The sequence below is a fragment of the Staurois parvus genome, unplaced genomic scaffold (genome assembly GCF_062004578.1).
Source record: "Staurois parvus isolate SC_StPar_1 unplaced genomic scaffold, SC_StPar_1.0 ptg000165l, whole genome shotgun sequence".
Lineage (NCBI taxonomy): Eukaryota > Metazoa > Chordata > Amphibia > Anura > Ranidae > Staurois > Staurois parvus.
The window spans coordinates 6,400,260-6,688,617 of NW_028317961.1; the positions used below are offsets into that span (position 1 = coordinate 6,400,260).

General features: G+C 42.4%; 4 protein-coding genes and 1 pseudogene across 4 annotated transcripts; 4 read left to right on the forward strand and 1 right to left on the reverse strand.

Moving 5' to 3' along the window:
* Positions 1-32,681: 32,681 nt before the first annotated feature.
* On the reverse strand, positions 32,682-185,582 carry MOXD1 (monooxygenase DBH like 1). The gene is made up of 12 exons (XM_089676177.1): positions 185,003-185,582; positions 140,044-140,190; positions 139,757-139,921; positions 132,733-132,816; positions 70,899-71,078; positions 69,982-70,084; positions 53,349-53,515; positions 51,930-52,121; positions 50,849-50,908; positions 40,716-40,858; positions 39,142-39,310; positions 32,682-32,956 (listed from the first exon to the last, which is right to left on the reverse strand). Exons 1-12 carry the CDS (start codon positions 185,264-185,266, stop codon positions 32,798-32,800), a joined length of 1,833 nt encoding a protein of 610 aa, XP_089532303.1. The 5' UTR covers positions 185,267-185,582; the 3' UTR covers positions 32,682-32,797.
* On the forward strand, positions 168,823-168,979 carry LOC149462855 (U2 spliceosomal RNA; annotated as a pseudogene).
* Positions 185,583-211,525: 25,943 nt separating the features above from the next.
* On the forward strand, positions 211,526-212,539 carry LOC149462856 (trace amine-associated receptor 3-like). Its single transcript, XM_089676301.1, has one exon. The coding sequence runs from the start codon at positions 211,526-211,528 to the stop codon at positions 212,537-212,539; it is 1,014 nt and encodes a 337-aa protein (XP_089532427.1).
* A 46,102-nt stretch (positions 212,540-258,641) lies between these two features.
* Positions 258,642-259,655, forward strand: LOC149462857 (trace amine-associated receptor 3-like). The gene has a single exon (XM_089676302.1). It carries the CDS (start codon positions 258,642-258,644, stop codon positions 259,653-259,655), a length of 1,014 nt encoding a protein of 337 aa, XP_089532428.1.
* A 15,384-nt stretch (positions 259,656-275,039) lies between these two features.
* On the forward strand, positions 275,040-276,098 carry LOC149462858 (trace amine-associated receptor 4-like). Its single transcript, XM_089676303.1, is given in 1 exon segment — positions 275,040-276,098. A coding segment is annotated over 1 exon segment (1,059 nt).
* Positions 276,099-288,358: the final 12,260 nt, after the last annotated feature.

Sequence of the window (288,358 nt, forward strand, 5' to 3'; positions counted from 1 at the left end):
AAAAAAAAAATGTGTTTGAAAAACCTCTGTGTGTGACATAAAAAATTTCAACAACCACCATTTTATTCTCTAGGTCCTCTGTTCTAAAAAAAATAAATAAATAATAATAAAAAAAAATAAATATATATATATATATATAATTTTTTTTTTTCTTTCATGTCCTAATTTGGCTGCCCAAGCAAACCTCTAAGATCCTGTTCCCATGCACACATGTATGAAAGCTTCATAAACTGAAGCAAAATGATGGTGTCCTTGTATAGGGGCCTGTAGGCTGGGGATCATTCAGACAGGTTATTCTCAAAAGAAGTGATACAAAACGTGATGTCCATTTTGTTCAGTATAAGGGAATGTACAAAATGTCTGATCTGCTGAAAGTGAAACAGCCCTTGGTCTGGGAGCTTCCTTGATCGCATTGAGTGTTGAAAAGTTTTAATATCCTGCTGGTCGATCAAGAGGCAAAAAACCCGGCACCCAGTGAGAAGATGAGAGTGGCTGGAGAGAGATATAACCACTGCATTGCTGGAAGGTAGAGGTAAGTATACTTGAGAGTTTAGTTACTTGAAGATCAGCGACGTACCTGCAAGTCGCTGGACTTCAAGTGGTTATATCGGGATGATGCTTGCAGCTACAGGTATCATACTGGTATTGTTTTTTAGAGCCCCGGGTTTTGCAAAAGCAATCCTAGCGGCTAATTAGCCACAGGATTGCTTTTACAAGCATTGAGAAGGGACGCCACTGGAATGGCTTTGATGATTCTATGGTATAGGAAACCGGAAGCGATGAGCATCTTCGCTGGTGATTGGCCGCCGGATCTCTAGCTCAGGGAAAGCACACAGACAGAGAGGAGGAGCCAAGTAGCAGCATGTGGAAGCTGATCAGAGTGAAGGAGCGGCCAGAGCCAGTGAAGAGGAGGAGAGTGGCTTGACAAGGAAGAAAGCTGATTGGCAAGGTACGTGTCTGTGCCATGCGGCTGGGACCTGGGGAGCGCAGATAGTGCTGTTGCAGCCAGGTATGGTGGCTGTGGATGGGAGTGGGAGGGAGCCCGAGCTGGAGCAGGGATCAGCAATGTAAGCATCATTGGTGTCAGTGGGAGGATTAGTGCCCCATCATTAGTGCCAGTGTGGGAGGAATAGTACCCCATCATTGGCGTCACTGACACCAATGATGGGGCATTATTCCTCCCACACTGACACCAATGATGGGGCACTAATCCTCCCACTGACACCAATGATGGGACATTATTCCTCCCACTGTACCAATGATGGGGCATTATTCCCCCCACACTGACACCAATGATGGGGCACTAATCCTCCCATGGATACCAATGATGGGACACTATTCCTCCCACTGACACCAATGATGGGGCACTAATCCTCCCACTGACACCAATGATGGGACACTATTCCTCCCACTGTACCAATGATGGGGCACTATTCCACACTGACACAAATGATGGGGCACTATTCCTCCCACTGATGCCTATGATGGGGCACTATTCCTCCCACTGACACCAGTGATGGGGCACTATTCCTCCCACTGACACCAATGATGGGACACTATTCAACCCACTGACATCAATGATGGGGCACTAATTCCTCTCACTGACACCAATGATGAGGCATTATTCCTCCCACATTGGCACTAATGATGGGGCACTATTCCTCCCACTGACACTAATGATGGGACACTATTCTTCCCACTGACACTAATGATGGGGCACTATTCCTCCCACTGACACCAATGATGGGGCACTATTCCTCCCACTGACACTAATGATGGGGCATCATTCCTCCCACTGGCACCAATGATGGGGCACTATTCCTCCCACTGACACCAATGATGGGGCATTATTCCTCCCACACTGACACCAATGATGGGGCACTATTCCTCCCATTGACACTAATGATGGGGCACTCTTCCTCCCACTGGCACCAATGATGGGGCACTATTCCTCCCACTGACACCAATAATGGGGCACTATTCCTCCCACTGACATGAATGATGGGACACTATTCCTCCTACTGACACCAATGATGGGGTACTATTCCTCCTACACTGATACCAATGATGGGGCACTATTCCTCCCACTGACACCAATAATAGGGCACTAATTCCTCCCACTGACACCAATGATGAGGCACTATTCCTCCCACACTGACACTAATGATGGGGCACTATTCCTCCCACACTGACACTAATGATGGGGCTCTATTCCTCCCACACTGACACTAATGATGGGGCACTATTCCTCCCACTGACAGCAATGATGAGGCACTATTCCTCCCACTGACACCAATGATGGGGCACCATTCCTCCCACTGACATGAATGATGGGGCACTATTCCTCTCACACTGACACCAATGATGGGGCACTATTCCTCCCACACTGGTTGAATTTACACTTTTCCTTATTTTATATAAATATCTCTTAAAATAATATATATAACATTTGTAATGGTACATAAAAGAACAAAATATATGCACTCGTTATCCACTTTTAATGTACAGAAAAGAAAAGGTGGAGCTCTAATAAGAAGAGGTGGAGCTCTAATAAGAAGAGGTGGAGCCTAAAGAGGAAGGGGTGGGGTTTACAGATGAAGGGGTGGATCTTAAGCTTGAAGGGGTGGGGCACATGTAGATGTGGGGGGGTGCCCGATTTTAGTCTTGCCTAGTGCAGCTGAAAACCAAAATACACCGCTGGATTGAGTAATGCACACTGTTTAGGGTCAGGATTAAACAAAGAATATTGGGATCAAGATTAAATAAAGAACAGTGTTCAGAGGTCAGGGTTATGTAACACGCAAGATCAAGGGCTCAGAATTCAGTCAAGCAGAGTTCAGGGCTCAGGATTCAGTTTTGGCTTTATAGTGTTACTAAATCCAAAGCAGTAAAATCAGTCTGTATATGCAGTAAAGCATGCTTGTTATACCCACTGTGGAAGACCGGATATAGTGAATACAGGGTCCTGGGTTTAACACATTAAATACACTGTAATTCCAACCTATGAAAGTAATTTTCTTTATAGCCCAGGTTGCCAGTCTTCTTGACACACAATCTTTCCCTTTCAGTATACATTATTTGACAACTTCGTTTTAATATGTGTTGTAGCACAGGTGGAACATATGCCCAGTGTAAGGTTGCCATTGGCATCCACAGATTTGCCCCTGGGAGCTGAGAACCATACTGTAAATATTGCAGTATGCACACTTAAACTGAACTCACACTGCACAAGCTAAGCATTAATCCACAGTGCTGTCACTAGAGCGGAGCACGTCATGATTCTGTGCATGCTCTGGTAGCTTCATTTGCCCAAGTTTGCACTGATGCTTGTGTAGTGTGCCTTGATTGGGAGCTTGCACAGTGCAATACACACTGCAATGTTTACTATATGGGTGCTTCTCAGAGAAGATGCTAGGCCCCAGCAATTGAGGGTGAACAGGACAAAAGGGGGAAGTTGGACATCAAATGTGGGGGACACAATGTTCCATCTGTGAATTAATTAATCTCAATGACTGAATCCTCACTCATAAACCTTGCGCTACTTAGTCCTGACCTCTGAACTCTGTGTGTTACTGAATGCTGAGCCCTGAACTCTGTACATTACTGAATGCTGAGCCCTGAACTCTGTACATTACTGAATCCTGAGCCCTGAACTCTGTACATTACTGAATCCTGAGCCCTGAACTTTGTGCATTACTGAATCCTGAGTCCTGAACTTTCTGCATTACTGAATCCTGAGTCCTGAACTTTGTGCATTACTGAATCCTGAGCCCTGAACTTTGTGCAGTACTAAATCCTGAGCCCTGAACTCTGTACATTACTGAATCCTGAGCCCTGAACTTTGTGCATTACTGAATCCTGAGTCCTGAACTTTGTGCATTACTGAATCCTGAGTCCTGAACTTTGTGCATTACTGAATCCTGAGTCCTGAACTTTGTGCATTACTGAATCCTGAGCCCTGAACTTTGTGCAGTACTAAATCCTGAGCCCTGAACTTTGTGCGTTACTGAATCCTGAGCCCTGAACTTTGTGCATTACTAAACCCTGAGTCCTGAACTTTGTGCATTACTGAATCCTGAGCCCTGAACTTTGTGCATTACTAAACCCTGAGTCCTGAACTTTGTGCATTACTGAATCCTGAGCCCTGAACTTTGTGCATTACTAAATCATGAGCCCTGTACGCTGTACATTACTGAATCCTGAGCCCTGAACTTTGTGCATTACTGAATCCTGAGCCCTGAACTTTGTGCATTACTGAATCCTGAGCCCTGAACTTTGTGCAGTACTAAATCCTGAGCCCTGAACTTTGTGCATTACTGAATCCTGAGCCCTGAACTTTGTGCATTACTAAACCCTGAGTCCTGAACTTTGTGCATTACTGAATCCTGAGCCCTGAACTTTGTGCATTACTAAACCCTGAGTCCTGAACTTTGTGCATTACTGAATCCTGAGCCCTGAACTTTGTGCATTACTAAATCATGAGCCCTGTACGCTGTACATTACTGAATCCTGAGCCCTGAACTTTGTGCACTACTGAATCCTGAGTCCTGAACTTTGTGCATTACTGAATCCTGAGTCCTGAACTTTGTGCATTACTGAATCCTGAGCCCTGAACTTTGTGCAGTACTAAATCCTGAGCCCTGAACTTTGTGCATTACTGAATCCTGAGCCCTGAACTTTGTGCATTACTAAACCCTGAGTCCTGAACTTTGTGCATTACTGAATCCTGAGCCCTGAACTTTGTGCATTACTAAACCCTGAGTCCTGAACTTTGTGCATTACTGAATCCTGAGCCCTGAACTTTGTGCATTACTAAACCCTGAGTCCTGAACTTTGTGCATTACTGAATCCTGAGCCCTGAACTTTGTGCATTACTAAATCATGAGCCCTGTACGCTGTACATTACTGAATCCTGAGCCCTGAACTTTGTGCATTACTGAATCCTGAGCCCTGAACTTTGTGCATTACTGAATCCTGAGCCCTGAACTTTGTGCAGTACTAAATCCTGAGCCCTGAACTTTGTGCATTACTGAATCCTGAGACCTGAACTTTGTGCATTACTAAATCCTGAGCCCTGAACGTTGCGCGTTACTGATTCCTGAGCCCTGAACTTTGTGCATTACTGAATTCTGAGTCCTGAACTTTGTGCATTACTGAATCCTGAGCCCTGAACTTTGTGCATTACTAAATCATGAGCCCTGTACGCTGTACATTACTGAATCCTGAGCCCTGAACTTTGTGCATTACTGAATCCTGAGCCCTGAACTTTGTGCATTACTGAATCCTGAGCCCTGAACTTTGTGCAGTACTAAATCCTGAGCCCTGAACTTTGTGCATTACTGAATCCTGAGCCCTGAACTTTGTGCATTACTAAACCCTGAGTCCTGAACTTTGTGCATTACTGAATCCTGAGCCCTGAACTTTGTGCATTACTAAATCATGAGCCCTGTACGCTGTACATTACTGAATCCTGAGCCCTGAACTTTGTGCATTACTGAATCCTGAGTCCTGAACTTTGTGCATTACTGAATCCTGAGTCCTGAACTTTGTGCATTACTGAATCCTGAGCCCTGAACTTTGTGCAGTACTAAATCCTGAGCCCTGAACTTTGTGCATTACTGAATCCTGAGCCCTGAACTTTGTGCATTACTAAACCCTGAGTCCTGAACTTTGTGCATTACTGAATCCTGAGCCCTGAACTTTGTGCATTACTAAACCCTGAGTCCTGAACTTTGTGCATTACTGAATCCTGAGCCCTGAACTTTGTGCATTACTAAATCATGAGCCCTGTACGCTGTACATTACTGAATCCTGAGCCCTGAACTTTGTGCATTACTGAATCCTGAGCCCTGAACTTTGTGCATTACTAAACCCTGAGTCCTGAACTTTGTGCATTACTAAATCCTGAGCCCTGATCTTTGTGCATTACTGAATCCTGAGACCTGAACTTTGTGCATTACTAAATCCTGAGCCCTGAACGTTGCGCGTTACTGATTCCTGAGCCCTGAACTTTGTGCATTACTGAATTCTGAGCCCTGAACTTTGTGCATTACTGAATCCTGACCCCGGAACTTTGTGCATAACTGAATCCGGAGCCCTGAACTTTGTGCATTACTGAATCTTGAGCCCTAAACTCTGTGCAATATTGAATTCTGTGCCCTAAACACTGTGTTACTTAATCCTGACCTATTTACACCCTGAGTTACTTAATCCTGACCCCCAAACTCTGTGTGTTACTGAATCCTGAGCCATGAACTCTGTTCAATCCTGAATCCTGAATCCTGAGCCCTGAATTCTGTTCAATCCTGAATCCTGAGCCCTGAACTCAGATTTTCCCCTGGGAGCCGAGAACCATACTGTAAATATTGTAGGGTGAACAGGAACAAAAGGGGGAAGTTGGACATCAAATGTGGGGGACACAATGTTCCATCTGTGAATTAATTAATCTCAATGACTGAATCCTCACTCATGAACCTTGCGCTACTTAGTCCTGACCTCTGAACTCTGTGTGCTACTGAATGCTGAGCCCTGAACTCTGTACATTACGGAATCCTGAGCCCTGAACTCTGTACATTACTGAATCCTGAGCCCTGAACTCTGTTCATTACTGAATCCTGAGCCCTGAACTCTGTTCATTACTGAAAACTGAGCCCTGAACTTTGTTCATTACTGAATCCTGAGCCCTGAACTGTGTTCATTACTGAATCCTGAGCCCTGAATTCTGTACCTTGCTGAATCTTGAGACCTAAATTCTGTGCATGACTAAATTCTGAGCCCTAAACACTGTGTGTTAACTAATCTTCACCTGTGTACTCCCTGAATTACTTAATCCTGACCCCTGAACTCTGTATGTTACATAATTCATACCCCTGTACTCTATGGAGGTAATTTATTAAAATTGCAAATTCTGGTGCGGTTCTGCAATAAATACCAATTAGCTTCCAGGTTTTATTGCCAAAGCTTAATTATACAAGCTTAAGTTAGAAGCTGATTGGCTACCATGCCCAGCTGCACCAGATCCTGAATATACCAGTTTTAGCAAATCTCCCCCATGAGTTACCTAATCCTGACCATCAAACTCTGCAAATTACTGCATCCTTAGCTCTGAACTCTGCGCATTCCCGCATACTAATCCCTGAACATTGTACGTTACTGAATACTGACCATTGAAGTCTTGGATTTACTAAACCTTCACCTCTGATCTCTGTGTGTTACTGAATCCTGATCCCTGAACTCTCAGTGTTACATAATATGGAGGTGAGCTGGAAACATAAGAAGAAAGTTGCATGGCAGATGTGGGGGACACAAGTTGAAATCTTTGAGTTGCTTGCTTAATCTGTATTACTGAATCGTCACCCCTGAAGTTTGCGCAAGTGCTAAAAATGGACACATGGTTTTGTAGGTGTGGCTACAAATGGGGATGTGGTTTTATGAGCAGGGTTAAAAGAGTTGTGATCAGCAAGATGTCCCAGGTTTTCATTTTGAAAATCTTGTAACCCTAAAGTAGTATTAATGTCTAAATGATTTTAGCTTGATTCATTCTCTGATACCTTGATGCATTATCACTGCTTGTTCTACGCCCCCTCCTTCTCTTAACACTTACCTGGATCTATGTCACTGCCACCAGCTCCAGTGTCACTCCTCTCACTTCCTGGTTTTACAGGAGAAACGGAGGGCAATGCAGCTATAGGCTCCTGTTGCTATCAATCAGACTCTTGGGAGGAAGGAGGGAAGGCATGACTTTCCAGTGCTGTGCGTGTCTATGGATGCACACAGTTTTGTGTGGGTCCAAATGGGGTCTTTGCACAGAGCAGGTAAGTGTCACCCCCCTTTTTTTTTAATAACATTTTAGTGCCAGTGTATTGTACTTGAATGTAGAAACAGTTTAACAGTGAGTTATAAGAGGAAGGGAATGGTGCTCAACCGGAGAAGCCACAGCTAGGTTTTACTAAAATACAAACGTATATGTCAGAGTAGCTGTTAACTCTCACACTTGAAAATTTTTAAAATTTTTATTGCAATTTTTGTGCGTAATGCTGGAATTAAAAACACTATTTTTGATGGAATTGAACTTTTGCCAATTTCTGAGATGCTGGCACTCACAATTAAAAAAACATTATATTGGTTTTACCTGTTATTGTAATTCAGATTCATTCATCTTTACCATCATATTCCATTACTGCCATTATTCATGAAGCATAGTCTTCTTATGACCAGGAATTTTTCATGGTTGTAGTAGTGGTTATAGAAAGGGAGGGACTGGCACTAGAAAAAACAAGTATAAAAGTAAAAACAGCAGATCATGTGCTACTGACAGTTATTCTCACTCCTATCCTTCTCCTCTTCTTTCTTTCCACCTAAAATCCCCAAGTATCAATGTACCCAGTAATAAAAGTTTGCCAGCTCAATTGGTCAAGATATTGGTGCTGCTGGTATTACTATACCACTTTACCTCCCAACTGTCCTTCATTTGGAGGGACTGTCCTTCTTTTGAAACCAAATCCCCCTGTCCTTCTTTCCTTCTCAGTTGTCAATTGGAAAACGTAACTACCAGAAGTGTTAAACAACACTAAACCTTTCAAACAGACCTTTTTTTACGATCACATTAATGATTAAAAAAAACAATACAAATGAATCATTATGATAAAAATAGCAGTTGTGAGTTTAGCCTAACATTTTTTGCTTATTAAAGTGGTTTTAAAGGCTCAAACGTGTTTTACCGTCTATGCATGAAGATGAAAAACCTTCTGGGAGCAGTTTACCAACCAGCCCCCAGCTTATACTTACCTGAGCCCCATCTCAGTCCAGCAATGTGCATGAGAGCAGCTTCAGTTCTGGGTCTCTCTCTCCTCATTGGTTCACACTGCAGCAGGAGCCATCGGCTCCCGCTGTTGTCAATTACAGCCTGTGAGACACTGAGGAGAGAGCAGGGGGTGGGACCAAGCCACGCTCTGTGTGTGAATGGACACAAAGAGTGCGGCTCGGAAGAAGGTCTACTCGAGTGCCCCATAGCAAGAGGCTTGCTATAAAGGACACTTGGCGGGGGGAGGAGCCAGGACTGCTCTGTGCAAACTCATTACCCAGAGCAGGTAAGTATGACATGTTTGTTGTTTTTTTAAAATCACTTTAATTCTTAATGGGACTATATAACAGGGGGCGTGGCGGGGGGGGGGGGGGTAGGGAGTTATCCTTTACCCACAAACTTTGCACTAAAGGGTGTCCATCTTTCCCATCTCCATCAAAGTTGGGGGGTATGATTAATGCATTCATACTGGCTTGTGAAGTAGAAGCTGTGACTGGTTTCTCTGAAAATACATGTTCTTTATTGCCCATTTGGTAACCAGCAGTGAGGATCCAAAATACAAGGAGGAATGGTGGCACCCCCATGAATAGCTAGGTTTCCAAGCAGCAGATGTTGTATGTGTCCCTCATGCAAGAGTACACCCTGTTCTAGAACATAATAAAATATTGCCTGTCCTCTTCTGTAATATTTGTGCAAGTTGAAGCACTACACTAGACATGTGCATGCTGTAAATTTTTGTTTTGTTTTGTGTCCTTTTGGATGCATTCTTTTATTAAAGAATTTAGTTTCGTCGTATTCGTTATGTTGAACCAATTCATTTTCGGAATTCATTTCTTATCTTTGGCATTTGTTTCATATATTTGATGGTCCAAGTGGATTCTAAAATGTTTGTAGTTTGCTGTATAGTCAATATACACTGCTCAGAAAAAATAAAGGAACACTTTTTAATCAGAGTATAACATTAAGTCAATTAGACTCCTGGGATATTGATCTGGCCAGTTAAGTAGCATGGGGGGTTGTTAATCAGTTTCAGCTGCTTTGATGTTAATGAAATTAACACCAGGTGCACTAGATGGGAAACAATGAGACGACCCCCAAAAAAGGAATGGTTTTATAGGTGGAGGCCACTGACATTTTTTCCCTACTCATCTTCTCTGACTGTTTTTCACTAGTTTTGCATTTGGCTAGGGTCAATGTCACTGCTGGTAACATGAGTTGATATGTGGACCCTATAGAGGTTGCCACAGGCAGTCCAACTCCTCCAGGATGGCACATCAATACATACCATTGCCAGAAGGTTTGCTGTGTCTCCCAGCACAGTCTCAAGAGCATGGAGGAGATTCCAGGAGACAGGCTTTTACTCTAGGAAAGCTGAACAGGGCCTTAGAAGGTCCTTAACCCATCAGCAGGACCGGTATCTGCTCCTTTGTGCATGGAGGAACAGGATGAGCACTGCCAGAGCCCTACAAAATGTCCTCCAGCAGGCCACTTATGTAAATGTTTCAGACCAAACAATCAGAAACAGACTTCATGAGGGTGGCCTGAGGGCCCAATGTCCTCTAGTGGGCCCTGTGCTCACTGCTCAACACCATAGAGCTCGATTGGCATTTGCCACTGATCATCAGAATTGGCAGGTCTGCCACTGACGCCCTGTGCTTTTCACAGATGAGAGTAGGTTCACCCTGAGCACATGTGACAGACGTGAAAGGGTCTGGAGAAGCCGTGCAGAATGTTTTGCTGCCTGTAACATCGTTCACCATGACCATTTTGGTGGTGGGTCAGTGATGGTCTGGGGAGGCATATCCATGGAGGGACGCACAGACCTCTGCAGGCTAGACAATGGCACCTTCACTGCCATTAGGTATCGGGATGAAATCCTTGGACCCATTGACAGACCCTAGACTGGTGCAGTGGGTCCTGGGATCCTCCTGGTACATGACAATGCCCGGCCTTATGTGGTGAGAGTATGCAGGCAGTTCCTGGAGGATGAAGGAATTGATACCATTGAATGGCCACCATGCTCGCCTGACCTAAATCCAATAGAACACCTCTGGGATATCATGTTTCGCTCCATCTGCCAGGCTGCACCTCAGACTGTCCAGGAGCTCAGTGATGCCCTGGTTCAGATCTGTGAAGAAATACCCCAGGACACCAACTGTCATCTCATTAAGAACATGGCCCGACATTGTCAGGCATGCATACAAGCACGTGGGGGCAATACGAAGTACTGAGTACCATTTTGAGTTGCTGCAATGAAATTTCAGCAAAATGGACTAGCCTGCTGCATAATTTTTTTCACTTTGATTTTCGGGCTGTCTTTGACTTCAGTCCTCCGTAGGTTGATAATTTTCATTTCCATCAAACGATGGGGCATCCTTACGTTGCTAACACATTACCCAGTCCATATCAGTATAGATATCCAGCATGATATTTTTCCCCATTGAGATCTGATGTGTTTCAAAGTGTTCCTTTAATTTTTTTGAGCAGCGTATTATTGAATTGGATGGATTCTAATCGGAAGGATTCAATATTTTCGAACGCAAGTCGAACTCACCAAGAAAAATTGCATGAGCTGATTGGACAATATCGACTGGCATCATGTGCATCCGAATTAATGAATGGAATCAATTTCGGAATTCGTTATCCAATTCTGAGTTTTTAAACGAATTTGAAGTTGTATTGAGTTCCCCATGAGTCTGAATTACTATTGCCTCATGTGACATCATCCGAATGAAATTAATGTATTTGTTTTTATTTTATTTTTTGATGCAAGAACGCAGTTTACAAATAGCCACAACATTTGGCCAGTAAGATAATACAAAATTGAAAACATGCAGTTTGTTGTTGAGAAAGAGGTACCAGTGCTGGATCAAATGATGGACATTAAGAAACGAAAAAGATGGATGGTGGTTGGTCTAACAACTAGCAGATGATGGAATGAGACGAAGCTTTAGCTGTTAAAGCGTAATGAATGTATTTGTTAATTTAATTATATTTTTTTTTTATTCATTGACATTCATTACTGTGTCCATTCGGAGATTCATATACATCTGAATCTTAGAAAACAACATTTTTGTCCGGAAACTAATTGTAACAAAATTAAATGCATATGTCTACATTACATTATGTATTGAATCTACTGACCCTGGTGTAAGAAAGCCACAGAGATGACCAGTGTCCTCCAGCAAATACTGTATCTGTCCTGCTGGACTGAAAATTAAAAAATACCATAATGTAGTAATATTATAAATGAATGCACTTCCTCTTCTACCTCTGATGGCATACAATATACACCTAAGGCCACTGTGACAGTCTGCCGCAGGCTTCTATAATATTTGTGTGTATATATATATATATATATATAGAATACTTTTTGACTTATTATTAATTGCACTATTAATAAGCGACCACTAGATGGTAGCAGTTTACATATTCTGCAGTGGATTCTGCTTTATAACAGCCTAAACATTTTTTTACATGCTGCTTATGACTGTTCCGGTGACTGAAAACTTTAACAAAAACAAATAAGTATAAGCAGCAATACATTGGCACATTCAAAATGCAGAACTGAAAAATGGAACATTAGCGTTGCTGCCTTAGTAACAATTCCAATGGAATGACATTTCATGCAAGCATATACAAAGCCAGGAATGCAGATACTAAGACAAAATGCTGTAGCACTTAGAGTAATATAGGCATGCAATAGGTTTGATTGTAAACCAAGGATTTTTATTTTTTTTTAATAACAAACATATTAAACTTACCTGCTCTGTGCAATGGTTTTGCACAGAGCAACCCATCCAGTGCTTCTGGCTTCAACCCCCTGCTAAGTGCCCCCATAGCAAGCCCCTTCCTATGGGGACACTCATGCATGTTCGATACAGAGCACAGCTTGGCCCACCCCCTCTTCTCTTTGCGCTGGCAGTGATTGACAGCAGCGGTAGCCTGCTTCTGTGTCTGAGACAATGAAGAGAGAGAGATAGAGCTGATAGAGCCACTGCTCTTGTGCATACCACTGGATTAAGAGCGGGCTCAGGTAAGTCTAAGGGGGGGGGGGGGTTCTGGCAAGTGAGAAAACTACAGAAGGTTTTTTACCTTAATGCAAATCTTCTAGTTTTACAACAACTTTAATATAGATCCAGAAGCTATTCACTTATCAAAGTGTATGTTCTCATAGTGAATGCTAATAAATAAGGTGAAGCTGTGTTCACTTTAAACACCCAATAATTTAGGTAGGAAATGGAAAAAAAACTTTTTTTTGTTAGCACATGGCTGGTTGATTGGCATGAACACACCTTCACTTGATTTGCTAAGCTTAGGGAACATTTACTTTCTCGTGTGAACAGGATCTGCATGTTTAGAAAATCTTCCCGACTCTCTATTGTGCGCACCACCAAACATAGTTGAAATTGGTTTTGTGTGTGTAACTTATTACTATAACGTTTACAACCAATTATACAATGCCTAAGAAAGTTTTTTTTAAGCATACTCCTACTTGCAGGAGGAAGAATAGACAGGTGTGCATACTTACTGAAATGTAAGAAACATACTGCCAGCTGTTGGTGCTTAATTAACCCTAAAAGATGCCTGTATGGATAAAATACATACTGTAGGATGCCATTGCTAACCTCCTCTAAGAATTCTAGTTACTTGACTGTCATTCCAATTACTTCATTATTTTCTGAGGTACTGACCCAGAACGTATTTCCTACTGAGGCACTCTCTTTAGAAAATGAGGGAGGATAGCCCTAAAGTCATAGCAGACACCTTATGGCACCACTTAGGCAGAAACTTTATTTTTCAAATCGAAAGTGACTGGCACAAATGCACTTTTAAGGACATGACTTGCAATTATTTTCAGTTCTTTGATGTACACATCCTTTATACAATATCTTGAATTTTTGAGCACAAAATAGATGTAACACATGATGCACATGTTTTTTTCTTTGGGAAACACAAGCTTATAAAATAATTGGCATTTGCAGATTCTGTATCTTCCATCTTGCTAGAGGTGATTGTAGCTGTATTATTGCACTTTCTACAGAAACTGTTGAGTACTGTCTGTGAATTGTGCAAATAAAAAAGTATCACAGACAGTACTCAAAGCTTACTGCATAGTTAGAGGGAATGACTATGCTAAGACAACTTAACCAAATCTACTGTACATGATCCTTTAATCATTTAGAAAGCAATCAATTCTAAAATGTCCTGTTAGAAGTTCATTAAAATTAGAGCTTTTGCATTTAAAAAAAAGTCATTAAATTTCACTGAAATTTTGCCATGTAAGCAAAATGCATCGAAGTCAAAGGAGAAGACAAAATTAAGTTGGTTTGGTTGTTTTTAAGAGTGTAATGGGCATTTACTTGCTCCCGAGTGTTAAAGTAGCTCATTTTAACTGTTCTTTACCTTTTTTGTGCCTAAAAAAATGGAACCTTAATGTGTTTGAATAGTGATTACCAAACCAGCTAGGTTCAGTACACTGGGTGTTTGGTGAGCCCAGCACGAAGTTCAGGGACCCTGAATGCCAAACTCCACTAAAGTCCATGGTAGTCAAATTTTGTTATGCAGACAAAAAAAAAACAGCAAAGAGTGAGTATTTTAATGCCCCTTAAAGAGCAACATTAAAATACACAAATCCTTTAAATGACACACTTTGAGAATACTGTAATGCTTTACTTGAAGTTAGGGGCAATAGGATGTAGGTCTTAAAAGGACATGTTCTGTTGATGAACAGCAACCAATATCTGTCTTGTATTGGTAGCACCACTGCTGCTACAAGACAGATCCCTGTCATGCTTTTCCTCGTGAACAATCCAGCTGAAGATCCTAGGTGATGTTGCCATTGTAAATATAGTCATTAGATTAACCGGATAGCATAGTGGCTAAATGGTTAGCACTTCTGCCTGGCAGTACTAGGGTCATTGGTTTGAATCCACTACCTGCCTGGAGCTTCCTGTGTCTGTGTGGATTTCCTCCAGATACTCCAGTTTCCTCCCACACTCCAAAGACATGCTGGTAGGTTAATCGGTTCCTGTCTAAATTGGCCCTAGTATCGATATGTATGAATGTCAGTTAGGGACCTTGGATTGTAATCTCATTGAGGGTTAGGGACTGATGTGAATGTACAATATATATATATATATATATATATATATATATATATATATATACACATGCATGTAAAGCACTGCATAAATTGACGGTGCTATATAGGTAACTGTAAAAAAAAATATCTGGGGGTCTCTTTAGTACAAAATTCCAGACTCCAAATAGTTACCTCCACCAGCAAATCCTCAGCACATACAGTCATGGCCGAAATTGTTGGCACCCTTGATATTTTTCCTGAAAATCAAGTATTTCACACAAAAAAGGTATTGCATTAACACATGTTTTGCTATACACATGTTTATTCCCTTTGTATGTATTGGAACAAATATAAAACAGAGGCAGAAAAGCAAATATGACATAATGTCACACAAAACCCCAAAAATGGGCTGGACAAAAGTATTGGCACCCTTAACTTAATATTTGGTTGCACACCCTTTGGAAAACATAACTGAAATCAGTCGCTTCCTATAACCATCAATAAGCTTCTGACACCTCTCACCCGGAATTTTGGACCACTCTTCCTTTGCAAACAGCTCCAGGTCTCTCTTATTGGAAGGACACCTTTTCCCAACAGCAATTTTAAGATCTCTCCACAGGTGTTCAATGGGATTTAGATCTGGGCTCATTGCTGGCCACTTCAGAACTCTCCAGCGCTTCTTTGCCATCCATTTCTGAGTGCTTTTTGACGTATGTTTGGGGTCATTGTCCTGCTGGAAGACCCAGGATCTTGGACGCAAACCCAGCTTTCTGACACTGGGCCCTACAGTGCGACCCAAAATCCTTTGGTAATCCTCAGATTTCATGATGCCTTGCACACAGTCAAGGCACCCAGTGCCAGAGGCAGCAAAACAACCCCAAAACATCATTGAACCTCCACCATATTTTACCGTAGGTACTGTGTTTTGTTCTTTGTAGGCCTCATTCCGTTTTCGGTAAACAGTAGAATGATGTGCTTTACCGAAAAGCTCTATCTTGGTCTCATCTGTCCACAAGACGTTTTCCCAGAAGGCTTTTGGCTTACTCAAGTACATTTTGGCAAACTGTAGTCTTGCTTTTTTATGTCTCTGTGTCAGCAGTGGGGTCCTCCTGGGTCTCCTGCCATAGCGTTTCATTTCATTTAAATGTCGACGGATAGTTCGCGCTGACACTGATGCTCCCTGAGCCTGCAGGACAGCTTGAATGTCTTTGGAACATGTTTGGGGCTGCTTATCCACCATCCGGACTATTCTGCGTTGCAATCTTTCATCAATTTTCCTCATCCGTCCACGACCAGGGAGATTAGCTACAGTGCCATGGGTTGCAAACTTCTTGATAATGTTGCGCACTGTGGACAAAGGCAAATCTAGTTCTCTGGAGATGGACTTGTAACCTTGAGATTGTTGATATTTTGCCACAATTTTGGTTCTCAGGTCCTCAGACAGTTCTCGTCTCCTCTTTCTGTTGTCCATGCTTAGTGTGGCACAGACAGACACACAATGCAAAGGTTAAGTGAACGTCTCTCCTTTTTATCTGCTTTCAGGTGTGATTTCTATATTGCCCACACCTGTTACTTGCCCCAGGTGAGTTTACAGGAGCATCACATGCTTGTAACATTCTTATTTATCCGCAGTTGTGAAAGGGTGCCAATACTTTTGTCCAGCCCATTTTTGGAGGTTTGTGTGACATTATGTCGAATTTGCTTTCTTTCCTCCCTTTTTTTGTTTTGTCCCAATACACACAAAGGGAATAAACATGTGTATAGCAAAACATGTGTTAATGCAATACGTTTCGTGAGAAATACATGATTTCCTGGAGAAATATCAAGGGTGCCAACAATTTCGGCCATGACTGTAGGAACAAGATGCCTTACAATGGGGGGGAAGCCTTGCCCTTACTCTCCACCCTTGTAAAGTGCTGAAGGTACGTGGCCTAGTTTGGCTCAAGAGGATGAAAGCACATATTTGCTGCTTCCCTTTCCTGCCCACCAATGCTTAATTTTAAGGGGAGCCCCTGCTCCCCTTGCACTTGCTATCTTTAATGTGTACTGTTCCTCTAACTAATACAGTGTGGAGTCCTCTTTAAAACTAATACCAGACTCTTGACCAGACATGCAGAAAAGGAAGGGGAGCAATTGTGCAAGGCACATAGCCCCTATGTTGAGAAAAAAAGAGCCTCATTCCCTCTTCAAGTGCCCAAAGAGGGTATATGCCAGAATCTTGAAGCCCTCTTTATAATAAAGGAGGTCCAGATGTTCAGCCCTCCTCACTATGTGAATGACTACGGACTACTTATTCCCCCAAAAATATTAACAAAAAAGATTTGGGTGATGTTATTGACCTAAAGGGAAAAAACATCTTGGGATTCCTTTACAATTCATACCAGGCCTGGCATGCAATTAATCAAATCATATTGCACATATGTTCATAGCCCTTGAGAAGGATGGGTACATGGTTTTACAATGGTGCCATTCAGAAACCAGTTATGAAGAGAAAACCAGCACACCAAGTAGATTTTGAAGCAGATTTACTGAAGTCCCATATCAGCAAAAAGGTTACACCAATATTTCAGGAGCACAGTGGTCCTCTTTTTCCAGGTGACAGACAGAGATCAGAAAATCTGCTTCAGAAACTACTTGATGTGCAGTTTTTCTCTCTGTTGCAGACTTGGCTTGCAGCCTGAGTGGCTAGAAAAGGGAATGCAGCATGTGTCCCCCCCCTGCTTTTCCTTCTGATTGTTGTTTGTTGCTCGCCTATTGTAATGATTACCCATGTGTTGTCCACATGTTCAACCAGTTGATCATCTGCTGTCCATGTATCGTCAGTTTCCTGTTTTTTGCTTGTTTAATGTCATGATTGGGTTTCTTGCCCATAAATTGTAATGATTGCCTATTTGTTACTTGCAATTTGTCAAGATAATCTATTTGTTGCCGATATTTCTATGAAAGCCTTTTTCTTTCTTACACATTTTCATGATTGCTTATTTGTTGCCTACACTATTGACCATTTCTTGTCTACTTCTATTGCAACATATTTTTTTTCAAATCTTTTGTTTATTGTGTCATTTCTTCTTTATTGCAATATATATTTTTTAACTCTAGGTTAATAAGGACATTTCATACTTTTTTGCTGAGAGCTATTATTTATGTAATGTTTTTGGATATGCTTTTTTAAAATAAAAAACTTGCACAACCTATCAAAAATATATCAAATTTCATTTAAAAAGTGATCTTTGCTTTTTCCACGCTACACATTTCTATTTTATTCTTATTACTTGTTTACTAGGCTGAATGTACTGTAACTTTTTCTCCTGATACAAGTTCTGTCAAGTAAATTCTTCAAAACATCTTAGATTCAGAACATCTTAGAAGAAGCAACATTGAAGCATAGAAGAGTAACCTCAAAAAAGACGTAGTGGTCCATTAAATAAGCCCTTTTTTATCTTAGTATTATTCAATATTTGTCCCAAATAAATTTAAATCATGTTTAACCACTAGCCGACCAGCCACTGTAGAAATACGGCGGCAGGTCGGCACGGCTGCGCAAAACCACGTTTTAAAACCTGCTTTTGCAAAACAGGTAGGGGGCACGCACAAGGCACGCCACCGCCCTACCTGTCCCGCCGATCATGGCCGCGGATGTCAGTCGACGGGTCACGGCCAGTCATTACCGGCTGTGTCCCGCCGATTAGCGGCAATCACTGACAAAGAGCAGGGCTGCAGTAGCTCTGCTTTCTGTCAGTTCCCTGTCAGCTCCTGACATGCTGAGCTGGAGAGAAGAGTTTATCTCTCCGGATCAGCGGTTTCCCTGCAGTACACACCCCGCCCCCTAATAAAACACTCCCCTCACACAGTTAACCCTTTCAGTAAATAAAAAAGTTAACCCCTTCCTCTCCAGTGCCATTAGTACAGTGTCAGTGTTTTTTTTTTTTCACTGATCACTGTATTAGTGTCACTGGGGATGTCAGTGACCCCAAGTCAGTTCCCCCCCAATGACAGAATGTCTGCCACAGTCCTGCCATAAGTCGCTGATCGCCGCCATAAGTCACTGATCGCCGCCATAAGTCGCTGATCGCCGCCATTATTAGTATAAAAGAAATTTAAAAATCCCAGTATCTTTCCCGCCATTTGTAAACGCTATAACTTTCATGTAAACCACTTAATTTACACGTATTGGGTTTTTTTTTTAGCAAAGACATTGCAGAATGCATTTTGGCCAACATTTATGCCGAAATTTGATTTTTACATTTTTTTTTACTGGACATGTTTTATAGCAAAAAGTCCAAAATATTGTTTTTTTTCTCAAAATTGTCAGCCTTTTTTTTTTTTATAGCGCAAAAAATTAAAAACGCACAGGTGATAAAATACCACTGAAAGAAAGCTCTATTTGTGTGAAAAAAAGGACATAAATTTCATTTATGTACCATATTGCATGATTGCACAATTGTCCGTTAAACTAGCGCAGCGCTGTATAGCAAAAAAATGGCATAAATTGCAGTATCTATACCATAGTTTGTAGACGCTATAACTTTCACACAAAGCAATCAATATACACTTATTGGGATTTTTTTTACCAAAAACATGTAGCAGAATATATTTTGGTCTAAATGTATAACTAACTTTGAGTTTACTATATATTTTTTATAGCTGAAAGTAAAAAATATCATTTTTTTTCCAAAATGTTTGGTCTGTTTTTGTTCATAGCGTGAAAAATAAAAAGTGCACAGGTGATCAAATACCACCAAAAGAAAGCTCTATTTGTGTGAAAAAAAGGACGTAAATTTTGTTTGGGTGCAGCATTGCAGGACCGCGCAATTATCAGTTGAATTAGTGCAGCGCCAAGTAGCAAAAAGAGGCCTGGTCATTAAGGGGGGTAAATCCTCAGGAGGGCAAGTGGTTAAGTTGATGGACTCACTACCCCTGGCCTCCTGAATCTTATTCACACCCTTGATATATTTAAAAAGGTTTCCATCATTTCTGTACTTTATTTTCTTTCCTCCAAACTGTACATGTTAAAGCCACAATTTAGGATGAATATAACTCCCTTCCCAGAACATCCCTCCCACACTCCCTCTCTCTGATCACTGGCTTGACAGAAAAAAGAAAGTTTCAAAATCCTTTTTCAAATTCCTGATCCAATAATCACTGGGTTGTCAATTATTATTGGCATTGCATTTTTTCTCTCTCATTTGTTAGGTATACAGCCCTTTCTTTTCTCCTCTCCCCATCTGGACCCCTCATGCAGTTTCACACTCCAACATACACCACACCCTGGTTTATTTAAGTACATTTTATTTTCATCCTCCTTTTTTACTTGTTCATGTACCAGCAATTGCATCTATTAGGACCCATTGCAAGTATTTGCAATAGTTTACTACCACCTTTCTCTGAGCCTTGCAGTCCCACCTTACTATAAATACAGTTACTTCTTTGCACAGGGGTTTGGCTTAACAAGGAGGCTGGGCAACCTTGCAATGTATTATTACGCACCCTATTGACATTTACAGAAGTGACCTTACCTCCGGTCCCACCATGAACTCATTGGGCAATCCACTACGTCTGGGTTCCTGGTTCTCAGTGGTCCTTGGATTCCACCACATTGCTGCAGATTGAGAATTTTACCATAGGGCAGTACACTTTTAAAGTGCCACAGAGTTGTCAATCTGGACTTCCCGGCATCCCTGATCCTTCCATCATCTTGTGAATTGCCAACTGTGTGTTTGTTCACCACACTTCTATATACTGCACTTAGTCTGGCGCCTTCTGGTGTCCTCTTGGCTTCAAAGGCGTATCCAGCTGACAGTCCTGTATACCCTAATCCTGGACTGGTATCTGGGTTCCTACTGTGCTAAGGTCTTCATGTCCAGAAAGCTTTATTTTGATGATAAGCAAGTTTTTCACAGCCTATACAGTATGTGAGTTGCCAATCTATTGTTTTTATAATAAATATACATTACTTTTTAGACTCAGATTGTGCCCTGTCATTTTTTATTCATATCCCTGAAGCAGCTGTCAAGTGATTGAGTGCCTGGTCCTTCTTCCAGGTGTCCACATCACTGCCTGTGTTATGTGGACAATTCCAATTGTATTGCAAGTAAAGAAGTCCTCTTAGGTTCCTGAAGAGAGATGGGGAATGTTAACAAGTGGCACTTGATTGACGGTCTATATGGGACTAAACAGTGTCAACAAGGAACCTGGTTGGGGGACGCAGGTGAGTATAACTGATTTCCCAAGTTAAGGGAAACTTTAGTCTGAGGAGGATAAGTTAGAGGGGGTGAGAGGATGGGATTATCAAATGATAATTTTTGGGTGGAGTCGAGCTTGAAGTTGGTATTATATCTCCTGATATATTTTATCCCTCAAACCTTTCACTAATTTTGTTGCCCATGTCTTGACTTTCTTTGTCTTATTTATATCTTTTTGTAAGTTATCCGGAACTGGACATAGTATTCAAAATGAGGTCTAACTAAATATCTATATTGATGAATCAGTACCTTCTTCTTTCTGCTCATGACCCCTCTAGCAATGTATCCTTGAACTCTTTCCCCGCTGCCTAGCATACTGTTTGCTGTTTTTGCACTCATCTAAAATAAGCAGCCCACCTTTGTTGTTCTAATCAACAGAGCTCCCCCAATATTGTACTCTGTTAGAGAATTACTTTTCCCCAGGTACATTTGCATTTAGAAATGTTGAGCTGGCGTTTTCACTGTCAAACTAAATGCAAAATCTTCTCCCTATACAAACCTGAATCTGAAGATATCCCATACTATTGCAGGTTCTACAAGGTGATTGTGAGTATATGGGAATCAGGACAATAACATACAGTGGGGAAAATAATTATTTGATCCCCTGAAGATTTTGTAGGTTTGCCCACTTACAAAGAAATGAAGGGTCCATCATTTTTATCATAGGTGTATTTTAAATGACAGAGACAGAATATCAACCAAAAATCCAGAAAATAACACGATACAAATGTTGTAAATTGAGTTGCAGTTCAGTGAGTAAAATAATCCCTTAACAACCAACAATAATTCTGGCTCCCATAGACTGTCTATGTGCTCATGTGGTACACAGATTAGTCCTGTCACTTTAAGAAGGTGCTCCTAACGACAACTCATTATGTGTTTAAAAGACACCTGTCCACAGAATCTTTTTCTTGGGCACCACCATAGGCAAGACCAAAGAGCTGTCAAAGGACATCAGGGACAATATTGTAGATCTTGTTCAGAATGGGCTGCAAGACCCTCAGATAGAAGCTTGGTGAGAAGGAGACAACTGTTGGAGAAATAAATCGCAAATGGAAGAAATACAAAATAACCATCAATCTCCCTCGGTCTGGAGCTCCATGCAAGATTTCACCTCATGGGGTAAGGATGATCATGGGAAAAGTGAGGGATGAGCCCAGAACTACATGGGAGGAGCTTGTGAATGATCTCAAGGTAGTTGGGACCACGGTCACCAAAAAAACATTGGTAACACAATACACCACATTGGATTTAAATCCTGCCCCCAAGGTCCCCCTCCTTAAGAAGGCACATGTACAGGCCGTCTGAAGTTTGCCAATGATTCAGAGAAGAACTGGGAGAAAGTGCTGTGGTCAGATGAGACCAAAATTGAGCTCTTTGAGATTAACTCAACCCGCCGTGCTTGGAGGAAGAAAAATGCTGACTATGACCCTAAGAACACCATGCCTGCAGTCAAGCACAGAGATGGAAATATTATGCTTTGGGGCTGTTTCTCTGCTAAAGGTACAGGCCGGCTTTGCCGCATTAGGGGCTAATGGATGGGAACCTGTATTGTAAAATCTTGGATGAGAACCTTCTTCCCTGGCCATGGATGAGTCTTCCAGCATGACAATGACCCAAAACATACCACCAAGGCAACAAAGAAGTGGCTCAAGAAGAAGCACATTAAGGTCATAGCATGGCCTAACAAGTCTTCAGACCTTAATTCTATAAAAAAATAATGGAGGGAGCTGAAACTTCAAATTGCTAAGTGACAGCCAAGAAACCTTAAGGATTTAGAGAAGATCTGTAAAGAAGAGTTGACAAAAATCCCTTCTGAGATGTGTGCAAACCTGGTAACCAACTACAATAAATGTCTTACCTCTGTGCTTGCCAACATGGATTTCTCCACCAAGTACTAAGTCAAATACTTATTTTGCTCACTGAATTGCAACTAATTTACAACATTGTATCATGTGTTTTTTTCTGGAGTTTTGGTTAATATTCTGTCTCTGTCATTTAAAATACACCTATGATAAAAATAATAAACCCTTAATTTCTTTGTAAGTGAGCAAACTTACAAAATCTTCTGTAGATCAAATAATGATTTTCCCCACTGTAAATGTTTAAGCTTGCTTTTTCGCACAACATATAAGAGCTTTGAATGAGAGACTTTTTCAGAAAGAAAATAATAGAACCAATTCTGGGCTAGCTCAGTTAAGTCCTCTGCATGATTTACTCATTCCCTTTGATTCATTTGTTTCTGTAACTTTGCTGAACTCCATCCTTACACCCAGTCTTGCACAGTTGTACAGGCTCCTCTTCTGTACTGAAATTGCTTATTCTGATTTCACTTCACACTGGAAGCTTCCCCCAGTGTGCATTAGAACTATTATATAAGTCAGAAAGAGCCTGTCTCAAGGACATATAACATCATCTAGCTCTTTCCTCCCCAGCCTTACTGTTCAGCGGCCATCACTTTCACGCATTGGATTTCAAGTCTTCAATCAGGCAGGCTAAGCAAGCATCACATGTTGGTGTTACCTGGATAGTTTTTAAGCAAATACAGCCTGTATAAGAATCCCCATACCTCGAAACTGACATCTGCCCACCAAGGCATTATGATATTTGTATAACTACTCCCAAGAGTCAGCTCACTGCTTGCATTAGGGCTGAGAGCTCTTAAAACTACTAAGAACACTGATACAGGTTGCTGTGATGTTTTGAGGAGGCTACGTACAGTATCCTGCTATCCCCTCCCACTATGCATTGCATAGAGAACCTATTAACTAGAGAAACTATGCACCTGCATTGCATAGAGAACAATGGAGACCCAGTGATGATATCACAGTGTTCAAAATAGCTAGGTAATATAAACAGAGAGGTTTTATTTAAAAATGTAATTAGTTAGTGTGTTGATGGTTGGGAAAGCAGGAACCAAGGAAGGAAAACTATAAGCAGCATTACTGCTGTGGTCAAAGCTAACAAGATGCAATTCAAATGACTCATCAGTGATGAAGAGTTCAGATTTCTGGTCTAAATGTAAGACTTTAGTAATCTCTTGAGAGGGTTGTTTTTTTTGCCTATACAGCCACTAGTTAATCTTAGATACTGATAACAAGTGATGAAAATTGTAAATTAAACAATCATATCATTGTAATGTAAACACATAAAACACTGTGGCACAAATACAAGATAGCAGTTAGTTTGTAAATGAAATATAATATTTACCTTTATACAGACATAATAAGCAAGAAGGCCTAACGATAACAGTCATTTCTTTATCTGGGGAGTCTAAACAGATGTTAGGAAAGAAGATATAATATCTACGGCATAAATACAATTAATGTTTGTTTTGGGTTAAAATAAATAATAACCATATGAGATAAGACATGGCACTATTGTCAAAGGGAAAAAAAACAGATATCGGAATCCTTGATTTATTGAAATGATGTGAATTTTACCAAATAATGTTATGAGATACAATTTTGGCAAGAAGATGTAATGGCAGCACAGTGCTTAAATGGTTAGCACTTCCACCTGGCAGTACTAGAATTGCTGGTTTGAATATCAACCACGGCACCACCTGCCTGGAGTTTGCGTGTTCTTCCTGTGCCTGTGTGGGTTTCCTCTGGTTACTCTGGTCTCCTCCCACACTCCAAAGACATGTTGGTAGGTTAATTGGATACCGTCTAAAATTGCCCTAGTATGTGTATGTTTGAATGTGAGCTAGGGACCTTAGATTGTACGCCCCTTAAGAGTTAGGGACTGATGTGAATGTACAATATGTATGTAAAGTGCTGCGTAAATTGATGGCGCTATATAAGTACCTGAAATAAATTATAGTTACCACCAAAAACTATCAAATAAAAACAAGAATTCCTTATTGGTAAAAAAGAAAGTCTCTCAGTGCTCTCAGCTTAGTATGTGAACAACAGTCAAATACATATAAAAAGTACTTATTCCCAATTCCTATTGGTAGAATCTCCAGAGTTGATGATATAAAGAAGTCTTGGCTCAGGGTGGTGGGTACAATTATTCAGCAACCTTAGTGATAGTTCATGTGGAATGAAGACCAGGGATCAATGGATGAGAGGATGGAAGGAGAGCTCTTATGAAATTCTGCTGCTTGGCACATCAGATCTGGGAGGAATCCTCAATGGCATATAAACAACAAGGTAGCCAAAGCGCAGGAATTAATAAAAAAAATGTGTAATTTATTAAACAAACAAATATCCGAACTTACATTCAAGTAAGAGAAGTGGTGCTTGGACCTGGAGGGAAATGACAGTATGTGTGTGAGAATAATGAGCCCTTTCTACAGACAGCCCACATCTGTCATCCACAGGAAACCAGACCCACTGTGTAAGGATGGAAAGCAGCAGCATCAATGGCCATCCTCAACAAATCTGGCATACACTGGGAAGGGTGCATGTACAACACGTTTCAGAGGCCCTGCCACCTTTATCAAGTACCATCATACACAGGGCAGGAATGGTTTTTATAATGGTGGCTGAAAGCCAGTAAACAGGAAGAGAAATTAAGTGGGAGGTGAAAGTGAGCCAACAGTTTTGAAATGACCAATCTGCAGGCTAACAGGCTAAAATATATATGTCAATGACCTCAAAAACAAAACAGCTTTATGCAAAAATTTATTTTTTTTGAGGAAATAGAAGTGTTTGTGGGGAAGGTAATGTGTTTTAAAACATTTACAATAATGACAGAATGTATTCTCGCACAATGAGAGACCAAAACAAAAGGGCGGCCTGCTCAGGTGGGGGCAAAGTAACAGGTATGTGTGAATACACACAGAAACAAAGTAGATGATGGATAATAGCTAAACATATGGGACAAACAACAAGTGCAAGTATGGGAGACAGGTAAAAGAAATGTCTACAGAATGAGGTATTTTAAAATAATTTTCCATATAAAAACGTATAAAAGCACAGAGATAAAAAGTGAAAATTAAACCTATATATCAGGCATCAATAAATGGCGGACCAGGGTCCGGATGCGGACCGAGTCACTGTCACTTTAGGGCAGCACAGGTCGGTTGTTATTTCTTATAAAGACAGCACTCATTCTTTGGTGTCCCCTAAAAATGTGTACCAGACCTTTATCCAGGCATGCTGTCTGGGTAGTCAACAAAGTAGGGAGTAGTGAGCAAGGGCACCCCTCCAAAACCATACTAGGTCAGATGCTCTTAACAATACAAGAATTACTTGCAAGGCATCTGTCTCTTCCCCCTACATCAGACATCACTAAATGGTGGACTGGGGTCCAGATGCGGACAGAGTCACTGTCCAATCTGGACCCATGCAGTTCCTCCATTTAAGAGCCTTTTCTTCCCCCAGCTGTCTCGTGGTCATCCTCACAGAGATGACAGCGGGAGGCAGGAAAGTTCTGGATGGAGGGTGGGAGCTGCCCGGGGTTAACAAGCAGGTTATTGGTTGCTAGGATGAAGGAAAGTCCTAACAATCAATCACTGTCTGTCAATCACTGTGTAAGGTAAGACTGTGGGAGGGGCAAAGTTAAAGGGGCTTAGTGTGAAGGGGGGCCTGAGGACTGAATGTGGTAGAGCTGAGGACAGTAATATGGGGGGCTAAGGATTGTGGTGTGTGGGATCTAAGGACATTAAAGTGGGAGGGGCTGAGAACTGTAATGTGGGGGCTGAGGACAATAACATGGGGGGGCTGAGGACAGTAACATGGAGGGGGGTTGAGGACAGTAACATGGAGGGGGCCTGAGGACAGTAACATTGAGGGGCTGAAGACAGTAATGTGGGGGCTGAGGACAGTAACATGGGGGGGTCTGGGGACAGTAATGTGGGGGGATGATGTCGAAAGGGGCAGAGTACTCTTCAGTGAAGGGGGCAGAGAACAGTACTGTTGGTCGGGGGTTAATGTCAAGGAAGTGTGAGAACACTACTGTGAAAGGGGTGGAGGGGGGTGATGTAAAGGGGGAGCTTAGGACACTCATCAAGAGGGGATCTTGCTATGAATGAGGAGGGGGTTGTGATATCCAGTGGGGATTGAGGACACTGATTTAAGAACAGGTTCAGATCTGTACATGTGAATTTGGTGCACACGTTGTGGGTAGGTCAGCACTACCTGCTAGAAACCTGAAGTCCCTGACCCTTTTTTTTCAAAATCGCAGCAACACCTGGTTTGGCGCACACGAAAATACACTACATGAGATTCGAACGTCCGATGCATGCAAATTTTACTGCCCAGATCTTGGTGCATTTTAATTCAATACCCCTGCTATATATAATGATATTAATATATATATATATATATATATATATATATATATCAGCCTGCGGATTGGTCATTTCAAGCCTGCTGTCTCACTTTCACTTCCCACTTAATTTCTCTTCTTGTTTACTGGCTTGCAGCCATCAGTATAAAAACGTTCCTGCCTTGTGTATACTGTGTACTTGATATCAGAGGCAGGGCCTCTGAAACACATTGTACATGCCCTCTTTGCTTCTTCCCAGTGGATGCCATGTTCATTGAGGAAGGCCATTGATGCTGTTGCTTTCCATTCTCAGACAGTGAGTCCGATTTCCTGTGGATGCATCTGTAGATCGGGCCCAGCATTCTCACACACATACTGTCATTTCCCTCCACGTCCAAGCAGTACTTCTTTTACTTGAATGTTTTCCGAGCAATGGGAAACACTCAACACCACCCACAATAGGACAGTGGTTTGCCAGATTGGACATTCTTATGACAATAGAGAAACTAAATGCCTCCCTCAAAGATTCGGAGTAATATCCATTATATTGTGTATATCTCAATGAATGGATATCCATTTTGCTAGGAATATAGAAAAAAACTTGTACTATTGTGTCCTATACCAGCAAACCAAGGAATACTTGGATACTGTATAACTTAAGAAACAAGTTATACAAGTTAAAAAGTAACACAATATCTCTTACCTACATCACCCCTTTAATTTAATCTACCTCCTCTCCCCCCCACCCCACCTTCTGCTTCCTTTTTCTTCAATTAACATTTATACCACAAGGTAGTCTCCCCACCCCCCCCCCCCCCCCAGGTCACCCTACCCTGTTAGGCTCATATATATATATATATATATATATATATATATATATATATATATATATATACTGACCAGAAGCTAAACACCTCGCCATCCAGCCATGGTTTGAGCCTAAAGAAAGAAAAGGTTTAAAAACATTTTAAGATTGCTGTTGATTTGATATGCTATCCATTAAACCAAAACAGCACAGGTAAAGCATCATTTACTAACAAAATTAACTGAATATGGTGCAGAATATGGTGCATGGTACTGATAATATACATTTCTATGTAATATGCCAAGCCACTATTATTGTCATGTTATGCCTTGCTCCTATTTTTTGGAAATATTAAACAAAAGATGAAAAAAAAATATAAAAGGGAAACTAAGAAAGTTTGGGGGATTTTATTCAAGTTTTTTTAATTAATGCAATTAACCACTTGCCGACCGCGCATAGCCGAATGACGGCTTCACCGCGGCCGGCCAGTTCTGAGTGGACGTCATATGACGTCCTCCCAGAACGCGCTCTCCTGCGCGCCCCAGGGGGCGCGCACCCGGCGATCTCCGTGATCGCTGTGTCCTACGGACACAGCTGATCACGAGATGTGGTGAAAGGCCGATCCCACCGGCCTTTTACCACGTGATCAGCGGTGTCCAATGACACGCTGATCACAGGAAAATGCAAGTGCCGGTTCTCGGCTGCACTTTCCTCACGCTGTCAGATCGTGAGGAAAGTACTGCCGAGAACCGGCAGTTGTCAGAGCGGGGATCGGCACCGATCATCAGGGCACTGATGATCAGTGCCCTGATGATCGGTGCCCAGCAGTGACCCCCGCAAGTTCCGATCAGCTGTGCGCCCACTAGCCCCGCCCACCCATTCCCAGCAGTGCCCCCACCTGTGCCCAGCAGTGCCCCCACCTGTGCCCAGCAGTGCCCCCACCTGTGCCACTCTGCAGTGCCACCAACCTGTGCCCAGCAGTGCCACCTACCTGTGCCCAGCAGTGCCACCCACCTGTGCCCACCCACCTGTGCCCACCAGCGCCACCCACCTGTGCCCACCCACCAGTGCTGTCCACCAGTGCCACCCACCAGTGCCACCCACCAGTGCTGCCAGTCAGTGCCACCAGTCAGTGCCCAGGGGTTGTGCCAGTCAGTGCCGCCAGTCAGTGCCCAGAAGTGATGCCAGTCAGTGCCGTCTATCAGTACCCATCATCAGTGTCACCTATCAGTGCCGCCTATCAGTGCTGCATATCAGTGCCGCCTATCCGTGACCCCTAATTAGTGCTGTCTATCAGTGCCGCCTATCCGTGCCACCTCATTAGTACTGCCTATCAGTGCCCTTTAGTGCTGCCTATCAGTGCCCATCAGTGCCGCCTATCAGTGCCCATCAGTGCCGCCTCATCAACGCAAATCAGTGAAGGAGAAAAAATACCTGTTTGAAAAATTTTATAAAAGAAACAAATAAACTTTTTTTTTTTTTTCAAATTTTTTGCACATTTTTTAATTTATAGCGCAAAAAGTAAAGCGCCCAGTGGCGATTAAATACCACCAAAAGAAAGCTCTATTTGTGAAAAAAAAATGATCAAAATTTCATATGGGTACAATGTTGCATGACCGCGCAATTGTCAATCAAAGTGCGGCAGCGCTGAAAGCTGAAAATTGGCCTGGTAAGGAAGGGGGTATAAGTGCCTGGTAGGCAAGTGGTTAAAAAACACTTAAGAAAAACAAAAAAAAACACCATCTTTCTTGATATGAAACACACATTAATTCATATTATTACCTAAGTAAGAAAATGTATTGTTAACAAAAAAATAAAATAAAATAAAATAAAAATATATAACTATATATAACTATATATATATATATATACAGGTGAAACTCGAAAAATTAGGATATCGTGCAAAAGTAAATTTATTTCAGTAATGCAACTTAAAAGGTGAAACTAATATATGAGATAGACTCATTACATGCAAAGCAAGATAGTTCAAGCCGTGATTTGTCATAATTGTGATGATTATGGCTTACAGCTCATGAAAACCCCAAATCCACAATCTCAGAAAATTAGAATATTACATGCAATCAATAAAACAAGGATTGTACATAGAACAATATCGGACCTCTGAAAAGTATAAGCATGCATATGTACTCAGTACTTGGTTTGGGCCCCTTTTGCAGCAATTACTGCCTCAATGCAGGGTGGCATGGAAGCTATCAGCCTGTGGCACTGCTGAGGTGTTATGGAAGACCAGGATGCTTCAATAGCGGCCTTCAGCTCTTCTGCATTGTTCGGTCTCATGTCTCTCATCTTTCTCTTGGCAATGCCCCATAGATTCTCTATGGGGTTCAGGTCAGGCGAGTTTGCTGGCCAATCAAGCACAGTAATCCCACGGTCATTGAAACAGGTTTTGGTGCTTTTGGCAGTGTGTGCAGGTGCCAAGTCCTGCTGGAAAATGAAGTCAGCATCCCCATAAAGCTCATCTGTGGAAGGAAGCATGAAGTACTCCAAAATCTCCTGGTAGACGGCTGCGATGACCCTGGACTTAATGAAGTACAGTGGACCAACACCAGCAGATCACATGGCTCCCCAAATCAACACAGACTGTGGAAACTTCACACTGGACTTCAAGCATCTTGCAGTGTGTGCCTCTCTATTCTTCCTCCATACTCTAAGTCCTTGGTTTCCAAATCAGATGCAAAAGTTGCTCTTATCAGAAAAGAGGACCACCAGGTCTGTTTTTCTTTAGCCCAGGTAAGACGTTTCTGATGTTGTTTGTTGTTCAGGAGCGGCTTGACAAGAGGAATACGACATTTAAAGCCCATGTCCAGGATCCGTCTGGGTGTGGTGGCTCTTGATGCACTGACTCCAGCCTCAGTCCACTCCTTGTGAAAGTCCCCAACACTTTTGAATGGCCTTTTCTTGACAATCCTCTCCAGGCTGCGGTCATCCCCGCTGCTTGTGCACCTTTTACTTCCACACTTTTCCCTTCCACATAACTTTCTATTAATGTGCTTTGATACAGCCCTTTGGGAACATCCAACTTCTTTTGCAATTACCTTTTGAGGCTTTCCCTCCTTATGGAGGGTGTCAATGATGGTTTTCTGCACAACTGTCAGGTCTGCAGTCTTTCCCATGATTGTGATTCCTACTGAACCAGACTGAGAGACCATTCAAAGGCTCAGGAACCCTTTGCAGGTGTTATGGCTTAATTAGCTGATTAGAGTGGGACACTTTGGTCCTAGAATATTGCACCTTTTCACAATATTCTAATTTTCTGAGATTGTGGATATGGGGTTTTCATGAGCCGTAAGCCATAATCATCACAATTATGACAAATCACGGCTTGAACTATCTTGCTTTGCATGTAATGAGTCTATCTCATATATTAGTTTCACCTTTCAAGTTGCATTACTGAAATAAATGAACTTTTGCACGATATTCTAATTTTTTGAGTTTCACCTGTATATATATATATATATATATATATAAATGCTCTACGTTCTCCCTAAATGGTTCTCAAAAATAACACCCACATAGTACCAACACTGGGAGGGTGGGTGCTCCCCATAATTTTTAAGAAGCAAGCCTCTGTTTGAACCCACTGGTGTCCAACTAAGTATAAAAACCATTATTATTATTTTCAAAACATTTTTTAAATGGAAGGGTAACCTATGGACACTTTCTGTTGGAACATGCTATAATTGGAGGTGGCTCTTAAGTTTGTCATTCAATTTAATATTTAAACATTCATTGTTTAGGCCATTTGGAAAATCACTAGCTATTTGAAAAGAAAAATGAGAATACCACACTTCATAATATTGCTCTTAAATTTAAAATACATGTACATCTCTGTTCTCCCTCCCAAAAGCCATTTACGCATTTCCTGAGGCAACTGTACTTTGCTTAAGTGGTTATCCTTCATTTTCATATAAGATAAGTACAGCACGGTCCAGCGATTTAAAACAAATAGCAAGCTGCAAAGGCAATGCAGTGTGATTATTAATGATTTGTCAGGCTTTCACTCTGCCACATAAATTTGAGAATATTATATTTGGGGCTCATGCATTGTGTTTTGATATTCCATTATTATATCAGCTAAAGTAAAACTTTTTTAAGCCCCTGTAAATTTATCCTATGAATTTTACTGTATTGAGGTCTGAACTACATAACTATGGTGAGTCTTAGAGGAATAAAGGAAGATTGTCCTGAAAAACTAGGACACATTATAGCCCAAAGCATATTTTACTGTGACTATATATAGTACATCTTCATAGCAAAAAAAGCCTTTTAATACACAGAAAAGCAAAATAAATCTAACACAGAAAAACAAGTGGAGAAGTATAAGTTCGTTTTTTGCTTTGTTGACCTGTCTGAAGTTGTCTGAATGCTTTGAATGCAATCTCCTCACCAATGTACCCAAACATTGTCCAATCATGCTTAGATTTCCATGCAATCATGCCTATCTTGTGTCAATTAACCCAGATAATAATCTCCAACTAAATAACATAGTACAACCAAGAGCAAAAGTTTTGATAAAAAATATTTTACTTTGTGTAAAAAACATAATTTTAATAGTGCAATTATACATGACCTTTAAGGATAACATTTGTGTAAAAGTTTAATGAGTTCTAAAGTCTTCCGGTTTATAAAATTTTGTGTATCAGTGTGCTTGCTGCAATCACCAGATTTCTGACTGTTGTTGCCGTTGAACAAGATGATAGTGAAGGCAAAGGGGAGACACATTCATTTTCTTCTAATGTATAAGATTTCACTTCAGGTGGTGATATTAGCATTCCATGAATCTGTAAGAAAGCAAAAGAATAAAAAATAAACACTTTTTAGCTTCATTGTGCAGTTACATTTTTATGTTTTAAAGTTGTTGTGAACCTCAGATGTGAAATATGAAGAAAGCGTATCACTCGATAGTGTGTACTTTAGTACTCAATTAAGAACATTGAGTTTCATCTCTCTGGAGCTATGTTCCTCTGCTATCAGCATGAGTCATTTCTGACAAGTTTTCCTGATACCAAGAGAAAAATGGTGATGAGGCAGGGACATTCAGCAGATTGACAGGCTCAGCTCTGTTCCTGTGTGCTGTGTGGAGGAGGGGGGGTTTCTTCCCTCCAATCAGCTTTCAGAGCTCTCCTCACTGAGCTCTGCAGTGTTTAATTTCAGCTTTCTGCCCCTTTTTTCGGAACTCTCAGACAAGCTTTATAAATTCAGCACTTTGAATAGATGTAGAGAAGAGAAGATTGCAGGTAAACAGGTACAGCTTATGCAGGATGATTTATTTAATCTCTGTGCATCACCTGAGGCCATTCACTTCACTGGGTGTATGTGGGGGTTTAATGTTTTCATGGGGATTAGAGAAAAGACTGTTTTTTTTTAAACTCTGGGCTGGCCTGGGCTTATGGGGGAGAAAGAAGCATGGGAGTGTCTGTCAAATTCTCCAAACACCCTATTTATTTTGAGTTGAACACACTTGTAAAAAGAAATGTAGATGATCCCCTATTGCCCGGGGGCCCCATGAGTTGTCAGTCTGCCCCTGAGATGAAAATACTGAAGGGGTAAGAGGGGCTTTACTTAAGGTACTTTCTGATTTTTTGTAAGGGGGGGGTTATGTGTTGCTGTCAGCAATGGCAGTATAAATAATACTTGCATGCATGACAGGCTTTGAATAAAAACCTCTAAAACCTACCCTAACTCTGAAAATGATCTCCTAAGGTGTATCTAAAATTAAAGCGATTCTTCAGCCTGTTTGAAAAAAATTAAAAGTCAGTACCTACAAATACTGTAGCTGCTGACTTTAAATAAAAGTACATTCACCTGTCCAGGGGTCTAATGCCGTGGTCACCTGAACCGCTTCTACGCCAATCTGCGGGTCCCCCGCGTCAGCATGTTTACTGTGGTCATTCCTTGCAATAACATGTAAATTATGGCGCAAAGAAAGGGGTAACAACTGCACTAGAAAGTCAATAGTACATAACTATATTTATAAATGTCCATGAATGTCCATAAAACTGTGAGCACAAGCGGCTGCTGTCCCCAGAGTGAGCCAGCTCTGTATGAGAAAATAAGGGAACGAAGGGAAGCGCAACCTACCTGCAGTATAAAAGTAGCTTTAATAGAAAAATGGTAATAAAAACTCACTGAATATAATTCTATAGGACCCACCGATAAACTCCGTGCGACTGTGGTTGAAATCAACAGAACCAAGGACACCATTTAGACTACCCGGAAGTCTCCCTGGTCAGCGTGGAACACACATGTAGGGCGGATGTGACCTCAGCAGAGGAGAAGGACTGGTGGATCAGCAGGCTACTTAGGCCTGTAGAAGGAGCAGTGAGTTCCAAGCATGTATCCATTGGTCCTTCCCTGTGCTGATGTCTCAGTGAATGTAAGTGTTCTCTGATTGGACGAGCTACAGAGGCGGGGTGGTGGCATCACAAAATGTTCTTTGATTGGTGACTGTGCCAAATGAGCAACCTTTGCTCATTTGCGACTGTGGTTGAAATCAACAGAGCCCAGGACACCATGTAGACTACCCAGAAATCTCCCTGGTCAAAGTGGAACACACATGTAGGGCGGATGTGACCTCAGCAGAGGAGAAGGACTGGTGGATCAGCAGGCTATTTAGGCCTGTAGAAGGAGCAGTGAGCTCCAAGCGTGTATCCGTTGGTCCTTCCCTGTGCTGATGTCTCAGTGAATGTAAGTGTTCTCTGATTGGATGAGCTGCAGAGGCGGGGTGGTGGCATCACAAAATGTTCTTTGATTGGTGACTGTGCCAAATGAGCAACCTCCTGTGTATACAAAGCAGCAGGGAAGCTGCTTGGCACAGAGACCCAGAAGCTAGCGGAGATCACTGTAGTAGTGGTGTCTACTACAGTGGTTTTCTGCTTCCTCAGGGATTGGCCAGGTATGTAATATGCATAGTTACATTGGTCCAAGATGGATTAATGTAACTAACCATAAATATCTATACTCGGAATTCAGCTTTACTTTTTTTTGGCTCTTATTGTGATAGGTAATAGAATAGAATAGAATAATGAACTCTATGGCACTGTTTATTCATTGACTCTGAAAGGTCATTGGCATCCAGATTCTGACATCTTCATAGAGTATTTTCTGCCTTCCTTTCTGTAATGTGATTTTTTTTAGACATAATCTATAAAAGGGCTTTACAGACATAAAAGCAGGGATATGTGCATCATTTACACAAGTTATTAGAAATAAAACAAACTAAATTAGTTTAATTTAAATAAACTACTTTTACATGAATGGTTACTTTGCGTCTGTGTTACAGGGTCAGGGTCTCACTCTAATTTATGGTAGCACTTAACGTGGGGATTGCTATATACTTTATTATGTAGGAATAGATAAATTATGCAAAAATGTGCATGCATTTATGGGTATGTATACATGTAAATTTTTGTACTTTTTGTTTTTAGAATATGTATAATTGCAATTTGGAAGACCTTACTGAAAACTTTATGATATGGCCTTTGCTGAATTATGAAAATGTCAACAGTACTGTTGCAGGATCTGGGGCTTTATAACCTGGGTGTTGGCAATTCTGGCTAACCTGTAAAGAGCCACAGAAGTCACTTCACTGGACTAAAAAGTATAGGTGGACAGCACAGACTTGGAACATATATGTAATTAACTACAATTATTCAGCACTTCATTTGTTTAGCTTGATTGTTTTCCATGCAATGAGAATGGACACCGCTCAAATTGGCCCAATGGAGTCAATGATAGTGTTGGCCTCAGCCACCACTACAGCCATGCCCTCTGATGCCTTTCACCCTGCCCCCAGGGCTTGGTCACAGAGGTGGTGCCTCTCTGACCAAGACCCTGGTGACTGGACCAAAACATGTTAGAGGCAAACACTACCATTGACTTCAGTGGGTCGTTTTGAGCGGCGTTCATTCTCCTTGAGTCTATATACTCCTGGATTGGGGAAAACATATATTGGCTGACTTTGAGCGGCACTGCAAGCTAGTCACACCATTGACTGTTTTGCAGTTGTGATGTAGCAGTCAGTTATTTTAATGCTTTGTACAACAGATACATGTCAGTGAATTTCCTGAGCTCATGTTTTGTACATTATACTCGACAGGGAGGTTGATGAACTAGGCAGAAGGTATTCGAAGCACTGGCAAAATGACAACAGGTAATCAGAATAAATGGTTTAACTACAGTTGTGGTGTGGGGCATGATCCAACAAAATTCACATTGCAACATTTCAGTGCTATGACCAGTATGAAATCAGCACAGAAAAAGTGACTCATTCTTTTCTAAACTAAAGCCCAATGCAAAGCAGTTATGTTCCTATCGTCCTGTCGTATTTGAAATTCCTTCTGCTAAGCAAACCTGGCAATCAGTTCTTTCTGCAGCTTAGTGTTTACAGCCCTTTATCACATTTAATTCACTATTTATTTTGGTAAATTCAGTGTAGTACTTGAGTAGATGACCATACTGAGGACTTAAAAATCCAACTGTACCCCAAACATCCAGTCTTCTGGATGGTTACATGATGTGCAGGGTCTCTTTGCCTCTTTTTCAGCTCTGTGCAGTCCTCAGTGAAGCAGAGAGCAGATGACATCCATGTGAACTGTACATTATTACACTGCCAGTGTAGGACACCATGGTAGGACAAAGATGGAGCTACATCTAGCAGTGTAAACAAATTACAACACGAGACAGCACCAGTTAAAAAAATATATTAGATGTGAAATTGAAATGTATGGTGTAGAGGGCAGTACAGTGCCTAAGTAGTTTGTGTAGCGCTACCCTCTTAGAAGTCGCTAGAGATTTAGGTCCCCCTATAGTCCTGCACAGCCAGACAACACGCGTCTTCCACAGACTTGCATTCCAGAGACAGAAAACAGTCCTTGAGCTTGGTTTTTATGTTTTATTAGGGGAATTGAACTTGGATGGAGTAATTGGTGTACGGGATGCCCAAGGGAACTGTAACTGAGTACAAATTCCTTAGCAACTGTGTACAAGTCCATAGAAGGGTTTTTCTTCTTGGAAAGCTCTCCAGCCTCTCCTGGTGTACCACCCCAAACCCCAGATAGTTCTCTTCTATCCTTCTGTTTGAAGGAATCCCTGGGCAAGGGGATCTAGTTCCTGCCACTTCAAGATGAAACAGTCCTGGGTAAGGTGGTAATCAGGTTTCCCACCAGAGTGCTCTTTTTCCCTTAACTGGCTCAGGAGGCGTAAGATTACTGACTCAGTCTCTTTCCTGTGAGCTGGTTTAGGTAGGTGGCTGCCTTCAGGACTTCTACTGGACTGACTCTTTCTCATCCTTCCTTATCTCAGCCTTCCTCACATCTTCCGCCCAAACTCTCCCCGCTTCTGAGCAGGCTCATTCATACTTAAGGGCTGCTCTGGTTCCATGCCAAGCCTCCTGCTTGGGGATTGACCAGAGTCCCTTGAGTCTACAGACCAGCTCCTCCTCACCCTCACCCACTGTTTCTAGAATTTACTCCAAAAGTCTAGAACAGAGGGAGGTATCAAGGAACAGATCTGCAGAGCCTCTCAGCCCTGACCCTATTTTGCCCTGCTGACTATTCCCCAGGCTGCTGCTCTACCTCTCAATGTAAAAAAAATTATCAGTTAGTTTCCCCTAGCTAACTAGGAGGGTGCTACATTCACTTGTTCTCTTTGTGCCTGCGTGGGTTTCCTCCCACACTCCAAAGACATGCTTCTAGGTTAATAGGCTCCTGTCTAAACTGGCCCTAGTGTGTGGGTAGGAATGTTAGTTTGGGCCCTTAGATCGTAAGCTCATTGGGGGCAAGGACTGATGTACTATATATGTCAAGTGCTGCGTAAATTGATAGTGCTATATATGTAACTGTAATAATAAATAAAACTACTTTTTATAGAGTTATTTAAAATAGCATTAACATTTGCATAAGGGTACCCATACATGTGACAATTGTGAGTTTATTCTCATGCTGATTGACTGCTTTCATGGGGAGTAACTGAGTGAATAATTTAGAAAACATTCTGATCACTACTGTAATACCCCCAACTCCCGCCAATGCTGGATAAGTAGCATTGGTAGTATGTCATCACTCCACTTCGAGCTAACCTCTGCATATGCAAAAATAGGAATTGTCAATTTAGCTAAGTAGTCATATCCAACCACCTACTTAATTCTACAAGCAGAGTGCAATCTATTATATGTCATCACCAGACAAATTGCTTAAAGTCCTTAAAGTCAAAGACTACCATGTCCACGGGGTGAAAACCATGAAGTAGCAATTTGTTTTCTTATGAATCAAAATTTGTATTGTTATTTTTGTTATTTGTATATTTGGATGTATTCGAATTTCTGAATCACAATAGTAAAGAATTTCAACTAATCCAAAATAAATTATAACAAAAAAAACTAATTCAATTGTAGTCATTTGTTGGATTCATTTTTGACTTCAAAGGGATTTGTAAATTCAATAAAGTGTCACAATCTGTATTGTTATGACTGGCCAAAGCCAAAGTCAAGCAAAACTCCAAAGTTGCAAGCAAGTCACATCAAAAAGTCGCAAGCGAATCTCAAGCAACATCACTTACAAAAAAAGTTCAGACCTGTAAATAGAGAGGTGCTATACTTACATGCTCAACAGATCATGTGTTGAAATGCTGCCACTTCATTGCTTCCTGGCTTTTGCAGGTATTCCACAATTCCTGGTGTGTGGATACCTTCTTCTCCCACTGCAGACAGTGTTTTCTACTAGCAGCTCTATGTTAACCACAGGACATACAAGCCACTGGGAGGAACCAATTCATATGGCAAGGGGAGCAGGTATTTTACCGATTCGAAAAAATAAAACGTTTTGAAAACTAGTGTGTTCTCAGTTGTTACAATTGCTTTGGTTCTTTGAAATGTGAAAGGCAGTGTGTGTGCAGAAATCCAAATAAAAGAAAATTATTTGCATCTGTATAGTTGGATAACAGTTATTTAAAAGCTTTGTGTACTTACCGACCATTCTCCACTTTCATGTTTAGAACACCTCACATTTATTGGCATCTTTCTGACTCGTTCATTGAATGCATTTCCCTTCTTCCTAGACCACTGAAATGTGTTCATAGCTTCTGTAAAAGTTAGATTATTGTATCGTCTTGGGCTCTTAATTATTAAAGGCCAGGACCTGTAGGTGCACAAAATACATTTTTATGATACGTGAATAAAACATTGTCAGGATCTATCAATTACTATTTACAGTATTTATCACGGAGTCACCTTTCACCTGATCATCACTGATATTTTTTGGACTTTTTACTGTGATATTTATGTGGATGATTTTATTCAGTTTATATGTTGGAATGTTCACTATTGTCACTTAATATCAGTAACCTTTACATTACCTTTTCGCTGTTATCCAGCGTGACACATATGGACCATTATTCACTTTTGCGCCATTCTCAAAGCGCCTCACATACAGCTTTGTATTGTTACCATTGTCACTTCATTTACTAGCACTTTCACCTGGTACAATTACTGTATTATATATAGCGCTGCATCTTATGTTTTATAACAAGGAACATATTGATTAGAGCAGTGAGCAACAGCATGACATAAGGAGTCTGCTGATCCTTGTCCAGTTGTAGGTGGCAGGGAATGTGACCAGGCTGTATTGCTATAAACGCAACAGAGAAATGGCAGGTCACTGATCTGACTTTACTATCAGTCAGGGCTATGTACATTTCAGAAATGGATAGAGAAAAATATAAATAATTTGGCAGATAAAACAGATTAAATAAATATATCGTGACTGTATATATTTGCCTGGAGTTTAGCTTCAACTAAATTAATTTTACGGAATTTGATTAAAGCCTTATGCACACTGAGTGGTAAAAATGTTGCTTTTAGAGAAGTCTGTTTTTTTTTTGCCTTTAAATGCCCCTTTATGTTAGTCTACGTGTCCATACACACCTAAGTGTTTAGTGGCAGGGCCTTTTAGAGGCAGAAAAAAAAACCTCACTACCAGTGTGTCCAGGAGCAGCAGCGTTTTGGCAGAACAAACACTCAGTGTGTGTAAACGCATCTCAACTCATCCAAATGTGCAAAACATTAGGCACGTCAAGCACTTGAGTGTTAATTCATTTTAATGGCCAGAATAAAACATTATTGTGGCCAATGAAATGAATTAATGCCCAAGTGCCTGATGCGCCTACACATATCTAAACGAGTCTAGAATTTTTTTCGACAATAAAGCTGAGGAAGAGGAAAAGTATTAGGAGAGCTAAGCAAATGCCCTGTGAGCAGGGGGCCTAGTACTGATTCTGATTACCTTAAAAAAACACATTCATCTAAATTTTTGTAACAGTTCTTATATATGCACATGTGTAAGTACATTTTGCTGGGAGGGAAATAGATAATATTGTTATAAGATTGCATTACCTAGGAAGACATTATTTTCAGCACAAAATACTTTCATATCGTTTCCCTTGTATACCATTTTCTCTTTAAACAATATGATAAACAAAATCATGAGCACTTATAAATGATAAAAAAAATCAGTTTTGACTGCTACTAAAACTGAATATACTTACGTAACTGGCCTGTATATTTCTTTCACACCAATGAACTGAAGTTGCTCATTTATTTCAGGGATGCTTTCACATCGGGCAAGATTAATCTTTGGATAGTAAATTAAATAGGAAAGGCACATCTCATCTCTTGTACTTAGACCACCCTAAAAAATTAGGAATGAAGAATTGAGCAGTGATCAAAATTCTTGCCTGTTGCAAATTCTTATACAATGATTTGTTAGCTAGCTCTTACTTCTGCAGCTTAGTTGTTGCTAGGGATGTAGTCAAATTTTGGATTGCTAAAACATGCATGAGTATGATTTACATGAGTTTAACTGTCTGGTAAATAAACATTAGTTACTATACTACACTAGAGTTAACGTATTAAAGTGATATTACTTTAAATTACTTTATACTTTAAAAAATACTTGACATCCGAAAATCTGTAGGCTGCCATTGCTAAACTCTTCTTCTCTATACTGCTGCATTAGATGCAATATTTTATAGGTCACTGATAGAGATGAGCGAAGAAATGAAAAATTCGATTCGACTGATTCGGCGAATTCGTGGACAATATTCGATTCGAGTCGAATAAATTCGCTGTGAATTTAACTTAAAAAAGGGTGTTTCTAGGCTTCAGAGAGACTTAATATTAGTGCAGAACACTGTACCTTTAATTTAAATGCCCTTGGAGTCTGCTGGGGAAGAGAAATAATACTGTCTGTCAGTATGACATGCAGATGAGTGCCGTCGATCTTAGAATCACTGCACACTTCACTCCTTTGGCCAGTCACGGGGCCAAAACCAGTGTTTGGAGCCACAGTGTGGCGGTGGAGGCAGCAGCAATGGGAGGCCATACAGCAACCTATGACAAAATGGAAACCAGCAGGAGCGTGAGGAGACCTGAAAGTGGCACATGGCAGAGTGGGAGCAATGGGAGGCGGTACAGGGACCCAGGTCACACTATGGGCCCAGCAGCAGCGTGACCAGGCGGTACGGGGGCCCATGGCCGATATGGGGCTTGGTGGCACCTATGGAAGGCCTGTAATCTGCCAGCAACCTATGACAAAATGGACAACCGCAGGAGTGTGAGGAGATTTCAAAGTGGCACATGGCAGAGTGGAAGCAATGGGAGGCCGTACAGGGACCCAGGTCACACTGTGGGACCAGCATCAGCGTGAACAGGCGGTACGGGGGCCCATGGCCGATTTGACCTCATTCATCCCATAGTCCTGCCGACTCACGAATAGCGTGGCCTCCTCAAAGGGCCTGAGCAAGCGCAGGTGTCACACATGAGCTGACAATGGCTGACATCTAAGTTACACAGGGAGTACCTTTATCCGCTTTTAACATCAGGAAATCTGTGATGGCCTTTAGCTGTTCGTAAAGGCGGTCTAACATATGTAGGGTTGAATTACACCTTGTTGCAACGTCACAGCATGAGGAGTCGGTACGGGGGCCCATGGCAGATTACATGTCTGGCAGCAGCTATGTGAGGCCCGTAATCTGCCTGCACCCTATGTCAAAAAATTTAACACACCAGCAGTGTGAAGAGACCTGAAAGTGGCACATGGCAGCAGAGTGTGGCGATGGAGACAGCAGCAATGGGAGGCCGTACAGGGACCCATGAGAGACTCTAGACTTGGCAGCAGCATGAGGAGGCGGTATATAGGGGCCCATGGCAGATTAGGGGCCTGGCAGCAGCTATGTGAGGCCCGTAATCTGCCTGCACCCTATGTCAAAAAATTAAACACACCAGCAGTGTGAAGAGACCTGAAAGTGGCACATGGCAGCAGAGTGTGGCGATGGAGACAGCAGCAATGGGAGGCCGTACAGGGACCCATGACAGACTCTAGACTTGGCAGCAGCATGAGGAGGCGGTATATAGGGGCCCATGGCAGATTAGGGGCCTGGCAGCAGCTATGTGAGGCCCGTAATCTGCCTGCACCCTATGTCAAAAAATTTAACACACCAGCAGTGTGAAGAGACCTGAAAGTGGCACATGGCAGCAGAGTGTGGCGATGGAGACAGCAGCAATGGGAGGCCGTACAGGGACCCATGACAGACTCTAGACTTGGCAGCAGCATGAGGAGGCGGTATATAGGGGCCCATGGCAGATTAGGGGCCTGGCAGCAGCTATGTGAGGCCCGTAATCTGCCTGCACCCTATGTCAAAAAATTTAACACACCAGCAGTGTGAAGAGACCTGAAAGTGGCACATGGCAGCAGAGTGTGGCGATGGAGACAGCAGCAATGGGAGGCCGTACAGGGACCCATGACAGACTCTGGACTTGGCAGCAGCATGAGGAGGCGGTATATAGGGGCCCATGGCAGATTAGGGGCCTGGCAGCAGCTATGTGAGGCCCGTAATCTGCCTGCACCCTATGTCAAAAAATTAAACACACCAGCAGTGTGAAGAGACCTGAAAGTGGCACATGGCAGCAGAGTGTGGCGATGGAGACAGCAGCAATGGGAGGCCTTACAGGGACCCATGACAGACTCTGGACTTGGCAGCAGCATGAGGAGGCGGTATATAGGGGCCCATGGCAGATTAGGGGCCTGGCAGCAGCTATGTGAGGCCCGTAATCTGCCTGCACCCTATGTCAAAAAATTTAACACACCAGCAGTGTGAAGAGACCTGAAAGTGGCACATGGCAGCAGAGTGTGGCGATGGAGACAGCAGCAATGGGAGGCCGTACAGGGACCCATGAGAGACTCTAGACTTGGCAGCAGCATGAGGAGGCGGTATATAGGGGCCCATGGCAGATTAGGGGCCTGGCAGCAGCTATGTGAGGCCCGTAATCTGCCTGCACCCTATGTCAAAAAATTAAACACACCAGCAGTGTGAAGAGACCTGAAAGTGGCACATGGCAGCAGAGTGTGGCGATGGAGACAGCAGCAATGGGAGGCCGTACAGGGACCCATGACAGACTCTAGACTTGGCAGCAGCATGAGGAGGCGGTATATAGGGGCCCATGGCAGATTAGGGGCCTGGCAGCAGCTATGTGAGGCCCGTAATCTGCCTGCACCCTATGTCAAAAAATTTAACACACCAGCAGTGTGAAGAGACCTGAAAGTGGCACATGGCAGCAGAGTGTGGCGATGGAGACAGCAGCAATGGGAGGCCTTACAGGGACCCATGACAGACTCTGGACTTGGCAGCAGCATGAGGAGGCGGTATATAGGGGCCCATGGCAGATTAGGGGCCTGGCAGCAGCTATGTGAGGCCCGTAATCTGCCTGCACCCTATGTCAAAAAATTTAACACACCAGCAGTGTGAAGAGACCTGAAAGTGGCACATGGCAGCAGAGTGTGGCGATGGAGACAGCAGCAATGGGAGGCCGTACAGGGACCCATGAGAGACTCTGGACTTGGCAGCAGCATGAGGAGGCGGTATATAGGGGCCCATGGCAGATTAGGGGCCTGGCAGCAGCTATGTGAGGCCCGTAATCTGCCTGCACCCTATGTCAAAAAATTTAACACACCAGCAGTGTGAAGAGACCTGAAAGTGGCACATGGCAGCAGAGTGTGGCGATGGAGACAGCAGCAATGGGAGGCCGTACAGGGACCCATGAGAGACTCTGGACTTGGCAGCAGCATGAGGAGGCGGTATATAGGGGCCCATGGCAGATTAGGGGCCTGGCAGCAGCTATGTGAGGCCCGTAATCTGCCTGCACCCTATGTCAAAAAATTTAACACACCAGCAGTGTGAAGAGACCTGAAAGTGGCACATGGCAGCAGAGTGTGGCGATGGAGACAGCAGCAATGGGAGGCCGTACAGGGACCCATGACAGACTCTGGACTTGGCAGCAGCATGAGGAGGCGGTATATAGGGGCCCATGGCAGATTAGGGGCCTGGCAGCAGCTATAGGAGGCCCGTAATCTGCCAGCACCCTATGTCAAAAAATTAAACACACCAGCAGTGTGAGGAGACCTGAAAGTGGCACATGTTTGAGGCATGATTCATGGCGGATTTAGTCAGTTGTGTCAGGAACTGGTGGTTTGAAATCCAGACTAATCCACGCCTGATTCATTTTCACAAACGTGAGTCTCTCCACACTTTGGGTGGACAGTCGTGTCCTCCGCGGAGTTACAATACCTCCTGCCGCACTAAACACGCGCTCCGATGCCACGCTACTGGCCGGGCATGACAGCCTTTCAAGGGCAAATTCAGCTAGTTGGGGCCAAAGGTCAAGTTTCGTTGCCCAGTAGTCAAGGGGATTGTCTACCTCGGTTGGCAGGGTGCTGTCCAAGTAGGCCCAAGCCTGTTGTTTGAGCTCCTGCTCCAGGTCCACCTGATGCTGCTGCTGCTGCTGCGGCTGGTTAGTAGTTTCCTCACTGCGCTGGTGAAGAAAGCTACTCATCATCGACTGCAGACTGAGGCAGCCACTGCTGGTGGAGCTGCCACTGCTCCTACCACCCCACCCCTCCCCTGCTGCCATGCCAGCAGAACGCGAGCGCACAGGGCCCACAGTGTCTGAGGATGGACGTTGGCGCACAAAGGCAGAGACCAACTGACTACATAGGTGGTTTTTATAGTACGTAATTTTGGCCTCCCTCTCAGCAGGTGTGAAAAAGGCCACCATTTTGGACCGGTAGCGAGGGTCCAACAAGGTGGACAGCCAAAAGTCATCCCTCTGTCTGATGGTTATTATTCGGCTGTCGCTACGCAAGCAACCGAGCATGCTATGGGCCATTTGTGCCAAGGAATGCGAGGGACTCCCTGCCTCCATCTCCACAGCATACTGCCACGGTGCGTCTGGGTCCTCTGTCTCCTCCTCCTCCTCCTCTACCAGATGCTCCTGCTCCTCCACTCCTGTCCGCTGAGTGGAAAAACCACCCATTTCACTCAATAATTCCTGAGCACAAATGTCCTCCTCTACCTCCTCCTCTTCTTCCTGTCCTGCCCCCACAGGGGTCATGTGGCGTTGAGATCTGTGCGCCACGTCTACCGCACCCTGACCAGCCATTGTTAACAGCATTTGTTCCAGGACGTGCAACAGAGGAATGACGTCGTTCATCCCATAGTCCTGCCGACTCACGAATAGCGTGGCCTCCTCAAAGGGCCTGAGCAAGCGGCAGGTGTCACGCATGAGCTGCCAATGGCTGACATCTAAGTTACACAGGGGAGTACCTTTATCCGCTTGTAACATCAGGAAATCGGTGATGGCCTTTCGCTGCTCGTAAAGGCGGTCTAACATGTGTAGGGTTGAATTCCACCTTGTTGCAACGTCGCAGATCAGGCGATGCTGTGGAATTCCGTTCTGCCGCTGCAGCTCAATGAGGGTGTTCTTTGCGGTGTAGGAATGGCTGAAATGCATGCACAGTTTACGTGACATTTTAAGGATGTCTTGCAGTGGGATGGTGGATTTTAGGAACCGCTTGACAACCAGATTGAACACGTGAGCCATGCATGGCGCATGGCACAACCTTCCTTGACGCAGAGCAGACACCATGTTCTTTCCGTTGTCAGTCAACATGGTTCCGATTTTTAGTTTGCGCGGAGACAGCCATCTGTCGATTTCTCTGTTCATTACACTCAGCAGTTCCTCCCCTGTGTGACTACGTTCGCCAAGGCATACCAGGTGCAGCACAGCGTGACACCGTTGCGCCCTGCACATGTGATATGCCGGTCGGGTAATGGGACTTGGCACGGGGGTGGCGGCTGAGGACACGGCGGAAAAAGAGGTGGTAGAGGCGGACATGCTTGCTGGACCAAGGACGTGCAAACGTGGAGGCAAAAGCGTCGTGACCTGTCCAAGTTGCTGGTGCGGCTGTGCCGGCACCACGTTCACCCAGTGGGCCGTAAATGACATGTACTGTCCCTGACCGTAGTTACAGCTCCACACGTCGGCGCTGCCGTGCACTTTGGCAGAGACCGACATGCTCAAAGACTGGCCCACCATCTCTTCTACATGTGAATGCAGGGCTGGCACTGCCTTTTGGGCAAAGAAATGACGGCTTGGCACTCTCCACCGCGGCGCGGCACAAGCCATCATTTCTCGGAAAGGTGCTGAGTCCACCAGTTGGAAAGGGAGGGACTGCAGCACCAGCAACTTGGACAGGAGGACGTTCAGCTTTTGCACCGTCGGGTGCGTGCTCGCAAACTGTTGTCTCTTGGATACGGATTCCAAGAAAGACTGTTGACGGAATCCGAGAAGAGGAGTAGCAGGAGAAGGAGCATCTGAACGAGCGGAAGATGCCAATGAGCGACAACTCCCCTCAGCAGAGGTGTTGGAGCCTTGACTGGCTGATAGAGGGCGATTGACGACGTCGGGTGACGGAGCAAGTAACGGAGCGGGTGATGGAGCGGGGGCTGGGGCAGGCAGAACCGCCGTATGTTTATCACGGTTTTCCCAGGCCACCGAATGGTGACGCTGCATATGCTGACGCAACGCTGTAGTCCCAACATGGGCCCCCTGGCCACGCTTGCATTTCTGGCCACATAGTCGACATACGGCTACGTTTACTTCCTCGGGCGGCTTGAGGAAAAATTGCCACACCACCGAGTAGGAAACTTTGCCCCCGCTACTCTTCACTGGCTGACTGCTACTTCCTCCGTGCGCACCGGCACCACTACTGGCCGTGGTGGTAGGCTGCAGTGGAGCTGGTGCTCTACTCCGTGGACGTTTGGCTCCACTGACACTGATGCGACCCTGCTGCTGTCTCCTGGGCAACCCACCGACTGTTTTGCTCGCTGCCAAGCTGCCACCCTCTTCTCCTGATGATGCGGAAGAAATTGCCTGATGACGACGAGGCTGCCAAGTGCGATCAACCTCCTCATCATCAAGTAGGGTCTCCGCCTCACTACTAGCCCCCTCGGCTGCGTCTGGGTCAGGAGACAGACCTGTCTCTAGACCGGCTACCGAGCCACTCTCCTCGCCAGTACTTGTTCGCTTGGCTGCTGAAAAGGCCGATGTCTCCCCCCGTTCCTGACCGCCCTCTGTTAGCTCTTCCTCACTGTACAGTGGGGCTGAGCCCACAGCATGCGATACTTCGCTTGGTGAGGGAACAGCAAAGGACAGGGGCAGGTAGAGGACACGTGATTTCAGTGGGCTTGCTCCCGGGCCATGCCAACTAACGGTTGTGTCTGACGTACCCACCGACCGTTGGCTGTAGGTGTCAGAGGTGACCTGGGAAGAGGAAGACGACCGAGCCAACCAATCAATGACGGCAGGGTTGTCGGTGGAGACACGACCGCTGGATGACACCGGGAGCACTGGCCTCTGGCTGCGAATACTGCTGCCTCGACCCCTTCCTCTGCTGCCACGTCTGCTCGCTCCTAAAACATTGCCTCCTCTGCCACTCCTCTGCATGTTGTCTGACATACTATTTAATTCAACGATTAGGTGTCCCTGAGTAACAATTCTCTGGCACTCAGTAACAATTCTGTCTGTCCCTGAGTATGAATTCTGTGGCCCTGAGTAACAATTATGTGTCTGTGCGAGTAACAATTCTGTGTCTGTGCGAGTAACAATTCTGTGTCTGTGCAAGTAACAATTTTGTGTCTGTGCGAGTAACAATTCTCTGGCACTCAGTAACAATTCTGTCTGTCCCTGAGTAACAATTCTCTGGCACTCAGTAACAATTCTGTCTGTCCCTGAGTATGAATTCTGTGGCCCTGAGTAACAATTCTGTGTCTGTGCGAGTAACAATTCTGTGTCTGTGCAAGTAACAATTTTGTGTCTGTGCGAGTAACAATTCTCTGGCACTCAGTAACAATTCTGTCTGTCCCTGAGTAACAATTCTCTGGCACTCAGTAACAATTCTGTCTGTCCCTGAGTATGAATTCTGTGGCCCTGAGTAACAATTCTGTGTCTGTGCGAGTAACAATTCTGTGTCTGTGCAAGTAACAATTTTGTGTCTGTGCGAGTAACAATTCTCTGGCACTCAGTAACAATTCTGTCTGTCCCTGAGTAACAATTCTCTGGCACTCAGTAACAATTCTGTCTGTCCCTGAGTAACAATTCTCTGGCACTCAGTAACAATTCTGTCTATCCCTGAGTATGAATTCTGTGGCCCTGAGTAACAATTCTGTGTCTGTGCGAGTAACAATTCTGTGTCTGTGCAAGTAACAATTTTGTGTCTGTGCGAGTAACAATTCTCTGGCACTCAGTAACAATTCTGTCTGTCCCTGAGTAACAATTCTCTGGCACTCAGTAACAATTCTGTCTGTCCCTGAGTAACAATTCTCTGGCACTCAGTAACAATTCTGTCTGTCCCTGAGTATGAATTCTGTGGCCCTGAGTAACAATTCTGTGTCTGTGCGAGTAACAATTCTGTGTCTGTGCAAGTAACAATTTTGTGTCTGTGCGAGTAACAATTCTCTGGCACTCAGTAACAATTCTGTCTGTCCCTGAGTAACAATTCTCTGGCACTCAGTAACAATTCTGTCTGTCCCTGAGTAACAATTCTGTCTGTCCCTGAGAATGAATTCTGTGGCCCTGAGTAAGAATTCTCTGGCACTCAGTAACAATTCTGTCTGTCCCTGAGTAACAATTCTCTGGCACTCAGTAACAATTCTGTCTGTCCCTGAGTATGAATTCTGTGGCCCTGAGTAAGAATTCTCTGGCACTCAGTAACAATTCTGTCTGTCCCTGAGTAACAATTCTCTGGCACTCAGTAACAATTCTGTCTGTCCCTGAGTAAAAATTCTGTGGCCCTAATAACGTTTCTGTGGCCCTAAGTAACAATTCTCTGGCACTGAGTAACAATTCTGTCTGTCCCTGAGTATGAATTCTGTGGCCCTAACTAGCGTTTCTTTGTCCCTAAATAACGATTCTGTGGCCCTCATTAACAAGTCTGTGTCCCTGAGTAATGGTTCTCTGTCCCTAAGTAACTTCTCTCTGTCCCCAATTCTCGTTTCTGTGGCCCTAACTCTGTCCCTGTCCCTAGTACAGAGCGGTCTGCCTCTGTTCAATGACTGCAGGCAAATGAAGATTTCCAAAATGGCCGCTATATATACCTCGACCATTACACAGTGCTGGCTGGCTGGCTGCTGATTGGCTGATGCGATCACATGTCGTTGAGGAATGCATTATGGGGCAGCGCGCCTTGTCTGCGCGCCTTCCCCGACATCCCCGCTCCGTCGCCGCACATGTCAGCCGCCATTTTCGGAAAAATTTCGATTCGCGCGTCCGAATTAGGCTGTTTTTCGGATTCGGCACGAATCGAAATTTTTCCGATATTCGACTCGAATTCCACTTCGGATACTTCGATTCGCTCATCTCTAGTCACTGACCTGGAACAAGTATAAAAAGATAATGGATTAATGCTGCTTCTGATTTTATTGTGCTTTTGTCATCTCTGTCTTTTAAAGACAGACACAATTTGCCTGCAAAGTTGTTTCATACCAGCTGTAGTTGAACATACAATCAATTCTAGTACATTTGGATATGGTTGATATACTTTTTTCTCAAACCCTGTCTATTTGAGGATTTGCAAAATTAAGACTTTTGAAAATATTGTATTAATGTGCATATTAAAAAATATTAGGCTCGATTTACAAAGCTAACATGCCAGAAAAAGTATCCTTATTTTCAAATAAGTGACTGTGACTGATGGAAACTGAAGCACAGATTTCACTTGCAGAGACATCAGTTTACATCAGTTTTCATGTACACTTGAAAGAGTTTTATACACTTTGCAGATTTCTGCACAGAAAAAAATCTGCATGTGATACCAGTGTTTGGAGAACAATTGATTTTGTTGTGCCCTTGCAGAATGCATACAGAAATACTGGTGTCTCTGCACCATGGTATGAACAAGCCCTTAGTAAAGCCCAACAGAATTTTTAATTACAGTCACATGGTTGAAAATAGAGTGCTTTAGCCTAGTGTGAAAAATTGGTAAATTGAGACTATTGTGTAAAAAGGTTGTATTTACTTTGCTAACAATAGCACAGCTACTGTGTGTTATTATTAAGCACATATTGTAGCTTTTTCCAATGGTAAATCAGTCTAGTGAAAACATACAGTAGGTTGTAGCTGGCTGAATCAGAATAGGTGTAACTTGAGTAAAGAAACAATGCTGTTCTGAAAATAAAAAATGGTACCTATATAGAATGTGTCAATTCTGCTGAATTTGTATTGCTTCTAACAAAATGAAATATCATTATAGGCAACAGAGTGCATAAATTGCATCAATCTCTCTTACCCATGTCATTGTGGATCGGCTCTTTGTGTTGTACTGGCATTCCGTAATGATGTTATCTCCCTGGAAAAAAGTGAATAAATTGGTTGACTTTAGCTATGAAGTTGTATAGTATGCATACATGCAGGTTTGCAACTGAATGATCATTCCTTATTGTTTATTATTATTCAACAGTATTTAATTAGTGTTTAGCTAATGAGGCATGTTGAAAAAGAAAGAGTAGGAGATGGTTGGACAGATTGGTGTAGGGAATTCCATAGGATGGGAGATGCTTGAGATAAGTCCTGCAGGGGAGCATGGGAGGAGGTGACAAGGGAACTAGAGAGCAGGAGGTCTTGGGAGGAAAGAAGAGTGCGATGTGGTTGGTATTTTGAGACTAGGTTAATGATGTACTGTAGCTGGGGGAGTTGTAGATGGCTTTGTAAGTTGTTGTTAGTATTTTGAATTTAATTTGTTGGGTGAGTGGTAGATAGTAGACATTGAATTGTTGGTAAGGTGGATGAGTCTGGCAGCAGCATTCATGATAGGAAATCGAAATTGTCTGCTGGACTGCTTCTGAGGAATTAGGTGCTCCTGATGAAGTCTGTACAGGAAAAAACTTTTACAAGTGACATGTTTTGTATAATGTTTTAATAAATGGCTTTACACTATTTGATTTATTTCATGTGTGAAATTTATTTCATGTGTGAACTGCTCCATATCCACCTCTATGGAGGTGACTAGGAGAAAATTCCAGACAAGCACCCATTACCAGGTGATAAAGAAACTTATGTCCTTGAGAAACTGCATCAGATGAGTTCTTATGAAGAGCAACAGTGAGAAGAGAGTGTGGCAAAGATAAGAATCAGATTAAGGTGTCTTACATAAGTGCTACATGACCAATCTATGTGGAGTAATAAAATACCCCTGTGTGGGGGTCTTTGGTAGCTGCCATTGACCACAGAATGTAGCTTTGTTTGTAATTGATAATTGGTTGAAAGGTTGAGCTAAGTATTCCTTCTGAAGAAGGTGCACAATGCTACTATTAAGATTGTGTTGAGAAACCTATGTTTTGAATGAATGCCTTTTTCTTTTAAACACATACAGGTAAGATAGTCCTTTCTTCATCCAGATATTGGAACTCTTGAAAATTGAAATCAAATTCATTGTCATAAGCAAGTAACTTCTGCTCAACTCCTTTCCTGAAGTGACGAGTTCGGAGGACTTGCCCGGCTTGATGAGCATGTAGAAGAACAGCAAATACATGGATGCCATCTGGCTTTTCATAGTTCAGAGCCTAGCAAAAATGTAAGCAAATACTTTATTTTATTGTACAGATGTCTTAATTAATGTCCAACAACAAAAGGTTTGCTTAGATTTCCCTAATAAATGTAGTTATGGGTAATATGATACAAAAGCCTTTTCTCTAAATTGTCTGACGTTCTTTAGAACACTGAATGTCAAAGGAAAAAAAACATTTGTTGCTGTTAGAAAAATCCATTTTACATCTATGACACATCTGGTACATGAGGAATGGAGACAATTATCAGCTTCTTGATTTGGCCACAAACAAATGTTTTGTTTCTTTGGTTCAAAACACATAATTTTTTGTATATTAGAAATGCTTTTGTGAGGGTTACTGTCAACAATCTTTTAAAAAACTATGCCTAAAATGTGATTATATTTATGAATTGTAATATGCTTTTATATATTTAGTGAAAAATGTACCAAGGTCATGTAAAAATAAATTAACTTCAGAAGATTCATCAAGGAATAAAAATTCCCATCATCGTTTTAACTGTTAATGTCTTCAAGTGCACAAGAGCCTGGTATTAGAATATTCTTTCCAACACTGCTGTCTGAGAAAACCCCAGTCTATTGGCTGAAATAAATCCAACCCAGGCAATAGACATTTATGGGTTTATTTACTAAAGCTGGAGAGTCCAAAATCAGACTCCCTTCTGCATAGAAACCAATCAGCTTCTAACCTCAGCTTGTTCAATGAAGCTTTGGCAATGAAACCTGGAAGCTGATTGGTTTCTATGCAGAAGGGAGTCTGATTTTGGACTCTCCAGCTTTAGTAAATAAACCCCTTATTGTCACCAAAAGACAACTCAACATGTAATCCTAAAGAAATTGCTAGGACAGCACAATGATATATGGTTCCCATAAAACAGGATTGTGCAGATTGGCTAAGGGGCAGATTCAGTTCAGTTTAGAGATGAGTTTTTGTACCTTGTTCTTTCACATATTTGATTGTATAACCATGTTTTACAGCTATAGCTGTTTAGCACCTAGTCTGAGCTTTAATTCATTAATAGAAAATGGAAGTATTTGCACTATAATGAAATACATGGCAAAAAAAACAGACTTTTCAACTAGCAGATTTGATATTGAAGAGTCTATGAATAACCAGGGAGCTAATTTACCCTCAAACAAAAGCCAGCTATCATCAAATTAGGTCAATTTAGCTATGTATTCTGTTAAACAATTTGATTAGTAAAGAAGCAGTCACTACACACACCTCTTCCAAACATTCCACAGTGCAGTGTCCTTCGGAGCTGAATGCAGGCATACCTGGTGGGATCATGTGATATAGGCTAACCCAAATGCCTGCCTCTAAAACACCAGCATCATATTTTCTTGTTTGTGGAGTATAATACAGTTTAAGTCCGGAGTTATCAATTAAACCTTCCAATACAAGAAAATTACATAGTTAAGTAATACAAAAACAGTTAACATATACTGTATATATTAGTTTGGAACAGATATAATCCAATCCAGTGAACACTGAAAGTATGGCTTGCTTTGTAAAATTAGCCTTTATGTGCGTCCAGGACCACAAATTACATATTTTAAAGTTAACTTAATATTTATAAAATATTAAATGTAATTATGAGATATTAACCATTTGTAGTTGTAATTTGGTGAATATGAAAGGTAGCTGGATTCTTAATAAAGCTAGGTACACACGGAAAGTTTTTTATGTTCAACCCAGAGGTCACTATACTAATTAAGCCATGTTGGTGCAGCAATCTCCCCGGCTGACTATTGTGTTTTGACAAGGGGACTGCCCCGCCTTCAAAACGCACTGATCAGCACTCGTAGCCATTGGTTGTGAGCTCTGATCAGATGCTGGTTTTCCATCATGCTCTTTTGACATGTTTTTTCAAACAGGCTTCTGTACACACAGACCAAATGTTGGCTGGTTTCTGTTGAGCTGGCCAATATGGAAGATATTTGGCCGGTGTATACCAGCATTAAGCTGTGAATACTGGAGTTCAAATTACACACACAAAGACAGGCACAAGAATCAAAGGAGGCTCACACTTCCCTTCTCTTTCCTTGGCAAAGACAGAGCCTGTCTGGATTTTTAATCTTCTAGAACATGCAAAAATCTCAGAACCAGTCCTGGGGTTTCTTATTAGACAATACTTGATGTTTTTATGATAAGGGTTTTACACAGACAAGCAAAATGTGCTGCTTGCATGTACCAGAGCTAATGAGGGAAGATATGTAAGCTTTGCCTGGGTTACCAGTTGTGACTCTGCGCCACAGCATCCCCTTCACCTACCCTGTTTGGCCTTACATACTCCTTACTTCAGCAGTTCCTACAGTATGGTGCTTACCTTCCTCTCTTGGAAGCCGCGGACTGCTGCTGCAGTGAGAAATGCTGGGCTACAAGGAGAAGAAGGTAAGTCCAACATCCACGAGAGTGCCCCTGTGGCAACAGTGGCATAGTGTCAGAGTTGAGAAAAAAAGTCTGCAAAGGAGCTACAGTATATGTGGCTTTTTCCAGTGTAGGCTTTGTTTGCAGTCACTCTCCTTTTAGTACTATAGGATAATGAAAATTACTGTATATCAAGTATCATTTTATGAATTTCTGAAAAAAAAAAACTTGTCCAAAAACACATTAGATTCCATTTAAAGGCTACATCTACCCAAAGTTAACATTTTAGAATTGGGTGATTGTTAATACATTGAAGAATGCAGGAGTTTATTATAATTCCACATGTGGTCACCTCACAATGAGCCCATTACATAAAAATCACAGTCATCCAGCTGGATTCTCCCTTTGTTCATTTATTTTACATTATGTTGAATTCATGTGGTACAGCTGTGTGAGAATTTTTTGTGGAAATCTTGATGATATAAATTGAAGTGAAACTTGAGTTTCCCAAGGTTAAAGAACCAATTATTGTTTTTATTGTAGTTTAAAGCAAAACTATAAAGGTTTGGGGTCTGTTATTTTATTTAGTATTTTGAATTTCTGTGTTTACTGTGTTTAATACATCCTTTTTACAAACAGTGGATGACAAAGTATCCAAAAGCACTATGGGATAACTAACAAGACAACACAGCAGAAGCTATAGTACATGCCTTTTAACTTACTATGTCAGATGAAGCTGTTTGATAAGGGATAGTTGTTGCACTGACTCATTAACGTGTGTGTAAATTCAAGCTTGAGCTTTTGAATTGAGCAGCCTTTTTTACATTAACCTTTTCACTGCCATGTTTGTATGGTGTACGGACCTACAGCACTGCTTCTAACAGGCCAGGTCCGTACGGACCTGCATTCCTCCTCCTCACATGACGAGACATCAGGGGCCTGCTTAAATCTCTGATATCTCACCAAAGCCCCCCCCCAACCCCCTAAAATAAAAAACATAAAATATTGAAAAAAACTGTAAAAATAAATAAATAAAAATAAATCAAATTAAAAAATAAACACTACATATTAAGGCCTTGTTCAAGAAGGGCATACTACAGCATACGCCCCTGAAAGGCCATGCTTACGTGCACAGGGATGCACAGGTGTTCCATGCAGCCCTGTGCAGGCAGTCCAATTAATGTCATTTGGGATGTAGCTACACAAACACAGCCTTTGCTCCAAAACTGGCATCCATGTGGGACTGGGTGCATGTCCCTGATTTCATATTGCCTGCATTTGGGGTTGTGCACCCACACCCACAAGGATGTCAGATTGGAAAGCTGTGGCTATGTGTGTGCAGCCACTGCATCTCAAATGACATGAATTTTGTAATTCAATTGGCACGGACCACCTGGGCATCCCCATGTGGGTAAACATGGTCCTCCACGGGCATACACTTTAGTACGCCCATGTGTAAGCCTTAGTAGCAATTAAGGAGGACGTTCGTAAGTTATGTTGTATTTGTGTGCTCTAATAATGATTTTAGTGCATTTTTAGTGAAAACGGTGATTTGATGAACATTTGCGCAACTATTGCAGGGCCAAAAAAATTTGTTGCTTTTTTTTTAATTCTATAGGTCCTTTGCCTTCAGAAAATATATTGTTTGGGGGGTATTTTACAAACTGTAAAAGCTGTAAGGGAAAAATTAGAACTTTTATTGTAACTTGTTCCTATTTACAGTTTTGCACACTTTCAGTTTTCCCCATTTCACAAAAAGGCACAATTCAAAATTTACAAATACTTGTTATATACTAACTCAATACAGTTTTAACTTTTATATCTAGTAGGAATTTATCAGGAATTTTCTAAACTTTGCCATGTATGTATCCACTAATATGGATTTATTGTATTTTCAGTGAAAATAGCCATTTGATGAACATTTGCGCGAAAATCACAGGGCCTAAAAAATCTACTGGGTCTATGCTTTCAGAAAATGTATGGTTTGGGAGGTCTTTCACTAACTCTGAAAGCTGTAAGGGAAAAATAAAAAAAGCAATGGAAAAATTGCCAAAATGGTCTTGCCACCTGAGTTAAAAAATGGAGAGCAGGGCCTGACAGCAAAAGGGTTAAAGGTACAAAGGAAAAAGTGGCAAATATGAAAAGTAGTCTAAATATCCACATGCTGGCTGAATAGAAAACTACATAATAATAATTTACACATAAAATGTTCAATTTACCTCACTAGAAATTTTTTTTTACATTTACATTATTTTGCTCTGGCCATAAGAAATAAATATAAATAAAGAAATACAAAACCATTTCACAGTCTCTTTAGAACAGGGCTATATATGGAATTGTATTGCCAAATTCAAAAGACCTAATTTTAATGCCTAGGACTAACGTTTTCTTTTACATAACCAAAAGTGTATAAATATTTGTGGTTTTCCATAAAATAACTTCTGTTACTACAGTAGCCAGCCGGGGAATCTTTTTGATCTTATCAAGTACTGTATCTTCCATCTTGCTAGAGGTGATTGTAGTCGTATTAGTGCACTTGCTGACCTGGAGGAAAAATTCCTGAACAGCATGCAACAAAAACCATACAGATACTAATGCTATATTGATGATATTTTCATCACATGGAAGAAGGTGAAGAAAATCTAAAACAATTTTAGTCATTGATCAACACTTTTCACAAATCAGTCAAACTAAAAATGGAATGCTCAAACACACGTCATCTTACTAGACACCACAGTATACATCAGGGATGATACGCTTTACACCTCAATATACAGGAAACCCACTGACAGAAGCAACTACCTCCACAGTTCTAGCTTCCACCCCCAACACACTAAACACTCCATCATACACAAGCCATCAGATACCACCGAATATGTTCAGACCCGGAAGACAGAGATAAACATCTCGGGACACTAGCAGAATCCTTCCATAAGAAAGGTTACAAGGACAAAATTATCAACACCAGCATAAACACAGCCTTTAAAACCCGAAGAGAAAATCTACTTCAATACAAAGAGAATACAACAAACAACCATGTACCTGTATGTAGTAACTACATACAACCCAGCACTAGAAGGAATAAGAAAAAAAATCAAAGCTTTACAACCCATCATAACAGAGAATGGAACTCTGAAAGAAATATTCCAGCAACCCCCAATACTGGCTTTCAGACAACATCCCAACCTCAGACATAAACTAATCAGTAGGAAACTAATGTCACAAATAATGGAAGCAAACCCTGCAATAAGAAACGCTGCAAACAGTGCAACCAAATTAATCCAACAAAAAGTGTCAGACACTCAAAAGGGATCTTCAATATCACCGGATCATACAGCTGTACCTCCAGTAATGTGTACCTTATCCAGTGCAAAAGATGTAGCAAAGGATCTTACGTTGGCAAAAAAAGACAGACGTTGTGAACAAGGATGAATTTGCACAGACATCCCATCAAGGAACATAAAGAAGATGACTTCTGCACATCTGTGGGACACTATTTCTCACAACTGGACTGCACTATGGCAGACCTCAATATCTTAGTTCTTAAAGGGAATTTCAAAACTATTCAGGAAAGTAAAACTTTTGAACTAACAATGATATTTCTATTTGATACAAAAGATAACGGCCTTAATTTTGACATGGAATTCCTTGTTCATTATGCAACAGTTTTACGACCCCTTCTGTGACTGTCATCCCAAACCCCACCCCATACCCCAGTCTTTGCTTTTGCTCTGTCTTATCTCTAGTCTAATCCTAGTTTTATAACCGTTTCCATGTACATTTGTTTGTGTGTGTTTTTTCTGTTTCTTTTTTTCCCCTCAGAAATTTTTTTTTTAACATTCTGCTAAAACTTGAAGTAGTCTTGCTTGGACCTTGAAGAAAGGGACATACCCTGAAAGCTTGTCCTGAAAATTGTATGTTAGTGCAAATAAAAAAAGTATCACGGACAGTACTCAGTTGTTTATGATTTATCAATAAATGCAAAAAATCAATGCTGAAACAATGTTTCCTTAACTATTGAAATGTAATATCTTGAAGAAATGTAATGAGTTCATATCTGACAATATGTTTTTGGAATGCAAGCAATGTTAGTGCAAGAATGTAATCATTAGTACTTTTAACTGTTTTAAAGATAAAATTCCCTTCTGAGTGCAGATTCCACAAAGCGCATGCTATAACCTTTCTTATGGCTCGTTCACACTTGGCTGTTTTACCAACGCTTGCCAAACGCCCCGATAGCGTTTGGCAAGCGTTGGTCCAGCGTTTGCAGAGCGTTTTTTAACGCTCGGCAAATGCTCCGCAAACGCCGCATGCGCGGTTTAGCGGCAGTTGCTAGGCTTTTGCCGAGCGTTAAAAACGCCCCACAAACGCCTATAATGCAGTTTGAATGGTGTTACCGCTCCGCAAACGCCTCGCAACCGCGTCGCAACCGCACCGCAAACGCCGGCCAGGCGTTTGCGGAGCGGCACCATAGACTAGAATAGGATGCTTCAAGGCCTCCTGACTCGACCAGAGGCATCCGTTTTGCCACGACGCAATGCGACGCAACGCAAACACTCCTGTTAGAACAGCACCATGTGCTGTAATGTGCAGAATTGGCAGAGGCATTTGGGAAGCGGTAAAAACGCTTCCCAAATGCCTCTCTGCCGCCTGCACACAACGCTAGTGTGAACATAGCCTTAGCCTAAATATCATTCCTCTGGAACCATAGATCCCTGGTTGTGCTTTGTCAGTAGAGCCTATCTACTCCAATTTTGAAGGCAAGCCATATCCCAGAAACAAAGCCCTGTCCACTGCTTACCTCACTGTCCAATAAAAGAGTACCTCAGTGACCACCAACAACATGCTCTGACTAGGGAGTGGCATAGTGGATATTAGGGATGAGCTACCTATTTTTGGACTGAACTTTGCTTGTTTAGTCATTCATTTAAATGCTGGACTTTCATTCCTTTTAGCAGGAGCTGAAAATCATATATAGTACGGAGGTTTCCTCATGCTACAATACATGACAACTTCTTTCTTCCTCACAATGATTTCTAAGGAATCTGTGGGGATTGGCACCTGCTGTGCATTAGTAACCTGTAACTTTATCTGGACCATTGAATACCAGGGGATTCCCCAGCCATGTAAGGAGCTGGGGATGATTAAATAAATAAATGGGGTGTTCCCCTATAACCTTTACAAGTCCTTCAGATCTGGTATGAATTTTAAAGGGGACTCCACACAAAAAAAAAACACAAAAAAGAAAAAAGGCATGTGGTTCCCCCAAATGCTATGCTAGACCCCTTGAGCCTGATATAGATTTTAAGGGAAAACATCTTGCAAAAATCAAGGAAAAATACAAGAGGTCCCCCCAAAAAATCTATACCAAATGCTTATCCAAAAATGCAGCCTTGCAGGTCAATAATGGTCGTTTTATGAGAGCTGCACTACCTGCTTTTGCACACGTCAAGGCGCCTAGGCGTGACAATGCCGACTGCGATACACATGTTACAAATTGTCACACAGGCTGGTGTAAGAGCAATAGTTTTAGCCTTCTAATGCTAAACTGATGCCCTATAGGGGCTTTTGAAGTGTTGCCTATAGAAAATATAGGATGCTAAAGTTTGTCGCCATTTCATAGACGCACACAAATTTAAGGTTTGGCATCTTGGCTATTTACTTGGCACAACCTCATCTTTTATATTTTATCAAAAATGTGGGTAATTTATTGCATTTGTTTGCCCTAAATTTCACTTTAGTGTGTTTTTTTTACCTTTGCAGTAATATCGTGTGACATAGAAAATTGGAACTACCACTATTTTATTCACTAGGGTGTCTGCTTTCAGAAAAGATATAATGTTTTGGGGGTTTTGTGTAATCTCCAGGCCTAAAATAATTCTCTAACAATATAAAAGACCTTTACATCAGTAGCAATACTATGTTTTTTTTTTAATAATTCATACATACTAAATGCATCTATTTAGAATAATTTTAAGACATTGAATGATGACATTTTTCTTTTAGTGTTTTGATAGTGTCCTAACTATATATAATGTTATAAAACCAGTAAGTTGTGTAGGATTTTAACCTCATAATTGACAATGTTGTATAGTTTAGTGTAGCTTTGTGGTGTATTTGAAAGGGCTTTTTATGATATTATATTAATAATATATATGTTTGTATTTTTTCTTCTCAATGTTAGTTTAGCTATGTTATATACAGTACCTGATTACGGATCCTCTAAGCTTCTCACTAAACACAAATCTCTTGAAATCCTTCTTAACATGCCTTCAAGGAACAAGACTTAAAGTATAGTGTACTGAACAAGCTGCAACTTACACTTGTTTATGTTACTCATTATCTAAAAATGTCTCACTTCAACCTTTCAACCTATTCATGTGATGGGTTCATAATATGCTGTCCTATTGTGACAAGCACCACTTCATTACAATAGTAAAGAATCCCTGTTATTTTAACTATTAGATACCTACAACATACTTAAAGTGGAATTTCAGCAGAAAAAGTAAAATCTCCTATTCTTTTCTATAATATATGTAATCACTTTTACTATGATACTCTTTTTTTTTAATTATTCCTGTGCAATTAACAAGTACTTTGCAATCCAGCCATTCTGCACCACTCCTGCATGTTTTTGCTCCCAGTCCCACAACTCTAGATTATTGCTGCTAAATGGTGCCTATGACTGCTACATGCTACCAACATTGTTGATTTCTCCATATCTCTTCCTGTTCTGGTGATGTATGCATGTCAGACAGAGCTGTTACAGCACCTCCCATTATTCAGTGACAAAAGAAGCGATAAATTACATGTCTCAGGCCCCTAAAGTTCAGATCTATGGGAGAATTGCAGGCTTGCTAATTTTGTTAATGGGATTACTGCAACAAGCATAGAAACTGACCTAGATGCCAGTGGACATTTTCATGTTTTCAGGCTTTACAATTGCTTTAACCATATTTCTGTACTGCAGAATCCAAAATACAGATAAACAATACACTACCTACTACTTGACATGAACAAAGCAATGGCCAAAATCTAACCAATTTGGTTAGGAGCTTTAGATTTAACTCATTGTTGGAACAATACTCATTTTCACTTTCAAGAAATTTTTAGTGAAGTATCTTCAAAATACAGGTTATTACAAAAGAAATCATGCAGATATAAGCAAGCTAAGAAAGCAGAGTCCATATTCTCCCATAATAGGAAGGAATTGTTAATGTACAAAAGATACATTGATGATATTTAGTGGTGTGGGAAGGAGCGGAAGAAAAATTATTGGAATTTTTTAAAGAGATAAATAAGAATAGACATGTTTTTTCATTTACACATAGCAAAACATCAGTTAATTATTTGGATTTGGAAATTGTGAGTAAGGGAGATACATTTAGAAGGGTATACAAAATCTGAGCTGGAAAAAATTAAGGAAGGGTTCAAAAAGCTGGATAGAGGAGAACTATTACAAACTTCCAAGAAACAAAAGATATATTATAGCATGACCTTCTGCACTATGTATAACAGATAGTATAAACAAATTAAAAGGGGATTAAATAAGCATTAGCCTATTTTGTTGAAGGACCAAACATTAGCTAAGGTTCTCCCTAAATGCCCACAGGTCGTTTATAAACATATATAAATGGATAAAGTGCAGCGCTATAAATATATAAATAATAAACAATGACAATTCATATAAATATCAATGCAAAATACTCAAAGTTCTATTCAGTGCAATATGTGCATACAAGTGATCCACAAAGTATCCTTTGTGCTGGGGAAGATAGCTCTTTGCTGCAGTGCTTTTCCTGCCCTGATTCCTTACACATGTGAAAGGAATCAGGGCAGGAAAAGTACTGCAGCAAAGAGATATCTTCCCCAGCACAAAAGATACTCGCACCACTGGTACATAGAGGATGCTGGAGGATTATCCCCTAGGCTGCTTCTCTGTTCCGGCACCCAGATATGACATTTTGTAACCAATGCTTGTATACATCTAAATTCTGGTGAGTGTACACCCATCAGAAGTAGTGGATTCCCTACATGGATATGTGCACATCTGCACTTTGTTCACATGGATATGTTATGATTTAATCTGAGGACTATTTCTGCTCAATTTCTCTACTGATGAGATTGGAGAGATATATACGGACATTTATTTATTCACTTTTATGCACATATTGCACTGAATAGCAATTTGAGTATTTTGCATTGATATTTATATGAATTGTCATTGTTTATTATTTATATATTTATAGTGCTGCACTTTATCCATTTATATATTTCTATTGGGACCGTTACCTATGCCCTGAGGTGCTAGCAGCTACCTTATCTATATACTTATATATACTTGCGCTCGCTTATTTACTTTTTTGGTCATTAAGAAACGCTTACCCACATTGAGAGATATCACAGTTAAAAGTGTCCTTGATCTACCTACTAAAAGGATCACCTGTTTGGACCAAAAGGGTTTCTACAAATGTGGAAAATGTGTTATATGTAGAACCTAAAGCAGGGCCACAGAAAGATCACCCATTTTCAATCCATTATCTCAGGTAGGAGATATGAAATAACAAAGTGTATTACATGTACCACAACACATGTTACTTATCTCCTGGAATGCAGCTGTGGACTTCAATATGTGGATAGGACCACTAGAGAACTCAGGGTCAGACTCAGAGAACATGCTAGCAATATCAAAAAGGGCTTTTGCCATCATAGCCTATCCAATCATTTTAGAACACACCATAATAGGGATCATACGTCACTTAAATTTTCTGTCATAGATAGGGTTGAGAAACATTGGCGTGAGACCAACATGAGGCAAGCCATCTTGAGAAAAGAATCCCAGTGGATTTACCATTTGAACACTTTAGTTCCCAGGGGCCTCAATATCAAGATGGATGTAAATTGTTTTATTACTAATTTTTAGTTCCGTTTATATTTTATATTATGGTCTACATTCAGTTTTTATATTTTATGTTCAGTTATTTATTACACACACTGTTTCAGGTATTTGGTGCATATTGAGCTCAGCATGTGATGGTATGACCGCTTTTTAACAACAGGGGGCTCCACCATTATTTTTATTATTGTATATGCTATAGCGCTTAGGGGATGTCCTTGCAGGATCAGCATTATGTGTATGGACAACACATCTTAGTATGTTTAACACTGTTATTTGCAGGACATAGATGTTTATTTTGCAAATTTCCCAGTCCGCATAATGCAGTAGTTTATCTACTACATTGTATATTAGAGAGAGTACCAAGATGGCGGAGGACTGACTTCCGGTCCTCGGAGACTTCCGGTTTCCTTTTGGGGGTACTAAGATGGCTGATGCCATACATTCGGCCAGGCTACTCATGGACTGAGTCTAGGAGGTGGAGATTTATCATATAAATGTATTCACCGATCACCACGGACCTATGCCTCTGAGGACGCACAGTGAGAGGGGCAAAATGCATCAGGCACGGACGTGGTGATACTAAGCTTAGGAGTTTTGTGGAATACTAGCAACCTACTATTGTACACTTGCAGATTCATGCTTATTGTATCTGGAAACATGTGAGTGCAATATCAGTGTGTCTGCTTTTACTAATAAATGGAATTACACTATTTTGGATGTCTCTCTCCATTCCTTACATGTATATATCTATCAGCTCTACATTTGAATCACTGAGAATGACAAGCAACATTTAATCAGGAGGACTACAAGCTCCAGCCTGACTTCCTACATTTGAAATACTGGGAATGACAAGCAACATTTTAATCAGGAATACAAGCTCCAGCATGACTTCCTATGCCCCACCAAAAGCATGAAAGACTCTTATTTCAACATAAGAGTCTATTAAAATTGGTAAGTGAGGGGGCACACAGGCGGGGAGCACGGAGCACTTATCACCTTCTGGATGTGAAAGGGATTTTTGTTCACTTGATTTCACATTTAGGACTTTATTTCACAACTTATTGTTATGTGTTTATTATTTAAGCATGCTTTTCATGTCATATAACATATATTGAAGCAGCGCTCCTGCTATTTTGTGTATTATGTCGGTAAGGTTGTACCTTTTATAGGAGCAGCAGCCCAGTTTTTGTTTAATATTGAGTGTGCACTATTGATTGGTGCGTCCTAAGTGCAGGTGATCATTATCTATCACAAACAAGATATTACATAGGCTTCTGTAAGTAAGAGAAGGCTATGTGCAAACACAGTTAGTGACCACAAGTATTCCAGTAGACAAACTGATGACATAATGATGGTCCATGGATTTATTCTTGTACAGAATTGTTTTCTTTAACTTGAATAGTTTGGTAGAAAAAACTGACAGATTGTTTTTGATGACTGATCACTAGGGAAGTTCGATTCCTAGGGATGTGTTAAAATCTGCATATCACTTCAAAATCTAGGAGGGTGAGGGATGGCTAGTCTTGATACTAAATTAGGTAAATTTTCACGCCAGTAGGCAAGCTATTGTCAAAAAGAACATAATGGAGTTGGGCTTAGTGAATGCAACCTGTACACTGCACCTGGCATGCCTTCCCTTCTCTCTTTTCTTCTACATCCCATTTTTTGACTCATCCTTGTCTTAAGAGTAGAAAATCCACTAAGGTCCCTTTGTGTCCCAGCTAACACTGAGTGTTACTATACAGTAGATGAACTATTCCATGCTATGGCCCAAACCAAAAAACACCCAAAATATATGGCTTGATAAATTAGATGTATACCATTTAGCTGCTATATTAAGAAAAAACCCTCAAATAAGTGCAATCATATGAAGACCGTGGATAACCAAAATCCTCAACATATACAGAGCTAATTTTCAATAAAAAATATACATGCATTTAAATATAATATAATTAAATAAATAACACACTAAAATGTAAAACAAAATCCCCCAATATTTGTGTAAAATTTAAAAAGTGACAAGCATAAGTCCATATATAATGCTCAGATATTCCAGCAGGTACAACAAAATATAGTGAACTATCAAAAAAGTCCAAAATCACAAATAAACATAACATTAATCTACAGCAGTGTTCCGTTTACCACATTTAGGAAATGCACTTACTAGTAGTTGGCATGTATTTTTGTTAAGTGCATTTCCTAAGTGTGGTGAAGGGAACACTGCTGAAGACAAGTTCTTGGAAGACTCATGTGGTGTTGTTTGTAATTTTGGACATTTTCAGTCATTCTCTATGTTTCATTGGAACTGCTAGAATTTTTGAGCAATATATATGACTCATGATCAGGGGCGGACTGACAACTGATGGGGCCCCCGGGCAATACTGGATCATGGGGCCCCTGTGTCCTTGCCCACACTCAAAGCACACCCAAAAAAGCCTATAAAAGGTACCAGGGGCATTTCATGGGGCACCCTACTCACCCAGGGCCCTTGGGCAGTGCCCGAGTGCTCGAATGGTCAATCCACCCCAGCTTATGTTTGTCACTTTTTGCACTTTGTACACAAATAATGGGGGATTTTGTGTAACATTTTAGTGTGTTGTTTATTTCATGTGTACAAAAACACTTCAAAACCACAACCCAAATTCCTTGAGCCCCCTGGCTTGTGTGGGGACAGTAGTTGAATAGGTAGCAAATAGAAAGAAACAAGGTAAGATTTAACTTGCAATAGAAATATTGTATTATGGGTGAGACAAAAGCCACAAATATTGTTCAGTGGCTGGACTGTATGTTAGCAGCTTGGTTAGGACACAATATAAGATAAAGAGATGCAGTAAGTTTTATCATGTATTATCTGAGAGGAAATAGTCATAAACATTTTTAGAGCTGTAGAAATAGGTCACAAACATTGAGGCACAACATAGAATTTTTCTTGCAGCAAACATTAGAAATTTGGCAGCTGAGGTCCAGCTGCAGAAACATTGTATGACACCTTTACAGTCCCTGGGCACTGGAATAGACCACACATGCAGGATTTACACTGCAGCAAAATTAGACATTTAGCAACTGAGGTCCATCTGGAAAAACATTGTATGACATCTTCACAGTTCCAAAGCACTAGAATGGGCAAGGATAATTGGTAAGAGCTGGTAATATTGGTAGGTTTAATTTTTTAGGGAGGGTAGTGGATGACAATTAAAAGATAAATCTGCAACAGTAGGAGTTATTATCAAAAACTGGTTAATTTTGTTGAAAGTGACCTGGTCCACACTATGAGGCACAGGCAAACTCATCTCTCTGTAATAACCCCCTGTTGTGTGGAAGGACCTCTCAGACAGCACTTTGGCTGCAGGGCAACCCAGAAGCTCCAGTGCATACTTTGCAAGCTCTCTACTGTAGCATGGTCACTCTAAGATAGGAAATTCAGATGTGACCTACCTCTAGATAGTATGGCTTGACCACTACTTTGTCTTGCGGAACCTGCTTACCATCTTATAACTTGGTATGTAGAGCCTCTGCCTTTCACTTTGGGCAAAAATTAAAGGCAGCTATGGCAAAAGGGGGAATAAATATATGATACTTTTGTGCACACTACTTTACCGCACAAGTATACAGTGATGTGCTGCAAACAAATCCACCCTTTTATAGGGAGGCGGCTGGCACATAACAATGCCCGATTATTGTCCCTTCTTAAGCCAGCTGATCTATTTTCAAGGACTAGGCAGTGCATTATGGTTACAAAGAATTTGATTAGGCAAATCTTCACATATTATTATTATTATACAGGATTTATAGAGTGCCAACAGTTTGCTCAGCACTTTAGAATATAAAGGGAGACAATACAGCAACAATACAGTTCAATATAAGAGGGTTCACCAGGACCATGAATTTGAAACAGGCCGGATCTACCACGAACCCATGTTAGCAGCAAACCCGAACCTCATCACTTGTGACCACAATGCAAGTGATAAAACTTTTCTGTTTTTTGTTGGTGACATTCGCAGACATTACCAATTTCAAAGGAAGAAAGAAGCTTTCACAATTGCTTAATGAATATGGGGTCAAGAGATATCTTGAATATCCTATACAGCTGTAAGCAAGATGAATCTGGAGACGGCCTTAAAATGTTATGTATTTAGAATATACTTATTTTTACATAAAGTTTGGTCAAAACCAAAGTATGTGAATTTATCTAAAGCCCAAATAGTTATTTATTTATTTATTTATTTTCAGCAACGTAGGGGAGTATTAGAAGAACCTCTGCATTAAAAAAAAAGCAAAGTTTTGCCTTTAGTTACACTGTCAGTACCTATGCATAGTGGCTAGCATAAAGTACGTTCGTTGCGCCTGTTGTCATGTCAAAGATCTTTAGCAAGCAATAGATAGCAGCTGTGAAACTCTTTGTAAGATGATGTTCATGAAGTCTTCCCATGTACAAAGAAACTATGCCTCCTTTCCATATTGTCTGCAATTATTTTTTCCCCAAACCTGCATCATTCCTGCGAGATGTAATGTGCTCTCTTGGTGTAGCCATTTCTGCAAAGTGTCTATACACTGCACTACTTTTCCCTCAGTGTAGCCACTTCTGTGTACCTTTTATGCACTATATTTCTCACCCAGTTTCCTTCTCTGAATGAGACTCACTTCATTTACCAGAGCATAAATTCCTTCATAGAACCACCATAAATGATGGACACACAATCATCATCATTTTATCTTCTCAATGTGTAAAACAACATTTTGATCAGCAGATCAGACAGTTAAATAGCAACAATATTCCTCAATTTTGACTGGTGCACCCGTAACTAAGCGCCAGTCTTTCTCCATTAGAGTCTCTTAAAGATTGCATGGGATAGGGAATCCCCATGTGAAGATGTTTTTTCCCCCGATGTTTCCCAAGAAATGGGGAACTATGTCAATCAATCGTATGGCAGCCCTAGAGGATCTCCAGCACACAGGGTAATGTCTTATTTTCATTTTACCTTTGCAAAATAACCTTCACAACACAGAACAGACAGCCTTGAAACTATTTGGGGGTTGATTGAAAATATGATTGAAGATTTCCTTCAATCACAGAAAAGAACATGCTACTAAACCGGGCCAAGCATTGGGAATAAAATGTGGCCACACATGTTTGCTTTAAGCTTAAAGCTCTATTAAACCCAGAACCAAAAATGTATTATAATTCAGCTTACCAATCATTAGATCTGGTGGCTGCATTACTTTTCTCTTTTTTTAGACTTTTTTCCCCTCTGTTTTTACCCGGTGATCTGGCCAGTAATGCACCTCGTATATTAGAGTACCTACGCTCTGGATGAAAGAGCACAGAGATACCTTTGAACAGCAGCATTTTTAATCTGGGGAAGGGGTATTAGATGTATTAGCAGATTTAAATACACTAACAAATCGAAACAAAACTGCAGCTAATACTTTATAAGCAGTTGCAGCAACAGTTTTTTTCTATTGGAATAAAGTTTTTATATAAATATATAAAGGCTGATTATTGTAAACACCCCTGTCAATGGTTAAATAGTTTGTCTCAACTCTCTAATTGCCACATCTGCAGGACAGCTTGTTCTGATGAAAAACAACAGATTTACTGACTGGATCACCAAGTGTAAATAAAAGAAAGAAAACCTAAAAAAGAAAACTAATTTAGCATCACATCTAAGAATTGGTAAGCTGCAATATAATAAATGTTTTGCTTTTGGGTTTATAAAGCTTTAAGGAGCAATTCCAGTCAGCAAATGAAACCAGTGAACACTGAACCCATTCTAGGTCAAAAAGGTTACTCCGTTTAATTCCAGAGACAGCAACTCTGTTCAGGGTCAGGGGGAGTCTTAAGGGGAGGGGCACATTTATAAAGCAGCAATTGTGACTTTCACCAAACATTCACTGACTGTGAATCAACTAGTAATTTAAGACACATGCAGCTGGAACAACCTGCAATGGATGTTCAGTGAAGTTTAGATTCAGCACTTATACAAGGGCTCCTCAAACAGTTTCCGCACGTTTATACATACATATATACATAGTGCAGAAACCTTTTGAAGAACCCTCATAAATATGCCTCTTAGGGCTTTTTCACACTTGACCAAATCTCCAACTCTTAGCAAACATTCCCTTAGCATTAGTATGGACATTAGACAGGTGTTAATGAGCTTTAGTATGGGCATTAGACAGGCGTTTTACAAGCTTTAAAAATGCTCCTCAAACACCCTATGCGTGTTTTATCAGTGTTTCACAAGTGTTAAAACCGCACCACAAATGCCTATTATAAAATATAACCACACTGCAAATGCCCCGCGAACGCCTACCGGTGCATTTGCAGAGCGTCACCATAGACTTGAATGGGAGGTGTTGAAAGACTTCAAACTCCTCTAGAGGATATGAAGCTTCAATTTTGAAGCAATGTGACACTAGCACTTCAGGTTTCGATAATATGAACAGCACGGTATACTTTCCATAGTATCATTTGCATAGGCCTTTGAGGAGTGTTAAAAATGCCCCTCAAACGCCTGCTTTCAATGCCAGTGTGAACTGGGCCTTAGAGTTTACAGTCTGTTTAAAAATTTAGATAAGTCTTCTTACCTTCTTGGTGAGATGGATTATCATAGTGGATTTCCATTAAGACATATGTTGGGTCTTCAGGCATCCCAATTGACAAGCCAACATTAGGTGGATATGTGAATCCCTGCAACAGTTTCAATGTATAAGAGCAAAAATAGTAAGTAAAAACACGGAAACTGCAATCTAAAAGTGGACTACAGGTGGGTAAATGGTTAAATTAATGAAATAGTAAGAAAACAAAGAGAATATTAAATGTAATCATACACACACCAGCCACCTTATTTGGTACACTTTGCTATTGCCAAGAAATATCCCCCACACCATTACACCACCAGCCTGAACCATTGATACAAGGCAGGATGGATCCATACTTTCATGTTGTTTATGCCAAATTCTGACCCTACCATCTGTAGCAACAACCAGTCTGCCCATTCTCCTCTGACCTCTGACATCAACATGGCATTTTCATCTACACAACTGCTGCTCACTGGATGTTTTCTCGTTTTTGGACCATTCTCTGTAAACCCTAGAGATGGTTGTGCAAAAACAACCTAGTAGAACAGCAGTATTTGGAATACTCAGACCAGCCTACACCAACAACCATGCCATGTTCAAAGTCACTTAAATCCCCTTTCTTCCCCATTCTGATTCTCGGTTTGAAGTTCAGTAAGTTGTCTGCACCATGTCTAGATGCCTAAATGCATTGAGTTGCTGTCATATGATTGGCTGACTAGCAATTTGTGTTACCAAGCAATTGAACAGGTGTACTTAATAAAGTGACCAGTGAGTGTATATTCACAGAAAGTTCAGTACAAATGTGATTCCTATCTTATGCTGAAAAAAATCATTGTGATTTTGAAGAAATATAGCCTATTATCTGAATTTTCATATGTTTGGTGCACTTGTACTAAATTCACAGCCAGAAAATAAAACCTTACCTCTCCTCCAATAGCCCAAGCATATAGTACTGTCTCACATGTAAGAAATACATCAGGCATGTTGGGGTGATAGCATTCATGCCCATATTCAAGGACACTGTCATTTGCATCTCTTTCACATTCATATAGTAGTATGTGATGTACCAGACTCTCATGACCCTTCTGTATTAGTGGTTCAACCTAGAAAACAGCATTGAAATGATTATATATCTCCTAAAGCTCTTTAAAACACCATCAGGAAAAAAAATGAGAACATTTACTTGTGTTAACAAGTTCTCTTCGACCAGCAACAATATTTACACAAAGATTTTTCACATTTAGATTTGATCTTTTTAGTGTTATTAATGTGGTCACTGGTATAAATTAATTTTTGGCACATTGAAGCAGATGTAAAATCTGAGCCAAAAAGAAAAGAAAAAAAACAGAGAAGCTAAGAATTAAGCAGAGACTTTGCTTTTTGTCTTGAAGTAGACAGGATATGTTGCTTTATGTCAAATGCATTAGGTAATGTTAAATTATCATTCTTCCCTCTCCAATCCATCTGATTTTACAAACACCTACTAACTATGAAGTGCAAGGGTCTGCCTAATTTGATATTAATTTAATGGATTGCTTAGGTAGGACTTCTCATTACGTAATGTATTGGTGTTCTAAAAGTGCATGTTTGTGTAAAATAAAGCAAAGTGTGATACAGGTACATCTCTGCACATTATATTTGACACCTTTGAAAACATTTCAATAAAAATACATGTTGACCCTGTCAGAAATTTAGCAAGCTTCTGATGTCCTGTGCACTCTGTTGCACTAAAATTCCAAGCAGTGTCAATCACTCCCAGTGCCCACTTGTCTTCCACTTCTATAAAACATCTCCACCATGTGTTATGGAGATATTGAGAGTGAGAAGGGTTCTTAATCCCTTAGTGACTATGGTGTCCGTTTATGAACCAGCAGTATTAGATCGCTGCTCAGTTCTCCGGCATTCTCGGAGAACACAGTTCTCCTGTGAATGCCGTTTATGAAGCATATGTAGATCAGTTCTCCAAACGAAGGGAGAACGGTCTACAAACACTGGAAAATTGCTGATTTTACTATAATCTCGTGATATTACAGAAAAAGATCAGTTTACTAAACAGAGGTAAATTATCTCTGCTTAGTTTGCGGTCCCTCCGATTCTCCAGCTCTGAGCTGGAGAATCTGGGGGAGAACACAGGTCTCCAGTGAAGGACTGAACATGTTCTCCTGAGTGTCATAAACTGTGAATGACCAGAGAATAGCTGCGATCCTCTAAATCACAGCTATTCTCTGGTGTCCGTTTATGAACCAGCGGTAATAGATCGCTGCTCAGTTCTCCGGCATTCTCGGAGAACACAGTTCTCCTGTGAATGCAGTTTATGAAGCAGTTCTCCGTACGAAGGGAGAACAGTCTCCAAACGCTGGAGAACGGTCTACAAACTCTGGAAAACGGCTGATTTTACTATAATCTCGTGATATTACAGTAAAAGATCAGTTTACTAAGCAGAGGTAAATTATCTCTGCTTAGTTTGCAGTCCCTCCGATTCTCCAGCTCTGGGCTGGAGAATCTGGAGGGAGAACACAGATCTCCAGCGAAGGACTGACATGATCTCCTGAGTGTCATAAACTGTGAATGACCAGAGAATAGCTGAGATCCGTTGAATCGCAGCTATTCTCTGTGTCATAAACGGACACCTCTGTGTCATAAAAGGACACCTAAGGGTAAAACAAAAACGCAAAAAACAAAACAAAAAAAAGCAACTTTCACCTGTGTTAGTAAAATCGTACATATCATAGCAACTACTTTTTTTCAGGACAAATTGGGCTTTCTTTTGGTAGTAAATGGTAGCAGATATCTCCTGATTTTTTTTATCATCAAAGAAAAACTGGTCCAAAATATAAAAAAAAAAAATAATTTTTATTTAATTTAGCTGTATATTTCTTGCTACTACCATAGCCTACCACCAAAGTAAAAAAACACTAACCCAATATAAATTCTCCTGCACCTGACGATCACAGTGATTCCACATATATGTATGTTATTTGTTGTTTGTACCTGTAGTAAGGCCCAGAAACAATAGTACACATTTAGATTTTTTTTTTATCCTACCTGAAATTCACTGACAATGACATTAACTGACACTGCCAATAATTTTAAAAATGCTTTTGAAAAAAAAACCCTGTGCAAAATTTACTGACCCTGACCTTTGTCCCTGGCCTTTGACTCTAGCACTAACCCTGGCGCTGACCTAGATCTAATCATCTAGGTATTTCTTTCTTTCTTTTTTAAAAAATAATTTTTGTTTTTATTATATTTTACACACCTTTGTTTACTTTCTCTCTGCAATAAGAGAGAAATACAATGTATCTCTCTCCTATTCAGAGAAAAAAAAAACTAAAGGGACAGGCTGCACAGTGACTGAGTACTGTGATAGCCATACAGAGGTATCCAGAATCTGGAATACCGGGTCCCGACCGTTATTACGGTACTCGGGGCTCCCAGTGACAGCCTGGTCTTTGTGGTGGCAGTGAGCTGTCAACACAAAGACAAGTACACATATATGTGGCCCCATGGAAAAAGAGTCCAGATCTGTGAGGACACATATATGTGTACAGTCTGCAGGAAGGGCTTAAGTGCAGCAGAGAATGGGCTGACAATAGTACTCTGATTGAGGGACTGGCTCATCACAAGCTCTCTGTTTGCTGCTGATTTTCATAAATATAGTATATATTGAACTTTTATCATTGGGCTAATGTTTGAGACTTTTTTTTATTTATGGTGGCTTACAGCCAATAATGAGGACACTTTCCTATTAACTTTGGTATTCTTAGTCTGTGAACTATGAGTAGCTAGGAATTCCTGCCCTTAAAAGGCAAGTCCTATTCTGGATTATTGTATAGTCCATGTAACTGCTGTTATGTCAGTTATTTATTTGTCAAATTGTGCCTATATGTGTATATCAGTGCCGATTTACCAAATAGGCAGAGTAGGCTCCAGCCTATGGGCCCACACCATTTAACCTCCCTGGCGGTATGATTATTTCCGATTTTTGGTGCTGAAAGCGGTACCATTTTTTTGCATGGAAATATGTAGTTTTTTATTGTAGGCTGTAATTTTTAGGAATAACTCACTGAAATCTGTCCAAACAGGAGTCTAGTAAACATTCCGGATATGATAAAACTTGAAACACGAAATCATAAATTATAATTTAATTAATAATCATAAAAAATAATAATATAATAATAATAAATTTAATTCAATAATATAATCAAACCAAAAACACTGAAATTTGAAATACAGAGGCAAATTCGCACATCGCTGGGCAAAGTCGCAAAATCGTTTTCAGTGTCTAATGACGAATTTCCCCACAAATCATTATCACTCAATTCTGCAAGTGGTTATGATTTACTATCGCTGTTCTCTAACTGGTCTAAAATCGCTTTTGACATAAAGGGACGCTTTTTGGACGCCATGGACTTTTCTAAGTTTCCAGGCAGAAACAACAGTCAAAATGTAGGCAGGGTGCAGGACAAAGCAGTAGGGACAAAATATATGTGAAATGCATTGAAACAGCAATGTTTTACTATATAATAATAACTTTTAAAAAAATGTCATTTTTTAAAAATTTCAAATTTGCCGCCGGTTCCGGCGCCCGTACGTCCCGACGTCACAGGGACCGGAACATGGAAGCCGGATGCCGGCATCGGCCGGAGGAGATGGCCGGGGACGCTGCAGGGGACACATCGCGGGAGCAAAGGACAATGTAAGCGCTGCAGGGACTCCCTGAGCAACGCCGCATGGTAAGCCCGAGTGTAGCTCGGGGTTACCGCTCTTGATACTGAAATTTTACCCCGAGCTACACTCGGGAATACCGCCAGGGAGTTAAGGGCCCTGCAACAACGGATCAAAATAATATTGATTTGATATTGAAAGAAAATTCCAATGAAGCTTTCCTAAATAGTTTGCAAGAGAGGAAAAATGAATCATCCCAAAGAAATGCAAAATTTACATTAAATACCTCATAGAGAAAATGCTGTATTAATATAATGTACTTCATAACAAATTAAAGTGCATAAACCATAGGCATCAGGTTCATATTACAGTTTGTCTCTTAAGCACCCAGTCACATCGGGTGCGATTTGGCATATGATTTGCATGCCAGGCAACTTGCAAATTGTATGCCAAGTCGCACCCTATTGTCTGTGGTCATATCGGTGCGTTTCCGACTTGGTCGGAGTCGCACCGATTTCTAAATTAGTGAATGTACTACTTTTGTTGCGATTTGCATAGACTTATATGTCAGATGTCTTGCAAACCGCAAGGAAATCGGCACGTCCCCCGACTTTGAAATCGTGCAACTTCACTGTAAGTCGCACGATTTCAAAATCGGCTTTGATATGAGCGGGGTGTAAAAGCTCATCTTCTTTCAGCTGTCAGTTTAGAAAAAAATTTGTGCCACCTATGTACTGTACGTGTAATGTATAGTAGTGTAATGTACAGCAGTGATGGTCATCTTTATATACGAGCCGATATGCACATTACTTATGTTATCCCACTAGAACGCATGCACAAAAAACCTTCAGAAACCTGAGAGGGGCTCAAGGTTTTGACTGCCTAGGGGTCTCTGCAGAATTTAATCCAGCACTGGTGAATATAAACTGTCAAGTTTATTTGGGCACTCTGCATAGATAGCATCTTCTGTTTGGGCCTCAGGCTTAGAGTTATTTATTAGTGTACTGAATGATCCTGTCCATACATGTTGGGTTTTAGAACAGATTTCTCCATCCAAGTTATTCAGCAAACATGGATGTATCAGTAGTGCCAGATACTGTATTTTGACAGCAGCATCTGGCACTGTCTTTGGTCCCCAGATGATATGAATGTATCAGGCATATACCAGTTACATTCTGCTATCACTGAGGATGGCCACTTCTCTTATTATTATTATTATACAGTATTTATAGATTACATTACCCACTACCAGGTAAAAGAAGTCACTAACACCTAAGTAGCTCATGTGTGTGATGCTTAACAAAAAGGGCAAATTCGCACTGAATCTCAGAGCAGTATGTTGCTGGCTGCGCTAGGGGGCAGTTTGATGTGCGATTTAGCTTTTAGATTTTGTTTGTTTTGAACAAACTTTATGCGAAGTGTACAAAATGTACACTTCATTCACTGCAATGTCAGGCAGCATGATGTGCTGCACTGCCAACAGCCTGGCGCTAAAATGCAGCATGTCTGCATTGCCGTGTGAATGGGACACATAGGAAACAATTGTTTCCTGTGTGTCCCTGCAGAGACAGATGTCTTACCATGCGGGAGAATGTCTGCCACCGCACATAGTGTGAATTGGCCCTAATCCAACTTCACAGTACATACATGCATGAAGAAAAATCATAAATACCCAAAAATGTATATGCACAATAGCTGCGCACAGGGCTATGCCCTCTTTGTGAACTGTGCATATTTATCCATAGACCACTTTTGGAAAGCAATTGAACACTGCCAAACCTAAGATCTAAATCCTTTAATGCTTGTGCTTAGAACAACATCAACTGCCTAAAACAGATATATCTTTGTTTGAAATCTATTGATGTCTTTCTTCTAAGCCTTCCAAATGTCTTCCAGTCAACTGTTGTTCCAACAAAGAAATTCATGACAAAGTATTTCATTGAAAAAAAACCACATCATTTTAACCCTTTTGCTGTATGCAAATATGCATTAGGACATTTTATTGTGATTACAGTCATTTAAAAGTTTAGGGTCATTTTACAACATTCCTCTATATTTAAGACTCTTTCTTAAAATGTCAGTCTCAGTCAATATATTCAATAGATTAGGAATAGGAAATAACTACTAACAATTTGCATTTCAAAATATTTAAGTGCGCTGATTTTAAAATATGGGTTATCTGTTTTTCTTTTATGTCAGCCCCAGGAAAAACATATTTGCAAGGAATACATACACTGTTAGCACATATATTGTGCAGCAATGTCATGCTTTATTTGCTTAATTATCTGCAGTGAATGTACAGTGTTAAACTTAAATACAGAGTGGTTGACTTCATAACCAGGTTGAAGGGATCTTAAATTTTAGTAAAATAATTTAGGTTTTTAAACTTTTTAAAACCTCCAATAGAAAGATAAAGAAGTGAAGTCAAATTGACTGCTAATGTCTTTTAAGTACACCTATACTTAAAAGTTTGACTGTCAAACAAGGATTCATTAACACAGTTAATATGACAAAGCATTCAGAAAAAAATACTGAACGGAGCATAAGTATGAAGCGGGGGGAACTACTGCCCCTATTACAGTGCCTAGGTACCCACCATTCTTTTAGCCTCATATGTGTCTGCCTTTGATTACTGGTGCTATGTAGGGCAGCACAGTGGCTATATGGTTAGCACTTCCACCTGCCAATACTACTAGGGTCACTGGTTTGAATCCCAGCCATGGCACCAGCTGCCTGGAGTTTACGTGTTCTCCCTGTGCCTGTGTGGGTTTCCTCCCACACTCCAAAGACATGTTGGTAGGTTAATTGGATCCTGTCTAAATTGGCCCTAGTATGTATAAATGTGAGTTAGGGACCTTAGATTGTATGCCCTTTGAGGGTTAGGGACTGATGTGAATGTACAATATATATGTAAAGCGATGCATAATTGATGGCGCTATATAAGTACCTGAAATAAATATCAGCCAAATAGTCAGAAAAATAGCAACTTGAGGATTATTGTATGAATTCACAATAAATTCACAATGCCTATAAAATAGTAAATGAGTGTGTAACAAGCATAAGATAGAGAGTAAGAAGAAAATACTAGTACTTAATAGCACAGTACAAGTCAGTCTAGTACAAATAGTTATTGGCACTTCCCTGGGGGGTGTGTGTGTGTGTGGGTGGGTGAGGGGGCGGGGGTAGCAGCACCTTTTTCACAAAGAGGCTGGCTGTAGCTGGTAGCCAAGGTGGTTGACCACAGGGATACCTAGACAGGTTCCACAGATGGGAGGCAAAGGGGGTCTCTGGTCTGGAAGTCCAGATAGTGACAGAAGTCCCAGCAGCTAAACATACAGGACCACCCCACTAGAAAGGCAGTATTCTGGGGCCAACTATCACAGTGTCCACCACAGTAACTGGGACATAAAGCGGAGGTCCACTCACCCTGTCAAAAAATAAAAGTCAGCAGCTACAAAAACTGTAGCTGCTGACTTTTAAAAAACAGCCACTTACCTGTCCCTTAGTCCTCCCGTGATGTGTCCCCCGCAGCTCGTTTCACTGGCCGTCCTGTATTCCAGGAGGCCGGCATCTTCAGTGTGGGCACCCGGCTGTGACAGCTTGTGGCTTCACAGCTGGGTACCCACTGCACATGCGCGAGTAGCGCTGCGCTTCATGAATGGTTCAGTAGTCTTCTGGGACCTGTCACGTGTCCCAAAAGACTACAGGAAGGGAGGGAGGGATGACACCTTCCGCTTCCAGTCACCTAGGCAATCGGACCGGAATTGGGAGTGGGTACCTGTCAAATTCGGGTACCTGCTCCCCCCCGCCCCGAAAGGTGCCAGTCCTTAATGGGGAGTAGTCCTTAAAGCGGAACTTCTCCTTTTGGGTGGAGCTCTGCTTTAAGAAGAAGCTGCGTGCCCTTGGGCTCTCATCCGGTGACCTGAATGCTAGGAACATTGAAGTAGGACCCCCGACCTGGCATCAATTGACATGCCCAGGCACTGTTGTCAGGTCTCTCTGAGCACCTGACGATGGGAAACAGTGGAATTTATAACCCCTGGGCATGTCCAAAAGTCACTGGGGATTGTGGGAGCCCACTGGATCATGGTAAAAAGAATTAAACAAGCCTGTACCCACTCCTGGACAAAGTAGGTAAAGATAGAGCCCCCTACGCTGAAATACATTGATGATGCCATCAGGAGACTAATTTAGCAACAGAAAGAACTGTCTGGTGATAGCTTGCACCTCCACTAACATGGTAGCTGCCCTTCAGCCACACAGCACTGAATAATACTTGACTAAGTAGAACTACACAAAAGAGTAGCTGCAGAATGCCTACTACAGTCTAAATCATTCAAACTGACTTGTCTCACACACTGTTTGAGGAGAAAGTTTCTCTGAGTCTAGGTCCGCTTTAACAAGAAGCCTCTGTATGTAGTGGTCTTTCTAGAACAACAGTCTCTAACATGACGTTATCTTTATTAACATTGAATGCTTTTAACTATGGAGCATTCTCTGGAGCCAAAACTACATTGTATGTATTTTGGTCCAGGTGTAAATAGCTGGCAATCCACTCAGTTGTTAAGCTTAAAAAATGTCCATAGTGTTCAACACTCTAAACACTCCAGTTTTCATTCAAACAAATGTAATTTATCACCTGTATACATTACTTGTTAATGACCCAAAGTTATTACGTTAAATAGGAACCGTGTAAAATGTGTAGGACGTACAAGAAAAACTAGATGCAATGGGAATGATTTACTAAGGCAGTAATGGCTGTTCACTTTGCATTTCTAATTTTTTTTTAAATATTGCTTATCTGTGTCATGTTTCTTTGAACAATGTTGCCTGTCCCAAATCTGATCTCTTTAGCAATACAATACAGGAAGCTCAGCCTCTACACCATTAATCCTTTATTAGGACAAACAGTGTTCAATTTTTTTTTACAATTGATACTGAAGAGCTATAGTTGTGCTCAAAAGTTTGCATACTCTGGCAGAATTCGCTAAATTTTGGCATTTATATTGAAAATATAACTGATCATGCCAATTAATTAAGGATAGTGATCATATGAAGCCATTTATTAGCACAAAGTCATCAGGACAAATACAGGCTGCTCTGGAAAAAGATGATGTGGTTGTTTCAAGAAGCACAATATGCTGATACTTGAACAAAAATGAGCTGTATGGTCGAGTTGCCAGAAAGAAGCCTTTACTGTGCCAATGCCACAAAAAAAGCCCAGTTACAATATGCCTGACAACACCTTGATATGCCTTACAGCTTGTGGCACACTGTAATTTAGAGTGAGGAGACCAAAACAGAGCTGGACACAACAATGAGTGCTATGTTTGGAGAGGGATCAACAAGGCCTATAGTGACAAGAATACTATTCCCACTGTGAAGCATGCTGGTGGCTCACTAATGTTTTGGGGGTGAATGAGTTCTAAAGACACAGGGAATTTTGTGAAAATTGATGGTAAGATGAATGCAGCATGTTATCAGAAAATGCTGGCAGACAATTTGCATTCTTCTGCATGAAAGCTGCACATTGGGACTTGTGCACCAGCACAGCAGTTACCCTCAGCACAAGGCCAAGCTAACCCTCCAGTGGTTACAGCAGAAAACATTGAAGGTTCTGGAGAAGCTATCATAGTTTCTGGACTTCAATATCATTGAACCACTCTGGGCAGATCTCAAATGTGTACTTCATGCAAGACGAACAAAGACTTTGCACGACCTGGAGGCATTTTGCCAAGACAAATGAACAGCTATACCACCTGTAAAAATTCAGGGCCTCATACACAACTACTACAAAAGATTGCACACTGTCATTAATGCTGAAAGATGAAGGGGGTAATACACAGTATTAAGAACAAAGAGTATGCAGACTCTTGAACAGGAGTAATTTCATTTGTTTAATGTTGCCATGTTTTTGTTTATGATTGTGCCATTCTGGTATGACCTATAATTGAATATGCATCCCATAAGAAATAAAAGAAATATGTTTTGCCTGCTCACTCATGTTTTTTAAAATGATAATGTAAATTATAAATTCTCCAAGGGTATGCAAACTTTTGAGCACAACTGTACCTGCAGAGTACAGCCTGGGTTAATTATGACAACCACAGTTGCCTGGCCTCCTCATAAACAATGAGAAATACTTAGTATTGTTCTTTGCTGGAGGGTCCAGAATGGAGCATCTAAATGGTAAGTTGCAATTTTTTTATATTTTTTTCTGCTATGTGAATGAGAACATGTAAAAAATATAAAGCCGGTGTTATCCCAGTTTGGATGAAAGAAAGTGGAAATACATTTTAAGGTGAAGGTACATTCACTATGAATACCCAAACATGTAAAAAAAAAATATCTTGCACATGGTAGAATGACTAAAATGATTGCAGGTTTATTTAATTTGTTAAACAAAGTGAAAATTCACTTTGCATAGTAAACATTTTATACTCCAGGACATGCTTTTGGGGAATACCCCTTCTTCTAAAATTCAACCAGTACCCGTAAAAGTGTATACTCCATTTGTAAACCAAATCCAAAGAATAGAAGAGTTGAGCAAAATCTGTTCTCTGTCTACATGCTGTGTGCTAATGTATACCTCTTTCCTATCTGAGAAAGAAGGTATGTAAAAAGTGAGGCCCTGTAAAAAGACATATTCTATTGGGAAACTGATATGAAACAACAAAAGTTATAGCTAAAAACGTTTTTTAAAAGTTTATTAGTGTAGTAGAATTTTAGTTTATGTATTATCCAAATTTTCATTCAACTATGTGTAGGCATTGTCCCTGAATGACTACTATGAAATTTAAATTCAAATGAATAAAGATTTGTTAGTGAGTAAAACATTTCCATGTGTATCAGTCTGGAATCAGTATGAATCCCAGCAAAAGTACAAACAATATCCCTTTGGTTATACAGTTCACATATTTGTGGGGTAGAACACTAAACATTGTATTAATTAACGTTCTATGGTAGTAATGTAAGTGGAAACAGACAATACTGCCTGGACCATCCTGTTCATATGTGAGTCTAATTAATGTTGGAGCAGTTCATGAAATACTGTAGCTCTGATACAGAATGTATTCATAATGTTTTCAATGCACCTGAAATAATTTGAAAAGTCATTTATGTATTTTAAGTGCTCTCTACCAACATTCTATAGTCATCTGAATGTCTTTGATCAAAGGTATTTACAATGTCCTTTTTCCTTTTTGTTTAGAAATAGATGCAGGTGTTGTCCAGTTCTAGCCGCCATATAAGCAGCTGTTATCATTTTACTCTACATTAGCATTATTCCACATGCCTTTCTTAATTTGTGAGTGTGCTTGCATCAAAATTTTCAATTTTCAAAAACAAATGTTACATTTCCATGTAATTGTTATTTTTTTCACATAAACTAAATCTAAACTCAATCATTAACCACCAGGGGCGGACTGACAACTCATGGGGCCCCTGGGCAATAGGGGATCACGGGGCCCCTGTGTCCTTGCCCAAACTCAAAAAAGCCTATGAAAAAGGTACCAGGGGCATCTCATGGGGCCCCCTACTGACCCCGGGCCCTTGGGCAGTGCCCGAGTTTCCAAATGGTCAGTCCGCCCCTGTTAACCACTTGCCCTCCAGAGGATTTGTCCCCCTTCCTAACCAGACCATTTTTTGCATTACAGTGCTGCCTTACTGTAACTGACAATTGCAACACTGCACCCAAATTAAATTTGCATCTTTTTTTCCCACAAATAGAGCTTTATTTCTGTGGTATTTGATCATGTCTGCGTTTTTTATTTTTTGCGCTATAAACAAAAAAAGACCATCAACTTTGAAAAAAATGTTTTGCTATTAAACATGTCCAGTTCAAAAAATTTTAAAAAGTAACAACTGCTGAAAAACAAAACAAAAAATGTATTTGCTTGTTTGTAAGATGTTGAATATACATATACTCTACTATCTGTAAATTTTACAAATCTGTAATACTCTATTGCGACAATACTGTTTATAGTTGTAAACACGTAAATGATCAATAAAAAAACTAACAGTTAAAAAAAAAAAAAAAAAAAAATTTAATTTCATTATAAATGTAGGCCAAAATGTATTCTGCTACATGTATTTGCTAAAACAACTCCCAATACATGTAAATTAATTGGTTTACATGAAAGTTATAGCTTTTATAGTGGTATATATACAGGACTTTTTTTTTTTTTCTAGTAATGGCAGCGATCAGAGACTTTTAGCAGGACTGAGGGACTGCGGAAGGCATTCTGACACTGGGGGGAATTGACTTGGTGTCACTGACATCCCATTGACACCAATACAGTGATCAGTGCTAATAAAAAGCACTGACACTTTACTAATGACACTGGGCATGAAGGGGTTAACATCTGGGGTGATCAAAGGGTTAACTGTGTGCTGTTTTACTGTGTGCTGATCGTGTGCTTACACAGGGGCTGACAGGGGAGAGATCTGTGTTGTTTATACACATGTCCTGTCAGTGATACTCAGCGATTGCGGGTGCCATTGGGGAATCACCAGCCGGGACCCAGTGATTGACAGCCCAGGCAGAGAATGGCGGTGCGCCCCCTACCTGGAACTGCAAAGTCACGTATATATATATATATATATATATATATATATGTGTGATTTTGCGCAGCCGTGCCACCGTGCAGCAGTATTTCTGACGGCGCGGAAGCTGGTAAAATATGCTTTAACATGTTGATATAATGCTGCATAAATTGACAGCGCTATTTAAGTACCTGTAATAATAATAAAAAGAAGAAGAATATAATCCCAAAAGTTATTTTCAATCTTTTTAAATCTTCAGCTGTCATTAAAATAATACCTGGTGATCCGGCTATGAAAGTCTAGACACATGCTATTATGAGGTGACATCTTTCCCCCAACTGGGGTCCTGCATTGTCACATGTGCCACTGATGCGGCTTTGTCAACACACTTTGAACTGTCATTATCAGGAAGACTGGAGCAGATGCATGTAGATAGAAAATTGATGAAATAAGCTGAAGGAGAGTGGCAGTACTGAGATGCAACAGAGAATAAAATGAGGTGTAAAACATATTAAACAGAAAAAAAGAAATGGCAGTTGTTAATGATACACAGGGGTTGATTTACTATAACTGGAGAGTGCAAAATTTGGTACAGTTCTGCATAGAAACCAATCAGACTTCAGTTTTTTGTCAAAGCCTAATTGAACAAGTTGAAGTTAGAAGTGATTGGCTACCATACACAGCTGCACCAGATTCTGAGTGTTCCAGTTTTAGTAAATCAACCCCGTAGTGCTTTAGCAATCTACATGATATGTAGTTAGGGTGTAGGTCTAATCTTGAAAGCCCTTATTTCTCAAATATTGATATCATTATGCTATCACTGCCTCAAATAGCCTCTTTTGCTTTTCTTCACAATAGATACTTCACATACAGTATTAATCACTTTTAATAACAGCCAGAAGCTACTGACAGTTTTAAAAGGAAATAAAAAAACAAATGTTAATTGTGATTTGACTTTTACATACAAAATTCCAAAAAAACTGATCTAACAAACATGGTAATTTCATGAGATGTGTGTGCAAAAAATAAAAAAAACCTTTTGTGAATTGAAAAAAAAAAGTACTATAAATAATGAAAGAGAATGCAAACACTAAATTCCTTAGCTCTTGTGAACTAGGACTATTGTGTGCTCAAATAACAGATGGGCAATGCTATTAAATTGACATTGATATAGGATCTGCTACTTTTAACTTAGGAATTGTTTAAAGTCATGAAATGTTATCTACATTTGTGACTTATAAGCTAGCCACCTTTCACAGATATAACAGCTGAACACACTTGTGGCATTGTTTCTACAGTGGAATTCAAATGCAGTTTGTGGAATGGGTCCTGATTGCAGTCCTCTTACTCTACTTAAAGTGGCACTAAACAATATCCTTATTCTTCTAAAATTATCAATACACATCCATTACGTACATAATGGCACTGTAATCTATTTTTCATTAATCTGTTTCTTACTGCGTTTTTCTGCCTCCTTGCAATGCCCTCCGTGAGCTCCAAAAGCTGTCCTTTACCCTTTCACTTTCATTTGTTTTGAACAAGACATGCACATCAGTTACAGTTATTTGCACTGCTCTATGCACACTACAACTTCCATAGTCCCTTATACATCTCAGAAACATGTAAGAGAGGGTGGCAACATGCATATCTACAGTGGGACTATGAAGAATGAATATACACTATATTGCCAAACGTATTGGGGCACCTGCCCTTACATGAACATGAACTTTAATGGCATCCCAGTCTTAGTCCGTATGGTTGAATATTGAGTTGGCCCACCCTTTGCAGCCATAACAGCTTCAACTCTTTTGGGAAGGCTGTCCACAAGGTTTACAAGTGTGTCTATGGGAATGTTTGACCATTCTTCCAGAAGCGCATTTGTGAGGTCAGGCTCTGATGTCAGATGAGAAGGCCTGGCTCGCATTCTCCACTCTAAATCATCCCAAAGGTGTTTTATTGTGTTGAGGTCAGGCCAATCAAGTTCCTCCACCCCAAACTCGCTCATCCAAGTCTTTATGGACCGTGCTTTGTGCACTGGTGCGCAGTCATGTTGGAACAGGAAGGGGCCATCCCCAAACTGTTCCCACAAAGTTGGGAGCATGAAATTGTCCAAAATGTCTTGGTATGCTGACGCCTTAAGAGTTCCCTTCACTGTTTTCCTGGCAATCGCCAAACCCAGAAAAATCCATCAGATTTCCAGACAGAGAATCGTGAATTGTCACTCCAAAGAACATGTCTGCTCTAGAGTCAGTGGCGGCGTGCTTTAAACCACTGCATCTGATGCTTTGCATTGAACTTGCTGATGTAAGGCTTGGATGCAGCTGCTCGGCCATGAAAACCCATTCCATGAAGCTCTCTACGCACTGTTGTTGTGCTAATCTGAAGGCCACACGAAGTTTGGAGGTCTTTAGCTATTGAATCTGCAGATAGTTGGCAACTTCTGCGCACTGTGCAGAAGTGCATTCTATCATTTTACGTTGCCTACCACTTTGTGGCTGAGTTGCTATTGTTCCCAGTTGCTTCAACTTTGTAATAATACCACCAACAATTGACTATGGAATATTTAGTAGCGATTACATTTCATGGATGACTTATTGCACAACTGGCAACCTATCACGGTACCACACTTGAATTCACTGAGCTCCTGAGAGCGACCCATTCTTTCACAAATGTTTGTAGAAGCAGTCTGCATGCCTATATGCTTCATTTTATACACCTGTGGCCATGGAAATGATTGGAGCACCTGAATCCAATGATTTGGAGGGGTGTCCCATTACTTTTGGCAATATAGTGTAGTTATCCTCTAACAGTAAGTCAGATCACAGCACAAAATAAAATTTAGAAATTTGGAAGAGGCTGAGAGCAATAGAAGGTTTTTTTTTTAGTTAAGAATAGTAATTTAACAGATTTTCTTCTAAATCAGAGTTTTGTGTAATTTAAGTCAGCTTCTGTAAATTTACTTATGGGAAATGACATATAACTTCACAAGGCCACAAGACTTACAGTATGTACTTTCAAAGCATACTGAGGAAAATTTATCATCACACCCTCCAGTGTTTGATGTATTGTAACAGTACTGTCTCTTTTTATATTGTAAAGTGTTGTGCAAAATGTTGGCACTATTTAAATGCTGTAAAATAATAATCCTATATGGTACAGCACATGTACGTTTCTGGTAGGCTTCATGCGTTTGCTGGCTCTTTTGACAGCTCCTGCTCAATAATAAATAGTTATAACTAGGTAAGGAAGGCTATACTCAGAAAAACATGGTAACTGCCACTGCTGACCTGTTTCCAGTTTTCTGGAATGCTGAAGCTGTTGTATTATCTAATTGGCATACTTTATTGGTTGTATTGACCCAGTTGGTTTAATTTAACCATAAGGATTACCAGGAATAAATTAGTGAATACTATGGTCTATTTATTTTCTTTTATTGTTGCTGTTGAGGATTGTTCACTAGCACATAAAGCAAAAAAAACTTTTTTTTTCAGTTTGAATATTGCCATAGATTAGCTGGTTTGTTAAACCTTTAAGAAATTGCTCTGTCTCTGCACACTCTCCTATACACTTTGTAGTCATCCTTACTATTAGTTGCCATAATGAGCTTACCCTTTTTGTTTTTTCTGTCATGTTGTTCTTCTCTGCTTCCAGGAATCAAAATTCCTGTTCAAGTTAATTATTTTAAGAGACACAGCTGGGGAAGAAAGGAGACACGAGGAAAACAAATCTCCACACTTTTCTAAAAATTATATATAGATGGTTAAAGGGGTATTCCAGAACATCAGACAAAGAATATCACTTTGTATAAATTGTATTTTTTTTTTTTATCATTAAAAAAATAATAACTAAGTTTTGTTTTTATGTATTTAGATTTTAAGCATAGTTTGACTTTTCCTGACACCGGCTTGTCTTTTCAAACAACATCTACTGTTCTGCCAGTGATTAGTCTCAGTACATTAAACACTTCTAGTTCCAGTGCCTTTTGACTATTTCTTTTCAGTTCCCTCTTACGTTTTTGGTTTCAGGCACATGAAATTCCGGAGAGCAGGGCCAAGAGGCAAACTAGTTTCCATCAGTAGTTGAAAAACAACAATCTGAAATAAAAATTGAGAAACTAACTTTGCCCCACCCTGGCAGAAAAAAAATCACAAACATTCTTATAATTAGACGTGCAATGTCATAAATTAGACATGGATTTAGACACGGTATAGAATGCTATACACACAAAGCAGGGTAACCATATTGTTCCCTATAATGTACAGATATGGGATATATTGCCCAAAATAATTGAGATACAGTTTGATTCAAATATTTGTGTTTGGAGTTGTATACCCACCTGATAAAATGCCAAACCATTAAAAATTTTTGGATAGAGTGAGGCAGCATTTTACCATGCCAGGAAACAAGGGTAACTCTCAGCAATAGAAATAAAAATTATTTTTTTTTAGTAGAGTAAGGGAATTTTAGTAGAGTAAGGGAATTTTAGTAGAGTAAGGGAATTTGTATTTCTATCTGTCTGTGCCGCTGCTGCAGGTTTTCTCTTTTTTCCTTTATGGTGACACTTCAAACCCTTTCAAATGGAGTCTTGGATAGCAGTAAAAACCCAACAAGTGTACTGTCTATCCTTGGATTTGATCTCCCCCCCCCATATTTTTTATGCCCCCCTTCATTTTTTTTCTTCTCCTCCTCCTCCTTCTTCCACTTTACTCTGCACACATCCCACATTCGCCTGGTTTGAACAGTTTGAGAGTAGATGGCATATTTCATAGAAAATGTAGCTTCTTGTCTAAATCTTCCATTATCTGAGCAGGGGCGGACTGACCATTTGGAAACTCGGGCACTGCCCGAGGGCCCGGGGTCAGTAGGGGGCCCCATGAGATGCTCCTGGTACCTTTTTCATAGACTTTTTTCAGTTTGGGCAAGGACACAGGGGCCCCATGATCCCTTATTGCCCGGGGGGGCCCCATGAGTTGTCAGTCCGCCCCTGTAGAGATGAGCGAATCGAAGTATCCGAAGTGGAATTCGAGTCGAATATCGGAAAAATTTCGATTCGTGCCGAATCCGAAAAACAGCCTAATTCGGACGCGCGAATCGAAATTTTTCCGAAAATGGCGGCTGACATGTGCGGCGACGGAGCGGGGATGTCGGGGAAGGCGCGCAGACAAGGCGCGCTGCCCCATAATGCATTCCTCAACGACATGTGATCGCATCAGCCAATCAGCAGCCAGCCAGCCAGCACTGTGTAATGGTCGAGGTATATATAGCGGCCATTTTGGAAATCTTCATTTGCCTGCAGTCATTGAACAGAGGCAGACCGCTCTGTACTAGGGACAGGGACAGAGTTAGGGCCACAGAAACGAGAATTGGGGACAGAGAGAAGTTACTTAGGGACAGAGAACCATTACTCAGGGACACAGACTTGTTAATGAGGGCCACAGAATCGTTATTTAGGGACAAAGAAACGCTAGTTAGGGCCACAGAATTCATACTCAGGGACAGACAGAATTGTTACTCAGTGCCAGAGAATTGTTACTTAGGGCCACAGAAACGTTATTAGGGCCACAGAATTTTTACTCAGGGACAGACAGAATTGTTACTGAGTGCCAGAGAATTGTTACTCAGGGACAGACAGAATTGTTACTGAGTGCCAGAGAATTCTTACTCAGGGCCACAGAATTCATTCTCAGGGACAGACAGAATTGTTACTCAGGGACAGACAGAATTGTTACTGAGTGCCAGAGAATTGTTACTCAGGGACAGACAGAATTGTTACTGAGTGCCAGAGAATTGTTACTCAGGGACAGACAGAATTGTTACTGAGTGCCAGAGAATTGTTACTCAGGGACAGACAGAATTGTTACTGAGTGCCAGAGAATTGTTACTCTCACAGACACAAAATTGTTACTTGCACAGACACAGAATTGTTACTTGCACAGACACACAATTGTTACTCAGGGCCACAGAATTCATACTCAGGGACAGACAGAATTGTTACTGAGTGCCAGAGAATTCTTACTCAGGGCCACAGAATTCATACTCAGGGACAGACAGAATTGTTACTCAGGGACAGACAGAATTGTTACTGAGTGCCAGAGAATTGTTACTCAGGGACAGACAGAATTGTTACTGAGTGCCAGAGAATTCTTACTCAGGGACAGACAGAATTGTTACTGAGTGCCAGAGAATTGTTACTCTCACAGACACAAAATTGTTACTTGCACAGACACAGAATTGTTACTCGCACAGAGACAGAATTGTTACTCAGGGCCACAGAATTCATACTCAGGGACAGACAGAATTGTTACTGAGTGCCAGAGAATTGTTACTCAGGGACAGACAGAATTGTTACTGAGTGCCAGAGAATTGTTACTCTCACAGACACAAAATTGTTACTTGCACAGACACAGAATTGTTACTTGCACAGACACACAATTGTTACTCAGGGCCACAGAATTCATACTCAGGGACAGACAGAATTGTTACTGAGTGCCAGAGAATTCTTACTCAGGGCCACAGAATTCATACTCAGGGACAGACAGAATTGTTACTCAGGGACAGACAGAATTGTTACTGAGTGCCAGAGAATTGTTACTCAGGGACAGACAGAATTGTTACTGAGTGCCAGAGAATTGTTACTCTCACAGACACAAAATTGTTACTTGCACAGACACAGAATTGTTACTTGCACAGACACACAATTGTTACTCAGGGCCACAGAATTCATACTCAGGGACAGACAGAATTGTTACTGAGTGCCAGAGAATTGTTACTCAGGGACAGACAGAATTGTTACTGAGTGCCAGAGAATTCTTACTCAGGGCCACAGAATTCATTCTCAGGGACAGACAGAATTGTTACTCAGGGACAGACAGAATTGTTACTGAGTGCCAGAGAATTGTTACTCAGGGACAGACAGAATTGTTACTGAGTGCCAGAGAATTGTTACTCAGGGACAGACAGAATTGTTACTGAGTGCCAGAGAATTGTTACTCAGGGACAGACAGAATTGTTACTGAGTGCCAGAGAATTGTTACTCTCACAGACACAAAATTGTTACTTGCACAGACACAGAATTGTTACTTGCACAGACACACAATTGTTACTCAGGGCCACAGAATTCATACTCAGGGACAGACAGAATTGTTACTGAGTGCCAGAGAATTCTTACTCAGGGCCACAGAATTCATACTCAGGGACAGACAGAATTGTTACTCAGGGACAGACAGAATTGTTACTGAGTGCCAGAGAATTGTTACTCAGGGACAGACAGAATTGTTACTGAGTGCCAGAGAATTCTTACTCAGGGACAGACAGAATTGTTACTGAGTGCCAGAGAATTGTTACTCTCACAGACACAAAATTGTTACTTGCACAGACACAGAATTGTTACTCGCACAGAGACAGAATTGTTACTCAGGGCCACAGAATTCATACTCAGGGACAGACAGAATTGTTACTGAGTGCCAGAGAATTGTTACTCAGGGACAGACAGAATTGTTACTGAGTGCCAGAGAATTGTTACTCTCACAGACACAAAATTGTTACTTGCACAGACACAGAATTGTTACTTGCACAGACACACAATTGTTACTCAGGGCCACAGAATTCATACTCAGGGACAGACAGAATTGTTACTGAGTGCCAGAGAATTCTTACTCAGGGCCACAGAATTCATACTCAGGGACAGACAGAATTGTTACTCAGGGACAGACAGAATTGTTACTGAGTGCCAGAGAATTGTTACTCAGGGACAGACAGAATTGTTACTGAGTGCCAGAGAATTGTTACTCTCACAGACACAAAATTGTTACTTGCACAGACACAGAATTGTTACTTGCACAGACACACAATTGTTACTCAGGGCCACAGAATTCATACTCAGGGACAGACAGAATTGTTACTGAGTGCCAGAGAATTGTTACTCAGGGACAGACAGAATTGTTACTGAGTGCCAGAGAATTCTTACTCAGGGCCACAGAATTCATTCTCAGGGACAGACAGAATTGTTACTCAGGGACAGACAGAATTGTTACTGAGTGCCAGAGAATTGTTACTCAGGGACAGACAGAATTGTTACTGAGTGCCAGAGAATTGTTACTCAGGGACAGACAGAATTGTTACTGAGTGCCAGAGAATTGTTACTCAGGGACAGACAGAATTGTTACTGAGTGCCAGAGAATTGTTACTCTCACAGACACAAAATTGTTACTTGCACAGACACAGAATTGTTACTTGCACAGACACACAATTGTTACTCAGGGCCACAGAATTCATACTCAGGGACAGACAGAATTGTTACTGAGTGCCAGAGAATTCTTACTCAGGGCCACAGAATTCATACTCAGGGACAGACAGAATTGTTACTCAGGGACAGACAGAATTGTTACTGAGTGCCAGAGAATTGTTACTCAGGGACAGACAGAATTGTTACTGAGTGCCAGAGAATTGTTACTCAGGGACAGACAGAATTGTTACTGAGTGCCAGAGAATTGTTACTCTCACAGACACAAAATTGTTACTTGCACAGACACAGAATTGTTACTTGCACAGACACACAATTGTTACTCAGGGCCACAGAATTCATACTCAGGGACAGACAGAATTGTTACTGAGTGCCAGAGAATTCTTACTCAGGGCCACAGAATTCATACTCAGGGACAGACAGAATTGTTACTCAGGGACAGACAGAATTGTTACTGAGTGCCAGAGAATTGTTACTCAGGGACAGACAGAATTGTTACTGAGTGCCAGAGAATTCTTACTCAGGGACAGACAGAATTGTTACTGAGTGCCAGAGAATTGTTACTCTCACAGACACAAAATTGTTACTTGCACAGACACAGAATTGTTACTCGCACAGAGACAGAATTGTTACTCGCACAGAGACAGAATTGTTACTCAGGGCCACAGAATTCATACTCAGGGACAGACAGAATTGTTACTGAGTGCCAGAGAATTGTTACTCAGGGACAGACAGAATTGTTACTGAGTGCCAGAGAATTGTTACTCTCACAGACACAAAATTGTTACTTGCACAGACACAGAATTGTTACTTGCACAGACACACAATTGTTACTCAGGGCCACAGAATTCATACTCAGGGACAGACAGAATTGTTACTGAGTGCCAGAGAATTCTTACTCAGGGCCACAGAATTCATACTCAGGGACAGACAGAATTGTTACTCAGGGACAGACAGAATTGTTACTGAGTGCCAGAGAATTGTTACTCAGGGACAGACAGAATTGTTACTGAGTGCCAGAGAATTGTTACTCTCACAGACACAAAATTGTTACTTGCACAGACACAGAATTGTTACTTGCACAGACACACAATTGTTACTCAGGGCCACAGAATTCATACTCAGGGACAGACAGAATTGTTACTGAGTGCCAGAGAATTGTTACTCAGGGACAGACAGAATTGTTACTGAGTGCCAGAGAATTGTTACTCTCACAGACACAAAATTGTTACTTGCACAGACACAGAATTGTTACTCGCACAGAGACAGAATTGTTACTCAGGGCCACAGAATTCATACTCAGGGACAGACAGAATTGTTACTGAGTGCCAGAGAATTGTTACTCAGGGACAGACAGAATTGTTACTGAGTGCCAGAGAATTGTTACTCTCACAGACACAAAATTGTTACTTGCACAGACACAGAATTGTTACTTGCACAGACACACAATTGTTACTGAGTGCCAGAGAATTGTTACTCAGGGACAGACAGAATTGTTACTGAGTGCCAGAGAATTGTTACTCAGGGACAGTCAGAATTGTTACTGAGTGCCAGAGAATTGTTACTCAGGGACAGACAGAATTGTTACTGAGTGCCAGAGAATTGTTACTCGCACAGACACAAAATTGTTACTTGCACAGACACAAAATTGTTACTTGCACAGACACAGAATTGTTACTCGCGCAGACACAGAATTGTTACTCAGGGCCACAGAATTCATACTCAGGGACAGACAGAATTGTTACTGAGTGCCAGAGAATTGTTACTCAGGGACAGACAGAATTGTTACTGAGTGCCAGAGAATTGTTACTCAGGGACAGACAGAATTGTTACTGAGTGCCAGAGAATTGTTACTCAGGGACAGACAGAATTGTTACTGAGTGCCAGAGAATTGTTACTCGCACAGACACAAAATTGTTACTTGCACAGACACAGAATTGTTACTCGCACAGACACAGAATTGTTACTCGCACAGACACAGAATTGTTACTCAGGGCCACAGAATTCATACTCAGGGACAGACAGAATTGTTACTGAGTGCCAGAGAATTGTTACTCAGGGACACCTAATCGTTGAATTAAATAGTATGTCAGACAACATGCAGAGGAGTGGCAGAGGAGGCAATGTTTTAGGAGCGAGCAGACGTGGCAGCAGAGGAAGGGGTCGAGGCAGCAGTATTCGCAGCCAGAGGCCAGTGCTCCCGGTGTCATCCAGCGGTCGTGTCTCCACCGACAACCCTGCCGTCATTGATTGGTTGGCTCGGTCGTCTTCCTCTTCCCAGGTCACCTCTGACACCTACAGCCAACGGTCGGTGGGTACGTCAGACACAACCGTTAGTTGGCATGGCCCGGGACCAAGCCCACTGAAATCACGTGTCCTCTACCTGCCCCTGTCCTTTGCTGTTCCCTCACCAAGCGAAGTATCGCATGCTGTGGGCTCAGCCCCACTGTACAGTGAGGAAGAGCTAACAGAGGGCGGTCAGGAACGGGGGGAGACATCGGCCTTTTCAGCAGCCAAGCGAACAAGTACTGGCGAGGAGAGTGGCTCGGTAGCCGGTCTAGAGACAGGTCTGTCTCCTGACCCAGACGCAGCCGAGGGGGCTAGTAGTGAGGCGGAGACCCTACTTGATGATGAGGAGGTTGATCGCACTTGGCAGCCTCGTCGTCATCAGGCAATTTCTTCCGCATCATCAGGAGAAGAGGGTGGCAGCTTGGCAGCGAGCAAAACAGTCGGTGGGTTGCCCAGGAGACAGCAGCAGGGTCGCATCAGTGTCAGTGGAGCCAAACGTCCACGGAGTAGAGCACCAGCTCCACTGCAGCCTACCACCACGGCCAGTAGTGGTGCCGGTGCGCACGGAGGAAGTAGCAGTCAGCCAGTGAAGAGTAGCGGGGGCAAAGTTTCCTACTCGGTGGTGTGGCAATTTTTCCTCAAGCCGCCCGAGGAAGTAAACGTAGCCGTATGTCGACTATGTGGCCAGAAATGCAAGCGTGGCCAGGGGGCCCATGTTGGGACTACAGCGTTGCGTCAGCATATGCAGCGTCACCATTCGGTGGCCTGGGAAAACCGTGATAAACATACGGCGGTTCTGCCTGCCCCAGCCCCCGCTCCATCACCCGCTCCGTTACTTGCTCCGTCACCCGACGTCGTCAATCGCCCTCTATCAGCCAGTCAAGGCTCCAACACCTCTGCTGAGGGGAGTTGTCGCTCGTTGGCATCTTCCGCTCGTTCAGATGCTCCTTCTCCTGCTACTCCTCTTCTCGGATTCCGTCAACAGTCTTTCTTGGAATCCGTATCCAAGAGACAACAGTTTGCGAGCACGCACCCGACGGTGCAAAAGCTGAACGTCCTCCTGTCCAAGTTGCTGGTGCTGCAGTCCCTCCCTTTCCAACTGGTGGACTCAGCACCTTTCCGAGAAATGATGGCTTGTGCCGCGCCGCGGTGGAGAGTGCCAAGCCGTCATTTCTTTGCCCAAAAGGCAGTGCCAGCCCTGCATTCACATGTAGAAGAGATGGTGGGCCAGTCTTTGAGCATGTCGGTCTCTGCCAAAGTGCACGGCAGCGCCGACGTGTGGAGCTGTAACTACGGTCAGGGACAGTACATGTCATTTACGGCCCACTGGGTGAACGTGGTGCCGGCACAGCCGCACCAGCAACTTGGACAGGTCACGACGCTTTTGCCTCCACGTTTGCACGTCCTTGGTCCAGCAAGCATGTCCGCCTCTACCACCTCTTTTTCCGCCGTGTCCTCAGCCGCCACCCCCGTGCCAAGTCCCATTACCCGACCGGCATATCACATGTGCAGGGCGCAACGGTGTCACGCTGTGCTGCACCTGGTATGCCTTGGCGAACGTAGTCACACAGGGGAGGAACTGCTGAGTGTAATGAACAGAGAAATCGACAGATGGCTGTCTCCGCGCAAACTAAAAATCGGAACCATGTTGACTGACAACGGAAAGAACATGGTGTCTGCTCTGCGTCAAGGAAGGTTGTGCCATGCGCCATGCATGGCTCACGTGTTCAATCTGGTTGTCAAGCGGTTCCTAAAATCCACCATCCCACTGCAAGACATCCTTAAAATGTCACGTAAACTGTGCATGCATTTCAGCCATTCCTACACCGCAAAGAACACCCTCATTGAGCTGCAGCGGCAGAACGGAATTCCACAGCATCGCCTGATCTGCGACGTTGCAACAAGGTGGAATTCAACCCTACACATGTTAGACCGCCTTTACGAGCAGCGAAAGGCCATCACCGATTTCCTGATGTTACAAGCGGATAAAGGTACTCCCCTGTGTAACTTAGATGTCAGCCATTGGCAGCTCATGCGTGACACCTGCCGCTTGCTCAGGCCCTTTGAGGAGGCCACGCTATTCGTGAGTCGGCAGGACTATGGGATGAACGACGTCATTCCTCTGTTGCACGTCCTGGAACAAATGCTGTTAACAATGGCTGGTCAGGGTGCGGTAGACGTGGCGCACAGATCTCAACGCCACATGACCCCTGTGGGGGCAGGACAGGAAGAAGAGGAGGAGGTAGAGGAGGACATTTGTGCTCAGGAATTATTGAGTGAAATGGGTGGTTTTTCCACTCAGCGGACAGGAGTGGAGGAGCAGGAGCATCTGGTAGAGGAGGAGGAGGAGGAGACAGAGGACCCAGACGCACCGTGGCAGTATGCTGTGGAGATGGAGGCAGGGAGTCCCTCGCATTCCTTGGCACAAATGGCCCATAGCATGCTCGGTTGCTTGCGTAGCGACAGCCGAATAATAACCATCAGACAGAGGGATGACTTTTGGCTGTCCACCTTGTTGGACCCTCGCTACCGGTCCAAAATGGTGGCCTTTTTCACACCTGCTGAGAGGGAGGCCAAAATTACGTACTATAAAAACCACCTATGTAGTCAGTTGGTCTCTGCCTTTGTGCGCCATCGTCCATCCTCAGACACTGTGGGCCCTGTGCGCTCGCGTTCCGCTGGCATGGCAGCAGGGGAGGGGTGGGGTGGTAGGAGCAGCGGCAGCTCCACCAGCAGCGGCTGCCTCAGTCTGCAGTCGATGATGAGTAGCTTTCTTCACCAGCGCAGTGAGGAAACTACTAACCAGCCGCAGCAGCAGCAGCAGCATCAGGTGGACCTGGAGCAGGAGCTCAAACAACAGGCTTGGGCCTACTTGGACAGCACCCTGCCAACCGAGGTAGACAATCCCCTTGACTACTGGGCAACGAAACTTGACCTTTGGCCCCAACTAGCTGAATTTGCCCTTGAAAGGCTGTCATGCCCGGCCAGTAGCGTGGCATCGGAGCGCGTGTTTAGTGCGGCAGGAGGTATTGTAACTCCGCGGAGGACACGACTGTCCACCCAAAGTGTGGAGAGACTCACGTTTGTGAAAATGAATCAGGCGTGGATTAGTCTGGATTTCAAACCACCAGTTCCTGACACAACTGACTAAATCCGCCATGAATCATGCCTCAAACATGTGCCACTTTCAGGTCTCCTCACACTGCTGGTGTGTTGAATTTTTTGACATAGGGTGCTGGCAGATTACGGGCCTCCTATAGCTGCTGCCAGGCCCCTAATCTGCCATAGGCCCCTATATACCACCTCCTCCTGCTGCTGCCAGGTCCAGAGTCTCTCATGGGTCCCTGTACGGCCTCCCATTGCTGCTGTCTCCATCGCCACACTCTGCTGCCATGTGCCACTTTCAGGTCTCTTCACACTGCTGGTGTGTTAAATTTTTTGACATAGGGTGCAGGCAGATTACGGGCCTCACATAGCTGCTGCCAGGCCCCTAATCTGCCATGGGCCCCTATATACCACCTCCTCCTGCTGCTGCCAGGTCCAGAGTCTCTCATGGGTCCCTGTACGGCCTCCCATTGCTGCTGTCTCCATCGCCACACTCTGCTGCCATGTGCCACTTTCAGGTCTCTTCACACTGCTGGTGTGTTAAATTTTTTGACATAGGGTGCAGGCAGATTACGGGCCTCACATAGCTGCTGCCAGGCCCCTAATCTGCCATGGGCCCCTATATACCACCTCCTCCTGCTGCTGCCAGGTCCAGAGTCTCTCATGGGTCCCTGTACGGCCTCCCATTGCTGCTGTCTCCATCGCCACACTCTGCTGCCATGTGCCACTTTCAGGTCTCTTCACACTGCTGGTGTGTTAAATTTTTTGACATAGGGTGCAGGCAGATTACGGGCCTCACATAGCTGCTGCCAGGCCCCTAATCTGCCATAGGCCCCTATATACCGCCTCCTCATGCTGCTGCCAAGTCCAGAGTCTCTCATGGGTCCCTGTACGGCCTCCCATTGCTGCTGTCTCCATCGCCACACTCTGCTGCCATGTGCCACTTTCAGGTCTCTTCACACTGCTGGTGTGTTAAATTTTTTGACATAGGGTGCAGGCAGATTACGGGCCTCACATAGCTGCTGCCAGGCCCCTAATCTGCCATGGGCCCCTATAAACCGCCTCCTCATGCTGCTGCCAAGTCTAGAGTCTCTCATGGGTCCCTGTACGGCCTCCCATTGCTGCTGTCTCCATCGCCACACTCTGCTGCCATGTGCCACTTTCAGGTCTCTTCACACTGCTGGTGTGTTTAATTTTTTGACATAGGGTGCTGCAAGATAACGGGCCTCACATAGCTGCTGCCAGGCCCCTAATCTGCCATGGGCCCCTATATACCGCCTCCTCATGCTGCTGCCAAGTCCAGAGTCTCTCATGGGTCCCTGTACGGCCTCCCATTGCTGCTGTCTCCATCGCCACACTCTGCTGCCATGTGCCACTTTCAGGTCTCTTCACACTGCTGGTGTGTTTAATTTTTTGACATAGGGTGCTGCAAGATAACGGGCCTCACATAGCTGCTGCCAGGCCCCTAATCTGCCATGGGCCCCTATATACCGCCTCCTCATGCTGCTGCCAAGTCCATAGTCTGTCATGGTCCCTGTACGGCCTCCCATTGCTGCTGTCTCCATCGCCACACTCTGCTGCCATGTGCCACTTTCAGGTCTCTTCACACTGCTGGTGTGTTAAATTTTTTGACATAGGGTGCAGGCAGATTACGGGCCTCACATAGCTGCTGCCAGGCCCCTAATCTGCCATGGGCCCCTATATACCACCTCCTCATGCTGCTGCCAAGTCCAGAGTCTGTCATGGTCCCTGTACGGCCTCCCATTGCTGCTGTCTCCATCGCCACACTCTGCTGCCATGTGCCACTTTCAGGTCTCTTCACACTGCTGGTGTGTTAAATTTTTTGACATAGGGTGCAGGCAGATTACGGGCCTCACATAGCTGCTGCCAGGCCCCTAATCTGCCATGGGCCCCTATATACCACCTCCTCCTGCTGCTGCCAGGTCCAGAGTCTCTCATGGGTCCCTGTACGGCCTCCCATTGCTGCTGTCTCCATCGCCACACTCTGCTGCCATGTGCCACTTTCAGGTCTCTTCACACTGCTGGTGTGTTTAATTTTTTGACATAGGGTGCTGCAAGATAACGGGCCTCACATAGCTGCTGCCAGGCCCCTAATCTGCCATGGGCCCCTATATACCGCCTCCTCATGCTGCTGCCAAGTCCAGAGTCTCTCATGGGTCCCTGTACGGCCTCCCATTGCTGCTGTCTCCATCGCCACACTCTGCTGCCATGTGCCACTTTCAGGTCTCTTCACACTGCTGGTGTGTTAAATTTTTTGACATAGGGTGCAGGCAGATTACGGGCCTCACATAGCTGCTGCCAGGCCCCTAATCTGCCATGGGCCCCTATATACCGCCTCCTCATGCTGCTGCCAAGTCCAGAGTCTGTCATGGTCCCTGTACGGCCTCCCATTGCTGCTGTCTCCATCGCCACACTCTGCTGCCATGTGCCACTTTCAGGTCTCTTCACACTGCTGGTGTGTTAAATTTTTTGACATAGGGTGCAGGCAGATTACGGGCCTCACATAGCTGCTGCCAGGCCCCTAATCTGCCATGGGCCCCTATATACCACCTCCTCCTGCTGCTGCCAGGTCCAGAGTCTCTCATGGGTCCCTGTACGGCCTCCCATTGCTGCTGTCTCCATCGCCACACTCTGCTGCCATGTGCCACTTTCAGGTCTCTTCACACTGCTGGTGTGTTAAATTTTTTGACATAGGGTGCTGCAAGATAACGGGCCTCACATAGCTGCTGCCAGGCCCCTAATCTGCCATGGGCCCCTATATACCGCCTCCTCATGCTGCTGCCAAGTCCATAGTCTGTCATGGTCCCTGTACGGCCTCCCATTGCTGCTGTCTCCATCGCCACACTCTGCTGCCATGTGCCACTTTCAGGTCTCTTCACACTGCTGGTGTGTTAAATTTTTTGACATAGGGTGCAGGCAGATTACGGGCCTCACATAGCTGCTGCCAGGCCCCTAATCTGCCATGGGCCCCTATATACCGCCTCCTCATGCTGCTGCCAAGTCCAGAGTCTGTCATGGTCCCTGTACGGCCTCCCATTGCTGCTGTCTCCATCGCCACACTCTGCTGCCATGTGCCACTTTCAGGTCTCTTCACACTGCTGGTGTGTTAAATTTTTTGACATAGGGTGCAGGCAGATTACGGGCCTCACATAGCTGCTGCCAGGCCCCTAATCTGCCATGGGCCCCTATATACCACCTCCTCCTGCTGCTGCCAGGTCCAGAGTCTCTCATGGGTCCCTGTACGGCCTCCCATTGCTGCTGTCTCCATCGCCACACTCTGCTGCCATGTGCCACTTTCAGGTCTCTTCACACTGCTGGTGTGTTAAATTTTTTGACATAGGGTGCAGGCAGATTACGGGCCTCACATAGCTGCTGCCAGGCCCCTAATCTGCCATGGGCCCCTATATACCACCTCCTCCTGCTGCTGCCAGGTCCAGAGTCTCTCATGGGTCCCTGTACGGCCTCCCATTGCTGCTGTCTCCATCGCCACACTCTGCTGCCATGTGCCACTTTCAGGTCTCTTCACACTGCTGGTGTGTTAAATTTTTTGACATAGGGTGCAGGCAGATTACGGGCCTCACATAGCTGCTGCCAGGCCCCTAATCTGCCATAGGCCCCTATATACCGCCTCCTCATGCTGCTGCCAAGTCCAGAGTCTGTCATGGTCCCTGTACGGCCTCCCATTGCTGCTGTCTCCATCGCCACACTCTGCTGCCATGTGCCACTTTCAGGTCTCTTCACACTGCTGGTGTGTTAAATTTTTTGACATAGGGTGCAGGCAGATTACGGGCCTCACATAGCTGCTGCCAGGCCCCTAATCTGCCATGGGCCCCTATATACCACCTCCTCCTGCTGCTGCCAGGTCCAGAGTCTCTCATGGGTCCCTGTACGGCCTCCCATTGCTGCTGTCTCCATCGCCACACTCTGCTGCCATGTGCCACTTTCAGGTCTCTTCACACTGCTGGTGTGTTAAATTTTTTGACATAGGGTGCTGCAAGATAACGGGCCTCACATAGCTGCTGCCAGGCCCCTAATCAGCCATGGGCCCCTATACCGCCTCCTCCTGCTGCTGCCAGGTCCAGAGTCTCTCATGCCATGTGCCACTTTCAGGTCTCTTCACACTGCTGGTGTGTTAAATTTTTTGACATAGGGTGCAGGCAGATTACGGGCCTCACATAGCTGCTGCCAGGCCCCTAATCTGCCATGGGCCCCTATATACCGCCTCCTCATGCTGCTGCCAAGTCCAGAGTCTGTCATGGTCCCTGTACGGCCTCCCATTGCTGCTGTCTCCATCGCCACACTCTGCTGCCATGTGCCACTTTCAGGTCTCTTCACACTGCTGGTGTGTTAAATTTTTTGACATAGGGTGCAGGCAGATTACGGGCCTCACATAGCTGCTGCCAGGCCCCTAATCTGCCATGGGCCCCTATATACCGCCTCCTCATGCTGCTGCCAAGTCCAGAGTCTGTCATGGTCCCTGTACGGCCTCCCATTGCTGCTGTCTCCATCGCCACACTCTGCTGCCATGTGCCACTTTCAGGTCTCTTCACACTGCTGGTGTGTTAAATTTTTTGACATAGGGTGCAGGCAGATTACGGGCCTCACATAGCTGCTGCCAGGCCCCTAATCTGCCATGGGCCCCTATATACCGCCTCCTCATGCTGCTGCCAAGTCCAGAGTCTGTCATGGTCCCTGTACGGCCTCCCATTGCTGCTGTCTCCATCGCCACACTCTGCTGCCATGTGCCACTTTCAGGTCTCTTCACACTGCTGGTGTGTTAAATTTTTTGACATAGGGTGCAGGCAGATTACGGGCCTCACATAGCTGCTGCCAGGCCCCTAATCTGCCATAGGCCCCTATATACCGCCTCCTCATGCTGCTGCCAAGTCCAGAGTCTGTCATGGTCCCTGTACGGCCTCCCATTGCTGCTGTCTCCATCGCCACACTCTGCTGCCATGTGCCACTTTCAGGTCTCTTCACACTGCTGGTGTGTTAAATTTTTTGACATAGGGTGCAGGCAGATTACGGGCCTCACATAGCTGCTGCCAGGCCCCTAATCTGCCATGGGCCCCTATATACCACCTCCTCCTGCTGCTGCCAGGTCCAGAGTCTCTCATGGGTCCCTGTACGGCCTCCCATTGCTGCTGTCTCCATCGCCACACTCTGCTGCCATGTGCCACTTTCAGGTCTCTTCACACTGCTGGTGTGTTTAATTTTTTGACATAGGGTGCTGCAAGATAACGGGCCTCACATAGCTGCTGCCAGGCCCCTAATCTGCCATGGGCCCCTATATACCGCCTCCTCATGCTGCTGCCAAGTCCAGAGTCTCTCATGGGTCCCTGTACGGCCTCCCATTGCTGCTGTCTCCATCGCCACACTCTGCTGCCATGTGCCACTTTCAGGTCTCTTCACACTGCTGGTGTGTTAAATTTTTTGACATAGGGTGCAGGCAGATTACGGGCCTCACATAGCTGCTGCCAGGCCCCTAATCTGCCATGGGCCCCTATATACCGCCTCCTCATGCTGCTGCCAAGTCCAGAGTCTGTCATGGTCCCTGTACGGCCTCCCATTGCTGCTGTCTCCATCGCCACACTCTGCTGCCATGTGCCACTTTCAGGTCTCTTCACACTGCTGGTGTGTTAAATTTTTTGACATAGGGTGCAGGCAGATTACGGGCCTCACATAGCTGCTGCCAGGCCCCTAATCTGCCATGGGCCCCTATATACCACCTCCTCCTGCTGCTGCCAGGTCCAGAGTCTCTCATGGGTCCCTGTACGGCCTCCCATTGCTGCTGTCTCCATCGCCACACTCTGCTGCCATGTGCCACTTTCAGGTCTCTTCACACTGCTGGTGTGTTAAATTTTTTGACATAGGGTGCTGCAAGATAACGGGCCTCACATAGCTGCTGCCAGGCCCCTAATCAGCCATGGGCCCCTATACCGCCTCCTCCTGCTGCTGCCAGGTCCAGAGTCTCTCATGCCATGTGCCACTTTCAGGTCTCTTCACACTGCTGGTGTGTTAAATTTTTTGACATAGGGTGCAGGCAGATTACGGGCCTCACATAGCTGCTGCCAGGCCCCTAATCTGCCATGGGCCCCTATATACCGCCTCCTCATGCTGCTGCCAAGTCCAGAGTCTGTCATGGTCCCTGTACGGCCTCCCATTGCTGCTGTCTCCATCGCCACACTCTGCTGCCATGTGCCACTTTCAGGTCTCTTCACACTGCTGGTGTGTTAAATTTTTTGACATAGGGTGCAGGCAGATTACGGGCCTCACATAGCTGCTGCCAGGCCCCTAATCTGCCATGGGCCCCTATATACCGCCTCCTCATGCTGCTGCCAAGTCCAGAGTCTGTCATGGTCCCTGTACGGCCTCCCATTGCTGCTGTCTCCATCGCCACACTCTGCTGCCATGTGCCACTTTCAGGTCTCTTCACACTGCTGGTGTGTTAAATTTTTTGACATAGGGTGCAGGCAGATTACGGGCCTCACATAGCTGCTGCCAGGCCCCTAATCTGCCATGGGCCCCTATATACCGCCTCCTCATGCTGCTGCCAAGTCCAGAGTCTGTCATGGTCCCTGTACGGCCTCCCATTGCTGCTGTCTCCATCGCCACACTCTGCTGCCATGTGCCACTTTCAGGTCTCTTCACACTGCTGGTGTGTTAAATTTTTTGACATAGGGTGCAGGCAGATTACGGGCCTCACATAGCTGCTGCCAGGCCCCTAATCTGCCATAGGCCCCTATATACCGCCTCCTCATGCTGCTGCCAAGTCCAGAGTCTGTCATGGTCCCTGTACGGCCTCCCATTGCTGCTGTCTCCATCGCCACACTCTGCTGCCATGTGCCACTTTCAGGTCTCTTCACACTGCTGGTGTGTTAAATTTTTTGACATAGGGTGCAGGCAGATTACGGGCCTCACATAGCTGCTGCCAGGCCCCTAATCTGCCATGGGCCCCTATATACCACCTCCTCCTGCTGCTGCCAGGTCCAGAGTCTCTCATGGGTCCCTGTACGGCCTCCCATTGCTGCTGTCTCCATCGCCACACTCTGCTGCCATGTGCCACTTTCAGGTATCTTCACACTGCTGGTGTGTTAAATTTTTTGACATAGGGTGCTGCAAGATAACGGGCCTCACATAGCTGCTGCCAGGCCCCTAATCAGCCATGGGCCCCTATACCGCCTCCTCCTGCTGCTGCCAGGTCCAGAGTCTCTCATGCCATGTGCCACTTTCAGGTCTCTTCACACTGCTGGTGTGTTTAATTTTTTGACATAGGGTGCAGGCAGATTACGGGCCTCACATAGCTGCTGCCAGGCCCCTAATCTGCCATGGGCCCCTATATACCGCCTCCTCATGCTGCTGCCAGGTCCAGAGTCTCTCATGGGTCCCTGTACGGCCTCCCATTGCTGCTTTCTCCATCGCCACACTCTGCCATGTGCCACTTTCAGGTCTCCTCACACACTGCTGGTGTGTTGAATTTTTTGACATAGGGTGCTGGCAGATTACGGGCCTCCCATAGCTGCTGCCAGGCCCCTAATCTGCCATGGGCCCCTATATACCGCCTCCTCATGCTGCTGCCAAGTCCAGAGTCTGTCATGGGTCCCTGTACGGCCTCCCATTGCTGCTGTCTCCATCGCCACACTCTGCCATGTGCCACTTTCAGGTCTCCTCACACACTGCTGGTGTGTAGAATTTTTTGACATAGGGTGCTGGCAGATTACGGGCCTCCCATAGCTGCTGCCAGGCCCCTAATCTGCCATGGGCCCCTATATACCGCCTCCTCATGCTGCTGCCAAGTCCAGAGTCTGTCATGGGTCCCTGTACGGCCTCCCATTGCTGCTGTCTCCATCGCCACACTCTGCCATGTGCCACTTTCAGGTCTCCTCACACTGCTGGTGTGTTGAATTTTTTGACATAGGGTGCTGGCAGATTACGGGCCTCCTATAGCTGCTGCCAGGCCCCTAATCTGCCATGGGCCCCTATATACCGCCTCCTCATGCTGCTGCCAAGTTCAGAGTCTGTCATGGGTCCCTGTACGGCCTCCCATTGCTGCTGTCTCCATCGCCACACTCTGCCATGTGCCACTTTCAGGTCTCCTCACACTGCTGGTGTGTTGAATTTTTTGACATAGGGTGCTGGCAGATTACGGGCCTCCTATAGCTGCTGCCAGGCCCCTAATCTGCCATAAGCCCCTATATACCGCCTCCTCATGCTGCTGCCAAGTCCAGAGTCTGTCATGGGTCCCTGTACGGCCTCCCATTGCTGCTGTCTCCATCGCCACACTCTGCCATGTGCCACTTTCAGGTCTCCTCACACACTGCTGGTGTGTTGAATTTTTTGACATAGGGTGCTGGCAGATTACGGGCCTCCTATAGCTGCTGCCAGGCCCCTAATCTGCCGTAGGCCCCTATATACCGCCTCCTCATGCTGCTGCCAGGTCCAGAGTCTCTCATGGGTCCCTGTACGGCCTCCCATTGCTGCTGTCTCCATCGCCACACTCTGCCATGTGCCACTTTCAGGTCTCCTCACACTGCTGGTGTGTTCCATTTTTTGTCATAGGGTGCTGGCAGATTATGGGCCTCCCATAACTGCTGCCAGGCCCCTAATCTGCCATGGGCCCCTATACCGACTCCTCATGCTGTGACGTTGCAACAAGGTGGAATTCAACCCTACATATGTTAGACCGCCTTTACGAACAGCAAAAGGCCATCACAGATTTCCTGATGTTAAAAGCAGATAAAGGTACTCCCTGTGTAACTTAGATGTCAGCCATTGGCAGCTCATGCGTGACACCTGCGCTTGCTCAGGCCCTTTGAGGAGGCCACGCTATTCGTGAGTCGGCAGGACTATGGGATGAACGACGTCATTCCTCTGTTGCACGTCCTGGAACAAATGCTGTTAACAATGGCTGGTCAGGGTGCGGTAGACGTGGCGCACAGATCTCAACGCCACATGGCCCCTGTGGGGGCAGGACTGGAAGAAGAGGAGGAGGTAGAGGAGGACATTGGTGCTCAGGAATTATTGAGTGAAATGGGTGGTTTTTCCACTCAGCGGACAGGAGTGGAGGAGCAGGAGCATCTGGTAGAGGAGGAGGAAGAGGAGACAGAGGACCTAGACGCACCGTGGCAGTATGCTGTGGAGATGGAGGCAGGGAGTCCCTCGCATTCCTTGGCACAAATGGCCCATAGCATGCTCGGTTGCTTGCGTAGCGACAGCCGAATAATAACCATCAGACAGAGGGATGACTTTTGGCTGTCCACCTTGTTGGACCCTCGCTACCGTTCAAAAATGGTGGCCTTTTTCACACCTGCTGAGAGGGAGGCCAAAATAACGTACTATAAAAAACACCTATGTAGTCAGCTGGTCTCTGCCTGTCTGCGCCAACGTCCATCCTCAGACACTGTGGGCCCTGTGCGCTCGTGTTCCGCTGCCATGGCAGCAGGGGAGGGGTGGGGTGGTAGGAGCAGTGGCAGCTCCACCAGCAGCGGCTGCCTCAGTCTGCAGTCGATGATGAGTAGCTTTCTTCACCAGCGCAGTGAGGAAACTACTAACCAGCCGCAGCAGCAGCAGCAGCATCAGGTGGACCTGGAGCAGGAGCTCAAACAACAGGCTTAGGCCTACTTGGACAGCACCCTGCCAACCGAGGTAGACAATCCCCTTGACTACTGGGCAACGAAACTTGACCTTTGGCCCCAACTAGCTGAATTTGCCCTTGAAAGGCTGTCATGCCCGGCCAGTAGCGTGGCATCGGAGCGCGTGTTTAGTGCGGCAGGAGGTATTGCAACTCCGCGGAGGACACGACTGTCCACCCAAAGTGTGGAGAGACTCACGTTTGTGAAAATGAATCAGGCGTGGATTAGTCTGGATTTCAAACCACCAGTTCCTGACACAACTGACTAAATCCGCCATGAATCATGCCCCAAACATGTGCCACTTTCAGGTCTCCTCACACTGCTGGTGTGTTCCATTTTTTGTCATAGGGTGCTGGCAGATTACGGGCCTCCCATAGCTGCTGCCAGGCCCCTAATCTGCCATGGGCCCCTATACCGCCTCCTCATGCTGCTGCCAAGTCCAGAGTCTCTCATGGGTCCCTGTACGGCCTCCCATTGCTGCTGCCTCCATCGCCACACTCTGCCATGTGCCACTTTCAGGTCTCCTCACACTGCTGGTGTGTTCCATTTTTTGTCATAGGGTGCTGGCAGATTACGGGCCTCCCATAGCTGCTGCCAGGCCCCTAATCTGCCATGGGCCCCTATACCGCCTCCTCATGCTGCTGCCAGGTCCAGAGTCTCTCATGGGTCCCTGTACGGCCTCCCATTGCTGCTGTCTCCATCGCCACACTCTGCCATGTGCCACTTTCAGGTCTCCTCACACTGCTGGTGGGTTCCATTTTTTGTCATAGGGTGCTGGCAGATTACGGGCCTCCCATAGCTGCTGCCAGGCCCGTAATCTGCCATGGGCCCCCGTACCGACTCCTCATGCTGCTGCCAGGCCCGTAATCTGTCATGGGCCACTGTTGTCGCTTGTTGGCATATTCCGCTCGTTCAGATGCTCCTTCTCCTGCTACTCCTCTTCACGGATTCCGTCAGCAGTCTTTCTTGGAATCCGTTTCCAAGAGACAACAGTTTGCGAGCACGCACCCGACGGTGCAGAAGCTGAACGTCCTCCTGTCCAAGTTGCTGCTGCCAGGCTCGTAATCTGTCATGCGCCCCTGTACCGCCTCCTCATGCTGCTGCCAGGTCCAGAGTGTGTCATGGGCCCCCGTACCGACTCCTCATGCTGCTGCCAGGCCCGTAATCTGTCATGGGCCCCTGTACCGCCTCCCCATGCTGCTGCCAGGTCCAGAGTGTGTCATGGGTCCCTGTACGGCCTCCCATTGCTGCTGCCAGGCCCGTAATCTGCCATGGGCCCCTGTACCGACTCCTCATGCTGCTGCCAGGCCCGTAATCTGTCATGGGCCCCTGTACCGCCTCCTCATGCTGCTGCCAGGTCCAGAGTGTGTCATGGGTCCCTGTACGGCCTCCCATTGCTGCTGTCTCTATCGCCACACTCTGCCATGTGCCACTTTCAGGTCTCCTCACACTGCTGGTGGTTTCCATTTTTGTCATAGGGTGCTGTATGGCCTCCCATTGCTGCTGCCTCCACCGCCACACTGTGGCTCCACACTCTGGTTTTGGCCCCGTGACTGCCCAAATGAGTGAAGTGTGCGGTGATTCTAAGATCGACGGCACTCATCTGCATGTCATACTGACTGACAGTATTATTTCTCTTCCCCAGCAGACTCCAAGGGCATTTAAATTAAAGGTACAGTGTTCTGCACTAATATTAAGTCTCTCTGAAGCCTAGAAACACCCTTTTTTAAGTTAAATTCACAGCGAATTTATTCGACTCGAATCGAATATTGTCCACGAATTCGCCGAATCAGTCGAATCGAATTTTTCATTTCTTCGCTCATCTCTACGCCCCTGTATCTGAGCGCACACAAAATTGATATTGCTTGCATTCAGGAAACCCACTTTAATGTTCAATCATCCCCCAAATTTCATAATGCCTACTATTTTTGGGCTTAGTTTTAAATTCCCAAATGAAACAGTGAGGCATTTTCATTTATCATAGGTACACGTATTTCTACACTCTTTCTATTGCAAAGCTCTATTCAAGGTAAATGACATTACTATTTTGATGTATAATGCTCCAAACTCCAAGTATATACCTTTCCTGCATAATATTTTCACACTTTTACAGTACTATTCAAAAGCTCGGTGATTGTATGTGGGGATTCAAGCCCTACTTTAAATCCTGCAAAATGTAAAGAACGGCAACAAAAAACTGCATGTGCAGAAAACACACATCAGATATTTAGCACTAAATGCAAAGACTCTTTTATGGAACTGTCCACATAAAGTCCATGTGCACTGATCAGTAAAAGAATACCACTCTTTTCAATCAAAAACATATCATACTTGTATCAAGGTATTCTGCCTTCAGCAAGGAGTTCAGAGGGGAGTATCAAAGCCATGATCAATACAGCTGACCATACATTATACAATTTTCTTATTAAATTTCTTTTAGATTTACCTTTAATTATGCAGTACAAGGGCTTTCCTGATTGCATAGAAATTGAAAGTGTTTAGGTTTGACCCCATATTACATGGTTTTGGTAAATCTAAAGGAAAATTATAAAAGAAAATTGTATAATGTATGGCCAGCCTAAGCCTCCATGGTATGAAGTCAGACCCACCAAACAGATGAAGCCAGTGGCATCTAAGGCCATCCTGGGTGCACCTCCTATCACAGCAACACAATCGTTAATAGGAGTGAGTGGGCAGCAACATATTTCAGGGGACTCACCCTTTTTTGTCAAGCTAGCCCAAACAGAAGAAGGAGCCATCTTATAAGCACAGCGGCAGACTGGGTCATCATATTGGGGCTTAGGGATGTGGACTACAAGTACCAGCAATTGAATCACGAGGAACAGACAGGAGCAACCCATGGAATAAATAAACTAGTGACAATAAAGCGCACAATAAAAGTCATGAGACACAATCCAAATAGAAATGTAGCAAATCCAAATAGAAATGTAGCATTACCACCTATTATTTATGTCATCATTGTGATTGAAAACGAGGGCGGGGCCCCTGAAACATGTTGCTGACTCGCTCATTGCCTTTGACTCGTGTTGCTGTAATACGAGGTACATTCAGGGCGGCCGTAGATACCACCAGCTCCATATGTTCGATAGGCCCGGCTTCATACCACAAAGGCTTATTGAGCACTGCCCTGATGCTATCCTGGGTTTGTTCACATGGCTCCCACAGACGCAGACGGGGGGCATTGTCCTGTGTGAGTGCATTTTCTGCTGGGGTGCAAAATAGCAGTTGAACATGTGATGGATATGGTAAAATGCCTATTCGGTTTCCAATTGAATATATACATATTTCTATACATTTACATATCTACTTTTATACTTTAATACTTTTTTATATTTCTTATATATAATGTTTTGTATGAATATATATATATATATGTTGTGTGTATATTTTCTGCCTGCTGGGCTTTGTGGTACTTTAAGAAATCCTTGCTCGGGAGGTGTCTGCTCACATGCACCGACCCCCTCCCATCGTGCCAACTTGAGACAAAGACATGTTTTTCTTTCTATAGATAAGACTTAGAAGAAGATCACGCCTATACTCTGAGGAAGATTGTTTTCATGTGGAAATGACCAATCACAGACTAATATAATGCTTATGCAGTGCTCACATGACTCTTGCATCATTTTGCATATATAAGCTCACTTGCACATTATAATAAACTAGAAGTGTTCATAGACTGAACTTGTGTGTCATTGTGAGTCTCTTCCAGTGTGCGCACATTCCAAAGCTAGCTAGAATGATTAATTTGGACAGGAGCAGATAATCACCAGACATTTTAGTCCTTATCTAATTCAAACACAGCAGTCTAACTAAAGCAGTATAACTCAAGCAGCAGGAAGATACAACAAAGAACTCTACTGCACACTGGATGGACTGCAAGCAAACACCCTGGGAAATATCACCTACAAGATTGATACCCACTCCATCTACCTTTTAAAATGCCCCCTCTACTCCTCCTTTTCATATTACTATCCTCTGTTCTCAAAATATCCTTTCTTTACACTTCTGCTCCACCCCATATCTTATACATCTCACCCTCACTTCTACCATCTCCCTACTACTGCTCTCTTCACCTCCTAATACTTTACTCACCTGCTGACCCAAACACCAGGACAGGAAGGCATGTGCACTCATATACATCCCACTCCCATCTTACTTTCCTCACGCTCCTTCTTCTCCTAACCTCTGGGGATATCTCCCAGAACCCTGATCCTCCAGTATCCCACCCTCACACCAGGCATCCTCCTTCCTCCAGGAATAGCCTCAATCCACTCAATTTAATCTCAAGCCCAATGCTCCTAAAAACCACCCTCCCTTTTTCATGTGCACTCTGGAATGCCCGCTCTGTCTGTAATAAGCTCACTTCTGTCCATAACCTTTTTGTCTCCCAAGATCTTAACCTACTAGCAATTACAGAAACATGGCTTCAAGCATCAGATTATGCTTCTGCTTTCCTTTGGAGGCCTTCCCTGGACCCATTCACCCAGACTCAGTGGTCAGAAAGGAGGTGGAGTTGGTTTGCTTCTATCCCCACTGAGCACCTTTCCAATCCTTCCTAACCCTCCCTCTCTATCCTTCTCTTCTTTCGAGACTCACTGAATTCAGCTGTTTTCTCCCATTTCTCTGAGGATTGCAGTGATCTACCGGCCTCTAGAACCGGTGTCCCACTTTCTTGATGATTTCTCAGCTTGGCTTCCCTACTTTCTCTCCTCTGAAATACCCACTATCATTCTTGGAGATTGTAACATCCCCATTAATGTGAACAACCCGGTTACATCCCAACTCTTGAACCTAACCTCATCTTTTGCTTTAACACAATGGATACAGTCCTCTACTCAGAAATACATTAGAAATACATTAGACCTTGTTTTCTCCCATCTTTGAACTCCCTACAACCTCACAAACACCCCCTTTCCTCTCTCTGATCACAATCTCTTGTTCAAACATTTTTATTAACAAGAGAGAAATTTTAACAGCACAAACAAGGAGACTTTGCTGATATACATTGGATATTGAAGAGGCAATAGGACAATGAAGAAAAATGAATGTGGAACACATTACAGATGTCTATACAATTCTAGCAAAAGCAGGAGCAAGAAAAAAGTCGACAATAGATGACATTATCGTCCTAGCCAATCGAAATAACATCTCCTAGGTGCATTGAAGAAATAGGGGGAAGTTTGGAGGGGGGTCAGACGGGGAGGAAGGGGGGGTATGGGAAAAGGAACAATAATAGTGACTCCATGTACAATCAACTAACTTACAGCAGACTCTACTTGTAGCCCACGTGGACTATTGACAGAATCCTGGGCACACAATATAGAAATCAAGGAAGAAGGAGTGATTCGTCAAAGTTAGGTGGGAGGAAGTGTGGGAGGAAGTGCTCTACCCAGGGGTTCCATATGTGCAGAAATTTAGGGATCATGTCTTGTATTGTGGCTTCCACCTTTGCATGTATCATGGCTTGTGTTATTCTGGCTTTGACGGCAGCAACACTAAGAGTGGGGGATTTCCAGGATTTCGCTATAACCTGCTTAGCCGCTGTTGTAACTTGCATAAGGAGCTTAAATTGCGAATTGGAGACATCAGGGGGGCACTGATTGAGTAGGGCTGTTGATGGGTCAGGTCGTAGGGTGATAGCGCTAAGTGTAGATAGCATGGTGAAAATTTCATCCCAAAAGGCTCGGGCCACTGGGCATTCCCACCACACATGGCAATGTGTCCCTAAGTCTGTGCAGCCTCTAAAACAGTTGGGCGAGTAATTAGGGGTAAATTTTGCGATTCTCGCTGGGACCAAGTACCAACGGGTTAAAACTTTATAATTCGTTTCCAATGCCACAATGTTCTGCGAAGATGATTTTGTGTTGGCCCAAATGTGATCCCAGTCAGACTGGTCAAGTTTCTTGTCTAAATCCACTTCCCACTTGTGGGTATACGGAGGGGGGGACGTGGTAATCGAAGTAGTGAAGAGTGAATATAAGCTAGAAATAAGCCCACGCCTATGGGGGTCTTTGTAGCACGCTCGTTCAATGAAAGACATAGCATCTGGCCGATTTGTCGTTGTAGCGTAGGGAGCATAAAAGTGTTGTAGTTGTAAGTATCTAAAGATCTCGGAGGCTGGGAGGTCGTGTGTTTCCCGCAGCGAGGTAAAAGATTTAAACTTATTCCTCTGTAGGAAATGATGTGTGCGGAGCAAATTAGAGGAGGACCAGGCTTTGAATAAAAGGGGCGTCTGCCAGGCCGGGGGAAAGGCTGGGTTTCGTAAAAACGAGAGCAGAGGATTGTGTTGCGATTGGAGGGGATATTGGGTTTTCAGTTTATCCCATAAGGATAAAAAGTGAGAAGTGATGGGGTTAGTTATAGAACGACGGTCTATAGGCCTCAACCAGAGTAAGTTAGCTGTAGATAAGGGGTCACATTCTATCGATTCAAGTAAAACCCATTGAGGGATTTCAAAGGTTGCATGGTATTTTGGTAACTGGGCTAAATGCGCTGCTTGATAGTATTTGCTGATGTCAGGTAGGCCTAGACCACCATTGAGCTTAGGGCGGTACAGGGTGGAGCAAGGTATACGAGGACGAGTTTTACCCCATACATAGGAAAAAATACGACCCTGTAGTGTGCGGAGGTAGTGAGGGGGGACTGGGACTGGGAGGACTCTAAATAGATATAGAATTTTTGGAAGGATAGACATCTTGATGACTGTTATTCTGCCTAGCCATGCGAGGGGCAAGGAAGACCATTTGGTCATAAGGGCAGAAAGATGGTTTAGCATCGGGAGATAATTAGCCGCATATAGGTCTGATAACTTAGGGGTCAGTTTAATACCCAAGAACGGGATATGACAGTGCGACCAAGGGAATGGTAGGATCTGCTTGAGGTTCGTCAACTCTAATGGGGTAAGTGAGATATTGAGTGCTGTTGATTTATTAGGGTTTATTATCAATCCAGAGAGCGAGCCAAACGCCTCGAGAAGCCGGAGTAGAGAAGGAGTGGAAGTCAATGGGGACGTGAGAAAGAGCAAAACGTCATCCGCGAAGAGACATAACTTATGATGCGTGCCCCCTATCTCAAGTCCCCTGATATCCGGATTAGCTCTGATTAAGAGGGCCAGAGGCTCTATAGCCAGGGCAAAGAGCAGAGGAGACAGAGGGCAGCCTTGTCTCGTGCCTCTGGAGATCGGGAACTGAGCTGACCTGTGACCCAGATACCTAATTCTGGCTGAGGGTTCTCGATATAGTGAGAAGATCCAGGTTAAAAAATGTGGACCAAAGCCCCAACGACGCAATATATAGTTGAGGTATGGCCATGAGACTGTATCAAATGCTTTCCGGATATCTAGAGACAGGAAACAGGCAGGAATATTGCGAGACCTAGCTAAAATAGCCAAGAGAGATGCACGTCTGATGTTATCTCCTGCTTGCCTAGTTGGGATAAAGCCCACTTGGTCGTTAAGAATTAGAGAGCCAATACATAAGTTAAGACGAGAAGAGAGGATTTTAGCTAACAATTTAACGTCAATATTGAGGAGAGAAATTGGCCTGTAATTGGAACACTGCGAATCGTCAGAGTTTGGCTTTGGGATCATGGAAATGTTCGCTTGTACCGTGTCATGGTTGAAAATTTGGCCAGACAATAAAGCGTTAAAGGCACTAGTGAGGATAGGTGCAAGGAGGTGAGCAAATTTTTTGTAATAAGTGGCTGAGAAGCCATCTGGTCCTGGGCGTTTACGTAGTTTTACATTTTTAATAGCCTCTGAGGTTTCGGCTTGAGATATGGGTCGCTCAAGTGCCTCCAACTGGCATTCTGAAAGTTTTGGGAAGGAGATGGGGGTTAGAAGAGTATCTGCTTGCGAGGGGTCAAAAGGTGTAGAAGAGGAATAAAGCTGCGACAGGTGTTTGTGGAAAATCTGTAGAATGTGTTCTGGGTTACTAGTGAGATTGCCAGAAGAAGTGCGTATCCGTATAGGTCTAGTGAGTTGGTCAAGCCTACGAAGTGAGAGGGCCAGGAACGTATTGGGTTTATTTGCCTTGGTGTAATATTTGTGTCTAGATCTACAGAGCGAGAGTTCAGCTTGATCTGTGAGAAAAAGATCTAGAGCCAATCTAGAACGTTCCAGATTTTCACGATTGGCAGGCGTAGGAGCTGCCTGGAAGGCTTGATGGGAACGATCATAGGTTTGCTCTAGTGTGAGGCGCTGCTGCCTTCTGCTTTTATTTAGGAAGGATGCTTTGCTAATGCAAAAGCCTCGCAAAACCGGTTTATGTGCTTCCCATAACAGAAGAGGAGAAATATCAGGTGATTGGTTAAGAGAAAAGTAATCTTTAAGGGCTGCTTCGATTTCTAAACAGTGGGCTGGGTTTGCAAGCAGGTTATCATTAATTATCCAAGAGGATTCAGCAGGGGATGGGGCCAAGGAGGCCATAGCAGTGAATACTGCGCAATGATCAGACCAGGGTATTGGAATTATTTCAGAAGTCAGGAGCCGGGGGGTGGTAGCGGTGGTAAGGAAAATATGATCTATCCTGGAGAAAGACTGGTGGGGGTGAGAATAAAAGGTGTATTGGCGTTTCGCCGGGTTGAGTTCTCGCCATGTATCAATCAAGGAGTAACGGTGCAGTATGGCTTGAAAAGTTTGTTTAGAGGCCGGGGCAGGAGATAGTTGAGGGGATTTATCGAGGAAGGGATATACTACATTATTAGAGTCTCCGCAAACAATTAAAGTTCCGCGCTTATGGTGGTCAATAATCGAGAGTATATGGGAAAGGAATGGTAGAGGGTTTTGGTTTGGGGCATAGTATACAGCAATGGTGACATCTATGTCCAAGAGTTGCCCAACTAACAGGAGGTAGCGACCCTCCGGGTCTTTGATTTCAGTGCCCAACGTGAAGGGTGTTGTGCGGTGAAAGGCTATCAGTACCCCCCTGCGTTTGGTGGCGGCAGAGGCTGTATAGACCTGAGGATATCGGGGGCCAAAAAACTTAGGAGTGGAGTTGGGAGTGAAGTGTGTTTCCTGTAGACAAACCACGTGAGCTTTAAGCGCAGCAAAGGTTCGGAAGGCCTTATTACATTTCTGTGGGATATTGAGGCCCTGTACGTTCAGGGTGAGGATATTTAATGAACCCATGGAGAAAACGCATAGTGATTAAGATAGCCTGTCAATACTACCCAAGGTGGAGCCTGACGGGGGATGAGGGCATTATGGAGTGTGTTGTGTAGAGTCCTGAAGTCATGTTGGAGGGAGGGAGGAAGGGTACAACATGGGATAGGTAACAGGAAGGAGGGGGTGTATGAGGCCATATGAGGCCTAAAAGATGGGTTCCCAAGGACACCCTGAGTCAGGGTGGGCTAGGGAACAATAGTAGCCCAAGCGTTATTAAATAGCCAATAACGCAGGGGCTAGTTTGGAGTGCGCAGGTACACGGTCCGTGAGGATGACAGCTACTTGATTAAGAGAAGGTAGCAAAGTCCCGGTAGAAAAAAAAAAGCAAAAAAAAAACCAACAGGTACATAAAGAAAATACATTCGTAAAGATCATGCTATCCCAAACTCAAACGGCATTAGCAGTATCAGTGAAACAACATAGGGGAAGGGGTGTGGCGTCACATGCCGTCAGAGCCTAGGTTCCCAAACAAACTGACCTAAAATGGGGCTCTGAAGAGGGGAGGAGCCGAATAATTCCCAGGTGATGGGACAACCAAAATTTAACAGATAAAGGGAGAGAGGATATTGGCGGTATTAACCGCACCGACAGTAATGACAAAGGCATACACCGTTTGGTGTGTGTGGCCAAAATAAAGTGGAGAGAAGAAGGATATACATGAGACACAGTTCAGTCCATGGTATCTTGTGAAGATAGACCTGGAGATGAAAAGCGGCCTCGTTTGTGGAGATTGAGAGGGCCTGCGGTGGCACGCGTGGGGAGGGACTTCCGCGGTGAGCAGGATGTAGACCTCCGCTTGGTGCTCTCTGAAGGCGTCGCTGAGGAGTGCAATTGTAAGATCCGCAGGGTGTCTAGTAGGTCTTCTGGAGTCTTGCAGGTGTAATCCCGGGATTGGTAACGGAATCGCACTGCAAAGGGGAAGCTCCACCGATATGGTATAACGTGTTGTTGAAGTACTCGTAGGTGGGGTTTCATAGCCCTGCGCTTGGTAATTGTTGTGGGGCTCAAATCTTGAAATAACTGGTATGAATGACCTTGGAACTGTAGAGATTCTGCGTTACGTGCAACTTGTAATAGTTGCTCCTTAGTGCGGAAAAAGTGGAGCTTGGCTATAATGTCACGTGGTGGACCATCCGTGCGTCGTAATGCTAACGCCCTGTGTACTCTATCCAATTCCAATCTTTCGATTGGGATAGCTGGGGCAAGCTCTTGAAACAGAGCAGTTACTGTTGATTGGAGATTGACGATCGTTTCTGGGAGGCCACGAATACGCAGATTTGAGCGTCGTGCCCGGTTTTCAAAGTCCTCCAGTCGTGTCAATAGTGTTGCGTTTTCGTCGCGCAGAAGGTCAAGGTCATCCGTATGTGTCTGAAGCGTGGTATCAAGACCATCTACCCTCTGTTCTAGGTCCGCAGTGCGTTGCCCCAGTTCACGAATTTCCCTAGATAGCGTGGCAGTGATGCGGTCCGAGGTTTGCTTCAAAGCTTTGTGTAGCATTTGTTCAAAGCGAGTTAACAGGTCAGGGGTTGTAAGGTCAGGCGTCAGGGCTTGTGTAGGGGCATCTGTTTCAGTATCAGACTCACCCTCAGACGTGCAGGGATGGCTGGGCTGCGGATCCTGCAGGGCTGCATAGGCATTTGTCACCTTCTTGCTTCCATGTGCTGGGGCGGTGGCCATCTTTGTGGAGGCCTTTGCCAGGGCCTCCTTGATTGATTTTGTAGAAGGGGGGACCTGGTGTCGCGGTGCCCCCTTAACCATTTTGTTATCTGTCAGTCGGGGGGGCTGTTATGGTGTTCTCAGCCCCCCTTTTCTTTTCTCTCACTCCTGCCCTGGTTCAGTATGAGCTGTGGTGGGCGGGTCTGTGCGGCGCTTGCCGCTGGGACATGTGTCCCGTCGGATTACTCCGACTTACTGCAAGGGAGCCGCCGCAGATCAAGGCGGATCGGTCCCTGGGAGGGTTGCCTCCTCGGTCAGGTCCCCCTGGATTATGTTGCGGGCCGGGACCCGCTGCTTCGCGGCGCTGTCACCCGACGGGGAGACGGAGCCTCAGCGAAGCATGCGCACTCCTCTCTCTGATCACAATCTCATCACTTTTACAGTGTCCTTGTCCTTAAACACTTATCCCTCCGAACAGTAAACAATGACCCTGCCTAAGCTGCCTTCTCTGCTTTCTTACTTTAAATCCTGACCTATCCCCCCCCCTCCCCCCAACCTCTGCCTCCCCCCTCCCTACCCTGTTCCAACTTATAAAACGTTTCTCCTCTACCTAACGGCTCACACTGAACAAATGACACGTTGATACACTGGCTAATTGTTTATATACCCCTGACCAATTGGTGGGGTTGTATCTCTTATCTCTTACTCCCTCATTTAAGTATGTATATATTCTATGGTGAACCGTGCTGATCTTTGTTTTGTATTGTGTAAAATCTTTCAATAAAAATCATTTGAAATAAATCCTGACCTAGATAAATTGGCCTTGCAGCAGATAACTGCTTTACACTTCTACCAAGACTATCTTTAAATATCATGACTTCAATTCACAGTGTTTTCCCATACATAGAGGGACTAGACAGAGATGTCCCCTGTCCCCCGTATTGTTCATACTCCTTCTGGAGCTTCTGGCAATATCCCATTGTCAAAGCCCTGATATTGAAGGCATTGAGCATGGAGGCATCACACATAAATCTCTTTTATTGCAGTATGCGTAACACAACCGTATGAGGCATTACCTTACTGCAGAACTTTCCTCATTCACAAACTTTTTGGAGCCAAGCATCAATCCATCTAAATCTAAGGCAATTAATGTCTCTCTAAAAAATACAACCCGATGCTGTCTCTGGCAAAACTACTCTTTTGAATGGGTATCCATATTCGGATCCATCTCACAACATCCCTTACATCTTTATACAATGTTAACTCCTCATTACTTCGTAACTTTTATGCCGTCATTAAAACCTGAAAACAGAACAAGAGTTCTTGGTTCAACTGCATTAATGCAATGAACATAACTTTTTTTGCCAAAGTTTCTGTCAGTACTACTTATACAGTTACCTACCTACATACTGATCAATCTCTCTTGCAGATGTAGGAGTTACACAGATAAGACAAATCTTTTGCCACTGACAGAGTTGCTTACAATGATCAGGTTTCATTCGTGGTAAACCTTTATCCCACTGCTTATGAAGTGTGAACTGGACTATGGCTTCAATTTGTTAGTGTATTTAAATTTGATAGTACATTTAACACTCATCTCCCCCAGGTGACCCTGTGCTCCATCATCCAGAGTGGGGACACTCTAATACAGAAGGTGTGTTATTGGCAGAATCACTAGGTAAAAACAGAAGGGAAAAAGCATACATACTGTATGTAGGTGGTACCTCACACCTGCAAGGATGGCAAGATGTGTTTCATCCCACAGCTCAATATGTCCTAGGGGCTGCACTGCATGTACTATTTTTGGTTGATCTGTCCCATAGTAAAGAGTCTACCATCTTATCAGAACAGTATTAGACCAAAATCTATGCAAATATCTTTGAGAAGCTTTGCTTCACAAGTCCATTACTGGTTTCATTCATCTACAAAGCTGCAAAAGTATTAGACCAAACAGTATTAGACCAAAATCTTTGAGAAGCTTTGCTTCACAAGCCCATTACTGGTTTCATTCATCTACAAAGCTGCAAAAGACAATTATGTGAGCATGGAAATCACCCACCCAAAGGTTATGGGTATCACGATAAATGAAAATATGTCAGTTATCTTCCAGGATTCTTATGAGAAATTTGTAAAAACTTGGTTTCCTTTGATAGCTTTCACTCCTCTGCTGGGGGTCTTTGCCCCTTGCTAATTCTCTAACATCCCATCAATCCTTAAAGGCCTTAGAGTAAGGAGAGGGGATGAAGTTCACCACCTACGTAATGCTCTTTCCCTTCTCCCTCCTTTTTTTCTGTCCCCCTTTTTCCCTCATACTACCTCTTGTCTCTGTATTCTCTTTCCTTTGCATATTTTCTACTATCCCTCTCTTCTGTTTTATATTATGTTAGTTATGCAACTTGCTATAAGCTAGTAATAATTAATAAGTTAGGAAAGGGCACAGGAAGGAACTAAGAGAGCATAGCAACTGCTCACCCTTTTAAAGTGGACACATCTAAACTCAGAAGGGCAACATTTGCAAAACAAAAATCCGGTAAAATGAGTTGGCTGGTGTTTAAAAGAGCAGCAGTCTGAGTGTGAGCTGCAAGTCATATCACCAAATGGATCCAGTTTTGCAACAGCTCAAGTGAATGTTAGTTCAGCTGCCAAAGAGAAAGGAAGAGATTGAACTGTATGTAAAAGACCCAAAGACAGACTGACAGACAGGGATAATCTCTAATGACAGACTGCACAGTTCACAAAGTAGAATGTCTCCTCTTAAATTTAGATACAGAAAGTAGGAAAAAGGGGGAAGAAATTGTTTAATAGTTTACTGTTATACAGAATATATACATATACAACTATCTTCTGCAAAAAAACTAAGAATTGCTACTTCATGAGTGAAAGTCACAAGCGGCTGATACTATTAAAACAATAGAAGCTATACATAGAAAAAAGACAATTTACAATTTTAAAGCATACTAACACAAAAAAAAATAGTTTGAAAGTAAAAACAAGTATCTGTGAAATTTAGTGACTTCTCATTACTTGTTATCACCTGTGGTACACATGTTTTTTGAGATACAGGATGTGATTATGAAGCCCTGGTTTTGCTGGATCCCTTGAAAAGTGCCCTCCCAATGTTTGGGGCATGTATCCTGGTATGGTTTAGGAGCAGGGGCGGACTGACCATTTGGAAACTCGGGCACTGCCCGAGGGCCCGGGGTCAGTAGGGGGCCCCATGAGATGCCCCTGGTACCTTTTTCATAGGCTTTTTTGAGTTTGGGCAAGGACACAGAGGCCCCATGATCTCCTATTGCCCGGGGGGCCCCATGAGTTGTCAGTCCGCCCCTGTTTAGGAGGTTAGGGGGAAGCACATTCAAGTCCCTTTCCTGCTCACCCAGTCTATATACCTGGATAAGTTCCTAGTATAAAATTTTAGGGTGGCACAGGTTGGTTGTTATTTCTTACAAAGACAGCACACATTCTTTGGTATCCCCTAAAAATGTGTACCAGACCTTTATCCAGGCATGCTGCCTGGGTAGTCAAGAAAGTAGGGAGTAGTGAGCAAGGGCACCCCTCCAAAACCATACTAGGTCAGATGCTCTTAACAATACAAGGATTACTTGCAAGGCATCTGTCTCTTCCCCCTACATCAGACATCACTAAATGGCGGACTGGGGTCCAGATGCGGACCGAGTCACTGTCCCATCCGGACCCATGCAGTCCTGCCATTTAAGAGCCTTTTCTTCCCCCAGCTGTCTCTCGGTCATCCTTACAGAGCTGACAGCAGGAGGCGGGACAGTTCTGGATGGCGAGTGGGAGCTGCTCAAGATTAACAAGCAGGTGACTGGTTGCTAGGATGAAGGGCAGTCCTAGCAATCAATCACTGTCTGTGTAAGTTAGGACAGCGGGGGGCAAAGGACAGTAGTGTGAAGGGGGGGCCTTTTTTCCACATAAATGGAGCTTTATTTCGGTGGTACTTGATCACCTTTGCGTTTTTTATTGTTTGCGCTATAATCAAAAACATACATAGAATTTTGAGAAAAAAAATATTTTTGACTTTTTTGCTATAAAACATATTCAATAAAAAAATTTAAAAAAATCTAATTTCTTCTTAAATTTAGGCAAAAATGTATTCTGCTACATGTCTTTGCTAGAAAAAAATCCCAATACATGTATAGTAATAGCGGAAATCAGCTATTTATAGAGGGACTGCGGGACCCACTGGGTAGGAACTGATTAACTGCCACTAACATCCCAATGACACTAATACAGTGATCAGTGCTAATAAAAAGCACTAACACTGTACTAATGGCACTGGGTAGGAAGGGATTAACATCTGGGGCGATCAAAGGGTTAACTATGTGCTGTATGTGTTTTACATTATGTGCCGTGTGTGTTTTATTAGGGAAACATGCTGCTGTGTATTTCTGTGCTGTGCAGAGAAATACACAGCAGCATGTGCTTGCTGGCAGGAGAGAGACCTGTCTTGTTTACACACAGGTCACTCCCCTGTTTTACTCGGCGATTGCTGGGTGCCAGTGAGGAATTTCCTGCCGGGACCCGGTGATTTACATGATTTTGCGCAGCCCTGCTGCCCTGTAGCAGTACTTCTACTATAGGACAGCAGGCAAGCAGTTAATGAAAATTAAAAAAAAAAACACTAGGGACAATTCACAAAATGGTTTCTTACCGTATCCATGTATGCATTAGGATACCACATAGCTTTTTTTTTTTTTAAATGTTGGCAGTCACTCAAAAACGCAACTAAAACACCGCATGAGTTAGTCATGCAGTATTTTAATAGTGAAAACATGTTGCAATGTAATGATTCGTCAGCTGTCAGTGGGTTCCCCCGCTGACAGCTGAATGTAATAAAAATGAATTGCCAGCAATTAGAAATTAAGAAAAATATGGCGTGAGGTCCCCCCCCAGGACCCAAAGGGCTTAGTATGGATTTTGAGGGGAACCCCCACACCAAAATAAAAAAAATGGAGTGGGGCTCCCCTCCTGAACCATGCCAGGTCACATTTCCTCAACATGGGGGAAGTGCTTTGCACCTTGTTCTCATGTTGATGGGGACAAGGGCATCTTCCCCACAACTCTGGCCAGTGGTTGTGGGGGTCTGCAGTCAGGGGGTTTATCAAAATCTGGAAGCTCCTTTACCAAGGGGGTCCCCAGATCTTAGCCCCCCATGTGAATGAGTATGGGGTACATGGTACCCCTACTCATTTACCAAAATGTGTAGTGTAAAAAGTCCTTTATTAAAAAAACTAAATTTAAAAAAATGTCCCCTGATGTAGTTCCATCGTCAATCACGATGCCCGCCTCCACCGCTGACCTACAGGAAGAAAAAAAGGATCTGTTCCCACCATCTGATGGCTCTGCTGCCTGACAGTTCTTAAATAACTAAGGGACAAGACCACCCAGTGACATTGCTGGGTGATACTGCCCCCTTGTGACATCATCACCCGGGACATGCTGGGTTGATGAGACCCCCTGCCCTAAAGCACCCCTGCCATGTTGAGGGCTTGTGGCCTGGTATGGTTTGTGGGGGGGGGGCTCTCGCTCAACCCCTTCATTTTCTGACCTACCAGGCTGCTTGCACGGATAAGGGTCTAGTATGGATTTTGGGGGGACCCCACGCCATTCTTAAAAATATTTTGGTTTGAGGGTTCGCCTCAAAATCCACACCAGACTCAAAGGCTTGGTAAGGATTGGGGGGGAACCTCATGCCATTTGAAAAAAAAAATTTTGAATTGCTGGCAATTCTTATTTTTACATTCAGCTATCAGCGGGGAATCCCGCTGACAGCTAATGACTCATTGATTGTTAAGGATGCCAGAACCATGATAGTTACTGGTTGTTAAGGATGCTGGCGGCCACCCGCTCCTTACCAACCAGTACATATTGCATGCCTCAACCACTACCTACTTTCCACATGCATTTAATTATTTATTTCCTTCTGTGAATTGACTTTAAGGTCTTTTAATGCGATATTTACCAAACGTTTTTGCTATTTGCGATACATACCGCATACTAGCAATAGTGAATTCACATGTTCAGTATTGCATGCGATATGTGGTCACATGACGATGCGATAATCTTTAGTGAATTGTCCCTAGGATGTACATACAACTCCCGTCACATTGTCCAGCTATGTAGATCCATGTCAATTATGATGACCTGTTGACATGTTAACATGCTACACCTGATGATATTCTGTTTGTAAACAAAGGGACCAGTCGTGCTGGGTGAAGTCGTTTTCTAAATATGGTCATGGCCATATCTGGTCAATGATGTCACCCAGGAACCCTGCTGGCTTGTTTACAATTCAAAGCCAACAGGCGTCTGTCATTTAACATCGGTATTGTTACCAAAACTGACTGATAGATCCCCTGTTTTGCATACAATCAGAAGCCAACACCAGATCTGTCAATGACAGATCCCCGGGCCGCTATTTATAAACACACAATGTATCTTTTAAAGGAACCCATCTTACTGCTGCATAGGTATACGTGCAGATTTAGGGCATTTACAAAGCATATTATTTAAAGTATTTGTGTATTTTTACTGTTGCCCTTTATGTCGCAAGCCCCTAAAGGGTATTCTGAAAAATCTTTGCATTGATATATGTCCCCAATGGCAGTGTCCAGTTACCCATGCCTGTTTTTTATAAAGCTAATACAATTCAGCTGCCATAGACTACATATGTTAGGGTTTGGTACTAAGTTTGACATTTTCAGATTTCACGCTGGGTCCATAAAACTTTCTTAAAACCGAATCCAGGTCACTTTGCTCATCCCTGAAAGAAACAAGGAGTGGTCACTGAGGCAGAATGTACACCTTTATACTCTTCCTTAACCTAACCTCATGGGAGAAAATGATAATTGTTCCATGTGAATGGCTTATTGTGCATGTTGCCCTCTGGCTGGAACATACAGATGATGTGGGGAGGGGAGGGGGGAGTCCTGAAAGAGGTTCTCTTTATATTTCCCTTTGCAATGAAAAATGAAAAAAAAAACAAAACAATTGGCTAAAGCTGGGTTTTAAACTCAGAGACAATGCAAATACACTGTCGGATGACTCTTTCCAAGTAAGCCAATAGGATGCAGTCTCAAAGCTTAATAAACAGCTGTTTTTTTTTTTTTTTTTAAATAACAGTTTTAGGAAGATTAACACATAAAAATCACGTATCAATTTGCCTGTTTAAAATTAAACAAATAATGATGATGAAAAACTCTCACTCCATGCCCACAACATGACTGTGAATTGCATAATGACTTCTTATCAGTTATGCTGGTTACCTATTTGTATAGCATACGTTTTAGATGATCTGCCATTACGAGTCCCATATGGGAACTGCTAACCAGTCTTGTATCTGCATGATTGATGAATGGGGATAAAACCATTGTGCCTGCAGCTGTTGCAGCTGACAGAAAGCCAACTGTATAGCTGGTTCATGGGCATGAATAATTTACTTTATTTGTAAGTGTTGGGAAATAAACATGCTAAAATGTCTTATTCTGTTAGGACATACATTATATGTATAATAGAAAGGAAATTAAATGTATATGTGGTATGTTATGACAATATAACTTGCCATGTAACCAGAATACATAACAGTGCATTTGACAGAAGGAGAATGAAGTGGCTGTCTGTCTCCATGAACATGATGCAATGTAAAGGGAGGGCAACAAGTATGGGACTTGGAATACAAGCACTGATTATAAACTGGATTGTATGCTGTCATTCAGTGGCATTTATTAGGTACTGGAGGTCAGAATTTGACTTTTCTGCACACCATCAATAACTCTCTTATTGAACTTTAGTCCATTTGTCATTGGGACATACACAGACTATGACATCACTGAAACATTCTTCATTATGAATGGGTTTTCCTAGGACACAGCATATGTTCTACTGGACAATTACCTTTTACATTCCTCCCCACATAGACTGCAAATAAATAGAACATAATTCCAAAGTAATTGTAAGCATAGTCAGCTTGCGCAATATGTGACCAGTTCAGTAGCACATAGTGCCATTCAGTGGGGAGTGCCCAGAGTCAAACTACCAGCTGGGGTTCTTAATCACTGACCCATGGCACCTCTGTTCATCACTTCTGTATTACAAAAATACCTTTGCTATTCATTTGAAATTCAGGATGTGTAATATATACCCCTCAATTTAATACTAATCTGTAGTTGTCAAAAAGAAGTTAATAGTAGGTGCCATATCTTGCTTTTTTTTTAACAGAGACTGCAAACCTTCTATTGCACCATCTAACAAGCTTCCAGGGTGGTCTAAGGACTTCTGAAATATCATAATGGGGACAAGGGAGGACTGTGATTCAAAGAAGCTGGCTTCCCAAGCTTTCTGTCTCTGCAACATGACTAATGAGAAGATTTTCACTGGCTCTGATAACATGAGGCCATTAACTCAGATATGATGGTATTACACTAGTAGTGTGGCATCACTCTGATAAAACTGGATTTCACTGTTTAACACTACAAAAATCAAGTAAATAATATTAAAATGTAATTTTGGCAATATTGCATCACTTTTGGTATCATGAATTGGTTCTGCTACCAGAAACATGGGTGTACTATAGCCCTATGGTGGTTGTCCATCCTTGTAAAGAGTGTCTTGTTACATGATGTTGGACCGAAATAAAGTACAATAAGCCTGTGCAGCAGGACAAGTGGTATTTATGTTCAGGAAAAAATATGGTTTTCAGATACAGATCAAAGTAGGATTCAGCTAACAGTCAGACTAAATGGAGTGTTCACTTAGCCGCAGACGTAAACCTTCAGCTGCTCCTGAAAGCAATACAAAGGTGCAATATTACTACAATTGCTAAATGTGCCAGGCTCCCTCTTGTGCCTTCTGGTTGCTAGGAAGCAAGTGGCCACTGGTATTCTAACATCCAGTGACGCATCTCTACCAGGCCCGCTCAGCTGTCAAGATGAGGATTCCTGGTTAGAAGAGGAATTTAAAGAAAAGGTTGGGGATTGTGACTGACATCATTAACTAAATATGACCATGGCCATGTGTAGTTATTGACATCAGCCACCATCTTCACCTCTTCATTTACAAACTGCTGACCTAGGGATCTGTCATTAATATTTTTTTTTTTTTAATAAAGGACTTTTTTTGTACATAAGTAGGGGTGCTATGTACTCTGTGCTCATTAAAATATGGGGGGACAGTGGATATCTTCAAGCCACCTAATTTTAAAGGGGGATTCCAGAGTCCAAAAAACCCCCACCCGTAAACCCCCTCATCCGCTGGACCAGAAATATGGGGAAGATGCCTTTGTCCTCTTCGGTAATGTACCCTTTCCTTGTTGAGAGCCTGGTATGGTTAAGGAGGGAGGTGCACACCTGTTTCTTTCTTTTCCTGGCCAGCTAGGCTGCACGCTTGGATGTTGGGGGGTCCCTAAGCCAATTTTGTTATGGGGTCCCCCTTGAAATCCATACCAGAACCTCACCTAAGTTAAGGCTGCATTTTCAGGGGGAAACCCCAAGAAGCATTTTGGGTATTTTTGTATTAAAAGTGACATTTTAGCATGGGACCACCCCCCCCCCCAAAAAAATACCATAGCTTATAGGGTCTTGTCTGTGTCTGTGTATTTTGGGAAGTCCCCATGTAATTGTTTACAAAAAAGGGGGTTAGCAGGGAAATGTAATTTACTGCTGGTTTGTGATCTCCACCTTAAACTGTCTCCTTGCTATGCACTGACTTTCTGCAAACTTAGGTAAATGATGTTATGTGATCTCCACCTTAAACTGTCTCCTTGCTGTGCACTAACTTTCTGCAAAACTCAGGGTAATTAGTCCTATATCTTTTTGTTTGTTTATGGTGATTGATTCTGACCTCCTTTGCCTTTCTGTGATCAGAGAATCAATAATCTTTTATGACTTTGGCCTGTGTCTGTGTCTGGTCTAGTTTTGACCAACCTCCCCCCAAATTCACGTGGTTCTTATCAGTTCCTAATTGGGGCAGAGAAGAGTTGCTCATTTGATCATCTCCCTATAAATTTAGACCAGCTTATGAGGGAAGTCACAGATGGGGGCATTGTCCTGTGTGAGTGCATTTTCTGCTGGAGTGCAAAATAGCAGTTGAACACAGCAGTCTCACTAAAGCAGGATAACTCAAGCAGCAGGAAGATACAACAAAGAACTCTACTGCACACTGGATGGACTGCAAGCAAACAGCCAGGGAAATATCTCCTACAAGTTTGATTCCCACTCCATCTACCTTTTAAAATGCCCCCTCTACTCCTCCTTTTCATATTACTATCCTCTGCTCTCAAAATCTCCTTTCTTTACCCCTCTGCTCTATCCCATAGCTTATACATATCACCCTCACTTCTACTATCTCCCTACTACTGCTCTCATCACCTCCTGCTAATACTTTACTCACCTGCTGACCCAAACACCAGGACAGGAAGGCATGGGAACTCATATACATCCCATTCCCATCTTACTTTCCTCACCTCCTTCTTCTCCTTACCTCTTGGGATATCTCCCAGAACCCTGGTCCTCCAGTATCTCACCCTCACTCCAGGCATCCTCCTTCCTCCAGGAATAGCCGCAATCCACTCAATTTAATCTCAATCCCCATGCTCATAAAAACCACCCTCCCTTTTTCATGTGCACTCTGGAATGCCTGCTCTGTCTGTAATAAGCTCACCTCTGTACATGACCTTTTTGTCTCCCAAGATCTTAACCTACTAGCAATTACAGAATCCTGGCTTCAAGAATCAGATTCTGCTTCTACCACAACAATTTCCTATGGAGGCCTTCTCTGGACCCACTCACCCAGACCCAGTGGTCAGAAAGGAGGTGGAGTTGGTTTGTTTCTTTCCCCACTGAGCACCTTTCCAATCCTCTCTAACCCTCCCTCTCTATCCTTCTATTCTTTTGAGACTCACTGCATTTGGCTGTTTTCTCACATTTCTCTGAGGATCGCAGTGATCTACCGGTGTCGCACTTCCTGGATGACTTCTCTGCTTGGCAATTCTTCAACCTAACCTCATCTTTTGCCTTAGCACAATGGATACAGTCCTCCACTCACTCTGATGGGAATACATTAGATCTTGTTTTCTTAAATCTTTGCACTCCCTAAAACCTCACAAACACCCCCTCACAAACACCCCCTCTCTGATCACAATCTCATCACCTTTACAGTGTCCTCGTCTTCAAACACCAATCCCTCCAAGCAGCAAATAATTACCTGCAGAAACCTTCACAACTTAATCCCTTTTCTTTTCCACTCTGCAACTGACCGCCTCTGTGACAGAATCTCTCCCCAGTCCTACCCTGACCTGGCCACTGCTGTCTACAACAGTTCGCTTTCATCCACACTAGACTCACTTGCTCCTCTAACTACACGAAGTATCAGGCCCCAACCATTACAACCGGGGCAGACTGATGACACCAGAAATCTTAAGCGACATAGTCGTGCACTGGAGCGATTGTGGCATAAAACCAAATCTCAGCAAGCATTCACCCTATATAAATTTGCTTTCTTAACATACAATTCCTCCCTCCATGCTGCCAAACAAGCCTTCTCTGTCACTCTTATTAATACCTTGTCATCAAGTCCTCATTGTTTCTTCTCTACTTTTAACTCTCTACTTTCTCCACCTCCACCCAGTAACTCACTGACTGCTTACAAGATTGCAAATCATTTCAAAAACAAGATTGATGCAATTCATAGGGGCATCTCTGCTACACAGACATCTATCCCACTTAGCATACCTTATACTAAACCTCCCTCAACACTTTCCTCTTTTATACCCTTCTACTACTGAAGAGGTCACTAGGTTTTCTCAGAAGCCTGTCTCACCATGTGCCCCCTGGATCCTGTCCCCTTTTAACTACTATGATCACGCTCTATCCTATGCTCCCTCACTCCCATCTTTAATCTCTTCCTCTCTAATGTTGCTGCTCCACTCCACTGAAACTGCCCTACTAAAACTCACTAATGATTTACTAACTGCTAAAAGCAATGGCCACTACTCGACCTCTCTGTGGCTTTTGATACTGTTAACCATCCCCTCCTCCTTAAAAAACTCCGCTCTCTTGGCCTCTGAGAATGATCTCTCCTGGTTCTCCTCCCACCTATCGCAATGCTCCTGCAGCGTTACCTATAACTCTGTCTCCTCCTCTCCACTTCCTCTTTTTGTAGGGATCCCTCAAGGTTCTGTCCTTGGACCTCTTCTCTTCTCTATCTACACCTCCTACCTTGGTCACTTGACAAACTCCCATGGCTTTAAGTACCATCTCTATGCTTATGACACAGAAATCAATCTTTCTACTCCTCACCTCACCCCTTCAGTCTCCTCTCACATTACTAACCTACTAAACGACATATCGGCATGGATGTCGCTCCACTTGCTCAAACTCAATCTTTCCAAAACTGAGCTCTTAGTATTGCCTCCAGCCCATGCTCCCTCCCCTGACTTCTCCATCAAGATCAATAACACAACCATCAATTCCTCCTCTCATGCCAGGGTGCTAGGTGTAATCCTAGACTCCCATCTGTCCTTTCAGCCCCAAATCCAATCGCTGTCCAAATCTTGTAGACTTCACCTCCACAACATCTCCAAGATACGCCCGTTCTTAACCTCAGAAACTACGAAGCAACTTATTCACTTACTTGTTATCTCTCGCCTTGACTATTGTAACTCCCTCCTCATTGGCCTACCTAATTGCAGGCTAGCCCCTCTTCAGTCTATCATGAATGCTGCTGCCAGACTTATCTACCTTACTAACCATTCCATATCTGCCATCCCTCTCCCTCCACTGGCTTCCCATTGCCCAACAAATAAACTTCAGAACATTAACAATCACATATAAAGCCATTTATACCTCTGCCCCAAGTTACATCACCAATCTTTTCTCTAAATATCACCCAAACTGTCCTCTCCGCTCCTCCCACGACCTCCTGCTCTCTAGTTCCCTTGTCTTCTCCTCCCATGCTCATCTCCAGGACTTCTCCAGAGCCTCCCCCATCCTCTGAAACTCTCTACTCCAATCTATCTGACTATTGCTTACTCTGCCCACTTTTAGGCGATCTCTGAAAACCTATCTCTTCAGGGAAGCCTATCCCATCTTCAGCTAATAATGGTATATCCTATTCTTCCTATCAGTTCATCCCCCACAGTTATTACCTTTTGTACCACCAGCCACTTCCACTTAGACTGTAAGCTCCAAGGAGCAGGGCCCTCCTTACCCTCTTGTATTGAACTGTATCATTGCTGTATTGTCTCTCTTTATATTTTAAAGCTCTGAGCAAACTGTTGGTGCTATATAAATCCTGTATAAAAATAATAATACTGGAAATGTAAGTGATATTTTTAAATTTGTAGATGCCAGTTTTGGTGCAGTACATTATATACAGTATATCGCACAGGTGCAAAACTTCACAGACAGGTTTAGTGCTTCCCCAAGCATGTTTTTAAGGATATGGTGCGTTTTTTTAAGTTTTCCTTTATGCCATATTAAAAGTGCTGTTCCCACATTTAAAAAAAAAAAAAGGTTGCATTGGTATATGCCCATCCCCCCACTTCCCCAGTAGTTACCAACCCCCAAGAATTCATTTTAAAGATTTGAGTCCCTGACTTCAGTTGGGTTTGGATTACCATTCAAACTTGTGATCTGTCTGGAGGACCTCTTGCAAACCTTATCCAGGTATGTTGGTCTCATCCTTATACAGGATCACTTAAAATGTAAAAAAATAAATAAACCAAGAGCACTGACATACCCATCTTGCAGCTTTTTAGGGAAATAGTTGCAAGAGTGCAACAGTATTCTGCTGCAGCCAGCTAAATCTAGAAATGTGTTAAAAGTAACCTACGTATAGTTTATTTATTTTATTTATTTGTTTCAGGTACTTATATACGGTAGTGCTGTCAATTTATGCAGCGCTTTACTTATATATTGTATATTCACATTAGTCCCTAACCCTCAAGGGGTGTACAATCTAGGCCCCTAACTTGCATTCATAAATACTAGGACCAATTAAGAGAGGATCCAATTAACCTACCAGCATGTCTTTGGAGTGTAGGAGGAAACCAGAGTATCCGGAGGAAACCCACACAGGTACAGGGAGAACATGCAAAGTCCAGAAAGGTGGTACCGTGGTTGGGATTCGAATCAACGACCCTAGTACTGCCAGGTGGAGGTGCTAACCATTTAGTTTAGACACTCTTTCAACTTTATAATCAAAGCAGAGCAAAGTAATTCCTTCTAAAGTCCTTAAATTACATAGGTCTGCATGGGTTTCAATTAAGTAGGAAGATTCAAAAATTGTTGGGACCCATAGTTTTTGCTGTTCCATGGACCATATAATTATTGTGGTAGTTCTTCAAAGCTCAGCCTATGCATTTCACCTTGCTAGAATGGTTTAACAATGAAGCCTTTACAGGAAGACATACAGCATCCAGAAGGAAACAGAATAAAAATATTTTGGGATCATTTAATTATTTCTTACCATTGAAAGAATCAGTCCATTCACTGGTAGTTTTCTGGTAGTCTCCAGTGGTGAAAGCTTAAGGATGCCCCTATGCTTATAGTTAATAATAGGAGTCTTGTATTCTTCCTGTGAGATTGTTAACTTATTTATGGAGAACACATCTGTAGGAATGCCCCTTCAATTTATTTTTTTACCATCTTATCTTTAAAAATCACTCATGTATAAAACTCGATAATGAGCTGTTGGTCAATCAGAGGCAGATTTATGCTGAATGTTCACACAGATTTACAAAATACATAAATTTCTATAGTTTTAAAATTAATTTATCACTTTGCCCATGCAGGGATAAATCTGCAAGCTTTACTATTTTTCTTATATTTTTCATAAATGTTCATATGTAATAAATTAAGTTTATTAGGAAAATAAGTTCCATCATCATGTAGACATTGATTGGTAGGGAAGATGGTCACCTTATCAAGTAAGCTTGAATGTAAGGTATTTTTAAAGTCAAAACAATTTTTAGTTTTGGATAGAGCTGAGAAGGTATAGGCTCTCTATCAACTTTTCATTCAACTTGTTATATTCACACTCTATTTTTTCCTGGAGACCATTGTCACTGAGATAGGAAGGTGGGGAGGAATCCAAAACTTTAGAAATGTCACCAAAGTAGGGTGTGGAGGTAAATCATCCAATGGAGACACATTCTTTTAATGGCAACTGTATAATATGAGACCTCCCTCACTTTGGAAAGATTTTCTCCTATTTACAGTTGCATCTTTAGGACACATAGTGAAGGGAACAATTGAGAATAAAATTTAACGCAGTTTAACCCTTTCCTTCTTTATCAAGAATTAAAACAAAAACTGCCTTTACATACACAAGTACAAAAGTTTGGTCCATAGTGATAATGAAGTTGCACTTTATAATTTAAATGAAGTAAAATAACATACCTTAATAATGTGATGCTTCTTGTCCAGTACTGGCATCTTAAACATCTGACACCAATAAGTTGTGTCTTTATATGGAATAGGAACCTATCTTGAAAAGAAATAGGAAGCTTAAAGTTGAACTCTAGACAGACATAAAAGACACAAATGAATGCAGTCAATATTAATACATGATTTTTATTTGACCTAAGTTCCTGTACAGCAGGACTGGGGTGAGAAATGAGCTAGTCATTTAATGTGTTGACAAAGAGAATGCTAACAGGAGGCGAGATCAGAGAGATGAGCTTATTACTATGCTGCTTCTCCTTTTAATACCCATTAACAGGCAGAGGTAGGACCAAGAGGACTTGGGTTCAGAGTATTTGGGTTAAATGATGATGAAGAGCATAAAGGGTAGCTCTGGATGTAAAGTGAACATTGCATCAAAAGCAGTTTTTGTATTTTATTTATTTTTTATTATTTTATTATTTTATTTTTGAATTGGCTGCTTATTTTTATTCTGTTATTTTTGGTTGGAGTCCTGCTTTAAAATGTTTGACAACAAAAATATACACACAGTAGAGTATATATTATTTTAAATTTAATTAAACTGAATTTAAATGTAGCCCAAAGAGATCATCAATACTCATGTAAGGTATTTCCCCCTAAAAATTATTTTTCTGAATTGGATTGAGATCATCATGTTATAGGACATATACTATCAGAGCTCCAATTATTAAGTTATTCTGGTTAATTCACTGTTTCTTGTCCCTACTCAGCCTATACGACCTTATTTAGCTTTAATACATAAAAAACACTTTCTACTTTGAATCTTCTATGGAATTCTTTTAGAATATGGAAAGCAGAAAACATAAATGGCTTGCTTAGCTTAAATAAAAAAGAAATATATGCAATGCTTGTGAGGACTAGAAACTCCAACTTTGAGATTTACAACCAGGAGTTCTGAGAGCTATAAAGCAATTAACCTGAGAGTAACATGCCAGAAATCATCTCAGGTTAAATATCAGTTCTAGGCAAGGATGCTTGATACCTTAACAAGACATTTTTTAAGAGTTTTAATTTATATGTGACATTCTTACATTTCCAAATATACTGATTCCCAACTTCTATTTTCAGGAATACTCATATCACAGAAAGATTTAATAATTCAAAAAACATTATTTGCATTGGAAATAATCTTATAACACTATTACATTAGTATTTGATTAAAAATTAGGAACACTTTATTAAACCTTCAGGACCTTGTACTTCTGTCTCACTTCAGTGTGACAGCAATATTACTTACACATTTTTTTTAGTTTCTCAATTTAATAAGGTTATCCTCAGTAAATAGGGACCTGCCAAAGAAGAATTCTCACACACCAACTTCAAATAGAGTGTCAGAGCTGATTAATAATTTTTCACAAACCAAGATCCCTGCAAGCCCTGCAGGCATACCACATATAGCACAAGAACCCTGCCAGTTTATCCCTTTAATGCATTTGAAAATGAAACAGCATAATCCACTTTTAAAATATATTTACAGCTTTGAATACTGTAAGAAAGGGCTAGAACCACTATAAGTATACCTTTTGTTCTTCTTGTGCCAATGGGGAGATTTACTTTCATTTCCTGCCCAAAAGATGCAACAGGAAGTAACTGGAAATCTCTACTAAATGATAAGAATAAATACTTGACGGACATTCTCTATTCTACACTCCATCCAAAACTAGAAATAAGTTTTACATTTAGATATACTTTATCTGATGGGTGCCATCATCAGCATAATTTTGTGAGGAGTCGTCAACATTCTCCATTTCCCAAAAAGTGCCATCTTAAGCTATATGAGTTGCAATGCATTTACCAACAAACAATTGTTTATATCCTCCCAAAACACACAAGCATTGCAAAACACAGTTTGAGTACTAACTATAGCAAATACTCATCACATCACTGTGAGAAAAGTTTAGCTCTCATAATTCAATATAAGCTTCTGCTTTGCTGCTCTGTGTAAGGTTTGCTATTGAAGGAAAGTGTTGGAAACAGACACTATATTTTTGTCAATGTGATCTCAAGGACTACTGGATACTCACTTCTGCATGAAAGTTGTAGTGACATGACAAACCTGCCTGGTCTCTCCCTCTCATTTGTAGACTAATCATGCTTCTTACATACTCTTCTGTAAATGTAGAATATGTGTGGGTATTGTCTCTGAAATAATAAACACTAACATTTTTATTTCATGATAAAAACTGCCACATCTCTCCCTCTTACATTGCAGCCTATTGCAGCCTATTTATGTGACTTTCATATTTTCCAGTATATGTACAATATTTGTGGCTATTGTCTCTGAAATAATATCCTCTAATGTTTATTTAATGATAAAATTGCTTCATGTTCCCCTTTTACATTTAAGCCTAATCTATTTTATTTATTTCAGGTACTTACATAGCGCCATCAATTTATGCAATGCTTTACATATATATTGATCATTCACATCAGTCCCTTATCCTCAAGGGGTGTACAATCTAAAGTCCCTAACTTACATTCATACATACACATACTAGGGCCAATTTAGACAGGATCTAATTAACCTACCAGCGTGTCTTTGGAGTGTGGAAGGAAACCGGAGTACCCGGAGGAAACCCACGCAGTCACAGGGAGAACATGCTAATTGCATACTCTCCAGCCACTGTATAATATGTGCAGCTATTGTCTGTGAAATATTGCACTCTAATTCTTAGTAGTTTTTTTTCAAGTTCTAATGATTTGTATTGTGCCATACTGCCTACAGCATTACGGCATCTCCCAAGTGTGTAACTGAAGGGACTGATTTATTTTGACATATCCCCATTTCATATATATATATATATATATATATATATATACACACACACAGTATCTCACAGAAGTGAGTACACCCCGCACATGTTTGTAAATATTTTATTATATCTTTTCATGTGACAACACTGGAGAAATTACACTTTGCTACAATGTAAAGTAGTGAGTGTACAGCTTGTATAACTGTATAACAGTGTCGATTTGCTGTCCCCTCAAAATAACTCAACACATAGCCAGTAATGTCTAAACCGCTAGCAACAGAAGTGAGTACACCCCTAAGTGAAAATGTCCAAATTGGGCCCAAAGTGTCAATATTTTGTGTGGCCACCATTATTTTCCAGCACTGCATTAGCCCTCATGGGCATGGAGTTCACCAGAGCTTCACAGGTTGCCATTGGAGTCCTCTTCCACTCCTCCATGACAACATCACAGAGCTGATGGATGTTAGAGACCTTGCACTCCTCCACCGTCCGTTTGAGAATGCCCCACAGATGCTCAATAGGGTGTAGGTCTGGAGACATGCTTTGCCAGTCCATCACCTTTTCATCAAGAAAAAACACTCTAGTAAGTATTTATGTGGCGCATAAATCAAGCTTCTGTGCAAAAGAACTATAAACATATATAGAAAAGTGTATTGATAAAATTAAAATGATTATTTAAAATTATATATAATCCAAAAGAAAAGTCCAAATAAATCAGTCCACAAGACGATCACCACGTGAGAAAAATCTGTGCAAAATGAGTGAATACGTAAATATATGTGAAGTGCCCCCCTCTCAGGTGTGCACTCACCAAAAGGTGTTGCCTCCCATTTTCATGGTTGGCACACTAGGCTTTAATAGACGATTTTCAAGAGATGACTCAGATCACTGTGATGTTTTAATATTCCATACTGTACAGCAGGAACAACACAGCAATACTCAAGTCAGGAAGTGAGAGGACACCATGCAATTACAACACACCAGGTGGCTTGGTGGTGGGTGCGATTAAAACATCACAGTGATCTGATTCATCTCTTAAAAATCGTCTATTAACCACTTCCAGTCCGGTCACTTTTACTCCCTTCCTGTCCAGGTCAATTTTCAGCATTCAGTGCTATCACACTTTGAATGACAATTGCGCGGTCATGCAACACTGTACCCATATGAATTTTTTAGCATTTTTTTGAGACAGATAAAGCTTTATTTTGGTGGTATTTATTCACCACTGGGATTTTTATTTTTTTTGCTATGTAAATGAAAATGTCCAAAAATTTTGAAAAAAAGTGTTTTTCTTATAAAATTTTGCAAATAAATAGTATTTCATCATACATCTTGGGCAAAATTTATTTTGTTATCTTTTTAGTAAAAAAAAAAATAACCCAAATTAGTTTATAACCAAAAATTATAATTTGTAAACATTTTTTTATATTATTAATGTTTTTTTTTTTTTTACATACTGTCACCCTAGCAGTGCAGTGCCACCATGGTGACACTGTACTACTTGTGGGGGTTGATGAAGATTTTTTTTTTTTACACTGATTGCTTTTACACCTATAAAGGCTGTAAAAGCAATCATTTCTCCTCTTTAGCTGCATTCTTGCAGCCATTGAGAACTACTGTGTGAGCTGTGATTGGTCACAGCTTGTCACATGGTACAAGGCTGTTGTGAATAGTCTTGTACCATGTGATCTCTGTGAACATTCACAGATTTCACATGTAGTAAGCAATGATGTCACAAGTGACATCTTGCTTACTACTCTGCATGTGATCATTGATTGGCCAATCAGTGATCACATGATCGGGACCTCGCACAGAGGTCCCATCCGACGATCGGTGTTCCACTGTGTCCGGAGGACACAGCGGGCACCAGATCGCGGTGCTGTCCGCTCCCAGGGAGCGCGAACAAGTAGGGTGCGGGGAGGTCGTTTATAAACGGCCACCCAACCCTGCACTGCCACCGTCCGGCCATTTATATACATGGACTGGACGGGAGGTGGTTAAAGCCTAGTGTGCCAACCATGAGAGTGAGAGGCAACACCTTTTGGTGAGTGCACATCTGAGAGGGGGGCACTTCACATATATTTACGTATTCACTCATTCTGCACAAATTTTTCTCACGTGGTGATCATCTTGTGGACTGATTTATTTGGACTTTTCTTTTGGATTATATATAATTTTAAATAATCATTTTAATTTTATCAATTCACTTTTCTATATATTTTTATAGTTCTTTTGCACAGAAGATTGATTTATGTGCCACCTAAATACTTGCTAGAATGTTTTTTCTTGGTGATTTGTTTACTTTTTAAAGTGGCAGCATAGTTTATGTGGTTACATACAGATATTATTCAATAGTGATAGGTATCACTTATTTATATATTCAGCGCAGTTTGTTGGTTATACACCTTCATTGCTTTTATAGTTCTTCACCTTTACCCTCAGCTTCTTTAGCAAGGCAACGCTCATCTTGGATGTGTGTTTGGGGTCATTATCATGTTGGAACACTGCCCTGTGGCCCAGTCTCTGTAGGGAGGGGATCATGCTCTGCTTCAGTATGTCACAGTACATGTTGGAATTCATGGTTCTCTCAATGAACTGTAGCTCCCCAGTTTTCTTATAGCCTAGGCCATCTTTATGTAGAGCAACAATTCTTTATTTCAGATCCTCAGAGAGTTCTTTGCCATGAGGTGCCATGTTGAACTTCCAGTGACCAGTATGAGAGAGTGAGAGTGATAACACCAAATTTAACACACCTGCTCCCCAGTCACACTTGAGACCTTATAACACTAACGAGTCACATGACATTGGGGAGGGAAAATGGCTAATTGGGCCCAATTTGGACATTTTCACTTAGGGGTGTATTTACTTTTGTTGTTTAGACATTAATGACTGTGTGTTGACTTATTTTAAGGGGACAGCAAATTTACACTGTTATACAAGCTGTACACGCACTACTTTACATTGTAGCAAAGTGTCATTTCTTCAGTGTTGTCACATGAAAAGATATTCACATTCAGGCGCTCCCTCAAAACCCATCTCTTCAGGGAAGCCTACCCCACCCTCACCTAACGGCCATCCTCCCTCTTTCCTCCCACCACTTCATCCCCCTCAGCCACTTCCTACTGTACCTTTACCCCCTCCCTCCTAGATTGTAAGCTCGTAAGAGTAGGGCCCTCTTACCCCTCGTACGTTGTTTGTTGTTGTTGTACTGTGCCATGTATTGTCCCCCCTATTGTACAGCGCTGAGCAAACCCTTTGGCACTATATAAACTCGTAGTAATAATAATAATAATAATAATAATAATAATAAAATATTTACAAAAATGTGAGGGGTGTACTCAATCCTGTGAGATGCTGTATATATATATATATATATATATATATATATATACATATACATTAATTATTTATTACAGGTACTTATATAGCACTGTTAAATTACGCAGCACTTTACATATATATTGTACATTCACATTAGTCACTAACCCTCAAGGGTCTTTGGAGGGTGGGAGGAAACCGGAGTACCCGGAGGAAAGCCATGCAATCACAGGGAGAACATGCAAACTCCTGGCAGGTGGTGCCGTGGTTGGGATTTGAACCAACGACCCTAGTACTGCCAGGTGGAAGTGCTATATATATATATATATATATATATATATATATATATATATATATATAATTACTTTTTTAGGTTATTTATTTAATTGGTAAATGCTTCTCATGACAGTACAGCTCCTCTTGTCTTATTTGCCTGTTAGTCTTGTAAGGTCCCCACTAGAAAGCTCCAGTAGGAGTGAAGCATGTTGAGGTTTGTGTGGACCACGTGGAATAGTCTGCACACTAGAGAGCTCAATAAACTCGACCAAGGCTTTTAAACATTGGGTGGCATCCCATCTTCTTTGAGAGTTTGTGGGTGAAATCTATGGAATGGTCAGCAACCACGGGGACTAAGAACCCTCAGGCAGAGGATTAAGGAGGAGGTATGCCTGTAGCGGAACACTATTTTTTGCACTATACTAATAATGCAACACACTACCGCAAATGAAAACACAGAGGTGTGAATACATCCTCAGTCCGAAATTCTTTCTAACATAAAACTGAAAAACTTACTGCAAATGCTATAACTGGAAGTAGATCAGAGATTTTTGTGAAAGGTTATGAATAACTGTTGGTGATGGAAGTGTGGTAAATTATTGTCAACAAAACAGAATATGAGAGATGCTTACGTTCTGATGCGTAAAGCTGAAAGACTGAGATTCAACAGACATAACATTTTTTACTGGGTTAAGCAGGCGCAAGCTCTTCTGACCCCGATTTGACCCATGGTATGTTGGCCCTGTGCCTTCAATGTCATCATCATGGTATGCCCAAATTATTCGTATTGTGCTTTCCTGAAATAGTATAACAATAAATCGTAACTCCTTACATTCAATATTTTATTATGAAATTAAACACTAAAATGTAATTCATTTATTATTTTCTTCAGGATATTAAAGACTAAAATGCAACTTACCGTTATATTTTTATCATACAGGTCACAGGTTTGAAGAGCTCGGCTGAACTTAAGGGTAGTATGTGTGCCATTTTCTATTGCATACTTAAGTTCGTAATTTTGCTGGGTGTCTCTGTGAAGAACTCTCTTACTATCTGTAAAGTAATCCTATACAAAAACAAAGATAAAAATCGCAAAAAGGAAAGTTGGTCAGTAATTCCAAAGGCATATACGTTTATTTTAGGCCCATTCACATCTCTATGTTTTAAAGTACAGTAGATCTACATTTAAATGAAATCAATGGAAATGCATTAAAGCATGCATGCATGTGCATAGTAATGTGCACTTACATTACACATATATACATGCAAAAACTATTCAGAACAGACATAAAGAATAGGTAAAGACAGCTGCTTGCTGTGGAAAGCATTTGAATGTTGTTTTTCGACCAAGATGTTACTGGGAAAGAAAGTCTTGTGATTCTTCTCGACAGCCTTGCAACTTCACTCCATACTTTAGTTTAGATGCTGGATTTAATCTTAAAAAATCCAAATGCCATAACTTGTATGCCATCCCCAGGTGGTGCTTCCCATTTATGTTGTGGACAGGGGGTGCAGAGGTGAGCTGCAGGCAGTTGTGGATGAGGGTTACTATGGAGAGGGCTGGTTGATGACAGTTGTGAGCTGCAGTCAGGTGTTGCAGGGGTAACTTGACAGGTGAGTTTCAGACAGGGTGCAAATATGAGCCACAGACAGGGTGAAGGGGTGAGCTGCAGACGGGGAATGCAGAGGTGAGCTGTGGTCCGGGGGTGCAGAGCTCAGCTGTGGCTGGGGGGTGCAAAGGTGGGTTGCAACTCAGATCACCTCTGCACCGCCACAGCTCACCTATGCACCCTGTCTGCAGCTCACCTGACTCAATTTACCTCTGCAACACCTGACTGCAGCTCACCTTTGCACATCCCCCCATCCCCCTCCACTGCCCTCATATGGTTAGCTAGTTTTGCAAAACACAGCTGTCAGCAGCCGGCCCCTCTCTATAGTAACTCCCGTTTCGGGTCCTATCTTCCCACACAGTGCACCAAGAGCACTTACTCACCACTCCACCTCTTTCCCACTGGCCGGTGATCACCCCTGGGGCATTGGCTTCTATGCATTAGGCTGCAGGAGGAGATGCCCTGCCCCTAAACACACTGCATACTGCACCCGTATATATCTGTTCCTTCCCTGTCCCACAGTGAGTACAGAGGTAGGGAGGTTCTATGGGAGCGGATGGTGCTGTCACTTCAGCCGTGCTTCTGTGTTTATAAGAGACAGTAGATATGGGTGTGCGCAGGGCCAGTGGCAGAGGTGGTGGAATGGCGTTCCGCCATGTTCCAGCTGAAAAAAAGCCCTGATCACAACTAGGTCTTATTATCGGGGTAGGTCTTATACTTTAGCAATTCCCAAAAATAGCACTAGGTCTTATTTTTGGGGTAGGTCTTATTTTAGGGGAAACAGGGTATCTAAATATTGTATTTACTGTATAAAATATGTCCCCAGAATATCACTGACTATCTTCCCAGTTGTACCAAAATATATTTTTTGTGGAACCCTAAGATGAAAATCAAAGAGTTTGCTGTCAAAAACAACACTAAATTACCTAGAAACATGCAAGGAAAGGGATGAAGCATAAAAGATTATTATTTTTGCACTTTTCATTTACTTTAAAATTATTTGGCTTTTGCGATGCATGCTGATAAAATTTAATCTGTAACATACCCTTCACATTACAGCAGTTTTTACAGTGCCAGCTAAATATCTTTTCAGTTACTTGGCAATATTCCAGTGTGGGTACCCAGCTATCATATCCTTCAGACCCACTCAAATGAGCTGTCTCTTGAGTGGTCTCTCTGAGTGTTTCAGAAGCATGCTCCATATCGTTCTCATTTTTCAGGTCAAAACAATTATAAAAGCTGTTTTTGCATAATGCTAATTTTTTATGTCAGGTTAAACATACTAACACAATACATTGTTGTGCTATAACTTTTTTCTGGCTAAAAAAGTTCTTAGAATTTCCCATTCAATTAATTTGCTCCCTATGGGGAGATTTCCTTCCATTTATGAAACAGCTGTCTTAGCACTCTCACTCTGAAAATCCAAGCCTTCATGTGAATTTACTTTCATGTTCCTGCATGTTTCCTTTTATCTCTGAGATCTTAGAGAAAGTCATGGTGGAACAAATAATGCTACTTGTCATCCCAGTCTAAACTCCTGTTGCTCTTTTTTCCTACACCAGCAGAAATCATTTTGATGTTTTTTTTTTCTTCCCAGGGGATATAAAGATATAATTTTAAAGATTTTAGACTCTCAGCTCATCCTGACAGTGCCTGATGGAGAGCACAAAATGAGGCCTTAACTCCTTGTGTACTTATAGCAAGAAAATTTTGTTTATTTCTTCAATTTTTAATATAAAAAAAAATCCAAGCAAAGAGATATTTGTTGCTTCATTTCACATTTGTGTTTCAGGGTTTTGTGAACAAAATGATGCATCATACAGGTGCATTGCTTTTTTACATATTTACAATGCTTCCTTATAGATCTCATAAAGTCTTATGAACTAAAACCCATTCTATATTTCTTTATATACTATATTTCTTGTGATCGTAAAAGTAACCACTTCACGTTTAGCCGATGTTACTTAACCGTTTCAATACCGTGTGATTTTACACCTTCCTGCCCAGGCCATTTTTCAGGTTTCAGCGCTCTCACACTTTGAATGACAATTGCGCGGTCATACAACACTGTACCCAAACTAAAATTTGATCATTTTCTTCACACAACTAGAGCTTTCTTTTGGTGGTATTTAATCACCGCTGGGGTTTTTATTTTTTGCTAAATTAACAAAAAAAGACCAAAAATTTTGAAAAAAAAACATTTTTCTTTGTTTCTGTTATAAAAGTTTACAAATAAATAATTGTTCTTCATAAATTTAGGCCGAGATGTATTCTGCTACATGTCTTTGGTGAAAATAACCCAAATTAGGATGTATTTTTTAGTTTGTAGGAAAGTTATAGAGTTCACAAACTATGGTATAGATCTGAATATTGATCAATCCTGAAGTACTGACAGCCAATCTAATTTCTTGAGGTCCAAGAATGACAGAATAGTACAGATATCCCCAAATGACCCCTTTTTGCAGAGTAGACAGTCCGACGTACTTCATAAGAGGCATGGCGAGTTTTTTGAAGTTGTATTTTTTTGTCATAATTTTTCGGAAAATGAAAAAATTAAAAAAATTAGTTTCACTATTTTTTTTTACATACTGTCACCAGTGCAGTACAGCGTCTTCATATAACTGGCATGGCAGTGAACAGGGACACTGACTGGTGACAGTATGAAAAAAAAAAAAATATATATATTTTTTATTTTTTTTTATTTTTTATTATATTTAATTTTTTATTACATTTTTTTTAAATTTTTTTTAAGATTTTTTTTTCATATTTTACTATGACCAAAGTAGTACAATGTTACCATAGTAACATTGTACTACTTTGGGGAAGTGATCAGTATTTTTTTTTTTTTTACACAGTTTGCTTATAGCAAAGAATTACTTTGCTATAAGCAAGCATTTAGCTGAATGAAATCGATTCATTCAGCTTTTTTTTTTTTTTTTTTTTTGTGCTTAGCTGTGATTTGGTCACAGCTAATCACATGACATGTGCATGTGATTAGCTGTGACCATTCACAGCTAGGCACTAGTATACAATGGATGGCATCATGAATGAAGCCATCCATTGTATACAACTATCATGTGACCTGCTGTGATTGGTCACAGCAGGTCACATGGTACCAGCTACGGGAGCCGGTACTCGGATCTGTCATCGGCCGTGTCCGAGGTGCACGGCCGATGACAGATCGCGCTGCTGCGCCGCTCTGCATTAGCGCAAACTGCGCATGTGCGGGAGCACGCCAAATGGCGTGCACCCGGAATACAGGAGCGCATTTGAAGCCGCCAAACGGCCATTGGCCGTGTGGCTAATGGTTAAGGATTGCTTACCGCCCCTACTGTGGCTGATGGGTGTACCTATATATCCTCATATACAGTTGCAAGAAAAAGTATGTGAACCCCTTGGGATTACGTGGAGTTTTGCATGAATTGGGCATAAAATGTGCTCTGAACGTCATCTAAGTCACAACAATAGAAGAACACAGTCTGCTGAACATAATACTACACAAACATTAGATGTTGCCATGGTTTAATTGCACATAACATGTAACCATTCACAGTGCAGGGAGGAAAAAGTATGTGAGGCCCTAGCTTAATGACTTCTCCCAGAGCTAATTGGAGCCAGGAGTGAGCCAACCTTGACTCCAATCAGTGTGATGATATTGGATGTGGTTGCTCAGTTTCTTAGCAACCATTGACAGATGTTATATATAGTATCAGTGATAGTTGTCTCCTTCCAAATGGGCTAAAAGTCTGATGTTAAGACAAATGCCTGAACAGCCAAAGTTTGGTCCGAACTTGTGTTTGGACTGAACCTTGACATCATCTCTAACTAAAAAGCAAGGAAACACAATTTTCTAATATAACATTTTCTATAGAGTAAACAATAAAACACTCAATGATTACTAAATTACACAAAATGAAAAAAGAAATTGTGAAACTTCTTGTAATTTTTTTCAAAATGTCCTATGGCTGTTTTTCTTTCTGGTTGATGCAGTACTGCACAATATATAGCCTTGATCTAGAAAACAGCTCTGTCGTTTGTGACTGTATACAACTGAGATACAGTACATGCACGGAGCCCAATTTCAGACATTTTGTTCTATTAAACAGTCCCCGGCAGCTTAAAAAAAATAAACATTTTTGGTTGTGATACTCACCTTGTCTCCAGTACAGGGGCGGACTGACCATTTGGAAACTCAGGCACTGCCCGAGGGCCCGAGGTCAGTAGGGGGCCCCATGAGATGCCCCTGGTACCTTTTTCATAGGCTTTTTTGAGTTTGGGCAAGGACACAGGGGCCCCATGATCCCCTAATGCCCGGGGGGCCCATGTGTTGTCAGTTCGCCACTGCTCCAGTAGGTGCCCCTGTTTTGCAGGTTCACTTATCCCCTTATGCCCGGGGTTTATTAACCCAGAGGACATCCTGTACAAACATTTAATAATGCAGAGAGCTCTGTATCACGGAGGACCATTCAGCACTGGAGAAGAGCCAAGAAAATGAATATAGCAATAAAAATATAAATAATAGAATAGAGGTAAGAAAACTAACATGATAGGTTCCTTGGATTCCGTGTAAATAAACTCTTTCTGAAATAATGAATATAGACTTTACCACTTTTCCAGACAATTCATCTATTCAGAAATGTAACAACAATCATAAACTGTATAACAAAGTGTCCTTTGGTTAGTAACAAATAAGTCAATGAAAAGACAATGAGGGGCACAATTTGGACACAGAGGATAACTGCTTTGTAAGAGGCATGAAAGAGACCATCTACTTCAAAGTGGAACAATCACCCAGACACCATGGGGTTTCTTTACTAAAGCTGGAGAGTCCAAAATCAGACTCACTTCTGCATAGAAACCAATCAGCTTCCAGGTTTCATTGCCAAAGCTTCATTGAACAAGCTGAGGTTAGAAGCTGATTGGTTTCTATGCAGAAGGGAGTCTGATTTTGGACTCTCCAGCTTTAGTAAATAAACCCCCATCTGTCACCCACACATTTTAAAATCCCTATTTTTTGAGTATTTGATGACAATTCACACCTTTAGTCATGTAAGCCTAACTATTAACCAGGGGCAGACTGACCATTTGGAAACTTGGGCACTGCCCGAGGGCCCGGGGTCAGCAGGGGGCCCCATGGGATGCCCCTGGTACCTTTTTCATAGGTTTTTTTGAGTTTGGGCAAGGACACAGGGGCCCCATGCTCCCCTATTGCCGGGGGCCCCATGAGTTGTCAGTCCGCCCCTGCTATTAACGCATGTCCAGTGCTTCCTGTTATTAGAACAAGATGGTTTCACAAACTTTCAAACATGTCATTTTATTCTTGGACAGTCAACATTTCTCCTGACAGATTACATAGTGATTACATTAAACTGAGCAATGTGGATAACATTACTGGGGTATGTTCCTGACAATCAGAGCCCCAGATAACTCCAGGTGCTTGCATTAATGCTTATTGCAAAATGCTGTTGAACTGTGGTGCCATTCATTAGCTTATTAAATACCTGAGCTTCCTGAGATTAGTGAATACCCAATCAAATGCAAGGAAAAAAATTCATTTCTTAAAAGTTCTTGGGAAAATAATGCAACTGCACTTGCAAAATGTACAGTCTATTTGCCTTTAGTAAATCAACCCTGTGGTGTCCTGTGTGCTATACTGTGAGAAATGAACCCTGCCTCAAACTCTCATGTGCCGAGTTGCATTTCAGTCTATTCATTTTGAATAGGCTGTTTAATGTATCTAGCAACAAAGGACAATGGTTGCAATGCATTCTTGTGTGAGGGCCATCAGTATGGAGGAAGCTGCTTGTATAAAAACACCTTCAACGTTACAGAAAAAGTTAATTTGAATACGATTACCAATACTAGCTGCTCACTCGTGCACATAGACATTTTAAGGTTGAAATATTGCACTAGTATAAAATCACTGGATTTTTTGGCACCCCATTTACAGCAGGTGGTGTTTACAATCAGCCATAGAAGTGGCTATACCTGAGCCTGAATCTATGAAAGCTTCATGTGTTGTGGAAGTGGAAATGTCTTGCCTTGTTCCTCTGCTGATGATCCTGCATCCCTTTAGCTCCAAGGATTAACGACCAGTGGCTGTGACCTCCCACATTATGAAGACCCTGGAGAGGTTTTTTTACATCAGTTATGGCCCATGGTTAGTAAATATGTAGACCCTTTGCAAATGGCCTACCACCCGAGACTAGGAGTTGAGTAAGCTATAATCTTCATGCTAAATCGCATGTATGCACATCTGGATAAGCCAGAGAGCACTGTGAGGGTCATGTTTTTTTACTTCTCCAGTGCTTTTGATACTATTAGGCTGGAGCTCTTGGGTAAGAAGTTATCAGCAATACAGGTTGATGTTTCCTTCATAGAAGAGGCTTAGATTGGGGGTGGGAGTAGTTTTGAGCTTAGTTAGGTTTTGACTAGAATTACACATTACACCGTGTTCCAAATTATTATGCAAATTATATTTTTCTCATTTACCTAAATAATTGATGCAAATAACAGTCAACATAATTCTCATGTTATCAACTATTAAGAGTACAATTCAAATTTTATTGAACAAACCTCCTAATGATAACAGTATTTTTTTTAAACATAAAACACTTACAATGCACTATTCCAAATTATTACGCACATTAAGTTTCAAAACACTTTATAGGTTGTAAAGAACTGAAAATTGTCATTTGTTGTGTTTGCAGCATATTTACTGAAATCAAAAGCTATTTCAATCAAACTTTTAACAACATTTTAACTTTTTAAACATTTTAACAGGTCACGTTACATTTTAACATAGGACCCCTTATTTGATAGCAGCTTCACAAGTCTTGCATCCATTGAACTTGTGAGTTTTTGGACAGTTTCTGCTTGAATTTGTTTGCAAGATATCAGAATAGCCTCCCAGAGCTGCTGTTTGGATGTAAACTTCCTCCCACCCTCATAGATCTTTTGCTTGAGGATGCTCCAAAGGTTCTCAATAGGATTGAGGTCAGGGGAGGATGGAGGCCACACCATGACTTTCTCTCCTTTTATCCCCATAACAGCCATTGATGCAGAGGTATTCTTTGCAGCATGAGATGGTGCATTGTCATGCATGAGGATGATTTTATTACAGAAAGCATAGTTCTTCCTTCTGTACCAGGGAAGAAAGTGGTCAGTCATAAACTCCACATACTTTGCAGAGGTCATCTTTACACCTTCGGGGGCTCTAAAGGGGCCGACCCGCTCTGTTCCCATGATTGCGGCCCAAAACATGACTCCACCACCGCCTTGCTGACGTCACAGCCTTGTTGGAACAGGGTGGACGTCCACCAACCATCCACTACTCTATCCATCTGTACCATCCAGGGTTGCACGGCACTCATCAGTCAACAGAACTGTTTGAAAATTAGTCTTCATGTATTTTTCTGCCCAATGCAGCTGTTTCTGTTTGTGAGCGGTTAGTGGATGCCGAATAGAAGGTTTATGCACAGCTGCAAGACTCTGGAGGACTCTACACCTTGATGTCCGTGGGACTCCAGAGGCACCAACAGCTTCAAATATCTGTTTGCTGCTATGTAATGGTATTTTAGCAGCTGCTCTCTTGATCCGATGCATGGATCTGGCAGAAATCTTCCTCAATGTGCCTTTATCTGCACAAACCCGTCTGTGCTCTGAATCAGCCACAAATCTCTTAATAGTGATCACGCTTAAGTTTTCCTGAAATATCTAATGTTTTCATACCTTGTCCAAGGCATTGAACTATTTCACTCTTTTCGGCAGCAGAGAGATCCTTTTTCTTCCCCATATTGCTTGAAAATGGTGCTCTGCTTAATAATGTGGAACACCGTCCACATTAGTAGTTTTTCCTTAAATTGGGCTCACCGGCCAATCTAATTATCACAGGTGTCCAAGATTGTTTTCAGTGATCAAAAGAGCCCTGACACACAATGCCATCCATGAGTTAAACTGAAAAACAATCTTTGTGACACTTAAATAGAATTTGCATAATAATTTGGAACGCGGTGTAAGTTTGTCACACTTCCCACACTTTACCTTCATTTCAATTCAGGTCTTATTAAACAGTAGTAAATAAGGTATGTTACAATTGCTAAAAAAGCTAAATTTTAGGAAGATATACAAAAATGTTGTTTATTATCAGACTTTTGAGTATATCACCTTAAATTCTGAATAAGTTGCACACACAAAATGTTGACTGTGGAAAAAATGAGAAGATAATTTATTCTGAAATGCATAGCTATAGGAAAAACCTTAAGGCCAGCTGGGTGACCCAGGGAGAAACTTCCTTATACTGGCAGTTTGCGCACATAACAGTCATTCTGTTCTTGATAGCTACTGTCAGCCAAACAGCTTTGGAAAGAAAAGGAAAGGTCAGTATAATGTGAAAAATAATACATTCACTAAAACAAATGCTGCACCATTATAAGCTTCCCCATTTCAGATTTCACTACCTATTTACTGCTTTTGGGGGGTTATGAGAAATGGCCCTACCCAAACAGGATAATGTGCTAAACCTGTTGGTAAATATGAGAACAAGAACCTTTGCTAAGTGGAAGAAGAGGTTTGTTAATAAAGTTGGCAGTGCTTCCACCCAGGACAGGGCCTCTGGGAACAAAGGGGATAATTAATCACTAATCTAAGGAAAGTAACTGGGAGCAAAGAAACTACTGCAACCAGCATATAACATTAACCATACGTATATAGATGCATAGCAGTATGGAAATAGTATGGAAATAATACAAGCTTTTCATAAGTGTAGTGCTACCCCCGTAGGAGCCGCTGATTAGAGTGGGTCCTCTGTTCTTTACTCAACCTTTTCCAAAGCACCTCAGCCCCACTAACACACCAGGTTGAGTGTACAAACACACATTATCACATGAACTCACTGAAAGCAATACTTAGTACGCAGTAGTAGCACTATATCAAAGAAAATAGGCACCAAACCAGGTAGTAAAGGCAAACTTAATCTATTGTCACCCAATATGGTTGATAATTTGGCAAGCATAAAATGGATTAACAATGATATTACCACAGTTTAGCATACAAAGTGTTTAACGGTAAGGACTAGGCTGACCTGAAAAGATGACATTTGGTGTCCAGATAGCATAAACAGTAGAAAGGCCACCTTAAATGCAGCAATGAGTAGTAGTAAAGCTTAATCTACTAAGTGCCGGAACTATACTACCAGAGTGCAGTTATGGGGGCGATCTTAGTCCTAGACCGATTGGGTATGCACTGTCCAGGGGTGGACTGACAACTCATGGGGCCTCCAGGCAATAGGGGATCATGGGGCCCCTGTGTCCTTGCCCAAACTCAAAAAACCCTATGAAAAAGGTACCAGGGGCATCTCTTGGGGCCCCCTACTGACCCCAGAAACTTGGGCAGTGCCTGAATTTACAAATGGACAGTCCGCCCCTGACACTGTCTAAAAAAAAAAGAGGATGGTAGCGGCGGGGGGACAGGGGAGCAAAAGGGGCCTTTGCAATGCTCTTCTGCTGGCTATCATTGGGGCCTTTAAGCACATTGGTGCACTTAACAACAATCTCAGTTAACATGGATGTGGTACAGGTGCAGTATAGGTATGGTATAAACTTGGCAGAAGTGCAAAGTAGATGTAGTTCAAATGCGGTAAAGGTTTGGTAGAATGTGGTATAGAGTTGATATAGTTGCAATCTAGGTTTGGAATAAGTGCACTATAGGGTGCACTTGATGTCCTGCTCTGAGTGGCTCAGTCCCTGCTAGAAGTATCAGCTATGGGCAAATAGCCATCTCCCCAGTCCCTGGGATGTTTTGGTGACCTCTCATTGTAGAATGGGGGGGTGCCCCTTCAGTCTCTCTCCAAAAGCCTCTGGTGATCAGCAGTAGGAAAAACAGGGTGAATCGACACTCCAGTCCCCCTTTGGCAGCAGTACAAGTGCTGTGATATGGGCAGTGCCATGCTGCACCCGGATGCCCTCACTTCCAGTCTCAGGCTTGGATCTCCATAGGTATGGTCTCTAGGTGGTAGGCGAATATTCAGATTGAGGTGCTCTCTCTCTCTCTCTAACTCCCAAGAGGAAGAACTTTCCCAGGCAGTTTAATAAAAAATCCTCTCTCCAATCCTTCTAATGCACAGTGCATATTGGGATTTGTAGTGCAACCATTATTGTGTAGCAATTATAAGGCAGCTGTCTCAAGCTACAACTCCCAGGATTCTCAGCACTCTGCATATAAGTTTATGGGGTTGCTTGGCTTTAGGAAAGCCCATGCTGGCCTGAGGAAGATGGTGCAGCATAACATCAGTATCTCAGTAGAGGGAGAGAAGAATATAGGTCATTGCCATCTTCATACTGCTGTAGCCTAACACCTGGCTACATAAGAAAAGATTAATAACAGTACATACTGTACATCTAATGTACAAACAGGTATTATTAGCAAAGGGCCCAGTAAGAATCCTGGTGGAATTGTGCATATGTCTGACCATCTTTATGTTGGAGACCTAAAGACAAAATCAGCTGTGATGGAGAGATCCTCCAACTGTTGTCTAACCACCCTGGAACACAGATTCACACTGGCAAAAACTGTGATGTAGCAGTGGAACCCATAGTCATCCATTTACTCTGCCTTTTAGTCCCTTGTAGTTTCTAATCTGTCATGCAGCCAGGCCTCTAACTACCAAAAGTGGCCTTTGAATGCCCAACCTCACTCTAACCTATGCTGGTTATCGAGTCTTATGCTAAAACTAACTATATTCCCAGACCAAAAGGGACAGGGTTAACTAAATCAACAAGAGATGCACATAACGTTATCACAATAAACAGGTTCACCAAATAATATGATGGAAGTGGCCACTACGCACATACAGTAGCACAGACCTAGCTATCTGGCAATGTGCATGTTAGATAATACCCAGAGCACAGAGATGAGTTTGTCACAAGGATTTAGATAAACACTCAAGAAGATATGGGCAGCTGCATTTAAACTACAGTATTAGAACATATGAATACTTGCCTAACAGTCCCTGCTTCTGGTCTGGGAGAAAAGCAGCAGTAGTAAAGAGCCCCTGTGTGTATAAGGTCATGTGGCTCACTTCTCTGTCTCTCTCTACTTCCTCCTTCTGGGATTTCTGACCCAGACACACAGAGAAAGGAAATGCTGTACCTAAACAATCTCTGTGAACATTAAGCAGCAGAGCCACTTGCAGACAGTAGAGGGCAGCAGATTCCTACACTAGCGTATTCTCAGACGTGGAACAACAATGCAGATCAGGATTTCTGACTTTTCTTAATATGATTTTGCTCAATGTTTAGTGGCTTACATATATTATTGTTCTTTTTTTTTATTAAGACTATCAGTGATAGTGTTGGAGTATCAGTGAGATCTGTTAGCCGCCATACAAAACCACTAGATCTAAACACATTAGCATAAAAAGTAAAAGTTACTTATCTTAGGATTCATATTCTTGCCTATTCATGTAGACATGCAGGAGCACATTCTCACATCACAAGATTTGGATTTTTCAAGAGGCATGACTTCACTGGTGCCTAGGTGAACATTTTCTTGCCCCCTCGCCCCCTGCATTTTGCTCTCCACCTGCTCTGAGACATACAATAAATAGCAGCTAGACTCAAAATCAGTTTGCTGCAGCAGATCAGGCAGCGATTACGACTGGTTATCAGAGGTTATAGCATATTATTACTACTCACTGACTGGTTGCCTGAGGTTACTGCACATCATTACTGCTCACTGAATCATTGCTAGAGGCTACTGTACATCATTACTGTTCACTGATTGGTTGCTAGAGGCTACTGCAAATCATTACTGCTCACAGATTGGTTGCTAGAGGTTACTGTACATTCTTACCACCCATTGATTTGTTGCTAGAGGTTATTGCACTTTTTTACCATATCCCTGGACTGGAGGGGGCAATCTGTTTAGGAAGGGGCCTATGGACTGGAGTTAGCAATCTCTTTATGAAGGGGCTCTTGGACTTGAGGTAGCAGTCTCTCTGTGGAGGCCCTACACAGAGAGACTGCTCCCTCCAGTCCAGGGGCCCCTTCATAGGGAGACTACCACCTCCAGTTTAGGGGCTCCTCCATAGAGAAACTACTATCTCCAGTCCAGGGGCCACTCCATAAAAAAAATAGCTACCTCTATTCCAGGGGTCTCTCCTATTGTAGTGTGACATTAGAATGGAAAGCCCCTGGGATAGTAAATCAGTGCAGAATGCAGTAACAGTAGTGCAGGAACACTGTGCTCCCCCAGCAGTGTAGGGGTTAAGGTGTCTGCCTGGTGTGTGCCCTGTATGTGGTCTCCCCTGAGTTGACTCAGTTGAGCCTGGTCTGGGTTTCCCCTTCTCTTCCCCCTCCTCCTCCACAGCGGGCACGTGCCGGTCAGGTATGTCATTGTGGACACAGGGCATCACGGAGCACTTGCTGTGTGATGATGGGATCAGTTGGACACTGTCACACTGGAATCTCGGAGGGGGCGAAGAGGCAGATGGCCCTGCACTTGCCAGCACAGCAGCGGCAGGGCCCCAGAGGAATTGAAGCCGTGCAAGGAGAGGAAGTGGACAGGATACACCATCCTGACAGGGCTGCAGCCAGGACTGGAGGAGGTAAATATGGCCGACCGTTCCATCCATGGCTGGCTCAGGCTACCCTGGACAGTGAAGGCTCAAGGGGCAGCTGCTTTGGCCCCCACAACAATGGCTGGGCCTGGGGCAGCTGTACCTTTTGCCCTGTGTTAAAGAAGGCCCTCGAAGGTGAGTAATCTCTACGTTTTCCCACTTTTTTAGTGATGTTGCATAGGGTAGTAGAACTCTAATACATGATTTGTACACATTTTCTACAGTATTTAACTGTAGAATTGAGGAGCAGAAAAACAGAATCATACTTTTTGATCCAAAACAGCTATGCTGGAGTGGCATTCCATAAGCATGCCAGTAAACATAAGGTACCTGCATAGGCTGCGCTATCAAATGCACTCCTTCTTTTCCAAAAAATGCTGCAAAAATAGCTGCTTTTTAAATATTGATATTTTTTTTTAAACTTCATGGCTAAACCCTCAATACCATCCCTAACCACTCCCTCTATGTATATGCATGCAAGATGGCAGAGCCTAGTATATAAATAGTTGGATCTTTGGGGACAGCCTGGAGCAGAGTTTTTTGTTCATTCACGAAGCACTAGTGATTTGTTTATAACACAATTTGTTTGTATTTAGATATTTGTTAGCAGTTATCACTAAAAGTGAAAGTAAAAGAAAATCTCAAATTTTGGGTTGACACCAGAACAGTAATAGAGGGGAAACCTTCCAATAGGGACACTGGTTCTTATGACCCTGGTGACACCTCAGGATTCTAACACTTTGGATGGATTTCCTCTCACTTCTTGCTTTGGCTATGGGACAGAAAGTGAAGGAAAATCTCTCCAAAGGGACACTGATGGCAAAAAGAAAACCCAACATGAATTATAACCTTCCCTAATTCTATCCAAAATGAAACAATGTTTAGCTTTAGCTCTACTTTAAACTTTTTAACTTTCCTTTGCTATGTAGATATATTTCCTATACGGGCTCCAAAATTAATAAAAACATGTCAATTTAAGCAATGCACAGAACAGCCCATTGCGTAGTTTACAAAAAATATAAATACAACATTCACAATATCTCCCTGTTTAGCTCTTGTGGAATCTTCCATGTGTGTGTAGCTCTACTCCTGGAATGAGCAGCTGATTCACTCTGGCTCTATTAATCTGTCTAGGGGTTGCTTTTTTTATGATTAATTGCTAGTAGACTTTATAACAAGAGATTGGTTGGGGTGGTATGGGAATAGGATACTCCAGAAGTGCTGACTTGTAACAGGAAGACAAACATCACCTGGTAACATCTTTGAAGAGTATTTAACCACCTCAATACAGGGCACTTTTACCCCCTTCCTGCCCGGACCAATTTTCAGCTTTCAGCGCTCTCACACTTCGAATAATAATTACTCAGCCATGCAACACTGTACCCAAATGAAATTGTTGTAACTTTTTTCACACAAATAAAGATTTTGTTTGGTGTTATTTAATTAGCACAGTTTTTTTATTTTTTGTGCTATAAATTAACAAAGACCGAAAAGTTTGAACAAAAAATGACTTTGTTTCTGTTATAAAATTTTGCAAATAAGTAATTTTTCTTCATAAATTTGGGCCAAAATGTATACAGCTATATTACTTAGGTAAAATAGTCCCAATCAGTGTGTATTATTTGGTCTGTGTGAATGTTATAAAGCCTACAAGCTATGGTACCAATAATTGAAAATTGATCACACCTGATCAAACCTGATGTACTGATGGCCTTTTTTGGAAAGTAGACATTCCAAGGTATTTAGTAAGATGCATGGTGAGTTTTTTGAACCTGTAATTTGTTTCCCACAATTCTTTGGAAAACGAAGAACGTAAATAAAATTTGTTTTTTTTCACACAATTGTAATTTTAACAGGTTATACCTCTCACATAGCATATGCATACTTGCAGCTTCACCCCAAAACACATTCTGTTGCTCCTCCTGAGTATGGGGATACCCCGTGTCTAAGCCTTTTCTACAAAAAGAAATCATACAGGTGGTGCAAACACCTAGCTCATTATCCAATTTGGGAGAACAAGGAGCAGGAACTCTGATGCCCACAAAAAAAAAAAATATTAGATACGTTCGCAAAATTAGAACACTCTTTAAAAAATTACATGGCAATGATACACAAGGATTTGGGGCAGGTGCTGTCCCGGATTGAAGAATCAGAAGGAAAGCTGGATAAGCAGGGTCAAATAATAACAGAGCTGAAAAGTCAATTGGAGCATATGGGACTCGAACAGAGGAGACTGTCTTATAAGATGGAAGATCAGGAAAATAAAAATAGAAGGAATAATCTGAAAATCCAGGGGCTACCGGAAAGACCCCAAGCAGAAGATCTAAGAGATGTAATGAATAAAGTATTTAATCCACTAATAGACAGACCTATAATGGAATGACTGAAAATTGACAGAGTTCACAGGATAAACAGCCCTCCAGGTGTGATTACAGTAACCCCAGGAAAGTACACTTTCATTATTATGAGGATAAAATAAGAATATGGGAAAAAATGAAAGGGATGCCAGCAATAACATTTGTAGAAGTGAATTTGCAAATATATGCAGATATAGCACCTGAAACATTGGCAAGAAGAAGAGTGCTGAGACCATTGCTGGAACAAATGCAAACAAAAAATATTCAATATAAGTGGGGATTTCCTGCATGCTTGATTGGATGGAAAGTTGGACATTCTGCTATGTTGAGATTTCCAGAAGAACTGCAGGATTTTTGTGAGAGACTGGATTTACAAGTACCTGATATCCTGAGTTGGACAGAGGGAGGGAGGAAATGGGACTGGAAAAGAAGAGATGGTATTTAATTTCAAGAAAAAAGGACTACAACAGAGATGAATTAAGTAGGAAGGAAAGAAGATAGATAATACTGAGAAAAAACACAGAAGGAAATGTTGAAAGAGGGAGGAAAGACGATACTTGAGAGACTTTAGAGAAAAATCCTCCTTTCTTTTTATATATATAAAAGGGACTTGGTTTTCTTGCCTTTACTTTCCTGCCCTCCTTTGCCACCTTGTGTTGTCCTCCACTCTGCCACCGCTTTCCACCCCCCCCCTTTTTTTTTCTCCCGCTGGACTGCTACTATCTGGTACTTAAACTGAAGGGAGAGGGAATTCAGGCGAGGCAATTTTGTGTAATGTAAAGGTACGAGAAGAAATATTAATTAATGGCAGGGGACAGGGAGTTCTAGCACACTCAGAAACTCACTCCTCAAGAGGGAAGGAAGGGGTAATGGGAGGCGTTCATGAATAGAGTCCAACCCCAAATAGAGGGACCAAGAGTGGGGTTAGGACCACAGCAGATCCAAGGGTTGGATAAGAACCATGTGAGTTGGGTGGGGGAGAGGGATGGGAAGGGAGGTGTGTGGGAGAGAGGTGGGGGAAGGGGGTAGGTTTAGAAGGGTGGGAAAGAGAGAAAAGGTTATTTTGAAAACTTCACAGTCCTAATATTATTGTATAATATTCTCCCTCTATATGGTTCAAATGCAAGAAGGGATTGATACAAAAAGATGTTAGATAGGAATGTAATTAATGTAACAACCTATAATGTAAAGGGGCTGAATTCTCTGGTAAAAAAATATAAGCGTGCTAAAGAAATATGGCAGCGCTCTATCGATGTGGTATTCCTACAAGAGACACATATATCTCATGATATTACAATCAAGATATTACCTGACCTTGTTTTATGCAGACTCATCTACAAAACGAGCTAAAGGGGTAGCGATTGGGATAACAAAAAATAGAAGATTTACCATAGAAGATAGGTTGGTTGACCCAGAGGGTCGGCATTTGTTTCTGAAAGGAAAATTAAATGGTATGAAATGTACACTAGCAAATATCTATTGTCCAAATAAGAATGCAATGGGTTTTTTAGAGGGTCTACTAAGGAAATTGATGGATTTTAAGAAAGGAAAACTGATTGTGGCTGGGGATTTTAATCTCTGCATGGATTGTCAGCTGGATACTTCGTCTCCTGTGCAGAAAGAGGGAAGTAAATATTTAAAATCTCTGAAAAGGAGGTTACATCAATGTCAATTGATAGATGTTTGAAGGATTAAGCACGCAAGGGAGAGGGATTATATGTTCTATTCCTCTGCACATGCGACGTACTCCATACTGGACTACATATTGATAGAACATAGATTACTGGAGGTACTGATTAAATCCAGGATTGAAATTACAACTCTTTCAGACTATGCACCAGTCACAATGAGGTTGAAAATTGAAGGAGGTTTAAAAAGTCTAAACACATGAAGTTAAATGATACATTATTTCAGGATCAGGAAATCGAAGGAAGTATATTAAAAAAAAAATGACACATCTCAATTCCTAACTATTACATTTTTGAAGGCCCTGGAGCACTAGGACAATGGAATTACCCACAAAATGACCTTATTTTGGAAAGAAAACACCCCAATGTATATTCTATGAGGCATAATGAGTCTTTTGAACATGTCATTTTTTTCCACAAGTTTTTGGAAAATGTGGAAAGAAAATGAAAATGTATTTTTTTGTACACAAAGTTGTCCATTTATAAGATATTTCTAACACATAGCATGTACATACCAAAAATTACACCACAAAATACATTCTGCTGCTATTTTCTGGGAGTGCTGCACTGCTTGTACTCGCCACTGCACCACTGGTGGATGCCTGCTCCTCCTCAGATCTCCTGAACCTCTTTGTTTGGACTCTCTCCTCCTCATAATCCATTGCTGACCCTCTGCTTTCAACTGGCTCATACTCAGAATCTGAGTCTGACAGAAAGAGTTCCCCGTTACTTTCATCCGTCATACTCAGTATCTGGAAAGCCTCTTTGCTGGTGTATAATTTTTTAGACATGTTTATGCTGCACTGCTGACATTGCTGATGTTGATTTTGATGTTCACTGGTACAGATGTTTTTCACTGGTACAGATGTGGATTTGACACTGATACTCTGTCACAGATATTGATCACTGGTACTGATGTGGTTTTGACTCTGGTACTGTGTGACTTTGTTCACTGGTACTAATGTGGATTGAACACTGGTACGCTGTGACAGATATTGATCACTGGTACAGGTGTGGATTTTACTCTGGTACACTGTGATAGATGTTATTCACTGGTACTGATGTGGATTTTACACTAGTACTGTGTGACAGATATTGAGCACTGGTATTGAGCACTGGTAAACTGTGACAGATGTGGATTTGACAAAGAATGGCATAAGCAAATACTCCTGCGCTAGAAGATGGACTCCACAGAGGCTAGAGCTACATGTAGGATGCCTAGGAGCTGCATGCCTTGCTGCCCTCAATGGCCCAGGGAAATCCAGAGTACTGCAGGTAAAGAAACAAACAGAGGGCGCATAGGCCCTCTGTTTGTTTCTTTACATGCAGATGTAGATTTGACATTGGTAGGCCGTGACAGATGTTGATCACTGGTACAGAAGTGGATGAGCACTGGTACACTGTGACAGATGTGGATTTGACACTGGTAGGCTGTGACAGATGTTGATCACTGGTACAGAAGTGGATGACCACTAGTACGCCGTGACAGATGTGGATCACTGTTACAGATGTGGATTTTACGCTGTTATGCTGTGACAGATGTGGATCACTGTTACAGATGTGGATTTTACGCTGTTATGCTGTGACAGATGTGGATCACTGGTACATATGTGGATTTTACGCTGGTACGCCGTGACAGATGTTGATCACTGGTACAGATGTGGAATTTACACTGGTATGCCATGACAAATGTGAATCATTGGTACAGGTGTGGATTTTACGCTGGTACGTAATGACAGATGTTGATAACTGGTACAGATGTGGAATTTACACTGGTACACTGTGATAGATGTGGATTGCTGGCACAGATGTGGAATTTACGCTGGTATGCCGTGACAGATGTGGATCACTGGTACAGATGTGGATTTTACACTGGTATGCCCTGACAGATGTGGATCACTGGTACAGATGTGGATTTTACACTGGTACACTGCAACAGATGTGGATCACTGGTACAGATGTGGAATTTACACTGGTACGCCGTGACAGATGTGGATAACTGATACAGATGTGGATTTTACACTGGTACACCGCAACAGATGTGGATCACTGGTACAGATGTGGAGTTTACACTGGTACACCGTGACAGATGTGGATCACTGATATAAATGTGGATTTTACACTGGTACACCCTGACAGATGTGGATCACTGGTACAGATGTGGATGATCGCTGGTACTGTGTGACAGATGTGGATCACTGGTACACTGATAGCTCTGTGGGGGACATTATGGGGTGTTGTGTGCGTGTAACTCACAGTTTTACACAGATCGGCTCTGTTTTTCCTCACTGGGGGATCTATGTGAGGAGAGGCAGAGCCAATCAACAGACTGGCGGCTTTGTTGACATTACATGATGACTGTGATTGGACACAGCCATCGTGTGATCAGAAAGGCCAATCAGAGAGCCCTTCTGCCATGCAGCCTTAGATTGTACACCCCTTGAGGATTAGGGACTGATGTGAATGTACAATATATGTACATTTACGCGCTGCGTAAATTGACAGTGCTATATAAGTATCTGTAATAAATAAATACAATAAATAATGCGGCATTCTGCTGTGTCCAGGAGACACAGGCACACCAAGACCACATAGCTGCATGGCCACGAGGCTGCGCATGCGCCCACATTCTGAGGGACATTCAGGAACGTCCACTCTGAACGGCGAAGATCCCACCTGGCCATTTATGTGCAGTGGCCAGGTGGGAAGTGGTTAAGCCAGAAACAAAGGGAAGTACCAGAGCTGAGACCCTGCAAAAGAAGTTACAGAGAAAGAGCTACCACTTGGACCCCAAAAGTAGAATTGCATACAGTCACTAGGATCCTGAAATTAGGTTAGTAACTGGAACACTCAAAATCCGGAGCAGCCGTGCATGGTAGCCAATCATCTTCTAACTTTAGTTTGTTCAATTAATCTCTGAGAATAAAACCTTGAAGTTGATTGGTTTCTATGCAGAGCTGCACTAGATTGTGCACACTCCAGTTTTAGTAAATCCCCCCCACAATGTACCAGAGCAGCTACACACCTTAAAAAAGAATTGCGCAGCTGGAAAGAACAGATTGCTCAAAAGAAGGTATTGATTCACCCATGTAAAGTAGCTATAAAAGAATTATTACAAAACTTTATTAATGATAATCAAAGCGGCACTGCAGCCGATTATTGAAAAATAGACTTTACACAAGACACCTTTCATAGGTGAACACACTGGATTAGCCAATTCCTGAAATCAACAGAAAAGGCATGATACTCTGTGATGCCCGGAGTGAGCTGCACTGGACAACAGAGGCATATATTGTAACAAGTTACCAACATTTGTGCGGCACTGCATTAAAAGATCCTCCGGGAAACCAACAGGGATACGTACATGAGATATTGGACATATGCTGGAGTCCTGAGATGGTAGCCATAAGTGCCTAAAGTTCATATGAGACTGTCATGCTATCTTTGCATAACTGCTGCCAATTAAGTTCCTCCCTCCTTATACTGCTAAGATCTCTTAGTCCTATGCATTAGTATGCTTTGCATTTTAACTGGTGGATGAATCCATTAATCAACACAACCTATCTATAATGGAATCGCTGGTTTAAGATCAGTGAAATGTGAACTCAATCTACTTAGATATATACATTATTTGCCTCTTATGGTCTGCAGACGTACTGGGTCCTCCAGTTCATGAGTAAAGTATTTAACCTGAACAGACATTATAAATGACGTCTTCTAAAGCTACCTGTTCAAACTACAACGTCTGTTTGCTTAATGGACTATTCATTTGCTCTTTGCCCAGGCCATTCACATATTGAACCTATGAAGAGGGACATATGCTAGCATCACCTCTCCATATTCTATTCCACAGTCATGGGACTGGTGATTTTACATCTGTGATTTATGGTTATAGCCATCTCAGGTTAAACATATTTGCTGCCATGGAAATAGTAGAATTATCTAGTGTTTGTGACAGGGCGGACTGAAAACTCACGGGGCCTCCGGGCAATAGGGGATCATGGGGCCCCTGTGTCCTTGCCCAAACTCAAAACAGTCTATAAAAAAGGTACCAGGGGCATCTCATGGGGCCCCCTACTGATGCCGGGCCCTCGGGCAGTGCCCGAGTTTCCAAATGGTTAGTCCGCCCCTGGTTTGTGAACATCTAAGCCTTGCTATTGCTAAGTGAAGACACTAGTTGTTTTAATTGGCTAATCCATGTGTGTTCACCTATGAAAGGTGTCTTGTGTAAGGTCTATTTTTCAATAATCGATTGACAGTGCCGCTTTGATTATTATTAATAAAGTTTTGTAATAATTCCTTCATAGCTACTCTACCTTCTTTTTAGCAGTCTGTTCTTTCCAGCGGTGCAATTCTTTTTTGGTCTAGTTCCTAAAGGTTAGCACCCACACCTTTAGATTGATTTTCAGGTGAGTTAGTGAGCTAATTACTAAGGGTACCCCACTCTGTGGTGTGGTTCTATTTTTTGCCAGCTACACACCTTTTAGCTTTCTCCAGGCACTCTTCAGTGACTTCTCCTGACTAGATTTTCAGGTGAAGCTGCTTAGTTAGCAAAAAAGATAATTAGGAATAGGCACCCCAGCTCTGCTAGCTGGGACCCATGAACAAAAACAGACTCCAGCAGAATTGCCTCAAAGGGGCAGTAGCCCCTAAAGCTGGAAACAGGAACCATGGCTGCTCCAGACCCCAGACTATTTATGTTCTCCCCAGTCAAATACTGGTCCTCTTTCAGGCCTCTATGTTCTGGAAGCCTCCAGAAAGCAGGTGAGAGCAATCAAACCTGCAGCCTGTGAAATCTAGACCAGCCCAAAGGAATCAATAACTGCTCCAATGATGACAGAGGGGTCAAAAGAAGTACATTAACCAATCATCCTAGCAACCTATCTAGAAGGGTGCTACATGTGCAATCATTTAACCTCTTCACGCCGGTCGCACACAATTGTGTGGCCTCCCGGCGTCTGGGCCTAGACGCCGAGTGGCCGCACATTTGTGTGCAATTAAAAATAAAAATGTGCTGAGAGCGCACGCCCTGCGCGCTCCAAGCACACATGTCCGGTACTCACGGAAAGGTCCCAATCTCCTCTTTCGACCGGGACCTTTCTGTCAAGGTCCTACCTTTTCCCTGTGGTTATGTTACTTCATGTGCTGGTGTCCATCTTGGATTCTGCTGTGCATGATGGGAGCCCTTTTATGCCTTCAGGTTTCTGTGGTCCATCCTCCAGAGGGGTGTGGCTGATGACATATAAGCCTGTGGCCCGCACATGCTCTTTGCACTTGTGTCTTGTGTCTTTGTGTTGCTGTTACTCTGTTCTGACTCTCGTGACTCTCCTGGTATCTGATTCGGCTTGTCTTGACTATTCTTTGTATTCTCCTTTGATCTGACCCTCTGTTGCTGAACCCGGCTCGTGACCTGTGATTCTCGTCTGCTGTCCTGTACTGTTCTGTCCTGTTGTTGTTGACCCCGGCTTGTCTGACTACTCTTTTGTCTCTTCCACCAGCTACACGCCATTGGCGGCGGCCATTACCGCAGCTGAGGTGTCTCGGGGGCCGCGACCTGGTTCCTGGCTGCGTCAAGTCCATCCCCACCATCAGGGGCCCTGGTGAAGGGCAGCCTGGGACTTAGACTCCGCGCCCTGAGGGACTTTGGTCTGTGGGTGGTGGTTGTCGTCAGCCAGTGCGTTACATTGTTAGGCCTGCCTGTCCGTTCCTCAGCTCCTGTCCTGACATTACACAAGTGCCATGAACCCTGACGGTGCAGGCACGCCTTCGCTCCCAATGCTAGTCGCCAGACTCGATCAACAGGATCACCTGTTGGATCAGTTCGCTCAGGCGTTTCAAACTCTGCTTGCACGCACCGCGCACCTTACTCCTGGTGTTATTAGGCCGGTTGTCGCTCCGGTGGTCGCTTCCGCTGCTGTTCCGCTTGCTGTGCCTACCGCCGCGGCTGATGCGGCACCCGCGGTGTCCAGAGGTATGACCGGTTCAGCCCCTCTTCCACAGCGCTTTGGGGGTGAGCCGAGTCAGTGTCGTGGGTTCCTCAACCAGGTGGGTATTTATTTTGAATTAATACCCCACGCCTTTCCGTCTGAGAGGTCAAAGGTGGGGTTCCTCATCTCACTACTCTCAGACAAGGCCTTGGCCTGGGCAAATCCCTTATGGGAGAGGAACGACCCGGTGATTCAAGATTTTTCTGGTTTTGTCGATGCCTTCCGTAGGGTATTCGACGTACCGGCTCGTTCCGCCTCGGCGGCCAAGCTGCTCATGACCATGCATCAGGGTTCACGGACCGTGGCTGAGTACGCTATAGAGTTTCGTACCCTGGCGGCAGAGGTCGGGTGGAACAATGATGCTCTGGTGGCTGCGTTTTCCCATGGTCTTTCTGACTCATTGAAGGACGAGATTGCAGCTAAGGAACTGCCTGTGGTGTTGGAGGAGCTCATCTCTTTCCTGATCCTGATTGACACCAGGCTCAGGGAGAGGCCTTCACTCAAGGAACGCCTGCGGAGGCCTTCCAATCGACTGGCACCTGCGTTTTCTGTCCCACCCGTTCCTCCCTCTCCTCCCACGCCTCCTGGGGATAGCTTGTCTGGTGGGGAACCCATGCAGCTGGGGTTTGCTCGCCTTTCCGAGGGGGAGCGGGCCACTCGGCGTCGGGAGGGTCGCTGCCTGTACTGTGGCCTCGGTGGGCACTTTCGGCAGTCTTGTCCGGTCCGTCCGGGAAACGCTCGCACCTGAGATCATGTCGGGGACAGATCTTGGGTGGAGTTTCCTCGTCCCCGGCGTTCCGCAAGGATAAGCCACTGATCACCGTGGTCCTTTCTTGGACAGGGGGCTCGGTGACGGCCCAGGCGTTGGTAGACTCTGGGGCCGGTGGGTTGTTCTTGGACAGCTCGTTTGCTGCGCAGCACTCCATTCCCCTGCAGGCTCGTGCTGCCCCATTGGTTCTCGAAGCAATAGATGGCAGGCCCCTGCAGCCGCCGCAGGTTACCCACGAGACCCTGCCAATAGAGGTAGCCATTGGGGCTGTTCACAGGGAGTTGGCCTGTTTTCAGGTGATTTCTTCCCCACACTATTCAGTGGTTTTGGGGTATCCCTGGCTCCAGAGGCACAATCCAACCTTCAATTGGCAAACAGCCGAGATTCTCTCATGGTCTCCACAGTGTGGGGCCGGGTGCATCCGGGGGCCGGTTAAGGTATTGTGTGCCTCCTCGGACTCTGCGTTGCCCACCGACTATGGGGAATACCGGGACGTGTTCGATAAGGTACGCGCTGGTACCTTACCACCGCATCGTCCTTACGACTGCGCCATATCCCTGCAACCCGGGGCCACTCCTCCACGTGGCAGGGTGTACCCTCTCTCGGTTGCGGAGAATAAGGCCATGGAGGAGTACGTGGTGGATGCGCTTTCCCGGGGGCACATTCGTAAGTCTACTTCCCCAGCAGGAGCGGGGTTTTTTTTCGTAAAGAAGAAAGGTGGGGAATTGAGGCCCTGCATCGATTATAGGGGTCTCAATCGGATTACCATTAAAAATGCATATCCAATTCCTTTGATTTCTGAGTTATTCGACCGCCTTAAGGGAGCAACGGTCTTTACCAAACTCGACCTTAGGGCGGCGTACAACCTCGTACGGATCAGACAGGGGGATGAGTGGAAGACCGCGTTTAACACCAGAACTGGGCACTACGAATACCTGGTGATGCCCTTAGGATTGTGTAACGCGCCCGCGGTCTTTCAGGAATTCATAAACGATGTCCTTCGTGATTTGTTGCAGCAATGCGTAGTGGTTTACCTGGATGACATCTTGGTTTACTCTACCTCCATGGAGTCCCATGTCCAGGATGTTAAGCAGGTGCTGCAACGATTGCGTGAGAACGGACTCTTTTGTAAACTCGAGAAGTGCGAGTTCCATCGATCCCAGGTTGCCTTTTTGGGCTACATAATTTCCGCGGAGGGATTTTCCATGGACCCTCAGAAGGTTGCGGCAGTTCTGCAGTGGCCTCGTCCCAATGGTCTTCGGCCCATTCAGCGCTTTCTGGGTTTTGCCAACTACTATCGGAAGTTCATCAGGAACTTCTCCACATTGGCAAAGCCTCTCTCTGACCTAACCAAGAAGGGGAGTAACCCTCACGAGTGGCCATCCGAGGCCATCAGAGCTTTCGAGGCTCTGAAAGCTGCCTTTGCTTCGGCTCCGATTCTTTCGCATCCCAATCCTGGGTTGCCCTTCGTCCTCGAAGTTGATGCTTCCGAGACGGGAGTAGGGGCTCTCCTGTCTCAGCGTCGGTCGCCCGATGGACCCCTACTTCCCTGCGGGTTCTACTCCAGGAAGCTTTCCTCGGCTGAGTGCAACTACCAGATTGGAGATCGGGAGTTGTTGGTCATCATTCTGGCTCTCAAGGAATGGAGGCACCTGCTCGAGGGTTCCGCGGTTCCGGTCCTCATTCTTACCGATCACAAGAACCTGACTTATCTTTCGGAGGCCAAGAGATTGACACCCCGCCAGGCCAGATGGGCTCTGTTCTTGTCACGCTTCAACTATGTGGTTTCATATTTGCCTGGTTCCAAGAATGTCAGGGCTGATGCGTTATCACGGCAATACTCTGAGTTGTCCAGGGAGGACTCTGAGCCAATCTCACTTATACCTCCAGATCAGATCCTGGCTGCCATTCGCACCAGTCTGACCTCTCCCCTTGGGGAGCAGATTTTGGCGGCTCAAACTGATGCTCCTCCCGGGAGGCCGGAGGGTAGATGTTTCGTACCCGAGGGATTGCGCACCCGCCTGCTGCGTACCTACCATAATGCCAAAACTGCCGGGCATCCAGGGAAGAACCAGCTGTGTTGGGTCGTCTCTCGCTTATTCTGGTGGCCAACCCTCCGTGCCGACATTGCCTCTTATGTAGCGGCATGTTCGATCTGTGCCCAGAATAAGTCTCCACGGCATCTCCCTTTGGGTCTTCTGCAACCCATTCCCAATGGGGAGCGTCCTTGGTCACATCTAGGGATGGACTTTATTGTAGACCTCCCGGTGTCTCGGGGTCATACGGTCATCCTCATGATCGTCGATCGGTTTTCCAAGATGTGCCATTGCATTCCACTCAGGAAATTACCCACAGCGCAGGAACTGGCCACGGTCTTTTCCAGGGAGATTTTTCGCCTGCATGGGTTACCTAAGGTGATTGTCTCAGACCGCGGGAGTCAGTTCGTGTCCAGATTCTGGCGTGCCTTCTGCTCCCAGTTGGGTATTAGTCTCTCCTTTTCATCAGCCTACCACCCGCAGTCCAATGGGGCTGCGGAGCGTTCCAATCAGGCCTTAGAACAATTCCTTCGGTGTTATATTTCAGACCATCAGGATGATTGGGCCGATCTCCTGCCGTGGGCAGAGTTTGCCAGGAACTCGGCGGTCAACTCCTCCACCGGGATGTCTCCCTTCATGGCCAACTATGGGTTTCAACCCGCGGTATTACCTGAGAGGTTCTCACCACAGGACGTTCCGGCTGTGGAGAACCATCTTGCTGCCCTGCGTTCTTCTTGGGGGCAGATCCAGAGGGCCTTGAGGGACTCAGCTCAGCGCCAGAAGTTCCAGGCTGATCGCAGACGGTTGCCCGCTCCTTCATACCAGGTCGGCGATCGGGTGTGGTTGTCTACTCGCAACCTCAATCTTCGGGTGCCCACACCCAAACTGGCTCCCCGTTTTGTCGGTCCTTTCCGCATTCTCCGCAAAGTGAATCCGGTGGCCTATGCACTTGCCCTTCCGTCTGGGATGCGGATCTCCAATATCTTTCATGTTTCCCTGTTGAAACCTCTGATCTGCAATCGCTTCACTACCTCTCTTCCTCGGCCCCGTCCTGTCCGGGTTGACGGTCATGAGGAGTATGAGGTGAGCCGGATCCTGGACTCTCGATTGGTGCGCGGTCAATTACAGTTCCTGGTTCATTGGCGCGGTTATGGTCCCGAGGAGCGTTCCTGGGTTCCTTCCGCGGATGTCCATGCTCCTGCCCTCCTCCGCGCTTTTCATACCCGCTTTCCTCAGAAACCTTTTGTTGAGCCGCGGAGGGGGAGGGGCCCTTGAGGGGGAGGTACTGTCAAGGTCCTACCTTTTCCCTGTGGTTATGTTACTTCATGTGCTGGTGTCCATCTTGGATTCTGCTGTGCATGATGGGAGCCCTTTTATGCCTTCAGGTTTCTGTGGTCCATCCTCCAGAGGGGTGTGGCTGATGACATATAAGCCTGTGGCCCGCACATGCTCTTTGCACTTGTGTCTTGTGTCTTTGTGTTGCTGTTACTCTGTTCTGACTCTCGTGACTCTCCTGGTATCTGATTCGGCTTGTCTTGACTATTCTTTGTATTCTCCTTTGATCTGACCCTCTGTTGCTGAACCCGGCTCGTGACCTGTGATTCTCGTCTGCTGTCCTGTACTGTTCTGTCCTGTTGTTGTTGACCCCGGCTTGTCTGACTACTCTTTTGTCTCTTCCACCAGCTACACGCCATTGGCGGCGGCCATTACCGCAGCTGAGGTGTCTCGGGGGCCGCGACCTGGTTCCTGGCTGCGTCAAGTCCATCCCCACCATCAGGGGCCCTGGTGAAGGGCAGCCTGGGACTTAGACTCCGCGCCCTGAGGGACTTTGGTCTGTGGGTGGTGGTTGTCGTCAGCCAGTGCGTTACATTGTTAGGCCTGCCTGTCCGTTCCTCAGCTCCTGTCCTGACACTTTCCCAATCATGGGAACCTCCGTGACGGCGAATCACGGCGTTCACATGACCCTAAAACCCCGCCCCACCTCCCAGCTTATGAAACCCTTAAAGGGCTGGGAGACGCCGGCGCTAAGGGGTTAGACTAATTCATCCATATATGAGGTTCACCAAAGTCTGTTTTTGGTATCACTACTCTATAGATCAAGAAAATGGCAACCCCCAGACACTCCTAAAGGGTAAGAAAAATTTATTCCTTACTCCAAATGTGAGAATTCATTAAACACCTTAGATTCCACGTATTGAACTTCATATTGCCTCCTTGGGTCTTTATGGATTTTTCATTCATTTATTTCAGGTACTTACTGTATATAGAGCCGTCAACTTACACATCCCTTTACATATATATGGTACATTCACATTAGTCCCTGCCCTTAAGGAGGATACAGTCTAAGGTCCCTAACTCAAATTCATACATACACATACTAGGGCCAATTTAGACAGGAGCCAACTAACCACGAGCATATCTTTGGCGTGTAGGAGGAAACCGGGTACCTACGCAGGCACAGGGAGAACACATTGTGGTAATTCCCTTGTACTCATTCATACTCATGCAGCTGATCTTTCCAAAGTGACATACAACACTCCATACGTTGGTTTTGACTGATGCCAACAGACCTTTAGAACCCATTATAACCCACATTATTACTAATTCAATAATTGTGCTATAAGCTTATAAAGTACACACTTCTCAGCCTTTTGGCTAAGATCAAGTGTAGTATCTGTTCTTATCAGTTTTCAGTAGGGGTGCTCAGCCGTCATTCTTGCTTTTGGGCAAGGATAGCTGGCTGTGAAGTACCCCTGCTGGTATGATGGCGGCTCTGAAGGTTAGTACCGACTGGAAGAGAATCCAAGGCGCCCACTGGCTGTTGGGGCCCGGGAATAATTCCCCTGAGAAAATTGGAGAGGCCCAGTTCCTGCTGACTTGAATGGGTCTACCTTGTCTGGCCAGGGACCGGGGAGGCAGAGAGTCCGCGGAGCAGTGCCCCCTGAGAGTGGTCGCCTCAGGGGTGCTTTTAGTAACACATGGGGGTGGGAGCCCAAGTGTGAAAAGTGCACATTGTCACTGTTCCAAACACTTTTCTGCACTGCGCCTCTTAGGGCTAGGCCTTTTGGCTAAGTCCACTGCAATTTTTTTGCTACGGGCCTCAGCAGGGCCTAGCCAGTGCACGATTGCACGGCCACTTATTTATTTATTTATGTTTCTCCAACTGTTTTGTCACTTTTCTCTTTTGTGCATGTTTTTTTCTCTTAGGATGAAGGGCATGGGTCCTCGGGCCTGCCCTGAAGTCTAGGGGGAGGATGCGTGGCCATTAAGTTCCTTCCTCCTTTGTTCCTGCGGGGTCTCTTTTCGGGAGAGCTCCCTGACCTAGAACTGGTGGTCGGCTTCGGCTAGCCACAAGGAAAGGGGTCCGCCAGGCCTTTTGGCTAGGTGGACCATGTGGAAACCTTTGTCCCTGTCAGGAGCCTTGCGCCCCGGGGGATCAAGGTATGGGTCCTACCCCTTCGAGGGGTGGACTAAAGTACACCCCTAAGTGCACTTTTTTGTGTTTGTGTTTTACACTTGCACGTTTTTTGTTCAATTACAGGTTTTTGTTTATCGCACCACTGTGGAAAAAAAACAAACAAAAAAAAACATGCATAGCACTTTTGTTTTTATGAATAAAAGAAAAATATTTTTTTTCCAATGGCTGAAATGAGTCAGAAATCAGTACGTATCAGCTGAAGCCAGGGATATTTTGACCAAAGGGGCAAACTAGTTTTCCTTATAACACTGTGTCCAGTCTACACACGGCAGTTGGATCTTATGATTATTGTGTTGAACATTGGACATTGAAAGCATGGAGCCTGCGGATAGTATCCTGGAATGCTGAAAAAGATGAAGCATGAATGCTGAGGAGGGCATCTTGTGACACTGAACAAAAAGTAAAGCAAATGATGCTGACAGCAGGTGAAGCATTTCTAGAACTAAAGATTCTTTTTCAAGGAAAGCTTGTATCCAGATTGAAACAAGGTAGGAGAAAAGATAATGACCCCCCACCCCCCTCATTCCTCCAAGTGAAAGCCTTCCAAAAACAGAGCAATGCCATGTATATAAAGTATGTACAATCTTCCTTAAACTGAAATCTAAAACCAACCCTGTTTAAAGAGTGTAATTAGGATTAGCTCGAAATTGCAATGAACTGAGACTGATTAGGGTAAATGTATGTAAAAACATAATCCCTCTTGTGCTGTAGCATGTGAAAGGAGAAAGCTAAAATTGTAGTTCTATAATCTCAACAGCAAGGAAGCCCCTCCATAAAATAAAACACATACAAGGTTAACATATAATTGAAAATGTAATGTAACCTGCTTTATGATCATTTGATGTTTCAATGCTTAATGCAAGCTACTTGAAGAGGAACTTATCCCTGGGCTGGTTCTATGCCCTTGCACTGCCAAATTGGATAAGGGAAGCCGGCTGTGACTTCCTGGTGCTTCACAGCCTGTTTCTCACTGTGCATGCCTGAGTAGATCTGTGCAGCCTCCTAGCACCCGTGTCAAAGGAGGTTGCAAGTGTGGGCAAACACCACTTGGATAGCTTAGACAGTCCTAGCAGAAGTGAAGCGGGTACCTGTAGGCATAGGTACCCACTCAAAAAAAATAAATAATGCCATCCAAAAGTAGTAGAGGAGTGGGAGGATGAAATTTCCTTTTTAGATGAAGTTTTGATTTAAAGTGGAGGGAGGAAACAAAGTCAAAGAAAGACACAGTGTGATCAAGGCATGGTAAGTCAGTCTTGGGAAAAAAGATCAGCTGCAGTTAGCAGTTGGTGATCTGGGGATCATTTTGTGATAAGTGCTGCACTATTCACTTCCCATACTGCATTACATAACAGTGTGCTGGATTGATCCTGAAGTGTTCTAAGCCACACAGAAATGTTATATCTCCAGGGGACCCTTGTTTAGCTGAAGGTAAATTTTTTTTAGGCCCTGTCTTCTGTTATGTGACCTGATAAATGGAGATGGCAAGAAGTGGTGGTAAAATTCAGGAAACAGTATTGGAGGGAGTGCCCAAGTTATTGAATTAGTCACATAAAGCAACCACTGCTTGATACCAGGGTCACAACTGTACAATAAGCATAATGGCTGCTACTCAACAAAAGGACTGTTCCTTAACAGCTTACCCGCCACCCTATAGTAGAAGTACTGCTACAGGGCGGCAGGGCTGAGCAAAACTGTGATTTGCATTTCTGGGCAAGGGCCTCGCGCACCGCCCTACGCGCGCTGCCATTGGCGGCTACCAATGTCAATCACTGGGTCCCAGCTGGAGATTCCCCACTAGCACCCTGTAATTGCTGAGTAAAACTGTTGGGGGGGGGGGGAACCTGTGTTCTCTTGTTTCCTCTGATAAAGAGTAATGCCGATGACAGCACTATAATTTGCCTGCCCATAGGCTTGTCTGTCCTGCTTGTCAGCGATATCAGCGATCTTCAATCCTTCTCTACTTTTCCACTCAGCGGTCCAATCCAACACAGATCTCCATAGTGCCACACAGCCTTCTCCTCACACCATCCTTCCCGCTCATCATCCGCCTCCTTCCTGTCCACTTCCTGTCCTTCTTAATATATATCATCCTTCCCCTTTGCCAGCACTTCTGGGAAATGTAGTCTGCTTACTCCTTGTCTGAGCGCAGAAGTCCTGCTATCAGCATACAAGTTCAACTAGGCTTTTCTTCAATAGTCTGCATAACTGAACCGCAGGCCACTGCCATCTTGTGTTCACATAACATCTTGCAACCAGTGTTAATGCAGGGTGCTACATTCCCACTGACAAGTTCCCACTGCCATTATTGTTCTTTTTAGCTATCTATATTGTTCTTTTTAGCTATTTATAAGGGGGTAATTCATGCCACTGACCATCACACTAATGTATCATGAATTGTAGATATAGTAATTTTTAGCAGGGGACTGAGACTGGAAAAAAATTTCAAGGGTTCCCTGTGTTGAAAAGGTTGAGAAAGGCTGCTTGAAAGTGCAGCTATAGGCAACACTAGATTAACAAAGGGAGGGTTTTAACCCCTGTCACTGTTTTCTAATTTTTTGCCATCTGTGTCCCCACCGGAAGATGCCCCCCCCCCCCCCCCCGCTTTTCTGGGGACAACCTAAATTTGGGATTTTCTTTTAATTTCACTTTCAGTGATAATGGTAAACAGGACAAATAGAGAGGGTTAATCTTCCTAATAGTGCCACAAACAGCATTAAAAACCTAATAGGTGTTCTAATGCCTCCCCACCCTATTCGAAAATAAAAAGAAAAAAATTAATTTAGTTATTCTTTAAGCAAATACAAAATATCTTTTTAAATGTTAAATGTTGACATATATATATCCTTCTTCCACCAATAAAAAAGACAATGTTGTAGAAGGGTATTTATACAGTATATATGTGTGATTTTTTTATACTATTTTGATTCAATATTTGAAATTTAGAAAGATATTTTGTATTTATTATTCTTTACTGTACCCATTCCACTGCATAAATACCGTATATTTCCATGAAATACCGCATGTGTTATTTTAGTAGTGTTACCACAAATTTTAAAGGGGAAAATACAGCTTTGTGAATGGAACCCTATGTCACTTTGCTGTTCATATAGAAATTAGTGCTCCCATTAATCTTGTCCCAAGTACCATTTTGACTGGGGTAAGCTCCGAACAAGAAACCAGTTATCTGGCTTTCTATATTTCTTTTATTTTATTGATGCATTAAAGATAAAAGAGTCAATTGAAGTCCCTATAACAACAATAGCCCATTGCTTTCAAGCAGCCTTTTGACTTGCCAAGCCTTTCATCTCACATAAATGATCCATGTATCTTGTATTTCTATTTAACCACTGATCCTTCAGGCTTTAACTTTGTCATTGTTTCTACCACAAGCAATTATATTGCTTGGAATTTCTATGCACTGCATAGAGTGTAATATTATCACTTTCTGCAATACATCTGCAAACTCAGATATTTTGACTGCCTCATTGTTCTCTATTCATTGAACCAAACTATACTCATAATGACATCATCCCACACAGTGCTAATAAACTTTTCTTGGCTACTAGGCCAAACTACAAACCTATTGTGGCATTAGGAAAAATACACATCTGAAAGACTGAAGGTGTAGTTGTGAGAAATGATAAAGGCACAATTAGTGAGAACAAGGAGCATTGGAGAGAGGTGTGATGATAACCTCTGAAAACCAAACATCTACTTGAAAACAAGCATGGAAAGTTCTAAAAAAAAACTATAGCAATTTGCAATTGTTCCACCATGAGCATGTTCTTGTACAGCTGTTTGTAAAAAATCATTACTCAAAGCAAGTAGACATTTGTGATTTGTTACAAACTGAAATTCAGACATTTTCGATATTCAGAGATTCGGATGTATCTGAATTTCCAAATCACATAAGTAATGAATTTGAATGAATCCAAAATTTAACAAAAATAATTATCTGAATTTGAAAATTAATTAAAATTTTAATTAAAAAATGAATTTGAATTCAAAATGGAAACATATTTCAATAAATACAGAGGAGAAGAGAAGAGACGAGAAGAGAAGAGAATGGAACTAAAATAGCCATCTTCCAAAATTTAGAAATTCTAATTGTTTAAAAATAACGAATATACCAAACAAAATCTGAACATACGAAACAATTTCTGAAAATGAATCATTCTAAAATAATGAATATGATGAAACAAAATTATTAACTGAAGGAACAAATCCGAAACAAAACATATTTTTCCGTAATGCACATCTCCGATAGCAAATAGTTCTTTCGATGCCCAGCCAGCATCTAATGTCTTTTGTGTATGGCCAGCATTACATTAGGATAAATGAATAGCCAGAGTAGTCCCAACATTTTCTAAGACCACCCATAGACATTATAGATCTTGAATGAACAGTACATCTGACTATAGTGACGAAAGAAAATCTTACAAGTACTGAAAGTACTCCATTAACTGGGTTATTTCTGCCAACCAAGTAAGTTAATGTAAATAGAGAGGGGAAGAGGAGAGCATTGCAGGTTGGCTATTCTGGCATCACCTACAGTCAGGTCCATAAATATTGGGACATCGACACAATTCTAACATCTATACACCACCACAATGGATTTGAAATGAAACAAACAAGATGTGCTTTAACTGCAGACTGTCAGCTTTAATTTGAGGGTATTTACATACAAATCAGGTGAACGGTGTAGGAATTACAACAGTTTGCATATGTGCCTCCCACTTGTTAAGGGACCAAAAGTAATGGGACAGAATAATAATCATAAATCAAACTTTCACTTTTTAATACTTGGTTGCAAATCCTTTGCAGTCAATTACAGCCTGAAGTCTGGAATGCATAGACATCACCAGACGCTGGGTTTCATCCCTGGTGATGCTCTGCCAGGATTCTACTGCAACTGTCTTCAGTTCCTGCTTGTTCTTGGGGCATTTTCCTTTCAGTTTTGTCTTCAACAAGTGAAATGCATGCTCAATTGGATTCAGGTCAGGTGATTGACTTGGCCATTGGATAACATTCCACTTCTTTCCCTTAAAAAACTCTTTGGGTGCTTTTGCAGTATGCTTTGGGTCATTGTCCATCTGCACTGTGAAGCGGCGTCCAATGAGTTCTGAAGCATTTGGCTGAATATGAGCAGATAATATTGCCTGAAACACTTCAGAATTCATCCTGCTGCTTTTGTCAGCAGTCACATCATCAATAAATACAAGAGAACCAGTTCCATTGGCAGCCATACATGCCCACGCCATGACACTACCACCACCATGCTTCACTGATGAGGTGGTATGCTTAGGATCATGAGCAGTTCCTTTCCTTCTCCATACTCTTCTCCTCCCACCACTCTGGTACAAGTTGATCTTGGTCTCATCTGTCCATAGGATGTTGTTCAAGAACTGTGAAGGCTTTTTTAGATGTCGTTTGGCAAACTCTAATCTGGCCTTCCTGTTTTTGAGGCTCTCCAATGGTTTACATCTTGTGGTGAACCCTCTGTATTCACTCTGGTGAATTCTTCTCTTGATTGTTGACTTTGACACACATACACCTACCTCCTGGAGAGTGTTCTTGATCTTGCCAACTGTTGTGAAGGGTGTTTTCTTCACCAGGGAAAAAATTCTTCGGTCATCTACCACAGTTGTTTTCCGTGGTCTTCCGAGTCTTTTGGTGTTGCTGAGCTCACCGGTGCGTTCCTTCTTTTTAAGAATGTTCCAAACAGTTGTTTTGGCCACGCCTAATGTTTTTGCTATCTCTCTGATGGGTTTGTTTTGTTTTTTCTTCCGAATGATGGCTTGCTTCACTGATAGTGACAGCTCTTTGGATCTCATCTTGCGAGTTGACAGCAACAGATTCCAAATGCAAATAGCACACTTGAAATGAGCTCTGGACCTTTTCTCTGCTCATTGTAATTGGGATAATGAGGGAATAACACACACCTGGCCATGGAACAGCTGAGAAGCCAATTGTCCCATTACTTTTGGTCCCTTAACAAGTGGGAGGCACATATGCAAACTGTTGTAATTCCTACACCGTTCTTCTGATTTGGATGTAAATACCCTCAAATTAAAGCTGACAGTTTGCAGTTAAAGCACATCTTGTTCGTTTCATTTCAAATCCATTGTGGTGGTGTATAGAGCCAAAAATGTTAGAATTGTTTCGATGTCCCAATATTTATGGACCTGACTGTATTTGAAAGGAGAACGGTTGCATTCAGGAAAAGTTTTCTAACAAGCCCAAGTATTAGTATTAGTGTATTGCCTGATCTGGCAAAAATGGCTGGACTGAGTAGCTGAAATCTTATGGCTTTGGGTAACTTAACATTGCAGAATACAACTGAATCATCTCTGGAACTGTGTTCCCAAGGTAAACAGAGGAACATTGTTCAAGTTAACCTGAATATTTGTTATAAAATAATAGCTCCATATGTAAGCAATAATGATTCATGTACAAGCACTGAACAAATCTTAACAATAACTCTCATAAGCAGATAACTTGCAAAGCTGAATGGTGACCGATTATTGTGGTTATGGCACAAACTTCCATCTACATGTATGACAGAAATGAATGCTTGCAAGTTACGCTGATATGATTAAAAATTAACAATGTAAAATAATAATATGAACCCATCATCCGTCAGTTAGCATGTAGTATTGACTTTGTAATTAGACTGATATTCAGCTTCGCTAATACAGGAAATATCAGCTCAATGCTTTAGAAATCTCTTGCATAAACAATGTGTGCTTGGAGTACTTCTTAGCATTCACCCTTAGTGGCAGCATTGTCTATTTATACAAACTTATCAATCTGATCACTTTAATTACGACGTGTCAGCTACAAAGCAATGGCAAATGTTTGCTCCATATCTCGGTAATAAATAATTACATTGCCAAGAGTAAAGAATAATTTGAAAAAAATGCATTACCAAATATAAAGAATAATAGTTGTAAAGTTGGCATCACAGTAATGATATGTTAGAATGTGGCATTTCTGTATTGTGGCCATGCATGACAAGTTTCCTTTAGTTTCTGTTCCAATAGTTTTTATTAGTTTTAGGAAAGAAAAAAGTGTACAGAGAGCATACAAACAAAAATAACTGCCACATCTGGCTTAATTGTAGCTGATCATCAAAGGTACAAATGGGTTTCAAAGAACAATGAACAGTCTGAGGTAAACATCATTCAGTTGAGCAAATGACAAAACTAGGTCCCCCATAAAACTTGGGAATATCAAGTACCCTATGGTTGCGATCTTCCAGAAAATAAAGACTTTTATCCAAACAGGTCATATAATATATTCGACTATGGCCTATGTGGCCCCGTGGATTCATAGTACATAGAGTAAAGAAAAAAATGAAAGTGAAAAAATAGGGGGAAAAGTAGATGTAAAGATGGGGGGGGGGAGAAAAGGAGAAGTGAAGGTGTGCACCCTCTATTCGCTATTTATTGATCTCTCTATCCCTATCAAGTTTCCTTTAGTTTCTATCCTGAATTATTTTTTTTTAATTATTTGCTTTTTTACTTATACACACATTCTGTTGAAATGCAATGTTATTTAAAGAGAGTTTTCAGTTTATTTAGGGAAAAGTGGCAAATCCCTCACCGCCAAACACTCACATACACATCCACTTAACATTCCCACTCTCCCCCCTGTATTTGCAGAGGAGCATGCAATTTTCTCCCAGTTGCAGTTCTCGGGCCTATTTGACCAATTGCTTGGCCCAAACATTGTCATGCAAGTAAAGTTGCCTCCTGGCTTGTATTTTACCAGCCTAGCCAGTATTATTTGCTTTATTGCTTGTGTTATTAACAGCAAAGAGGTCCCAGAAAAAGTAGCAAACTTACATGTGATGGAAGGGAGTAGGTCACTAACCTGTGTAAACACTGATAAGGAGCTTACAGAAAGTTTAGGCTTTGTGCCCCTTCAAGTGAATGAAGTAGCTGAAAAAGTATGCATCAGTGAAAGAGTGGCCTTTCAAGAGAATCTGTCACTTTTGTACCTTTGTAACTGCCCCTGGGAACTGTCCCAGGATTTTAACACAATCCAGGTGTCCTGCAGATCTAGGCTGTGTCCCAGAGTTGGTCACCATAACTCTTGTTCAAGCACGGCAGACGAGAAGAGAGAACAACAGTGGTGGAAACAGAATACATAAAAAGGTGCTTTCTACTTAAACCAATGTTTACCCCTACCTCCGCTGAGCACTACTGTTCTATCCACTGCTTCTAAGCCATTTTGTCCTCCACCATCCCCCCACTGTGAACTATTGTTCCTCCCCAACCCCCCAATGGGCATTTATTTTTTCCTTCCACCCTCCTATGAACACTATTGTTCTCCTCCTCCCCCTGCTGGGCACTATTGCTCCTGAACACCCCCCCAGGCAATATTGCTGCCCCCTTACCCCCAGTGAGCACTATTGTTCTCCCCCACCTCCTGCTACTCAACATTGATCTTCACTGACTTCAGGGAAATCACCCCAAAACTGACAATGGGAATTTTTTTTCTCCCACTGATTAGGAATGTAGGGGGCCCTGTCAGGAAAGCGCCGGCCATAGTACAAATGAAGGCTACAGGCACTTACAGATGTACAGGCCCAGGCTTGCGGGTGCTCATTTAGATGTGGCACCAAATGGACTATTTAAATCCAGCAGTTGTACTAATTAGTGCTGTCCAATCTACAGCTCTGTGTCCCTGCATCTGCTCCTGTATCTGACTCCTGTGATTGCTTATCCTCACCATGCTTCAACGCTACCTCTCCTGAACTTGCCTTGTCTCTGAATTCTGCTCTGCCTCCTGTTCATTTGCTTGCTCCAGTGCTGTTGACTTTTGCCTGTATCCTGACCATTCTCTTGCATGCTGTCCATGCTTGTATCTGACCGTCTGTTGCTGACCTGGCTTACTTGACCATGCATCCTGTTATCTGTCTGCCTAGCTTTGCATGATACTTACCTGGTCCTTGCTGGGCCTTTACCTGCCATGTGCTGCCAGCCTCCTCTGCACCGGTGACCAGCCATCTGCCTGCCGAGCAAATGACAGCTTGCTGTCGGCCAAATTCAGGGTCTACTGCTTCTGCTGCCACTGTACTGGCCATCTGACCCATCCCTGGAGAAGCATCTGCTTCTCATTTGTACGGTCAGTTGGACACTCTACAGCAGCGGTTCTCAACCTGGGGGTCGCGACCCCTTTGGGGGTCGAACGACACTTTCCCAGGGGTCGCCTAAGACCATCGGAAAACACATATTTCCGATGGTCTTAGGAACCGAGACACCGCTGCAGTCTCCGGCGATGTGTGGGCGGGATGATACGCTGCTGTCACCTGGCCACACCTCCGGGATCGCTCAGCAGCTCCGCCTCCTCGCCGCTGATTGGCCACCGGAACTGTAGCTCAGGAGAGACACACAGGCGGCCAATCACCGGCGAGGAGGTGGAGCTTGGAGAGGAGGAGCCGAGCGGCAGCGCGCGTACATCAAAGAAGACCGAGGGAGCTGCCGGAGCGAGTGAAGAGGAGAGCGGCCAGAGAAGGAAGACAGCTGACAGGTAAGTGAGAGAGCGAGCCCAGGCTGGAGCAGGGGTCAGCAAAGTAAGTATCATTGGTGTCAGTGGGAGGAATAGTGCCCCATCATTTGTGTCACTAATACCAACGATGGGGCACTATTCCTCCCCCCACTGACACCAACGATGGGGCACTATTCCTCCCCCCACTGACACCAACGATGGGGCACTATTCCTCCCCCCACTGACACCAACGATGGGGCACTATTCCTCCCCCCACTGACACCAACAATGGGGCACTATTCCTCCCCCCACTGACACCAACGATGGGGCACTATTCCTCCCCCCACTGACACCAACGATGGGGCACTATTCCTCCCCCCACTGACACCAACGATGGGGCACTATTCCTCCCCCCACTGACACCAACGATGTGGCACTATTCCTCCCCCCACTGACACCAACGATGGGGCACTCTTCCTCCCCCCACTGACACCAACGATGGGGCACTATTCCTCCCCCCACTGACACCAACGATGGGGCACTATTCCTCCCCCCACTGACACCAACGATGGGGCACTATTCCTCCCCCCACTGACACCAACGATGGGGCACTATTCCTCCCCCCACTGACACCAACGATGGGGCACTATTCCTCCCCCCACTGACACCAACGATGGGGCACTATTCCTCCCCCCACTGACACCAACGATGGGGCACTATTTCCCCCCCCCCGACCCCAATGATGGGGCACTATTCTCCCCTCCACCACACTGACATCAATGATGGGGCACTATTCCTCCCACTGACACCAATGATGGGGCACTATTCCTCCCACTGACACCAATGATGTGGCACTATTCCTCCCACTGACACCAGTGATGGGGCACTACTCCCACTGACACCAGTGATGGGGCACTACTCCCCCCACTGACACCAGTGATGGGGCACTATTCCTCCCACTGACACCAATGATGGGGCACTACTCCCCCCACTGACACCAATGATGGGGCACTACTCCCCCCACTGACACCAATGATGGGGCACTATTCCTCCCACTGACACCAATGATGTGGCACTATTCCTCCCACTGACACCAGTGATGGAGCACTACTCCTCCCACTGACACCAGTGATGGGGCACTACTCCCCCCACTGACACCAGTGATGGAGCACTACTCCCCCCACTGACACCAATGATGGGGCACTACTCCCCCCACTGACACCAATGATGGGGCACTACTCCTCCCACTGACACCAATGATGGGGCACTACTCCTCCCACTGACACCAATGATGGGGCACTACTCCTCCCACTGACACCAATGATGTGGCACTACTCCTCCCACTGACACCAGTGATGGAGCACTACTCCTCCTACTGACACCAGTGATGGGGCACTACTCCTCCCACTGACACCAGTGATGGGGCACTACTCCCCCCACTGACACCAGTGATGGAGCACTACTCCCCCCACTGACACCAATGATGGGGCACTACTCCCCCCACTGACACCAATGATGGGGCACTACTCCTCCCACTGACACCAATGATGGGGCACTATTCCTCCCACTGACACCAATGATGGAGCACTATTCCTCCCACTGACTCCAACGATGGGGCACTATTCCTCCCACTGACACCAACGATGGGGCACTATTCCTCCCACTGATACCAACGATGGGGCACTATTCCTCCCACTGATACCAACGATGGGGCACTATTCCTCCCACTGACACCAACGATGGGGCACTATTCCTCCCACTGATACCAACGATGGGGCACTATTCCTCCCACTGACACCAACGATGGGGCACTATTCCTCCCACTGACACCAACGATGGGGCACTATTCCTCCCACTGACACCAACGATGGGGCACTATTCCTCCCACTGACACCAACGATGGGGCACTATTCCTCCCACTGACACCAACGATGGGGCACTATTCCTCCCACTGACACCAGTGATGGGGCACTATTCCTCCCACTGACACCAGTGATGGGGCACTATTCCTCCCACTGACACCAGTGATGGGGCACTATTCCTCCCACTGACACCAGTGATGGGGCACTATTCCTCCCACTGACACCAGTGATGGGGCACTATTCATCCCACTGACATCAGTGATGGGGCACTATTCCTCCCACTGATACCAACGATGGGGCACTATGCATCCCACTGACATCAGTGATGGGGCACTATTCCTCCCACTGACACCAGTGATGGGGCACTATTCATCCCACTGACATCAGTGATGGGGCACTATTCCTCCCACTGATACCAACGATGGGGCACTATTCCTCCCACTGATACCAACGATGGGGCACTATTCATCCCACTGACATCAGTGATGGGGCACTACTCCTTCCACTGATACCAATGACATGGCACTACTCCTCCCACTGCAAAATTACAGTTATGAAGTAGCAATGAAAATAATTTTATGGTTGGGGGTCACCACAACATGAGGAACTGTATTAAGGGGTCGCGGCATTAGAAAGGTTGAGAACCACTGCTCTACAGGCACTTGTACCTTGCCATGCTTCCACGGCTGTTTCACTACCAGTGGTCCTTGAGTCAGGGCCATAAGAGAGGCCTCCCTCTACATGTCAGGCTCTGCTATAACATACATGACAGGCCCTATTACACTCTTTAATGCTGTACTCCTACACTTTTCTGTGCATTGCATTGTTTTGTCTGCTACTCTCTGTGCTTTGTTTACATACAATTGATGCCTGCACTCTGTTCACTATGTTGTGTATTTCATAGTCCTGACCAAAGTGTTGCTCCTTGATGAGTAGTTGCAACTTTTTTATTGAAGTTCTTCTTTAACCGCTTAAGGACCACCCTATAGCAGATATACTGCTACAGGGCGGCACCTGTGTGCAGAATCATGCATATATACGTAATTTTGCATTTCCGGTTATGTAATTACCCGCCGGTGCCCAGTGATTACCGAGCATCTCCGATGAGGAGGAAGATTGTTTTGTTTACAAACAATCTTCCTCCCTGTCAGTTCGAGCACACTGCTCGGGATAGCTGTGCACAGTCAGAGATGGACTGACAACTCATGGGGCCCCCGGGCAATAGGGGATCATGGGGCCCCTGTCCTTGCCCAAACTCAAAAAAGCCTATGAAAAAGGTACCATGGGCATCTCATGGGGCCCCATACTGACCCCGGGCCCTCAGGCACTGCCCGAGTTTCCAAATGGTCAGTCCGGCCCTGTGCACAGTACAGCCATCCAAATCAGTGTGCTTACAATGAAGAACACACCCCTCGCCCCCTAGTAAAACACTCCCAGCACACAGTTAACCCTTTGATCGCCCCACATGTTAACCCCTTCATGCCCAGTGCCATTAGTACAGTGTCAGTGCTTTTTGTTAAGCACTGATCACTGTATTGGTGGCACCTATAGGCACCCATGGTGGAGCCACTATCAGCGGTGCCTCCTCTCCACTGCACTGGCCACTGACTGACACAGAGGAGCCAATCACAAAACTGTACTGGAACGGGCTGAAAAAAAGTAAGTATATAGATCTTTTTTACACAGGTTAGTTAGCATAGGTGTTAGGAGGGAGGACGGGACATTTTTAAGACTAATAAGACTTTAGCTGGAATTCCACTTTAAGCCATACTCAATATTCAGCACACTCTAGCCATGCCTGCTTTTCCCCGCAGCACATTCTGTGCCATGTGTCTTCTCCATCCCAAGATGTCCCGCTTTCACAAGTTCAAAAGTTGGGAAGTGTGCACTTTGAATGGGCAAAAGGAGAGATTCTCTATAAGGTGTCCACATGCATTAGATACCATAAGTAGTAATGAATGATTTCAGCATGTTTATTTAACCATGTGTGGCACATTAACAGTCAGGTCAGATCCTATAAACTGAACATTATATGCCAAAAAATTGTTTGGTCAAGTAGGACATTTTTGAACATTCAGTTATTAGTTTATTTTAAAAATGTTATGTGACATAGGGCTGTATATCTGTGAATATTGTATGTGTGTATATGTATAGACCAGAGGAAGCAATACTGTATTCTATGTTTTTGGAGGCATTGACTGCATCCATAAGATCTTATTGATCAGTCCTCTATTATATGACAGATCTTTCTGAAGAGTAAGAAATCTCTGTCAGGTTTTAGTTGCTGTCTGTGTCAATGGTACAAAAAGTGATGGCTGATCCAAAACATTAGTATTGTCATAGGAACAGGATGTAAAAGGAAATCTTTCAGTACATAAACCTGTTCTGGTGACAACTGGTCGAGAGGGGATATTTCCTCACTTTGGAGAGATTTCTTGTTACCTCCTCAGCATGTCTGGGGCATGAAGTAGATGGAAAAATCTCCTTTACAAGAAAAAGACAGATAAAAAAAAAAACTTCCTAAAGTGGTATTAAATCCAAAAAGAAAAATTCATTATATATAGCTTACCAGTTCTTAGAAGTGATGGCTGCACCCGTTTTCTTATTTTTAGGCTTTTTTTCCCTTATTTTAACCTGGTGATCTGGTCAGTAAGTCTGTTGTTTTTCAAAAGAACAAGCTGTCTTGCAGATGTAACAGCTTACAAATTATTGGAAGTGGCTGCATTAGTATTCTTTTTTTAGGCTTTTCCCCCTTATTTTCACCTGGTGATCTGGCCAGTAAGTATACTGTTTTTCAAAAGAACAAGCTGTCTTGCAGATGTAACAGGGTAGAGACAAACCATTTAACATAGACATGGGTGCTTACAATGATCAGCTTTTACTTATTTATGTAAAACCTTTATCCCAAAAGAAAAAAACAAACAAACTGTTGCTGTTACTAATTATAAAGAGTGAGCTGATGGTTGACTTTGATTTGTTAGTGTATCTAAATCTGCTAACCACCTAACACTCCCCTCCCTCCCAGACTGACAATGCTGCTCTGCACAGGGGCTCCTGTGCTCATTCATCCAGAGTGGGGGCACTATAATACAGGAGTGTGCTTCTGGCCAGATATAAAGAGGAAAACAGAGAGAAAGAATCATTAAAAATAAAATTAATTTAGCAGCCACATCTAATGATTGGTAATCTGCAATACATTACATTTTGGTTTGGGGTTTAATATTGCTTTAACTATTCCCTACTCTATCCCAACATAAAGTATTACATACATTTTAAGGCTAAACAAGTTTAGAATTAGAAGCAACACAAATAGATCACACTTTTTCTGTAACTATACAAACAAACATTCTACACCTATAAAACAATTCCAATGCATCTTAAACATTACTGTAAAACTTTTGCAACACAACTTTTGTTGTCTTATCACCTTTTAAACAACTGACATTTCCTAATAATGATCAATTAGTTTATCATTATTTTGCCATTGATGATTACACTCATAATTAATAATCATTGCAATCATTATTCTGTAATTAGTATTCATAGGAACTCTAAACTTATGTAGAATAATGTATCAGTTAATAAATACTGTTGATTATTAATGTTTATTGACATATCCATTTGAAAATAGTATTGATTCATTTATATACATTTTTTTATATTTATTCACACCATTTTCTTATCTATATACTGACCTATTGGTCCATTAGTTATAACATACATTAAAGCAACAATTCATTGAAAATTAAATCTTATATCATTTAATTTTATTGGAGTACATGCTCATTTTGTGAGTGAAATTCATCAGTTAAAAAGATGTTCAGGCAAAAGTGAAACAGTTTAGAATTCTTACATATCTATGCCAGTTCTGAATATCATGACAAAACTCTAGCATTTGGACACCTATTATATTAGTTAAACAAAGACTTTAGCAGTACAGAAAATTACCAAAAAAGGAATTGTGCATGTTTACTGCATACCTGGAAATAGGGCTTTCCTCTATAAACCCCTCCAATAACTATATCGGATGATGCCATGGCTCCATTTGGTGAAAATCCAAATCCAACATAGCCCAAAGTTTCCACTTGAAGCAGGAAGGTAATGGTGCCGTCCTTGTGGGTCCAACTTATTTTATATTTACCCTGGGCATCCAGAACAGCACTATGACTATATGCCAGCAGATCCATGTTCACTGATGTAACAAATAGCAGCAGCAGTAGAATTGAGTATATATGCATCTTCATGTAAGGTTTCCTCTCTGTTAGGCAGGATAAGAGGTTTGTAATATTTTACCATTCAACTCCTTCCCATTCACTATATTACTTAATGCTCTCTGCCTTAGCTTAGTAATGTGTCCGCTGAAGATTTCAGGAACAGAGTGCTGTGAGCTTGTACTGTTTGTCCCTATCAGAAAGAAATAAACATAGTTAAAGCTCTAGCCCTTCAATTATGTTCCCTACTAGCCTGGGGCAATGCTGTCTTGATGTATAGTGCTATTGGCATGCTGTTACAAGTGGGTACTCGTCTTTGTGTGAGAGAGAAGTTCCCTTTTGTATTACTGCTCTGTGCCAAAAATAAAGAAACCTTTAGAGCTGCAGAAGCATAAGCTTTTGGTATATCTATAGGACATTTTACCCCCTCTCGTGGTGAGATGAAAACCTGCATATGAATTTTCGAAAATCACACGCTTTGAAGCTTTGACACTACTAGCAGGACAAAAAAATAAATTATATATATATATATATATATATATAAAAATATATATTGCTCAACATATATATATATATATATATATATCGCTTAAGAAAATTAAAAGAGCACTCTGAAAACACATCAGATCTCAATGGGGAAAAATATCATGCTGGATATCTATACTGATATGGACTGGGTAATGTGTTAGGAAAGTAAGGATGCCCCATCGTTTGATGGAAATGAAAATTCTTAACCTACAGAGGATTTAATTCAAAGACACCCCAAAAATCAAAGTTAAAAAATGATGCAGCAGGCTAGTCCATTTTGCTGAAATTTCATTGCAGCAACCCAAAACAAAATGGTACTCAGTAGTTTGTATGGCCTCTGTGTGCTTGGATACATGCCTGGCAATGTCAGGGTATGCTCCTAATGAGACGACGGTTGGTGTGAAATTTCCTCCCAGATCTAGACCAGGGCATCACTGAGCTCCTGGACAGTTTGAGGTGCAACCTGGTGGAATTGGATGAACTGAAACATGATATCCCGGAGGTGTTCTATTGGATTTAGGTCAGGTGAGTGTGGCAGTAATTCAATGGTATCAATTCCTTCATCCTCCAGGAACTGCCTGCATACTCTCAACACATGAGGCCAGGCATTGTCGAGCACCAGGAAGGACCCAAGACCCACTGCACCAGCATAGGGTCTGACAATGGGTCCAAGGATTTCATCCCCATACCTAATGCAGTCAGGGTGCCATTGTCTAGCCTGTAGAGAACTGTGCGTCCCTCCATGGATATGTCTCCCCAGACCATCACTGACCCACCACCAAAATGGTCATGCTGAACCATGTTACAGGCAGCATAATGTTGTCCACGGCTTCTCCAGACCCTTTCATGTCTGTCACATGTGCTCAGACTGAACCTGCTCTCATCTGTGAAAAGCACAGGACGCCAGTGGAGGACCTGCCAATTCTGGTGTTCAATAGCAAATACCAGGCAGTGAGCACAAGGGCCATTAGAGGACATCGGGCCCTCAGGCCATCCTCATGAAGTCTGTTTCTGATTGTTTTTTCAGAGACATTCACACCAGTGACCTGCTGGAGGTCATTTTGTAGGGCTCTGGCAGTACTTCTCCTTTTTCCTCCTTGCACAAAGGAGCAGATACCGGTCCTGCTGATGAGTTAAGGACCTGTCTCAAATGCCCCTAAAGTAACTGTCTGTTTCCTGGAATCTCCTCTATGCTCTTGAGACTGTGCTGGGAGATAAAGCAAACCTTCTGGCAATGGCAAGCATTGATGTGCTGCCTGTGTAACCTCTGTAGGGTGCAGGTATCACCTCATGCTACCAGTAGTGACAGTGACCCTAGACAAATGCAAAACTAGTGAAAACCAGTCAGAAAAGATGAGTAGGGAAAAAATGTCAGTGGCCTCCACCTGTAAAACCATTTCTGTTTTGGGAGTTGTCTCATTGTTGCCCATCTAGTGCACTTGTTGTTAATTTCATTAACACCAAAACAGCTGAAACTGATTAACAACCCCCTCTGCTACTTAACTGACCAGATCAATATTCCAGTAGTTTAATTTACTTTATACTATACTCTGATTAAAAAGTGTTCCTTTATTTTTTAATATACAGTATATATAGTGCTCAGCATAAATGAGTACACCCCTTTTGAAAAGTAAGATTTTAATCAATATCTAAATGAACACAAGAAAAAATAAAACATTTTTGACAAAACTGAGTTTTATAAAACTTTTGTTTAGCTCATTACATAAAGGTAAGGTTAATAATATAACTAAGATTACAAAATCTTCAGTTTTACTCAAATGAGTTGCTGCAAAAATGAATACACCCCACAGCAAAAACTACTACATCTAGTATTTTGTATAACCTCCATGATTTGTATGGACAACACCAAGTCGTCCAGGCATGGAATGAACAAGTTGGCGACATATTGCAACATCTCTCTTTTTCCATTCTTTAAGAATGGCCTCTTTTAGAGCCTGGATGCTGGATGGAGAGTGATGCTCAACTTTTCTCTTCAGAATTCCCCATAGGTGCTCGATTGGGTTCAGATCAGGAGACATACTTGGCCACTGAATCACTTTCACCCTCTTCTTCAGAAATGCAACAGTGGCCTTAGATGTGTGTTTTGGATCATTGTTATGTTGGAAAAGTGCAAGATGACCAAGGGCACGGAGTGATGGTAGCATCTTCTCTTTCACTATAGAGCAGTCCATCTGTGAATTCATGAAACCGTCAATGAAATGCAGCTCAACATCAGCAGCACTCATGCAGCCCCAAAGGACATTGCCACCACCATGTTTCACATGCATTTTTCTTTGTACTCCTCACCTTTGCGATGTCATACAGTTTTGAAGCCATCAGTTCAAAAAACATTTATCTTGGTCTAATCACTCAAGAGTACAGAGTCCCAGTAGTTTTCCTCTTTTTCAGCATGGGCCTTGACAAATTCTAGGCTTTTTTGTGTATGGGCTTTAGGAGAGGCTTCATGGATGACACCCATGCATACCATTCCTCTGCAGTGTACGCAGTATTGTGTCAAGGGAAACAATCACCACAGTTTGGCTTTCTAACTCTTTAGCTAACTGTAATGAATTTGCATGGTGATTTTCTTCAACCCTTCTCATCAGAAGACGCTACTGTTGAGGTGTTATCTTCTGTGGATGGCCTGGACAACTCTGTGAGATGGTTGCAGTTCCATTTTTGTTACATTTTTGTATCACTTTTGCTACAGTATTCTGACTGATAAATAAAGCTTTACTAATCTTCTTGCAGCCTTCACCTTTCTTGTGTAAAGAAATTATTTTCTTTTTCAGGCCTTGTGACATTTCTCTTCCATGCCGTGCCATTGCTGACAGCATGAAATGGGAAGGGGTTTTCTTTTTTAAGTAACGCCCTTTAATGAACCAAAGATAACTTGCTGGGATGTAAAAAAGGCTTGATCTTCATGAAGAGGCATTTCCTGTCCCATTTTGTCTGGGGACCATAGATGTTAATCAGGCGCAGGTCCCGCCCCCCCTGGAGACGTCTAAGACTATGCATCTCCCCATTTCTACCTCAATAATCTGCCAACAGGTTACCATGTTGGAAAAAAGTACCGCAACTCCAGTGTAAGGCTCGGCCGCAAGAGACTAGAAGGAGGGGCCATGCCTCCACTCCTTTTTCGCCATATGAATATCTGCCAAACTTATCAACCTGGTCTCTTGCAAAAAGAAAATATCAGCATAAAACCTCCTGAGCAAAAATAAGGCCATGTTACGAGCATTTACTGACTTTATGCTGGCGGCATTAATGGTCGCCACCTTCAAAGGAGTAGGAACCGCCATCAGGATGATTGAGGTATGCATTCCTTAGCCTGCTTACCCCTCTCCCTACTTGGAGACCCTGCATGCTTCAGTGTCCTCTGTGATTCCTCCTCCATGGAAACCACTGACTCATCACCCGAAGAACCCTCATCCTCCACCTCAGATAAATGTGTTAGACACCTCCACCCTTCCAAGTTCAGGTACAGGCAAATCCTTCTTCCTCTTCTTCTTCCCAGACTTTCTTTTTGCCTCCAACCACTCCATGTCATCATTTGACAACCCAGACTGCAAAGCCCCCTCCTCTTCCCTTCCACCATCACCCACCACATCATCCACCCCCTCTCTCTCCACTACTACAGCGGGCCCCCAACTTTCACCCCAGCACCCCCACCATCATCCACTCCAATCCCCACCACCTCACGCCCTCCGATCCTCAGACGCCAGGGAGCGGGGGTCGGTGCAACCATACACTCTGGTAAAGCTCCCTCCACAGCCCCCACTACATTCACTGACATTGACTCAGGGGGGCACAACACAAGGAGATGACACATTAGATGAATCATCAGGTATTGAGACCACTGAGACAACAGAAACAGAGACATTGGAGACCCCTGGCACAGGCCCCCTCTCCTCTGCCTCCTCCATGTCCAGATGAAAAAACTCTTCCACCAAAGCTGACTGGTTATGCATGGCCTCAGGCACTGGCTGTACGAATGGCCGACCTTATCACAAAGATTGCACCTGATGATATTGCAATCCTTAGCCAGATGCCCCAGGTCCTGACATAGAGAACACTTCATCTCTGGACATGAGGAGGTGAAATGACCCCAAAACCACACTTATTACAGAGCTTGGGCTGTCCAGGGTAGAACATGACAATCCTATCCTTCCCAATGAAGGCTGAGGAGGGCAGATGCTGGACCACATTCCCACACACATACAACCTCATCTGCACCAAACGGTCCATATCCCCCTCTCATCCACAATCTTCTTCAGAGGGCTCTGTAGCTCCAAAAATCTCTTCAGCCAGACAGCCTAGTCAGCAGAAGGGATCAATTAATTCCCTACTAGGATGGTGACATTTTTAACCAGAGGTTGGCATGAGACAAGCCTTGGGAAGAGCCCCTTCTACTGCTGCAGACCCCTACACACATGCTCATACTTCTCCCAGAAAATATCAAGAGACTCGGGGCGCACAAAGGATAGGTCATACTCATAGCATCCCTCCGGCCTGATCAAAGCAAAGATGTCATCAGCCTTAAAACCCATTGCCAAAATCTTGTCCACCACCAACCTCCTGACCAGGGGAGCATCCCCACCCTCTGACCTGAGCTGCACCACATTCCGCCGCCTGAAAGATAGGGGTGCAGATGGCAAACTTGCAGCAGACCTCCCCCCAGAGCTGACAGCCTGATGTGACCCCCTCCTCTCAACCAGAGCCCCAGCATAGGTTTCATTTTCAGCATGAGACGTACCAGACCTTAAAGCTGCACCCTGCCCATTGGTTGCAGGAGCCTCAGAGCCCCGCTCTGCAAATTACCATCAGAGACAGCAGCAATCACTCCATCCACCAGCACGCATGCATTCCCCTTTCCAGAATTGCAAGAACTTTTATCATTCACATTTTTCCTTTCACTTGTGGCACTACTGCTCCCAGAAGACCCACTCACACCAGATGCTCCTGTCTCCCCCTACTCTGACATACTCCTCTTAGGCAACAGCCTTCCACTCCTGGTCACTCTCCCCTGGGTTTCAGCAACACCTTTCACAGCGCAGCTGACATTTTTCAGCTCCTCATTAGGTGGAATGGCGCCAAATTATGGTACTTAAAATCTCCATAGGTGACACTTTAACCACCTCCCGTCCAGCCGTTGTATATAAACGGCCGGACGGTGACAGTGCAGGGTCAGGTGGCCGTTTATAAACAGTCTCCCCAGCCCCTGCTTGTGCACGCAGCACCGCGATCTTCATCACCCCCCACAAGTAGTACAGTGTCACTATGATGACACTGTACTGCTAGGGTGACAGTATGTAAAAAAAACCAAAAACAAATAATATAAAAAAATTAAATAAAAACGTAAAAAAATTAAAAAATGTTTAAAAATTAAAATTTTTGGTTATAAACTAATTTGGGTTATTTTTTTTTTAATAAAAAGATAATGGAATAAATTTTGGCCAAGTTTATGATGAAATATTATTTATTTGCAAAATTTTTTCAAAATTTTTGGACTTTTTCATTTACAAAGCAAAAAAAATAAAAAATCCCAGTGGTGAATAAATACCACCAAAATAAAGCTTTACATGCCTCAAAAAATACTAAAAAATTCATAAGGGTACAGTGTTGCATGACCGCGCAATTTTCATTCAAAGTGTGATAGCGCTGAAAGCTGAAAATTGGCCTGGACAGGAAGAGGGTAAAAGTGTCTGGACTTGAAGTGGTTAAAAGCACAGGTTACTAGTTACACAAGAGGTCTGTTGCTATAATTATTGCTGTCTTTCTGACATTCACGGTGATAACTCACATGTGCGGTGCGACCGCCGTTTAAATACTGACAAGGGACCTAAGTGTGCATTCGCCTTTGGGTGCTTTAATTTTATTCATTATTATTTATTCTATTTGAATTCGCCCCGAAATCCATACCAGACCCCTATCCGAGCATGCAGGTCAGGAAAGGGGGGGCCATATGCCTTCAACATGGGGGAGGTGCTTTGAGGTAAGGGGAGCTCCCCCCCAAAGCACCTTGTCCTCATGTTGATGGGGACAAGGGCCTCTTCCCCACAACCCTGGGCTGTGGTTTTGGGGGTCTGCAGGTGGGGGGCTTATCGTAATCTGGAAGCCCCCTTTAGCAAGGGGACCCCCAGATCACAGCCCCCCCTCTCGTGAATGAGTATGGGGTACATGGTACCACTACCCATTCACAAAAAAGAGCTGTAGTGTGAAAAAAGACAGGAGTCATTCTTTGACGAGTCCTTTAATAAAAGAATGTCATACAGTAATGTTTGTGGAACCACCTCAAACCAAACCTAGGTATGTTCAGCTCATCTCTAGTGATGATATATGCGAAGATCTGAAATCTTCTGAAATACATTAAGTTATAATTTTATGTCATTCAAAGGTACAAATTACATGAAATATACACTGTAAAAGTTTGACAGAATAAATAGATGTTTTAAAAACTCAAAATCCCTTGGCAGTATTTGTTTTCTGACATTTCAGTGGCAATTGCTCTGTGGAATCATCTGGACCCTTGATAACTGTCAAGAGGATAGGTAACCATAATGAGACCCACAGGAGTCCTTTTAGTGTTGGCAATGTGGTCTTGTGAAATAAACTGTGAAAAGCTTCAAGTCTCTCTTCTAACACGTTAAATTGAGGTGTTAATTGTTGTTCAAGTGTATGGTACATTCTTTGTATAACAGGTCATTAGTATAATTAGTAGTATCTGCAGATGGTAGCTTTTAAATCATCTTTTATCCAGTTTTTATTATAGTCAATGTGAAGCGTAAAGTTGGTTAAGAATATACAGCCAGATTGCAAAAGTGGGTTCCATTTTTAATGACATGACAAAGAAAACCTTTATTTACTCACATCCTGTAGAAAGTGCTGAGTGATGTTTATTATTTTTAGTATAAATTAGTTAATAAATGTAATTAAAAAATATTTTTATGGTAGCATCAAGTAAAATAAAAAAAAGAGTACTACCTTCATGTATAAAATGAGCTAGGCATGATTAAAATCTAAACTTTGTGGATATTTTGTATTGAGTTATTTTACTCTACTACTATGCAATGATTTAGTTATTGATTTTAGTGTGCTGAAATTAAGGATGAGGTTTGGGTTTGAGGGGAATCCTGCAGGTACAGGATGCAAGAACCAGCAAAGTTTTGTGCAGAGTGCCCTGGGTTTGGGTGACAAGGTAGTCACCATTAATGATTACATTTGATTCATATGTTGTTATTTGTAGTTATTAGAAATGAGATTCACATTTCAGTCAATGTAGAGTACTTGTTTGCAGTTCAGGGAAATGCCCAACTAATGAGTTCCTTCACCACTGATCCAACAATCACGTACTTTGAACTGTGGTAAGGTAGCATAGTATGGCTGATAATGGGGTATGCAAATGTGCCAGCCCAATCCCTATAAAAGTCAGCTTTTTGTAAGAATGTGTTGGAATTGGACTAGATAGGAACAGAGTGATTTCAAGGAGAGACAGTTACTGCTGTAGTACAGTCCTACATACAGTGCACATCCATACAGTGTTACTGTATATATAGTGCTATATTTTGCCACTGCTATATTATGGTGATTTTCATTGTGGTAGGCTACAAAGAATGGAGAGTATCCTCTCCTCCACCCATTGTGATGGATTACATATTTTTGCTGTTCACCTTTCCACATAATAGGTTCACATGAATGCCTTGCCTGCCAGATGTCCTCATTCTGGTGGTGTAGTGGTCCTAGTTAGGTATCTTGACTTCCATGATCTCCTTCAGCAGGCCAGAAGAGTGTGCAGCCACTTCAGGAGGTTATATCCATCCAGTGCATGACTAGCTGAAAATCAGCAACAACACAAGCTGTCTGCCAATAGCCTAATTTGCAATATGCCCCTACACTGGAACTCAACCTTGGCCATGCTGCAACAGCTGCACTTGTCCCAGTGGGTCATCAGTACAGTATTTGTGTGAGCACAGGACATGGTTCTTGGGTTTGGGGCTTTTTATCAAAATGCCAGTCCCTCCTGATACAGGTGCATGAATACCATATTGCCACCAGTCAAAAAGGGGACCAAAATGGTGAGCCACAGTGAGGTGAGTATCAGCAAAACAATCCCTACGGTGTTCCTGTTGGAAAAAATACTGCCTGGTGTAATAAAGCATAGGACATTGGAGGCACAGCGGCAGGAAGAAAAGGAGGACTTTCTGGTCCCCCTTTTTCCTTTCACAACTGACTCCATTCCTGTAAGGCACCAATGGGCAGAGGAAAACCAAAAGGATGAGGGGAAGGTTTGTGTGCAAATGGTGAAAAGGACATGGGGCAGGCTTCCAGAAGTATGTGTCATCCTTCTCTAACCCTGGTAGTTTTACATGGGTGGGGTAAGATCATTGGGGACAATGTTGTCCTTAGCAACAATGTCGACTCGGGTTCCTCTGATGACAGAAATTTGTGGTGGATGAGTTCATTCATTCTGCAGTGCTTACCCAAGGACCCCAGGATTCTGACCAATTAGGAGAAACACCATCATAAGAGGAGAATGCCCCTTTTACTTTCCCAGAGTTCAGGCTTCACTGATTGATTAGAACTATTAAACAATGCACAACAAACAAAAACTGATTCCTTTTTGTAGTAGGTTAAATTTTATGGACACGATCAATCCAAATATGATAAAAAACAATACATTTTTAACTTTATTTTTAACCTTATTTTTGCATAGTTATATTATTCATACATTAATGATCCCCATGGGGATTCAAGAGTCAGCTGCCCTTCAGTGATGTCCTATCGTCTGTTGGAGAGTGACAAGAGCCAGCTTGAGCACCACCAGGCAAAAGTGGAAAAGAGCAAATTGGAGGCACCCCAAATCCTTTCTAGACATATATCTCTTCCCCTAGCAAAGCATCATGTTCTCATGTTGATTAGGACAAGGGTTCCTTCCTGACCCATTGTTTGTGTGGGTCTGCAGACAGAGGGCTTATCAGAATCTGGAAGCCCACTTTAAAAATAAGGGGCCCCAGATACTTCCCATCAATTACATACTGTAGCACCCTTACTCTTTCACAAAAAATGTACAATATACAAACACACACATTCTAACAAATTCTTTATTTAAAAAAAAAATCCCCCAAAATGTCCCACAATGTAAATCTATCAAGAATCATGCCGCCCAGTGACATAGATCCACATCAAGTTTTTATTTCTTAATAAAGGACTTACTCATTCACATTCAGGGAGTAGTTTCTGGGGTCCCCCATATTGTCATGATTTGGAGTCAGGCTCAGAGACCAGTATCTATAGCTGTAGCGAGGCACCCACTGACCAAATGGATAAGTACAGAAGCAGGTCACTCTGGTGGATGACACGGGCTCACTTAAGGTACAAAGTCTAAGTACTAACCAGTGTTTACCAGAGCTCCTAGTGGTGGAGCTCGGGTTTTCTGCGTGTTAGTACCAGGTTGCAGCCCTCAGGATCACCGCACCAGGAGGTGAGCAAGCCAGGGTCCAGTAGCAGATACAGCAGATATAAGCATAGTCAGTGAACACACCAATGGTAGGTAGCATTTGATTGCAAGCTGGGATTAAGCAGAAGCGTAGTTGAGGAACAAGCCAAGGGTCGTAACGAGTGGTAGGGAAGATACGGATTGCAGCAGGACTAGACAGAGCGAGATATTGGCTGGAGGGAACACAAAAAAAGTGCATTTATTATTTCTTGTGTGAGGAACCTCTAAAGCATTGTACCAGTGATCAGCAAATCACTGATGCCATGCAGGTCTCCTGCAGATTGTCAATGTACACCCCTTACAAGCAGAGCAAGCACATACTTCTGTCAGGAAGAATTAATGAACTACCACAGTGCTCACAGAATCATGGTAGTTCAATGAGGACTACAAGATGACAGCCACTAATGCTGTCGGGACCTGTGGTCCATTCAAACACAGAGGACTGTGAATGAATTATGGGGCCATGTGGGCAGAGCCCCGCATGGTCATGCTGTTTTTGCAAAGTGACAGCTAGTACGAGGAACTTCTTCCCGTATTTCTGTCATGGGGAGAGGCAGGGGGTGGCAGCTGCAGGATTGGGAACATGTTACATTTTCCACCCTAAAAACAGGTGTAACATGTAACATGTTCTGAAAGGTGAACTTATCCTTTACTAAGAAGTTCATGAGAGGAGCAAAGAGTTCAAAACAAACACTTTTCAAGCTCAGGGAGTTGTCCAGCATTCCAATGTGGCTCAGCAAGAAGAGACATTGCCAGACACAACAGAGTCCGCAGGTTCAGGTCTGGACCCTGACACATATTTCTAAAGGGGGCTTTCAGCTTTTATTCAAGTAACCCCCCCCCATGCCGCTAAACTAATAAGCGAGCCAAGGGTGTGGGGAAGAGGCCCTTGCCCCATCAACATGGGGATGAGGTGCTTTGCAATGGGGTTTCAGGGACCATGGGGGCTTTTTTATTTTAAGAGGGTTTCCCCTTAAAATCAATATCAGAAGAGTTTTAATGCTACTCAAATGCTCCCCAAACGCCCTATGCATGTTTTTGATGTGTTTGATAGGCGTTTGCCAAGCGTTAAAACCGCACCACAAACGCCTATAATGATGCTCCGCAAATGCCTCTCAAACCGCCTTTCAAACGCACTGCAAATGCCTGACAGGCGTTTCAAGTGCGTCATCATAGACTAGAATGGAATGCTTCAACTCCTCCTGACTCGACATGAGGCATCAGATTTGCCACGACACGACGCTAACGGTTCAGTATGAACCGCACTGTGTGCTGCCATGTGCAGAATTTTCATAGGTGTTTGAGAAACATTAAAAACGCTTCCCAAAATGCCTGTCTGACGCCTGCTGACAAAGCTAGTGTGAACGTAGCCTAACAACCATTAGCCCTGAGCATGAAACTTGCTACTGCAGCTGGAGGTTCAGCTTGAATGAATAACCATTTTGTTCAGTTGTTTGCATCTCTTACTGTACCAATGGCATTGCATTTTATTTAGGACTATACTTAGGTATACAGTATATACTTAGAGTCCATCTCATTTTTAAAGAACAGCAGTCATCTTGTTTGGCACAACATTATGGTTGGCAAAATCTGAAAATCATTGTGCGAGAGAATGGTTTGATAAGGAACATGCAGTGCGAGAAATGTGCTGTCTGCTATGAGTATGTGGCCAAAAGGTTTGTGTAGCTAATAAAGCGAGCGCGTCTTTACACTGTATGGCTTGTAGTGTTTCACCTTTTGCCCTATGCTTTGCTGTGTTTGAGACTAAATAGGGCATGGGGGTAATTTGATGAGAAAGTGGGAGCAAAATAAATGTAATTGTCAATGACAGTATGAGTAAAAAAAGTCCCATTGTGTCAATACAAGCCCCATATCAATATCAGTAAGTGAGTCCCATGTTTGGTGTCAATGCGATAAAATAACTGTAATATTTGTCGGTGGGAAGACGATTAAGCACCATGTAGGGTTGGTCTTGATGTTCGAGCCAAACCTATGTTTGAAAAAGTCCCCCCAAAAAATCCCCATTATGTCCAAAAGGTCAACAAGGAGAGGCAGATGCTCACAGGCAGCTAAAAGAGGGCAAGCAGCCTGTGTCCACAGTGAAAAGTGGCGGTTGTGGACATGGTGTATCCTCTGCAGGCAGGGCACACCCCTGTCTTTTTTTCCAGTGTTGGCCATGGTATTGAGCCACAACATGTAGAAGAGGTGGTGGAGTGTATAACTGAGTTATCCTCATTCTCCTCATCCTCTTTTACCCAGGCTCATACTAGTTCACCTACCACCGCAGCTGCCAAAGCAGCCTATTCCAAAGGCTCCTTGTCCACCACTGCTGCTCCTTCCATAGCCCTTCTTTTCATGTAAGGCCATTCCAGCTCTGTACCATCATGTAGAAGGCAATGTTTTGGCCTCATTGGACAGGGCATTCAGCAGCAAGGTCCACATTACTGCTGATATGTGGTCCATCAGGCTTGGTCAGGGAGGTTACATTTCCTTCACGACGCACTGGGTAACTCTGCTGGCAGTTGGGAAGGATGCAGGACAGGGTTCAGTGCTGGAGCTTGTTCTGTCACCACAACAAAAAAGCTGGTGGTGATCAGGGGCAAACTGACAACTCATGGGGCCCCCGGGCGATAGGGGATCATGGGGCCCCTGTGTCCTTGCCCAAACTCAAAAAAGCCTATGAAAAAGGTACCAGGGGCATCTCATGGGGCCCCCTGACCCCGGGCCCTCGGGCAGTGCCCGAGTTTCCAAATGGTCAGTCCGCCCCTGGTGGTGATTCTGCCACAAATGTTTGCTCCATCCCCTCCTCTTCCTCTTCCATTAAGACCTCTTCTGCTGAATTGTCCTCTGAACCAGCAGTGCTCTGTAAGCGTTCAAGGGGCTACGCAAGCAGTCAGGCTAAAAGATGCCATGCAGTGCTCGAACTGGTCTGTCTAGGGGACAGAAGCCACACTGGGACAGAGATTCTGTCAGCTCTGCAGGGGCAGGCCCAGAGGTGTTTGATGCCACAGCTGTTTGAGCCAGGAATGGTTATATGCGACAATGGCACCAACCTTCTCTCCACTTCTGCAACAGGGACACTTGAAACAAGATCCGTGCTTGGCACACGTCCTGAATTTGGTGGTGCAGCATCTCTTGAACAGTTACTTAGGCTTACAAGATCTTCTGAGGCAGGCTAGAAAAGTCTGTGGCCATTTCCGGTGGTCATACACAGCCAGTGTTCGGCTGACTGACATTCAACGGGAATTCAACCTGCACAGCAAACCGCCTCATTTGTAACATGCCCACCAGGTGGAACTCAACATTGGCAATGCTGCAGTGGCTGCACATGCAGCAGAGGGCCATCAGTGAGTATCTGTGTGAGTATGGCACAAGGACAGGCTCAGGGGAACTTGGTTTCTTTTCACCACACCAGTCGCTGCTGATAAAGGATACAGTCACTGTCCTGTCACCATATAAGGAGGCCACATGGATGGCAACAATGTATGCATCAGTTGACACTATCCCTCTAATCTTCCTGCTGGAGCACACACTGTGTGGAATCATGGAGAGGGCACTTGAGGTAGAACAGTGGGAGGAAGAGGAAGACTTCCTTTCCTCTCAAGGCTCCCTTTATGTAGATACCATTTTTGCGGGGCCGTGGAACAGACAGGAGGAAGAGGAGGAGATTGTAGCAGTATGGAAGTAGAGGATAACATATGGAAGTCTTCAAGGGATGGTTTTCAGTCCCCAGAATCCCAGCCAGGAGTAGTACGTGGCTGGGAGGAGGTAGTTCCTGACAGTGTCATCCTCAGTTACCCAGAGGACTCCGTATTTCATGCCTCCATATACTTACGCTGCATGGGCTCCCTGATTTTGCAAAGCCTGTAAAAGGACCCGAGAATTCGTGGTATCAAGGAGAGGGATCATTACTGGTTGGCAACCCTTGTTGATCCACGTTACAAGGGTAAAATTCCAGAGCTCATCCTTCCTTCGCAGAGGGAGCAGAGGATGAAACATTTTTTTTTTAATTTTATTTTAATTTTTAACAGCAGGGACCATTCCTGCACTCACCAAGAGTAACTGTGAGAAGTTACAGTGTTAAGACACCACCAACACCAATGGCTCAATTTTTCCGCACCTGTGTGACAGGTGCATATAATTTCAGTTTTTTAGAGCAGTGCCAATTCCTGCTCTCATCAAGAGTAACTGTACGGGGTTATAGTGCAGAGGTACCAACTCCAAGGCCCATTTTTTTCAAAACACTGTGTGACAATTGGATAAAATTTGAATTTTTAGAGCAGGGTCCAATCCTGCACTCATCAAGAATAACTCTGAAGGGTTACAGTGTGAAGGCACCACCAACCATTCAGTATGTAAACCACCTGCGCTACTCAGAATAAAGATAAATATAAAGATCAGGAAGCTGCTATCACCTAGCTATATACCTGAATAAGTTGCAAACATAAAAAAGAAAATGGTGTTGCGCTTCCTTACACAGTGCCTAAATACACTTATATACCATAATTAGTGCATAAATATAAATCTCAAATAAATTCTAACAAAAAGAAATTTATACATCAAAAAATGACAATATCAGGTGATAATATGCAAAAAACATATAAATGTGTAAACGAGAAATAGACATCACACACTGGAGAAAATGGTGAGACAATGTACACGCATCCCTTAAACAGGGAAAAAGTGACATAAATCACAAATAAACACAGTGAAAATGGCATAAAATATGTCTGAAACAGTGCCGTGACCAGAAGACTCACAACTGGTGTGAATAATATACATTGAGACTGTCAGGATAAAAACCTTTCTCAAAACAAATTTTTCAGACCACACAAGGTCCTCCAACATAAATGTGGTACAAAATGTGATAAGTGATCAAAATAAACAATATATGACTTATGTAATCAAATCCTTAATTGGGACTTATTTATGTGAACAAAATTACATAAACAGTGTCACAACAATATATCACAATGTGCTGCAAAAAACAAACAAAAAACTTAAAAAAACCCCTACTAGCTACGTAATGCCACAAATATTGTGCCACTAAATATTATAATATTAATGAGCAAGAAATGTCCCCATGTGAACTCTTCAAAGTGAAAAACAATTCCACAGTGATACAGGTGATATAAGTGAAAACAATTGGGATCCGTCACCGGACATGTACATGTTTTGAGCTTTTACTTTTCTCTGCCTTTTAACTGCCTCCATGTTATCCTATGTGTCCATGCACACTATAGGTGTTTTCAGGAGTTTACAGGCAGAAAAAAGTATTGCAAAAAGTATTGGGACACCCCTCCAAATCATTAGATTTAGGTGTTAAAATCACCTCCATGGCCACAGGTGTACGGTATGAAATCAAGCACCTGGGCATGCAGACTGCTTCTACAAACATTTGAGAAAGAATGGGCTGCTCTCAGGTGCTCAGTGAATTCAAGCGTGGTACAGTGATAGGTTGCCACCTGTGCCATCTGTGATATTTCTTTGCTACTAAATATTCCGCGGTCAACTGTTAGTGGTATTACAACAAAGTGGAATCAACTGGGAACAACAGCAACTCAGCCACAAAGTGGTAGGCCACAAAAAAATTACAGAAAGTCAGCACATGCTGAAGTGCACAGTGCGCAGAAGTCGCCAACTGTCAATAGCTAAAGACCTCCAAACTTTGTGTGACCTTCAGATTAGCACAACAGTGTGTAGAGAGCTTCATAGAATAGGTTTCCATGGCCGAGCAGCTGCATCCAAGCATTACATGTGCAATGCAAAGCAACAGATGAAGTGGTGTAAAACACGCCGCCACTGGACTCTAGAGCAGTGGAGACGTTCTCTGGAGTGACGAATCACACTTCTCTGTCTGGCAATCCGATGGACTTGTCTGGATTTGGCAGTTGCCAGGAAAATGATACTTGCCTGACTGCATTGTGCCAAGTACAAAGTTTGGTGGAAGAGGGATTATGGTTTGGGGTTGTTTTTCAGGGGTTGGGCTTGGTCCCTTGGTTTCAGTGAAGGGAACTTTTAAGGCGTCAGCATACCAAGACATTTTGGACAATTTCATGTTTCCAACTTTGTGGGAACAGTTTGGGGATGGCCCCTTCCTGTTCCAAAATGACTGAGCACCAGTGCACAAAGCAAGGTCCATAAAGACATGGATGAGCGAGTTTGGACTGAACTTGACTGGCCTGCAGAGAGTCCTGACCTCAACCCGATAGAACACCTTTGGGATGAATTAGAGCGGAGACTGAGAGCCCAGCCCTCTTGTCCGACATCATTGCCTGACCTCACAAATGGATGAAGGGTCAACCATTCCTATAGACACACTCCTAAACCTTGTGGACAGCCTTCCCAGAAGAGTTCAAGCTGTCATAGCTGCCAACTCAATATTGAACCCTGCGGACTAAGACTGAGATAGCATTAAAGTTCATATGCGTGTAAAGGCAGGCATCCCAACACTTTTGGCAATATAGTGTGCGTACATATACATATATATACATACATACATACATACACACAGTATATATATATATATATATGTATATATATATATATATATATATATATACATACATACACACACACAGTATATATATATAAAATTAATAATAATAATAATAATAATATATTATTATTATCTCGTACATACTTAGGAAACTTCACTTCAATTTTCTAAAAAGCTCTTTCTTGTTCCTAACACCATTTCCATTTTTGCTTAGTGAGATTTCTCTGTAGACATAAGTAAATTGTCATGTGTTGTCCAGTGTGAAATTTCTACACTTTCCTAAGAGGATTCTTTACAGTCATGTTTTTATAAAGATAATTAGCCGCCCATGGCAATAGAAGCTCTCTTAGGTGCTTATCTGATAAGATAAAAGCAACAGATAATCAACACCTACCTGCCTTGTGTGGGTCATTGCACACTAGTTTCAAAAGATTGCTAGACTGTAAGTATCCCGATTTTTTTTTACTGTCTGCATTCAAATTGACTGCATTAGAATAGAATTCCATGGGCTATATTACTATATAAACTTTTGGCAAAAAAAAATGTTTATCTGAAAATATAAAAGCAACAAATAATCAACCTATACTTGCCTTGATACATGATACATTGTATTCAGGACTGGAAGTTTTACAAGATTCCCTAATTGTAAGTATTCTTATTGTTTGCAGCATTTAAATAACTTTCTATGGGCTATGTGATCAAATAAATATTTAACTAACAAAAAACGACACTTGAGTGTATTTGTAAATTTGGTATTTTCTTGGAGAAGACATTGGTATAGAAGGCAAAACTCATCCATGCAGATGTATTTCTAAAGTTACTGCTAATGAAGTCTAAATAAATTGTTCAACTTGGCTTTTAAGGATGGTGCATAAAGGAATCCAAAGGGAGGGTTCAATCAAAAGGAATATTCTACCCACTTTGAATTAAATAGGTGGGCTTTTATGATGTGCAAAACTAGCAAAATTGCATCCTAAAATCAAAAAGGAAAATTAAAAATCACTACATTACTTGCCATTCCAGAGATAATTTACTAAAAATGCAAGCACACCAAGACAGAGAACCCTGATGATGGAGAAGGGTAGCTGCACATTTTCTCAAGAACTGAGTAGGTATCCTGCTATGCTCCTTTGATTAACTGCCTATAGTATTTCTAATAATAAAAAATCATAAATATTAATGTCTAACAATCAGGCCTCCTATATATCATATATTTGTTCATACATGTATAAACATTGTAAAGTTTAGGATATCACTAAAAAGTATACTTCACATGGTTTCATAAATGGACTGACATTTCACCACAGGGTGTAGATTATTTAGGCAATTGTGAGATGTGAACAGATGGGTGCCAGTCACTTTAAGGTAGAAACAAAACGGACTGTAGAGACATTAGTACAGAACAGAAGCTTTGACCACTTGCCCTCCAGACGATTTACCCCCCTTCTTGACCAGGCCATTTTTCGTGTTACGGTGCTGCGTAACTTTAACTGACAATTGTGTGGTCATGCAACGTTGCACCAAAATAAAATGTATGTCCTTTTATTCCTAGAAACAGAGCTTTCTTTCTGTGGTATTTGATCGCCTCAACATTTTTTATTGTTTGAGAAAAAACATGTTTGAGAAAAACAATGTTTTTGACTTTTTGATATTAAACATGTCCAGGAAAAAATTTAAGAAATCAAATTTCGTCATAAAGTTAGGCCAAAATGTATTCTGCTACATGTCTTTGCTTAAAAAAAAAATCCCAATACGTTTAAATTAATTGGTTTACGTGAAAGTTATAGCATTTACAAATGGCGGTATATATACTGGGATTTTTTTTTTTATACTAGTAAAGGCGGCGATCAGTGACTTATAGTGGGACTGCGAAATTGCAGAGGTCATTCTGACACTGAGTGGAACTGACTAACTGTCACTGACATCCCCAGAGACACTAATACAGTGATCAGTGCTAATAAAAAGCACTGATACTGTAATAATGACACAGGACAGGAAGGGGTTAACATGTGGGGCGATCAAATGGTTAACTGTGTGCTGTTTTACTGTGTGTGAGCTTTACACTGTAAGCACACTGCTTTGTATGGCTCTGCTATGCAGAGCCATACAAAGCAGTGTACAAGAGCTGACAGTACAGATCTGTATTGTTTACATACAGGTCTTGCCCCCATTGGTAATACACGGTGATCGCCGGGTGCCAGTGGGGAATCACCGGCAGGGACCCGGTGATCGACAGGTTAGGCCGGCAATGGCGGCATGGGTAGGGCGCGCATGCAGCTCTCGCTTGCCCCCTACCCAGTAATGCAAAATCATGTATATATTTGTAATTTTGCGCACCCTTGCCACCCTGTAGCAGTATTTTTGCTATAGGGTGGCTGGAAACTGGTTAAGCTGACTACAGCAATCTGTACTTTCTTAGTAGCAACTATCTCCATTAGCAACCAAATCTTTCCAGTAGCAGCAGCAGTAGTCTTGATGATCCCATCCTGATGCTTTCCCAGGCTCTCCTCAATCTCCTCACCCAGGACCTCATGTGGCAGAGTGGCCTCTGGTACTTCATCTCAGACATCATTTGTTCCTCTCCTGTCCTCAGCCAGGCCCATAGATCACAGAGTTTCAAGCACCTGGACACACTGGACAGGCAGACTTCTGCTTCAAGCACATGTACAGGTTTCAAGTCTAATCACTCAGCTGCTCCTTACATACCCACTGGGGGGGGGGAAGAGAGAGATCACTTGACCACCCCCTCACCCCCCACCACCAAAAATGTTATATACATTCTCCACCAGCATACACCAATGGCTAAACCTCCTTACTGGTTGACTAGGGGGAAGTATGAATGTTCCTAGGTCAGTTTAGTAGCTTCTCATACTAGTACTAAAGGTACCAGTGACAGCTTCTGGCTGAAGAGAGAAACCACAGCATCACTCTGTTTAGGGAAAAACCAAATGAGCAAGTAGACTATAAATTATCTAGGTTGTATATCACCCAGCAGAACTAGATGTGACTAGTAGCCCCTGTTTAGGACAGGGTGGCTACACATTAATGGATGACCGCAGTGAACACAGCTTCAACATAGCTAAGTGAGTGTTCTCATAAACAATCAATATTCCTTTAGTAAGTCCACCAAATTCCCACAAAACTGCATATGAGAATTTGCTTGCAAAGATGTGCTATTAACTGCACAGAAAGTTGCAAAAGGCAGTGAATAAACATAAGTATACTCAATCTAAATAAAAGCTGGCTCCACTTATATCAACAAATGATTATCAACAAATAATTATGGACTCTTGAGTGGATCCTCTAGTGCTCACATTGTTAATATATTTGGTCCACTAATATCAATGACATCCATATTTGAATAATGATTTATTTAGATTTGTGTTGTTTCATTTTGTATGGATTCATTAACACCTTCCCGCTGGGCCTATAGCAGATTGATGGACGGGCGGGGCACTCGCCCTTGTGACTGGGCTTGTCAAAACGAGCAGCTCACGCGACCGCAGGGCAGCGCAGAGGTGCAATCTGTCACCGGCTGTGTAAACGGGACACAGCCCATGACATATCACTACACCGGCCCGTTGCCAGTGTCATGTGACCGCTGTGACCAATCACAGCAGATCACATGTCAATAGTATACAATGGATGGCTTCCTGTCATTGATTGTCATTGTGAAAGCAGTCACATGATACAGACAGGGCCAATCACAGCCCATCTATATCATGTGATCAGATTTGCCCAATCACAGCTAATCACAACAAAAAACTGATTGAATCAGTTTAATTCAATAACAATGATTGCAAATATCAATGAAATACATTGGTATTAGCAATCATAATGTGTTAAAAAAAAATCCTGATCACTTGCCCAGAGTAGTTCAATGTTACTATGGTAACATCGTATTGCTTTGGTCACAGTGTGCTGAAAAATAAAATAGTAGAAAAAAGAACAAATGCACTAAAAAATAATAAAAAAATAATAGAAACATTTGAAAAAAAATACAAATTCAATTATTATTATTATTTTCACCAAAGAAATGTAGCAGAATACATTTTGACCTAAATTTATGAAGAAATGTTATTGATTTGCAAAGTTTTATAACAGAAACGAAGAAAAGTGCATTTTTTTCAAAAGTTTCAGGTGTTTTTTGTTTTATATAGCAAAAAAAAAAACTCAGTGGTGATTAAATACCACCAAAAGAAAGCTCTATTTGTGTGAAAAAAATTATAAAAATGTCATATGGGTGCAGTGTTGCATGACCGCACAATTGTCATTCAAAGTGCGACAGCACTAAAAGCTGAAAATTGGCCTGGGCAGGAAGGGAGTATAAGTGCCCGGTATTGAAGTGGTTAAGGCTTGGTTCACACCTATGCAGTTTGCATTTGATCCATTTCTGCAGTGCTTTCTGTGGTGCATTTCTGCACATGTGTTTTGGATGCATTTTTGTTGCATTTTGCATTTTTTTTAACTTGTTGCTGGGCAGAATAAAATGCAAATTGCATCAAAAACGCATAAAAAACGCACAATATATGATTTTCTGCAGCATCTCCATTGAAATCTATAGAACCAAAAATGCAATGTTTTGCATTTAAAAAAGTCCCTGACCCTTTCTAAAAAACGCACCGGGTGAAAACGTGGAAATGTGAACCTGTCCCATAGGAAATGATGTTAAATGGACTGCTGTGTGTTTATGCAAAATGCAGCAGAAAACACATAGGTGTGAACCTAGACTTTATAAATCACCGTATTTCTCTGGGTCAAAAAAATTGACCTTCAAAACACAAACTGCGCTAAATGAAAAAATATAAAATATAAAACATACCCCAAAATAAATAAAATTAAATAAATAAATGATCAGCTGCCGCATTCCATTATAAAAAATTATTAACAAATCTTATTTTATAATTCCAAAATATTAGTGCGGCGCCCTGTAAATAATAAAGTGATAATCAACAAAAATAAAGTCCATAAATAAAAGTCCTTCTGTAATCACCATGTGAATTAAATCAAAATTGCCAAAAAATCACCACTTGACTGCTTAAATAATTTCTCCAATGTGCCGTGCTCCCCCTTCAGGTGTGCACTCACCAAAATTATTTGCCTTCCATTCTAATGGTTGGCAAATGCGCTTTTATATATATATATATATATATATATATATATATGTTCCTCCAGAGTAAAGATGATTTCTCAGATCACAAAACGATTCCTCCCAGGAATGATTCAAATTCTCCAATATATTATTGCCTCTGATGGTAACTCTGCACAAACATCACATAAAAGAAAAAAGATAGAGACAGGACATGGTGCAGTACCATTTAAAATCATTTAATCTCTACCCAAGAATCTCACTTACAAGATAATGGAATAAAACAAGGCCAAATATATGAAAATACCCATGTATCGGTAGTATCAGAGAGAGAAGACCGCACAATGCTCTCACCACTCCTCGCTCTCGGACAGTCCCGTGTCACTTAGTATGTACAATCGACTCACGGACATGATAATTGGTTGCCACGATCCATCATTACCATTTGCCTTATACGCCCTTAACCTGGCGGAAGTCCTCCACCATTGATACTATAGTGAAGGGCAAACAAAGTTATATATATTTGTGTGCACTACTCAGATCTATCACTAGAAGTGAGCATGACTTTCAACACCGTTGGGCTTTTACAATAATAATAGCAGACATATTTTAATACATAACCATAAATGATTATTAAAATAAACTACATCATACATGATCATTTAATAAAATAATAATACTAAATAATAATTAAAAGTTTAATCTTAAACAAAAAATGTATATAAAATATATAAAATCAAAAATACCCCCCCCAAAAAAATAATTAAAAAATTATAAATATATATATATATATATATATATATATAAATAATTTAAATTTTGGTGATAGTCACAAAATAATTTATTTATAGTACCTGTTGACAGTGTTTCATATGTAGGTTGAGACAGTCATTAACTGTAAAAAAACAGCTGTGTAAGAGGCCTAAAAATGGGTGAGGAACAGCCAGACTCTGCTACTAAGGTGAGGTTGTGGAAAACAGTTTTATGTCACAGGTCATACACCATAGCAAGACTGAACACAAGCAACAAGACACAAGGTAGTTATACTGCATCAGCAAGGTGTCTCCTAGGCAAATATTTCAAAGCAGAATGGGGTTTCAAGACATGCTGTTCAAGCTCCTGAGCACTTGAGAACTGTAAAAGTAGTTGCCAGCTGAGGAAACTCAATGCAGCAGATGAAAGACACAAAATGCTTGTTTCCCTTCGACACTGGAAGATGCCCAACAGTGCCAAGAGCACAAAATTGGCAGAAACCAGTGGGACCCAGAAACTCTTATCTACTGTCCGGAGAAGTCTAGCCAGAAGTGGTCTTCATGGAAAAATTGTAGCCAAAAGTCATATCTCTGACATGGAAACTAGGCTAAGAACTAAGCTATGCGACTCAACTATGCATGAAAACATAGGAATTGGGGTGCAGAAAAATGGCAGCAGGTGCTCTGGACTGATGAATCAAAATGTTAAATATTTGTCTGTAGCATGAGGTGGTTTGTTTGGTGAATGACTGGAGAGTGGCACAATAATGAGTGTCTGCAGGCAACAGTGAAGCATGGTGGACATTCCTTGCAAGTCTGGGGCTGCATTTCTGCAAACAGAGTTGTAAATTCGGTCAGGATCAATGGTGACCTCTATGTTGAGGATTACAGGCAGATACTGATCCATCATGCTATACCATCAGGGAGGTGTGTGATTGGCCCCAAATGTATTCTGCAGCAGGACAATGACTTAAAACATGCAGCCAGTCTCAATAGGAACTATCTTCAATGTAAAGAAGAGCAAGGAGTACTGGAATTGATGGTGTGGCCCCCACAGAGCCCTGGCATCAACATCATTGAGTCTTTCTGGGATTACATAAAGAAACAGAAGGATTTGAGGCAGCCTACATCCACAGAAAATCTGTGGTTAGTTCTCCAAGATGTCTGGAACAACCTACCTGCTGAGTTCCATCAAAAACAGTGTACAGGTTCTTAGAAGAACTGATGCTGTTTTGAAAGGAAAGGGTGGTCACACCAAATAATGATTTGATTTGGATTCCTCTTCTGTTCATTTACTTTCTGTTTTGTTGCATGATAAAAATAAACTATTAAGGCTTTTTTTTCTGAAAGCTTTGTAATTTGCAGCATTTTTTCACCTCTACCTAAATCTTTTGCACAGGAGTATATACACTACTCACTAAAAAAATAAATAAAGGAACACTTTTTAATCAGAGTATATCATCAAGTCAATTAAACTCCTTGGATATTAATCTGGTCAGTTAAGTAGCAGAGGGGGTTGTTAATCAGTTTCAGCTGCTTTGGTGTTAATGAAATTAACAACAGGTGCACTAGATGGGCAACAATGAGATGACCCCCAAAACAGGAATGGTTTTACAGGTGGAGACCACTGACATTTTTTTCCCTACTCATCGTTTCTGACTGTTTTTCACTAGTTTTGCATTTTGCTAGGGTCAGTGTCACTACTGGTAGCATGAGGCAAAATTTGGACCCTACAGAGGTTGCACAGGCAGTCCAACTCCTCCAGGATGGCACATCAATACGTGCCATTGACAGAAGGTTTGCTGTGTCTCTTAGCACAATCTCAAGAGCATGGAGGAGATTCCAGGAGACAGGCAGTTACTCTAGGAGAGCTGGAAGGGGCCGTAGAAGGTCCCTAACCTATCAACAGGACCGATATTTTCTTTTTTGTGCAAGGAGGAAAAGGATGAACACTGCCAGAGCCCTACAAAATGGCCTCCAGCAGGCCACTGGTGTGAATGTCTCTGGCCAAACAATCAGAAACAGACTTCATGAGGGTGGCCTGAGGGCCCACCATCCTCTAGTGGGCCCTGTGCTCACTGCCTGGCATCATAGAGCTCAATCGGCATTTGCCATTAAACACCAGAATTGGCAGGTCCACCACTGGCGCCCTGTGCTTTTCACAGATGAGATTAGGTTCACCCTGAGCACATGTGACAGACATGAAAGGGTTTGGAGAAGCTATGGAGAACATTATGCTTCCTGTAACATCGTTATTATTCTTGTTATTTTACTTAATTTTTTTACTTATTTCATTATAATTTTTTTTTAAATATTATTTTTCACATTTTTAGGAGCTTTATTGGGGGGTTTTGGTGAGATATCAGGGGTCTAAACAGACCTCTGATGTTCCACCTTTCAGACAGAGAAAGTAGTTTTGAGGACACCGCCCTCAGTCACCATCTCTGCAGCCTCAACTGCATAGAATGAATGGATAGGAATAACTGTACATAGCTTCCCATTCATTCATAAAGTAAATCATATTAACAAAGTCTACTATGCACTGACTCTATTCATCTAGACAAGAAATGGGCCTGTAAATGACATACAGTATTTACCTTCCCCTTCCCTGCTCTTCACCCTGACATGTCCCCCACAGCAAACAGTGGGAGAGGGGAGGGGGGAACCAGACAAAGCTGCGGGGACAAGGGGGGAGGGGACCAGGAGAGAGCACAGGGGGCCAGAAGACAGCACAGGGGCCCAGGGGCAGCAGAAAGAAGCTGCCTAGGAGGGGTTTTATGGGTAGAAAATAGAGGAACTGATCCCCTCCATTTTCTTTCTGCAGCTGCTGAACGCCTGTGGGAGGAGGAAGAGGCGAAGCGGGCTTTTAGGGGCTGCAGGAGGTACATGGAGGGGACTGATTCCTCTATATGCTGCCCCCCCCTCCCTCCTATCAGGTGTGCAAGGATAGTCACACGGACCCCTTGGTACATTGGCCCAGGTTGCAATTGTGACCCCTGCAACCCCTGTACTTATGCCCCTGGACAGAGTTATGAAATGTATTTCCCACAATCTTTACATCTCTTCTATACTAGGGCCCATATACAGTACATGACTGGTCTTGCTCAGCTTACAGCTCTAACTTTCGGTATGATGTTTCAGTTTTTTCCTACTCTTACAGTATGTGTGAGGGTCTGTGAATCTGCTAGCCTAGCCTGAGGCTAGCAGATTCACAGGCTTGTGATTTGAGGCTAAGACCAATATTCAATGAATACGGATTGGACCTGATGTGATTTCTAGCTCTCTTATTCCTCCATCAGCAGGATACTTGATTCACGCCCAGGGGCTTGGATTCTAAGCAGAAGCACTCGGGATACACAGGCAGCCAGGGGTTTGAATGCTGAGGATAGTATCTGGGACATGCAGCATTGACTATAATACATGCTTTTGTATTTTAGCCTTCTGAAGAGTGCATAGAGGTGGAGGATTGTACACTGCTGGTGACAAGGTGAAGACGTTTTCTTTTTGCACTTTGGGACTTGTTCATCTGGATATACACTATATGAATTGGACACATGTACTGTATATTGGAACACCATTGATTGATTCTTTAATGTATTTTTTATTCATTTATGATATACTGATTTATGTGAAACCTGTCAGACTTAATACATTGGAGGTATCCCCTTTTCTTTTTCTTTTTTATGTTTTGCACCTGTGTGATGGTTGGTGTTTATTTACATGTATTATCTATGTTTATGACAAAGGGATATTTATTTGAAGCACTGCACTGTTCCTTTTTCCAGTAGTTGTTTTTTTTGCCTGGAGTTCAGGCACCCATTTTTTATTTTATTGTGTATTTTAATTGAATCATTGGATAACACAATTTGTCTGTATCTCTTATTCTAGAGCATCTACAGGAACTTTGCTACAGCAGAAGACATTTGGAATGGAAGGAACATTCACTAATCCAGTTTGCTTGCAGTTTGAAAATGTCTCATTTTTCTGCCCAACTGATAGGCCTCTTGTTGTACGTCTTGGGATATATATTTTTCTCACTGGCTGCATAATAATAACAGTCTTTGGAAATTTGGGCATCATTATTTCCATCAGCCATTTCAAAGAATTACATTCCCCAACAAATTTTCTTATTCTTTCCATGGCTGCCACAGACTTCTTTCTTGGTGTCCTCATAATGCCCTGTAGTATGATAAGATCTGTGGAAAGATGTTGGTATTTTGGAAAATTCTTTTGTAAAATCCATTACAGTTTTGACTTAATGCTTAGTGTCATCTCTATTTTCCATCTTTGCTCTATAGCCATTGATAGATTTTATGCTGTATGTGATCCTCTCCACTATCCAATTAAAATCACCACATCTGTCACTAAAAAAATGATATTTATCTGCTGGTCTCTGCCAGCTATGTTTGCTTTTGGAGTTGTCATAACAAATTCCCATGTATCAGGAATAGTTGGATATGAGGCATTAGTGGATTGTTTTAATTTATGTCCAATTACGTTCAACAAATTGTGGTCTGTGATTATGTTTTTTGCATGCTTTTTTATTCCTGGCTCAGTTATGGTTGGAATTTACATACAAATATTCATAGTTTCTCAAAGGCATGCTAACATTCTGAAACAAGTTATGGGGAACTTGAAGGACAAAATGACAACTCAAATTTCCAAGCAGAAGGACCGGAAAGCTGCAAAGACACTGGGCATTGTGATGGGAGTGTTCATATCATGTTGGATGCCAGTGTTTATAACTATTTTAGCTGATCCATTTCTCAACTTTTCCACACCTGAACTTTTATTTGATGCTCTCAATTGGCTTGGCTATATCAATTCAACATGTAACCCGCTAATATATGGATTTTTCTATCCATGGTTTAGGAAATCCCTGAGATACATAATTTTTGGCAAAATATTTGAACCTGACTCTAGCTTAGTAAATCTATCTTAAAGTGTATTTATACCTGCCAAAAAAGTTATATACTTCAGGTTACAAGTAATTAGATGGGTTGGTTTTTTTTTGTTTTGTTTCTGGATTTCTTATTTTATTTTCATCTCAATCCTGCTAGTAACACATAACACATTTCCTGCCCTAGGATAACTATGTTCACTATAGCACATCTGGAAGTAGCAGCACCGAAACTCTAGGACAGAAAATGTGTTACGGCCGCAGAACTCTCTTCTTCTCCATAACATAGGGGGAGGTTTTCTGTACTTTTCAAAGGTTAGCTAGTCTTAAAGTCAGAATCCATCTTTTGCATGCCATAAAAATATATAAGTCCATACTGTGCACAGGGAGAGAAAAACAGGCACACATTTAGTACAGCTAAGAAATAGTGTTAGACTATGTGTCAGTTGCCTGAAACTATACACTTCTATGTTTTAGACACTCAAGGTTAGTGTTAGCTATATGCCTGGAAGACTAAGGAACAGACTTTTGTATTCCCATGAAAAAACAGCTGGGCAAAGAATAATTTAACGGGGCTCTATGTTTATAACCGATACAAGTTAGAGTCTCCTAAGTATAACTCTGAGCAAGGCCCCCTTGACTTGTAAACTAGGCAGGAAGATAAGACTAACTGAGATAAAACTGCAGAGTGCACAGGACAGCTATTGATTTCTAGCAGGACCTACAGGTATTGTTGCACTTGTCAAACAGATATAACACTTGTAATGGTATATTTAAGAGACCAAAGGGGTGCAGAAAGCAATAAAAAAAGGTCTCTTAATTTTGACATGAAGAATCAATATTGGATTTCTTTTATTCAACCGCTTTCCTAGCCAGATTCCCCTTCCCACCCTGCAAGTCATGACTGAAAGGAATGCACACATTATCCAGTGTATGGTGCCAGGATTAGCAACTCAGAGGAACCACAAGCATGCATCCACATACAGGTCTTTGTATTAAAAGCTATTTACACTTTATTACAGAAGTATGGCAGTACAAACCAGTTAAGCTCCCTTTTCATGCAGTGGTATTGCGGGCCATGTCTAGCCCTTTATCAAGATAAGAGCAAACTGTAAGTTTGCAGTCTTGACTGATATAAATATACCATTGGTACCAATTTAAGAGTTATCCTGCAATCTCTGCACACTACTTGTGTTATATCAACGAAACGATTAAGCCCTCCTAGTTCTTACCTTGGACCACAGACTGATTCACCTTTATGTTATAGAGATCTAAAAATGGGGGTGCTTAAGTAGTTATCAAAAAATGTTGGGCACGGCTGCTATTCAGTTCACAAAATGCTGTCTTGTCTGCTTACACACAAGTCTTGAAAACTGAGTACATTTTTGGAACACTAACAGGTACTTTTCTGTACATGCAGGGTCTCGAAAGGTGAATGTGCATGTATTCATGGGCGTATTTGGCACGAGGCAAACAAGGCACTTGCCTAGGGCGGCACTTTTCAGGGGGGCAGCGCCGCACCTCGGAAGAAGGGACATCAGTGATGTCACTACAGCACAGGAATCCAGTGAGGAATGGGAGTATCAGGCCGCCCCCTGGACACTGCCATCCTCTGGGATCATCTCTCAGTCCTGGCTCCCCACCACCATCCACTGCGGAGAGCTGCGGGAGCTCCGACCCTCAGAGCAGCCTACGACCTGGCTTGGCGCACTGCATGCTGGGAGTTGTAGTCCTTCCCCCGCCTCCAACCAGCCACCTCCACAGGAGCGAACTACAATCCCGGCAGGGTGTGCGGGAGAAGGACTAGAACTCCCAGCATGCAGTGCACCCGACCAGGCTGTAGGCTGTTCTGAGGGTCGGAGCTCTCCACAGTGGATGGCGGTGGGGAGCCAGGGCTGAGTGATGATCCTGGAGGATGGCAGTGTCCAGCGGAGGCAGGGATCTCTGTCACAGAGAGGGAAGGGAAATGCAGCTGTGAGGAGGATACATACCGGCAGTACATGGCTCCCCCCCTCGGTCTCCGCCCCTCCACCAAGCCTGGTGAGTGATCTCCAGCCTACTGCTGTGCATACCATGTATACTATTGTGGGGGGGGGCGGAGAGCTGACAGAGACTGACAGGTGACTGACTTATACCATTAACTGACACTTCACACCACTCATACCACTAACTGACACCTTCACACCACTCATACCACTAACTGACACCTTCACACCACTCATACCACTAACTGACACCTTCTCGGCACTCATACTGCTAACTGACACCTTCAAGTTGCTCATACCACTAACTGACACCTTCTCGCCGCTCATACCACTAACTGACACGTTCACGTTACTCATACCACTAACTGACACCTTCTCACCGCTCATACCGCTAACTGACACCTTCATGCCGCTCATATCGCTAACTGACACCTTTTCGCCGCTCAGACCGCTAACTGACAACTTCTCGACGCTCATACCACTAACAACACCTTCTAGCTGCTCATACCACCAACTGACATCTTCTTGATGCTCATACCACTAACGACACCTTCTAGCCACTCATACCACTAACTGACATTTTCTTGATGCTCATACCACTAACGACACCTTCTAGCCACTCATACCACTAACTGACACCTTCTTGATGCTCATACCACTAACGACACCTTCTAGCCACTCATACCACTAACGACACCTTCACAGAAAGATGTGGCCGACCACTAATTTCCGCCCAGCAAACGTTGGTGCACTAGAGACTGTGGGGGTGCACTGGGGGGGCGGCGATTTTTGTGTTGCCTGGGGAAGCACAAAACATAAATACACCACTGTCCACAGTCCTGCAGGCACAGCAGCCATCTTCCCTGCAGAGCACTGTGCAGACACAGGAGGATTTCCCTCCAAATTTCTGCTGTGCACATGGCTGTCCATACTGGAGTCCATACTGTCACTTTTAATAAAGCATGGCTTCTCAGTCTTTTTTTCCTTTACAGGACCAGGTACAGAGTCCTCACTGTCATCCTCATCCACAGAGTCCTCAGAAAACCGGAAGGTTCTTCCACTTAGGGAAGACTCCACCTCATTAATGAATTTTAGCAGCCCTCCGCCATTTTCCTCTACCTCCTGTGCTGTTCCTCCAGCTTGCTGGGGAGGGAGGCAGAGGCTGACATTTCCTCCAGTGAAGCAGATCCTGAGGTGGATGGGATAACAGGAGCAGCATCTAGGACCCTCTCCTCGCTCTCCACCCGTACTGCCACCGCGGATGCTGAATCTTTACTTGTGTCACCCTTCATTTTCTGGAATCTTTCCTCATCCTGGAACTTTTCCTTGAATGCTCTGCTCTTTTCCTTTAATGCTGTGACCAAATTCTGCTGCTTCTTGATGGCGTCCTCCAAACCTTTCTGTTCCGGCTTCAGACTGCTGCTTCCTGCTCCATACTTTATCGTGTAAAACTTTCAGCTTTCAGGTTCATCAGCTTTTCCTCCTCTTTGCAATTCTCAGCAAATAGTCAGCAACCCGCTCTCTGAAGGCAGGGAGGAATTCACCCTTTTTAGGGCCACAGCCAAGGTCTTCAGGTGTAGGTGAAGTTCGGGAGAGCAACCTGGGTCCCTTAGGGGGAACATGGCCTGGGCCAATTCCAAAATCATTCATCTTGCCGGGGCCAGGCAAACAGAACTGGCCCCCTATTGTCTGGAGAGAGAGAGCTACAGCACAACCAACCTCTCTGGTGCAGCAACTGCTGTGACTGGCTCAGTGTTCTCTGTACAGCCTCTATCAGGTACCTTCCAGACTAGCTATGAACTCTTTGGAGGATGATGCCAACCAAGCAGTCATGTTACTTCCAGAGGATGAGCGCATAAATTGTGGCACGGTTGGAGGATCTATTTGTGGATAATGCTTCTAATGTAATTGTTTTAATTCATATAATTCTTCTGTTATTAATCTTATTTTCTCCTCCCACCTTTTCTTTTTGTCTACCCCTATAGAAATCAGAATACCTCTTATATATGTCTTGTGTGCTTCCCATATCGTAGCAATCGAGACCTTCAGTTTTATTTGACAGAAAGTATTGCTCTATTTCCCTTTTTAATCTTATTTCTGTCTCTTGATCTTGTAAGAGTGTCTCGTTTAATTTCCACATACTTGTCCTATTCCATTCCCCTTCTAAGTGCAACTTCATTGTGACAGGGGCATGATCTGATATTGATATAACATCAATGTCAACTTTAACTAATGACTCCAGAAGTCTATGTTCTACCATTCTATAATCAAATCTTAAGTACATTTTATACACAGGAGAATAGAATGTATTGTCTCTTTCTCCTGGATGCTTAATCCTCCAGAAGTTCAGCAGCTGACACTGATGTAACATCTTTTTAATAGATTGTAAACGTTTATCTACTTCTCTTTGTCTTTGTGAAGATGTATCTATCTACGGATCCATACAAAAATAAAATCTTCTGCAACAATCAATCTTCCTTTCTTAAAATCCATTAGCTTCCTTAATGTATCTTCCAAATAAACTGTTGGGTTCTTATTAGGACAGTAAATATTTTCCAATGTACATTCCAATTCATATAATTTCCCACTCAGAAACAAATATCGACCTTCTGGGTTGACCAACCTTTCTTCAATTTGATATCTCACATTCTTTGCGATCCCAATTGCTACTCCGTTAGCATGTTTTGTTGATCAATCAGCATAATACCAGGTCGGACAGTCTTTTGAGTATAACTTAACATATGCATTATGAGATATATCTGTCTCTTGTAAAAATATTACTTCAATAGAACGTTGATAAATTTCCCTAAAAATCTTGTGTCTTTTACCCAGAGTATTCAATCCTTTCACATTATAGGTCATAAAATTAACTGAATTCATCCCTCCGCATTTCTTTTTTTTTCACTATACATATCTAGGAGAGTACCCATATAACTAATTTGTAGCAAGAAGTTATATTCGAGGGAATCCGTTCTTACCCTCCCTCCCCACCCCTTCATCCCACCTCCCTCCCTCCCCTTGAATCTCATTATTCCCCCCCCCACTTCCTCCCGACACCTCCCTCTAATCTTAAAACCTTTAGGCCAATTTCTAACCCTTGAATCAGTAGTGGCTCTAGTTCCACAGACGATTCTACTTTTGGTGTGAGACTCTGCGCACACACACCTACCGAACCTCCACTTCATTTGGGAGCATAATGGACATCCTAGCCCTCCGCCTGGTTACTACATTTCTCTTCTTACCCTCCTCTGTTCCTCTCTTTTTACTCCTTTCCCCCCCTCCCATTCCCCACATCCGCTTGCACTTTTTTACTTACTGCCTTATTCCTCTCTCCAGTCCCCCTGCTACCCTCTGCTCCACCATAAACTTCATCAGGGAAGAGAGGGAAAGGGTGAGAGTGGAGAGAGAAAAAAAAAGTCCCATATTTGAAGTCTCTGAAGTACAGTACATCATCTTGTTCTCTCCTCTTTTTCTCTTAATTCTATTACAACTTCTTGGGAACTAATTTCCAGTTCTCTGTTTCTAAGTCCAAGCTTTCTTTAGCTCCTTCTGACCAACCTGGGATATCCGGAATCTGTAGCTCTAATCTCTCACAAAAATCCCGGAAATGCTCTGGAAATCTCAATTTGACGGAACGTCCATTCTTCCAACCCACTAGACAGGCTGGAAAACCCCAGTTATATTGAACGTTTTTTTTCCGCATCTGCTCTAGTAATGGCCTCAGTGTTCTCCTTCTTGCCAAGGTTTCTGGTACTAAATCTGATAAAATTTGCAAGCTCGTTTCTCCATACTTTATTGCTGGAATCCTTCTCACTGTCTTCCAGATGTATTCTATATCTTCATAATAATGAAATCGTACGAGCACATTCTGAGGGGTTTCCATTGTCATTCCTTGTGTATCCTATCAATTTTCAGTTGCTCTGTTTCTTTTGTCTCTATTTTCTTGATCTTTCATCTTATATAATAATTTACTTTGTTCCCATCGCATCTCATCCATTTGTCCTTCCAAATTACTTATCGCTTGAGCATGTTTGTCCAGTTTTCCTTCAGTTTCTTCCACTCGCAGTAACATCTGACCCAAATCATTATGTAGAACTGCCATATCTTTCTTTACTGATTGCTCTAATTTTGCAAACATCTCAGCTATTCCCATCTTTGTGGGCATTTACGAACCTGCTTCATGTTCCTCAACATTTTCTGTTTCCACATCACTCTCCATATTCAATATTTCCTTAACCTGATTCGGGTTTGATATCCCCAATGACAATCTAGTTTTATCACCAGTGTTTCTTGCTCCCATTTGTCTCCCTGGAGTTTGGCTCTCTGGACTTCTTTCTTGTGGGGGCATATATTTTTTAATTGTGCTTGTACTTGTTTGGGGTGTTTTTACCCCCCCCCCCTTATTATAGATCTGCTCCAGATGATGTTGATATTTCTAGGTTTATACTTTTAGATGGGATGAGATAGTATCTCCACATAACTTCAATAAATAAATAAAATATATAATCCAATACAGGTGCTTTTTTCTTCTTATCTGCAATATATTAGCTTTTCCTGGTCTCTTCTATTTTCACCCTCCAACTTCTTCTCCTTTATATGCACAGGGTAACCCCCCCCCCCCCCCGATTGCTTTCTTTCTCCTCTTCCTTTACTCTCCTTTTCCCCTTTATTCCACCTCCTCCTCTATAAGACTTTTTACCCTTAGTCCACTAGAAAGGCTTTTCCAACTCAGCTTCCACTTTTAATAATCACATATGGGCTTTAGGACTCCACCACCACCACCTTAGACGTTGGGTATGAGAAAAGAAAAAGAGAAGGAGAGGGGGGTCTGCCTCTGTGCTTCTCTGTGTCTACTCCGGACCTCCTCTCCTCTGACTGCATCTCCCAGGGTTCCCTGCGGCAGTCACCTGGCCACTCCCGGCATCCACCACTTCACTCCTCTGGGACTCGGTTTTCTCGTTCACTCTCGGAAACACACCAAGAAAGCTCCCTGCACAAGCATCAGCAAGCATGGAATAATTGGGGAAAGGAAACCACGTTACATCAGGGTCTCCCAGATAGCTTGGTGTGCGCCCGGAGCTCCTGTTATATGCTCCCTGTCGGTGCCATATTCAGGAACCCCAGCATTTGGTGATCTCAAAATGACCCCTATTTGGGGAGAATGTGACCTTGCCTGAGTTGAGATGCAGATTCTTCATCTACCTGACAACACTTTGCTGAAGCTCTCAAAAAACTCTGGAAACAATTGGAGAAGAAGGACTTGCAGGGGTGCGATGATGTAGGTGCCCTGGATAAGTTGTTGCAACACCAGTTTATTGGAGTAGTGAGTGCTGGTCCCATTCAGCAGGCCTTGCAAGGATGAGTGAGAGCCCAACCTTCTCTTACATTTAATTACATAGTGGTGGAAATGGTGGCCCAGGAAAAGGAGATTGAAGAAGCCACAGTTGTGTATGTGAGAGAAGAGACCTTGGTTCCTTCCCCATTGCCAGCCCTGCAGACAGCCATATGGGAGTTAATGTAAAACATGACCTCAACACAGCAAGAAATGTCTACTGTTAATCAGGAGTTGGCCCAGTTCCCAAAGGACAGAAACACGCTGTGGAAAGATCCAGACATGGCCCAGACGTGCTGGCAGCGAAAATGCTACTGGCTCTGTACCATGTAACTGTTGTTATATGGTGTTTGTTTGTCCCTTCTTGAAAGGTTATGTTCTCACAAATATCTTTTTTAAATATATAATAAAGTTTTGTAAATTATTTTCAGAAAAGCTACTCTGCATGGGTATTATTGATTACCCACTATACACAGCCTATTCTCTACAGCTGTACTTTTTTGCTGTTTAGAATGCTACAGGCACATTGCCAGAGGTTGTGGTCACTCAAAGGGTAAAAATCCTCCTTGCCTGCCATTAAATTAGTGGTTCCCAAGGAGGGGGCATGGTCTCTAGGAACTGCCCACCAATATCCCAACAAGCAGGAATCCATGGTTGGTTCAAGCCCAGTAGTCACCGCTCTAGTGAACAGCCAGCTGGTCCCTTACTAATTTGACACTGGATCCAAAGTCACAATTATGAAATATAACTTTTAGATTCAACTGTGTGGGATTCTGGACCAGTTGGACCCATCATGGTTATCCTTGAAAGCAGTTAACAACTTGCCGACCATGGTAGAAGGGGTCACCTGGGTGAAGGTGAAAATATTCAGCCAGGTGGTGGTACAAGTGGGGGTCATAGTCACCCACAGTTCAGTTGTTTGCTCGTTACTCAGAGTCCTGGGCATGAATGTTTTGAAAAACTTGAACTTACCCCGCCTGCTAGCAGTCGAACATTGATTCAGGCCTTTGAAGCCTACCATAGGGCAAACCAACTACATATGCATTGTAAACATTGTACACACATTTGTATGCCAAAGCAAAAACTGTTGCTAGCCCCTTGTCAGGAATGGACTTGCCAGTAATGGTGGGACTCACCTGCCTTGTGGGCTGCAGTACCAGGGCTGGCCAGCGGGTGCTCCCAGCAATCAGAGACTCAACCCTGTAGTCAGCCAAGACACCTGAGGCTGATTATAGGTGTATTTAAGGGATGGCCAGACCTGCAGTCTGTGCCTTGGTGTGTGTTTTGCTATGGGCCCCTGTATCTTGTTACCTGCATCCCTGTTCCTGTTCCTGTCTGACTGATTCATTGCCGACCCTGCCTGATCCGGACCTCTGCTGACTTCTGCTGTTTGATCCCTGGCTTGTGACCCCGACCATTCTCTGCCTGACCCCCTGTACCTACCTGCCCGTTAGTTGCTGTACCCGGCTCGTGACCTGACTACTCTCTGCCTGCTCCTCCTGTTAATACCTGCCCAATTGTTATTGACCCGGCCTGCCTGACGACGCTTGCATTGTATGTACTGTTATCTGTGGGTGGTTTGGTTTGTTTGCACTGTGTTATCTTTTAGTATTGCACTGCGTTTGTATTGTTAGTATTAATAAATTATATTGTTTATCACATATCTGAAGCCTGCATTTCCCTGCGTCAGTTCACATATCTCTGGTCATACCCGGAGCCCTGACATTACACCAAGGCCAATCCTGACCAGAAGTGGCTGCACAGGGAAGTCATCTTGGCTTGTTGCTGGGAAGGATGGATACTGTCAGGAATGGACTTGCCAGTAATGGTGGGACTCACCTGCCTTGTGGGCTGCAGTACCAGGGCTGGCCAGCGGGTGCTCCCAGCAATCAGAGACTCAACCCTGTAGTCAGCCAAGACACCTGAGGCTGATTATAGGTGTATTTAAGGGATGGCCAGACCTGCAGTCTGTGCCTTGGTGTGTGTTTTGCTATGGGCCCCTGTATCTTGTTACCTGCATCCCTGTTCCTGTTCCTGTCTGACTGATTCATTGCCGACCCTGCCTGATCCGGACCTCTGCTGACTTCTCCTGTTTGATCCCTGGCTTGTGACCCCGACCATCCTCTGCCTGACCCCCTGTACCTACCTGCCCGTTAGTTGCTGTACCCGGCTCGTGACCTGACTACTCTCTGCCTGCTCCTCCTGTTCCTACCTGCCCGATTGTTATTGACCCGGCCTGCCTGATGACGCTTGCATTGTATGTACTGTTATCTGTGGGTGGTTTGGTTCGTTTGCACTGTGTTATGTTTTAGTATTGCACTGCGTTTGTATTGTTAGTATTAATAAATTATATTGTTTATCACATATCTGAAGCCTGCGTTTCCCTGCGTCAGTTCACATACCTCTGGTCATACCCGGAGCCCTGACATTACACCAAGGCCAATCCTGACCAGAAGTGGCTGCACAGGGAAGCCATCTTGGCTTGTTGCTGGGAAGGATGGATACTGTCAGGAATGGACTTGCCAGTAATGGTGGGACTCACCTGCCTTGTGGGCTGCAGTACCAGGGCTGGTCAGACTTGTTGCACCCAGCCTCAGTCAGCTTGCAACGTCATTCCTCCGCTCAAGGCACTCTTCCTACATCCCCGACAGCACCCTCAGTGACTGCCCAGTATACTCTAACTACCACATACCAGTCCTCTGCTTCCACTCGCTGCACCTATCCTTTCTTTAAAACTGTAAAGAAGTCCTCTGTAGCAACTGCTCCCTCCTCTGTTCCATCTTCCAGCTCTTCTCTGTCCTCAGCTGCTCCATTCGTTTGCAGACCTGCGTTTACTTGCAGTGCTCCAGTAGTTAAAACCAGAAAAAAGCGAAAATTCTTTCCAACCAGTACCATCCTGCCAGTATCCAAACCGGAGAGCCTGCTGTCTGAGAACCTGCCTTCCGTGGTTCAGCCTGGTGCCTCGGCACCCGCACTTCAGCCTGATGTCTCTACCCAGCCTGATGTCTGTACCCAGCCTGATGAACTGATCCAGCCTGATGATCCTATCACGCCTAAAGACCCAGTGCCCGCTGTCATACCTGGTGACCCGATGCCCGCTGTCGAGCCAGACGATCCAATGCCTGATGACCCAGTGCCCGCTGTCATGCCTGGTGGCCCGATGCCCGCTGTGGAGCCAAACGATCCGGTACCTGATGACCCGGTGCCCGCTGTCGTGCCAATTGATTCAGAGCCCACTGTCGTGCCTGGTGACTCGGTGCCCACTGCCTTGCCAGATGACGCGGTGCCCGCTGGTGAGCCAAATGACCTGATGCCTGGTGACCCAGTGCCCGCTGTCATACCTGGTGACTCGATGCCCGCTGTCGAGCCAGACAATCCAATGCCTGATGACCCAGTGCCCGCTGTCATGCCTGGTGACCCGATGCCCGCTGTCGAGCCAGACGATCCAATGCCTGATGACCCAGTGCCCGCTGTCATGCCTGGTGACCCGATGCCCACTGTCGAGCCAGACGATACAGCGCCAGATGACCCGGTGCCTGCTGTCGAGCCAAACGATCCGGTACCTGATGACCCGATGCCCGTTGTCGTGCCAATTGACTCTGAGCCCACTGTCGTGCCTGGTGACTCGGTGCCCACTGCCTTGCCAGATGACGCGGTGCCCACTGTCGAGCCAAATGACCTGATGCCTGGTGACCCGATGCCCGCTGTCGAGCCAGACGATCCAATGTCTGACCCAGTGCCCGCGGTCATGCCAGTTGACTCGGAACCCACTGTCGTGCCTGGTGACTCGGTGCCCACTGCCTTGCCAGATGACGCGGTGCCCGCTGGCGAGCCAAATGACCTGATGCCTGGTGACCCGATGCCCGCTGTCGTGCCTGACGACCCGGTGCCCGCCACTCCGCCAGGGGGCCCAGCGCCCGCCGCTCCGCCCGGGGGCCTGGCGCCTGCCGCTCCGCCTGGGGGCCTGGCGCCCGCCACTCTGCCTGGGGGCCCGGCTCCTGCTGCCCCGCCTGGGGGCCCGGCACCCGCCGCTCTGCCCGGGGGCCCGGCGCCCGCCACTCTGCCCGGGGGCCCGCAACTCCACCCGGGGGCCCGGCGCCCGCCGCTCCGCCTGGGGGCCCGGCACCCGCCACTCCGCCTGGGGGCCTGATGACTGCCGCTCCGCCCTGGGGCCCGGTACCTGCCGCCCCTCCTGGGGGCCCAGTGCCCGCCGCTCCGCCTGAGGGCCCGGTGCCTGCCGCCCTGCCTGGGGGCCCGGTGCCTGCCGCTCCTCCTGGGGGCCCTGTGCCTCTGCCCGGAGTCCATCCCGATGTGCCGCTGCCCGGAGTCCAGCCCAATGTGCCTCTGCCCGGAGTCCAGCCCGATGTGCCGCTGCCCGGAGTCCAGCCCGATGTGCCACTGCCCGGAGTCCAGCCCGATGTGCCGCTGCCCGGAGTCCAGCCCGATGTGCAGCTGCCCGGAGTCCAGCCCGATGTGCCGCTGCCCGGACTCCAGCCCAATGTGCCTCTGCCCGGAGTCCAGCCCGATGTGCCAGTCTTTGATATCCCGCCAGTTACCAGACCCGGGCGGTGGAACATTTTGCCCAGCTAGGACTGTTTGGAGCGTCCTGAGGCCGCTCCTTGAGGGGGGGTACTGTCAGGAATGGACTTGCCAGTAATGGTGGGACTCACCTGCCTTGTGGGCTGCAGTACCAGGGCTGGCCAGCGGGTGCTCCCAGCAATCAGAGACTCAACCCTGTAGTCAGCCAAGACACCTGAGGCTGATTAAAGGTGTATTTAAGGGATGGCCAGACCTGCAGTCTGTGCCTTGGTGTGTGTTTTGCTATGGGCCCCTGTATCTTGTTACCTGCATCCCTGTTCCTGTTCCTGTTTGACTGATTCGTTGCCGACCCTGCCTGATCCGGACCTCTGCTGACTTCTCCTGTTTGATCCCTGGCTTGTGACCCCGACCATTCTCTGCCTGACCCCCTGTACCTACCTGCCCGTTAGTTGCTGTACCCGGCTCGTGACCTGACTACTCTCTCCCTGCTCCTCCTGTTAATACCTGCCCAATTGTTATTGACCCGGCCTGCCTGACGACGCTTGCATTGTATGTACTGTTATCTGTGGGTGGTTTGGTTCGTTTGCACTGTGTTATGTTTTAGTATTACACTACGTTTGTATTGTTAGTATTAATAAATTATATTGTTTATCACATATCTGAAGCCTGCGTTTCCCTGCGTCAGTTCACATGCCTCTGGTCATACCCGGAGCCCTGACACCCCTCTTTAAGAAGTAGTCTTGTTCCTGCTCGTAGGGGCTCACAAAAAGTTAAAAGGGGCTACAGTCATGGTGGAGCACTACAAGGTTCTTGAGGGCCTTGAGGTTCCAGGAAATTGGTTTACGGCTCGCACCTCGCCCAGAGTTCATTGGGGTAGGGTGCTAGTTTAGCTAATCAACTAGGGAACCACCCCCATACAGTTACCTAACCACAAGATTCTTGCAGACCTCTACGTGGTGCCAAAGCACTGCATTATGGGGTCCAAGTCAGCAGTCAAAGCTATTTGTGCCATGGCCTCTGTGCACATTGAACAGTACTAACAGTTGCTGGACCAGTTGGCCATACCCTTCCAGAAGTATCCACTTCCCCAACAGAGCCTCCTCCATCAGATGTTGGAGAAATACCTGTTAGTCTTTGCAGCTGGTCCCAAAAATTATGGTTGCACCGAGGCCATAGACCATCCAATACATACGGGGAGTACGCCCCCTATTTGGGACAGATACCACCTGCCCTGCGCCAAGAGGTTAAAGATATGATCCGCTATATATTGCAAAGGGGGATGATCAAGGAGAGTCACAGTCCACGAGGAGCCCCCGCTGTCCCAGAGTGCAAAAAAGATGACAGTTTGTACTTCTGTGTGGACTATTGCAAGCTTAACGCCTGAATCTGCCAAGATGCCTACCCGCTGCCCAGGGTAGAGGAATCACTAATGGCTTTAGGCCAGGCCCATTACTTTTCCACTTTCAACTTGGCTAGTGGGTACTGGCAGGTCCCAGTGAGGGAGTAGGACTAAGAGAAAACAGCCTTTATCATCAACTATTTTTTATTTATAATTTTCCAATAGAATTCCTTATTGAGGTTTCCTTTATCAAGCCTGTAGGCATTGAATGCATCTGGCTCATATGCTCAATGCAAATTAGAAAGGTGGGTAAATATCCGTTCCCCTGTATACTTGCTTTTATAAATATATAAATATGGTATTTATACATTTTATTTTTCATGAGCCAGATTCTATATAGTGGCTCCAGTGATGAAAATTGTGGGTGCTCATCATAGGTTCTCTCTCCCCCTCTCTCCATCTGGTTCTCCTGGGGGAGAGCCCTACCTGGTTGATCCGGCAGAATAGCATGAATATTATTTAAATTTGGATTATGTTTGCGACTATACACATACCTGTTGACAACACATATGAAGGTCAGTGTCTATGTGAATAGAAAATATTCTGTATTTATATAACTGAAATTTGTTATTATTACAATGTTTTTTGAATATAGTACACGTTGAAATGCATAGAGAGCACCCCTGAGGAAGAAGGAGACTTTGAAACGCATCTGGTGTTGTATATTTGTAGAATTTCTATGCAGTTTTGAACTCTTTGGCTTTATTTTATAGCTTTGTAGATGAGCAAATTGATACTTGTAGCTGCAAAAAGAGTATCATATTAGTTTTTAACACATTTTAACATAAAAGATTTGTATGAATAAAGTATTTGTATTTTATATTAATTTTTGGTTGTTGTTGTTGTAGCCTTTAAAAGTCCCAATTAATAGAGGAGTTTCTTGGTCTTACGTATATATTTAGGGATGTTGGCTACCCATTCAGCACCATAGTCCTTTTCAATTATCTTTCTGTGATCACCATCTCCTTTGGACACAGCTGATCACATGACATGGTAAAGGGCCAATCACAGCTGCCTTTTACCATGTGATCACCATGTAAACACACTTGCTAGTTATCGGCAGTACTTTCCTCACGCTATCACAGCATGAGGAAAGTACTGCTGATAACCGGCAAGTGTGAAAGGAGGCATCTACACTGATAATCAGGGCACTGATTATCAGTGCAGCCCCAAAAGTGTCCATCAGTGCCCAACAGTGCTACCAATCTGTGCCCATCAGTGCCACCAGTCAGTGTCACCTATCAGTGCCCTTCAGTGCTGCCTATCAGTGCCCATCAGTGCCATATATCAGTGCAGCCTCATCAGTGCCTCCTCATCAATGCCCACCAGTGTCGCCGCATCAGTGCCCATCAGTGCTGCTGCCTATCAGCACCCATTAGTGCTACCTATCAGTGCCCAATACTGCAGCCTCATCAATACACATCTGTGAATTAGAAAAATTAACTGCCTGCAAAATTTTATAATAGAAGCTAAGCAAAATGTTTATTTTTTTTGTTTGTTTATAAGAAAATAAAACACCCAGTGGTGATTGAATACTGTAGAACTACCCCCATAGGGGTTGTTGATGAACTTGGGTACCCCTATAGTCCTGCACAGCTGGTCATTTAGCATTGTTCAACCCAAGCTCCTATCGGTAGACAGAAATCGGGTGTATAGGATGCCCAAGGGAACTGATATCTGAGGAAAGCTTCCTGAACTATTCACATCTTTTCTCCTCTGTCACAGGCTTTGTTGGAGTGCTAGTCAGCAGCTCCAGTTGTACTGCCCCAGGCCCTAGACATGGAGACATTTTGCTGAGCAGGGGATCTGGATCCTTTTGAACTTTTTTGAAAAGTCACTTGAAGGGGGTTTCCCACCAGAGTGCTCCTTCCCCTATCCGGCCAAGTTTGTGCAAGTGTACCCCGCTTTAGATCCTCTCCTGTACCGCCTGAGGGATGGTTGCCACTACCAGGCCTATCAGCTGGGCTGCTCCTTCCCTTGCTAAAGGGGGCTTCCATATTCCGATAAGCCCCCCGCCCGCAGACCCCCACAACCTCAGCCCAGGGTTGTAGGGAAGAGGCCCTTGTCCCCATCAACATTGGGACAAGGTGCTTTGGGGGGGAGCTCACCCTACCCCAAAGCACCCCCCCATGTTGAGGACATGTGGCCTGGTATGGTTCAGGGGGGGGGAGCGCGCTTGCTCGCCCCCTCCTTTCCTGACCTGCTGAGTTGCATGCTCGGATAAGGGTCTGGTATGGATTTTGGGGGGGAACCCCACGCCTTTTTGTTTTAAATTTAGGCGTGGGGCTTCCCCTCAAAATCCATACCAGACCCGAAGGGCTTGGTATGGATGAGGGGGGGACCCCAGGCCGTTTTTTTAAAATTATTTTTTAATTGCTGGCAAGTCTTTCTTTTACATTCAGTTGTCAGTGGGAACCCCTCTGACAGCTGAAACATGATGCATGCTTTTCACTACTAAAAGTCCGCATGACTTGATAAAATAACTCATGCGGTATTTTAGCAGCCTTTTTGAGTGGATTCAAATGTTTTGTTTTTTTTAAATGCTATGCGGTATCCTACTGCATACTCGGATGCGGTGGGATACCTCTTAGTGAATTGTGCCCTGGATATGGACCAGTCAAAAAACGCTTCTAAATGCAAACGCTTATAAACGGGGTTAACCGCGTTTACAAACGTTTACACATGTTTACAAGTGTTTGGCGTTTCAAACACTGATAAAATCTACACTTGAATGCAATTTTGCTGCGTTCAAAAAAACGACTGTAAACTCAACTGCCTGTAAATGACTGTAAACAACTATGTGTACATGGACACAAAGGAAAACATTAGGGAGAGTTCAGGGGCTGCTGAAAAAAATGCAGAAAAGCTTCTGAGCATCAGTTTATTAGCTACAGTGTATATGAACCCTTAGTTACATCTGCCAATCAGTAGTAATGATGTAATTGACCAAATATGGTCCCCCACCTTACTGTTAATGGGTTTTCCCAATTCTGATAAGCCTCTTGCCCAAAGACTCAAACAACCACAGGGCCAAGATTGTAGGGAAGATGCTCTTGTCCTCATCAACATGGGGATAAGGTGTTTTGCCAGGGTCATCCCCCCTGGTACGGTACCCCCCATGATGAGAGCATGTGGCCTGGTATGAATAAAGAGGGGGAGGGTAAACACCTATTTCCTGGCCTACTTAACTGAATGTTTAAAAAAAGTGTTTGGTGTGAATTGTGGGAGGGACCCCACACCTTGAAATCTATATCAGACCTTATGAAAGATAATAGTCTGATATGCATTTTTAGGGGAAACCTCAAGCCATTTTTTTCACCATCTATACTATATTTACAATGAGAAGTCATCCAGGATATTAAACCACCAAAAGGTTGTACCCCCTATGGCCAGGGCATTTTTTGCTATTCAGCATTGTGCTAATTTAACTAGCAATTGCTCGGTCAAACAATTAAATTGTTCTCATTTTTATTCATACAAATAGATTTTTCTTTTGGTGGAATTTATTCAACACTGGGTTTTTTTTTTTTTGCTATATAAATTATAAAAAAACACATTGTTCTTAGTTTCTTTTGTAAAGGTTTGCAAATAAATAATCTTTCTTTATAAATTTAAGACAAAATGAAATCTGCTACATTTCTTTAATAAAAATAACCCAAATCAATTTATATTATTTAGTCTATGTGAAAGTTATAGAGTCTACTATGGTGCAGTATATACAGTATATTTGAAAATTTATCAGTTCTGATATACTGAGGGCCTATCTCATTTCTTGAGGCCCTAAAATCCTAGGACAGTAATAATACCGCCAAATTACCCCTTTTGGAAAGTAGACAGTGCAAAGCATTTAGTAAGAGTCATGGCGAGTTTTTTGAAGTTGTAATTTTTTGTTACAATTTTTTGGAATGGAAATGGAATGGAATTTAAAAAAATAATGTTTTCTTCTGGTGCATGTTCTCAAGGGCAGTGTCCAGTCCCCCCCTATGCCTTTTCCCTTGCCTATTAAACTAGAAAATGTTCATGAATGTTTTTTAATATTTGGATCCCATTAACGTCAATGGGGTTTAGATTTGACACCCAAACTTCAGTAATGTTTATGGAACCACCTCAAACCAAACCTAGGTATGTTCAGCTCATCTCTAGTGATGATATATGCGAAGATCTGAAATATTCTGAAATACATTAAGTTATAATTTTATGTCATTCAAAAGTACAAATTACATGAAATACAGTATACACTGTAAAAGTTTGACAGAATAAATAGATGTTTTAAAAACACAAAGTCCCTTGGCAGTATTTGTTTTCTGACATTTCAGTGGCAATTGCTCTGTGGAATCATCTGGACCCTTTATAACTGTCAAGAGGATAGGTAACCATAATGAGACCCACAGGAGTCCTTTTAGTGTTGGCAATGTGATCTTGTGAAATAAACTGTGAAAAGCTTCAAGTCTCGCTTCTAACACGTTAAACTGAGGTGTTAATCGTTGTTCAAGTGTATGGTACATTCTTTGTATAACAGGTCATTAGTATAATTAGTAGTATCTGCAGATGGTAGCTTTTAAATCATCTTTTATCTAGTTTGTATTATAGTCAATGTGAAAAGTAAAGTTGGTTAAGAATATACAGCCAGATTGCAAAAGTGGGTTCCTTTTTTAATGACATGACCAGGGGCGGACTGACAACTCATGGGGCCCCCGAGCAATAGGGGATCATGGGGCCCCTGTGTCCTTGCCCAAACTCAAAAAAGCCTATGAAAAAGGTACCAGGGGCATCTCATGGGGCCCCCTACTGACCCCGGGCTCTCGGGCAGTGCCTGAGTTTCCAAATGGTCAGTCGGCCCCTGGACATGACAAAGAAAACCTTTATTTACTCATATCCTGTAGAAAGTGCTGAGTGATGTTTATTTTTTTTAGTATAAATTAGTTATTAAATGTAATTTTAAAAAAATGTTTTTATGTTAGCCCCAAATAAAATAAAAAGAGTATTACCTTCATGTATAAAATGATAGGCATGATTAAAATCTAAACTTTGTGGATATTTTGTAGAGTTATTTTACTCTACTACTATGCAATGATTTAGTTATTGATTTTAGTGTGCTGAAATTAAGGATGAGGTTTGGGTTTAAGGGGAATCCTGCAGGTACAGGATGCAAGAACCAGCAAAGTTTTGTGCAGAGTGCCCTGGGTTTGGGTGACAAGGTAGTCACCATTAATGATTACATTTGATTCATATGTTGTTATTTGTAGTTAGAAATGAGATTCACATTTCAGTCAATGTAGAGTACATGTTTGCAGTTCAGGGAAATACCCAACTAATCAGTTCCTTCACCACTGACCCAACAATCAAGTATTTTGAACTGTGGTCAGGTAGCATAGTATGGCTGATAATGCGGTATGCAAATGTGCCAGCCCAATCCCTATAAAAGTCAGTCTTTTGTAAGAATATGTTGGAATTGGACTTTATAGGGACAGAGTGATTTCAAGGAGAGACAGTGACTGCTGCACAGTCCTACATAGAGTGCACATTCATACAGTGTTACTGTATATATAGTGCTATAATTTGCCGCTGCTATATTACGGTGATTTTTATTGTGGTAGGCTACAAAGAATGGAGAGAACCCCCTCCCCCACCCATTGTGATGGATTACATATTTTTGCTGTTCACCTTTCCACATAATAGGTTCACATGAATGCCTTGCCTGCCAGATGTCCTCATTCTGGTGGTGTAGTGGTCCTAGTTAGGTATCTTGACTTCCATGATCTCCTTCAGCAGGCCAGAAGAGTGTGCAGCCACTTCAGGAGGTTATATCCATCCAGTGCACGACTAGCTGAAAATCAGCAACAACACAAGCTGTCTGCCAATCGCCTAATTTGCAATATGCCCCTACACTGGAACTCAACCTTGGCCATGCTGCAGCAGCTGCACTTGCCCCAGTGGGTCATCAGTTAGTACAGAATTTGTGTGAGCACAGGACATGGTTCTTGGGTTTGGGGCTTTTTATCAAAATGCCAGTCCCTCCTGATACAGGTGCATGTATACCATTTTGCCACCATTCAAAAAGGGGACCAAAATGGTGAGCCACAGTGAGGTGAGTATCAGCAAAACAATCCCTATAGTGTTACTGTTGGAAAAAACACTGCCTAGTGTAATAGAGCATAGGACATTAGAGGCACAGCGGCAGGAAGAAAAGGAGGACTTTCTGCTCCTCCTTTTTCCTTTCACAACTGACTCCATTCCTGTAAGGCACCAATGGGCAGAGGAGAAACAAAAGGATGAGGAGAAGGTTTGTGTGCGAATGGTGAAAAGGACATGGGGCAGGCTTCCAGAGGTATGTGTCATCCTTCTCTAACCCTGGTAGTTTTACATGGGTGGGGTAAGATCATTGGGGACACTGTTGTCCTTAGCAACAATGTTGACTCGGGTTCCTCTGATGACAGAAATTTGTGGTGGATGGGTTCATTCATTCTGCAGTGCTTACCCAAGGACCCCAGGATTCTAACCAATAAGGAGAAACACCATCATAAGAGGAGAATGCCAGAATCATCATTTCATCACAGAGAGAGCATAAAATGTGCCATCTGGAAGAGGTGCTGTGGAAGAAACTCATAACCACTGTGCCACAATGTGAGCATTTTTTGTTTCTTCATGGTCAGTATTGCACTACACCTTAAAAATGCCTCTGTGTCAGTGTTGTCAGTCTAACGGAGATTGATTCTGGATCTGTGTCATGGGATGAAGGAATGGAGGGGAGATGGGAGGCCGGGGGCTTTGTAAGTTTCATATAACTATAACTAGGAAAGGGGGAATTTGAAGGGCTCTGAGGGAGTAAGGGGTTGATGTAAGAGGGTCAGGGTGGTTTTGGTACTGAGTTGCTACTCCCACTCTTTGAGCACTTTTCATTTTAGACTTCCTTTCTTTGTGTGTTTCCACCAGGGAAGGAAGGCAGCTTCTTTCTGCCTCTTTCCATCTTTTGTTGTGTTGTGTTTCATATGACATGGGGAGACAGAAAGAAGGTCAGTCTGTCCTCATTCCTTGAAATGTGTCCATGTAGGAAATAGGTATGCTCATAGTGGGTGTCCCATCTGAGTGCTCTCTTCAGCCCTGTTATCGGAGGGAGACCATAATCTTCCCTCCAGCAGCTATTACTGCTCCTGCAGTGTGCTCAATTCTCCAGCTGCCTTAATGACAGGAATGCTGGCAGCATCACTCCTATCATTCAGTCGGCTAGAAAATGGAGTACTGTCAAGATCCTGCTTGCCACTTCTACAAAAAAAAAAAAACATTAAAACCTACCTGGTCTCTCTCCATTAAACTTCAGCCTTGTAAAAGTGCTTGTATACTGTGCATTGAGTCTGCAAAATATTTAACTGATTCGTTTTTGGTGAAAGAGTGGACTTTAATATCAATGTTTTGATTAAAAGCTACTTGGTGTCTCCTTGTTCAAATGCGGCCAAATAAAAATGTTTGATTGATGTGTGTGGAGTCAGTACAATATTTTTTGGGGGATTTTTTTGCTGAGAAATCAATACCTTTTAAAATGCTGCCTGTAGTTCTTTCCATTCAAAATGTACCTTACAAAAAGTAATTTAATACTGTCTACGGAGTGGTGTATAGCGTGCCTGTGGAATATTTCTGTCTGTGTCTGGCATATTACACTGTACTGATTATTTCATAAGAAAACCTGCTTTGCCTCTACATCTTTAATTGTAGCCTAGAAAATATATATGCATTATGTGCAGCATGTCTGTGCATTATTTCTGGCTGTTGTCTCTAACACAATACACCGTAATCTTTATGTATTGAAAAAAAAGGCCAGGTCTCTCCTTCTGCAAATGCAGCCTAGTAAGCCTACTTATATAATGTTCAGTGTGTCTCTGCAATATTTCTGGCTGTTTTCTCTAACATAAAATGCTATAAATTTATTTTTTCACTGTGAAACCTATGTTGTCTGTTCCTCTTATGTTGCAGCCTAGTTAAAAAAAAAAAGCTTACATGATGTGCAGTGCACCTGTGAAATTTTTCCAGCTGTTTTTCTCTGACATAAAACACTGTCCTTTTTTTTTGCTGATAAAAATTGCCTCATTATTATTATTATTAATATTATACAGGATTTATATAGCGCCAACAGTTTGCTCAGCACTCATCACTCCTACATAAACTGCAACCTAGTAAAACGACTTAAATTATGTGCAGTGTGTCTGTGAACATTTCTGGCTGCTGTACATTACATAGTGTAATGTTATTTGTGTTTCTTGATAAAACTGTCTCATCTATCCCCTCTTCAAATGTATTCAAATGTGTGATGAAAGCAATGGCATTGCAAGCTACTTCTGGAAGGCCATATGCCTGGTACTGGAAAAGCTGTCATCAAACAGAGACTGTAGAGCACTAATAGCTCAGTTCTAGAGTAGCTAAAAGAAGAAAAGAATAAGAAAAAGAAGGGGGAGATGACATGGTAGACAGAAAACTGTCACTGTCCAGAGATCTTTTGGGATGCTAGCAATGTCCCTGCATACTTCGCTTCTTCTGTTACATTTAAGGGATTCTTGTTCTTTATAAAAGGATAAATGAAAGTTTCAGAAGTGAAAGCTTCTAAAATATGCTCAAAGAGGTGTGAGAGCAGCAAATAATTATTTGTTTGTATAAGTGATCCAGATCTCAATGAATACTTATTACCAAGTAGGTCTTAATGTGCTGCCCATATAGGCAACTCCACATCGACGGCTCTGATTAACACCACTTAGATGGTTCCTCCTCAGACTTTCATGGCACCTTATGCATAAGCAGGTCTAACTGTGCCCCAATAATCATCGATCCTCATGCCCCTTTACTTTCCCAGAGTTTAGGCTTAACTGATTGATTAGAACTATTAAACAATGCACAACAAACAAAAACTGATTCCTTTTTGTAGTAGGTAAAATTGTATGGACACAATCAATCCAAATATGATAAAAAGCAATACATTTTTAACTTGCCTTATTTTTGCATAGTTATATTGTTCATACGTGAAAGATCCCCCTGGGGATTCAAGAGTCAGTTGCTCTTGAGTGATGTCCTATCGTCTGTCGGAGACAGGAGCCAGAAGTGGAAAAGAGCAAATTGGAGGCCCCCCAAATCCTTTCTAGACATGTATCTCTTCCCCTAGCAAAGCATCTTGTTCTCATGTTGATTAGGACAAGGGTTCCTTCCTGACCCATTGGTTGTGTGGGTCTGCAGGCAGAGGGCTTATCAGAATCTGGAAGCACACTTTAAAAATAAGGGGCCCCAGATACTGCCCATCAATTACATACTGTAGCACCCTTACTCTTTCACAAAAAATGTACAATATACAAACACACATTCTGACAAATTCTTTATTTAAAAAAAAATCCCCCAAAATGTCCCACAATGTAAATCTATCAAGAATCATGCAGCCCAGTGACATAGATCCACATCAGGTTTTTATTTCTTAATAAAGGACTTACTCATTGACATTCAGGGAGTAGTTTCTGGGGTCCCCCATATTGTCATGATTTGGAGACAGGCTCAGAGACCATTATCTATAGCTGTAGCGAGGCACCCACTGACCAGATGGATAAGTACAGAAGCAGGTCACTCTGGTGGATGACGCGGGCTCACTTAAGGTACGAAGTCTAAGTACTAACCGTTTTTTACCAGAGCTCCTAGTGGTGGAGCTCTGGTTTTCTGCATGTTAGTACCAGGTTGCAGCCCTCAGGATCACCACACCAGGAGGTGAGCAAGCCAGGGTCCAGTAGCAGATACAGCAGATATAAGCATAGTCAGTGAACACACCAATGGTAGGTAGCATTTGATTGCAAGCTGGAATTAAGCAGAAGTGTAGTTGAGGAACAAGCCAAGGGTCATAACAAGTGGTAGCGAAGATACGGATTGCAGCAGGACTAGACAGAGCGAGATATTGGCTGGAGGGAACACAATAATCTAGCAAACAAGAACTGCAAAGGCATGACTTTAAAGGATAGGTTCACCTTTACACAAAAAATAATAAATGCATTTTTTTTATGCCAGTAAAAAAATGTGCATTTATTATTTCTTGTGTGAGGAACCTCTAAAGCATTGCACCAGTGCTCAGCAAATCACTGATGCCATGCAGGTCTCCTGCAGACTGTCAATGTACATCCCGTACAAGCAAAGCAAGCCCATACTTCTGTCAGGAAGAATTAATGAACTACCACAGTGCTCACAGAATCATGGTAGTTCAATGAGGACTACAAGATGACAGCCACTAAGGCTGCTGGGACCTGTAGTCCATTCAAACACACAGGACTGTGAATGAATTATGGGGCCATGTGGGCGGAGCCCTGCATGGTTGCTCTGTTTTTGCAAAGTGACAACTAGTACGGGGAACTTCTTCCCGTATTTCTGTCATGGGGAGAGGCAGGGGGTGGCAGCTGCAGGATTGGAAACATTTTACATTTTCCACCCTAAAAACAGGTGTAACATGTAACATGTTCCCAAAGGTGAACTTACCCTTTACTAAGAAGTTCATGAGAGGAGCAAAGAGTTCAAGGTTCAAAACAAACACTTTTCAAACTCAGGGACTTGTTCAGCATTCCAATGTGGCTCAGCAAGAAGAGACATTGCCAGACACAACAGAGTTCGCAGGTTCAGGTCTGGACTCTGACACATATTTCTAAAGGGGGATTTCAGCTTTTATTCAAGTAACCCCCCCCCCATGCCGCTAAACTAATCAGCGGGCCAAGGGTGTGGGGAAGAGGCCCTTGCCCCATCAACATGGGGATGAGGTGCTTTGCAATGGGGTTTCAGGGACAATGGGGGCTTTTTTATTTTAGAAGGATTTCCCTTTAAAATCAATACCTGAAGAGTCTGGTATGAATTTTGGGGACAATCCGATGCATTTTCTTTTCCCTATTCATGCCCCTTAGTTTACATCTACCTGTCAGTCGGGATTCCCTGGCTAACAGCTGAATTAGTCAGGTGAGGAGGAGTCACTGGCTGTTGGAAAGCTGGTTCACTAAGGGCTCGTTCACACTTGACTTATTTCTAACTCTTGCCAAACGCCTCTATAGCATTTGACAGGTGTTAGACAGGCTTTTGGGAAGCGTTTTTAATGCTACTCAAATGTTCCCCAAACACCATATGCATGTTTTTGAGGTTTTTTATAGGCATTTGCCAAGTGTTAAAACTGCACCACAAACGCCTATAATGATGTGTAATGGTATTAACGCTTCGCAAACCGCCTTTCAAATGCTCCGCAAACGCCTGTCAGGCATTTCAGGAGAGTCACCATAGACTTGAATGGGAGGCTTCAACTCCTCCTGACTTGACATGAGGCGTCAGTTTTGCCACGACGCAATGCTAACGCTTCAGTGTGAACAGCACTGTGTGCTGCCATGTGCAGAGTTTTCATAGGCATTTGAGAAACGTTGAAAAAAAAAAACGCTTCCCAAAACACCTGTCTGACGCCTGCTGACAAAGCTAGTGTGAACGTAGCCTAACAACCATTAGCCCTGAGCATGAAACTTGCTACTGCAGCTGGAGGTTCAGCTTGGATGAATAACAATTTTGTTCAGTTGTTTGCATCTCTAACTGTACCAATGGCATTGCATTTTATTTAGGACTATACTTAGGTATACAGTATATACTTAGAGTCCATCTCATTTTTAAAGAACAGCAGTCATCTTGTTTGGCATAACATTATGGTTGGCAAAATCTGAAAATCATTGTGCGAGAGAATGGTTTGATAAGGAACATGCAGTGCGAGAAATGTGCTGTCTGCTATGAGTATGTGGCCAAAAGGTTTGTGTAGCTAATAAAGCGAGCGTGTCTTTACACTGTATGGCTTGTAGTGTTTCATCTTTTGCCCTATGCTTTGCTGTGTTTGAGACTAAATAGTGCATGGGGGCAGGGGCGGACTGACAACTCATGGGGCCCCCGGGCAATAGGGGATTATGGGGCCCCTGTGTCCTTGCCCAAACTCAAAAAGGCCTAGGAAAAAAGGTACCAGGGGCATCTCATGGGGCCCTCTACTGACCCCGGGCCCTCGGGCAGTGCCCGAGTTTCCAAATGGTCAGTCCGCCCCTGCATGGGGGTAATCTGAGGAGAAAACCTGAGTGGTATCCTCTATCCCCATTGTTCTTTCTAAAATTACCAGGTGGTTCCTGATAATGATCATTGTATTGATAGTATCATTATCGGGAACAATGGGGTTAGAGGATACCACTCAGGTTATTACCCTAAGCTTTGTAAGCTTGTTTTTATCAATGGAAATGTGAGTGAGCAATTTATGACATTTAAAATAAACTCACAGTATTACATTATGGGAGGATTTCTTTTCTCCTTTCCAATATACTGTATATGTGAGGTGACTGATTTTATCATCCTGCCTAAAAGAAGTTTGGATATCAGGATTGGTCATACCTATTGTTCCATAAGGGGGATACCACAACTACTGCTAAACCAGATTTGTTTATGCTGATTGGCCGTATTGCTGCACCTTATAGTGTGGAGGCTTATTGGCCCTTTGGGGTCGCTGAATGAAGGTGAGGGGGCAATCCAGCTGGTGAAGGATCCCAATTTTTTTCACCTATATCACCTATATCACCATGGAATTTTTTTTCACTTTGAAGAGTTCACATGGGGACATTTGTTGCTCATTATTATTATATTATTTAGTTGCACAATATTTGTGGCATTACATGGCTAGTATGCGTTTTTTTTATGTTTTTTGTTTGCTTTTTTGCAGCACATTGTGATATATTGTTGTGACACTGTTTATGTAATTGTGTTCACATAAATAAGTCCCAATTAGGGATTTGATTACATGAGTCATATATTGTTTATTTTGATCACTTATCACATTTTGTTACACATTTATGTTGGAGGACTTTGTGTGGTCTGAAAAATGTGTTTTGAGTCAGGTTTTTATCCTGACTCACTGTATAATATTCACACCAGTTGTGAGTCTTCTGGTCTTGGCACTGTTTCAGACATATTTTATGCCATTTTCACTGTGTTTATTTGTGATTTATGTAACTTTTTCCCTGTTTAAGGGATGCATGTACATTGTCTCACCATTTTCTCCAGTGTGTGATGTCTATTTCTTGTTTACACATTTACAGTCAGGTCCATAAATATTGGGACATGGACACAATTCTAACATTTTTGGCTCTATACACCACCACAATGCAAACTGTTGTAATTCCTACACCGTTCACCTGATTTGGATGTAAATACCCCCAAATTAAAGCTGACAGTCTGCAGTTAAAGCACATCTTGTTCGTTTCACTTCAAATCCATTGTGGTGGTGTATAGAGCCAAAAATGTTAGAATTGTGTCAATGTCCCAATATTTATGGACCTGACTGTATATACAGTATTTTTTGCATATTATCACATGATATTGTCCTTTTTTGATGTGTATATTTCTTTTTGTTAGAATTTATTTGAGATTTATATTTATGCACTAATTATGGTATTTAAGTGTATTTAGGCACTGTGTAAGGAAGCGCAGCACCATTTTCTTTTTTATACCACCAACTATTCGCCCACCAAGCACCCCACAATGCACTGATAGAGGGGAGAATACTCCCCTCCCAGCACCCTGATGCTGCCCCCTCCCCTCTTGTGAATGAGTAAGGGAGACTTGTGCCCCTATCCATTCACTAAAGGGTTACATTTGGAAAAAATAAACACACCATGCTTTTGAAAAATTCCTTTATTGAACAAAAAAACAAAACAACAGTTTTTGACAAGTATTTCCTGTGATATTTATTCTGTGCAACAGATTTATATATACCTTACCAACATGTACATGAATCTGCCCTGTAGATAGATAATGTATATAATAATGTACACTGTATAATTGTATATATTAAAGTATATAATTGTTTCAGGAACATGCTTTCATTAAAAAGTTTCATTGTATAACCCTGGTAAATGTGGGCATGCATTCTTTTTTTGTATTCTTTATTTATAATTTTTCAAAACATATACAAAGCAAAGAAAATAAAAGAAATCATTTGAAAAAAGTTGATCAACAAAACCAAGCCATACAGAACAAATAATCTGGAATTTAGCATATTTTGCCAAAGTAAGCATAGGTAGAAATGAGACCCTCAAATAAGGAATTATGTGAGGCCGGGCAGAAGTTGAAGTACATTACTTAACCTAACTCATAAATGTGGGGGCGGAGAAGAAGGAAAGGGCTAAGAGGCAGGGGTCTGTATCATTAACGGGGGACCCCCACATACCCATCGTGGGTCTCCTCTTTCAGTTGTCAGGGAGACCCCGCCACCTCCAAATATCAGTTAGAGAAGAAAAGTACGTACAAACGTCCATGCAAGGAGGAGGTAGGGGGAGTAAAAAAAAGGGGGGGGGGAGTAGGGCCCCACCGATTGCACCTTACAATTCGTAAGGTGCAATCGGTGGGGGCACACACCAGCTAAGTTGCATGAAGAGGTTTTGGCCATAGTCAATGCATGAATATTGTAGAGGTGTTGAAAAACCTTGATGACCTACCCTGGTGCTGCCGCAAGCTCAGTTAGACTGTCAGTAATTGTTTGAATTCATCAGTGCAGGTAAACTCAATCCAATAGAACCATGTATTCTGAAGTCTAGTGTATATATGTTTTATTGAACTTGTAAGACTTTCCATCTTCTTGATATCCTCAACCTTTCTGAACTATAGTCAGTATGCATGATGGTGCCATGTTCAGCACTGACGTTTTGTAGGTCGACGATCAGAAAAATAGAATGAAGAAGGGCTGAGTGAAGTACCAGTGAGTAATGATCGTGTACTCCGATTCCTGGTATTTATTACATATGGAAAATCTGAAGGACATAGAAAGTACCTCCGGTGGCAGGGTAATCCCCAGGTCTTTTTCCTAGCAATCTAAGTAGTGTAAAGATGCAGTAGATGCCCCTGAAAGGAGTCATTTATAATTCAATGAAAGGACGTTGGCAATCAGGCCCTCAGTTTGCCTCTCCTGCTCGAAAGATGTTAATTTGCAGGAAAATTTAACCAGTACAGGTAGAGACCATAAGAAGATCTATAACATAGCTAATACAGTCAGTTCCTCTGAATTTGCCAGTTAAGGGGGAGAAAGCAAAGTAGAGTGATATAAGAAATGTCTGGAACTCCAAGGTTTACCCGTTTGTTTCAAAGTAAGTCTTTATTCTGGGAGCCTGGAGTAAAGTCAGGAATATAGGAAGTAAATGTGAGGGCAACGGGGCTATCTCAAATGAGTCAAAGGCAATACAACATAATTTCCAAGTAGCTCCAATGGTAGGATGTTGCAGCACTTCCGGGAGGACACTTTAGGTAAACAGAGTGGACATGCATTAAAAAGAAACTATTTAGGCCTCATGCACACAGCAGCTCAAAGAAGCTGCTCCTACAGCTGTTTTGAGCTTTTACTTTTCTCTGCCTATTAACTCTCCTCCGTGTTATCCTATGTGTCCATGCACACTATAGGTGTTTTCAGGAGTTTACAAGCAGAAAAAAGTATTGCAAAAAGTATTGGAACACCCCTCCAAATCATTAGATTAAGGTGTTAAAATCACCTTCATGGCCACAGCTGTATGAAATCAAGCACCTAGGCATGCAGACTGCTTCTACAAACATTTGAGAAAGAATGGGCTGCTCTCAGGAGCTCAGTGAATTCAAGCGTGGTACCGTGATAGGTTTCCACCTGTGCAATAAGTCCTTCCGTGATATTTCCTTGCTACTAAATATTCCACGGTCAACTGTTAGTGGTATTATAACAAAGTGGAATCAACTGGGAACAACAGCAACTCAGCCACAAAGTGGTAGGCCACAAAAAATTACAGAAAGGAGTCAGCGCATGCTGAAGCGCACAGTGCACAGAAGTTGCCAACTGTCTGCAGACTCAATAGCTAAAGAACTCCAAACTTTGTGTGGCCTTCAGATTAGCACAACAACAGTGTGTAGAGAGCTTCATGGAACAGGTTTCCATGGCTGAGCAGCTGCATCCAAGCCTTACATCACTAAGTGCAATGCAAAGCAACAGATGAAGTGGTGTAAAGCACGTCGCCACTGGACTCTAGAGCAGTGGAGACGTTCTCTGGAGTGACAAATCATGCTTCTCTGTCTGGCAATCCGATGGATGTGTCTGGGTTTGGCAGTTGCCAGGAAAATGATATTTGCCTGACTGCATTGTGCCAAGTATAAAGTTTGGTGGAAGAGGGATTATGGTGTGGGGTTGTTTTTCAGAAGTTAGGCTTGGTCCCTTGGTTCCAGCGAAGGGAACTTTAAGGCATCAGCATACCAAGACATTTTGGACAATTTCATGCTTCCAACTTTGTGGGAACAATTTGGGGATGGCCCCTTCCTGTTCCAAATGACTGTGCACCAGTGAACAAAGCAAGGTCCATAAAGACATGGATGAGCGAGTTTGGGGTGGAGGAACTTTACTGGCCTGCACAGAGTCCTGACCTCAACCCGATAGAACACCTTTGGGATGAAATAGAGCGAAGACTGTGAGCCAGGCCTTCTTATCCGACATCATTGCCTGACCTCACAAATGCGCTCCTGGAAGAATGGTCAGCTATTGCCATAGACACACTCCTAAACCTTGTGGAGTGCCTTCCCAGAAGAGTTGAAACTGTTATAGCTGCCTACTCAATATTGAACCCTGCGGACTAAGACTGAAATGGCTTTAAAGTTCATGTGTGTGTAAAGGCAGGCATCCCAACACTTTTGGCAATATAGTATATATATAACATTCTGTATGTAATATATATCTATCTATAGATAGATATATATTATCTCATACATACTTAGGAAACTTCACTTCAATTTTCTAAATTCTTCTTTCTTCATTTCCATTTTTGCTAAGTAGTGAGATTTCTCTGTAGACATAAGTAAATTGTCATGTGTTGTCCAGTGTATGAAATTTCTACACTTTCCTAGGGGGATTCTTTACAGTCATGTTTTTATTATAGATAATTAGCTGTCCATGGCAATAAAAGCTCTCTTAGGTGCTTATCTGATAAGATAAAAGCAACAGATAATCAACACCTACCTGCCTTGTGTGGGTCATTTGTACACTAGTTTCAAAAGATTGCTAGACTGTAAGTATCCTGATTTTGTTTACTGCCTGCATTCAAATTGACTGCATTAGAATAGAATTCCATGGGCTATATTACTAAATAAACTTTTGGCAAAAAAAAATATTTATCTGAAAATATAAAAGCAACAAATAATCAACCTTTACTTGCCTTGATACTGTATATGGTTCATTGTATTCTGGATTAGAAGTTTTACAAGATTCCCTAATTGTAAGCATCCTGATTGTTTGCTGCATTTGCATAACTTTCTATGGGCTATGTGATCAAATAAATATTTAACTAACAAAAAAAAACAGTTGAGTACATTTGTAAATTTGGTATTTTCTTGGAGAAGACATTGGTATAGAAGGAAAAACTCATCCATGCAGATGTATTTCTAACGTTACTGCTAATGAATTCTAAATAAATTGTTCATCTTGGCTTTTAAGGATGGTGCATAAAGGAATCCAAAGGGAGGGTTCAATCAAAAGGAATATTCTACCAACTTCGAATTAAATAGGTGGGCTTTTATGACATGCAAAATTAGCAAAATTACATCCTAAAAACAAAAAGGAAAATTAAAAATCACTACATTACTTGCCATTCCAGAGATAATTTACTAAAAATGCAAGCACACCAAGACAGAGAACCCTGATGATGGAGAAGGGTAGCTGCACATTTTCTCAAGAACTGAGTAGGTATCCTGCTATGCTCCTTTGATTAACTGCCTATAGTATTTCTAATAATAAAAAATCATAAATATTAATGTCTAACAATCAGGCCTCCTATATATCATATATTTGTTCATACATGTATAAACATTGTAAAGTTTAGGATGTCACTAAAAAGTATACTTCACATGGTTTCATAAATGTTTTAATTAATAATTCTTATGGCTCAATAAAGATTGCAAATATTAAAATACATTTTTAATACAGACTACCAATTAATATAGAATTAAGAGAGAATATCAGTGGGCATGAACAGGCCTATTCACTTGTACACAGTGAATATCATTGGCATGCTCAATCTGTAAAGTGAATGTTCACTTAGTAGTTAAGTTGAAGGGGTGTTCAATTTGAATATCTATTCAAAATGTGCAAGAGAATTAAAAAAACACGATTTTTACTTATATATGTGTGGCACCCTCCCCCCTATCCTAACCCCAAGAAGCATGGTGGTAACCCTCGGACACAAGTAGGACTGACATTTCACCACAGAGATTACTTGCAATAGTGGGATGTGAACAGATGGGTGCCAGTTACTTTAACCACTTGCCTACCAGGCACTTATACCCCCTTATTTACCAGGCCAATTTTCAGCTTTCAGCGCTGCCGCATTTTGATTGACAATTGCGCGGTCATGCAACATTGTACCCATATGAAATTTTGATCATTTTTTTTCTCACAAATAGAGCTTTCTTTTGGTGGTATTTAATCGCCACTGGGCACTTTACTTTTTGCGCTATAAATTAAAAAAGTGCAAAAAATTTGAAAAAAAAAAAGTTTCTTTGTTTCTATTATAAAATTTTTCAAACAGGTATTTTTTCTCCTTCACTGATGTGCGTTGATGAGGCAGCACTGATGGGCACTGATAGGCGGCACTGATGGGCACTGATAGGCAGCACTAAAGGGCACTGATAGGCAGTACTAATGAGGTGGCACGGATAGGCGGCACTGATAGACAGCACTAATGAGGTGTCACGGATAGGCGGCACTGATAGGTGACACTGATGATGGGTACTGATAGACGGCACTGACTGGCATCACTGCTGGGCATTGACTGGCGGCACTGACTGGCACAACCCCTGGGCACTGACTGGTGGCACTGACTGGCAGCACTGCTGGGCTGCACTGGTGGGTGGCACTGGTGGGCAGCACTGGTGGGTGGGCACAGGTGGGTGGCACTGGTGGGCACAGGTGGGTGGGCACAGGTGGGTGGCACTGCTGGGCACAGGTAGGTGGCACTTCTGGGCACAGGTGTGTGACACTGCAGAGTGGCACAGGTGGGTGCACTGCTGGGCACAGGTGGGTGATCTGCTGGGCACAGGTGGGCGGAGCTAGTGGGCGCACTGCTAGGCACAGGTGGGCGGAACTTGCGGGTGGCATTGCTGGGCACCGATCATCAGGGCACTGATCATCAGTGCCCTGATGATCGGTGCCGATCCCCGCTCTGACAACTGCCGGTTCTCGGCAGTACTTTCCTCACGATCTGACAGCGTGAGGAAAGTGCAGCCGAGAACCGGCACTTGCATTTCCCTCTGATCAGCGTGTCATTGGACACCACTGATCACGTGGTAAAAGGCCGGTATGATTGGCCTTTTACCACATCACGTGATCAGCTGTGTCCGCAGGACACAGCGATCATGGAGATCGCCGGGTGCGCGCCCCCTGGGGCGCGCAGGAGAGCGTGTTCTGGGAGGACGTCATATGACGTCCACTCAGAACTGGCCGGCCGCAGTTTAGCCGTCATTCGGCTATCTGCGGTCGGCAACTAGTTAAGGTTGAAACAAAATGGACTGTATTGACTTTCAATCAAGACTCATGAGAGACACCAGTACAGAAAAGAAGCTTTGACCACTTGCCCTCCAGAGGATTTACCCCCCTTTTTGACCAGGCCATTTTTTGCGTTACGGCGCTGCGTTACTGTAACTGACAATTGCGCGGTCATGCAACACTGCACCCAAATGGAGTTTATGTCCTTTTTTTCCCACAAACAGAGATTTCTTTCTGCAGTATTTGATCGCCTCTACATTTTTTTTTTTGCGCTATAAAAAAAATGGCCGACAATTTCAGAAAAAACAATGTTTTTGACTTTTTGCTATTAAACATGTCCAGGAAAAAAATTTAAGAAATAAAATTTCATCATAAATTTAGGCCAAAATGTATTCTGCTACATGTTTTTGCTAAAAAAAATCCCAATACGTTTAAATTAATTGGTTTACGTGAAAGTTATAGTGTTTACAAATGGCGGTATGGATACTGGGATTTTTTTTTATACTAGTAATGGCGGCGATCAGTGACTTATAGCAGGACTGCGAGACTGTGGTGGGCATTCTGATACTGGGGGGTACTGACTAACTGTCACTGAAATCCCCAGTGACACCAATACAGTGATCAGTGCTAATAAAAAGCACTGATACTGTACTCATGACACTGGGCCGAAAGGGGTTAACATGTGGGGCGCTCAAAAGGGTTAACTGTGTGCTGTTTTACTGTGTGCTGTGTGTGTGCTTTACACTGTAAGCACACTGCTTTGTATGGCTCTGCTATGCACAGCCAAACAAAGCAGTGTGCAGGAGCTGACGGGAGAGATCTGTATTGTTTACATACAGGTCTCTCCCCCATGGGTGATACATGGCGATCACTTGGTGCCAGCGGGGAATCACCAGCCAGGACCCAGTGATCGACAGGTGAGGCCGCCAATGGCGTCGTGGGTAGGGCGCACATGTGGCTCACGCGTCCTCTACCCGGAAATGAAAAATCATGTATATATTTGTTATTTTATACACCCCTGTAGCAGTATTTTTGCTATAGGGCAGTGGGAAAGTGGTTTGTTTATTTATTTATTTGAGGTACTTATAGAGCGCTGTCCATTTATGCAGCACTAACTTACATTCTAAGGTCCCTAACTCACATTCATACATACACATTTTAGGGTCAGTTTAGAGCCAATAAACCTACCAGCATGTTTTTGGAGTGTGGGAGGAAACTCACACAGGCACAGGGAGAACATGCAAACTCCAGGCAGGATGTGCCATGGTTGGGATTTGAACCAATGACCCCAGTACTGCCAGGTGGAAGTGCTAACCATTTAGTGACTGTGCTGCCCCAGTTAAGCTGACTCCAGCAATCTGTACTTTCTTAGTAGCAACTATCTCCATTAGCAACCAAATCTTTCCAGTAGCAGCAGCAGTAGTCTTGATGATCCCATCCTGATGCTTTCCCAGACTCTCCTCAATCTCCTCACCCAGGACCTCATGTGGCAGAGTGGCCTCTGGTACTTCATCTCAGACATCATTTGTTCCTCTCCTGTCCTCAGCCAGGCCCATAGATCACAGAGTTTCAAGCACCTGGACACACTGGACAGGCAGACTTCTGCTTCAAGCACATGTACAAGTTTCAGGTCTAATCACTCAGCTGCTCCTTACATACCCACTGGGGGGGGAAGAGAGAGATCGCTTGACCACCCCCTCACCCCCCACCACCAAAAATGTTATATACATTCTCCACCAGCATACACCAATGGCTAAACCTCCTTACTGGTTGACTAGGGGAAGTATGAATGTTCCTAGGTCAGTTTAGTAGCTTCTCATACTAGTACTAAAGGTACCAGTGACAGCTTCTGGCTGAAGAGAGAAACCACAGCATCACTCTGTTTAGGGAAAATCCAAATGAGCAAGTAGACTATAAATTATCTAGGTTGTATATCACCCAGCAGAACTAGATGTGACTAGTAGCCCCTGTTTAGGACAGGGTGGCTACACATTAATGGATGACCGCAGTGAACACAGCTTCAACATAGCTAAGTGAGTGTTCTCATAAACAATCAATATTCCTTTAGTAAATCCACCAAAGTCCCACAAAACTGCATATGATAATTTGCTTGCAAAGATGTGCTATTAACTGCACAGAAAGTTGCAAAAGGCAATGAATAAACATAAGTATACTCAAACTAAATAAAAGCTGGCTCCACTTATATCAACAAATGATTATCAACAAATAATTATGGACTCTTGAGTGGACCCTCTACATTGTTAATATATTTGGTCCGCTAATATCAATGACATCCATATTTGAATAATGATTTATTTGTGTTGTTTCATTTTGTATCGATTCATTAACACCTTCCCGCCCAGCCTATAGCAGATTGACGGCCAGGCGGGACACTCGCCGTTGTGACTGGGCATCATATGATGTCCTGTCAAAACGAGTCGCTCACTCGTCTGTGGGGCTGCACAGCGGCGTAATCTGTCACCGGCTGTGTGCACGGGACACAGCCGATGACATATCACTACACCGGGCCGGGCCAATCACAGCCAATCACATGTCAGTTGTATAGAATGGATGGCTTCCTGTCATGCCATCCATTATACAATTATGTTGTTAGCTGTGACTGGCCAAGGCAGTCACATGATACAGACAGGGCCAATCACAGCCCATCTGTATCATGCTCAAAGATATATATAACTAGTGCTCAAAATGTCACTCAATTATGCCAAATTCAGACTCTTATAATTAATCCGTGGTGCCACTTTGAAGTTATAAAAAATATAAAAAATATTTTAGCATTTTCTACATAATGTATAGTGAAAAAAAAGTAGCGCAAACACTTAGCAGTGTCAAACTAAAAATAATGTTGTTATGAGCATTGGGTAGATATTGAGAGAGACCTCAGTAACTTCTCTCTATATACCCATATCCACACATAACAAATAACATATAAAAAAATCAACCCTAAAAGAATAATTAAAAATCATATAAATAATAAAATCCAAACAAATTATATCACATAAATTATATATGTGTTAAATCATAAATATAAGTATTAAAGTCCACATCCAAGAACTGAATAGAAAAGTCCCATAGTGAAAGAAATAGTGCTCAAAAAAACTTATTTCCGTGCTCTCAGTGTATCCCCCACTTGGGTGTACACTCACCAAATGAATGATATATGCAAGCAGGTAGGAATAATTCCAAATGATACAAGCCGGGAGGTCGTCCAGACATATCTCTCTATGAATTGGCCAAACAATGCAATCCACCATGTAAAGGTAATGCTGCTTTCAATCATATGATGTGGAGGAAGCAAAAACAAAATGTTGTATTACCCAATGCATAGGTGTTTATTTGTTTACAAAATTGCACTTACAATTTAGTATTAAAAACCAAGTCCATATAGTGATAGTGAAGAGGTTCGTTGGAACCGCAGGGTGCTCTCACCACCATTGAATGCTCCAGCGAATGCCGCCACGTAACTTCCAGTCTACATCACTTCCGGTATATGAACATGTCACTTCCGGTCAGCCGCACTGTCGCACACTGACGCGTTTCGTCATATCCTGACTTAATCATAGGGATGACGGTGCGGTGCGACTGAACATTTTTAAAGGGAGCCACTGATTACAATCAGCAGATGACTAATTGGCCTTAATCTATCTACCTCCGTACAACTGGAAGTGATGCAAACTATTGGCAACCATCAAGTTACATGTATTATCGACAAATGGGCAAATAATGACAAAATTACAAAACAATATATAAATACTTAAATAATACATATAAATAATAAAATTAGGACATATATTAATTGGAGTACATAATTAATGCATATGAATATATATATATATGTACAATTAATAAGCGCATATAGTACCATATGTACATCTATAAACATACAGTCAGGTCCATAAATATTGGGACATCGACACAATTCTAACATTTTTGGCTCTATACACCACCACAATGGATTTGAAATGAAACGAACAAGATGTGCTTTAACTGCAGACTGTCAGCTTTAATTTGAGTTTTTTTACATCCAAATCAGGAGAACGGTGTAGGAGTTACAACAGTTTGCATATGTGCCTCCCATTTGTTAAGGGACCAAAAGTAATGGGACAGAATAATAATCATAAATCAAACTTTCACTTTTTAATACTTGGTTGCAAATCCTTTGCAGTCAATTACAGCCTGAAGTCTGGAACGCATAGACATCACCAGATGCTGGGTTTCATCCCTGGTGATGCTCTGCCAGGCCTCTACTGCAACTGTCTTCAGTTCCTGCTTGTTCTTGGGGCATTTTCCCTTCAGTTTTGTCTTCAGCAAGTGAAATGCATGCTCAATCGGATTCAGGTCAGGTGATTGACTTGGCCATTGCATAACATTCCACTTCTTTCCCTTAAAAAACTCTTTGGTTGCTTTTGCAGTATGCTTTGGGTCATTGTCCATCTGCGCTGTGAAGCGGCGTCCAATTATTACTGAAGCATTTGGCTGAATATGAGCAGATAATATTGCCCGAAACTGCTTTGTCAGCAGTCACATCATCAATAAATACAAGAGAACCAGTTCCATTGGCAGCCATACATGCCCACGCCATGACACTACCACCACCATGCTTCACTGATGAGGTGGTATGCTTAGGATCATGAGCAGTTCCTTTCCTTCTCCATACTCTTCTCTTCCCATCACTCTGGTACAAGTTGATCTTGGTCTCATCTGTCCATAGGATGTTGTTCCAGAACTGTGAAGGCTTTTTTAGATGTCGTTTGGCAAACTCTAATCTGGCGTTCCTGTTTTTGAGGCTCACCAATGGTTTACATCTTGTGGTGAACCCTCTGTATTCACTATGGTGAAGTCTTCTCTTGATTGGTGACTTTGACACACATACACCTACCTCCTGGAGAGTGTTCTTGATCTGGCCAACTGTTGTGAAGGGTGTTTTCTTCACCAGGGAAAGAATTCTTCGGTCATCCACCACAGTTGTTTTCCGTGGTCTTCCGGGTCTTTTGGTGTTGCTGAGCTCACCGGTGCGTTCCTTCTTTTTAAGAATGTTCCAAACAGTTGTTTTGGCCACGCCTAATGTTTTTGCTATCTCTCTGATGGGTTTGTTTTGTTTTTTCAGCCTAATGATGGCTTGCTTCACTGATAGTGACAGCTCTTTGGATCTCATCTTGAGAGTTGACAGCAACAGATTCCAAATGCATATAGCACACTTGAAATGAACTCTGGACCTTTTATCTGCTCATTGTAATTGGGATAATGATGGAATAACACACACCTGGCCATGGAACAGCTGAGAAGCCAATTGTCCCATTACTTTTGGTCCCTTAACAAGTGGGAGGCACATATGCAAACTGTTGTAATTCCTTCACCGTTCACCTGATTTTGATGTAAATACCCTCAAATTAAAGCTGACAGTCTGTAGTTAAAGCACATCTTGTTCGTTTAATTTCAAATCCATTGTGGTGGTGTATAGAGCCAAAAATGTTAGAATTGTGTCGATGTCCCAATATTTATGGACCTGACTGTATATATATATAGCTATACAGCGATGCTGTGCATTGTTCTCAAACAGCACTAATGAAACAATTAATGTCAACTTCCATGTTTAACCCTCCAGCTACTAAGGACTGTAAACAATATATCCATTTAGTCTCTCTTTGAGAAAGGGCCCTGACCCTATTGAACCTCTACAATTCGGGGGAAACCAATCAACTCCCCAAAACTTAAGTACCTTTGGGTTTTTATTGTGGAATTTGTCAAAATGATCAGATAAATTGTTTTGTGGATAACCTTTTTTGATGTTCTTTATATGTTCAGCAATTCTAACTTTAAGGGGTCTTTTTGTACGTCCAATATAAATCAAGTTACAGGGACACTCAATGGCATACACCACATGTGTAGTATCACATATGATGCATTCACAAATTTTAAACACCTTATTACATGTATTAGAAATAAAGGAAAACATTTTCCCTTCGTTAGCAATAGCTGTTCTGCATGCTTTACATTTTTTGCATGCAAAAAAAAACAGTTTTAGTTGGAAACATGTTCCATTTTGCTTGAGGTGATCGTAGCCGTATTAGTGCACTTGGGACAGAAACAATTGAGTACTGACGTGATACTTTTTTTATTTGCACTAAAATACAATTTTGAGGACAAGCTTTCGGGGTATGTCCCCTTCTTCAAGGTCCAGGAGTACTGCCTGGACCTTGAAGAAGGGGACATACCCCGAAAACTTATCCTCAACATAGTATGTTAGTGCAAATAAAAAAAGTATCACGTCAGTACTCAATTGTTTCAGTTGGAAACATGGAAACAGTCTTTGGTGCATTAAGAATTTTTTTCACTACTTTTTCCCCTATATTACTAGCTCTTCTGTAAATAAATTTAGGTGTTGTAGGTAAAACTGGTCCTAATACTTTATCCATTAACAATACATGCTAGTGTTTATAAAATGTATGCTCTATCTCTTTATATTGAGAATGGAAATCTGACAAAAAATTCCATTGATGCGTATTATTAATCTCTTTAGGTTTATTAATTAAACAAGTAGATCTAGGTGCTTTTAATATTTCTTTTATATTATAATCCAAAAATTCTTCTGAGTAGCCTTTTTGTAAAAATCTATCTTTGATGATCTTAGATTGTATCATATAATCCTCCTCTAAGGTCCAATTTCTTCTGACTCTCATAAATTTACCTCTACGTATATTTCTAAGCCAATTAGTATGATGATCACTCCTAATGGACAAGTAACACTTTCTGTCAGTAGGCTTGAAATATACCTTAGTGGTAATTTTATCATTAGTTCATTGAATGACAATGACAACATCCAAAAAATTGATAGTATCAGTGTTAAATTGATAATCCAATTTAATTTTGTTGTTGTCATGCAATTTAGCCATAAACTGATGTAATGATGACTCTGATCCTTCCCAAACCATGATCAAATCATCTATATATCTCTTATAGAACAATCATTATATATCATTCATTTGGTGAGTGTACACTCAAGTGGGGGATACACTGAGAGCATGGAAAGAAGTTTTTTTTGAGCACTATTTCTTTCACCATGGGACTTTTCTATTCAGTTCTTGGATGTGGACTTTAATACTTATATTTATGATTTAACACATATATTATTTATGTGATATAATGTTTTGGGATTTTATTATTTATATGATTTTTAATTATTATTTTAGGGTTGATTTTTTAGGTTATTTGTTATGTGTGGATATGGGTATATAGAGAGAAGTTACTGAGGTCTCTCTCAATATCAGTGTCACATGTTCTGTCCCCCTTTGTAATGTACAGCGCTGAGCGAACTATTGGCGCTATATAAATACTGTATAATAATAATATCTACCCAATGCTCATAACAACATTATTTTTAGTTTGACACTGCTAAGTGTTTGCACTACTTTTTTCACTATACATTATGTGGAATATGCTAAAACATCTGTATCATGTGATCAGCTTTGCCCAATCACAGCTAATCACAGCAAAAGACTGAATGAATCAGTTTCATTCAGTAACAATGATTGCAAATATCAACTAAATACATTGGTATTAGCAATCATAATGTGTTAAAAACAAAATCCTGATCACGCACCCAGAGTAGTTCAGTGTTACAATGGTAACATTGTATTGCTTTGGTCACAGTGTGCTGAAAAATAAAATAGTAAAAGAAAGAAAAAATTTAATAAAAAATAAAAAAAAATAGAATCATTTGTAAAAAAATACAAATTCAATTATTCTTATTATTTTCACCAAAGAAATGTAGCAGAAATACATTTTGACCTTAAATTTATGAAGAAATTTATTTGCTAAATTTTATAACAGAAACAAAGAAAAGTGCGTTTTTTTTCCAACGTTTCAGGTGTTTTTTGTTTTATTTAGCAAAAAATAAAAAAAAACTCAGTGGTGATTAAATACTACCAAAAGAAAGCTCTATTTGTGTGAAAAACAAATTACAAAAATATTATATGGGTACAGTATTGCATTACCGCGCAATTGTCATTCAAAGTGCGACAGCGCTAAAAGCTGAAAATTGGCCTGGGCAGGAAGGGGGTATAAGTGCTCGGTATTGAAGTGGTTAAGGATAGGTTCACACCTATGCAGTTTGCATTTGATCCATTTCTGCAGTGCTTTTTGTGGTGCATTTTTGCACATATGTTTTTGATGCGTTTTTTGCATTTTGCGATTTCTTTGAACTTGTTGCTGGGCAGAATAAAAAGCAAAATGCATAAAAAATGCATCAAAAACGCACTATATGATTTTCTGCAGCATCTCCATTGAAGTCTATAGAACCAAAAACGCAATGTTTTGTGTTTAAAAAAGTCCCTGCCCTTTCCAAAAAACACACCAGGTGAAAACGCGGAGATGTGAATCTGTCCCATAGGAAATCATGTTAAATGGACTGCTGTGTGTTTTTGCAAAACACAGCAGAAAATGCATAGGCGTCAACCTAGACTTAGTTACTAATTTTGCTCTGTTAAATGAAATTAATTTTTTTTCGTTTATTCGTTTTTGACCAGATTCATATTTTTTTTCAATGGATTTGAAGTATTAGAATCGAAAATATCTGATCTGGATTAATTGTGAAGACTAGTTGGTTCTATTCCATTCAAAATTAAAATTTCGAAAGACAGCTATATTCTATTTTATTCTATTCTATTCTTTTAGTCTCTATTCTATTATTTTAGATTCTATTCTGTTTTACTCAAATCTTTTCTATTTTATTCTATTTTTTTCTAAATTCTAATTTCAGAAGATGGCTATATATATTCTATTTTATTCTATTCTTTTCAAATTGCTAAATTCCAATTTTGGAAGACGGCTATATTGTTTCCATTTTATCTATTCTTTTCTAATCTATTCTATTTTTCATATTCTATTCTATTCTTTTAATTTTATATTCTATTCTGTTCTGTTTTATTCAATTTAATTATTTTCAAAATGCAAATTTCAGAAGGTAGCTGTATGCATTATATTTTATTTTTTATTTTCTGTTATATTATTTTCTATTATATTCATTTATTTTCTATTCTATTTTTTTATTTAATATGCTATTCTTTTATTTATGAAATTTAAATTCAAAGTTCAAAGATGGATATATTCTTTCTGTTCTATCCTATTCTTTTTTATTCTGTTGTTTTATTATATTTTATTCTTTTCTAAATATGAATTTTGAAAAACTGCTATATTTATTCTATTCTATTCTATTATTTAAATTTTTTTCTATTCTTTTATTTTCTATTCTATTCTGTTTTATTCAATTCTATTCTACTCATTCTTTTCTTTTCTATTCTATTATTTTCTATTTTTTCTATTCTTTTATTTTCTATTCTATTCTATTTTATTCTATTCTTTCCAAAATTCGAATTTAGAAATTCAAAGTTTGAAAAATGACTATTTTCTTTCTATTTTTTTCTATTCTATCCTATTCTTTTCTATTCTATTGTTATATTTTTATTCCATGTTTTTCTATTCTATTCCTTTATTTTATATTGTATTCTTTTATTTTCTATTCTATTCTATTGTAATCTCTTCTATTTTTTATATTCTATTCTGTTTTATTCTATTGTTTTCAAAATTTGAATATCAGAAGATGGCTATATTCAAATACACAATGAGGGTTGTTTACTTAAACTGGAGAGTGCAACATCTGCTTCCAGGTTTTATTGTCAAAGCTTAATTGAACAAGCTGAAGTTAGAGGCTAAGGCCAGCCATACATGGGTCGAAATTCTACCGATTTTTCGTCAGAAAATTGGACCTACGAATAATCGTCCGATTTTCGCTCTGTTAGTGGGTGAATGGCACTGGCCAATTTTCGTGGTTCCTCCGCTTTTCGGTGATCAAGCATGTTGGAAAATTTGTGAAAAATGACTGATGGTCAAATCGTACGATCGTTTTCCAAAAAAGCATATGCGCATGAGCCGTGACCTGGAAGGAACAGAAGTTTCGCCTGTTATATGGGGTGAACTTTATGACTTGGTTGGCCAATTTTTTAAATCATTGATGGCACCATCAGATTACTGGCCAAACAACTGGCTACCATGCACAATTGAAAGCATCAGTTTTAGTAATTCTACCCCAAAGTCTGGGGTGCAGAAAAATGGCAGCAGGTGCTCTGGACTGATGAATCAAAATGTTAAATATTTGTCTGTAGCATGAGGCTGTTTGCTTGGTGAATGACTGGAGAGTGGCACAATAATGAGTGTCTGCAGGCAACAATGAAGCATGGTGGACGTTCCTTGCAAGTCTGGGGCTGCATTTCTGCAAATGGAGTTGTAAATTTGGTCAAGATCAGTGGTGACCTCTATGCTGAGGATTACAGGCAGATACTGATCCATCATGCTATACCATCAGAGAGGTAAGTGATTGGCCCCAAATGTATTCTGCAGCAGGACAATGACTCAAAACATACAGCCAGTCTCATTAAGAACTATTTTCAATGTAAAAAAGAGCAAGGAGTCCTGGAAGTGATGATTTGGCCCCCACAGAGCCCTGGTCTCAACATCATTGAGTCTGTCTGCAATTACATGAAGAAACAGAAGGATTTGAGGCAACCTACATCCACAGAAAATCTGTGGTTAGTTCTCCAAGATGTTTGGAACAACCTACCTGCCGAGTTCCTTCAAAAACAGTGTGCATGTTCTAAGAAGAACTGATGCTATTTTGAAAGGAAAGAGTGTTCATGCCAAATATTGATTTGATTTGGATTCCTCTTCTGTTCATTTACTTTCCGTTTTGTTAAATGATACAAATAAACTATTAAGGCTTCTTTTTCTGAAAGCATTCTAATTTGCAGCATTTTTTCACCTCTGCCTAAATCTTTTGCACAGGAGTATATACACTACTCAAAATAAAATAAATAAAGGAACATTTTTTAATCAGAGTATAGCATATAGTCAGTTAAACTCCTGGGATATTGATCTGGTCAGTTAAGAAACAGACGGGGTTGTCAATCAGTTTCAGCTGCTTTGGTGTTAATGAAATTAACAACAGGTGCACTAGATGGGCAACAATGAGATGACTGCCAAAACAGGAATGGTTTTAAAGGTGGAGACCACTGACATTTTTCCCTACTCATCGTTTCTGACAGTTTTTCACTAGTTTTGCATTTGGCTAGGGTCAGTGTCACTACTGGTAGCATGAGGCAAAACTTGGACCCTACAGAGGTTGCACAGGCAGTCCAACTCCTCCTGGATGGCACATCAATACGTGCCATTGCCAGAAGGTTTGCTGTGTCTTCTAGCACAATCTCAAGAGCATGGAGGAGATTCCAGGAGACAGGCAGTTACTCTAGGAGAGCTGGAAGGGACCGTAGAAGGTCCCTAACCCATCAACAGGACCGGTATCTGCTCCTTTTTGCAAGGAGGAACAGAATGAACACTTTCAAAGCCCTACAAAATGACCTCCAGCAAGCCGATGGTGTGAATGTCTCTGGTCAAACAATCAGAAACAGACTTCATGAGGGTGGTCTGAGGGCCCAACTTCCTCTAGTGGGCTCTGTGCTCACTGCCCGACACCATAGAGCTCATTCGGCATTTGCCATTAAACACCAGATTTGGCAGGTCTGCCACTGGTGCTCTGTGCTTTTCACAGAGGAGATTAGGTTCACCCTGAGCACATGTGACAGACATGAAAGGGTTTGGAGAAGCTGTGGAGAACATTATGCTTCCTGTAACATGTTATTTTACTTTGTTTTTTTGTTTTTTTTTTTACTTATTTCATTATAATTTTTTTTTTAAATATTATTTTATTGGGGGGCTTTGGTGAGATATCAGGGGTCTAAACAGACCTCTGATGTTCCACCTTTGAGACAGAGAAAGGAGTTTTGAGGACACCGCCCTCAGTCACCATCTCTGCAGCCTCAACTGCATAGAATGAATGGACAGGAATAACTGTACATAGCTTCCCATTCATTCATAAAGTAAATCATATTAACTCTATTCATTTAGACAAGAAAGGGGCCTGTAAATGACATACAGTATTTACCTGCCCCTTCCCTGCTCTTCACCCTGACATATCCCCCACAGCAGCCAGTGGGACAGAGGAGGGGAGGGGGGGACTAGACAAAGCTGTGTGGACAAGGGGGGGGGGCACAGGGGCCCAGGGGCAGCAGAAAGCAGCAGAAGCTGCCTATGAGGAGTTTTAAGGGTAGCAAATAGAGAAACTGATCCCCTCCATTTTCTTTCTGCAGCTGCTGAATGCCTGTGGGAGGGGGAAAAGGAGAAGTGGGCATTCAGAGGCTGCAGGAGGTACATAGAAGTGACTGAATCCCCTATATGCTGCCCCCCCCCTCCCTCCTATTTAGGTGTGCAAGGATAGTCGCACGAATCCCCTGGTAAATTGGGCCAGGTTGCAATTGTGACCCTTGCAACCCCTGTACTTATGCCCCTGGACAGAGTTATGAAATGTATTTCCCATAATCTTTACATCTCTTCTATACTAGGGCCCATATACAGTACATGACTGGTCTTGCTCAGCTTACAGTTCTAACTTACAGTTCTAGCTTACAGTTCTAACTTTCGGTATGATGTTTCAGTTTTTTCCTACTCTTACAATACTGTATGTGTGAAGGTCTGTGAATCTGCTAGCCAACCTGAGGCTAGCAGATTCACAGACTTGTGATTTGAGGCTAAGACCAATATTCAATGATTACGGATTGGACCTGATTTGATTTCTACCTCTCTTGTTCCTCTATCAGGAGGATACTTGATTCACGCCCAGGGGCTTGGATTTGGAGCAGAAGCACTTTGGATACACAGGCAGCCAGGGGCTTGAATGCTGAGGATAGTATCTGGAACATGCAGCATTGGCTATAATACATGCTTTTGTATTTTAGCCTTCTGATGAGTGCATAGAGGTGGAGGATTGTACACTGCTGGTAACAAATTGAAGACGTTTTCTTTTTGCACTTTGGGACTTGTTCATCTGGATATACACTATATGAATTGGACACATGTACTGTATATTGGAACACCATTGATTGATTCTTTATTGTATTTTTTATTCATTTATGATATACAGATTTATGTGAAACCTGCCAGACTAAATACATTGGAGGTATCCCCTTTTCTTTTTTATGTTTTGCACCAGTATGATGGTTGGTGTTTATTTACATGTATTATCTATGTTTATGTCACAGGGATATTTATTTGAAGCACTGCACTGTTCTTTTTCAAGTAGTTGTTTTTTTTTTGCCTGGAGTTCAGGCACCCATTTTTTATTTTATTGTGTATTTTAATTGAATCATTGGATAACACAATTTGTCTGTATCTCTTATTCTAGAGCATCTACAGGAACTTTGCTACAGCAGAAGACATTTAGAATGGAAGGAACGCTCACTAATCCAGTTTGCTTGCAGTTTGAAAATGTCTCATTTTTCTGTCCAACTGACAGGCCTCTTGTTATACGTCTTGGGATATATATTTTTCTCACTGGCTGTATAATAATAACAGTTTTTGGAAATTTGGGCATCATTATTTCCATCAGCCATTTCAAAGAACTGCATTCCCCAACAAATTTTCTTATTCTTTCCATGGCTGCCACAGACTTTTTTCTTGGTGTCCTCATAATGCCCTGTAGTATGATAAGATCTGTGGAAAGATGTTGGTATTTTGGAAAATTCTTTTGTAAAATCCATTACAGTTTTGACTTAATGCTTAGTGTCATCTCTATTTTCCATCTTTGCTCTATAGCCATTGATAGATTTTATGCTGTATGTGATCCTCTCCACTATCCAAATAAAATCACCACATCTGTCACTAAGAAAATGATATTTATCTGCTGGTCTCTGCCAGCTATGTTTGCTTTTGGAGTTGTCATAACAAATTCCCATGTATCAGGAATAGTTGGATATGAGGCATTAGTGGATTGTTTTAATTTATGTCCAATTACGTTCAACAAATTGTGGTCTGTGATTATGTTTTTTGCATGCTTTTTTATTCCTGGCTCAGTTATGGTTGGAATTTACATACAAATATTCATAGTTTCTCAAAGGCATGCTAACATTCTGAAACAAGTTATGGGGAACTTGAAGGACAAAATGACAGCTCATATTTCCAAGCAAAAGGACCGGAAAGCTGCAAAGACACTGGGCATTGTGATGGGAGTGTTCATATCATGTTGGATGCCAATGTTTATAATCGTTTTAGCCGATCCATTTCTCAACTTTTCCACACCTGAACTTTTAATTGATGCTCTCAATTGGCTTGGCTATATCAATTCAACATGTAACCCTCTAATATACGGATTTTTCTATCCATGGTTTAGGAAATCCCTGAGATACATCATTTTTGGTAAAATATTTGAACCTGACTCTAGCTTAGTAAATCTATCTTAAAGTGTATTTATACCCCCAAAAATGTTATACGTCAGGTTACAAGTAATTAGATGGGTTGTTTTTTTGGTTTCTGGATTTCTTAGTTTATTTTCATCTCAATCCTGCTAGTAACACATAACACATTTCCTGCCCTAGGATAACTCTAGCACATCTGGAAGTAGCAGCACTGAAACTCTAGGACAGAAAATGTGTTACGGCCGCAGAACTCTCTTCTTCTCCATAACATAGGGGAAGGGTTTCTGTACTTTTCAAAGGTTACCTAGTCTTAAAGTCAGAATCCGTCTTTTGCATGCCATAAAAATATATAAGTCCATACTGTGCACAGGGAGAGAAAAACAGGCACACATTTAGTACAGCTAAGTAAGCTAAATAGTGTTAGACTATATGTCAGTTGCCTGAAACAATACACTTCTATGTTTTAGATGCTCAAGGTTACTGTTGGCTATATGCCCGGAAGACTAAGGAACAGTCTTTTGTATTCCCATGAGAAAACAGCTGGGCAAAGAATAATTTAAAGGGGACTTATAACTATAACAGTTATATTTATAACTGATACAAGTTAGAGTCTCCTAAGTATAACTCTGAGCAAGGCCCCCTTGACTTGTAAACTAGGCAGGAAGATAAGACTTACTAAGATAGAGTGCACAGGACAGCTATTGATTTCTAGCAGGACCTACAGGTATTGTTGCACTTGTCAAAGAGATATAACACTTTTACCCCCGGTTCACATCTATGTGGCAGTGCGGGCCGCGTTTTGCACGGGCATGAGAGCCCATTCATTTGAATGGACTCCAGTGCCCTTGACACGCAGGAAAAGAGGACCCTGCACTCCTTTGGAAAAAGGAGTGCCATTAGAAATAATGGCACCCGCCCGTGGGTCTGCATTTCTCTGTGCGGGTGGTGCTGCTGCACGGATTTTCGTGCGGATCTGCAGAGGCACCACCCTCACAGATGTGTGCCTAGGATTAATGATATATTTAAGAGACCAAAGGGGTGCACAAAGCAATACAGAAGGTCTCTTAATTTTGACATGGAGAATCAATATTGGATTTCTTTTATTGATCCACTTTCTTAGCCAAGTTCCCCTTCCCACCCTGCAAGTCGTGACTGAAAGGAATGCACACACTATCCAGTGTCTGGTGCCAGGATTAGCAACTCAGAGGAACCACAAGCATGCATCCACATACAGGTCTTTGTCTGTATTAAAAGCTATTTACACTTTATTACAGAAGTATGGCAGTACAAACCAGTTAAGCTCCCTTTTCATGCAGTGGTATTGCAGGCCATGTCTATCCCTTTATCAAGCTAAAAGCAAACTGTAAGTTTGCAGTCTTGACTGATATAAATATACCATTGGTACCAATTTAAGAGTTATCCTGCAATCTCTGCACACTACCTGTGTTATATCAAAGAAACTATTAAGCCCTCCTAGTTCTTACCTTGGAGCACAGACTGATTCACCTTTATGTTGTAGAGATCTAAAAAATGGGGGTGCTTAAGTAGTTATCAAAAAATGTTGGGCAGGGTTGCCATTCAGTTCACAAAATGCTGTCTTGTCTGCTTACACACGTCTTGAAAACTGAGTGCATTTTTGGAACACTAACAGGTACTTTTCTGTACATGCAGAGTCTCAAAAGGTGAATATGCATGTATTGCAAAAATGTTTTGCACATTTTATTTTTATTTTTCCTGACATATACTTTGAAGTCATGGGAGAGGAGTGCCAGAACCTCCAGAATAGAAATCTTACTGTCCATGTAATATAATGGTTATAAAAAGGACATGTTAGAGATCATCCAGTTAATTCACGTTAATTCAAACAAGTCTCCCTGATAAGATTTCTCATGATAGAAAAAAAAGGTCTGAGTCTGTGTTTATTATGCTTATTTTCTTCCTAAATCTACTAATAATCTGTACAGAGAAAATAATGTTCCCTTGCAAGCTTTGCCTTCATCTCCAGCCTCCAGCCACTCTACGATTAGGCTCCAGTTAGGATTGACACGCATTACGGTTGGTTGTACCTGGATGATTTGTGATGTCTGTGCATTGATTTGTGTCAATAAACTTAATTTTGGCTTTTTTGCTGAGAGGATTATTGCCCTTTTCTTCTTAAGACTGTAATATTGTGTACAATTGCATAATTTGTTGAGTACAAACAAGAACCACAAACGTTACTGAAAAGTATTTATATATACACCTGCACCCGCGCCAAATTAGGACATGTGGTTGTGTCTTTGAGGCTACTGCATCCACCTATGTTAAAGTGATGCTGCTTCCCCTTTAAGTGTTTGATAACACTAAATGCAGTGAATATTTAAAAAAGGTATAGAGCTGCACCAATATATCAGTGTGCACACAGTAACAAGAAGTATTTGACAAAAAACATCAAATCTATGCGACTATACATAAACAACTTAATAAACAAATATAAATCCCACAGTTAACATTCAGTTAACATTCCAGCGCTGAAGATAAAAGTCCAGTGGACTCAAGAACCAACCCAGCTAAGGACAGTGCTGGATCTTTGGAAAGGTAAGTGTCTATTTATTAAAAGGTCAGCAGCTACAGTTCTTGTAGCTGCTATCTGACAATATTTGCAGCCCGAACTGAAGCTGCTCTTTAATGTACAAAAGAGATGTTGGTAGTAGTGGAAGAGGGGGTTCAGACCTGAATGGTGCACAGAGGCCTTGGGGGAATTGCCTTTGTGGGGAGATTTTTGCTGGTGACTGTGGACAAGGGAGTGTAGAGAACAGTGAATGAGGGGGTGAAGAGGTTTAGGAGTGGGGGGGGGGGGGGGGGGGCAGACGTGAGTGGTCGACAGTAATTTTAGAAGAGTTTGCTTTTGGAGGGAGTATTTTGCTGCAAGGAGGCTTTTCATTTGAGTGGAGGAGTTTGTTTTAGGTAAAGAGAGTTCCTTTTTTAGGGAGGTGGCTTTACTGGTGGGGATATTTTCCTGAACGCCATTACTGTGCTGTGTGTTAAGCAATCCTGACCTGTTTGCTCTGTAATGCTGGGATTGCAGCAGTCAGGAGTGTGCAAGATACAGTCCAGCATATACAGTAGTTAGGCAGTTAGGATTACATAGCATATTGTGTACATATACAGTACTCCTGACCACTGCATTCTGTGTATTATATACCTGCACTCTATATGCCATAGTATTTACTGTGTATAGTCCTGACTATAAAAGTGTTCATTGTCTTTACACCAGTGGGTGCCAAGTAGTCCCTGGCTATTTTGTTAATCACTTATCTACTTATCCCTTTTATCTTGTACATCTGTTCATTCATCTACACCCTCCAACTATGTGACATGTACATTAACCTGATCACCTCCTCACTCACCATGTATGATCTGTATGCAACATATGACACAATGTTTTACCCCCCTTAATACCAGCATTAAATCACTTTGGGGTGTCTATTCTCCAAAAAGATTTCATTTCTGTCTATATTCTGTGTGTGTGTGTAAAAGAGTATGTATGTTGCAATAAAAAAGTTTAGGTTATAACCATTTTGCACTTTTACCCCCTTCCTGCCCAGGCCAATTTTCAGCTTTCAGCATTGTTGCACTTTGAATGACAATTGCGCGGTCATGCAACACTGTGCCCAAACAAAATTTCTATAATTTTTTTGTCATTTTTTAAGGTATTTAATCACCACTAGGGTTTTTATTTTTTGCTAAACAAACAAAAAAAGTTCAAAAATATATATAAAAAAGGTTTGTTTAAAATTCTGTTATAAAATGTTATAAATAAGTGATTTTCTCCTTCACTGATGTGTGCTGATGAGGCTGCACTGATGGGCACTGATAGGCTGCACTGATGGACACTGATATGCGGCACTGATGGGCACTGATAGATGGCACTGATGAGCACTAATAGACAGCACTGATGGGCATTAATAGGTAGCAATGATAGGCACTGATATGCTGCGCTGATGGGCACTGACAGGCATCACTAATGACCACTGGAAGCCAGCACTAATGGGCACTGATAACCAACACTGATGGACACTGATAGCCAGCAGCAGTGATGGGCACTGATACGAAGCACTGATACAAAGCACTGATGGGCACTATTAGCCACACTGATGGGGCAACACTGATCATCAGTGCCCTGATGATCAGTGCAGATGTCCCTTTGGAGAAATGCTGCTTACCAGCCCTCCTCTCCTCACGCACTGTCAGCTTGAGGAAAGGATAGCTGATAACTGGCATTTCTTATTTACACTGTGATCAGCTGTGATTGGACACAGCTGATCACATGGTAAAAGGCAGCTCTGACTGGCCCCTTACTTGGACATGTGATCAGCTGTGTCTGAAAGACACAGTGATCACAGCTCACACATGGTGCATGCCCCATGGGGCACGCAGGGGGTGTGGTTCTAGGAGGATGTCCATGGACGCCCTCCCAGAACTAGCTGAGACCACACTGTAGCCGTCTTTTGGCTATAGCACAGTCAGAAACTGGTTAAAAAATTATTGTGTTGAGGTTTATATGTGCTTTTGAAACTCATTTGTGGAACAGTAATTAGAGACTCTATCACCAGATCAAGCTTTTTAATTAGTTGCTCCCATTAAAACAAGCATAACCAAAACACTGTTTTTTAAATTGGTTGCAGTTTCCTTTGTTTTTAGGGCCTGTTCACATATAGTGCTGTGAATGACATTTTTCTGCACTGTAAAGAACACCAGTCACTGCAGAACACACAGAAAACAATTGCTTTTTATGGTTCCTATTCACACTGTAACACATCCCAAAGATGCACTGTAGTGATCTGCGATAAAATGCAGACATGCTGCGTTTTATCACAGTATACAGGATGGGATTGCATGTCACTATATAGAATCATCACGCTGCTGTATAGTGACATAAGTGAACTGTCACCTTTTACACTTCAAATAAACTTTTGAAAAAATATTGAACTGCTTGATGTGCCCCAAAATGCATCACACCCCCACCTACCACTGGCTCACTGCAGCTGGAGCGGACAGCTACCGCACACTAAACTGCAGCACTTTAGTGTGCAGTAGCTGTCATGGTAGTGTGAACAGGCCCTTAGGCCAGGTTCACATATGTGTAGTTGTGCGGCAGCGATTTGAATGGACTCCTGTGCCCCAGGACACGCAGGAAAGAAGTCCCTGCACTTTTTCGGAAATCGCAGCCCACACTGGAACCATGGTTCCCAGTACAGTTGTGATTTCCAGTGCAGGAGGCATGCCATTAGAATTAATGGCACCCACAGGCGGGTCCCACATTCTTCTGTGTGGATGGTGCGGCTACAGGTATTTGTGCGGGTCCCGCAACAGCACCACCCTCACAGATGTCCTCACCCAAACCAGTTCTTCAGGTCCCTGGCACCACCATGCTGGACGTAGGAAGCCAGCCGTGACAGCCAGCTCTTTACTGCACATGCACGAGTCGAGCTGCACATTGTGAATGTACCTGGAGCCTAATGGGACCTGTGACATAGCCTAGGTGCTCCAAGAAGTAGAAGAGGATACTTGTCAAAGCTTGGCATCCACTCCCCCCCAAAAAACCTCCAAAAGTGTTAGAGGAAGGGTGGAGGAGAAGAAAAACTGGACCTTCTCCTTTAGGGGTTATGTTCCGCTCAGGGGCGGACTGACAACTCATGGGGCTCCTGGGCAATAGGGGATCATGGGGCCCCTGTGCCCTTGCCCAAACTCAAAAAGACCTATGAAAAAGGTACTAGGGGCATCTCATGGGGCCCCCTTCTGACCCCGGGCCCTCGGGCAGTGCCCGAGTTTCCAAATGGTCAGTCCGCCCCTGGTTCCGCTTTAAACTCTGCTAAATAAATAGGGGTCTGACACTTCTGGGAGTTTTGGATCATAATACCTTCCAGCTCCCTCCACGGCTATTAAGTTGCATGCAATCAGCCTTTGCATTGCCGGTGTGCAGCTTTGCTGGGATCTGCTGCCACAATTACAGGTATGATTTGGCTTCTATGTTTCTCTGCTTGCATATAGCAAGAAACCCCTCCTGCAAAGTTGCACACTGATAATGATTGGTAATTTTCCAATGGTATTACACGAAGTACTGTCAATGATACTACTCAGCACAAGGCTGTCTTACTACACTCCTGGTGGCTAAACCGAATGGCAGGGAAGTGAAGGTAAGTATATGAAATCGGACATGGGAGGACATTAAATTGAACCTGTTTTCAATCCTTCTATCCTTAAATGGGCAAGCACGCATTCATTATCAGGACCCTAATTGGATAGTATTGTGTAGCTACACATTAGCGTGGCCAAAAATTAATACTAAGAGTTAGAAGTGAACACAGTATTATTCACAAATAACACTCTCCATGGCTAACTATTACACATCTCAAATAGTCTGGGAAAGACGTTACAGGGACCTCTACTTATTCAAGAATAAGTTATTGGTTAGGACCAGTATAACTACAGTAATGTTTAGTTGTGTTAGTACATTATATATAGTGTAGAGAGCTTGTAAAGGGTTGACAGATATGTCAGTGTGCTTATTTATTAAAGAAAGCAGACCATATATTCCATATTACTAAATTATTAGACAAACTTCTACATTTTCTTCAGCCCGGTCTTTTTTTTTTTTTTTTAATTTAGATATTTATTCATTTTCAAATATAGCAATACAAATACATCCAAGAAAAAAGGAAATACGACATAACAAATTTCTTCTAAAACCACTTATTGCATATCATTTTCTCCCCATAACCCCCTTCCCTCAGCCCACCCTCCCTCCCACCCCTCTTCAGTAAACCCCTGACATCTGTCTGATCGACTAATAACTGACATCTTCTGGATACCAAAAAAAAGAAAAAAAAAAAGAAGCAAGCAAATAAGACATATTCCTATATAGTTTCTCTTCTCTTTTTTCTTTTCTTTTTTTCCTTTCCTTTCCTTCCCCTCCCCTTTCCTTTATACTTATTTACAGAGTAACTTCTTTCATCTTTGCCCTAAATTCCTCCCATTTCTCCCATTTTGTATAATAAACCTCCATCCTATCTTCCTGTATATAGTATAGTTTCTCCAATCTAACAATCTGATCCACTCTGTTCATCCAGTCTTCTTCCTTCGGTGCCTCCACTTTGCGCCAAAACCTAGGTATCAATCCTTTTGCTGCATTTAAATAGCACTCTATGCCCATATCTTTATATTTATTCATTGATATTTCTGTGATATGAAAAAGACAAATTTCAGGGTCCAGACCAATCTCGATTCCAGTAATAATCCTAATTTGATTTATAACCTTTCTCCAGTAAACTTGTATTTTTGAACATCCCCACCATATGTGGTACATTGTGCTCACCCCTCCACACTCTCGCCAACACCAAGGTTGTTTCTCCCCACTCATCTTGTGCTCTACCGTCGGTGTAATATACCACCTACTCAGACATTTATAGTTCATTTCCACCTCATGCATACTAACATTCCCATGTACCAATCTATATATTTTTCTTTGTGTATGCTCCTCCCACTCCACCCCTAAATCCCTTTTCCATTTTTCTATGTATCTTAATTTTGACTTACTATCTAAATCAGTGAGAATTTTGTATGTTTTAGCAGTGCTGTGCTTCCCATCACCTCGAACTTCCAAAAATTTCTCAAACAAATTCCAATCTTTTCTAATTCTAAGGGGTTTCGTCAATTTCCCCACAAATTGTTTCAATTGGTTATATCTCCATATATCTATCTTAGTGAAAATCCCTCCCTCTTCCCTTTTCAAATCCTCCAGTGTTCTTAAGTTTACCCCCTCCATTACATCTCTCAACTGAGCGTCTTCTTTCTTAATCCATTTACCCATAATTTCCTCTTTACCTGGGGGAAAAAACTCTGAATTTCTTAGTGGCATTAGCAGTGAGTTAAAATCCCAATTCCTCTGTTTGTGCAATCTATCCCACTCCTTCAATACAGTCCTAGTGTATGGACTCGTGCTCTCGGCTAATTCTCTAAACTGTGTTGACACCCAAACAATCCCACTCAAATCCTTTCCACTAAGTGTATTTTCTATTGTAACCCAATTTTTACTCTTTAGGTTGTGCTTCCAATCAAAACTTCTTGCTAGGATGACTGCCCTATAATATCTTCTGAAGTCCGGCATTCCCAACCCGCCCTTTTCTTTATTTCTGCTTAGCACTTCATATGATACTCTAGGTTTTTTTATTTTTCCATATATATCTTGTTACCGTTCGCTTGATTGACCTGAAGTATATCCCTGGGAGTTTAATGGGAATCATTTGGAGTTTATACAGGATCTTGGGGACAATTACCATTTTTATTAAGTTAATACGACCTAAGCAGGAAGGATTTCCTCCTCCAAAGGTTTTTCTGTTCTTCAGCCCGGTCTTAACGGTGATGAACATAAATACAGATGACAAATCAACTTCTACATTTTCACTACTGGCTGGTTTGGGATCACTGCTCTTTGCCTGTGGGCCTTCCCTCTGACACACCAGATAAAGCAGAGCTTTCTGTACTGTTGAGAGCACAAAGATGAATATCCTGCACCTAGGTATATAATATATTGTTGCAGATTGAGGCAAATGGCAGCATGTCACAAATCAGTAAATAAACAATGTGATCACTAACTTGCAGCAGGCTGGTGTGAAGTTTTAGGTAGCAAAAGGTAACCTCCAAATTCACAGCAATGGCATGAATGACAACTATGATAGCGAATGATGCTGTTTTTAACTTTCCTGCAACCAGTTTACTATACTATTAGAGTGTACTTTGGCAACAAATCAAGTCCTGACAGAGCAGCTATCTAACAAGACAATCCTTTGCCCTAGTTCTTCGGCCAGCTAACATTGGAGCCCAGTGTTTAAGGTGGTGCACATAAATACAATCCTGATAAAGTCTGCATACAGTGGTAAAGGCTGTTAAACAGATGTCCAGGACTATGGTAGCAATACCTTCTCACCAGTCACAGCAGTATGGCAGCTGTTCAGATGTTCTCTAGATCTGCCTGCAATGGCTGCAGTCCACAGGCATACAGTGCTCCAGTCTCTCTGAAAAGAAGGTCTGTGTCCCACCAATAGCTCAGTCCTCTGCACACTTCAATCCACTCACTCTCTGCTCCACAGGACCCAGATTTCTGGCTTAGGTCATAGGCTTGTGTTAGGTGGGCAGACACCCAAAAAAGGCAGGTGTGCTCACTGTAGTCTCCATGCTCCAAAAGAGAAAGCTCCTGGGTCTGCAGCCTTTTCTCCTTCCTCACACTCTCCTCATGGGTATTGTAGTTCAGTGGTCCATAGAGTTCCTTAGCATGGTTTCCATACAGGACTTCAACTCCCACATTCCAATGCAGTAATACACAGTCTATGAAGCTCATTTGGCTTGTCTGCTGCCCCTACTGGTGGGATGCAGACATTGTTGTTAGGTCAAGCATGTCAGTTCAGTGAGGGCATAGAGAGCAGCTGCAGCCAGTGGTGTATTTTAGTTTTGTGCTGCCCTAGGCAAAGTTAAAATTGGGCACCCCCCATCTAAATTTGTCCTACCCCTTCCTGTTTAACATCCACCCCTTCCGGACAGGATGGGGGGGCAGTGTGACAGTAGGTGGGCAGCAGCATGACAGGGGGGCTGCAGGACAGGAAGTCAAAGCGGGACAGGAGGGGGCAGTGGGACAGGAGGGGGGCAACAGAACAGGTGAGGAACAGTGGGATAGGGAGGGGGGAGCGGGAAAGGAGGTGGCAGAGGGAAAGGAGAGGAGCAGAGTGAAAGAGTGCCATGTGACAGGAGGGGGGCAGTGGGACAGGTGGGAGGCAGCAGGACAGGTGGGGGGAGCAGGACAGGAGGTAGGCAGCAGAACAGGTGGGGAGCAGTGGTAAAGGAGGGGGCAGTGGGATGGGTGGGGGCAGCGGGACGAAGACAGCAGGACAGGGAGGGCTGCATGATGGGGGACAGGTGGGGGGCAGCGAGACAGGTGAGGGGCAGTGTGACAGAGGGGCTGCATGACAGGAGTTGGAAGGTACCAGTTCTCCAAGCTCTTACCTGTCCTGCAGCGGCTTCTCCAGATGGTGCCAGAATTGGTAGCAGAACCTATGTCCCATCTCAACCAGGATCTACAGTGGCAGCTGCAACAAAGAGCGGGGGGGCTCCTCTCCCCTGACCTCTTCCTCTTCTTCCTCTGTCCTCCTCCACAGGCCCTCCACTGGCACCTCCTGGCCTCATCCACCCCACACAGCCCGGTACACACTGGCATTGGGCTCTTTTGCACTACCTGGATCCGCCCACCACTCAGCCCTCTTCTGCAGCTGGTCCCCTGGCCCCAGCTTGTGTGTCGGCTTGGCTGTGCCTCCCAATGGGGGCCTTGACCCTGACACCCACTTTGTCCCTTCTGCATGGGGGTTGCACTGACCCCCTGTAGCCTGCCACCCAAGGCAAACACCTTGTTTTCCTCACAGTAGATATGTAGCTGGGTGCAGCACTTTGCTCTAACTCGCTCTCTATTTAGCCAAGCACCTGGCTGTACAATATTCTAAACAGTGGATTTGATTTACTAAAGGAACAGATAATACTCACCTAAGATAGCAAATGCTCACTTACCTTACTGAAAAAAGTTAAGCTGTGTTTACTTTAATCATCCAGTCAGTAGTGTATTCATTTCTTTGTGCTGTCCTAGGTAACACAAGAACCAGGCACCCCCAAAAGCAGCCCCCCCCCGTCACCACCACCCGCTGCCGGAACCTGATCACCCACCATCCACTCCCCCCCCCCTCCATCGCCACCACCCTCCGTCATCACTACTCGATCACCTGATAGATTTTATACTATAATCTGTGTCATATACAGTGCCTTGAAAAAGTATTCATAAACCTTGAAATTTTACATATTTTGTCATGTTACAACCAAAAATGTACATGAATTTTATTGGGATTTTATGTGATAGACCAACACAAAGTGGCACATAATTGTGAAGTGAAAGGTAAATGGTAAATGGTTTTCAAAAAATTTTTTTACAAATAAATATATAAATATCTGAAATGTGCAGCGTTCATTGGTATTCACCCCCCCCCCCCCCCCCCGAGTCAATACTTTGTAGAACCACCTTTCGCTGCAATGACAGCTGCAAGTCTTTTTGAGTATGTCTCTACCAGCTTTACACATCTGGAGAGTGAAATTTTTGCCCATTCTTCTTTGTAAAATAGCTCAAGCTCTGTCAGATTGGATGGAGAGCATCTGTGAACAGCAGTTTTCAAATTTTGCTACAGATTCTCAAATGGATTTAGGTCTTGACATTGACTGAGCCATTCTAACACATGAATATGCTTTGATCTAAACAATTCCATTGTAGCTGTGGCTATATGTTTACAGTCTTTTGCAGACTCTAACTGGTTTTCTTCTACAATTGCCCTGTATTTGGCTTTATCCATCTTCCCATTATTTCTGAGCAGATTCCCTGTTCCTGCTGAAGAAAAGCATCCCCACCACATGATGCTGTCACCACCATGTTTCATGGTGGGGATGGTGTGTTCAGGGTGATGTGCAGTGTTAGTTTTCTTCCACACATTTTGCTTCTAGGCCAAAAAGTTCAATTTTGGTCTCATCTGACCAGAGCACCATCTTCCACATGTTTGCTGTGTCCCCCACATGGCTTCTCCCAAACTGTAAATGGGACTTCTTATGGTTTTCTTTCAACAATGGCTTTCTTCTTGCCACTTTTTCATAAAGGCCAGATTTGTGGAGTGCATGACTAATAGTTGTCCTGTGGACAGATTCTCCCACCTGAGCTATCTCTACATCTCCTCCAGAGTTACCATGGACCTCTTGGCTGCTTCTATGAGTAATGCTCTCTTTGCCTGTCAGTTTAGGTGGACTGCCATGTCTTGGTAGGTTTACAGTTGTGCCATACTCTTTCCATTTTCGGATAATGGATTGAAGAGTGCTCCGTGAGATGTTCAAAGCTTGGGATATTTTTTTAAACCTAACCCTGCTTTAAACGTCCCCACAACTTTATCCCTGACCTTTCTGGTGTGTCCCTTGGCCTTCATGATGCTGTTTGTTCACTAATGTTTTCTCACAAACCTTCACAGGGCTTCACAGAACAGCTGTATTTATACTGAGATTAAATTAGATACAGGTGGACTCTATTTACTAATTAGGTGACTTCTTTAGGCACTAGATTTTAGTTAGGGGTATCAGAGTAAAGGAGGCTGAAAACAAATGCTCACCACACTTTTCAGATATTTATTTGTAAAAAAAAATTTTGAAAACCATTTGCTTTTTCCTTCCACTTCACAATTATGTGCCACTCTGTGTTGGTCTATCATATAAAATCCCAATAAAATACATTTACATTTTTGGTTGTAACATGACAAAATGTAGAACATTTGCAGGGGTATGAGTACTTTTTCAAGTCACTGTAAAGCATTTATTTCTGATACAAGGTCCTTTGTTTATTTTTGAACATATTGTACTTCAACACTGAAAAAAATGACACAAAAAATGAAAATGAAAAAAAAGTGTAATATTAATGATACAAAAAAGAAATAAAAAAATCACCAGAAAAATAATAGCTATTGGTAAGAAAGGAAGACAAAGTTAGCAAGGGCTTTACCATTCATTAAATAAGGTAAAGGGTTACAATGAAATTCAATTTATTAAACAAATAAAACTTTTTTTTCTTTACTTTTTATTTACCTTTAACTGATGTCATATGCAGATCAAAGGTCACACCTTTCATCTACATATGAATGAAATTGTAAATACATTCTAAAAATGAATACACTGTATTACTGTCTACCTGCAAGTGTCATTTAACACAGAAGTGTCTGCATTTTGATAGCCGTTAATGCTATGTAACACAAAGTAATGCAACCTATATATGAGCCAGTATTGTTTTGCTCAGCTGACTCAAACTGAGTTTCTGATTTTTGGTTTCTGATCTTTGTAGTAGGCTATTTCAAAAAGATGACTGGAGGGGGTAGATGCAACATGATCAGTGGGATGATAAGAGAGCAAAGGAAGCCGAGTTTTCCTGCTATCTCTGTTAATGTTTGTATCAGGCTGTGAACATTGCTTAGTCATGGCAAAATTACTTTTAATTGTCCAGTTTGAAAACCTATACTGCAAATAAGTGTAAAGAAGAGTAATCCCTGGTGTATTTTGGAAAATTGTTGTACAACGTTGTATATTCTTTTGGGAAACGAAGGCCTTTATAAGGCATTGTTCACTACCACATACATGGAAGCAGATGACAAGCAATACCTTTGATGAGTGAAGCACTGTCAAAATTTACTCTCAGGTATTTTGTATATTTATTTTACATAGGATAGCTATAGTAATACATACAGAATAACCAATAATGATATTTACAGTCCTGCCTGCAAAAATAATCAATACTGTTTCAAGAATATGTCATATATGGAGATACTCCTCTTATTGATCTGCAGAAAAATGACAAAAGATATGAAGGGCAATTGAAGAATACAATTCTAACTATGAATGAGATATAGGGTTGAAATACAATAAGAGTTGAATTACTAAAAAAATGGATATTGCTCACTTAGCAAAGTGGATGTTCAGCTAAGTGTTCCTGTTTTCAATTTGAATACCCAATCATGTTCCAGAAAATTAATTATAAAACAGAATTTTTACTTGCAAGTGATTGGTTGATTGAAATGAGCAGTAGTAAACTTTCACTTTGCATAGTAAACATATTCTTTCCAAAGTAAGCATTTACTGTACTTTTTGAACAGTTGCTATTGCTTTATAAAATCAACAACAAAGTTTTTTTTAACTTTATCTACGATATTGTTGACCTTTTATGGTTAAAAAAAAATTTTGGAAGGCAAGACAGATTTTCATGTGTTTTAAAAATATTTTTCCTATTCCTAAAGAAATTTTAAAATACCAAACATTTTAAATGATTTCTGCTCAAAAAAGTGGAACTAATTAATTGTGAAAATAATAGTACGCCATGAATTTTATAACAAAGGTAAGGATAGCTATTGCATAATAAAATAACAATTTTTCATTATTATTTTTGAATGATCTCTTCTTCCTAACTCCATTTAACTCCATTTAAAAGGTTGGTAAATTAATATAATTAGCATATTCTAAACTATATTATTATCTATTTTATATTAATTAACATAAAATGTATTTAATAATAACTAATAGTTAACTGAGAGGGTTACTTAGTTCTCTTGGGACTCTCCTGCCTAGGTTTTTGAGATATGGGAAACAAGAAAGTACAGTTACATCACTAAAAGCTAAATTAACATATGTCTCAAACTGCTGGCCAACCCATGCGGATCTGCTGCTTTACACGGCACAAAATAAGAAAAGAAGTTGAGATATTCACAGCCATTTACAGTTTGCAGCAACCTAGTGTTGTTATAATTGTTGTTTCCTTTTAAATGCCAAGTTAAAGTAGAAGAGAAAAGAAGAATTATGCTATTGCTGACCTTCTTAAATTACTAGCTGTGTGGCTGCTATGTTGAGCTTTTGGCTTCACATGGCAGGTCATTGATACAGATAGGGATTTTCAAACTAAAGTCAGAAGTCCTTATCTCACATAGTAAGTCTCACATAGTTAGACAGGTTTAAAAAAAGACAAGATAGTCCATCGAGGTCAACTAAAAAATAATTGCAAAGCTCCGTATACAGAACCATATACTCACGATTGGTCCAGAGGAAGGAAAAAATCCTTAAAAAATATGGCTCAATATGTTGCATAGGCAAAAAAAATGCTTCCTGATTCCCTAAGGCAACTTGATATATCCTGGATCAACAATCTCTGGAGATGCTATATATAAATGTGATTTCCCAGCTACTATATTTCTGTGCATGTAGGAATGCATCCGGAATTTTTTATAAATAATCAGCTGATCTGGCTAAATTTAGTTCCTAAGGAAATTCTTTCCGCAGTTTCACAGCTCTTACTGTGATGAAGCCTTTCCGTATGCAGAGGTTAAACCTCTTTTCCACCAGAAGCAAAAAGTGACCTCTTTTTCCATTGCAATGACCTTTTCTACATACTTGTTTTTGGTTAGTGAAGCCACGCAGTTAAAATGAAAACCAGAAAACAGAGAATGATAAGTCTGCGATGAAAGCCTCAATTAATTTCCCAGGAAAGGTCTTGGTCTTTTTTACGAAAAAAAAAAACAGTTTCTTTTGCCCTATATGTATGAAATAAATAGAGGTTTACATTGCTGCCAATGTACTAACCCCCTAAACTTGGGATTCAGTCATTTTGTTAATTGATATTATCCCCAAAGCACATAAAAGACAAGAAAAGTGAAAGCAGACCAAAGAACACAAAACATTCCATTTATATTTTATGAGCTTTAAGAAATGGACTAAAAAGACACATCAGTGACTGCTCACATAAGATACATAAAGTCAACTTTTGTTTTCTTCTAGGATGAATTGATCCAGATGCTATGACAAGGAAATCATAATATGTTTGAACTCCAGGCCAAGCAAAATGCAAATACATGTTTTGAATGGCTAAACATCTCCTGTCCCATTCCTAACAGGCCTTTTCCTATTGACCTTGCCATGAATATTATCATGTTTGGAACAGTAGCCTTCACAGTGGCAGGGAATCTTTTAGTGATTGTTTCTGTAACTCACTTCAAACAGCTTCACACTCCAACCAACTTCCTCATATTATCCTTGGCATTTGCAGACCTTCTCCTTGGACTAGTTGTAATGCCGTACAGCTTGGTGAGATCTTTAACTTCATGCTGGTATTTTGGGGAACTGTTTTGCAAACTTCACAGCTGTATTGACATGACATTGTGTACAGCCTCCATATTCCACCTCTTCTTCATTTCTGTTGACCGATACTTTGCAATATGTCACCCTCTTCATTATCACAGGAAAATAACAATATCTATAGTTGAAGTGTGTTTACTGATTAGTTGGACCATTCCATGTGTGCATTCATTTGGCCTTGTTTTTTCCAATGTTCACATGGAAGGTTTGCAGGAAAGTAAACCTCCCCCAGATTGCTGTGATTCGTGCTCCCTTGTTTTTAACAAACTATGGAGTATAATCACATCATTGCTGTCTTTCTTTTTTCCAGGTTGCCTCATGATTGGAATTTATATACGTATTTTCTCAGTTGCAAAAAAACAAGCCAAGGCGGTTAATAACCATGTTAGATCTGTACTTGAAACAACAAGTACTAGGAATAAAATCTTAATAAAAATAGAAAGTAAAGCAGCAAGGACTTTAAGCCTAGTGATGGGGGTGTTCATATTGTGCTGGATGCCCTTTTTTATTACGACTATAGCTGACCCATACCTTAATTTCTCAGTATCGGTAGATGTTTATAATATTGTATTATGGCTTGGTTATTTCAATTCTGCACTCAATCCTATTATTTATGGTCTATTTTATCCATGGTTTAAAAAATCATTTAAGATCATACTTTCAGGTAAAATACTACATGCAAATTCTTCTTCCATTTGTGTGCTGGCTAAGCTGTAAACCAGTTATACGTGTCACAATACCAGATTAACCTTGTTGCTCTTATTTAAAGGGATTTCTAGCTCAGAATGATGAAAGATGCACGTAGTGCCTTACAGGGTCACCATTGGAAACTGTGGGCCCCCATACATACTGCCTGACAGTGCTTCTAATCTGCTGCACAAGACAGCACAGCTGGCTAATAAATTTGTTATACAGAAAAAAGGCTTTTAATACCTTATTGCCTATACACAGTAATCTAGAAAGCTGTGGCTCCCAGCAAATAAAAAACAAAATCCCCAGGCAGCAAGGCCTTATTATTTCAGCAACAGGATCCTGGAATAGAGAGAGGACAATTTGCTCATTTTCAGGATCAGGCAGAGTAGTCTTCTTTGTTGAGGCTTTGAAAATGTAATTGAAGCTCTGGCCTGCCTGGCAGAATTTAATTTAATTGTCGGGACCATGGTAGGGATGATTACTCTACTTGCTCCCAAAAAATAGTTAATAGTCCCTCTCTGTCACTGGCTCCTTCTGCTCAACTGAAGGGGCCTGGGAAGTTTTATTTAAAGAAGAAATTTGGGGTTAAAAAAAAAAACAAGCATACATACTTACGTCTACATATACTACAGCATCAGTGTAATGCTGCAGTTGTCCCTCACCAACTCTAAGGTTTGGAACTGAGTGATCACATGACCAATAATTACCCAGTTCTTGGTCTTTTTGGAGCAGAGTAGTGACTGTCAGTCACTGCTCTACCCTTCCACAGCCAGTTTGGGGTCTCATCCACATTCTGTGAGGCAGGGTCTGCTGTCAATCAGGCAGCTGGGTGGATCCTGACAATAAGGTATGGATCCTGGAGCAGCCCTGTGACATCAGCTGGCTTTAGCCTGCTTTTGGCTGATTTTCGATCATAGGAGCGCAATAGTAAGTGCACTCTCATGACCCAGAAAAGCTTTAGCCATACTTCTCCTTTAATCACTGGGAGCCGCAGCCCCTGGAATTACTTTGCATGTGTCCAAATGTATTTGAAGAGTCCACTCTCTGCTTTCGTACAGGAGGGCTGGCTCTACCCTGCTATGCATGGCCCTGGTATCTTATAGCACAGAAGGGTTCTGTTTCATCTCTGGGAGCAAGAGCCACAGTTTTATATTTAACCTTCACTACTATTTTCAGGTAATGTTTGCTACTGAAACATGACCAAAATGATTATCTATGGTTGTCTAAACAGACTTACCTTAATTCAAGTGTAAGCAACAGGGAGAGAATGCTTTGAATGTTGTAATGAGAGGCCTATGAAAACCTGCTGCTGCTAGAGAATTCAGCTCAAATCTATCTTAGAGTGCTGCTGACACCAGAACCTTGCCCGATTAAAACCTCAACTCTAACTAGGAGGTTTAGATTTAACAAGTAGTAGAACACATTAGCAGCAGCCCCAGAATACCAGAAGAAAGCATTTGAATTTTTAAACTGGCCAGGGTTTAGCAGGGACCAGACGAGATTCGATCCATCTATGGGCGGGCTGGTTGTTCTGAAGTCAATCAACTTCACTACAACTAGCCTGTTGGATTTTTTGCATGTGATTGCCATTGCCGCCAACAGTAATCATTGTGTTTTCCTGGCAGGGAAAGCTCCATGCTGGCATAACATAATAGTGCTGAGGGAGGGAGTGGTTGATGCAGAAAACTGCATCATCTATGGCTCGCCTTACTGCTTAAATCTAAACTTTGATATAAGCAAATATCGTCTAACTACAAGAGGTACATACAATGATCATCAATACAATGAACAATAATATTCAGCTCTCACATAATATAGAATAGGATGGCGACGAATGGCTACATTCTAACCCTCTCTTCTTCTCCAGCATCACGTTCTTCATTTACTTTCAACTTTCTGTTCCCAATATCTTTTTTCAGTCTCTAAGAAGTTTTTGCTCTAAATTCAGTAAAGTGATTGTTGATGGATTTTTTTTTTACTATGATTTATGCTTATGTTCTTCTTTGACATGCTCACTAAATTGCCAGTCCTGCCAAATGTATATTTCAGCTTTGGGGTAATTGCCAGAAAGTTTAAATAGCCACTAACTTTTTAAATCTTTCAGCAGTTTTTTCTACACCCTGAAATTGTGTGGCTTGTTCTGAGTAGTCATAGTCCTAATCATGCATTAAATGTACCCTCTAATTTGTGTGTGGTATATGTTTTTTTTAAATTTCCTTAGAAGTAATTGTTTTTTTAATTTTCATGTAAAGTAAATACTATTATATGGGGCTAGAATAAGTGTTTGTATGTGCTCTGTCTGTACTATAATAAATGAACGCATCACATCAACTGTACAATAATAATCTAAACATATTCATATGCATTTATATTAAAAAAAAAAATAATGTTATTGGTGATTATTTTATTTGTGCTGTAAAACATGTCTTACTTAATATTTTAATATTTTTGAAATATGTATGAATCAAGTGAGTTATATAAAGATCCTGTGAGTGTCTGAAGCAGAGACCTACAATATATTATAACAATTACAGATTTGTTTACATTATGAGCATATGCTCATATAAACGTATTAAATATTATCAGGAGACAATAAATTTGCTCACATGTACCAATCTAAAGACACCAGTAGGTGTCATTGTTGTATAAGTGCTATTATATAATATTAAAAAATAGCTGAACTAATAACAATAAACATACATACAGTATCTCACAGAAGTGAGTACACACCTCACATTTTTGTAAATATTTTATTATATCTTTTCATGTTTATTCTATCTTTTCATGTGACAACACTGAAGAAATGACACTTTGCTACAATGTAAAGTAGTGACTGTACAGCTTGTATAACAGTGTAAATTTTCTGTCCCCCCAAAATAACTCAACACACAGCCATTAATGTCTAAACTGCTGACAACAAAAGTGAGTATACCCCTAAATGAAAATGTCCAAATTGGGCCCAATTAGCCATTTTCCCTCCCCGGTGTCATGTGACTCATTAGTGTTACAAGGTCTCAGGTGTGATTGGGGAGCAAGTGTGTTAAATTTGGTGTTATCACTCTCACTCTCTCATACTGGTCATTGGAAGTTCAACATCGCACCTCATGGCAAAGAACTCTCTGAGGATCTGAAAAAAAGAATTGTTGCTCTACATAAAGATGACCTAGGCTATACGAAGACTGCCAAGACCCTGAAACTGAGCTACAGCATGGTCGCCAAGACAGCGGTTGAACAGGACAGGTTCCACTCAGAACAGACCTCGCCATGGTTGACCAAAGAAGTTGAGTGCAGGATGTCTTTAGGAAATAGACGTATGAGTGCTGCCAGCACTGCAGAGGTTGAAGGGGGGGGGGGGTCAGCCTGTCATTGCTCAGAGCATACGCTGCACACTGCATCAAATTGGTCTGCATGGCTGTCATCCCAGAAGGAAGCCTCTTCTAAAGATGATGCACAAGAAAGCCCGCAAATAGTTTTCTGAAGACAAGCAAACTAAGGACATGGATTACTGGAACCATGTCCTGTGGTCTGATGAGACCAAGATAAACTTATTTGATTCAGATGGTGTCAAGCGTGTGTCGCGGCAAGCAAGTGAGGAGTACAAAGACAAGTGTGTCTTGCCTACAGTCAAGCATGGTGGTGGGAGTGTCATGGTCTGGGGCTGCATGAGTGCTGCTGGCACTGAGGAGCTACAGTTCATTGAGGGAACCATGAATGCCAACATGCACTGTGACATACTGAAGCAAAACATGATCCCCACCCTTCGGAGACTGGGCCACAGGGCAGTATTCCAACATGATAACGACCCCAAACACACCTCCAAAATGACCACTGCCTTGCTAAAGAAGCTCAGAGTAAAGGTAATTGACTGGCCAAGCATGTCTCCAGACCTAAACCCTATTGAGCATCTGTGGGGCATCCTCAAACAGAAGGTGGAGGAGTGCAAGGTCTCTAACATCCACCAGCTCCGTGTTGTCGTCATGGAGGAATGGAAGAGGACTCCAGTGGCAACCTGTGAAGCTCTGGTGAACTCCTTGCCCAAGAGGGTTAAGGCAGTGCTGGAAAATAATGGTGGCCACACAAAATATTCAAGATAATGTAGAAAGTCCCCCTGCGCTGCTATGGAACCTAAATGTTGCTCACACCCAATCCTCTACCTATGTGTGAAAAAATAAATGAAATACACAAAATGGTGTAGCGCCATGCAATAAATCCAAAATACACAATTAATATTATATGCAAATAGAAATAAAGTGCAGGATAATAATATAATAAAAATCATAAACATACAATTATTAAATACTGTGTTGAATCCTTCAGGATCCTTAAAAGTGTCTGAAACCGTGATAAATAATAATATATCATACCGTGCAAGTATATAATAAATAGGTCCTAACCAGGGACCCTATAAGGTGACAACAACCTGTCCCAGGTGGGACCAACCCACAAAATACTATGTGATATATATAAAAGGTGGATCCCTATTCAGGGATATATATCAAATGATTCAAGTGACTGGTGTAATTATCCACATAAAATAATATAACATATACATCAATAACCAAGTGTCCAAGCAATGCAAAATATCAATATGAATCGATGTGTAGCAATGCCCTTTCTTCATTAAAGTGCTCCAGTGCTGGTGCAAATGGTGAGCATAAATCCTAGATGGCAGGCATGCCCCCTCACCTCCTTGATGCGACCCACAAGGGTCAACACGCCTTTTGGATCTCCCCGGATCCTAGGTAGTAACTCTCCAGGCCACTCAGGTTCCACTGCCCCTTACTGGTAATCTCCTTCAGTATAAATCACTCTTCCATATACAGGTGACCGTATGTATGCCCATACATCAGCACCATATTAGGACCATAAAAGGATAAAAAACAGATCTCCCATAGTGCAACACTGTTTATTATTAAAAAAGCATATAAAAACGCCAAGTGTAAACTCACATATATGAAGATACAATCAGGCTTCTTACACCACTAAGCATGGGTGTACTACATGCACTCTGGTGTACTAAGATGGCGCTCCACCGGAAGTGCGTCACCATGCCGCATCTAAGCGTTGCATTACGTTACGCCCTTGTGACTTCCTCAGGATAGCGTCATGGTGATGGAGGCTTGTATTTATAGGAGGACCTAGATGTCAATCAATCAGCGGTGGGAAGACTTGCCGCGGCTATTTTATAGTAGTCTCGATTGAATCGAGAACCCTAACGCCTCGGCCATTTTATCGAAGATCCAACTACTTATCATATAATTACATGCCCTATTATCTGTCTCTCGATCCTCACCAATCTACAGTTGGCTGTATACCTATCTAACCTATGTATACTATGCGGTGCTATTGAATATAACGTTTTCAAACAGGTAAAAAAAAGGGCAAGAGAAACCGGGGTACTACAAGGTGTCCTGATAACAATCCTATATATACTGCCTATATACTCATATGTGACTGATATTAAATGAATATAAAATGACAAGGGATATACCCACTATTACTGGTATATCTACATGAATAAAAACATAATTTATTTAAATTAAGACTATATATAAAAAAATTTTTATATAAATATTTTATTAAAACCAAGAGATAAGATAGTTAAATAAAATTTGTTAGGTACCTGTAAGTATATATTAGCTCAGAATTATAGATAACTATACACGTATTTGCAAAAATATTTTTATTAAAGGTAACTGTGTATGCCAAACATATAGACTGGCATAACACCTAAACTCCTAGCAAAATCACAACCAGAGGAGGGATGAATTTATATAGATCTGAATATATATATATATATATATATATATATATAATATCTAATAGGGGAAAAACCGAAGAATAATGAATAATGAAAGCCAGGTTGATATAGAGCATCCATGCCAAAAGTTTACACCATATATATGCATAATAAACCCTGTTAATAAATCTAAAAATCACTTATGAAACCGTTGAGGTCAAATTCAACGTTCATCCCCTTGGGGACCTGGGTCTGCATAATATATATCCATTTTGATTCTGCTTTGCTTAGTGAGCGTACTTTATAGCTCCCTCTCCAATGCCTATTGTACCGTTCAATTCCCCAAAAAAGAAGACCTAATGGGTCTTTATTATGACATACTGCAAAGTGTTTTGACACGCTATGTCTAGGGAATCCCTTCTTTATCTTTTGTATGTGTTCACGTAAGCGAACCCATAGCGGGGCTTTTTGTGCACCCTATGTACTACAGCCCACATCCACATTGCAGCCCATATACCACACCTTCTGTTTTACATGATATAAACTCATTGATTTTAAACTCTTTCCCATTAATCTCTGATCTGAATGAATGGAGCGCCATCTTAGTACACCAGAGTGCATGCAGTACACTCATGCTTAGTGGTGTAAGAAGCTTGATTGTATCTTCATATATGTGAGTTTACACTTGGCGTTTTTATATGCTTTTTTAATAATAAACAGTGTTGCACTATGGGAGATCTGTTTTTTATCCTTTTATGGTCCTAATATGGTGCTCATGTATGGGCATACATACGATCACCTGTATATGGAGGAGTGATTTATAGTGAAGGAGATTACCAGTAAGGGGCAGTGGAACCTGAGTGGCCTGGAGAGTTACTACCCTTGTGGGTCGCATCAAGGAGGTGAGGGGGCATGCCTGCCATCTAGGATTTATGCTCACCATTTGCACCAGCACTGGAGCACTTTAATGAAGAAAGGGCACTGTTACACATCGATTGATATTGATATTTTGCATTGCTTGGACACTTGGTTATTGATGTATATGTTATATTATTTTATGTGGATAATTACACCAGTCACTTGAATCATTTGATATATATCCCTGAATAGGGTCCACCTTTTATATATATCACATAGTATTTTGTGGGTTGGTCCCACCTGGGACAGGTTGTTGTCACCTTATAGGGTCCCTGGTTAGGACCTATTTATTATATACTTGCACAGTATGATATATTATTATTCATCACAGTTTCAGACACTTTTATAGATCCTGAAGGATCTAACACAGTATTTAATAATTGTATGTTTATGATTTTTATTATATTATTATCCTGCACTTTATTTCTATTTGCATATAATATTAATTGTGTATTTTGGATTTATTGTTTAGCGCTACACCATTTTGTGTATTTCACACAAAATATTGACACTTTGGGCTCAGTTTGGACATTTTCACTTAGGGGTGTACTCAATTTTGTTGCCAGCGGTTTAGACATTAATGGCTGTGTGTTGAGTTATTTTGAGGGGACAGGAAATTTACACTGTTATACAAGCTGTACACTCACTACTTTACATTGTAGCAAAGTGTCATTTCTTCAGTGTTGTCACATGAAAAGATAGAATAAAATATTTACAAAAATGTGAGGGGTGTACTCACTTCTGTGCGATACTCTACACCTGCATTACTGCTTTTTTATTTTTTTGCTAAATACTAACACATTTCCATGTTTGTACAAAGCTTGAATGAAAGGGTATTATGTGTACTCTACTAAAATATACCAAACACTGTTTAAAGTACCCAATGATGAAATTTATTTGCCAGTTTTTAACACCATCTCTGTTCCCATATAGGAGATTTCTATTCTCTTCCTGTTCATTCTGTCAGCTGGACAGGAAATGAGAGGGACTGCTTTTTTTTTTTAATTGGGACACAGAGAGCAATAAAATCCTGACAGATGCCAGGATAAAAGATGTGGAACTCATGGAAGAATTAACGGCCAGACTTCATGATACCTTAGAGTCTCACAGTAAAATGTGGAATTGTGGCTTCTCAAGGAAGAAAAAAAAATGTATTAAACATGTCCAGTAAAAAAATAGAAAAAATCAAATTTCGTCATAAATTTAGGCCAAAATTTATTCTGCTCCATGTCTTTGCTAAAAAAAATCCCAATATGTGTAAATGAATTGCTTTACATGAAAGTTATAGCATTTACAAATGGCTGCATAGATGATGGAAGTGTACAAGCCACACTCAGTGAAAATCAATGTCCACTCCAAGTCCACACGCTGCACTTATAATATTGAATAGTGCTCCACAAAAATAAATCACGTGTAAATTCAGCCCAACGTGAAGTGAATCCAGTGCCAAAACATGAATCCAGAAATAGCCAAAATGCCCCCTCACCTCCTTACAGTGACCACAAGGGCCAGCTCGCTTTTTAAGGGTAAGCCACACTTTCACAGGGATATCCTCGTCACCACCAGATGGACCCTCCTGGATATTCCCACAGATCAGTAATCCTCTTAGGTTCTCCAATCCCCTGGTACTTAACTGGTCGTTCTCTCACAGAAGATAATATCAGAAACAAACAGAGATCCTCCATAGTGTAAATCAGTATTTTAATACTCCAATATCAAAAAAATACCCACTCACATGTAAAACAGCATAATCAAGCTTTTACCCATACTATGGGTGTATGTGCATGGTTCTGGGTGATCCAAGATGGCCCCCATGCCGGAACTGACGTCACTGCACACCGGAAGTCCTGTCACTGCGTACCGACGCGTTTTGTCACGATAACCATGTGACTTCTTCAGTGTTACGCCCATAGTGACAGAAATGGCTTAAAAAGGCTGCCTGGGTGTCAGGAATGGACTCACCAATGGTGGTGGGACTCACCTGCCTTGTGGGCTGCAGTACCAAGGCTGCCAGCGGGTGCTCTCAGCAGCCAGAATCTCACTCCTGCAATCAAGCCATCACCTGAGCCTGATTTCAGGAGGTGTATTTAAGCAGGACCAGGCCTGTGATCAGTGCCTTGATGTATTGCTCCCTTGTGCCCTGTATCCTGATCCTGTATCCTGCCTGCTTGACTGGATAGAGAGAAAACAGGTGGTGCACACACTTAGTGCATTATCCAAGGTTTATTGTAGGAATGAAATAATAAAAACATACTCACAGATGAAGCATGTATCTAAAAAGCATATAAAAATGACAATGGCCACAACGGCAGGCAAGGAGTTCTCACTGTCAGTGCGGTCAAATGGCTGACGCGTTTCAGGGACGAATCCCTTTCCTCAGAGCTGATGACCAACCTCTGATGCTGATGTATGATGAATGGAAAGAAAGAGCCTCGCTTTTGGCTGTGCATATCCTGAGGCACTGGAGAGTACATACGATATCCTGCATGCTTGACTCTCTGCTTTGATCTTCACTCCACATGAACTCTGCCTGTACTGATCTCGGCTACTCCTGACCACTCTCCTGCCTGTTCCTTGTACCTTGTCTGCCCATTAGCTACTGACCCGGCCTGCCCAACTACGTTTGGTGTTGTACATATTGTTATCTGTTGGAGGTTTGGTTTGGTTTGCACTGTGTTTATGTTTAGCCTTGCACTGCATTTATGTATTGTTTAGCCTTTAATAAATTATATTGTTTTATCTTATACCTGAAGTCTGCGTTTCCCTGTGTCGGTCCACACATCGCAGGTCATACCCGGATCCCTGACACTGGGCGTCACCAAAGGTAAAAGACAGCCCCCCGGTGGCCATTTTCTCGAAGTCCAGTGTTTGGTATACACTGCTGCCGTGGATACCCATTCAGATACATCCTAAAACAGCATTATTATACCGTATAATTACTACTATACTGGGAAACATCAATTAACCTTAACCCACATAATACTAACCATATTGATCCCATAATCATATAATATTAAAACCACATTTATTAATATATATTAAAAATAAAAACTATCATAATCTGAACTAAGAATAATAATGATAATGCATATAAGATAAGGAGTATTACTAAATTCAGAATAATCAATAAATTCTAAAACACCAGGGAAGAAACCAATCCTAAAAGAGAGAAAACCATGTGGACACACCCATAATATAGGTTCACAGTCTAAATCTAGTTAATAATAACATACATAAATCAATATATTATTAAAATATCATAAATAAATCAATATCATATCAAACTGAATAATAAATAATAATATTAATAACTCATAAATAAATAATTAAATAATATAAAATATATTTAAATATATTAATATAAATACATAAATCTATATATACCAGCCAAGTGGATAAAAAATTGTTTTTAATTTAGAAAAAAAAATCACTGATAAAACAATTCAGGTCGAATTCTATATTTAAACCTTTAGGTATTAATGTCTGCATACTAAAAATCCACCTAGATTCGGCTTGACTGAGCGACCGTATCTTATGACTCCCCCTCCAGTGGCCCCTGTATTTCTCTATACCCCACTACTAGCACATGCGCAGTGGGCACCCAGCTATGAAGCCACAAGCTGTCACATCTGGGTGCCCACACTGAAGATGCCGGCGCCGGGAACACAGGACAGCCAGTAAAATGGGCTGCACCTCAGGATCGATGGCAAGGAGAGTGGCTGTTTTTTAAAAGTCAGCAGCTACAGTTTTTGTGCTGAAAGCAGGCTAGTGTACACAGAATAGGAAGACGGGAGTGCACTGAGAAACATGGAAGCAAGCTGCAGACTTTAAGTGCATGGGTGCTGGTAACAAATGGCTGGCTGGAACACGCAAGAAATCACAGGGATGCAGGGAGGTACACAAGGATGATGTAGGTACAGATATGCTGGAGTAGCCAGAGGATATCACAGGTGCTGAGAACATTCAGGTAAATATTGAAGGTTACTGATAGAAGAACACTGGAGATCACAATAGCAGGGGGTGAAAGCTGAACAAAAAAGTGTCACAGAGGACCACAGGGAATCAACGGGAGTGTGTAAAAGCATGGGGGGGGGGGGGGTTGGTTTACAAGCTGCCAGACCTGCAGGAAAAGAGCCAACACTGGAGGAGCACAAGTTAAGGGTTTGACTTGCTAAATGTTTTTCCCATTATAACCTCAGGCCATTGATTGGTATAAGAATTCTGAGCAGGTATACTGTAACAATTTAGGCAGCATTGTTGTTCTTCATAGTTGTGCACAAACTTCACCTACAAGGAAGCCCATGCATGCCCTCATATATGATTAGTTGCTGGGACTGGCATCCTGAAAACTACTGTAATATCACAAATAGGAACTGCTTATCTGACTGTCGTTCACTCCCACAGATCAGCAATTTGTCATTTTATTTGCTAGTGCTATGCAACCAAAAATTTAAATCATACTATCAAGTAAAAAGCAATCAGAATTGACCTGATTGTGCTGCACCCCCCTGCTCCCCTTATGTTTCTATTGGCACAACACCAGATATAATAGGTCCAGTCACTGTAAAGGTTTTTGGGTCTTGAACCTCTCTGGAAATTAACAGATTGTGGTTACAGATATCATCTGATAACAAATACATTCCAACAGCAAATTTGTTTTTGTAGTTTTCAGCATAAAATGCTTTTGTTGTCTCCAGAACCTTGTTTTGTGAGCTTTAATTTTGTCAGGTTTTGGAGAATTTTATACAAATGGCCGAATGAATGGGTGTTTGGCCAAATGAACCTCCAGCTGCAGAGTGCAGCAAAACATTTAGCAGTGGTATAATTATTGTGAAGAGGAGTGGTCCAAAATTACTCCAGATTGTTGTGCAGGTCTGATCTGCAACTACAGGAAACGTTTGGTTGAGGTTATTGCTGCCAAAGGAGGGTCAACCAGTTATTAAGTCCAAAGGTTCACATACTTTTTCCTCCCTGCACTGTGAATGTTTACATGTTATGTGCAATTAAACCATGGCAACATCTAATGTTTGTGTAGTATTATGTTCAGCAGACTGTGTTCTTCTATTGTTGTGACTTAGATGATGTTCAGAGCACATTTTATGCCCAATTCATGCAAAACTCCATGTAATCCCAAGGGGTTCACATACTTTTTCTTGCAACTGTACCTACCTATTATACATGAAAAATGATTGAGTACTGACATGATACTTTTTTTATTTGCACTAACATACAAATTTGAGGGCAAGCTTTCGGGGTGTGTCCCCTTCTTCAAAGTCCAGGCAGTACTCAAAAAATGTTACCATGATGCATATAAAACACATGTCTGGTGTGGGTCTAGGATAGCTGTCAATTGGCAAATGGATACAATTACAGTTATATGCTATGTGTAAGGTAACCCATATGACATCACCTTTACTAACATCCTTGACTGCCCTTTAATGCTACCTGTGAACCATAATCTACTGTGCACGTTACATGCAAATAATGCACAGCTGAACATACCTACATCACCTACATCACTGTCTTTATCTAACTATCTGGTGGAAATAAATTATGGCAATGAGTTATAGGATTAGAGAGTGATGTCTCTTTAAACATCAAGAAAAATATTTGAACAGTAACAAAT

Coding starts and splice junctions, on each gene's coding strand:
- MOXD1 (XM_089676177.1), bottom strand. CDS start 185,266: ATGAAGATGCATATATACTCAATTCTACTGCTGCTGCTATTTGTTACA. Junction 71,079..132,732: donor AGAAGCATCACATTATTAAG/GTATGTTATTTT, acceptor GCTGTTTTCTAG/GTTGAACCACTAATACAGAA. Junction 39,311..40,715: donor GAAATATACAGGCCAGTTAC/GTAAGTATATTC, acceptor GTGCACCTACAG/GTCCTGGCCTTTAATAATTA.
- LOC149462856 (XM_089676301.1), top strand. CDS start 211,526: ATGGAAGGAACATTCACTAATCCAGTTTGCTTGCAGTTTGAAAATGTC.
- LOC149462857 (XM_089676302.1), top strand. CDS start 258,642: ATGGAAGGAACGCTCACTAATCCAGTTTGCTTGCAGTTTGAAAATGTC.